Genomic DNA, 288,358 nt, shown 5'->3' on the forward strand with positions numbered 1-288,358 from the left:
GCATATAATAGATCAATGTTTCATAAGAATAAAAAAAAAGTCTTCCCAGAGCCTCTTCTTCTTCCCGGAATCGAAATGACATCCTCTGTTTTCTGTAGTCAACTTATAAACTGATCACATCTGCCAGGAAGATTTTATTACAGAGATAAGTGCAATAGCAGATAAGCTAGAGTGATGAAATCACAGCTTTATCTCCATTACAATTTCTGGCCAATTTCTGCTTACTCAACAAGTGCCAGTAAGGCCTCATGTACACTGGGGGCTAGATTCAGATAGAATCGTCTATCTTTATGCCCGGCGTAACGCAGATACGTTACGCCGCCGTAATTTAGGGCGCAAGTTCTCTATTCAGAAAGAACTTGCGCCCTTAGTTACGGCCGCGTAACGTATCTGTGTCGCCGTAAGCCCGCTTAATTCAAATGTGGATGATGTGGGCGTGTTTTATGTATATTAACTGTGACCCCGCGTCATACTTGACGTTTGTTACGAACGGCGCATGTGCCGTTCGTGAAAAAATTCCAGTGCGCATGCTCGAAAATCCGCCGCAAAACGTCATTGCTTTCGACGTGAACGTAAATGACGTACATCCCTATTCGCGAACGACTTACGCAAACTATGTAAAATTTTCAAAACTCGACGTGGGAACGACGGCTATACTTAACATAGGATATAGCAGGGGTAACTATACACCGAAAAAAGCCTAATGTAACCGACGTAAAAAAAAATGCGCCGGCCGGACGTACGTTTCTGAATCGGCGTATCTAGCTCATTTGCATATTCCTCGCTTAACTATACGGAAGCACCACCTAGCGGCCAGCGTAAATATGCAGCCTAAGATACGACCGTGTAAAACACTTACGCCGGTCGTATCTTAGGGAAATCTATGCGTAACTGATTCTATGAATCAGGCGCATAGATAGGACCGGCCAGACTCAGAGATGCGACGGCGTATCTCCTCTCTGAATCTAGCCCTGGGTGTTCAGCCCTGGTACATGAGACTCCGGGGTTTAGATGTGTGAGGGATACCCACAGTCGGAAGCTTTGAAAATGGCCTGGGAGAGGTACTTACATTTTGGGAGAGGTACTTACATTTAGGGCATTATGCAACCAGGGATGAATCCTCAGAACACGCACACTTCTTGTGTTCAAGGCGTTCCTCCCTGGGTGCATACTTCCCTAAACATAAGTACTGCTCTGTGCTCCATCCAGCTGATGCAGCTTTCAGCTTGTTGTATACAGTACTGTGCAAAAAGGTTCGGGCAGGTGTGAAAAACTGCTGTAAATTGAGAAAGCTTTCACAAATAGAAGTGAAAATTGTTTATTTTTATCAATTAACAAAATAAGCAAAAAATAAAAATAAAGTAAATGAACAGAAGAGAAATCCAAATCAAATCAATATTTAGTGTGACCACCCTTTTCCTTCAAAGCAGCATACATTCTTCTAAGTACACTTACACACAGTTTTTGAAGGAACTCAAGAGGTAGGTTGTTTTGGACATCTCGGAAAACTAACTACAGATCTTCTGTGGAGGTAGGCTGCTTCAAATTCTTATGTCTCTTAATTTAATCCCAGACAGACTTAATGATGTTGAGATTAGGGCTCAGTGGGGGCCAAACCACCACTTCCAGGACTCATTGTTGCTCTTTATGCCAAAGATAGTTCTTGATGACCTTGGTTGTATGTTTGAGGTCATTATCCTGCTGCAGAATACATTTGGGGCCAATTACACGCCTCCCTGATGGTATGGTATGATGGATAAGTATCTACCTGTATTTCCACTCCATTTGCAGAAATGCAGCCCCAAACTTAAAGGAACCTCCACCATGCTTCTCTGTTGCCTGCAGACTCTCATTCGTGTACTGCTCTCCAGCCTTTTGCCAACAAACTGCCTCCTGCTACAGCCAAATGTTTCAGATTTTGATTCTTAAGTCTAGGGCACCTGTTGCCATTTTTCTGCACCCCAGTTCCTATGTTTTCCACTTCTTCAGATTCAAAAGGGTACATAAACGCATCCAGCAACTGGTGCTCAGATATAGAGGTAAAAAAGCCACAAAAGTGTAATACCGTATAAACTTTTTAATTAAAACCACTCCCCTTTAAAATTGCACTTACAATATATAAAAAATTCAAAGGCAATACATCACATCAGGTTGGTGCAGTGGTAGCATATCAGGGCGATGTTTCCGTGCCTCCGTAGTCCAGCCAAACCACCAAACAAACACACTTCCTTGTATCGCGATCTGCGTGATGACGTCACCTAACTGACAGCTACTACAACCAACCCAGACGCGTTTCGTCGATTATCGACATCATCTGTGGGTGTGCTAAAACTAGCAGCACTATACCGTTAATGCCCGCACTGCCCCAGTGTGAAAGGGGTCTCTAAGACTTCCGCATTCTTTTATTATGAACAGTTTAACATTGGCAGGCATGTTAAAAAAAAAACATTGGCAGCCAAGATACAGAAAAAAAAAATGACAGGCAAAATACAAAAAAAAACATTGGCAGCCAAGATACAAAACAATTAAAAATAAAAACACATTGGCAGGCAAGAAACAAAAAAAAAAAAAAACATTGGTAGGCTGGCATAGTGTCACTTACCTTTTCAGCAGTCCAGCACCTTTTACGACATCAGGCAGAGGAGGTCTCTTCCAGCTCCTCCCCCTTCATGGTCACATGACCTGTCCTCTTAATTTCCTCCTTCTGAGCTGAACAGATTCAGAAGGCTGGCCAGATGGCTGCTGAGGTGGCCGTGGAGCCGGCCGTGGTGTGCAAAAGGAGCAGCCCAGCTTGCTGCCTTCAGAGTAGGCAGTAGGACCCTGGCTGGCAGAAAGAAATGCGGCTGTCGGCTGTGGAATCGGACACGGATCCGACCACGGAGCTTGCTGCAGCTGAGAGTGCACTGGGGGGAGACGTGACATGTGGCCCGCGGGGCATTTGCCCGGTATGCCCTATGGCCAGTCCGGGCCTGGTCACCTGCTATACCGGCCCTCATGCCACTCTGTGTCCTTCACTCCCTGTCATCTCTATCAGGGGCGTTGGACAGGAGGTGCAAGAGAAGCCTTCTCTATAGCTCAATCTCCACCAGGTACATGACATCTACTAACAATTGACCAGGACAATTACTACCTGGCAAACAAAATTTGTTAGCAACCCTGCCTAAACACCAGGGTGCTACATCTGCTATGTTATTATGTACATGTCAGTATTTTCTGTCCTGGTTTACATATCTCTGTACGTAATATTACGGTCAGCAGACCATTCTTTTTTTATCTACACTTTATTTGGATCTATACCAATGTACTCTGTTTTATCTGACTTGCATACTTGCTGATATGCATTTCATGGTCTGTAAAATAAACTTGTTTTTTTCTGATCAAAGAAAAGAGTTTTAGGTTTACTTGGACTCGATATATTACATCACGTGATTTACAAATAAAATAATTGGCACTAATAGCAGTCTCGTCTATAATAATATTAGGTCTCTCGTTAATGTTATTGCTGATGATGATATTGATGAGTTCTATCCCATATCTGAGCATTAGGGTTCTTCAATTATGTATTTTAATGTGTGGAGCATTAAGTTTGCACACATAACTGACTGCTATGTACAGCACTTAACACATAATTTTCCATGTCCAGAATCTGCTGAGCTCACTATATATGGAGCCCAATGTATTAAAACGAGGGATAAACATTTGTGTAGCCTCAGTGTCAAAGACAGAAACATATAGGACAGAAAAGGACTGGACAGTATAGGCAGCAATGGCAGTTCTTCTTTCAGCTATGAAGTGCGACTCAGAGAAGAGAATGGAAGGAGGGTAGGCATGACTAAAGTGAGGATCAGGTCCGGGAAGGGTTAAACCTCTGTCATTTAGTGGTGATAGGGTGTATTTCTTTAACTTATTGGATGCTGAAGGTCAGATGGGCAGGGAGGAGCGTGCGAGGATGCTGGGTGTTCATTTTCCGAAAAAGTTCAAGCGAAGAGGAAACCTTCCTACCGCCCTGTATTCTGAGTTACCATAGATTGTAAGCTCTTTGAGGGTAGGGACTGATGTGAATGTTCATTGTATATGTAAAGCGCTGCGTAAATTGACGGTGCTATATACAGTAAGTACCTAAATAATAATAATAATAATAATTAGGGGTCTGGGTTACTATTTTGGGTTACGAATTTATAGGCAAGTCCCTATCACACAAAAAAAAGGGAATCCTTGTCACAACAGTTTAGCGGATCAGGAGGTCTTTCTTGGAGGTCTTGGTATTTCTTATATTATTTATTTTTTGCGCTGCACTATTTTCTTTTACAAATATTAGTATAATTAACAAATATAGATACATATAGATACATTTGATGGAAACAGTAGTAAAGATCACATACTAGATAACAATATCAAACTGGAGTTCCAATATTCATAAAATTAAGCTTAACCTATGTGAATGAAGATCTAAATTCTAAAATAAAATGTACTTTGTCTGAAAAGTGAATAATTGCAAACCAAATTGAACAATTATATAATGCATGTTAATAAAGAATGAGGACAAAAAGGAAAACACAAGATCTTAGTTATTAATTTGCATATAACATTGGAATAGAATGTATTAGAGGTTAAAGAGTGGTTTAGTGTACAATCAATAGGTTTGTATTTGTTCATTGGAACTATATACTTATTATATAATGATACTTAAAGAAAAAGCAGGAGATGAAAAATCCACTACCAATATTGCGTAAGAGAGTAAGTAAAAGTAGAAAAGATAGAATAAAGAAAAAGATCAGAAAAGAGGAAAAAAGGAAAGAGATAAATCAAAGATAATAGGGGTCCCTGGGGTATCTCGTAATAGTTGTCTTGCACTAGGAGTAAATAGAGCATACAGTATGTATGTATTTATATTACCATGGTCTTAGCAGGGTGGATTTATATTACCAAGGTCTTAGCAGGGTGGATTTATATTACCAAGGTCTTAGCAGGGTGGTGTCAAAACTGGCAGGGAGAATACAAGTCACCCAAGGATTCCATATTTTCTCAAATTGATATATGTTATCATTTGATATGGCTTTTGTTTTTGAGTGAATCATAGCCTGATTTATTCTATTCTTGGTTTCAGATATCAGTAATTATGGGGTTTTCCAAGCCTTGGCTATTGTTTGCCTTGAGGCTGTGATAATTTGTAGGAGTTTAAATTGAGTGTGGGAAATAGAGGCCGTTTTAGGTTTAGAAGTGCAATTGTAGGGTCTGGAATGATAGATGTTTTTAATCATGTTGGGAGCATGAGAAAAACATCTTTCCAGAATTTTTTTTGTATCCGGACAGTCCCAAAATATATGGAAATGTGATCCTTGTTCACCACAGCTGCAAAAACAAAACAAAGAATATTGGGGAACATATTTCTGACAGGGACCAAATACCAGTGTGTAAGTACCTTAAAGTTTGTCTCTAAGGCAGTAATGTTTTGTGAAGATGATTTTGTTGTGGCCCAAATTTTTTCCCACATTGTTGCTTCCAATTGAAAACCAAGGTCTCTCTTCCATTTCATCACATATGATGGTGGTTCTTCTTTGGGTGAAGTACCGTAATAAGGTGTTTATAAATTACTGTTATGAGTCCCTTTGAGTGGGGATCACGTTTCCATACGTTTTCAAAGTGCGTACGTTTATCTAAATTACTTCTACCCTGTATATAGGGCGTAAAAAAGTTTTTAATCTGCAGATGCCGAAAAAGTTCTGAGTAGGGAAGTTGGTAATTATCACATAGTTCAGGAAATGTTTTAAATTAGGTAGATGTCGATAAAGGGGGACCCAAAGTGTAACCCCAAGTCGGACTTTGATGGCACAGCAAGCAATGGGGATATTGAAAATTTTTAATATTTATTAAAACATAAACATGGTATATAAAAGACATAAAGAGAAAGTTTAAAAACCATATACATAGAAATATATGATGATATGAGCCCAGGTGTATCAACGCTTTTCGCCGTTAAGCTTTGTCAGGATACATTAGGAATTCATTAGTTGCAAGAACAAGGAAAACGGGTCTCACTATCTTGCAGAAGAGTCAGTCTTGATCAACATGTAGTTAAATTAATTGTGTCCAATAGAGGAAAAAGGTTGGCTCACAAAGACAGAGCGATTCTCATAGCACAGAGTCAGAGGGAACCAGTGGCTCCAAAATTGAAAAGTACTTGTGTTGTAACCTCAATCAGGGGGTAAAGCATGAAAATGGCCACAAAAGGCAAGAAATTACTCTAAAAACGATCTTCTAATCCAAGATACCAAGTAATCAAATAAGTTCATCTATATCCGGGCATAAGGGTATACCTTATTCAAAGCCATGCTGTAATCCTTATATAGATTTGGTAGTGTTTGGATCTCAGAATAGCCCCCTGGGAGAGAGCGAAATGCAGAGCATTGAGGACCAAAGTCCCATCATTGCAAGGTGAAATGCAAGTAGGGCCACAATACTGTAAAGAATGTTTCTTTGATATCTAACGACAGAAGACATATAGGTATCTGTCATGTTTTGGTTGCTTGAATCAGTAAGGTAGTCCTGTGTACATTATCAGCTGATTTTCCTTTGGTCAATTTTCCAGTAATATGGTCTGCTTTTAAGGCTTTCTGATTACACATAGTTGTGACTATTGAGGAAATTGCTCACCTTGTTGTAGGGGCTGTTTACGGGTGTATACAGAGTTTGCTATTTCTTATTTTTGTTACACATATCTTAAAACGAAAAAATTCTTAACAATAACATTTCTATGTATTTAATAAAATGTTGTTAATTTTTATAAATCACTGTGTCATATATTATTTCATTTTGAGGTTTCAGCATCTAAAAGTCTGATTACTCAATTTTTGTTCTCTTTATGGTATATACAGGCATATGCTGTGGACAATGAACACAGGTGCATTTTATTGATGGCATTTTGAATGCACAGAGATACTGTGACGAGATCCTGAGGCCCATTGTTGTGCCATTCATCATCCATGACCATCACCTCATGTTGCAAAAAGATAATGCACAGTCCCATGTTGCAAAGGATCTGTACACAATTCCTGGAAGCTGAAAACATCCCAGTTCTTGCATGGCAAGCATACTCACCGGACATGTCACCCATTGAGCATGTTTGGGATACTCTGGATCAGCGTATATGACAGCGTGTTCCAGTTCCTGCCAATATCCAGCAACTTCGCACAGCAAATGAAGAGGAATGGACCATCATTCCACAGGCCACAATTAACAACCTGATCAACTCTATGCAAAGGAGATGTGCTGCTGTGAGGCAAATGGTGGTCATACCATATACTGACCGGTTCTCAGAACCCCCCGAACACCCCCAATACAGTAAAAACTGCACATTTTAGAGAAGCCTTTTATTATGGCCAGCCTAAGGCACACCTGTGCAATAATCATGCTGTCTAAATCAGCATCTTGATATGCCACACCTGTGAGATGGACCATCTTGGTAAAGGAGAAGTGCTCACTAACACAGATTTAGCCTAGGTTCACATTGGAGCGATTTGTCATGCGATTTGAGAGATAAAATTGCATGGCAAGTCGCAGCCTATTGGAGGCAATGGCACTGTTCCAATCGGTGTGACCCCAATTTTGCAGGGCCGCACCGATTTGCAAAAGTAGTTCCTGCACTACTTTTGCCGATTTCAGGTGCGACTTCAAAAGACATCTGTGCATGAAGCTACACAGATGTCTATCAAGTAGCACCTGTAATCACGCTGACCTTGCTACTTTGAAATCACGCAACTTCAAGTGAAGTAGGGCGATTTCAAAGTAGCATCAATGTGAACCAGGGCTTAGACAGATTTGGAAACCATATTCGAGAGAAATAGGCCTTTTATGTACATAGAAAAAGTCATAGATCTTTGAGTTCAGCTTCTGAAAATAGGGGCTGGCCGCTAGGTGACGTTTCCGTCTAATTCCGCGTCGAGTATGCAAATTAGCTAGATACGGCGATCCACGAACGTACGTCCGGCGCATTTTTTACGTTGTTTCCGTAAGGCTTTTTTCGGCGTATAGTTACCCCTGCTATATGAGGCGTATCCTATGTTAAGTATGGCCGTCGTTCCCGCGTCAAATTTTGAAAATGTTACGTCGTTTGCGTAAGTCGTTCGCGAATAGGGCTTTGCGTAGAATGACGTCACCGTCGTAAGCATTGGCTTGTTCCGGTTTAATTTCGAGCATGCGCTCTGGGATACCCCCACGGACGGCGCATGCGCAGTAGAAAAAAAACTGCATTTACGTCGGGTCAAGACGTATTTACATAAAACACGCCCCCATCACATCCATTTGAATTGCACGCCCCTACGCCGCCAAAGTTACACTACGCCGCCGTAACTTACGGCGCAAATTCTTTGAGGATACAAAAAAAAGCTGTAAGTTACGGCGGCGTAGTGTATCAGAGATACGCTATGCCCGACTGAGGAATGCGCCGCGCTACGTGGATCTGCCCCATTGTCTCTATTTTATTCTAATGCATGGACCGGAGAGACCAGCGACACCTCAAGAGCTAAGACTCTCTAGTCAACACAGAGAAGACATAGGAGGAGGATGCCCTAAGGAAGGATAATCAGACCCATGCTGAAACATGATCCTGAGGCTTTTATTATGTGGAAGTGAGGTGAGAGTTCTGTAAACACTGAGGTGACTGCTGGAAGCACAGAGGTTCATTGTCTTCTCTATACTAAAGAAGAACAGAGCACTTTATTAGAATCATAACACTTTGACACTTGTTAGCTACCGTGCAGTTATATGTCTTTAGCGATATATTACCACTACTTGCTTACACAATTTGTTTATCACATATTCTCTACGTATATTACTTTTTGAAAGATTGGGTTATTTATATATGTGTGTGTGTCTGTGTTTGTTTTATCCTTTGTTTTCACATGTAATTAACACAGGAACCGCGCAACACCACCCACATTTAATATCTGTGGGATGTGCTGGAAAAACAAGTTCTATCCGTGGAGGCCTCACCTCACAACTAATAGGACTGATGGCTTGGTGTCAGATATCGCAGCATAACTGTCTGGTAAAATCCATGCCTCAACGGGTCAGGCCTGTTTTGGTAGCAAACAATGGTCTGTTATGGTGACAAAAAAGGTGGGTGCTCAGAAAGCTACGGTTAAAAGGTGTTTAATTCTGCAAATGTAGCCCAAAACAATGAAAATATTACCGCTCGAATGCCCCTCCGAACTTGTGTCAATTGGATGAGCATGTGAAAAAGCTGGTACCAGACAGACAACATCGGCTTGTCAGGCTCCAGTAGCCTTCAATAAAATGATGGTCGTCCTCATACATACACCGACTCCCTGTTGCATAAATGTAATAAGATGGGTAAAAGATGGCTTCGGCTCCTGTTCTTCACCTGTAGAGAACTCATCAAGCGTGTTTAACCTTAAAGTGGATGTAAACCCCCCAAAAAAAATTTTGATGTCACAATGTAGAGTATAAGATTTCCTATCATCTGTGCCCAGTCTTGCCACACAGAGTTAATCCAGCTCTGAGCAATCCACTTTTATTGTTCAGTGAAAATGAACAGACTTCCAGATAAAACCCTGTCTAAATACAAAGTCCTTTCCTCTCTCCTTGCTTTGATTGACAGGTTATTTACATATCTAGCTTGGACATGTTTATCATATGTTATGTTTATCATAATATGAGGTGATCCACAGGTCATTGTATATTACCAGGATGTGTTATGTGGGGGATGGGTGGATTTCCCACTTTTTATACTGTGGATCACCTCATATTATGATAAACATAACATAACATATGATAAACGTGTCCAAGCTAGATATGTAAATAACCTGGCACTCAAAGCAAGGAGTGAGAAAAGGACTTTGTATTTAGACAGGTTTTATCTGGAAGTCTGTTAATTTTCACTGAACAATAAAAGAGGATTGCTCAGAGCTGGAATAACTCTGTGTGGCAAGACTGGGCACAGATGATAGGAAATCTTATACTCTACATTGTGACATCAAAAAAATAAAAATACATTTTTGGGTTTACATCCACGATTAAAATGATATTAAAGTCTTGTTTGTTTTGTTTAAAAATAACAAACATGTTATACTTACCTGCTATGCGTAAGGCCCCTCTCAGACGGACGGCAGTTTTGCCGCAATTAAAATCATGTACATTTTCAGTGAAATTCAAGGCTCTGGGCACTGCGATTAGCTGCATTTGTACATTGCGATTACGTGCGGTTACATGCGGCCGCGTTTAGCTGCGGTAGTCATTTTCATAGCAACCCTTTTGATTTTTTTTGATTATGATGTGCTTCCTGTTGTTCTTTATTTTTTCTTACGCTGCTATCCGCAGTTGACACAAAAGACTGCGATTACCTGCGGTTAAGTGCATATAGCTGCGCACCTGGACGCATTCAATTCTATTTTTTCTATTCGCACCAAACCGCATGCAACAAAATCGCAGCTATACGTTGTGTGTAAATGGGGCCATAGGAAAGCATTGTGTGCTTTTAGCTGCGGTAGAAAACTAGAAAATCTGCAGCTAAAACCACCATTCTATCCGTCCGCGTGAAAGGGGCCTAATGGTTTTGCACAGAGTAGCCCAAATCCTCATCTTCTCGGGTTCATCACCGGCGCTCCTGGCTTCTCCCTCCTGCCCCCACAGCAAGCAGCTTTCTATGAGGGCACCGGAGTGAGCTGCTGCTCTGTGTGTCAATTCAGACACAGAGCTGCTTTTTGGCCCGCCTCCTCTCTCTCCTCATTGGATCATTGACTTTGATTGACAGCAGCAGGAGCCAATGTTTCAAAATTTCAAGGGTTATGAATACTTTTTCAAAGCACTGTTTTACACAGGTGAGCTCCACTATTATCACTATAAAGAAAACTACACCGAGAGATGCCATGCTGCCATTACAGGAGTAGACAGTAACTGGCTGCAGAAAACCAGCAGCGCTAAGATGCAACAAAGGATGAAAAAAAGGTGATCCATGTACTGTACTTTAATTAAAAAAAGACAATTGTTAACATACCGCAGTACTTTAGTAAACTTAGGCTCTGTTTCCACTACTGCGAGTTGTTGTGCGACTTGACACATGTGAAGTCGCATGACAAGTCAAAATCCATGTATTTGAATGGTCCCCATTCTAATTGTTGCGATTTAAGTTTTAGGGTTTACATCTACTTTAAAGTCCATGTTTTAGAACATATTTCATGTTAAATCTATACTTAGGGTGTAACCATAGCTTCCAGCTGTCCCTGATTTCGAGGGACTGTCCCTGATTTCGAACAAAGTCCCTCTGTCCCTCTTTCCTCCTCATTTGTCCTTCATTTTGGTCTGATCTATATAGTTGTATACAAAATTCACTTTTTATCTTTCAAAAGGTGTTTCCCAGTAGTGTTGAGCAGAATACGCCATATTCGATTTCGCGATATATCACGAATATATAGCCGAATATTCAATGAAATATTCGCTAAATTCGAATATTCGTGATATTTTATCGAAATGAAATGTTTGCGAAATTTCGCTATTGCGAATGCGAAAATAATTGCGAAATTTCGACAACTGCGGTAGGAGCACTCTGATTGGCTCAGAATATTCGTGATATTTTATCGAAATTTCGCAAAGTGCGAATGCGATATTTACTGCGGAATTTCGACAACTGCTGTAGGAGCACTCTGATTGGCTCAGAATATTCGTGATATTTTATCGAAATTTCGCAAAATGCGAATGCGATATTTACTGCGGAATTTCGACAACTGCTGTAGGAGCACTCTGATTGGCTCAGAATATTCGTGATATTTTATCGAAATTTCGCAAAATGCGAATGCGATATTTATTGCGGAATTTCGACTACTGCTGTAGGAGCACTCTGATTGGCTCTGATGCAGAAGAAGGGCGAAGAAAATAATCGCGCAATATTCCTATTGCCGAATAATCGCATTGCGAATTTTCAGCAATATAAAATGATCGCTTCAGCTACTCGGCCCAAGGTCTCTAATCATACCAGCAATGCTTTTAGAAGTCGATGGAGATCTCTAGGATGTGATCTGTTCTAAAAATAAAATTGAAAAAATCCGAATATTCGGAATAGCGAATATTGACCGCGAAATTCGAGATATTCGCGAATACTCGAATATGCCATATTCGAGCCGAATATTCGCAATACGAATATTCGTGAGCAACACTATTTCCCAGTGCTAAACCTTTCATTAAATTTCTAAATTGCCGCATTTATAAATTTCCATAGTCAATATAAAGGAATAGTAGTGGTAAAAAAAAGCACTAGTGGGTTTAACTAATTGTTTTTTATCTATATTTCTTCTTTAAGACCCCTTTCACACTGAGGAGTTTTTCAGGCCTGAAAAACTCCTTCACTACCTACTCAATGTGAAAGTCCAAAGGGGTTTCACACTGAGGCGATGCGCTGGCGGGAGACAAAAAAATCTGGGAAACCGCGGCAATACCGCCCGCAATGCGCCTCTATAGAGGCGCATTGCGGGCGGTATTAACCCTTTATCGGCCGCTAGTGGGGGTTAATACCGCACCGCTAGCGGCCGATTCCCGCGGCAATCCAAACAGTATAACGCTGCTATTTTTAGCGGCGTTATACCGTCACCGCGGCTCCTGCCCCAGTCTGAAAGGGGCCTTAGGGGGCATGACAGGGTGTGTGTCCTAGTCCTACATATTTTTGCTAATAGGTGTCCCTCATTCCCATCTCAAAATAATGGGAGGTATGTGTAACATGAAGCATGGTTCCATACACCATCCCAAAAACTCAACTTCCCCCCTTACCGGAATCGTTGGATGCATCTTCCAGCAGTATTCTGTGGTTATTTAACGTGGCTAGGGTATTGCTCTGGCCATCCAGTCATATAATCAAGGTATGGGATTACAAAACAAGATTTTCTACATTGACCTTCCACCACTGCAAACTATGCAAAGTGCACCGACAATCCCTCCTCTCTCTCTGCACCATACTCCAGCCACATTTCTCCCAGCCCCATAACAGCGGGTACCTCTGCACAGCCCTGACCCTGGGTGAAATCCTTGCATAAGCCTGTGCATTGCACCTGAAACACAATGACCATATGTGCGATGCTCTTCAGGCTTTAGTGCAAAAAAATAATAATTTGTAAAAATTTGTAAATGCAGATTGATTATTGCTGCAATGTTGCTGCATTTACTACTTTTTGCAAAAGGTGGACTGCAACTTTAAGCAGCCGTATTGACCATGTGTGTGTGAGAAATCAGGTGACTTTCTACGGTTGGTTGTACCACTCCATTTACAGGGGAGCTACAATGTAGTGATCTTGGCTTTGTACCGTATAGTGAATCTCCCACAGATTTCTCCACTGTAGAATTACAGCAAAGTCAAGTATTTCTCATTGCTTCAGCCTTCTTCCACATTCCACAAACTGCTGATGGAGAGTTTCCGGAATCAATTACATCCTATTGAAGCCGCGGCCTCTTGGGAGCAGAGGCCTCATAAGTGGGTAGGAAAGAGCATTAGATCCCAGCCTGCTCTCAGCATCAGATGAAATCCCATAAATTACATGGAGTGAGGGAAGGATGTAGATGACACAGCAGCCATGTCTCTGCCAACACACAGCAGCCATGTCTCTGCCAACACACAGCAGCCATGTCTCTCCCAACACACAGCAGCCATGTCTCTGCCAACACACAGCAGCCATGTCTCTGCCAACACACAGCAGCCATGTCTCTTCCAACACACAGCAGCCATGTTTCTTCCAACACACAGCAGCCATGTCTCTTCCAATACAACACACAGCAGCCATGTCTCTTCCAATACAACACACAGCAGCCATGTCTCTTCCAATACAACACACAGCAGCCATGTCTCTGCCAACACAAAGCAGCCATGTCTCTTCCAACACACAGCAGCCATGTTTCTTCCAACACACAGCAGCCATGTCTCTTCCAATACAACACACAGCAGCCATGTCTCTTCCAATACAACACACAGCAGCCATGTCTCTGCCAACACACAGCAGCCATGTCTCTGCCAACTCAGCCAGGATTTTCTTCCGTCCGCAAAATCGGAGCTTTGCGGAAGCGGGTGATTACGGGTGTCAGCGGATGTTCATCCGCTGACACCCGCAATCACATAGGGACCAATGTATGTCCCGTTTTCATCCACAAACAGATGGATGAAAATGCGGACATACGGTCCGCACATGTGAAAGGGGCCTAAAGTTCCTCTTTAAATTAACCTGATGACAAAAAAAAAGTGCAAACATTTCCCTAACATCCCTAGTGCCTTGTGGCTGCCCCAGCAAACCTGCATAGGAAAATGTCCATCTTTGCCAAAGTCCATAGTTGGTGTGTTTAAGATGGACTACAAGCCTCAGTGATCCTCCTGGCCATTGGGAACTTCAAATTTGGCACCTCATCACTGGATTTCCAGACTCTGGTAGAACAGCAGCACAAAACTCCTAGGTTTATCCTAGGTCCCGTTCCACCCGGGCCTGTTAATTTTCTATCACATGGAACCAGTGGGTTGGACCCAGCAAGGGCCACCAAAATAAAACCCGGGAACACAGTTAAAGTGGGAGTAAACTCCCATGCATATTCTTTACCTATAGGTACAGTAAGTCTATAATACCTTTCCTGGTACTGTAAATATCCCCTAAACATGCACTGTTTAGGAGATATTTACTGTAGATGCAGCCAACGACATCACTGGCGCATGCGCTCTGAAGGAACCGTCACCCAGGCCATACCTTAAAAGTTCAGTGCTGTAAATGGCGGCTCCCATGCATGCGTCATCGCTGCTCCAGCCACTCACACAGCCATAGTCCACAAACTCGAAAGGAAGACCAGGTAAAGATGGAAGCGCCTTCAGTGGTGACAGAGCGTCGCTGTAGGGCTTCGTTCTAAGGTAAGTTTTACATAATGTGCTACATAATGGCGGCTGGTATTCTTTATTGGGGGGGGGGGGCTCTCTAATCATGTGCTTCCACCCCCCCCCCCATTCCATGGTCTGGTATCCCTGTATATTATCGGGACGTTGGCACATTAGTACTAGTATATCCACAGTATCACCCTGTAGGGATAAACGTTAAACCCAGTTCCTATTCATGTCTCTGTATGTAGATCGGGGGACCGGATGCATTGGGGAGGCGCCCGTGCACCCATAGTGGACGTGCCGTTACTGATACTAGCCGATTATGATATTGCCAGCTAATTACTACCGCTTTAACTCTCAACTTCCTGGCTGGGGCAGCATTAACTATTACCTGCTTATATAAATGCACAACTTCCTTCTAGTTGCTAGAAAGAAAGTGATTGGGCACGCATCTGCAGTGCACTCTCCATGCCAACCATGTGTGGCTAGAGCAAGGGGACAGAAAATGGACGCAGTGTGGTTCACCCATTCTACATCATGCATTAACAGTAGGAAAGGAGGTGCAGTTCAGCATCTTTGTACTAGATGTTGTCCTTCTGGTGTCCTTCTGCGGCGGGTCCGGTGTCCTCTTCGGCGGGTCCGGCGTCCTCGCGGCGTCCTCGCGTCCTCCCCGCTCGTTTCCCGCGCCGAGTTTTGAATACTGCGCCAGCATATACCGAGCGCAGTACACTCGGGCAGGCTCGGCAACTGTCGCGCTCACGTCCTGTACGTCCAGGACGTGACCGCGGAAGAAGCCGAGACTGGCCGACTATACCCGAGCGTACTGCGCTCGGTATATGTCGGCGCAGTATTCAAAACTCGGTGCGGGAAAGCAGGTATCGGCGTATATCGCGCACCCACGATTTTGCCCTGATTTTCAGGGCAAAAAAGTGCGCGATATACGCCCATAAATACGGTACTTTAAATTAACACAGCCTATTTATAACTGGTCTATCGCATACTGGCCAATTCTCCTAGTGAAAAATGATAAGCATTTTATATTTGTGGGTATCTAAGCTACTGATAGAGAACGGCTGGTGAGATACTGTCTGGCCGGGCACACTGGGTATTGAAGTTCTACAGAAAATAGTAGGCTGTCAGAGATGTGTCTACATGATGGGGAGCTCTAATTTACCTAATTGTTACCCAACAACATATTTTCACTACTGCTGCTACCCATAGGCCCTGCGTTCTTTAGGATACTGTAACTTGTATCCAGACCCAGGTGGTGGCGTCTATAGAGGGTGCTGATAACCGGGTGGTAATGTATTCTGCTTGTTCATGTTCCTGGTATTAAACAGTGTGCCTGATACTGAACACAGTGTAAGATACCCTGCCTCTGCTACGTATTGTGTGTGTTACAGGAATGCACTGTGATTGGCTGCCGCTACAGTGGCCTGACAGCAGATGTCATTGCGTCTGAGCCATTAACGCTTTTTCCAGCTTTTTTCCTCTCTGCTCTTATGCTAATGTGTGTTTGTTTGCTGAAGAGGGGGCATCTGTCATGGATCTGTATTCATCCCCCCTGTGCATGCTGAAGAAATCTTCTTACAATAGAACAGGGTGATGACAGCTTTGTAAGCTCATTACACTATGTATTTCATTTTATTAATCTACTGCTTTCATTAAACTGTTCCTTTAAATGGGGAACCTTTTAGGAGTGAAATACATAGACAACCATTGATCATCTCCTTCTGATTGCCTGTCATGCTGATCTTCAATCTGCAACGCTTTCTGAGGGACCTGGAACAAAAAGGCAGATCAGAAGTTTTAAGTTCACTGGCTGCATGCTTGTTCCAAGGTTGTAAATTATTCATAATATCTTAATATACAACAGTATAATCTTTCAAAACGGCGTTAACTTTTAAAAATCTAAATCAGTTGTGGACCTCCAGACAAGTTACGATGCCTAGGCTGATGTCATCAGTCTGCAGCAGGCAGGAGGAAGAATTACCATAGGCCCAGATAACACCTTTGCACCTGAGGCTGCTCCAATCTATGTAAGGTTTAATTCATACTACTGGTTTTTTTTTTGGAACGCGTTCACATCAACGCATTTTTGTGCTTCTGCATTTTTGTAAAGGCCCGGTCTAGGACTTTTTTTCCCGCAAAATGCAACGTTTTGCATGTTAGGCCCCGTACACACGACCGAACATTTCCGCTGAAACTGGTCCGCGGACCAGTTTCAGCGGACATGTTCGGTCGTGTGTACGGCCTATCGGACAAGTTTCCAGCGGACATTTGTCCAGCCGACCGTTTTCCAGCGGACAAAAATTTCTTAGCATGCTAAGAAACATGTCCGCTGGAAGCCTGTCCGTCGGACATGTTCGGTCGTCTGTACAGACTCACCGTACATGTCCACTCGGGCGAAAGCCCTCGCATGCGTCAAAGTGATTCGAAGCATGCTTGGAAGCATTGACCTTCCAGGGCTGCGCACGTCGCTGCGTAATCGTCGCGGCGACGCCGCGGCCACGTCACCGCGTATCGTGTCCGTGCGGATTTCTGTTTGATGGTGTGTACAACCATCAGACAGAAATCTGGCAGCGGACTGTCCGCTGAAAACGGTCCGGCGGACCTTTTTCAGCGGACAGTCCGTCCGTGTGTACGAGGCCTAATAGACTTCAATGGACCTGCATCCAAAAGGCAAGTACTGCGTTTTACAATTTATGCAGCGATTTGCATCTTTCTTTTTACATGCACTCTATATAGCTGGTTGCTATGGAGCAGGTTGGGAAGTGGACTGTCAAGTCCTTAACAACTGATGAGTCATCAGCTGTCATCGGGTTTCCCCGCTGACGGCTGAATGTAAAAAATTGCAGACTAAAAAAGTTAATTAAAAAACGGTATGGGGACCCTCCCAAAGACCATGGATGGTATGGATTTGGAGGGGACACTCCTACGCCAACATTTAAAAAAAAATTGCGTGGGACCCCCCCCCCAAAATCCATACCAGATCCTTATCCGAGCATGCAGCCCGGCAGGTCAGGAAATGGAGGGGACAAATGAGCCCCCCTCCTGAACCATACCAGACCGCATGCCCTCAACATGCGGGGGTGGGTACTCTGTGCTTCCAACCCCAAAGTACCTTGCCCCCATGTTGATGGGGACAAGGGCCCCCTTTTTGTTAAAGGGGGCCCTCAGATCCCACCCCCCATGTGAATGAGTATCGGGGTACATCGTACCCTTACCCTTTTAGCCCAAAAAGCAGTGAAATGTAAAACAAAGTGCCAGTTTTTGTCTAGTCCCTTATTAAAAAATAGCTCTGAGCTGTCTTCTCCTCGAGCCGTCTTCTCCTGGTTCTGTCTTCTTCCTCGCCCCCGCTGTCTTCTTCCTCACCACCGGTTACCCACTCTTGACCTGAGGCTGTTCCTCCTTTGTGATGTTCCCCGCTGTCTGACATCTCTTATATAGCCCTGGGGCAGCTCAATGCTATTTTTTTAATAAAATAACTTGTCAAAACCGGCTCTTTTATTTCACTGCTTTTTGGGGTAAAAGAGTAGTTATACAATGTCCTGGATACCCAGTCACATGGAGGGCGTGATCTGGGGGCCCCCTTATTAAAGTGGGATTTCAGATTCCGACAAGCTCCCCACCCGCAAACCCGGACAACCACCAGCCAGTGTTGTCGGGAAGAGGACCTTGTCCCCATCAACATGGGGGCAACGTGCTTTGGGGTGGGGGGCATGTTGAGGGCATGCGGCCTGGTATGTTTCAGGAGGGGGCGCTCGCTCTTCCCCTCCTTTTCCTGACCTGCAGGGCTGCATGCTTGGATATGGGTCTGGTATAGATTTTAAGGGGGACACCACGCCATTTTTTTACATTTTGGTGTCCAAATCCATACCGTACTCTGGGGGGGACCCCACGCCATTTTTTTGCGAATTCTTTTAGCCGGAATTTTTTTTTATACATTCAGAAGGGAGGCCCGCTGGCAGCTGATGACTCATCAGTTGCTAAGGACACAGTGGCCGGTTTCCCAACCTGCTCCTTAGCAACCAGCTATATACAGTAAATGTAAAAAAAATGCACAAATCGCAAATTGCGAAACGCAAAATGTAATTTGTGGAAAAATCATGGGTGCCGCTCTATTGGGAGAGAAGATGACCAAAAAGTTGAAAGAAATTCAGATTGACGCCCCACCAGAATGTGAAGTTCACATTGGGAACCCACCAGAATGTGACTCTTAAGCGCGCATTGGCACACAGACACGGGCATACCAGGATGTGCACAAGAAAGGGCATGCAATGGTGCATGCGTGAGCGCACGCAGGCGCGAGCAGGCGCACGTGCGTGCATTGGCGCCAGTGCACCTATTTAAACCAGGCAATGAAATACACACCTTGTTGAGTGGTCTTTCAGCTTGCTTCCTGTTACCAGACCTGTTCCTGTTCCTTGTGTTTGACAAAGCTTCATCTGTACCTGTCTTGGATCTCCGCCTGCCTACATGTGACCTTGGCCTGTATTGACTCTGCTTCTGCCTTATGTTCCTGTACCCCGCTGCCCGACTGTGTACCAGACCCAGACCTGTATCCTGTCTCTGCCTCACGTCTCGGTACCTGCTCTGCTCCCTCTACCCCCTCTACTTCTCGATCTCCACCAGGTACGTGACACTCACCCAGAATGTGACGTTTACGGTGAGCCTACACTGGAAATCAACGTTTACATTGTAACACTACCAGAGTGTGGCATTCACATTGTGACTTCACCAGAATGTGACGTTCAAGATGAGACTCCACCAAAATTCCAGAGGATCCTTGAAAACATCTACAGTGAAGATGGGGGCAAGGTTACAGGAAAGAATAGGAAGATACTGGTGGTAGGGGACTCAATCATTGAAAGGACAGCGAGGGAAATCTGTCACAAAGACTGTTATTACCGAACAGTATGTTGTTTACTGGTTGCGTTCAGGACATTGCACAACAGATGAACAGATTGGATGGAGCTGGAGAGAACCCAGCTGTCACGATACATATCGGGACTAACGACAACATTTCAGGAAGATAGGGCTCCCTAAAAAATAATTTCAGGGACTTAAGGGCTATATTGAAGAAAAGTACCTCCAAGGTAGTATTTTCAGAAATACTGCATGTACCTCGAGTCACAGCAGAGAGGCAGCAGGAGCTTAGGGAGCTTAACAAGTGGTGAAGGAACTGGTGCAAGGAGGAGGGGTTTGGCTTCTTGGCAAACTGGGCAGACTTTTTAGTCAGTTACCATCCTTATACCAGTGACAGATTGCACTTAAATGGGAGGGGTGCAGCTTTTTTGGGATTATAGATGGCCGAAACGTTGGACGAAATTTTAAACTAGGAGATGAGGAGGAGGGATCAGAATATGATTTGCTAGTGAACATGAGGAAGAAGATCTTCAAGTCAAGCCATCATCACCAGAGTCCACTATGTCATCACTCTCTTGAAAGATTCTCATGAGCCCCTGTCTTCAAGAGAGCAATACCACCAGCTTTCTTCACCAACAGGAGTGACACAGTATCTTTTCTGCATAGTCCAAGTTTTGTGTGTGGTGATAGAGTGTTACAAGACTCAGTGGAAAGTCTGAGGAACCCTCCCAGGGACCAGGTATGGCTGTACCAACACAGGTCTCTACACTGGTGGCGGCTGCCACTCCAGTAACCGGAGGGTATTCCCATCAGCCCTCTATTTCCCTTTTTGCAGCTTCTGAATCACCAACTATCAATGTAGTTGGACAAACAAGACGATTGGCTGTTCCTAGAAGAAGACTCAACAAAAAGTCTGAGGAACCCTTCCAGGGACCAGGTACAGCTGTACCAACACAGGTTCCTACACTGGTGGAGGCTGCTACTCCAGTAACCGGAGGGTCTTCCCATCAGCCCTGTGTTTCCCTTTCTGCAGTTTCTGAATCACAAACTGTGAACAAATCTGCAAAAATTTGACAAATGGCTGTTCCTACAAGAAGACTCAGTGGAAAGCCTGAGGAACCCTTCCAGGAACCAGGTACGGCTGTACCAACACAGGTCCCCACACTGGTGGCAGCTGCCACTTTAGTAACAAGAGGGTCTTCCCATCACCCTTCCATTTTCTTTTTTTGGAGCTTCTGGATCACCAACTGCAACCGTATCTGGGCAAGCAAGAAGATTGGATGTTCCTATAAGAAGACTCAATAGAGAGCCTGACAAGCCTTCCAATAAACCAAGTACAGATGTACCAATATAGGTCCCCACAGTGGTACTGTAGCAGATGCCACTCCAACAACTGGAGGGTCATCTCATCAGCCCTCCCAGGGACAAGGTACAGCTGTACCAACAGAGGCCCCCACACTGGTGGTAGCAGCCACTGCAGTAACCAAATGGTCTACTAATCAGTCCTCCCAGGGGCCCGATATGGCTGTAACAACACAGGTTTCTACACTGGTGGCGGCTGCCACTCCAGCAACTAAAGAGTCTTCCCATCAGGCCTCCCAGGAACCTGGTACTTCTGTACCAACACAGGACCCTTCACTGGTGGCAGCAGCAACTGCAGTAACCGGAGGGTCTTCTAATCAGTCCCCTCATGGGCCCGAAATGACTATAACAACACAGGCTCCTACACTCGTGGCGGCTGCCACTGCAGTACCTGTAGGGTCTTCTAATCACTCCTCCCAGGGGCCCGATATGGCTGTAACAACACAGGTTGCTACACTGGTGGCAGCTGCCACTCCAGCAACCAAAGAGTCTTCCCATCAGCCCTCCCAGGAACCCGGTACCTCTGTACCAACACAGGTCCCCACACCGGTGGCAGCTGCCACTTCAGTAAACAGAGGATCAGCCCTCCCATGGACCAGGTGCGGCTTGAAGAAACATCCATGACCTATTGGCGTCTGCCATCTCAGCTATCTTGAGGAAATAGTAATCGGCCTTCCCAGGGACCTGGTACGGCTGTACCAACACTTCATCTACTGAGCTCACCCAAAAGGTATTTCAAAATTTTCAGCCACATTTTGTACACCTACTTTATATTTGTTTTGTGTTCCCATTCACATAGCATAGCTTTAACATTTTTTACAAATTACTGATCACCATTAAAGGTGGAACCCTATAGAAAAAAATGGGAAAAACAAAAAACATGGCCACCCAAAATCCAGACCCCTCCTAAGCACATATCCTGGCTGGCCAGGAAAGGGGGGGGGGAGGTGAGCAACCACGGTCCTCCTCTCCTCACCCATACCAGGCCACATGCCCTTAACATGGGGAGGTGCCTTGTCAGGGGGGTTCCCCTTTGCAATGTCCACTCCCCATGTCAAGGGCATGTGGCCTGATATAGCCAGGAGTGGAGGGGGTTGCACGTTCACCCCCCCCCTCCTGGACTCTCTACCATTTATGAAGATCCAGGCTTCCACATTAAAGTGAGTTGTCCTGTCCCTGCCTGTCTACATTAAAGGTTACACCAATGGCTAGCTTGTGTCCTCTTATATAAGACAGAGCCTATCCATGAAGTAGAGACACTATACAGACCAGAGGACATGCATTTGTCCCATTCCACACAAAGGACATCACCAATATTGGCAAAGTGACCACAGAGGCCTACAACAGATGAAGGACTCTGTAGCTCCAGGTCACTCTACAAAATGGATCTGCATCTCTAGGTCACTTAGGAATATCGTAACCCAAGGGGAAATATGGACGGCTCAATGGGTAGGGTGGATGAAATGGGAACCATTCAGAGTCTCCCCCTACAGGACAGAATATGAAAGATTCATAACTCTACAATATGGACCTGTATCTCCAAGTACTTTAGGAAATTTAAAGCCGAAGTTCTGCTTTAAGATCGGGCAGCACAAAGGCTTAGTAGTTAGCATTTCTGCCTTGTTCTTCCTTGTTTGGTTCATATCCTGACCAGGACACTGGAGTCTGCATGTTCTCCTTGTGCTTGTGTGGGTTTCCTCCTACAGCCCAAAGACATGCTGGTAGGTTAAAAGGCTTCATTCTGTGCCAAGATGTCTGCTTCACCTCCTAAGTGCTTTGAGTGTACATCACTGATTGACCCCGCTCAGTGGGGGCAGGCCTTAGAGAACAGAGGCTACATATGGGCAGGACAAAGGCTTAGTGGTTGCCATCTGGGGACCTCAGGGCCCTTTAATAAAAAAAATAAAAATATATATATATATATATATATAAATAAAAAAATAAACATTTATAAAAAAAAAAGGGGGGATTTGCCACACATGGGGCCCTGGGGACCTCTGAGCCCTTTAATAATATATATATATATATATATATATATATATATATATATATATATATAAAAAAATATATATAAAGACAAAAAAAAATATATATAAAAAAAATATATATAAAAAAAATATAATTTTTTTATTAAAAAAGGGGGGTTGCCATCCGGGGCCCTATAAAAAAATATATAAAGACAAAAAATATATATATATATATATATATATATATATATATATATATATATATATATATATATATATATATATATATATATATATATATATAATTTTTTTTATAAAAAAAGGGGGGTTGCCACCCGGGGCCCTGGGGACCTCTGGGCCCTTTAATAATAATAATAATAATATTATATATATATGGGGACCTCCGGACCTCTAAAAAAAAAAAAAAATGGCCCTTTATTAAAAAATAAAATAAAAATATATAAATAAAATATTTTTTTATAAAAAATAAATAAAAAAGGGGGGTTGCCATCCGGGGCCTCCGGGCCCCTGGGGACCTCCGGACCTCTAAAAAAAAATTGGCCTCTAAAAAAAAAAAAAAAAAAAAAAATTTTTTTTTTTTTTTTTTAAAGGGGGTTGCCATCCGGGCCCCTGGGGACCTCCGGGCCCCTTACAGGTGTAATGCCTGTACCCCCCTGATGGCGGCCCTGAACGTGCACTATGAGAAACAACTGCTCTTTTTGTAATTGGTGCGACCCGATTTTGTACGGTAGGGGTGTGTCCAGTAGAGGTGTTGTTAATAGGTTAAACATTACATCACTTCCTCTATTGGCATGAAAACAGTGTTTGGAAGTACGATTTTCTTACCTAATTTATGGTACACTCGCATGCTGTATGTGAGCGCCACTTTCGTTTTTTACTCAACGGATCGTTCAAAATTCGCATTGTGTATGGCCTGCCTTAGTGTCTGATTAATCATCCACAATGTGCAGTCCCACTATAATGCCCCGTACACACCATCACTTTATGTGATGAAAAAAAACGACGTTTTTAAAAACGTCACTTTAATTGACCGTGTGTGGGGGAAAACGTTGTTTTATGTCTTGTAAAAAACGACCAAAAAAAAATTGAAGCATGCTTCAATTTTATGTGTCATTTTTCAAAACGGCATTTTTTACTTCACAGAAATTGACCGTGTGTAGCAAAAAACGTCGTTTAAAACAGCGTTTTTTCACCCGCGCATGCCCAGAAGCTACTTATGAAGCAAGCTTCAATGGAAAAAGTGGTGAGAACGTAACCTCGCTTTGCTAGAACATTGTGAGAAAAACGATGGTGTGTAGGCAACTTCGTCTTTGAAAATTGAAGTTTTTTAAAAACGTCATTTTTTACTTCACAGAAAATGTGTTTTTTTTTCATCACATAAAGTGATGGTGTGTACGGGGCATAAGTCGCTGATCATTGCCATTACTAGTAATAAAAATAAAAAAAATCCATAAATACATCCCATAGTTTTTAGATGCTATAACTTTTGCGCAAACCAATCAATATACGCTTATTGGGAATTTTGACCACAAAATATGTAGCAGATTACATATTGGCCCAATTTGATGAAGAAATTCGATTGTTTTTAAATGTTCTATTGGATATGTTTTATAGCAAAAAGAAAAACGTTTATTTTTCTAAATTGTCTGTTTTTTTTTGTTTATAGTACAAAAAATAAAAGTCGTAGAGACAATCAAATACCACCAAGAAAGCTCTATTTGTGGGGAAAAAAAACGACATCAATTTTATTTGGGTAAAGCGGTGCATGACCGTGGAATTGTCAGTTAAAGTAACGCACTGCTGTATCACAAAAAATAGCCTGGTCATGAAGAGGGGTAAATCTTCCAGAGCTGAAGTGATTAAAGAGAAAGTAAACCCTCCTCTAGAAAAAAAAAAAGAGCCTGCAAGACAAAGGCATAATGAGCTAGTATGCATAGCATACTAGCTCATTATGTAGTACTTACCTGAGATCGAAGCCCCCACAGCGGTCCTCGTTAGCCTCCTCTGACGCCGCCATCTCTCCCGGAGTGACTCCAGGGGCGTTGTGACTGGCCAGAGCAGCAATGACATCACTCCCGCGCCGGCAATGATGGCATGATCGCCTCGCTCAGTGCGCCTGCGCCATTGTCTATGGTGCGCATGCGCCGTAGACATCGGTGCCCATTTTTTGAAAAATATCTCCTTAACCGTGTAGGTTAAGGAGATATTTCTTGCACTTACAGGTAAGCCTTAACCACTTGCTTACTGGGCACATATACCCCCTTCCTGCTCAGGCGAAATATCAGCTTTCGACACTGCGTCGCTTTAACTGACCATTGCGCGGCCGTGCGACGTGGCTTTCAAACAAAATTTATGTCCTCTTTTTCCCACAAATAGAGCTTTCTTTTGGTGGTATTTGATCATCCCTGCGGTTTTTATTTTTTGCGCTATAAACACATCAGACACTTTTGACACATTTTTGGGACCATTCACATTTATGGGGGGAGGGGACAGACTGTGAGAGTTGACCGATCTGTGTCCCTATGTACAAGGGACACAGCATCGGTCTCCTCTCCCTGACAGGACGTGGATCTCTGTGTTTACACACACAGATCCACATGCTTGGCTGTGTAACGGCCAATCGTGGGTACCTGGCGGACATCGTGGCCGCCAGGCACACGCATCGGCACCTCAGTGACGCGGCGGGCACACGTGCGCACCTCCCAGTGGCTGGAGGAGCCGAGGACGTCAATGTAGAGCCATCTTGTGGCCGTCATAGTACAATGGCCCGGATACCAAGTGGTTAATCTAGGCTTACCTGTAGGTCTAAGTGGTCTGTAAGGGCTTACAACCTCTTTAAGTTGTGTTAGTGTACATCTACATGCGTAATGACTAATGTCAAATATATTTCTATAAACTGCATTTTCATGAAAAGACAATGCCAAGACATTTATACTCAAGAGGCCAATAAAATCTCCCTGTAATCATATAATGTATACTCTGTTTATACGCTCCCTGTTTGATCTGCTGCCTACAGCACAGACTCATACAAATAGCTGACTTGTTTATCAAAAGCTCATTCACAAGCGGCCCTAGGGCACTTCTACACATGTCTAGACTGCGTTGCTGCCCACTAGGCAGAGATATTGGCAGCTGATTGGTTGGTTGGAAAGAGCGATTTGCTGATTTATTAGGAAAGAGGGTCACTGGCCTACATGATTTAGTCTGTGCCCAACTAGAAGGACATCATCTCCCTGGGTCAGAGGGATTCAGATTCCTCTGCATCTCTCTGTGACAAAAGACAAAAAAAAGCCAGTGTCAGATCAGATTAGTTTGTGGTGCAGCGAATGACCCGAAGTTCGCATATTTCATCTGCTCTTTTTCTTCACAGCACTCCTCGCCCGGGCCTCTTCCAAAGGCATCCAACTCTGTCCTTTATATGTGCAGAGCACGGCCAGGGCACCTTCATTAATGTGATTATCAAACCAGGCACAATATTTAAGTGTAAAGCGGAACCCTGCCACACCAAATTCTGCTGGTGACACATTGCATGTATACTAGGGTTGTCCCGATACCACTTTTTTAGGACCGAGTACAAGTACCGATACTTTTTTTCATGTAGTCGCCGATACCGAATACCGATACTTTTTTTAAATGTCATGTGACAGTTTTCAAACCACAATACAGACTAAGGATATTTTCTTTAGAATTATGAAGAACTCTAACTCAAGACATTATAAAAGAATAAAAATGAGTAAAAATTAATAAAAATGTTTTATTTGCTTGTCACGCAGTAGTAAAAAACTCAAAGAATTTTCATAGAACATGTTGATAAATACAAAAAAAGTATTCTATTTAGGTATCGGGAGCATTTGCCCGAGTACGAGTACTCCCGCAAATACTCGGTATCGGTCCCGATACCGATACTAGTATCGGTATCTGGACAACCCTAATGTATACAGCTGTGCTCCTCTCTGCTGTGTTGTGTAGATTGTCAGGAACAAAGCAATGTCATTCGATAACCATCCAAACAGATTTATGTGCCAACATTCCTATTGAGAACAAGCTGTATGAATGAATTTTCTCTGGTCATGTTTCACAATTCATAATGCTGTAAAACAGAGATCTCCAAACTTTGGCCTGTGGGCCAAATCCAACTCTCTGCACAACTGTATCCATCCCTTTGATGTAAGATGGTGACCCTGATATACGGGGGGACTTGATGGGGACCCTGATGTGAGGAGGGACTCTGATAGAGACTCTCATCTAAGGCCTCGTACACACGACCGGATCTCCGCTGGAAACGGTCCGCTGGACCGTTTCCAGCGGAGATTCCTCCTCCGGATTTGGATCCGATGGCGTATACACACCGTAGATAAATAGAAAAAGACTGTGAAGTCTAAGACTTGGAAAAGATGGACTTTGTAGGCACCAGATTTAAAAAATATATAAATAATTTTAATTTGAACAATACAATAGCACAAAAACACTGAACAATTGCTCAATAAGATAATGAAAGAAAAAGAAAACAAAAAATACAATACGATGCACAAATAACTCAATTCCTATCCCTTTCTGAAGACATCGCTGATAGCCACAGGGCTGGATGTATAGAATACACGATAAGCGCTGGGTGGCGTTGTAACTTCGAGAGGTGATACAGACAGAATCGCATATCAATGGAAATCACATTGTTGTCAATGGTGCCTGTTCAAATCAATGCAGTGCAGTAAGATTTTGGAAAAGGGTCCTGTGCTACTTTGGTGCGATTCCAGCATGATTCTGGAGCCACAGAATATGCAAACTGCATCCAGGTTGCAAATTTTAAATTGCACTACTTCAGTGTAACTTGCACCTCAGATTTCATTGCAGATTGCGACTTTAACAGAAGTCTATGCAAGTCGCAATAAAATTGGCAAAAAGTAGTGCAGGAACCTTTTCCAAAGTTGCTGCATCATAAGTCACGGCAATTTGAATGGTTACGTTGCCGACAATGGGGTGTGACTTGTCATGCGATTTGGAGCTGTCAAATCGCAGGACAATTTGCACCGGTGTAAACGGGGGCTAAAACCATATCCAATTAAAGCAGATGTAATTGAAACTCTGTCATTTGTGTATATCACATATTACCAGCGTAAAAAAAAGGCTTTCCCTTCTAGAATACAGCTCTAAAACACAATATTTATAACAGTGTTACAAAAATAGAAAACCATGTGTAACAATGTATCCTATAAATGAAAACAAATAACAAAGTGTCTTTTCAGTGAAAAACAGTCGACATCTTTCTTCAATTGCTTACACCAGGGGTCTCCAAACTGCGGCCCGAGGGCCAGATGTGGCCCTTTGCTAGCCTTTATCCGGCCCTCAGGGCTTTATTCCTCCCACTGATATGAGGGACTATTCTTCCCACTGACTCCAACAAGGGGGTACTTTTTCTTCCATTGATACCAATAATCAGATACAATTACTCCTACTAATAGGGGCACTACTCCTTATCCTACTGGTCGCAAACTATGAGGCCATATTTATTCTCACTAATGCTGGGCCCGGGGCTTTTTCTGCCCCCGCTGGCCACAATCCGGCCCTCCTAAAGGCTGAAGAACAATAAACTAGCCCTTTGTTTGAAAAGTTTGGAGACCATCCACAAAACTCTGTGAATTTTTCTTTAAAGTGATTGTAAAGGTTTTTTTTTTTTTTTAAATAAGAAACATGTAATACTTACCTTCGCTGTGTAGGGGCTTTGCATAGAGCAGCCCCGATCCTCCTTTTCTGGGGTCCCCCGGTGGCGCTCCTCCCTTCATCGAGTGCCCCCAAGGAGAGACACTTTCCATGGGGGCACTCGTGCAGGCGCGCTCTCAAGTCCTACTGCTGCGTCCATTGACACAGACAGCAGGACTCAGCCCCACATACGGCTCTCATGTCACTGGATTTGATTGACAGTAGGGATGAGCCAAACACCCCCGGTTCGGTTCGCATCCAGAACATGGGAACAGACCAAAAGTTCACGTGAACATTCGAATACCGTTAAAGTCTATGGGACTCGAACGTGAGAAATCAAAAGTGCAAATTTTAGAGGTTAATTTGCAAGTTATTGTCCTAAAAAGTGTTTGCTGACCCAGGTCCTGCCCCAGGGGACATGTATCAATGCAAAAAAAGTTTTAAAAACTACATTTTTTTCGGGAGCAGTGATTTTAATAATGCTTAAAGTGAAACAATAAAAGTGAAATATTCCTTTAAATTTCATACCTGGGGGGTGTCTAAAGTATGCATGTAAAGTAGCCCATGTTTCCCGTGTTTAGAACTGTCAACTGCACAAAGTGTCATTTCTGAAGGTAAAAAAGTCATTTAAAACTACTCGCAGCTATTCATGAATTGTCGGTCCCGGCAATACAGAGAAGAGTAATTGAATAAAAAACCCCTGCCATTTTTTCAATTACTTTTATCTGTATGGCCAGGACCCGACAATTCATTAATAGCGCAAGTAGTTTTAAATGACTTTTTTTTCCTTAAAAAATTACATTTTGTGCAGGGAACCAAAATTTAAAAAAAATGTGTGGGGGTCCCCCCAAATTCCATATCAAGCCCTTCAGGTCTGGTATGGATATTAAGGGGAACACTGCGCCAAAATAAAAAAAAAATGGCGTGGGGTCCACCCAAAATGCATACCAGACCCTTTATCCGAGCACATAACCTGGAAGGCCGCAGGAATAGAGGGGGGGACGAGAGAGCGCCCCCCCCTCCTGAACCATACCAGGCCACATGCCTTCAACATGGGGAGGATGTCCCCATGTTTTTGGGGACAAGGACCTTATCCTCACAACCCTTGCATAGTGGTTGTGGGGGTCTGCCGGGTGGGGGGCTTATCGGAATCTGGAAGCCCCCTTTAACAAAGGGGACCCCCAGATCCCACCCCCCCATGTGAATTGTACCCCTACCATTTCACAAAAGTCACATTGTTAAAAACCACACAGACACAGCTTTATAAGTCCTTTATTAAAAATAAAAAAATTAAGAAGAAAAAACATTCCAGCGATGTAATCCACTCTCGATCTCCACTGCAGCGATGGAATACATTCTCGGTATCCAGCGATGGGTGATCTCCACTCTACAGCGATGATATCCAGCAAGGACCACGCACGCGATCCCTACTCCACCGGAGACACCCCGGGAATGACGCGGCGCTAGCCTGACAGCTCTTATGTAGCTGAGGGCAGGGCCACCCATCACGTGACCCTGCCTTATCGATGAGCCGGCCGGCTCGATTGTTCTTATATGCCAGTATTTCATTACTTAAGTGTAAGTGTGCATTTTTATGATACTTATTAAACTTTAAAGGGTTTTATGCTATGTAAGTCTATTTTGTCCTATGTGGTGTACCCTGAATCGTTACGCTGTATGAGACACCTTCCATGCAAGCTGAGTCACATATCTAATCATATAGAGACACCAGGCTGGGGTAATAATCATATGCGCTAACTGATCTCCTATTATCAAGAGATCACATCCATCTGGTAAGCGGCAGTGTGTTATTCCGGTGGAGGCACTTTTCTGTCATCACTTCTTTCTAAATGCTGCGGATCCATTTGCACACTGGGGATGTTTTAGCCTATATGGACATTTGTCTTTGTTGTTTATAACACAATCATCAGTGTCACTCTTAAAGATTGCTTTTTTACCCTCATCTTTATATATAAAAAAATTATAATTTTCACACTGACTGATATCCATTCACTTGATATCTTCTAGCTTTTATTTTTGGAGATATCAATTATTATTTTTAATTTTCTTTATATGTAATTTGTTTTCACTATGTAATTGAGGTCTTTCAGACCATCTTCATAATAATTGTTCGCATTTTTAGTGTTCAGCGCTACAATTATATTTATGTGTGATTCTATTTGGTACTTATGAAGCTGTGTCTGTGTGGTTTTTAACAATTTGACTATTTTTTGTGTGTGAAATGATAGGGGATAAATGATAATGAATGTTTATTAGGAGCATAATATGATACAATGGTTACATATGTGCTCAATAAGAATGAGGTGGCGGCCTTCAGGATCTCGAATTTCAGATGAAAGTACAAATGGGGTTGTACAGTAAGTAGCTATAAGAACACCTGTAGATTGATCAGTTAAATGGGTCTCCTGTAGGCAAAGAATGTGGATTTTAGCTGCAGCAAATGAACGGAATGCTTTAGTGCGTTTTTGTGGTATTTTAAGACCTTGGACATTGAGGCCCTATACACACGAGAGGATTTATCCGCAGATACGGTCCAGCGGACCGTATCCGCGGATAAATCCTCTCGAGGATTTCAGAAGATTTCTATGCGATGGCGTGTACACACCATCGCATTGAAATCCGCGCTGAAATCCTCTGCCGATGACGTGTCGCGCCGTCGCCGCTATTATGACGCGGCGACGGGCGCGACGCTGTCATATAAGGAATTCCACGCATGCGTCAAATCATTACGACGCGTGCGGGGAATCCCTTTGGACGGATGGATCCGGTAAGTCTGTACAGACGAGCGGATCCATCCGTTGGAATGGATTCCAGCAGATGGATTTGTTGAGCATGTCAGCAAATATCCATCTGCTGGAAATCCATCCCAGGGGAGATTTATCCGCGGATAAATATCCGACGGAGTGTACACACCATAGAATCTATCCGCTGAAACCCATTTGATGGGATTTATCTGCGGATAGATTCTATGGTGTGTATGGGGCCTTAGGGTCAAAATGTTTAAGAGGGCCATATTGGTAATATAAGGAGTTGTATAATAAAAAGTTTTGACAGTAGGATCGCATACAATGCAGTATAGGGGGTAAGAAAAAAAAAAGGCTGGAAGAAAAGGAAAGGAAATGGCTCTTGTCAAGAAGATATTACTAAGATTTGTAAAATAATAAAGAGAGCTAATAGCTCAACAGAACGGCGTACTGGAGGAGCGTAAATCGGTCCACCAAAGGCCAAAGAGCTACCATCAGAAGCCTATATAATAGTGGGTATCCGAGGGTAGCAAACTAGAGGCGCAAAAACACCACCAAAGGGAACACTGGCAACAATAAAATGTAATATATAAATAGAAATAATACTATTGTCCCAAAAAGTTCCATACCCATCAATGTGTCATGAGAAAGCATATGAAGAGGGATGGAAGGGATTGGGTAAGGTGTACTGTATACAAGTAACAAAAAACATCACAGAAAACATTCAAACAATGGATAATGTAAAGAAATATAGCAAACAACTCACTGCTGTCAGTACAAAAAAAAAAAAGACCAGCAGAAAAGTAATAGAAAAAAGTTTGCATCGAATGAGTTCTAAACTGGTAAGACAAAAAAAGTTTAGCAAACACCTAGTTAGTTGGAAGCTAAAGATGTAAGAATACCTGACATCGAGTCAAATAAAAAATAAAAAAGTCAGTCCATAGAGTCCTCAGGAGTTGGCATAGGAGAAAAGTTATTACGTTTTGATTGTCCCTGGCGACTTTTATTTCCTCCAGCACCAGCTGATTTGTTCAGGGAACGGGTAACCATTTGCTTTTGTGCGTTACTTCGGTTGAGAGGGAAATCTAGAAGCTGGATGTTTTGTAAAGAAAGTTTGAGTTCTTCAGCAGAACGGCAGACATATTTAGATCCTTGGTAAGTGAAGAAAAAAAAATGAAAATGGAAAGCCCCATTGATAGGTGATTTGATGTCGCTGTAAAACGCGAAGAAGTGGCTTCAAAGCCCGACACGTAGAGATGGTGAGCTGAGATAGATCAGCAAAAAGTTGACAGGTATGTCCCTGGAAAATACAGGACCTTAATTTCCAAATGAAATGCAAAATTTACTTTCACCCAAAGTGGATGAAATGACTTTCATCCAAAGACTTTGGACCATTTAGCAACAGTCCAGTCCTTCTCTCCCTATGCCAGGTAGGACGCTTCTGAAGTTGTCCCTGGTTCAGGAGTGGCTTAACACAAGGAATGCGACAGCAGTAGCCCATGTCCTGGATACGCCTGTGCGCACTCTCAGCACAGAAATCAGGAATCAGCACATGTAGGCATAGAAGCCTACACTCATTCAAAAGGTTATTATACATTTTCACATTAGTTCAGAGCAGTCAGGGCAAAGACGTTTTCTGATTGGTTCTTGAGTACTGCATTATATTTTTTCCCTTCTTAATTATACTTGCACATGTGAATGTCATGGATTTGTCTAAGCTCAATAAAAAGAGACTGCAAATTAAAATTAAAATGCCAGCCTCCTTCCATCTCAATTGTTTGATTAGAGAAGAATTTTTATAAAGCTATACAGCACAGTTCTGGAAAGAAAAGGAGAAAGTTGTTGTCATGGCAACAGAAATGCTTTGCTCTAATTGGTTGCTGGTAGTGGCAGATTATTGAGAAAATACAACAGGGCTACAGATCAGTGAGGTGAATTAAATCCAATAGCAGGTTTTGTCAGGGTAAAAATCTTGTATAAAACAAGGCCATCTCCATTGTTCAGACAGAAGAATGAGCCATTTCATTCAATAAGTGAAAAAAAAAAAAACAAGCTTTCACAACCAAGAAAGCCAAAACGGAAATATAGCAAACGGTATAATAAAAGAGAATAAGCCATATGACAACACAGACAAAAAAAGTACAGACAAAAAAGACAGACAGCTGTAAGACAATAAATACAGACAAAAAAGTAGAAACGCAGAATTACAGGGGACTAGAAAACAAACAAACAAACAAACAAAAAGTTAATGTGACAACAAGTAACAGAGAATAACCAGAGAGAGAAAAAAAAAGGGTCAAGGTCTCACTCACACTAAGATGTGCACCACCGGGCGGTGCGCATATGCATATTTTTTTTGTGCATGCGTGTGCTATATTTAAAGGGACACCCATTTATTTCCATGGGATGGACTGCCATACGTGCAATAAATACAGCAAATTAGCTCATGTATCTTTTTAGCTCTGAGCTCCGTACATCTGCTTGCTGTGTTTGGGGTGCCATTAACAATGAATGGCACTGCAATCAGATTACACGTTTTTTGCACATTTTGTAAATGCACTAAAAATTTGTGTACGTTCACAAAATGCTATAGTGTGGATGCAGACGAATGCAAACATGCTTTTGTGGCAAAGCAACAGGTTTGCCCAAATTACCCCCCCGCCCCTACTAACAGCAAGTATACTCACTTTGTTACCTCTCTGTTCAGAACCAAGAGCTGAAAGAACCCAGTACTTCCAAGTATGGAGGAGGATGGGACTCACTCCATATAACATCTTGGGAAATTAGCTCTGTCACCCAGGGGTTCACAGCTCTGATTCTAATTTCTGTGTAAGTTACAACAGTGACTTGCAGCATACACAGGACTCTTCTTTCTCTCCCAGCAGCTAAATGGAGCGGTAGGAGAGCATAACGAATATAAGTATAAGCTCCAGGGGATAGACACATCAAGTGTTGCATTGCCCAGGTTTATTTTAAATTTGGATAACAAAAGAAAGAAGCATTCTTGGTTGTTGTAGTTGACACACAGTTTTATTTTATTTTTTCAGATACGTTGACATATGAGACCCAAAATGGGCAATGATAACAAAATTGGTGTTATCATGAAAATACTTTTTTGGATCACTGCTGTTAAACAGGAAGAGTGGAAGGGTGGAACATTATCCCAAGTTATCCTCAGAGAGAAAAAAAAAAGCTAATTGGCTTGTCTGATACAAATTTCAACCTATCCAGATAGCCGTTTACACTGCTGTCAAGATGCGTGCGCTCAAGACACCTGCCCTTAGTCCAGCCTCTTGTCAAGCTTTCAATGTTATTTCAGCTAGATTGCATTATAAACTTAAAGAAGGGGCATGAAGAAGGCTTTATCTGATGCAGTGGCGGATGGTGCTCCATCTGTCGGCAAACAAACCTGAGACATCCACCCCCACTGCTACAGCCCACCACCCCACACCAAACCCCCTGGTCGCCAGTTTGCTCGCTCACCGATCGATCGGCACTTACCCCATCCAGGTCGGGACTGCGGCCTCCCCGCTCTGTCTTCTTCATGTCCCAGCGGTCACTGCTTCTCCTCCCGGACAATTAGGTCTTAGGACTCCCGGACAATCGATTCTCAGGACCCACTTCCTAATTGGCTGGGAGGAGAAACAGGAAGACATTAGAGAATATGAATTTGCTAATGTCACACAACTGGGTGGGCTCAGGGTGTAGTGCTCTGCGCCCCGAGCCCACCCTTTTGGAAGCCTATCAAAGCCTCTGGCTCTAATCATGTGCTTCAAAAAAAGAAAGACCCCATTGAAATCCATGCATCCAGCGCCCTGCATGTAGATTAGGGGCCGGTTGCATGGATTAGGGGGGCGGTGCCCCTGTACCCCTAGTGGACAGGCTGCCACTGATCTGATGTTCTAAAAGTGTACCTTACCCCAATATTTTACATTTCTGATATCTGTCTTTTGTACCATGTACTTGTATTAAAAAGTATCCTTTCTATTTGCATTGCTTCATTTGTGTGAAATACCTGGTGAATTTTGCCAGTCCCTCTGCTTTCCTATTTCAAACTGACCATGAAAGCATGGAAGCACATCCATCTCAGCATGGTCAGTTTTCTTCTTTGCATTCTATTTGGCAGAAAAGCCTGTCTGACAGCACCCTCCCCTGCACAGCCAATCACTGGGAATACTGCTGTTTCTCTGCCTCCTGCTGACATCTCTCTCCCTCTCATATATAATCTGTATCCATCTATGTAAATGTACTCATTTATCCTAAAAGAAAAAAAAAAACTATTGTTGTAACGCTTAAAAAATTGTTTTAGCAAGAGTTCCTCTTTAATTTGCTAGTCAGTCTTTCTAAATCTGCTAGTGCATCTAACACTGCCCTCTCCCAAGATTGACAATGCTGCTGTCCAAAGGGGGCTTCAGTGCTCCTCCATCCAGAGTGGAGACATACAAAAATTTTCGTACGATGAGAGATCATACGATATTCGTTTAATCAGTACAGTTGTCGTCCGAAAACACAATACAAATACATTACAACACATGACATCACTTCAGATTTTGTTTTCCGTCGTACGAGAATTTTTGTGACTTTAGTAACCAATCCAATTTCTACTTGCGACTAGTCATCGAAAAAAGTCGGACGATCTGTCGTCCAATTTTCAGATCGTGTGTATGGGGCATAAGTCATATTCAGTATAAGCAATAGAAAGTTGATTGGCTCATTGTAGTGAAGTACTGACTCTCATAATTCCATTTTTGCTGTGCAGAGGATTACAGGAGGCTAAGATCAAGAAACATTAGTAGCCAGATTCATAGAGAATTACGCCGGCGTATCAGTAGATACGCTGTCGTAACTCTGAATCTACACCGGCGTTAATTTAAGCGTATTCTGGAAACCAGATACGCTTAAATTAGGCTAAGATACGAGCGCCGTAAGTCTCCTACGCCATCGTATCTTAAAGTGCAATTTTTAGGCTGCCCGCTAGGTGGCGCTTCCGTTGAGTTTGGCGTAGAATATGTAAATGACTAGATACGCCGATTCACGAACGTACGTGCGCCCGTCGCAGTAAAGATAGGCCGTTTCCGTAAGAGATATGCCGCGTAAAGATAAAGCTGCCCCCTAGGCGGCGTAGTCAATCTTAACTATGGCCGTCGTTCCCGAGTCGAAATTTGAAAATTTTGCGTAAGTCGTCCGTGAATGGGGCTGGACGTAATTTACGTTCACGTCGAAACCAATATGTCTGGGATATGTACACCGATGGCGCATGCGCCGTTCGTAAAAAAAATCAATCACGTCGGGTCACGAGTAATTAACATAAAACACGCCCCCCCATCCTCATTTGAATTAGGCACGTACGCCGGCCGCATTTACGCTACACCGCCGTAAGTTAGGAGGCAAGTTCTTTGTAAATACAGCACTTGCCTCTCTGACTTAAGGCGGCGTAGCGTAAATATGATACACTACGCCGCCTTAAAGTTCCGGCGGCGTCTCTGAATCCAGCTATACAGGGAGTGCAGAATTATTAGGCAAATGAGTATTTTGACCACATCATCCTCTTTATGCATGTTGTCTTACTCCAAGCTGTATAGGCTCGAAAGCCTACTACCAATTAAGCATATTAGGTGATGTGCATCTCTGTAATGAGAAGGGGTGTGGTCTAATGACATCAACACTCTATATCAGGTGTGCATAATTATTAGTCAACTTCCTTTTCTTTGGCAAAATGGGTCAAAAGAAGGACTTGCCAGGCTCAGAAAAGTAAAAAATAGTGAGATATCTTGCAGAGGGATGCAGCACTCTTAAAATTGCAAAGCTTCTGAAGCGTGATCATCGAACAATCAAGAGTTTCATTCAAAATAGTCAACAGGGTCGCAAGAAGTGTGTGGAAAAACCAAGGCGCAAAATAACTGCCAATGAACTGAGAAAAGTCAAGCGTGCAGCTGCCAAGATGCCACTTGCCACCAGTTTGGCCATATTTCAGAGCTGCAACATCACTGGAGTGCCCAAAAGCACAAGGTGTGCAATACTCAGAGACATGGCCAAGGTAAGAAAGGCTGAAAGACGACCACCACTGAACAAGACACACAAGCTGAAACGTCGAGACTGGGCCAAGAAATATCTCAAGACTGATTTTTCTAAGGTTTTATGGACTGATGAAATGAGAGTGAGTCTTGATGGGCCAGATGGATGGGCCCGTGGCTGGATTGGTAAAGGGCAGAGAGCTCCAGTCCGACTCAGACGCCAGCAAGGTGGAGGTGGAGTACTGGTTTGGGCTGGTATCATCAAAGATGAGCTTGTGGGGCCTTTTCAGGTTGAGGATGGAGTCAAGCTCAACTCCCAGTTTCTGGAAGACACCTTCTTCAAGCAGTGGTACAGGAAGAAGTCTGCATCCTTCAAGAAAAACATGATTTTCATGCAGGACAATGCTCCATCACACGCGTCCAAGTACTCCACAGCGTGGCTGGCAAGAAAGGGTATAAAAGAAGAAAAACTAATGACATGGCCTCCTTGTTCACCTGATCTGAACCCCATTGAGAATCTGTGGTCCATCATCAAATGTGAGATTTACAAGGAGGGAAAACAGTCCACCTCTCTGAACAGTGTCTGGGAGGCTGTGGTTGCTGCTGCACGCAATGTTGATGGTGAACAGATCAAAACACTGACAGAATCCATGGATGGCAGGCTTTTGAGTGTCCTTGCAAAGAAAGGTGGCTATATTGGTCACTGATTTGTTTTTGTTTTGTTTTTGAATGTCAGAAATGTATATCGGTGAATGTTGAGATGTTATATTGGTTTCACTGGTAAAAATAAATAATTGAAATGGGTATATATTTTTTTTTTTGTTAAGTTGCCTAATAATTATGCACAGTAATAGTCACCTGCACACACAGATATCCCCCTAAAATAGCTAAAACTAAAAACAAACTAAAAACTACTTCCAAAAATATTCAGCTTTGATGTTAATGAGTTTTTTGGGTTCATTGCGGACATGGTTGTTGTTCAATAATAAAATTAATCCTCAAAAATACAACTTGCCTAATAATTCTGCACTCCCTGTAGGTAAGTTATGCTAATTCTATGTAAAATACATTTGATGATTTTTCTGATGAATACATAACTATACTAAATGCAATTTTTTAAAGATTTGCCCGCTTGAACTGTGAAACCTTGAGGCATTGACGCTCTCTAAATCCCTACCTGTGTACACGCTGTGTCATACATGAGAACAATAAAGAAACAGTCTAAACCTTGAGTAGAACTGATTTAATATCACAAACCCTCGGCTTTGTGCACATTGAACAATATAAAACTTGGCTTGCCATGGCAACAGTGACTATGTTTGTCATAGAGCGCACCGCAGACACATGCTTGTAGTGCAGCCACAGGGACCAGAGGTTTGGGCAAAACTCACCAACACAGCCAGATCAATGGTCTGAGTGCTGCTGAATATACGGTATGTTTTTCAGCAGCATGTTATACCACATTTTGTTTTTCCTTAGGGTTAAGGTCAAGACATTTCTGCGCATTTTCTTTAACCACTTCAGCTCCGGAAGGTTTTACCCACTTCCTGACTGGGCCATTTCTTGCGACACGTCACTGCATCGCTTTAACAGACAATTGCGCGGTCGTGCGACACTGTACCCAAATAAAAATTATCAATTTTTTTCCCCACAAAAAGAGCTTTCTTTTGGTTATATTTGATCGCCTCTGTGCTTTTTATTTGTTTTTTTGCACTATAAAAAATAAATAAATAAATAAAAAGTTTTGAAAAAAAAAATAACAATATTTTTACTTTCTCCTACAATACACATCCAAAAAAAAGTGTAAAAAACGAATTTCTTTATCAATTTAGGCCAATATGTATTCTTCTACATATTTTTGGTAAAAAAAATCCAAATAAGTGTGTATTGATTGGTTTGCTCAAATTGATAGCGTCTACAAACTACGGGATAGATTTAGGGACTGAGATTTTTAGCGGGACTGCGACATTGTGGCGGACTAAACTGACACTGGTGGAAACTTTTTGAGGACCAGTGACACCAATACAGTGATCACTAAATGTACATGGGGCGGTCCAGAAGCGGTAAAAGTGAGACTTCATCCATTCAATATAGACATCATAAAAGTTTATCTTAAGCAAAAACTATTATTGTTTTTTTATACTTTTTGGGGGGATTTTTGTATAAAGAGTGGTTAGTCAGTTTTTTTTTTTTTTTTTGCCATTTGTGTTTTGTTGGGGAGATTTCTCACCACTTCAAGAGTAATGCCGCGTACACACGATCAGTCCTTTCGATGAGAACGGACCGATGGACCGTTGTCCTAGGTTAACCGATGAAGCTGACTGATGGTCCGTCGCGCCTACACACCATCGGTTAAAAAAACGATCGTGTCAGAGTGCGGTGACGTAAAACACAACGATGTGCTGAAAAAAAAGAAGTTCAATGCTTCCAAGCATGCGTCGACTTGATTCTGAGCATGCATGGATTTTCAACCGATGGTTGTGCCTACTAACGATCGTTTTTTTCCCATCGGTTAGGAATCCATCGGTCAAATTTAAAACAAGTTGGCTTTTTTTTAACTGATGGTTAAATAACCGATGGCGCCCACACACGATCGGTTTGGATCGATGAAAATGGTTCATCAGACCATTCTCATCGGTTTAACCGATCGTGTGTACGCGGCATAAGAGTGTACAGCCACCAATGCAAGGGAATAGCGTTAATAAAATAAGTAAACACTGATGACTTCTCCATCAGTGTTTACCCACATATGTGTATACGGAGCTTCTTGCTATTACTTGTATGCCTTATGGGCACCAGGACAAATTGTTTAACTCCTTGGCGCCAGCCGCACGCAAATATGCAGCCATTTGGCAGCCGGCCCTTGGCGCCGGGTGGTCTATATTTGCATGCGTTAGTGCAAACAGTGCTAGTCCCAGAGCACGCGCCTTGCCTGTTCCCAGCACAGTTACTGGTGCTTGACAGAAAGCTCCCGATCACTACTCGCGTTTGGGAAATTTTTAGATCGTGTAACTGCCATGACAGCCAATCACGGCGGTCACATGACTTCAAGCCCCGTCCTGCCTCCTGGCATGTAAAATCTCTTAAGGGGTCGGCAGTCACTGACTCCAAGGGGTTAAAGTCCAAGTCCATACTTTTGACTTAGCCAACCATATGAACTTTAACCTTCAATGCCTCTCTAAAAAAAAAATGTAAAGGCACTACTTCATGGGTTTGATTTACTTAAACTGCTTCTAACCTCAGCTTGTTCAATTAAGCTTTGACAAAAAACTGGAAACTGCTTGGTGTCTATGCAGAGCTGTGCCAGATTTTGCACTCTACAGTTTTAGTAAATGAACCCCCAAGTCTTCATCTGCTGCTTGCTGCTGGTCCTCTTCCTGGTTGAGTGACACACACATTCATCCCACTTCCTATGACCCCAGGCTGTCATGGACAAAAACAAAACCTCCTGGGTGTGACTCATTATGCAGCCTTGGACCACAGCATTGACCACCATCTACCACTGATGCTGGAGGAGAACAGGAAGGATGGTGACTGTCAGGTAACCAGAGAAAAGATATAATACATTTCTTCCACACAAGAGCAAGGGTCCAACTCTGCAGCTGCTGACAGGTGACAGGCTTTTCTACGCATACCACAGCTGCCTAAAAAAATTGACTGTGCAACTTTTTTTTTTATGCACCTGGAATATATTTAAGCTGATTAAAACCAGGCTATAAATCGGGTTTTAAAATCACACCGGTTCATATCATTTTAACTTTGTAAATGATTGCTTATCATGAATTTTCTATCATTTTGATGTTACATGGGTCTAAAAGTTATGCATTGGTTCCCTCCTGAGGCTTCTTTAAAGTGGAGTTTCCATCCCAAAATGTGTTTTTCATTATTGTGCTTATTAGACCTAAAAAAAGAAAAAAATGCCTGTTGCTATGCAGTCCCACGAAATCTGCCTTTGGAATTACCTAGGATTCTGACATCATCTCCCTCTAATGCTCCTGGGAAATGTGTGTCATCATTTCCCAGGATGCAGTGCGTTACCCAATTATCACTCCCCGTCCAAGACTTCCAGGAAGTAAGTGCTTGTGGGCTTCACAATGCCCACAAGCAAAATGACAACAGTGTGGACATAGTTTTATAAACTATCTTTTTTGAATAACTATGCGGAGCGGCGGCGGATTGTAAAATAGTAAGTGACCAGATTTATATTATAAAAACGCAGGATGAAAGGACATACATTTAAAAAATGCTAATTGTGGTTGGAACCCCGCTTTAACCTGCATTTCACATGGCTAGCCATTAAACTTTTCTACACACTCAAACACATGCCTAGCTATATGAGAATTGACTGATACTATGGGCTACATATCGTTATTCCTTGCAGGTTAGTGACTGGATCTTTCTGGTTGTCCTCACCCACCTGCTTCGGGCTTTTCGGTTAATGTGTGAACTAAAAACGTGCAGCCCGAGGGCGCTCTAGGTATGTTCTGCAGCCATTCTGTTAAAGAAACCTGTGCTAAGAGAAATATGGACCCCAGGTATTGCTGACCCCATCCTGAATATGCTAGTTGCCTGGTCCACTGGCTACAATCATTTCTTGACCACTGACCCAACACAAGAAGAATGTCCGCATACTTGTTCCAGGTCTGTGCCTCAAAGTACTGAAGCTATTTAATTAGCATAATGGCTAGGTCACGAACATTGTCAGCAATGGAAGCCTAAATATGTAATTACCTATGTACTATAGGTTTCTTACCTAGAATTGTATACAATGCTTCCCTCACTGGAAGCATCATGATGTATGGGAGATTCCAATAATGTCTACTGACTCAATGATCAGTGTAACAGCTTGTATCTAGCTGTTAGGAGCAGCTGATTACAATGTAACTATTGTTATTTTTTACTTTGAAGTTCATTGTAACAAACTTGCTTAAAGAGGATCTTCAGTCCCCCTCAAAACATTAGTTAGAAGTTACAAAAACTGTAGCTGGTGACTTTTAATAAAAGGACACGCTGTCCAATATTCCGGCACTGTCCTCATCTCGGCCAGTTTCCCACTGGTCTTTGGGTCCCTAGCACCACCATGTATAATGTGGGAAGATGGCTGCACAGCTGGCTTTCCACTGCGCATGCGCCAGCTGCGCTTTTTGAATGGGTTAGAAGTGTTCAAGATTACTGTGAACAAAGAGGGGGCGGGGGGTTGAACTTCAGCTCTGATTGCCTGGGAGATCTGAGAGGGGAGGGGAGTGGTTGTGTTATTTTGTCAATGAAACAATTTTCGTTGAGGATATTAACGCTGGCAACCAGCACATATAAGGATTGGTAGGCTACAATCGAATATATAGCTGGATTCAGGTAGATGGGCGCATCTTCCAGGCGGCGTAGCGTATCGTATTTACGCTACGCCGCCTTAAGTCAGAGAGGCAAGTGCTGTATTCACAAAGCACTTGCCTCCTAAGTTACGGCGGTGTAGCGTAAATGGGGCCGGCGTAAGCGCGCCTAATTCAAATGAGAATGAGGGGGGCGTGTTTTATGTAAATGATTGGTGACCCGATGTGATTGACGTTTTTTGCGAACGCCGCATGCGCCGTCCGTGTACATATCCCAGTGTGCATTGCTCCAAAGTACGCCGCAAGGACGTATTGGTTTCGACGTGAACGTAAATTATGTCCAGCCCCATTCACGGACGACTTACGCAAACAACGTAAAGTTTTCAAATTTCGACGCGGGAACGACGGCCATACTTAACATTGGCTAGGCCACTTAGGGGGCAGCTTTATCTTTACGCCGGCGTACCTCTTACGGAAACGGCGTGAATCAGCGTATCTAGTCATTTGCATATTCTACGCCAAACTCAATGGAAGCGCCACCTAGCGGCCAGCGTAAATATGCACCCTAAGATACGACGGCGTAGGAGACTTACGCCGCTCGTATCTTAGCCTAATTTAAGCGTATCTGGTTTCCAGAATACGCTTAAAGGAACACTAAAGGTACAATTTTTTTTTTTTTTTAAATAACATACATGTTCTACTTACCTCCACTGTGCAGATCGTTTTGCACAGAGTGACCCGGATCCGTGTCTTCTGGGGTCCCTCGGCGGCTGTCTCGGCTCCTCCTCGCAAAAGCTTTCCACGTTCATGCGAGCTCCCTCGCATGGTGGAAAGCTTTTGCGAGCGCGCTCCCGTGATACAGCAGCGGCCATAGCCGCCGACTGTATCACTCGGCCCCGCCCCCCGGCGCGCCGCGTCATCCGCTGTGATTGACAGCAGCGCCAGCCAATGGCTGCGCTGCTATCAATCCGCCCAGCCTAGCCAATCAACGGCCAGGCTGGGAACCGAGCAGGATGACAAGCACGCGCCCGGGACTTTCGAACGGTGAGGTAAGTAAAACGGGGGCTCGGGGGGGGGGGGGCGGTGCTGTCAGATGTTTTTTTACCTTAATGCATAGGATGCATTAAGGTAAAAAAACTTTTACCTTTACAACTCCTTTAAATTTACGACGGCGTAGATTCAGAGTTATGACGGCGTATCTACTGATACACCGGCGTACCCCTACGTGAATCTAGCTAATAGTTTTGGTTTTAGGTTTAATACTACTTTAAAATTCTCTCTAGGGGAATTCTTCCAGGTTTTTTTTTTTTTTATATAATACAAGGAAACGGCCACATGGCTCGACATACTACAGATTAATATATATGCAACACGGACATTGGCAATCAATAATCCTGACAATTTATGAGGAGCCGCTGGTCTACCTGCAGCCAGCTCCAAGGCTCATCTGAAACATGGGCGAGGCCAACCACCCCCATCATTACCCAAGAACCGGGAAGGGAGCATGTGTCGAAGGGTGGGCTTTCACACAACAGCCCCAGGGTCTCTCAGAGCCTGATCCTCAGCTGAGAAAATGAAAATGTTCCACAATTGCCAAGTGTTAGAGAATGTTTCCCAGGTTTTATTTTTAGCATTTGTTTACATGCAAATGTTTTTACATAATTTCGATAATTCCATTTTCATTCCTTAAAAAGTTTGGGTAATAAATAAGTAAACTGATCACCCAACTGCTATCTACTGTATATTGAGCTGCAGTACCAGTGCCGTTGTTTGTAAATCTAATGGATATTGTGCAGAGATAGTAATTATATTGTATAGTGTATGCCCAACTCTGGGATAAGCAAATATTGTCTAAATACAGGAATCGTGTGTCCTTTTTGGTTTTTCCAGATCTGTGCAGTGATACAGAAGCTTCTTGTACTAAAGACCAGTCACTGCTGATCTCTCCCCCTGTGCTAGGTGACTGGTCTTGTCTCCGCCCCTCCTGTAGTTTTCTGGAGGCAACCTGTAGTAGGTGGGTCTGCTAGATCCCTCCCACCAGCTCTAATCTTCAATACAGGGCCATAGGAAGGACCAGGCAACTCAATATAGGATGATGTTGATGTAGGTGATACTTTATTAAAGAGGAGCTTCAGTCAGTTGTGCTAAAATTCAAAGTCAGCAGCTATAATAACTGCAGTAGCTGACTTTTAATAAACAGACTCTCACCTTCCCAAGGATCCAGCACTGTCCTCGCCCAGGCTGGTTCTTCACTCAGATCAGATGTCCCCCTTTATACATATACTTTTTGCCTCCCTCACCCATTTCATATCTGTCATATACTGTATGACTATGATATCCTGTTAATGCTATAGGGTAGGGATGAGCTTCGTGTTCGAGTCGAACTCATGTTCGATTTGAGCATCGTATGTTCGACAGTTCATCGAAATACGAACGTTACGGGCCGTTCGCGCCAAATTCGAGTGGCATGTCACGGCCCATAATTCACTGCGGCATTGCAGTGCATTGCTGGCTGATGATTGGCCAAGCATGCACTATGGCCCGCATGCTTGGCCAATCACAGCTTGCAAAAAACGGAGAGCCATAATTGGCCAAAGCCAGGGTGACTTTGGCCAATTATGGCTCAGGGGGTTTAGTACACGCCCCACACTATAAAAGGCCGCCTGCAGGTCGGCCTTGTGTAGTGTGTTGCGGTGATTAAGAGAGAGACAGAGAGAGAGTGTCATTTTTTGCAGGTAGATAGAGCAGGCAGGCAGACAGGCTAGACAGTTAGAATTACAGTGTGTAGAGGATATATATGCATCCCAGGTGTTGTATATATATTTATACACTGTATAGTTTAGCTAAATCCGCTCTTCCTAATTTACTGACAGGCAGGCAGGTGATTGTGCTAGCTGCAGTATTCTCATGTGGTGTACTGTCTGTGTCCTCTGCAGTGTGCACCTAAAGCTACGTGGTGTGTGTACCGTCCGTGTCCTCTGCACATTTTTTTCATATTTACTACTAGAAGCAGGGATGTGCTCATATTAATACTACAGGCAGAGGATATTGCTGCAAGTACTTTCACGTGGTGTACTGTCTGTGTCCTCTGCAGTGTGCACCTAAAGCTACGTGGTGTGTGTACTGTCTGTGTCCTCTGCAGTGTGACCCTAAAGCTACGTAGTGTGTGTACTGTCTGTTGGGAAAGAAAGTGAGGTGCAATCTTCTGAACAGATGCACACAGACAGCAAAACAAATGTTACAGGGGTGATAACCCTTCTCTGTGTTTTCAGAAAAGCTTAAAAATAGATTTTATGGCTGGAGCTACACTTTAAAGAAGTACCAGTTCAAAATTACAAACAGATTCTACTTAACAACAAACCTACAGTCCCTGTCTTGTTTGCACTGCCTGTATACTGCTGTTCAAAGTATATAGGGCCAAAGCGGCTGGTAATGACCTGGGGGGAGGGGGGCGGGGAAACCCATGCTATTTTTCTCAATGATTTTCATCCATATTGCAGGGACCAGACATTACATTAAAGCCGCAAGCAGTTTTAAATTACTTTTTTCTTATAGTAATCTCATTTTGTGCAGGGACAGTTCTAAACATGTGCCACTTCACAGGCATACTATAGACACCCAGCAGGTACGATATTTAAAGGAATTTTTCAATTATTTATTTTTTTCACTTTAAGCATCATTAAAATCACTGCTCCAGAAAAAACGACCGTTTTTAAAACCTTTTTTTACATTGATACATGTTCCCTGGGGCAAGACCCGGGTTCTCAAACCCGTTTTACGACAATAACTTGCATATTAGGCTTTAAAAAGAGCACTTTTGAATTTGCACGTTCGAGTCCCATAGACTTCAATGGGGTTCTAAATGTTCGCGCGAACGTTCGCTCCGTTCGAAGGTTCTGGTGCGAACCAAACCAAGGGGTGTTCGGCTCATCCCTACTATAGGGGTAAAGAAGGATGTGTGATTAGATGTCCCCCAGGATTCATATACTTTCTGCCACCCTCCCCTTTTTCTTATCTGTCATATATGACTATGATATCCTGCTGATGCCATAGGATAAGGAAAGATGTGTGATCAGATGTCCCCCTTTATACATATACTTTCTGCCACCCTCACCTATTTCATATATGACTATGATATCCTACTGATGCCATAGGGGTAAAGGATGTGTAATCAGATGTCCCCCTTTATACATATACGTTCTGCCACCCTCACCTATTTCTTATCTGTCATATATGACTATGATAGTAGCCTGCTGATGCCATAGGGGTAAAGCAGGATGTGTGATCAGATGGCCCTCAATATGCTTTCTGCCACCCTCCCCTTTTTCTTATCTGTCATATATGACTATGTTAGTAACCTGCTGGTGCCATAGGGGTAAAGAAGGATGTGTGATCAGATGTTCCCCTTTACATAAATACTTGCTGCCACCCTCACCCATGAATTATCTGTCATATATGACTATGATATCCTGCTGATGCCAAAGGGGTAAAGAAGGATGTGATCAGATGTCCCCTTTTATACACATACACTACTTTCTGTCATCCTTACCTATATCTTATCTGTCATAAATGACTGATATCCTGCTAATGGCATAGGGGTAAAGAAGGATGTATAATCAGATGCCCCCTTTATATAAATACTTGCTGCAGCCCTCACCCATGAATTATCTGTAATATATGACTATAATATCCAGCTGATGCCATAGGGGTAAAGAAGGATGTGTGATCAGATGCCCCCCTTTATATAAATACTTGCTGCCATCCTTACCCATGAATTATCTGTAATATATGACTATGATATCCAGCTGATGCCATAGGGGTAAAGAAGGATGTGTGATCAGATGTCCCCTTTATATATATATACTTTCTGTCACCCTCCCCTATATCTTATCTGTCACAAATGACTGATATCCCGCTGATGCCATAGGGGTAAAGAAGAATGTGTCAGATGTCCCCCTTTATATAAATACTTGCTGCCACCCTCACCCATGAATTATCTGTCATATATTATGCTGATGGCATAGGGGTACAGAAGGATGTGTGATCCGATGCCCCCCTATACACAGCAGGAATTAATAATGGGCGCTGCCTCCAGTCGGGTCCTCTGCAGCCTATGCCGGCTGCATGGTGCTGAAGGGACAGCGCCCATCCGCTGGATCCTGCCTGGCTGCGCAAAGTCCATGGTTGTCCATCTTCTATTGTTCCATACCTAGACTCCGCCACAGCCTCTGCATGCATCACATCACTCCTGCCACCCATGATCCTTTGGATGATTAAACCCGCATGGAGAGAAAGCATGCTCTCCATACTATCCAAGGTAATCTCAGCTGTCATAAAACAAGCAAGCTGCTCCCTGATCACACCCATCCTCATTGATTGACCTACAGCTGCCCATCTGATCGCCCATGCCTAGGTGGCCAAATCCAGCACCTTGCAGCTCTATTCCTTCCCCAATCTCTCTGTCACTTCCGGATCTCCTTGCCTTTCTGCTGCAGAACCCCTCCCGCCTGCACTCCTCATCCCTCCCAGCTCCTTTAATTCTGCTAAGTTGAAGAGCAGGCAGTGTGCACTTGGCTGGAGAGAGGAGATCCAAGCCCATTCTCCAGTGCCAGTCAGCGGAGGACTCAGCAATGTGGGAGCAGTAGTGAGTTCTATTGTTCGCCTCCAAACCTGCAGTGCCTTCTCCACCCACCTCATCATTGTCCTACCCTTTCAGCATTTAGCCTTCAATCCTTCAAGGGGGGGTTCAGGATGGCTGACAAGAGGCAACCTGGCCGGCAGAATGAGGGGGAGGAGGTCCCATCTTTCTTCAAGAACATGGGATCTGGGAGTCCCAAGCCCAGGCAGAAATTCTGTGGGATGTTCTGTCCAGTAGAAGGTTCTTCAGAAAATAAGACCATCAATTTTGGCTCTCTGTCAGCAGCCAAAGGCTCTGGGAAAATTATTAGCCAGCAGAAGGATGTAACCCCCTCTGATGGGAAGAAGATTGAGATCAAGTGTTCCTCTGGCAAGGAAGCCCTTCAGTACCACAATGACAAGGTGGGTGATGTGATGATGACTTCTAAGGATATGAAGTGGGGGAGGTGACTCCTTGGGGGGGGGGGCACCTAGGCAGCATGGCTAGGGTGGAAATGTATTTCATAGCCTTCTTGCCACACTCATGTGTTCCATCAATGACAATGTCCTTTGTGTCTTTCTTAAGTCCATTTGGCGATTGGCAAGCATCAGGACTGTCAGTCTCATCCTTCCATACAGCTGGGTGTTCTTATAACTGCATTGCCTTCTATATCATGCCACTTTTCACCTGTATTGGCACTGCTAGCCATATGGACCCCACCCTCTACAACCAGGATGACATGCAGTTTCTGCTGAAACAAGCTGGGCATTTTATAAACTGCATGAAAAGTATATATGTAATACAAAATATAGTACAGATGATGTATAATATTAGAAAATATTATTATTATAATATTACAAAATAATATAATATTACAAAATAAAGTGAATATTTATCATTAGTCAACAGTTGGAGTAAAAGAGAGCAATACAAGCAATGACATATGTAGGTTACGTTATCTAATGTGTGTTTTCTCTGTTGCTTTTATTACTTTTCTTAAAGTTTCATTTTAGCAGACTCCATGGAGCCCCTCTGTGGAGGCCTGGCTTAAAACTTTTAGGCTTGTGGGATGTTCCTACAATATCAACAATGGGAACGATTTTTGGGTTTTCCTTTGATTCTCAGTACTACAGTGCTCAGATCTAAGAAAGGGGATGTGCCCCCCAAAACGTGTCATCTTGGCAGTCTAGTGGAGTGTCATCCGAGCACCCGTATTCTGCACTACATGGCCTCTTCTGGTTTACATTCTCCTACTTGTTGTACTTTTGTGAGTATCTATTTTTATCGATTTTACATCTTTCCAATACATTTTTGGTAATGTTTTTTTTTTTTTTGTAGTTCTACAGTGCAGTCAATTTAGTATCTTTCCTTCTGTTCTTGAAGAAAGTCTAAGGGCCCTTTCACACGGGCGGACGAACGGTCCGTTTTTTACAAGTCCGTTTACGGACTTGTAATGCTTCCCTATGGGATTGCAGACGTTAGCGGATGATGCATCCGCTAACGTCCGTAAAGATCCGCCTCCGCAAAGATCCGCTTTTTCAGACGGAAGAAAACCCTATTTTTCTTCCGTCTGGCGGAACGGATCGGATGAATATGGACAGACGGTCCGTATTCATCTGATTCCCCATAGGGGAGAGCAGAGGAAAGACAGGGCGGTCTCTGCACAGTGTGTGGGGACCGCCCTGTCCGCCGACAGCTCAGCGGCGATTTACGGATGATCCCCGCTGAGCAGACGGACACACAGAGGGCGGATCAATACGGATCCGCTCCGTGTGAAAGAGCCCTAAAGCCTCATACACACGTACGGGATTCCCGGCGTAAAAAGTCCGCCAGGAATCCCAGGGGAAAACCAAGAACCTGCACGGTAATTTTTGCCCCCTACACACAAGAGGTTTTCCCGACAGGAAAACTGCGATGGAGCTTTGGTCGGGAATCCCGGCCGCGTGTATGCTCCATCGCAGTTTTTCACATAGGAAAACTGCCGGGAAACAGACCGCCGGGAAAAGAAGAGAACTGCGATGGAGCTTACACACGGCCGGTTTTTCCGGCCAAAAGCTCTCATGGCATTTTTCCCGACGGGAAAACGATCGTGTGTACAAGGTTTTAAAGGAGAAGTATAGCCAAAGCTTGTTTGGCTGTACTTCTCCTATGGATCACAGGAGTGCAGTTAGTTTTGCTCTCCCGAGACCTATTTTCAGCAGGGAGCAGGCTGAAGTGTTCTCTACTGACGTCACAAAAGTCGGTCCAGAATCCGCACCATCGCAAAAAAAAAAGTCTGTATCTGCCAGGTGAATGGACTGACACCCGGCTCAGGCTCTCAGCGAGCCGCTAAGAGCCTGAGATGACCACCTTCGCCCCTCCACAGCCCAGCACTCCAATGAGCGATGAGGGGGCAGAGCGGAGAGCTGTCTGACAGTCTGCAGCTCTCTGCTTGGGGAGCTCTGAAAACTGAGCGAACAGTGGTGTTCAATCGCTCGGTTCTCAGTGTAGAGGCGCGGGGAACAGATGCAGCATCGGACTGATGCTGTATCCACAGAGGTAAGTATAATTCCCCCAAAAAAATAACCTTTACTTCTCTTTTAAAGTGATTGTAAATGATCACCTTGTAAAACAACCCATTCAGGTTAAAATAGAAATGAAAGGTAAACATTTTTGGATAGAAAAAACATGATAAATACCTTATTTTTATCTTTTTTTTTAAGTTATCACATTCCCTCTGTTCTCAGCTGCATAAGAGCTGGGAGGAGGAGATGCAGCAGCACACTGAGCTTCCCAGTGAATGGCTGTTCAGTGCAGGCGTGTCAGCACAAGTCTGATCATTGGAGGAGAGCAGGCTGAGTTCCCACCATAGCTAGAGAACTGACCATGGTGTGCACTGACCTCACTGGCTTAGTGTGGTCAGTTTTTATTAGGAAAGCAGGGAGACTGCCAGGAACACCAGGGATTTCACACAAAGGAAGTAATACAAAGAGAACAGGAGACTTTCTCATACAAGTACATGGTACAGCAGGCACATATCAGGAATATTAAGTGTTGGAGTAATAAACGCTTTAAATGTTGCTTTTTAATTACCCGTAACCCTTCTTTATATTAATTCACATCATCCTATGCATGCAGCTGAAATTAGAAATCATGCTTTGTGCTTAGGTTTGCTTTTGGAACTTAAATTATTACTAAACCCACATCATACAAACTATCAATACATGGTGTATTACATGCTGTTTATACTCACTCAGTCACTATGAGATTTGTTTTCTATATTCTGCAAAAAAACCTGGTTTAACCTGCTGCTCTCTATCTCCACCTTCTGTCCATGTCCCCAATTCAGCTAGGGATGTTGAAGAGCAGTGTTGGCAGCTCTGCACATGCTCAATTTTCAGTGAATGTCTATGCTGAGCATTTCCTCCCTATCACATCTGAGCAGCCCATGTGACTAAAGATTTACATATGTGGGCACATACACAGTGGTATAAGACAGCCCACTACCTCCCTTCTCCTCCATGCCCACTAATCAACTAAACACAATGGGGTGGAATATTACATGTAGATTAATGGACGCTTCACCTCCCTCTTATTCTAAAACACGGGTTGGAGGGGTGAACAGCATAAACCATATTATTGCCAGAAAGTGATAAAAAATGTATTTCAAATATACAGTACAGTATCTCACAAAAGTTAGTAAAACCCTCACATTTTTAAAAATATTTTATTATATCTTTTCATGTGACAACACTGACGAAATTACACTTTTCTACAATGTACAAAGTAGTGAATTTTCAGCTTGTATAACAGTGTAAATTTGCTGTCCCCTCAAAATAACTCAACACACAGCCATTAACCACTTAAGACCCGGACCTTTAGGCCCCGTACACACGACCGAACATGTCTGCTGAAACTGGTCCGCGGACCAGTTTCAGCAGACATGTTCGGTCGTGTGTAGGCCTGAGCGGACAGGATTCCTGCGTATATTTGCCCGCCAGGCATTTTTCCAGCGGGCAAATATTTCTGAACATGTTTTAAAACATGCCCGCTGGAATCCTGCCCGTCGGACATGTTCGGTCGTCTGTACAGACCTACCGTACATGTCCGAGCGGCCGCCATCCCTCGCATGCGTCGAATGACTTCGACGCATGCGTGGAAGCATTGAACTGGCAGGGCCGCGCACGTCGCCGCGTCATCGCCGCAGCGACGGCGCGGCCACGCGTCGCGTATTGTTTACGCGCGGATTTCTGTATGATGGTGAGTACAGCCATCATACAGAAATCCCCGGGCAGACATGTATGGTGAAAACGGTCCGGCGGACCGGTTTCATCGTACATGTTTGCTCGTCTGTACAAGGCCTTAGGCAGCTAAAGGGCCCGGCCAGTTTTTGCGATTCGGCACTGCGTCGCTTTAACTGACAATTGCGCGGTCGTGCCACATGGCTCCCAAGCAAAATTGGCGTCCTTTTTTTCCCACAAATAGAGCTTTCTTTTGGTGGTATTTGATCACCTCTGCAGTTTTTATTTTTTGCGCTATAAACAATAATAGAGCGACAATTTTGAAAAAAAATCAATATTTTTTACTTTTTGCTATAATAAATATCCCCCAAAAATATATAAAAAAATTTTTTTCCTCAGTTTAGGCCGATACATATTCTTCTACCTATTTTTGGTAAAAAAAATCGCAATAAGCGTTTATCGGTTGGTTTGCGCAAAATGTATAGTATTTACAAAATAGGGGATAGTTTTATTGCATTTTTATTAATTACTATTTTTTTACTACTAATGGCGGCGATCAGCGTTTTTTTTCGTGACTGCGACATTATGGCGGACACTTCGGACAATTTTGACACATTTTGGGACCATTGTCATTTTCACAGCAAAAAATGCATTAAAAATGCATTGTTTACTGTGAAAATGACAATTGCAGTTTGGGAGTTAATCACAAGGGGGCGCCTAAGGGGTTATGTGTGACCTCATGTCTGTTTCTAACTGTAAGGGGTGTGGCTGTAGGTGTGACGTCATCGATTGTGTTTCCCTATAAAAGGGAACACACGATCGATCACGGCGCCACAGTGAAGAACGGGGGAAGCTGTGGTTAATGTCTAAACCACTGGCAACAAAAGTGAGTACACCCCTAAGTGAAAATGTCCAAATTGGGCCCAATTAAATATTTTCCCTCCCCAGTGTCATGTGACTTGTTAGTGTTACAAGGTCTCGGGTGTGAATGGGGAGCAGGTGTGTTAAATTTGGTGTTATCGCTCTCACTCTCTCATACTGGTCACTGGAAGTTCAACATGGCACTTATTGGCAAAGAACTCTCTGAGGATCTAAAAAAAGAATTGTTGCTCTACATAAAGATGACCTAGGCTATAAGAAGATTGCTAGAACCCTGAAACTGAGCTGCAGCGTAGTGTCCAAGACCATACAGCGGTTTAAGGCCTCGTACACACGACCAAACATGTTTGCTGAAACTGGTCCGCGGACCAGTTTCCGCGGACATGTTCGGTCGTCTGTACGGCCGACCGGACCGGATTTCCGGCCGAGCGGACAGGTTTCCAGCGGACAAATGTTTCTTAGCATGCTAAGAAACATGTCTGCTGGAAGCCTGTCCGTTGGACATGTTCGGTCGTCTGTATGACTCACCGGACATGTCCGCTCGGCCGAAAGCCCTCGCATGTGTAGAAGTGATTCGACGCATGTGTGGAAGCATTGACAGCGTATCCTGTCCGTGGGGAATTTGGTCTGTCTGTATTTGGTCTGTACAGCCATCTGTACAGCCATCTGTACAGCCATCAGACCAAATGATCCCAGCGGACATGTCTGATGAAAACGGTCCGCGAACCGTTTTCATCGGACAGGTCCCGTTGTGTGTACGAGGCCTAACAGGACAGGTTCCACTCAGAACAGGCCTCGCCATGGTTTATCAAAGAAGTTGAGTGCACATGCTCAGCGTCATATCCAGAGGTTGTCTTTAGGAAATAGATGTATGAGTGCTGTCAGCATTGCTGCAGAAGTTGAAGGGGTGGGGGGTCAGCCTGTCAGTGCTCAGACCATACGTCGCACACTGCATCAAATTGGTCTGCATGGCTGTCGTCCCAGAAGGAAGCCTCTTCTAAAGACGATGCACAAGTAAGCCTGCAAACAGTTTGCTGAAGACAAGCAGACTAAGGAAATGGATTACTGGAACCATGTCCAGTGGTCTGATGAGACCAAGATAAACTTATTTGGTTCAGATGGTGTCAAGTGTGTGTGGCGGCAACCAGGTGAGGAGTACAAAGACAAGTGTGTCTTGCCTACAGTCAAGTATGGTGGTGGGAGTGTCATGGTCTGGGGATGCATTTTTCCTGCCGTTGTTCTGCCGAGACGTGTCCCCCTGGCGGATAATGTCCTCCCTGGACTGCGCAGGGGCAGCGCTCTAGCAAACGGAGCCGCCGGAAATGGCCGAATGTAAAGCAGCTGTAGACTGCGCAATGAACAGGACGCTGTGACAGACGTTCCTGCACGCTCTCGATGCTCACTCCAGTCTGCAAGGGGCGGGTGTAAGGATGGCTACAGCAAGGGGCGGATTTGTATTACTATTATATATTGTGTAAAGGGGCGGATGGCTACAGCAAGGGGCGGGTGTATTACTATTATATCGTGTAGTTTCTTGATAAAACCACCCCAATAATACACCCGCCCCTTGCTGTAGCCATTACACGATATACAGTATTAGTAATGCAGATGATATAATAGTATTACACCCCTTTCAGAGTGGAGCGAGCATCGGGAGCGTGCAGCACAATATCGAGCTCATGTGATTGACAGCTGTGTTCATCTTCAGCGATTTTCGGAGGTCTGTTGCGCCTGCGCAGTACAGAGCGGGCATTATCCGCCGGGGGACAATTCTCGGCAGGACACCGGCAACTGGGGAGCTACAGTTCATTGAGGGAACCATGAATGCCAACATGTACTGTGACATACTGAAGCAGAGTATGATCCCCTCCCTTCGGAGACTGGGCCACAGGGCAGTATTCCAACATGATAATGACCCCAAACACACCTACAAGATGACCACTGCCTTGCTAAAGAAGCTGAGGGTAAAGGTGATGGACTGGCCAAACATGTCTCCAGGCCTAAACCCTATTGAGCAACTGTGGGGCATCCTCATACAGAAGGTGGAGGAGCGCAAGGTCTCCAACATCCACCAGCTCTGTGATGTTGTCATGGAGGAGTGGAAGTGGACTCCAGTGGCAACCTGTGAAGGTCTGGTGAACTCCATGCCCAAGAGGGGTAAGGCAGTGCTGGAAAATAATGGTGGCCATTATTGGATTGTTTGCTGCCATTGGACACCAGCCATTTGATGGTTTGACAATTTGGCTGAGAACGCAAACAAAATTGACAGCATTCCCGTTCAATTGATGGGTTAGTTCTGCTTTAATTTGTTAGTCATGTATTTAAAGGCCATCAACTCTACTAGTCTATCCAAGACTACCCTCTCCAGGCAGTGCTGCTTTTTAAGACTGTCTCTATTACTGTTCCACAGAGAGAGGAGCTAAGACAATAAGGGCCAGATTCAGGTACATCTGCGGCGGCGTAACGTATCGCATTTACGTTACGCCGCCGCAAGTTTTACGGGCAAGTGCTTGATTCACAAAGCACTTGCCTGTAAAGTTGCGGCGGCATAGTGCAAATCCCTCCGGCGCAAGCCCGCCTAATTCAAATGATCCGGGTAGGGGGCGTGGATCATTTAAATTAGGTGCGTTCCCGCTCCGAACGTACTGCGCATGCTCCGTTTTGAAATTTCCCGCCGTGCTTTGCGCGAAATGACGTCACACCGACGTAATTTTTTGAACGTCGAAGTGAGTAACGTCCTTTCCTATTCACGGACGACTTACGCGAAAAAAAAAAAAATTTAATTCGACGCGGGAACGACGGCCATACTTTAACATGGCAAGTCTAACTATAGGCCACAAAATAGCAGCTCTAACTATACGCCAGTAAAAGCCGACTAGCGAAGACGTAAGAGAATGCGACGGCCGCGCGTAGATTCGTGGATCGCTGGAAAAAGCTAATTAGCATACCCGACACGGAAAACGGCGCAAACTCCACCCAGCGGGCGCCGAAGTATTGCACCTACGATCCGAAGGCGTACGAAGCCGTACGCCTGTCGGATCGAAGCCAAAAGCCGTCGTATCTTGGTTTGAGGATTCAAACTAAAGATACGACGCGGCAAATTTGAAAGTACGCCGGTATATCAGTAGATACGCCGGCGTACTTGTACTGTGAATCTGGCCCTAAGTGTATTACTGGCCAGGTTAAAAATTAAGGGGGAAAAAGTAAAAACAAAAAACAAATGCAGCCACAACATTAAGGCTCGGTTCACACCTATGCAAATTGAATGCGCGTTTTACGCATCCAATTCGCATAGCAGGAGAATGTGACTGGCTCTCTATGGAGCCGGTTCATATCTCTGCAGCGGGTCCGGTGTGCGGGAAAAACGCGTGCCTTTTTTGGTACGTTTCAGGTTCGATTTCTGCCCAAAATCGGACCTGAACCAGTGAACCAGCATGCACTGGACCCCTGCTGTGAACCGGACCTTAAGGATTGGTAAGCTGCAAAATAAATACATTGGGCCGGATTCAGGTAGAGTGGCGCATAGTTATGCCGGCGTATCGCATATGAGACGTAAATCATTGAGGCAAGAACAGAATTCACAAAGCACTCGCTCCCAACGTTGCGCCAGCGTAACGTAAATTGGCCGGCGTAAGCCCGCCTAATTCAAAGTAGGAAGGAAGTGGGCGTGATCCATTTAAATGAACCGTGACCCCATGCAAATGAATGGCTGAACGAATGGCGCATGCGCTGTCCCGTGGGCGCTTTCCAGTGCGCATGCTCAGAATCACTTCGGACCCAACGCCTAAGATACGTCGAATCACTGAACGTAACCTACGCCCAGCCCCATTCACGTACGCCTTACGTAAACGGCGTAGATTACTGCGACAGGCGCAAGTACGTTTGTGAATCGGCGTATCTAGGTCATTTACATATTCAACGCGTAAATCAATGGAAGCGCCCCTTGCGGCCAGCGTAAATATGCGCCCAAGATACGACGGCGTAGGAAACGTACGTCGGTCGTATGAAGACAAAATTCAGGCGTATCTTACTTGCAGAATAAGGCGCATAGATACGACGGCGCATCCGTGCACTTACGCGGCGTATCAGTAGATACGTTGGCGGAAGTCTTTCTGAATCCGGGCCATTTTGTTTTTTGAGTTTGGACAATACACTTTAAGGGCCAGATTCTCATAGAATCGGCGGCGGCGTAGTGTAAGCCATTTACACCACGCCACCGCAACTTACTGGAGCAAGTGCCGTATTCTCCAAGCACTTACTCCGTAATTTGCGGCGGCGTAGTGTAAATGGCCCGGCCTATGGCCGCGTAATTCAAAGGGAGCGGCTTGTATTCAAATTAGGCGCGCCACCGCGCCGATCGAACTGCGCATGCGCCGGGCAGAAAAATAGCCCAGTGCACATGCGCCAGCTCACGACGGAAAACGTCAATGACGCCGACGTGAGCGTCATTGATGTAAAGTCGTATTCGAGAACGACTTAGTAAAACGACGTAACCGACGGAAAAAGACGACGCTGTCCCGAGGCCATACTTAACATGGCATACGACGGACCTTCGTAAACTTACCCCTCATATAGCAGGGGTAAGTTTACGCCTACGGAAACGTCGTAAATTCACTGCGTCGACCGCGCGTACGTTCGGGAATCTCGCGTAAATAGCTAATTTGCATAGACGACAGGGAAAACGACGAGGCGACACCTAGCGGCGGGAAAAAAAATTGCATTTAAGATCTGACAGCGTAAGAGCCTTACGCCTGTCAGATCTAATGGATATCTATGCGTAACTGATTCTAAGAATCAGTCGCATAGATACGAAGGCCCAGATTAGGACTTACGACGGCGCAAATGGCGTTGCACCGTCGTAAGCCCTTTGAGAATCTGGGCCTAAATTCCTAAAGCAAATGGACACAATAGAATTGAAGGCCAAGCTAGTTATACACCATTGAGAAAATGATGTTACTAGCCTGGCATTGAGAAAAAATGTTTTTCAGGTATTTACTGCTAGTAAATATACTGTGACAGCTTAAAATTTAGACCTAGCAAACAGGGGTAAATGTATGCTGTAGTAGTCCTCTGATTGGCAGGGTCGGGACAAGGAGTTACAGGAAGGGTGGCTGTGTAGGGAGTTTTCTTGCCACTACAAGCTGACAGGCATAGTGACAGCTGTATGTCAATTTAGCAAAATCATGACTAGGGTTGCCAGCTTTTCTTCAACTCAAACCCGAACACTTTAGCGGCGCACGGCATGGCATCCTAACCGCGGTGCGATTTTGCCGCAATTGTCACCCGACAAATCGCTGCAAAATCGCGTAAACAGAATCGTGGGGTACCTGTCACCCAAATCAAGTTTCGTTTTGCGATTGGGGTGGGGGGCAATTACAGAGATGGGGGCAATTACAGAGATGGGGGCAATTACAGAGATGAGGGCAATTACAAAGATGGGGCAATTAGAGGAGGGGGTAATTACAGAGGAGAGGGGTGCAAATACAGAGGAGGGGGGCAATTACAGAGGAGGGGGGCAATTACAGAGGAGGGGGGGCAAATACAGAGGAGTCAAAACATAAGGCAGAGAGAGTGAGGCGACAGGCAGTTTAATAAAATAAATGTTTAAAAACAATCCACTCACTCTTCATGTCAGAGCTGTATATGTCAGTCTGTGAACTCCGCTGTCCCATTCTCCCCTCCAATCCAGAGCCACGGGAAACTCATGTGAACTATCAGCCTCTGATGATGGAGGCGTGGTTAAGCCTCCAGAACGCTCTGATTGGTCACAGCATCCCAGGCTGATAGCTCACTGCAGTTTCCCTGCGGCTCTGTATCCTTGGCTTCCTCCAGCAATTCAGTGAAACAGCAGCGTGGATCGGAAGAATGGGACAGCGGAATACACAGACTGACATATACAACTCTAACATGGAGTGAATTGTTTTTAAACATTTATTTAATAAACACTTCAGCACCAGCAGCTGCCTGTCGCCTCTCTCTCTCTCCCTTATGTTTTGATTGCTCTCTAATTGCCCCCCCCCCCGTCGCTCCAATCCCTCTGCTGTCCGGGTCCCCCTGCGTGCCGGGGCCCCTACAGGAGGTCCCATGGTACCCCCTGTCAGCGGCACTGGTGTCTGGGTGTCAGGCAAAGGGTATGTGGAAGTGGCAAAGAAAATCAGGGGGGAGAGCTAGCAGGAGGTGCTGGGTGTGCTCTTCCCCAACTCCCCCCCACCTCCCCCCAGCATTCCTGGATACAGGAGTTAACACTGTCATATCGAAACTCTGATGGGTTTTCTTACTACCCCTATCTCCCCCCTAGACTGCTCCTGTCCTGGCAGCAGAAATGTGATTGGGGACAGGTAAGCAAACCCTACAAAGTCTTGATCTCACAGCCATCTCACGCGTGGGAAGCGTGAGCACGGGAGGAAGTCCATGGACGTCCTCCCAGAATAACTTGACCGCGCTGTAGCCGACTTTCGGCTATGGCGCGGTCGGCATGTGGTTAGTGGCTTCATTAAGATTCCAGTAAACCAGTCTAGCTAAGAGGCTGGCCTTTAGTGTAAATGTAAAGGCCTGGGAAGCCTAGGCCTCCTTTATGTTTAGGGGTGACCAGATGAGTCAGTTCTTTTCTAGGAGGTTTCTGACGCCAGATGAATTGTTTACACTCCTACCTGTGCAAGGAGAAGAATGTTTGGGGGATACAAATGGGCACTGTTTGCAAAATATACAGAATATGGGAGAGGAGTGACATTTTTATCAAGGTCACTCTGCCAAACCATGACATATTGAGTGAGTTCCAGTAGTGTATATCTCTACACATTCCTTCCAGGATAGAAATATGGTTCCTGATAGGATAACACCTCTTACATGGCAACCTGTAACCACAAAGTCCTCTTCATCTCGACAGTTTCACACTAAGGCCTCGTACAGACGAGAGGATATCCGTTGGAAACGGTCCGCCGGACCGTTTCCAGCGGACATTTCTGCTCCCGATTTTGATCTGATGGGCTGTACACACCATCAGATCAAAATCCCCGCGGAAAACATACGCGGTGACATGCCGCGTCGTTGCTGCGACGATGACGAGGCGACGTGTGCGACCCTGGAAGGTAAATACTTCCACGCATGCGTCGAATCACTTCGACGCATGCGAGGGATGGGGATCGCTTGGACTTATCCGGTGAGTCTGTACAGACGACCGGATCAGTCCAAGGGACAGGTTTCCAGCAGATAGATTTCTTAGCATGCTAAGAAATTTCTATCCGCTTGAAAACCGTCGGCTGGAGAAATCTCCGCCGAAAAATGTCCGCTAGGCCGTACACACGACCGGATTTGTCTGCTGGAACTGATCCGCGGATAAATCCCAACGGACAGATCCGGTCGTGTGTACGAGGCCTAAGGCCTCGTACACACGACCAGTTTCCTCGGCAGAATTCAGCTTCCGACCGAGTTTCTGGCTGAATTCTGCCGAGGAAACTGGTCGTGTGTACACTTTCGGCCGAGGAAGCCGACGAGGAGCTCGGCGAGGAAATAGAGAACATGTTCTCTATTTCCTCGTTGTTCAATGGGAGCTCTCGCCCCGCCGAGCTCCTCGGCGGCTTCAGGGCTGAACTGGCCGAGGAACTCGATGTGTTTGGCACGTCGAGTTCCTCGGCCGTGTGTACGAGGCTTAACAGAAAAATGTCTCTGTGTTTCCAGGAAGTCTGGTAAGTGGTAATATAATATGAAAAGCTATGTCCTATTACTTAACTGCAAACTATCGCAATTGTGATACTCTACACCAGGGGTGCCCAACCAGTGGCCGGGGACCTCACGAATGGTGGGTTGTCATAAGCATATGCTCTATGTATAGCGCCAACTCTTGTCACAGGTGAAGTCATACCAAATGCTCTCTGCCCGTGACAGCAACAGCTGGTGATACCAGAATGGAAGACTGTTATTAAAGGTAAGTTTAATACTAAAATCCAAGGGTCAGATTCTCGTATATCCGACGTATCTCTGCGGTGGCGTAACGTATGTCATTTACGTTACGCCGCCGCAAGTTTTACAGGCAAGTGCTTAATTCACAAAGCACTTGCCTGTAAATCACCCGGCGCAAGCCCGCCTAATTCAAATTAGCCGGGTAGGGGGCGTGGAGCATTTAAATTAAGCGCGTTCCCGCGCCGAACGTACTGCGCATGCGCCGTCCGGGAAATATCCCAGGGTGCATTGCTCCAAATGACGTCGCAAGGACGTCATTGGTTTCAACGTGAATGTAAATGGCATCCAGCGGGAACGACGGCCATACTTAACATTGGTTGCCCCTCAGGGGCAACTTTACGCCGCGCAAACCTAACGTAAACGTCGTAACTTCACTGCGTTGACCGCGCGTACGTTCGGGAATTCGCGTATCTATCTAATTTGCATATGTGAAGGATGCTTCAGTTTAAATTCTCCCTGCTTGGTTAATGCTGTGTTAGAAGGTGATTTCAGGTGTGACTCACTCTGCTAACAGGCTGTTGAAATGTTAATTGATCTAGTGTGTTGTGTGAAGAAGCCCTGTGGTTACTGTTTACTGTGATTAGAAGGGGCTCAGGTTAATTATTCTGATTGCTTCATTGTGGTCAGGCTGTCTAGATAATGTATTCTGTTACACCTAGTAATTAACTCCACTGATGTCATTATCTAAAGAAAATGCGTTTTCAGAGTCGGCTCCGAAATGTCTGCCCATGATTTGTATGGAAGCCCCAGTGTGAGGGGGGGCGGAGATTTGTCATTGTAACAGTTTTGGAAATTACATATAAGCTGTGTGTTATACTATTAAAGTCTGTCTGGTTCCAGCATTCAGCCTTGGCTCATGTGTGGATGATTCTGTGATGTTCTGTTATGAGAAGAAGGGACTGTTTGACGGGGATATCATACCAATACCATCACAATTGGTTGGCAGCAGCGGGATTTTCCCTTCTATTCCCCTTTACACCCGGATTCCAAGCAGACACTGGAAGAACTACTGGAAGTTCGTGGAAGGATTGCTAGCAACAAAACCAAGCGGGTCAGAGAGAAGCTAGCATGGTTCAGTCCGAACCCAACGGCGGATGTGGTGCTGAAAGTGATGAACCTGTTAGCGGAGGAGGCTAAACAAATAAGAGACGCAGAACTACAGTTAAAACTGGCAGCAGTCCAACAAGCAGCCGCACATTCTCCGAACAGTGAGTACAGCACAGCAGACACAAGGAAGATTCCGTTTAGCGCTTTTAAAGCTTTTGATGAAAAAGACTGTGAAATTGATAACTACCTGGCAGATTTTGAGCGACAATGTAACCTGCACCGAATAGCTAGAGGAGAGTGGGTTGCAATATTGTCAGGCAAACTGTCAGGCAAAGCTTCTGATGCTTTCCGGACCGTGCCAGATCAAGATATCCATAGCTACGCCCGGGTTAAAGAAGTGCTCCTGGCTCGTTATGCAGTAACCCCAGAGTCCCACCGACAGAAGTTCAGGGATTCACGCAAAACCACGAAAGACTCTTACGCGGAATGGGCATGCCAGTTATCCCTGTCGGCCTCTAACTGGGTTAACAGCAGCCAGGCCACCACCGCAGAAGACATTTTGCAACTAATGCTCCTGGAGCAATTTTACAATCACATCCAGACGGACGTCAAAGACTGGGTGAGAGATCGCAGGCCCATGACTCTACCAGAGGCCGCTAAGTTGGCGGATGAATATGCGGATACTCGCAAGACGAACCAGGTCACACCACAGGTACAACCTCCACGACCAACGGCGCCCTCTCACCCACCAGCCGCTAGATACCAACCTCCTAACAGACCGGTGACATCTAGCCCTCGCTATCCACGCCAGGAGGACAACGAACAACGCTGCTTCCGATGCAAACAGCTAGGTCACTTCAAGCAGAATTGCCCCCTGAATGACAACACCAGGTCAAATTGGTCTCAACCTGGGTACCACCCACCAGCAGCAGCCCATTGTGTAGACTCGGCTTGGGATCCCCAGGAGCTGGGTCCGGAAGAACCATTGGGCACCCCTTACGAAGCCCTCATGGTACAATCTGTTATTACGGACAACAGGGAACACCATTGTCAGCTGGTCATGGGCGACAGCCATGAGCCGGAGGGGCCCTGGAGGGAGCTGGGCAGAAAGAGGCACCGCCGGCCACCCTCCAAGAAGAAGAGGTCCTGAAAGCCGTATAACAAGCTGACCTGGGAGGAGAAGAAGCGACTGGAGGAGAGGGAGTCGCAGCGGGCGTCCCAGATGCGGGCCGAGATGTTCGCCAAGGGCCCACCGGTGGCCCCTTACACCACCACCCAGTTCCTGATGATGAAGGACCACGTGGAGAGCCTGCAGGACATGAGCAAGCAGGAGCTGATCCGTGAGTACATGGAGCTGGAGGAGTGCATAAGCCGCATGGAGGAGGAGAACAACCACCTGAGGTCACAGCAGGCTGACCCCCCCCAGGCTCCATGAACTGGAGATGGAGCTGGAGAAGCTCAAAGAGGAGAACCGGCGGCTGCGGAGGGAGCAGAGGGTGGCTGACCCTATGGGGCACTGATTCCCCCCCCCCCCGGACTCTGAGCACCAGTGCTACAGCATTTCAACAAATATAACTTTTTTTTTTTTTTTTTATGAAATCTCCTGTGATTGTCACTTCAGAGCCATAACCTGCCCCCTCCCATAGCGGGACACCTAGACGGCGGCGCACAGACCCATTCGCCGTCTTCACACTGACTTCTGGTGACTCTGCAGATCGCACAAAGACTTGGGGACTGACCGGCGTGTGATCTGACGACCCGGTGGCATACCTGAGTCTGAAGCAGTTGCCAAGGGAGGTCAGTTACGCCAAACGGAGTTAACCTCGGACTAAAAGCTCTGAACCCGTCAACCCTACTGGACCAGGGAAGGTCCAACCGGGTTGCCGGAGCAGGGAGAAAAAGGGGGGCCATTGTGAAGGATGCTTCAGTTTAAATTCTCCCTGCTTGGTTAATGCTGTGTTAGAAGGTGATTTCAGGTGTGACTCACTCTGCTAACAGGCTGTTGAAATGTTAATTGATCTAGTGTGTTGTGTGAAGAAGCCCTGTGGTTACTGTTTACTGTGATTAGAAGGGGCTCAGGTTAATTATTCTGATTGCTTCATTGTGGTCAGGCTGTCTAGATAATGTATTCTGTTACACCTAGTAATTAACTCCACTGATGTCATTATCTAAAGAATATGTGTTTTCAGAGTCTGCTCCGAAATGTCTGGCCATGATCTGTATGGAAGCCCCAGTGTGAGGGGGGCGGAGATTTGTCATTGTAACAGTTTTGGAAATTACATATAAGCTGTGTGTTATACTATTAAAGACTGTCTGGTTCCAGCATTCAGCCTTGGCTCATGTGTGGATGATTCTGTGATGTTCTGTTATGGGAAGAAGGGACTGTTTGACGGGGATATCATACCAATACCGTCACAGCATACTCGACGGGGAAAACGACGGAGGCGACACCTAGCGGCGAAAAAAAAATGCATTTAAGATCCGACAGCGTAAGAGCCTTACGCCTGTCGGATCTAATGGATATCTATGCGTAACTGATTCTAATAATCAGACGCATAGATACGACGGCCCAGATTAGGACTTACGACGGCGTACATGGCGTTGCGCCGTCGTAAGCCCTTTGAGAATCTGGGCCTCAGTGTGTATATATGGGCATATCTGTTCTGCAGTGGTTACTGGGCTGCTTTCAAACTGATCTGCAGGTGCAACACCTGCGGGTTACCTGCACTGAGCCATAGACTTCTGTTATTACCTGTGGGTTGGTGCACTTCAGAAAGTGCACCACACTTGCAGGATATAATAGACGTCTAAGTGTAGCTAACCTGCAGGAAAGCCATAGGTCCACTGCGCTGCACCCTCAGTGTGGGTATACCACAGCGCATCAGTGTGAAAGCTGCCTTAGGCCCCTTTGACACGATCAGTCCGACCCAATTTGACCCTTCATTCACCTCTATTAAGCCACAGATCTAAAAGGACTTGTGGCCGTTTATACTCACCTACCTCTAATTCGATCCGTTAATATAAAACAGAAGGGTGTATCTGTCCCCTTCCATCTGGGCAGATCGGATTGGAGGGCCGATAGAGTAGAGTGGGCTGTGGCCCTGTCTGCTCTGCATGTGCAGAGTGGACATGGACATGTCATCTGCCTGCTCTGTTCATTGTGGCCCGCGACTGGTTACCAAGTCACTTAAGTGGCCCTCGCTCTTCAAAAGGTTGGGCACCCCTGCTCTACAACCACAGTTTCACCCTCTTTTGGGCAACTTGGTATCTTTCCACTAAACTGATAGCCACCCATGATTCCACCTGCTAGCCATAAGGCAGGCCATACATTGTGAAATTTTCTTTCCTTCAAACATGAGTTGAAGGAAAGAAAATTGCTTGATTCCCACATCAATACAGTCAGTGTATATGGGGGACATCTTCCCGCAGCACTATTGTGTTCTGCCGGTGGGGAGCCTTCCCTACCAGCAGAATATAATGATCACTACTGATGGCTATGTCCGCTGGCAGTGATCAGGCAAAAAAAACTGACATGCTGGTTATACTGAAGTCGATTAATGGTTCCTCCACGGCTTAGTGGTTCCTGCTGAACCAGATTAATTTCTATCCATCTATGACTGGCTTTAGCAAAACTATATGCTCTACTCCCCAAACTGAAGAGCATTTGTAATCCAGTCTTAACAAACCCCCCAGGAATAAGCACATCTTTGTGTGAAATGCAACTACCATTTAAACTGTCTGTAACACTTGGGATATTCGTCTATTAAATAAGAATTTTGATGGATCTTGGAGTGCTGCTATTTCTTCAGTGTTAACAAACCCCCCAAATGTTGAGTGCCCACAACCTCCCTGACCAATGACTTCCTGCAGGTTCTCCAAGACTAATGATAGCTTGCAACTACCCCCCCTCTAAATCCACCCTTGTCTCTGCTCTTGTGCCCTGGTTCACACTGGGTACGATTTGGAACGATTTGAGATGCGATTTGACATGTCAAATCGCATCTCAAATCGGCGGCAATTGTCGGCAATGGCACTGTCCTAATCAGTGCGACGCTGCATCTGCGATTTCAAAAAGTAGTTCCTGTACTACTTTTTGCGATTTCGGGACGAAACATTACATTACATTAAATAGCGGCGGAAATCGGGGCAAAATCGCAGCCGCGAAATCGCAGTAAAATCGCGCATTTTACCGCGATTTTGAATTCGCAGCAGTGTGAACCTAGGCTGTAAGAAAGTTCAGGGGACATATTTAACTAGATAATAGCAGCAGAAACACAATCTACAATGAGGATTTACTCTACCCACTCCAGTGGAAGCTTAAACCACATGTACCACTCCTTCGCCCTCCTCATCTCATTTGTAAATGTGAAAGCAGATCTCAGATAAAGATACATTTATCTTCTACCTGCCATAGACTAACATGGACCTGGTGGTCTTTTTGCAACATTCTTCCAGTATTCTGTGGAAGGAAGGTTCACATGTAAAAAAACAATGTTTGTATCAGTGCATGACATGGCCAATGGCCATCATTGTCTATGAGTGTAGAAGATGAGATAATGCATTTTGTTTTGGAACTGTAGGAGCCCTTTATGTTGGGTCCTGATCCCTATCAAGCAGAAAGTCAGGAGGAAAACCTCAGATGGTTGGGGATGTTCTTCCCTAACCAGAATACTTTGTTTCTTTATTCCTTGCTTTCTTTTTTGTTTTACTCCCTTACTTCTTTGCTTGATTATTCATAGTTTACTGAATTATAATTTGTAGCTGTTACTGTATGCATAACCTAAAGATACCAATAGCAGATATGCATTTATTATTTCTAACTACCGTATTTTTCGGACTATAAAGCGCAGCGGGTTATAAGGCGCACTATCGTTGAGCGCCTAATAACAGTTTTTTTTCCATACATAAGGCGCACCGGGTTATAAGGCGCACGCGGGTAAAGAAAATGAATGAATGAATGCACACACCTCTGTCACACGCAAGCGCCAGCTCCGAAATGCCGTCGCATTCCAGTGACGTCACCGTGGCTCACACTGCGCCCCATGCCTCGCTTTCAACAGTGTCACCGTACCAGCTAGTTTCACTGCTACACGGACGGTTCGACATAGAGGGGCATAGGAGCATTTTACAGCTTACATCTGGTGCAGAAGGATGTTACAGTAGAGACTATTTCCATGATCTACATGCCGGATCTCTGCTATTTACATGTAAGTGGATGCTTTAAACCTAACATGTATGTCTGTAATGCTCAATACAACCATACATAAGGCGCACCGGATTATAAGGCGCACCGTCGATTTTTGAGAAAATAAAAGGATTTTAAGTGCGCCTTATAGTCCGAAAAATACGGTACACTAAATTGCTGACAGTCAAAGTCTAATTGGTTGCTATGAATTATTGTATCCCCACGTCCCATTAAAACCATCTACTGTGCCTAGCCTTTGGGATATAGTTGTTTAGCTGCATTTGCAGAATTTTCTACATCTGAAGAAGATCCTGAATATCAGGAGTAATGCAAGGCTTTGAATCCAGATCAAGATTATAAACATATACCACTGTGATGGTAAAGGAAATCAATACCTTCTTTTATGTTTTAACTATGTTTTTGTACAGCTCATTTTTTCCACATCTTTGTGGTCTTTTATACAGTATAACTCTGATCTTCTAAAATTGAATCATAAGCAAACATAAAAATAAAGCTGAAATACATAAATACATGTAAGCTTTTCTTTACCTGCCAAAGGAGTGTAATTCTTGTGTTTCATATACCTCTGGTGCCTCCATTATCTCTTTATAGCTTCCGACTATTCATCTACATCCTGATCACTGTACTATAAATAAGGAATCATAATCCTGATGATTCACTGTACAGTAAGAAGGCAGGTCGTAGAGGAATCTGTAAAGGTGAAACTGTAAAGAGAATATCTATGTGCGTTTTAAATATATATACTGTATGCTTTGTGTATAATTGCATACAGAACTGGACCAACTAAGATACAGTATATATATATATATATATATATATATATATATATATATATATATATATATATATATTATACACACACCACACAATTGAACCAAGTAAGCTTCATACTAATTTCTTATTTCAGGTGAACCATAGCTCTTTGGTTTTTTCCTTTTAGATTTATTGGGTCAGGGGGTTGTCTATGGAAGCATGATTATTTTACAATCTGACTGCTACTGGCTGGTGCATGCAACAGTCATATAATGTATATATAAGCTTTTACAATACCAAATCAATGCTGTAATGTTTATTCATCATAAGTAATTATATTCAATGTGAATAAAAAGGCAAAGAAGATTATTTAGTAATGAATAGGGATGGGCCTGAACGACCCCCTGTTCGGTTCGCACCAGAACTTTCGAACATCGCAAAAGTTTGGAACCGAATAACGGACCCCATTAAAGTCTATGGGACCTGAACGTGAAAAATCAAAAGTGCCCATTTTGAGGGCTTATATGCAAGTAATGGGGCATACAATGGTTATCGGGGTCTGGGTACTGCCCTGGGAGACATGTATAAATGAAAAAAAAAATGGAAAAAAAATGTCATTTTTAAATGAGCAGTGATTTTTTGATGCTTAAGGTGTAAGCATAAAAATAAAAAAATCCTTTCAATATAGTGCCTGGGGGTGTCCCCTTAGTCTACCTGTAAAGTGGCACATCTGTATTGCGATAGAAGCTGCTGCAGAAACAATGCATTATAAAGCCAAAAAAATGACATTTCCCCTGCAAGCTTTCTTTATTTTGTAAGAAACGGCTTGTGGAGCCAGTCTGTATGACGAGGCCACAATGCAGTGCAGTGGGAACAAGAATAGAGATTTTTTGGATAAATTCTATTGTCTCTTCCACAGACTTTGAATAGAAGTAACAGGGGTGAAAAAATTGGTCTTTGGCCGTCGCTGGCTCCTTCACACCATAATAACCATATTGAGGTATTCTTAATGAAAGCAAGAATTGGCCTTCCTGTCAAAAATTTAAATGATATTCACCTGTCATACAGGTGCAAACAAAAATTCTTTGGGTGTCGTTTTCGCCTTCACATCGTAACCCTATAGAGGTACTCTTGATAAAAACAAGAATTGGCCTTGCTGTCAAAAATCGCAAGGATATGCACTTGTCAAACAGATGCGTAAAAATTGGTCTTTGGGTGTCGTTGATGCTTTCACGCCGTAACGCTATAGAGGTACTCTTGATGAAAGCAAGAATTGTCCTTGCTGTCAAAAATTGCAATGATTTGCACTTGTCAAACAGGTGTTGAAAAATTGGTCTTTGGGTGTCAGTGGCGCCTTCACACCGTAACACTATTGAGGTACTTTTGATGAAGGCAAGAATTGGCCTTGCTGTCAAAAATTGCAATGATATGCACCTGTCAAACAGGTGTGGAAAATTTGGTCTTTAAAGCGGGGGTTCACCCTTAGAGGGCACTTTTTCCCCTTAGATTCCTGCTCGTTTTCTCTAGGGGAATCGGCTATTTGTTTTAAAATATGTGCAGTACTTACCCGTTTACGAGATGCATCCTCTCCGTCGCTTCCGGGTATGGGCTGCGGGAATGGGCGTTCCTTCTTGATTGACAGTCTTCCGAGAGGCTTCCGACGGTCGCATCCATCGCGTCACGATTTTCCGAAAGAAGCCGAACGTCGGTGCGCAGGCGCAGTATAGAGCCGCACCGACGTTCGGCTTCTTTCGGCTACGAGTGACGCGATGGATGCGACCGTCGGAAGCCTTTCGGAAGCCTGTCAATCAAGAAGGAACGCCCGCTCCCGAAGACCCATACCCGGAAGCGACGGAAGAAGATACATCTCGAAAACGGGTAAGTACTGCTCATATTTTAATACAAATAGCCGATTCCCCTAGACCGAACGAGCAGGAATCTAAGGGGAGAAAAAAAAAAAATTAATAAATGGGTGAACTCCCGCTTTAAGTGTATGGGAAACCATACGGACGGGTTTTCCTGTTTGCGTCCAGCCGGCGCAACAGGTTTAAGGCTGGTCTTACACTTACGAAATGTGAGTTTTTTACTGTTTGTTTTATATTTTAATAAAAGTCATTGGTTTTACACTATCGAGGCATCTGCTTTCGTTTATGCCACAGCCTATTCCATGATTTGTCAATTTGGTTTACTGTTTATGCAGACAGGCACTTTAATATAATTCACGGTTCATGTTCACTTATGCAACTTTCACATTTATGGTCACCTTAAGGTTTTCCCTTGATATTAGCGCAACTATATACCATATTTATTGGCGTATAACACGCACCCTAACTTTAAGAGGGAAGTTTTAGAAAAAAAACTTTCCACAGCCCCCTGCGTATAACACGCAGGCACAGTTTACCCTCTATTTTCAAGAGTGTTATACACCAATAAATACAGTATATTTTTCTCACTCTTATTCACTGCTATGTTTTCAGGTTAGTTGCTGCTTACTTTCGTAGAGCTTCAGGCCATTATTAATTTGTAGTTATCCTAGCGTAGTTTCTTTACCATCTTCTATTAGCACTGAAATATACAGCATTAAACTTGCAGTAACACACTGAACTATACTGCACTAAATGGAATCTAACGCACTGAAATATATGGCGTTAAACTTGCAGTAATGCACGCGACTGTTCTGCGTTAAATGGAAGTTAACACACTGAAATGTATGGTGTTAAACTTTCAGTAACGCACTGAACTATACTGTGTTAAACGGAAGATAATGCACTAAAATATACAGTGTTAAACTTGCAGTAACCTTTAAATGGAAGGTAGTGCACTGCAATTTATGGTGTTAAACTTGCAGTAATGCACTGAACTGTACTGGGTTAAACGTAAGGTAATGCACTGCTGTATACTGCGTTAAACTTGCAGTAACGCGCTGAACTATACTGCATTAAACCAGTGCTTGACAAATTTGCTAGGAATCTAGGAGCCAGCTAAAAAAGTTAAGAGCCAGGAACGCGCCCCGTCACGCCGAGCTCGCGCGCAGGAGCGAACACATACGTGAGTAGCGCCCACATATGAATGCGGTGTTCAAACCACACATCTGAGGTATCGCCAAGATTGGTAGAGTGAGAGCAATAATTCTAGCCCTAGACCTCCTCCGTAACTCAAAACATGCAACCTGTAGAATTTTTTAAACGTTGCCTATGGAGATTTTAAAGGGTAAAAGTTTTGTCGTCCATTCGGACGCAATTTTGAAGCGTGACATGTTGGGTATTAATTTACTCGGCGTAACATTATCTTTCACAATATAAAATAAATTGGGCTAACTTTTCTGTTGTCTCATTTTTTAATAAAAAAAAGTGTATTTTTTCCAAAAAAAGTGCGCTTGTAAGACATTTGCGGAAATACGGTGCGACAGAAAGTATTGCAACATCTGCCATTTTATTCTCTAGGGTGTTAGAATAAAAAATATATATAATGTTTGGGGGTTCTAACTTCTAAGTAAAGAGAAGGAGATGGAAACAGGCAGGGTAGCCCCATTAGCATTGCTGGTTGTCTTGTCATACCAACAGCCACCACAAGAGGGCACCATATTTCAGAAGGAACCATAGGACTGCATAAGGCCACAAAGCCGTGGCCTCAATTACTGGCCGGCGCGGTCCAACGCGATCGCGAGGGGGGTGCGCGTGGAGACAGGGTACACCAACTGTGCTGCCCCAGGCACCAGGTTGCTAATTCTAGTCGCAAATTGCGACCTGGCGCCCGGGGTTTGTCGAGCCCTGCATTAAACGGAAGATAACGCACTAAAATATATGGTGTTAAACTTGCAGTAACGCACTGAACTGTACTGCGTTAAACGGAAGGTAATGCACTGAAATATACATCGTTAAACTTGCAGTCAGTGCCGGCCCAAGACATTGTGCTGCCTGGGACCAAGAATGAAATGCTGCCCCCCCATTCATTATTTTATATCATGATAACTAAAGGGGACCCGTCATGGCTCTATACATGTATATAGGAGTATAAAGAGGACCTGTCACGGCTCTATACATGTATAGGAGTATAAAGAGGACCTGTCATGGCTCTATACATGTATAAAGAAGTATAAAGAGGACCTGTCATGGCACTATACATGTATAAAGGAGTATAAAGAGGACCTGTCATGACTCTATACATGTATAGGAGTATAAAGAGGACCTGTCATGGCTCTATACATGTATAAAGGAGTGTAATGAGGGCCTGTCAAGGCTCTATAGATGTATAAAGAGAACCTGTCATGGCTCTATACATGTATAAAGAGGACCTGTCATGGCTCTATACATGTATACAGAGGACCTGTCATGACTCTTTACATGTAAAGGAATATAAAGAGGACCTGTCATGGCTCTATAAATGTATATAGGAGTATAATGAGGGCCTGTCATGGCTCTATACATGTTTAACCACTTGCCGACCGCGCTATAGCAAAAATACTGCTACAGCGCGGTCGAGTTACTGTGACAGGACGTCCCTGGGACGTCCTCGTGCACTTCCGCGTTTGCGCGTCCCCTGGGGCGCGCTCGCGGAAGTGTCCGTGCTCGCCGGGTCTAGAAGACGCGGCGCATCACAGATCACGGTAAATTGCCGCTGATCGCGGCCGTTTACCACGTGATCGCTCCGTCAAATGACGGAGCGATCACTTGTAAACAAACCGGCGTCATTTGATGACGCCGGTTCCTCCCTCTCCTCTCTGTACCGTTCGGTACAGTGTGAGAGGAGAGGAGGGGAGGGGGGGGAGCAGCAGCGCTGTGGCTGGATCTGTGACTATTGCAGTCACAGATCCAGCCATCCATCCATCCATCCCAGCTCAGCTATCCCTGTGCAATACTCTGCAATGCCCCTATAATCTGCAATACCCCTATAATCTGCAATACCCTGCGCAATACTCTGCAATACCCCAATAATCTGCAATACTCTGCAATACCCCTATAATCTGCAATACCCTGCGCAATACTCTGCAATACCCCTATAATCTGCAATACCCTGCGCAATACTCTGCAATACCCCTATAATCTGCAATACCCCAATATTCTGCAATACCCTGCGCAATACTCTGCAATACCCCTATAATCTGCAATACCCTGCGCAATACTCTGCAATACCCCAATATTCTGCAATACCCTGCGCAATACTCTGCAATACCCCAATACTCTGCAATACCCTGCGCAATACTCTGCAATACCCCAATACTCTGCAATACCCTGCGCAATACCCCAATACTCTGCAATACCCTGCGCGATACTCTGCAATACCCCAATACCCTGCGCGATACTTTGCAATACCCTAATACTCTGCGCAATACTCTGCAATACCCTGCAATACCCCAATACTCTGCAATACCCCAATACTCTGCAATACCCTGCGCAATACTCTGCAGTACCCCAATACTCTGCGCGATACTCTGCAATACCCCAATACCCTGCACAATACTCTGCAATACCCCAATACTCTGCAATACCCTGCGCAATACCCTGCAATACCCTGCGCGATACTCTGCAATACCCCAATACTCTGCAATACCCTGCGCGATAATCTGCAATACCCCAATACTCTGCAATACCCTGCGCGATACTCTGCAATACCCCAATACCCTGTGCGATACTCTGCAATACCCCAATACCCTGCGCGATACTCTGCAGTCTTCCCAGCCTAGATGTAAGATGTGGGGTCTTATTGACCCCGTATCTCACTGTAAAGAGGACCTGTCATGCTATATTCCTATTACAAGGGATGTTTACATTCCTTATAATAGGAATAAAAGTGATAAAAAAATGTATTTTTGGGGAAAAAAGTGTCAAAATCAAGTAAATAAAGTAAAATGAACAATAATTTTTATTTATTTTTTTAAAGCGCCCCTGTCCCCGTGTGCTCGCATGCAGAAGCGAACGCATACGTAAGTCCCGCCCACATATGAAAACGGTGTTCAAGCTACACATGTGAGGTATCTCTGCGAACGTTAGAGCGAGAGCAATCATTTTGGCCCTAGACCTTCTCTGTAACTAAAAACATGTAACCAATAAAAGTAATTAAAGCGTCGCCTATGGGGATTTTTAAGTAGCAAAGTTTGGCGCCATTCCATGAGTGTGCGCAATTTTGAAGTGTGACATGTTGGGTATCTATTTACTCGGCGTAACTTCATCTTTCACATTATGAAAAAAAATTGGGCTAACTTTACTGTTTGTTTTTTTTTTAAGCACAAAACGTTTTTTTTTTTAAAAACACGCGTTCAAAAAATTTCTGCGAAAATACCATGCGAGATAAAAAGTTGTAACGGCCGCCATTGTATTCTCTAGGGTCTTTGCTAAAGAAGCATATATAATGTTTTGGGGTTCTATGTAATTTTCTAGCAAATAAATGATGATTTTTACATGTAGGAGAGAAATGTCAGAATTGGTCTGGGTGCTCCAGAACGCCTGATGGCGCTCCCTGCATGTTGTGCCTCTGTATGTGGCCACGCTGTGTAAAAGTCGCACACATGTGGTATCGCCATACTCGGGAGGAATAGCAGAATGTGTTTTGGGGTGTAATTTGTGGTATGCATATGCTGTGTGTGAGAAATAACTTGCTAATATGACAGAAACAATTTTTTTTTTTTTTTTTTTTTTACAGAATTTTCAGTCGTTTTTCTTTTATAGCGCAAAAAATAAAAAACCCAGAGGTGATCAAATACCACCATGAGAAAGCTCTATTTGTGTGAAAAAAAGGACAAAAATTTCAAATGGGTACAATGTTGTATGACTGAGTAATTGTCATTCAAATTGTGAGAGCACCGAAAGCTGAAAATTGGTCTGGTCAGGAAGGGGGTTTAAGTGCCCAGTGGTCAAGAGGATAAATAAGTATAAAGAGCACCTGTCATGGCTCTATACATGTATAAAGGAGTATAAGGCCTGTCATGTATCTATACATGTATAAAGGAGTATAACGAGGGCCTGTCATGGCTCTATACATGCATATAGGCGTATAAAAGGACCTGTCCTAGCTCAATATGTATCCAGGAGTATAAAGGGACCTGTGAATTGCCGGCGGCCACAATGTCTTTTGCGCAAACTAATCAATGTACGCTAATTGTGGCTTTTTTGGTACCAAAAATATGTAGAAGAATATATATCGGCCTAAATTGAAGAACATTTTTATTTTTTTTTTATAAATTTTTGGGATATTTATTATAGCAAAAAGTTAAAAATATATATATATATTTTTTTAAATTGTCGTTTTTTTGTTGTTTATAGCACAAAAAATAAAAACCGCAGAGGTGACCAAATATCACCAAAAGAAAGCTCTATTTGTGGGGAAAAAAGGACATACGTTTTATTTGGATACAATGCCGCACGACCACGCAATAGTCAGTTTAAGCGACACAGTGGCGTATCGCAAAAAATGGCCCGGACATTAAGCGGCAAATCCTTCCGGTCCTTAAGTGGTTAATCAGGGCTGGGCAAGGCAAGTCTCTCAGGCTCTCATGTCTCATACAACTTGTGATGTGTGTTTGTACTTACAGTTTTGCTTCAGATTCCACCACCAGATGCGGGTTGTCACCTGCCACACGTTGCGGATTGTCACCTGCCACACGTTGCGGATTGTCACCTGCCACATGTTGCGGATGGTCACTTACGTCACTTGCCACATGTTGGGGATGGTCACTTACGTCACCTGCCACATGTTGCGGGTTGTCATTTGCCACGTCACCTGCCACACGCTGCGGGTTGTCATTTGCCACGTCACCTGCCACACGCTGCAGATTGTCACTTGCCACACGCTGCGGATTGCCACTTGCCACAACGTCACCTGCCACACGTTGCAGATTGCCACCTGCCACATGCTGAGGATTGCCACCTGCCACACGCTGCGGATTGCCACCTGCCACACGCTGCGGATTGCCACCTGCCACACGCTGCGGATTGCCACCTGCCACATGCTGCAGATTGCCACTTGCCACACTTTGCGGATTGCCACCTGCCACACTTGCTGTGTCCCAGAATAAAGGTAGGCAGCAGAGAGATGTTGTAATATCTCTGCTGCTCACTCGCTGACTGCTCCTCAGCCCCCCCCTCGCGCCCTTTCAGCGTTCTGCCCGCCCGCTCCTGTCACCACTAACAGCAGCGGCGCCAGGATCCTCACAGGCAGCGGCACTTGCTGACTTCCCCCCCTCCTCTGCGAGTGTCCTCCCAGGCAGCCCGGCGCCGCGCTCCTCACAGGCAGCGGAGCGGGCTGAACGGGCTGGCTGGTGGGCGGGCGTATGCCGCCCCCCTAAAATTGCCGCCTGGTACCCATGGTACCACTCGGTCCCATCATAGGGCCGGCCCTGCTTGCAGTAACGCACAGAACTGTACTGCGTTAAACTTGCAGTAACACACATAAATATACTGTGTTAAGCATGCAGTAAGCACAGAAATGTACTGCGTTAAATGGCATGTAATGGACTGAAATATACTGCGTTAAGCGTGCACTAACGCACAGAAATTTACTGTGTTAAATAGCATGTAATGCACTAAAATACACAGCATTAAACATGCAGTAACACACTGATATAAACTGCGTTAAACGGTCACTACTCTCACACTGACTGAACTATCCCTACATTCACACTAATGTAAGTATGAATGGTCGCACTACATTCACACTGAACTATCCCTACATTCACACTAAACTGATATTCTACACTAATGCCGTGTACACACAACCGTTTTTCATGACGTGAAAAATGCCATTTTTAAAAATGGTCATTAAAAACGATTGTGTGTAGGCTCCTGAGCATTTTTCTCGACTTAAAAAATGGGCATTAAAAATGTAGAACATGCTCTAAATTTTCTCGTCGTTTTTCGATCGTGTGTATGCAAGGCAGGCTTGGCAAGAATCACGTTGAAAAAAACATAATTTTTTTCTAGGACATTAAAAATGGCCGTGTACACGGCTTTACAATAGAATCAGAATTGAACACTGTAGCACACTATCTGTCTAATAGCACTGAACAGAGCCCTGTTCAATCTCTCTCCGCACTGATATCACAATGAAAATGGCCACGAAGTATTGAAAGAATACTTTTTATAGTGTGGGTCGGGACTAACAGCAATGACATCATGACAGCATCCAATCATGGCTCTGACAGTGCTCTGTGCTCTGATTGGGCAAAGCTTTCATTGCTTCAGCCAATCAGGGCTTTCAATGCACTGTGCGGCGGCGCAGTGCATTGTGGTTGTTTGGCGGGCCGAACAAACGGTCGAACGTCCCGATAATTTGGTTGTTCGCCGAATGTGTTCGGCCCGATCTCATGCTTGGGCTGAACCGTTCGCCCATCCCTAGCAATGAATGCAAATCAGATCAGAGTACCCAAAATTTTTAATTCAAGATTGTGGTTTGTATGCACTGACCTATGCTTTGCAGCACATTTTGTTCTGACCTTTCCAGCTCAGACTTACACTATATTACTAATAAGTGCATAGGTCAGGCACTGATGTTGGATGAGAAGGCCTGGCTCGCAGTCTCCACTCTAAGGCCTCGTACACACGGCCGAGGAACTCGACGTGCCAAACACATCGAGTTCCTCGGCCAGTTCAGCCCTGAAGCCGCCGAGGAGCTCGGCGGGCCGAGAGCTCCCATAGAACAACGAGAAAATAGAGAACATGTTCTCTATTTTCTCGACGAGTTCCTCGGCGGCTCCATCGGGCCGAAAGTGTACACACGACAGAGTTTCTCGGCAGAATCCGGCTCTGACCGAGTTTCTCGCCGAATTCTGCCGAGAAACTCTGTCGTGTGTACGAGGCCTAATTCATCCCAAAGGTGTTCTATATGGTTGAGGTCAGGACTTTGTGCAGGCCAGTCAAGTTCCTCCAGCACAAACTTGCTCAGCCATGTCTTTATGGACCTTACTTTGTGCAAAATCATGTGGTACGGTACGGGATTATAAAGAAATAAAAGGTGTTTGACATCAATTGGGCTTGAGTCTTGACTGAATGGCCCAGTTCTCTCATATGTGTTTTAGGAGTGGTTTCAATCTTTACCAATTCATTGCATTTATCCGGAAACATACTGTACTGTGTCAGTTTTAGGTTTGTAAATTACTCCTTTTATCTAACACATGGCCTCCCCAGAGCATTCTGGGTAATGGAATGCTAATAGACCATGATGCCTGATATAATCCCATTAGTGTTTTCTTTAAAAACATTAATGGTAGACGAGTTTCTGGTGGTTCATATCGGTATTGGGTGGGGTTTCTCAAATGCAAGATTTGTATTGTAGATTTGTCTTTATTATTGTGTTATTTGTCAACTATTTTGATATTTAACCACTACTAAATTGTATTCAGGTCATACACTTTCTGAGTCTAGTATATATGAAAGGAATATTTTAGGTAATGAATTGGTAGTATAGTTATGACAGTCTAATGCCTCGTTTCCACTGAGCGGATCGGTTCGGTACGGTTCGGTACGGTACGCTATTTTGGGTGTTTCGATTATGAAAGCGTGCCATAAAACCGAACCGTACCGCACCATTCAGGGTCCTGCTTCTCATGTGGGTCCATAGAAAATGGAACGGTACGGTTAGGGCGGAGCTACTGGCGTCACACAGTACTTTCCACTGATTGGTGGTCAGAAAACATCAATGCTGACGTCAAAGCAAAGCGCCAAACAATCACCACGTCGCCTTATTAGTCCATATAAAGGAGAAGGATGCCAGCAAACAACAGCAGGGTCTGGTTATCTGAGGAACTATCTACGTTCTTAGCAATCATCGGCGATGGCGTTATTCAGAGTGAGCTTGATGGATCAGTGAGAAATGAAAAGGTCTATAAAGATATTTCTCAGCGGATGGCAGCCGAGGGATTTGAACGGACGTCGGGCCAGTGTAGGGCAAAGCTTAAAAAGCTTAAAGCACAATATAAAAAAATTAAGGACGCCAACAGCCGTAGTGGAAACTGTCCAACTGCTTGGAGGTGGTACGACGCCATGGACGCCATTTACGGTCATCGGCCAGCAAACCAAGGCAGGGAGGGAGGTCTGGACTCTGCAACTGTAATTCTCGAATCCATGGTAGACCCCTTTGGTAAGTTTTTTTTTTTAAAACTTGGCATAGGATATCGCTCTGCTTACCATTTAAAATATAATATCTAACCATATGTTTATTTTCAGAAACAGTTGATGGACTCTCCACTGATGCATCAAACTTATCAGAAGATGGACCTTCAATGTCTTTCAGCAGCAACAGCAGCAGTATTTCCTCAAGCCAACCACAGAGTAGCCAACCACAGAGTAGCCAACTACAGAGTACTCCCAATGCACCAAGGCACAATGGTAAGACATGATGATAATAAAGTAATTTTTAACTGTGCATTTTCTTAAACTAAAACAGCAGTGGGGCAGATGTGCAGGAGGTACAGTGTTGGAATAGATGAGAAGGGGGGGACCAGCTGTGGGGGAGATGTGCAGGAGGTACAGTGTTGGAATAGATAAGAAGGGGGAGATTAGCTGTGGGGGAGATGTGCAGGAGGTACAGTGTTGGAATAGATAAGAAGGGGGAGATCAGCTGTGGGGGAGATGTGCAGGAGGTACAGTTTTGGAAGAGATGAGAAGGGGGGGATTAGCAGGAGGTACAGTGGTGGAAGAGATGAGAAGGGGGGGATTAGCAGGAGGTACAGTGGTGGAAGAGATGAGAAGGGGGGGATTAGCAGCAGGTACAGTGGTGGAAGAGATGAGAAGGGGGTTCAGCAGTGGGCAGATGAGCAGTGCTGTGTATTGGTGTAGCAGATGAGCAGGGGGAACAGAGGTGTGGCAGTGAATCAGTGTGGGGCAGATGAGAAAGGAGCTTACAGTATTGGTTTGGCAGATGTTACCAAAAGCAATATTTTGGTCTTTTGTATATTACAGGTGAAAGGAGAAGGTTACAGTTGGATCTGCGCACAGTCATGGAGGATATGCGGGCAGCAGAAGAAAGGCAGCTGGAAAGAATGGATAACCTTTCTGAGAGGCGGTTTCAAGCACTACGTCAGGATGCACAGGAAGCTATGCGCCAGGAGGCAGAAATTGCCCGGCAGCAGATGGAGCAGTTGGCTACCTTCAACCAGGCCTTCCTCAGTGTCCTTGGTCAGCTTGTTCAAGTGATTGGAGCCAATCGTCAACCCAGGTCACCACCCAGACAGTAGTGCCTTTCATGCAGCACAGGACCTGTACCCATGTTTACGTTTAAAAATATATAATTAGAGTGGGTTTTAAAGGTTAGATTTTTTTTTTTTTTAATAGGCTCCTTTGAGCCATCAGCGATCACACAAGATTGGACACATTTGCTCCTTGCTGCACATGGCTTTCTTTGTGCTGCTGCTCTGATTCCCTTCTGCCTCCTTTGCGTTATCACCCCCCTTGGACGGTGGAGCCTGGATTTCAACAAAGGGCACCCCCGATCGCTTAATTTCTTCTCATTTTTGCATTGTAGATGTAATTGCGAATATACTTGGCATTTTTGGTTTACCTTTTCCTTTAATTTCCTTTTTAGATGTTTTTTTTCTTGGTCTGAATTTCTCACTTCCTGTTCCTTCTCAGTAAACCTGACAACATCATCTGAGCTGTGTTTAGTCAGTCAGCACAGCTTATTGAACAGCTTACTGAGGAGGAACATGAAGTGAGAAATTCATACAAAGAAAACAAAAAAAAAAACATTTATTGGAAGTGAAATTGAAGAAAAAAACAACAATGCAATAGCTTAGGGATATGCAATTAGTGGATATCCAACTGTTTCAGAACTACAATTCCCATGTGGCATAGCAAGACTCTGACAGTCACAAGCATGACACCCAGAGGCAAAAGAATGATGGGACTTGTAGTTCTGCAAAACAGCTGGATTTCCGCTAATTGCGTATCCCTGCACTAGCTTAATAAAAAACAAACCTTTACAAGCTCTTTATTGTAAACAATGTTTCTACATTATCAAAATTTTGCCTTTACAAAATATGTAGGAAGATGATTTTTTTTGTGGAATAAAAAACAAGAACGACTTCTCTGAGTATGTCTGATTTTATTTAGCATTTTGCAAAAAGTAATTAAAGATTTTAATTATTCACGGTAACAACGTTAACGTTAAGGTGCCTCATCAGAGCCTGACGTATTTCACTGCACTCTTCTTCCATATCCTGTGCTGCTATTACTGGTACTGGCTCTTCTGGAGATGTATTCCAATCCTGGTCAAAGTCTTCTCCATGACTTTCACAAAGATTGTGAAGAGCACAGCACGTTAGGACCATGGATTTGGTAAGTTGAATGTCACTGTCATTCCTCTTCATAAGACACCTCCATCTACCCTTAAGTCTTCCAAACGCATTTTCCACTACAACACGTGCCCTGGATGTTTTCTTGTTGTAGATTTGCTGCTCTGTTGTTAGGCGCCCATTGTCAGGAAATGGTTTCAGGAGCCAATTTTGTAAAGGATAGGCAGAGTCCCCAAGCACATAATAGCCAACATTCACCCCACAAATGTTCTTAGTGCTAACAGGGTACAGGCCTCCCTGGCCAACCCAATCCCAAAATGTTGACAATCGGAGAACCCGAGCATCATGCAAACTCCCAGGCTTTCCTACATTCACATTCCAGAATAGTCCCTTGCCATCCACTACTCCCTGGAGGATGATGGAATGCCAGCCTTTTCGGTTGAAGTAGTCAGTGTGGTATTCTTGTGGTGCTATTATTGGTATGTGTGAGCCATCAATAGCACCAACACACTGTGGAAGGCCCCACCTGTTCTCAAAGTACTCAGCCATGTCTTTGAGCTTTTCCCTGTTAGGAAAATGAACAATTTCAGGAGCTAGCAATGTGCACACAGACTTACAGAAGTCCTGCACACACCGGCACACTGATGATTTGCTGACACCAAAAAGATGACCTATACTCCTGTATTCACTGTTGGTAGCCAGCTTCCACAGTGCAATGGCAATTCTTTTCCTTACAGGCAAACAGGCTCTGAAGTTGGTGCTTTTCTTTTCCATCACTGGACGTAGCTTGGCACAAAGGAATGAGAAGGTTTCCTCTGACATCCTTAAATTCTGCACCCACTGTCTGTGGGTGAATCCTGGGACGGTCACATTCCACCACTCATTGGCACGAGGGAAAGCCCAAATCACTGGTCGGCGGCGCTGCTTTGCCAAAAGGAGAAGCATCTGTAAAAAATGCAGTGTGTCAGTGTGTATAGGTCAGTGTGTGTGTCAGTGTGTGTATAGGTCAGGGTGTGTGGGTCAGTGAGTGTGTCAGGGTGTGTGGGTCAGTGAGTGTGTCAGTGTGTGTATAGGTCAGTGTGAGTGTGTCAGTGTGTATAGGTCAGTGTGTGTGGGTCAGTGTGTGTATAGGTCAGGGTGTGTGGGTCAGTGAGTGTGTCAGTGTGTGTATAGGTCAGGGTGTGTGGGTCAGTGAGTGTGTCAGTGTGTGTATAGGTCAGTGTGTGTGGGTCAGTGTGTGTGTGTGTGTGTGTATAGGTCAGTGTGTGTTTCAGTAGGTCAGTGTGTGTGTGTGTGTGTGTGTGTGTCAGTGTGTGTATAGGTCAGTGTGTCAGTGTGTGTGTGTCAGTGTGTGTATAGGTCAGTGTGTGTGTCTGTGTGTCAGTGTGTGTATAGGTTAGTGTGTGTCAGTGTGTGTGTGTGTGTCAGTGTGTGTATAGGTCAGTGTGTGTCAGTGTGTGTGTGTCAGTGTGTGTATAGGTCAGTGTGTGTGTGTCAGTGTGTGTATAGGTCAGTGTGTGTGTGTGTGTGTTTGTGTGTCAGTGTGTGTATAGGTCAGTGTGTGTGTGTCAGTGTGTGTATAGGTCAGTGTGTGTCAGTGTGTGTGTGTCAGTGTGTGTATAGGTCAGTGTGTGTCAGTGTGTGTATAGGTCAGTGTGTGTGTGTCAGTGTGTGTATAGGTCAGTGTGTGTGTGTTTGTGTGTCAGTGTGTGTATAGGTCAGTGTGTGTGTGTCAGTGTGTGTCAGTGTGTGTCAGTGTGTGTGTGTAGGTCAGTGTGTGTGTCAGTGTGTGTCAGTGTGTGTGTGTAGGTCAGTGTGTGTGTCAGTGTGTGTGTAGGTCAGTGTGTGTTTCAGTGTGTCAGTGTATGTGTGTGTGTGTGTTTCAGGTAAGTCAGTCAGTTGTGCTTACCCTATTGCGCTGCCGTCTTTGTCTTAGCAGCACAAATGTATACTTCTCCTCCCGGCTACACATCCAAGCTAAAAGTTTTCTTCTCTTTTCGGCTGTGTTTCTCATTGCCGCTCGCAACCTTCTCTCATACAGTGCGGTATGAATTTTGCCTATAAAGAACCAAAAGGCTAGCAGAGAAAAGACGAGCTGCTGAATGACCTCCATTGTTGTTGTTGTTGTTTGGCTGACGCTGAGTGACGCTGCATCACGTTTCTCGTCGCACTAGTGTGACATCATGAGGGGCATTTTTTCTAAAACCTGTATGGCCCTGGCGGTCCGATTTGCAGTGGAAACGCTCACCAGAATAGACCGGACCATTCAAACCCGTTCCATTCTAAACGACCCGAACCGATCCGCTCAGTGGAAACGAGGCATAATATAATCTTATAGTAGTTTTCAGAGTTTCAGGGAAATCCATTGTCTTCGTAAGTCCTAGGACAAAGGATGTACATGAGTAAATTGATGCTATTCTCTGGTTGGTACACCAATCTGTAACACATTTGTTCATCCATGGAGATGTTGAAATTGGACTGTTTTTGATGCCTAACACCAATGGCCCAGATTCAAAGAGATTTGCGCATTATTTACGGAGGCGCAGAGCAACGATTTTGCCCTGCGCCCCCGCAAATTTGCTCTGCTGCCCTTGATTCACGGAGCAGAAGCTCCGTGAATTGCGCGGGCGCGCCGGCAAAATTGCCCGGCGCTAGAGCACGCAATTTAAATGATCCCGTAGGGGGCGGGAATCATTTAAATTAGGCGCGCTCCCGTGCCGAGCGTAGAGCGCATGCTCCGTCGGGAAACTTTCCCGACGTGCATTGCGGCAAATGACGTCGCAAGGACGTCATTTGCTTCCAAGTGAACGTGAATGGTGTCCAGTGCCATTCACGAATCACTTACGCAAACGACGTGAAATTCAAATTTCGCGACGCGGGAACGACGGGTATACTTTAGCATTGGCTGCCCCTACTATTAGAAGGGGCAGCCTTACGCTAAACACGCCGTACGGAAACGACGTAACTTGCGTACGCAGGCCTCGCGCAACATTGTGAATCGGTGTTAGTATGCAATTTGCATACTCTACACTGAGCACAATGGGAGCGCCCCCTAGCGGTCATCGCAAGAATGCAGCCTAAGATATGCGTGGCATAAGAGCCTTATGCCACACAGATTTTAGGCTGCAGTCGGCGTTACGATGTTCCTGAATCAGGAGCATTTGTAACGCCGGAGCAAGTAAGCAATTGCGCTGTGTAACCTATGGTTACACAGGCGCAATTGCTTCTTGAATCTGGGCCAATGTCTTTATTTTAATGATGTTATCGTCATCAAGTGCAATGTAACTGTATCTGAATACCACAAACTGAAAACGCTATTTATTAAAAAAAAAAAAAATATTCAAAGCAAATAAATGTTTCCATCTATGTCTCCATGCTTTATTTTGTTGAGAAATCACTATGAAAATAAAGTAAGGGCAAATGATTCATGTACTTCCTGGAATCCATCTGCCCTTAAAGCGGAGCTCCACCCTAAAGTGGAACTCCCGCTGATCGGAAACCCTCCCCCCCTCCGGTGTCACATTTGACACCTTTCAGGGGGGAGGGGGGGTGCAGATACCTGTCTAAAGACAGGTATTTGCACCCACTTCCGGCCACACAGTCTCGGGCAGACTGCGGGCATGACGTCACCTCCCGCCCCCCCCCCCCGTTGTGTTCTGGGAACACTCGGCTCCCAGTACACAGCGGGAGACAATAGGCAGGCGTAGCGCGACTCGCGTATGCGCCGTAGGGAACCGGGCAGTGAAGCCGGAGCGCTTCACTTCCTGGTTCCCTCACCGAGGATGGCGGGGGGGGCAGCAGAGTGACGAGCGATCGCTCGTCCTCTGCTGCGGACAGAGCTGGAGTATTTGTAGCTGCTGGCTTTTCATTTTTTTTTTTTTCAGCGGTGCTACGCTTTAACTCAGGCAAGCAGAGAAGAAGGTGCTGAGAAAATCCCTCTTCCCAAACAAAATGCCTGTCAAGACTTCTGGGATGTATAGTATGACATCATTCTGGCCTAGGCCAGAAACCAGGAAGCAACTGAAGAAATGTATTATTGTTATTTCTACAAGAAAACATCTGTGCTTGTGAAAATTTGAGAGATGCCTGCTCACAGCACTTTGATGGATACCTGTGATATTATCTACAGTATATGCTTTTGGGTTAAAGGAGAACTCTACAAGGGAATGGAATCATACTGGAATGGATGCTGACGTGATCCTTGCTCACCGTGCTTACCCAATCAATTGAGTTGGCTCTTCATCTTTATGTATGTCTACTCTATATGTTACAGCACATTGAAGCTAAAGATGTGTGTGTATGTGTGTATGTATATATATACACACACACATCTTTAGCTTGAACGTATAGAGTGAACATACATAAAGATGAAGAGCTGTACTGTACTGTATATATAGTATACTGTATCAAAAGATTTGGGCAGGTGTGAAGAAAAGCTGTAAAGTAAGAATTCTTTCAAAAATATATATTTTAATTGTTGATTTTTCTCAGTTTACAAAATGAAAAGTTAGAAAACAGAAGAAAAAATCAAATTACAGATTTTCTGTGGATGTAGGCGGCCTCAAATTCTTCTGTCTCTTCATGTAATCCCAGACACACTCAATGAGATCAGGGCCCTGTGTGGGCCAAACCATCACTTCCAAGACTCCTTGATCTTCTTTACATTGAAGATAGTTCTTAAAGGGGTTGTAAAGGTTAGTTTTTTATTTTCTAAATATGTTCCTTTAAAGCGGGGGTTCACCCTTAGAGGGCACTTTTTAGCCTTAGATTCCTGCTCGTTTTGTCTAGGGGAATCGGCTATTTGTTTTAAAATATGAGCAGTACTTACCCGTTTACGAGATGCATCCTCTCCGTCGCTTCCGGGTATGGGCTGCGGGAATGGGCGTTCCTTCTTGATTGACAGTCTTCCGAGAGGCTTCCGACGGTCGCATCCATCGCGTCACGATTTTCCGAAAGAAGCCGAACGTCGGTGCGCAGGCGCAGTATAGAGCCGCACCGACGTTCGGCTTCTTTCGGCTACGAGTGACGCGATGGATGCGACCGTTGGAATCCTCTCGGAAGACTGTCAATCAAGAAGGAACGCCCGCTCCCGAAGACCCATACCCGGAAGCGACGGAGGAAATGCATCTCGAAAACGGTAAGTACTGTTCATATTTTAAAACAAATAGCCGATTCCCCTAGACAAAACGAGCAGGAATCTAAGGGGAAAAAAAGGGAAAAAAAAGTTTTTTTAATAAATGGGTGAACTCCCGCTTTAAGCTAGTGCATTGTTGGTTCACTTACCTTTTCCTTCGATTTCCCTTCTAAATGTTTTTTTTCTTTGTCTGAATTTCTCACTTCCTGTTCCTCCTCAGTAAACTTCACACCATCATCCGAGTGGTGGTTAGTCAGCCAGAACATCTTACTGAGGAGGAACAGGAAGTGAGAAATTCAGACAAAGAAAACAAAGAAAAAAAAACATTTAGAAGGGAAACCGAAGGAAAGGGTAAGTGAACCAACAATGCACTAGCTTAAAGGAACCTATTTAGAAAATAAAAACAAACCTTTACAACCCCTTTAATGACATTGACTGTATGTTTGGGGCCATTGTCCTGTGACAGAATAAACTTGTGGCCAATCACATGTCTCCCTGATGGTATGGCATAATGGATACACATTTGCCTGTATTTCGTTTCCAATAATTTTTATTGGTAAATTCCAGGTAGTGCATATTCAACAAATACAAATGTCTAATAGAGAAAATGATTATCCAATCCATCGAGATCAACCAATGATAACATTCATAACAGGAATAGAAATAGAAGAATTATCAGGCTCCAAATGACCAGTCTGGGGATGCAGTCAAGAAAAAATAAAAAGAAAGGGAAAAGTAAAGGGTAAGGTGTTTGGTGCGATGATGATGCTCCAAGCTTGGACTCCAGAAGAGCCTTCAGACTTTACAAGTGCCCTATCAGGTAGTTAATCCAAGGTTCCCAAATCTTTTCGAAATGTGGAATTTTATCATTAGGGTAGCTGAGAGTTTCTCGTTGATCCTTATCAAGAATAGTTGGCTTTCTGCGTGGGCTCCTATGAGGCACTCTCCCGGTTAGTCTACAGGGGCCCGAGGGCCCCGTACCCCTTAACGCCTTCCATGAGGTCAGTGATCAGAGCATGGGCCGTGGCACAAGCATTGAGACCCACTGATCGTGCCACCTTCTCCCCTCGTGCGCCCCTATGGAGAAACCCCAACTTGGTCCACTTTTTGGATTACCCGGACCAGGTGGTGTGGATGGCCTATGGGATTAAGACCTTAAGCCACGTTGTAGTGAATGGTACCCTGAGGACGTTTGATGACTTGAAAACGCGATATGACCTACCTAATACTCATTTTTTTAGATACCTGCAATTGCGCCATGCGTTTCAGGCCCAGTTCGGAGGGAACCCTTTGGTTCTGGAGTCTGGGGACCTGGAATCACTGGCTCGTAGTGAATCACTCCCCAAGGAGGTATCCAGCCTCTATAAAGACCTTTTTCCCGAGACTACCGGGTTGCTGTCGCCTTGTAGGCGTGCTTGGGACTCGGTGACCGCGGGATTGGACAGGGACGACTGGGATGATGTCTGGGGGGTGGCTTTCCAGGCCTTAGTTTCTACAAGAGACAGACTTATACACTACACGTTTCTACATAGGGTGTACCTGACTCCTGCCAGACTGGCTAGAATGTTCAGGGGTCAGGGATCGGCTTGCTGGCGGTGCTCCATGCCTACTGCCGATTTTATGCATGTTTTTTGGGAATGCCCCCAGATTCAGGCATACTGGCAGGCAGTGGTGGATTGCATCCGGTCGGTCACTACCATTTCGATCCCCATGACTGTGGAGGTGTGTTTGTTACTTTTGGTTGAACCCCTAGCTACAACTAGGGCTATAAGGACTCTTCTCATTCTTGTGCTCTTCTATGCTAAGAAACAAATTATTCTTTCTTGGAAAAGTTCCTCTGCTCCGACGGTGACAGCCTGGAAGGTACTAGTCAACAAAGCCATCCCATTTTACAAAGCCACATACTTGAGTAGAGGGGCATTGACCAAGTTCGATAAGGTATGGGGGGGTTGGATGGCCTCCACAGATACGGTGTCAGACTAAGCTACTTTGATGGAGAAGTTTAGTGTCTAGCAGCTACTGAGGTCGGGGAATCCTGTAGGAGGGAATTGTGGAGAAATATGATCCACACGCATAGGGGTGACTGTTCAATTGTGTGGAGGATCTTGTGGTAATCTATTGTTATGGATGGGCTCCTTAAGAGGGAATGGGGCCATACGTCATTTGATTTAGCACTGGAGCTGGGTGTAGGCAGAAGAGTCTTATGTATATTGTGTGGAGGGGATCGGTTGTGCTCTGACCCCCATCTCATTTCTATTCATCCTAGTCCGTTCAGCGAACGTTGACGGTGTTCAATGCGAGCATTTCTGTCCCCCCATTCCTTCTCCCCCCCTCCCCCCCCTTTTTTTTTACGTTTTGTCATGTTCTGGTTTTGTACAACGGTCTCTGTGTTTTAACCGGTCAATGTTGGTCACGTATGTGGCCTGTTATTGTATACGTGTTTTGAAAATTCAATAAAAATTATTTTACAAAAAAAAAAAAAAAGAATAGTTGGCATGACAAAGGAGGTCAATTTCCGCACGCACCACAAAGCTTCCAAAATTGGGCAGCCCAGTAAGGCACCCTGTGGATTCTTTTTAAGGTTTGTGCCTGTTAACAAGTACAGAAAATTATATATCCTTATCCAGAATCTAGACTTTTGAGAACTTCCACCAAATATGGAGGAACGAACCATCTCGGGAGCAGCCTCTTAAACAGCATAGAGATGCTCCTGGGATGTAGGAGGCCAGTCTCATTGGGACCATAAACCATCAGAGTAGCACTATGTAATTTGCCTCTATGCGTGGAAAACATTTGTTTGGACTTTTATTTTGTTTCCTTTTAATAAAAATGGTTCCTGACTGGCTTGAATCACTGGAAAAAACACATCTACCACGAGAGCTAACAAACCCCATCTTACAATATATATATATATATATATATATATATATATACAGTATAATGATAAAAAAACATATTTTACGTTTTATAAGTGATTAAATATTCTCTGTTCTCAGCTGCATAAGGGACTTTGAGATGTGTGGGGGGGAGAAACAGCAGTACACTGATCTTCCCAGTGAATGGCTGTGCAGAGGGGTATGTCAGCACAAGTTTTCTCTATTGGAGGAAAGAAAAGCTATGCTCCCAGCACAGTCAGAAAACTGACCACACTAGGATGGATGTACATCTATGCCTAGCTAAGTCAGTTTAAAAAAGGAAAGCAGGGGGACTGTCAGGATTACCAGGTATTTTGCACACAGGAATATAAAGGAATACAAAGATGACAGGATGCTTTTTAATACAAGTTACAACAGACATATCAGAAAAATGAAATGTTGGGAAAACATATTCTTTAATTATATATCATTTTTTTTTGCCACATACTGGATTGACAGTCAGACAAGTACTAGGTTATATGCTTAATTTTATATTGCCAGCCCTTGAAGGTGTTCGATGCCTTACAGACACTGGTGAAAAAACTGAGGTACTTCCTGTGTAGGAGGGGTTATATAGGGGAGGACTTCCTGTTTGACTATCTGCCAGTGTTCATTCACCTATAGGTGGCATATAACCCACATAGTCATTATTATGGCTGCTCTGTGTCCCGTGATGTACAATAAAGAAATAGTTTTTCATTTGACATTTGCAGAGTGATGTAGTCATTGCCAGGACAAGGTCACCCAGCGCCCAGGGCAAAAATGGTAAACTGCGCCCCCCCATCCCAGGGGTACTAAAAAAGTCCTCACCTCTGTCTCACCATGTCATTCGCTGGGAATTAAGGCGTCATCTCTTGATGTCTTATATGGATTTTATGGAATAACACTCTATTTTGCTCTGAAGATTGTTGTGAGGTCACCTTCTATTGTATATTTTGCTTGTTACATAGTTTCTTTTGGTCAAGCTGGCCCAAGCAAACTATGTAAAGCAGGCATGTCCAAAGTCCGGCCCGAGGGCCAATTGCAGCCCGGTTTTGAATGGCCCGCCTGGTTATCTACACATATATACCGTATTTATCGGCGTATAACACACACTTTTGTGCGTGTTATACGCTGATTCCTGCTGCCTGTGGGTGAAGAGGAGGGAGCGCCGCCAAAATAGCCAGAGCTGAGTGTACTGTGTATTCGGCTAGACTCGCAGTCCCGCCATTGGACGTGTGTTATGTCTATCATAAAAGCCGGGCTAAGGGGCGGGACTGCGAGAGGAGCCGAGTACAGCCGAATACACATCCAGCTCTATCTTGGCGGCAAAATGTAAAAGCTTAATTTTTGGGCACGCTGGCTGCAGATGGACACTTGGGCATGCTGGCTGCAGATAGACACTTGGGCTTTGCTGATCATTCGTGGCAATGGTGAGTGCATTCCTGGCAATGATAGGTGCTGCATTCCTGGCAATGATAGGCGCTGCATTCCTGGCAATGGTGAGTGCTGCATTCCTGGCAATGGTGGGGGCTGAATTCCCGGCAATGATGGGGGCTGCATACCCGGCAATGGTGGGGCTGCATTCCTGGCAATGATAGGCGCTGCATTCCTGGCAATGGTGAGTGCTGCATTCCTGGCAATGGTGGGGGCTGCATTCCCGGCAATGATGGGGGCTGCATTCCCGGCAATGATGGGGGCTGCATTCCCGGCAATGATAGGGGCTGCATTCCCGGCAATGATAGGGGCTGCATTCCCGGCAATGATAGGGGCTGCATTCCCGGCAATGATGGGGGCTGCATTCCCGGCAATGATAGGGGCTGCATTCCCGGCAATGATAGGGGCTGCATTCCCGGCAATGATAGGGGCTGCATTCCCGGCAATGATTGGGGCTGCATTCCCGACAATGATGGGGGCTGCATTCCTGGAAATGGTGGGTGCTGCATTCCTGGCAATGGTGGGTGCTGCATTCCTAGCAATTGGGGGTCTACAGATGGGCACTGACCCTTATTTTGCTTCACAGTTCTTTATTTAAAATTTTAAGTTTTTTTCCTGAAACTTCCCTCCTTAAAGTGAAGGTGCGTGTTATATGCCAATAAATACGGTATATCCAAATAATACGCCTGAGCTCATTTCTTCACTCACACACAGCCACAAAGGCAAGATAATTCTTGTTGGGCAGTGTATTTAGTGCTTGAACGAACATACTTAGACCGAATTTTAATGGTTCAAAGAATGCCAGGCAAAACGGTCGGCCCTCGAGCATGTTCATTTCATCAAATCTGGCCCTCTTTGAAAAAAGTTTGGACACCCCTGATGTAAAGTGTATCAAAGCTTTTAATTTAATAAAAGATTACTTGAAAGGTTTACAGGAAATTGTTGACTGTTTATCAACTTTACAACCAGAGATAAAATAGAAGACTGGCAAACCATTTGTGCTTTTTGTCCTGTTTATTTAGTGTGCTGTTTTTTTTTTGGGGTTGGTGAGCATAATTCATCATGATTGCCATGGATCTTCATTGCTGGACGATGTGATTGGCGTATTTACATTGTACGACTTTTTCCCCAAATACAGGACTTCGTTATGGTGTGTGTGTTTATTTACTATTATTATTGAATTTATTTATTTTTGGTAATTAGTAACCAGGGGTATGGTGTATGCCTTACTCATTCACGTACTGTAGAGGGAGGAGTATCTGGGAATTACCCTATTTTGAAGGGGACTTTCAGGGCCAGATTCAGGTAGCTTGGCGTATCGTTGAGCGGGCGTAGCGCATCTCATATGCGCTACGCCGACGTAAGCCCAGCTAATTCAAATTTGGAAGGTAGTGGGCGTGTTGTATTAAAATTAACCGTGACCCCATGTAAATGAATGGCACATGCTCAGAATCACGTCGCATATACTCCCTAAGAAACGACGGCTCGATGCGTATGACGTGAATGTAACCTACGCCCAGCCCCATTCACGTACGACTTACGTAAACGACGTAAAATACGACGGCTGTTCCGACGTCCATACCCTAACATGACTTACCCCTGCTTTAGGTGGGATAATTTTACGTCGGACGTACGCCTTACGTACACAGCGTAGCTTACTGCGACGGGCGCAAGTACATTCGTGAATCGGCGTATCTAGGTAATTTACATATTCGACGCGTAAATCAATGGAAGCGCCCCTAGCGGCCAGAGTAAATATGCACCCAAGATACGACGGGATAGAATTCAGGCGTATCTGGTTTCAAGAATACGAACGACGGCGCATCCGTGGACTTACGCGGCGTATAAGAAGATACGTTGGCGTAAATCGTTCGTGAATCTGGCCCTCAGATTCTGAAAAGTTTCTTGTATACTGAGCAAAGAAGAAGCTCTTGCCTTCATTAACATGCACACAATGGGGTAGATTCAAAGAGCAATTGCGTCTGCGTAACCATAGTTACGCAGCGCAATTGCTTACTTGCGCCGGCGTTACGAATGCTCCTGATTCAGGAACCTCGTTACGCCGACTGCAGCCTAAGAAATGACTGGCATAAGGCTCCTTATGCCGTCATATCTTAGGCTGTATTCTTACGCAGGCCGCTAGGTGGCGTTCCCGTTGTGGTCAGCGTATAGTATGCAAATTGCATACTAACACCGATTCACAACCCTACGCGAGCCCTGCGTACGCAGATTACGTCGTTTGCGTATGTCGGTTTTTGCGTAAGGCTGCCCCTGCTATTAGCAGGGGCAGCCAATGCTACGTATACCCGTCGTTCCCGTGTCGCGAAATTTGAAATTTACGTTGTTTGCGTAAGTGAATCGTGAATGGCGCTGGACGCCATTCACGTTCACTTTGAAGAAAATGACGTCCTTGCGACGTCATTTACCGCAATGCACGTCGGGAAAGTTTCCCGACGGAGCATGCGCAACACGCCTAATTTAAATGATCCACGCCCCCTACGGGATCATTTAACCACTTACCCCCCGGACCATATTGCTGCCCAAAGACCAGAGTACTTTTTGCGATTCGGGACTGCGTCGCTTTAACAGACAATTGCGCGGTCGTGCGACGTGGCTCCCAAACAAAATTGGCGTCCTTTTTTTCCCACAAATAGAGCTTTCTTTTGGTGGTATTTGATCACCTCTGCGTTTTTTATTTTTTGCGCTATAAACAAAAATAGAACGACAATTTTGAAAAAAATGAATATTTTTTACTTTTTGCTGTAATAAATATCCCCCAAAAAGATATAAAAAAACATTTTTTTTTCCTCAGTTTAGGCCGATACGTATTCTTCTACATATTTTTCGTAAAAAAAAATCGCAATAAGCGTTTATTGATTGGTTTGCGCAAAAGTTATAGCGTTTACAAAATAGGGGGTATTTTTATGGCATTTTTATTAATATTTTTTTTTACTAGTAATGGCGGCGATCAGCGATTTTTTTTTCGGTATTGCGACATTATGGCGGACACTTCGGACATTTTTGACACATTTTTGGGACCATTGGCATTTTTATAGCGATCAGTGCTATAAAAATGCATTAGATTACTATAAAAATGCCACTGGCAGTGAAGGGGTTAACACTAGGGGGCGGGGAAGGGGTTAAGTATGCCTGGGTGTGTTCTTACTGTGGGGGGGGGGGTGGCCTCACTAGGGGAAACACTGATCTTCTGTTCATACATTGTATGAACAGAAAATCAGCATTTCCCTTGCTGACAGGAACGAGAGCTGTGTGTTTACACACACAGCTCCCGTTCCCCGCTCTGTACCGAGCGATCGCGTGTGCCCGGCGGCGATCGCGCCCGCCGGGCACACGCACGGGAGTCGGGGGCGAGCGGGGGGCGCGCGCGCGCGCCTCCGGCGGCGCGCGTGCGCCCCTAGTGGCGGCTAATAGGCAGGACGTCATATTACGTGGTCTCGCCTAGGAGAGCCACCTTGTGGACGTATTTCGACGGTGCGGCGACGGCAAGTGGTTAAATTGCGCGCTTACGCCGGGCATTTTGCCGGAGCGCCCACGCAATTTACGGAGCTACTGCTCCGTGAATCAAGGGTAGCGCAGGTAATTTGCGGAGGCGCAGCAGCAAAACGGTGCGCTGCGCCTCCGTAAAAACTGCGCAAATCTACCTGAATCTACCCCAGTATGTTTTGCCAAGGGGTTCACCCTGGCAAGTTTCCCACCCCATGTATGTGGCCTGGTGTGGTTGCTGTGTGAGGGGGCTGCCCCTCCCCTCCTCTTTTTCCTGGCCAGCCAAGATTTATGCTCAGATATGGGTCTGGTGTGGAATTTGAGTTTTGGAGGGGGGGGGGGGGGGGGGCATGCTTTTACTTTTCAAAACTGGAAACATGGTTGCAAGGATACAAGCAGATTTTTTTTTGTGGAGTCCTGTTTATAATATGGAAGGGTCTGGTATGGATGAAAGGCACCCCCTTTGTTAAACTGAAGGAGGCAAGCTGGGAAATGTCATTTAGGCGCAATTTGTTTTCTGTGTAAGTGTCGCTTTAGTACAAAGTACAGAGGTGCCAATTCACAGGCAAGTGTAGGCATCTCCCAGGCATGTTATTTAACCACTTCAATACTGGTTACTTTCCCCCCTTCCTGCCCAAGCCAATTTTCAAATTTCAGCGCTGTTACTTTTTAAATGACAATTGCGCGGTCAATCTACACTGTACCCAAACAGAATTTTTATCATTTTGTTCCCACAAATAGAGCTTTCTTTTAGTTGTATTTGATCACCTCTGTGTCTTTTTTTTTTTGCTAAACAAATAAAAAGAAATTGTAAATAAGTAAGTTTTTTCTCCTTCACTGATGGGCAATGATAAGGTGGCACCAATGAGGCGGCAGTGAAAATGGGCACTGATGGCCACTAATAGGTGGCACTAGTGGGCATTGATAGGTGACACTGATGGGTACTGAAAAGCTGCACTGATAGGTACTTATGGGTGGCACTGAAAGGTGGCACTGTTAGGCATCACTGATGGCACTAGCAGTCATTGCTGGTGGGCACTGATTGGCATCTGCCTGGGCACTGATTGAAATCCCTAGTGGTCCAGGGTGGTATACCTGGTGGGCGTCCTTTTTGGGCATCCCTGGTGATCCTGGCAGCATCCCTGGTGGTCCTGGGCAGGCATCCGTGGGGGCTGCACTGATAAAACAATCAGCACAGACACCCCCCCCCCCCCGTCAGAAGAACCGCCGATTGGCTCTCCTGACAGTGAAAAAAAAAAAATCATTGTTGCAAGACTATGGGGGTTATTTACGAAAGGCAAATCCACTTTGCACTACAAGTGCAAAGTGCACTTGAAAGTGCAGTCCCTGTAAATCTGATGCCGCGTACACACGACCATTTTTAATGGTCTAAAAAAAACAATGTTTTTTTCAACCCGATTATTGTTAAACCGGCCTTGCCTACACACGATCGTGAACAAAAAAATGCTCTAGCAAAGCGCGGTGACGTACAACACGTACGAGGGCACTATAAAGGGGAAGTTCCGTTCGGATGGCACCACCCTTGGGGCTGCTTTTGCTGATTTCACGTTAGTAAAAGTTTGGTGTGAGACGATTCGCGCTTTTCAGTCTTTGTGCTTTTCAGTCTACTACAGCGTGACGAATGTGCTATCTCCATTACGAACGCTAGTTTTACCAGAACGATCGCTCCCGTCTCATAACTTTCTTCTGAGCATGCGCGTTTTTTTCACGTCGTTAAAGCCCACACACGACCATTTTTTACAACGTTAAAAATGACAACGTTAAAAACGACGTGAAAAATTAGACCATGTTCTAATTTTTTAATGGCCATTTTTTACGTTGTGAAAAATGCTCTGGAGCCCACACACGATCGATCGTTTTTAATGACATTAAAAAAAAAACGTAATTTTTTACAACCCGAAAAAGGTTGTGTGTACACGGCATGAGGGGTAGATCTGAAACAAGGGGAAGCTCTGCTGATTTTATTATCCAATCATCTGCAAGCTAAAATGCTGTTTTTTATTACCCTTGCATGTCCCCCTCGGAACTACAGCAACTGCACTTCCAAGTGCACTTTCAAGCGCACTTTGCACTTGTAGTGCAAAGTGGATTCACCTTTCGTAATTAACCCCCATTATACCTATTACTTTTTTGTCTTATGAAATGAAAGTTATTGTTGAATAAATAGTAGAAATTTTAAAATTGCTCATGGGGAGTGAACAGGTGTGAGAGGCAAAGTAGGTAAAAAAAGAAGTATGGGAAAAGCGTTATAGGCAATACTTGTTTTCAGGGTCACAGAAGTGCGCTTACATCCTAAATTCCCCAAAAGTTGGGACACTATGTAAAATCTACATAAAAGCAGAATGCAATGACTTGCAAATCTCATAAACCCAAATTTTTTTTCACAAAAGGAAATAGAAAGCATATTAAATGTTTAAACTGAAAAATGTATCTTTTTATGAAAAAAAGTAAGTTAATGATGACATTGATGGCAGCAACATGTCTCAAAACGTTGGGACAGGGCAACAAAAATCTGTTCAGATCATGGCTGTGTTTAAGAGAATGTGATGCCAGCTTTGTGTGGTGTGTAGAGGAGTGTTGCAGCCTGTGGCTAGACTATGTGCAGTGCAGGGACAAGATAAGCTCCGCAAATGCCCTGCCAGCAATGACCCCTGTCTTCTGCCCTTCCAGCAATGACCCTGTCCTTGCCCTGTCAGCAGTGATCCCTGTCCTTAGCCCTGCTGACCCCTGTCCTCAGTCCATTTACCACTATCAGCTCTAAAAAAAACCCTATCCTATGCCCTGCTAACCCCTGCACACTGCTCTGCTGATCCCTGTCCGCTGCCCTACTGACCCCCTGTACATTGCCATACTGATTTCTGTACACTCCCTTGTATACCTCCCATCCTTTGCCCTGCTGACCCCTGTCCTCTGCCAGCTGACCCTATACACTGCCCGTCAAACGAAAAGCCTCTTTACACTGTCGTACAAACTACAAAGCTTATCATATGCCCTGCTGACTATCTCATCCTCTGCCCCCTCACAATCACACCCTCACTGATATTTTACATAATTTCCTCCCTCCTTCCAGTGTCATCCTCTCTTCTATCTCCTTGCAGTTCCATTACCTCCCTCCTCTCTCCTGGCAGTGCCATTCCCTCTCTCCTTTCTTCTTGCAGTGCCATTGCTCTCCCATATCTTCTTGTGTCATCCTCTTCCAAACTGCAGTGCCATGCTCTCCCTTCTGTCTCGTTGCAGGTCTATCCCCTCCTTTCTCTTTCCTTGCAGTGCCATTCCCTCCCTCCAATCTCCTTGTAGTGCCATCCTCTTCCTCGTATCTCCTTGCAAGACCATGCTCTTCCTTCTCACTCCTTGCAGTGCCATCCACTCCCTTCTATCTCCTTGCATTGCCATACTCTCCCTCCTATCCGATTGCAGTGCCATGCTCTCCATCTTCTCTCATTCCAGTGCCATCCTCTCTCTCCCCTTGCAGCAAAATGCTCTTCCTTCTCTCTCCTTGCAGTGTTACCCACTCTCTTCTATCTAATTGCAGTGCCATTATCTCCCTCCCACTTGCAGTGCCTTCCTCTCCCTCCTATCTCCTTGCAGTGACATTCCCTCCCTCCTCTCTCCTTGCAGCGCTGTTCCCTCCCTCCTATCTCTTTGCAGTTCTATTCCCTCACCTCTCCTGACAGTGCCACTCCCTCCCCTCTCCTGGCAGTGCCATTACCTCCCTCATTTTTCCTTGCAGTGCCATGCTCTCTCATATCTTCTTGCAGTGTCATCCTCTTCCTCCCTGCAGTGCCATTCCTTCCCCCCTATCTCCTTGCAGTGCCGTGCGCTCCCTTGTCTCCCATGGCAGTGCCATCCTCTCCCTCCTCTCTCCTTGTATGCAATTCGCTCCCTCATATCTCCTTACAGTTCCATTATCTCCCTTTACTCTCTCCCTGCTGTGCCATCCTTGCCCTCCTCTCTCACTGCAGTGCCATCCTCTCCCTCCTTGCAGTGCCATGCCCCCCCCTGCAGTACCTTCCTTTCCCTCATTGCAGTGCCATGCGCTCCCTCCTCTCTCCCTGCAATGGCATTCTCTCCCTGGTCTCTTCTTGCAGTGTCATTCTCTCCCTTGTTGCAGTGCCACCCTCTGCCACTTGCAGTGCCATTCTATCCATCTTTGCAGTGCAATGCTCTCCCTACTCTCTTTGCAGTGTCATTCTCACCCTCCTTGCAGTTCTATTCTCACCCTCCTTGCAGTGCCATGCTCTCCCTCCTTGCAGTTCAATGTTCTCCCTTCTTGCAGTGCCATACTCTCCCTCCTCTCTCTTTGTGCCAAGCTCTCCCTCCTCTCTTCTTGCAGTGCCAGGCTCTCCCTCCTCCATCCCAGCAATGCCGTGCTCTCCCTTTCTCTTTGCAGTGCCATTCTCTCCCTCCTTGCAGTTCCATACTATCCCCTTGCTAGCTCCTTGCAGCACCACCCTCTCCCTCCTCTCTTCTTGCAGTATCACCCTCTCTCCTTGCAGTACTATCCTCTCCCTCCTTGCAATGCCATCTTCTCCCTCCTATCTCTATGCAGTGCCATGCTTTATGTCCTCTCTCTGGGCAGTGGCATCCTCTCCCTCCTATCTGCTTGCAGTGCCATACTTTCCCTCTCCTTGCAGTGTGATCGCCCTCTCTCCTTACAGTGTCATCCTCTCCCTCCCCTTGCAGTGCCATGCCATTCCTCCTCTCTCCTTGCAGTGCCATTCCCTCCCTCCTATCAGCTTGCAGTCCCATGTTCTTCCTCTTCTTGCAGTGCTGTGCTCTCCCTCCTCCCTTCTCTCAGTGCCATCCTCTCTCTCTCTCTTTGCTGTGCCATCCACTCCCTCATATTTTCTTAAAGTGCCATCCTCTCCCTCCAATCTCCTTGCAGTGCCATCCTCTTCCTCCTTGCCATGCCATCCTTTCCCTCATATCTCCTTGCAGTGTCATTCCCTCCCTTCTATCTCCTTGCAATGCAATTTCCTCCCTTCTCTCTCCTTGCAGTGCCATTCTCTCCCTTCTATCTCCTTGCAGCAGTTCTATTCCCTCCTCCCTCTCTTCTGGCAGTGCCATTCACTCCCTCCTTTCTCCTTGCAGTACTATGCTCTCCCACATCTTCTTGCAGTGCCATCCTCTTCCTCCTTGCAGTGCCATGCTCTCCCTCCTGTCTCATTACAGTTCCATTCCCTCCCTTCTGGCAGTGCCACCATCTCACTCCTCTCTCCTTGCAGTGCCATCCTCTTTCTCCTCTCTCCTTGCAGAGCCATTTCCTCCCTCCTAGCAGTGCCACCCTATTCCTTCTATCTCCTTGCAGTTCCATTCTCTCCCTCGTCTCTCATGGGAGTGCCATTCCCCCCTCCTTGCAGTGCATTGCTCTCCCACATCTTCTTGCAGTGCCATCCTCTTCCTCCTTGCAGTGCCATGCTCTCCCTCCTGTCTCATTACAGTTCCATTCCCTCCCTTCTGGCAGTGCCACCATCTCACTCCTCTCTCCTTGCAGTGCCATCCTCTTTCTCCTCTCTCTCCTTGCAGAGCCATTCCCTCCCTCCTAGCTCCTTGCAGTGCCACCCTATTCCTTCTATCTCCTTGCAGTTCCATTCTCTCCCTCGTCTCTCATGGGAGTGCCATTCCCCCCTCCCTTCTCCTTGCAGTGCATTGCTCTCCCATATCTTCTTGCAGTGCCATGCCCTCCCTCCTGTCTCGTTGCAGTTCCATTCCCTCCCTTCTGTCTTCTAGTAGTGCCACTATCTCCCTCTTCTCTCCTTGCAGTGCCATCCTCTCCCTCCTCTCTCCTTTCAGAGCAATTCCCTCCTATCTCCTTGCAGTGCCACCCTCTCCCTTCTATCCCCTTGCAGTGTAATTCTCTCCCATATCTTTTAGCAGTGCCATCCTCTTCCTCATCACAGTGCCAAGCTCTCTCTCCTGTCTCATTGTAGTTCCATTCCCACCCTTCTTTCTTCTGGTAGTGCTACCATCACCTTCCTCTTTTCTTGCAGTGCCACCTTCTCTCAGAGCCATTGCCTTTCTCCAATCACCTTGCAGTGCCATGCTCTCTTATATCTCCTTGCAGTGACATGCTCTCCCTCCTTTCTCATTGCAGTTCCATTCCCTCCCTTCTGGCAGTGCCACCATCTCCCTCTTCGCAGTGCCATCCTATCTTCTTGCAGTGCTAGCCTCTCCCTCATATCTCCTTCCAGTACTATCCTCTCCCTCCTCTGCCCTGGCAGTGCCATCCTCCCCTCCTCTCTCCTTGTAGGCAATCCTCTACCTCAAATCTCTTTACAGCGCCATTCCCTCCCTCTTCCCTCTGCAGTACCATCCTTTCCCTTCTATCTCCCTGCAGTGCCACCCTTTCCCCCCTTCTCCCTGCAGTGCCATGCTCTCTGCTTGCAGTGCCATGCTTTCCCTCCTCTCCCCCTGCATTGCCATCCTCTCTCTCTCCTTGCAGTGCCATCCTCTCCCTCCTCTCTCCTTGCAGTGCCATGCTCTTCCTACTCTATCCTTTCAGTGCCATTCCTCTCCCTCCAATCTCCTTGCAGTGCCATGCCCCCCTATTTTCTCCTTGCAGTGCCATGCTCTCCCTCCTATCTCCTTGCAGTGCCATGCTCTACCCCTTGCAGTGTCATCCTCTTCCTCCTTGCCGTGACATCCTTTGCCTCATATCTCCTTGCAGTGCTATTCCCTCCCTCCTCTCTCCTTGCAGTGCCATTCACTCCATCACATCTCCTTGCAGTGCCACCCTCTCCCTCCTATCTCCTTTCAGTTCTATTCCCTGCCTTCTGGCGGTGCCATTCTCACCCTCCTTTCTTCTTGTAGTGCCATGCTCTTCCTCCTATCTTCTTGCAGTGCCATCCTCTCCCTCATATCCCTTTCCAGTGCCATTCCCTCTCTCCTTGCAGTATTATACTCTCCCTCCTTTCTTCTGGCAGTGCTATCCTCTCCCTCCTTGCAGTGTCATGCCCCCCCTCCCTCCTTGCAGTTCCATGCTCTCACAGCAGTGCCATTCTCCCCCACCTCTCTCCTTGCAGTGCCATACTCGCCCTCCTTTCTTTTTGCAGTACTATGCTCTCCCTCCTCTTCCTCTTGTTCCCTGCAGTGACATGCTCTCCCTCCTTGCAGTGTCATGCTCTCCCTCCTATTATATCCAAAGTCTCTAACCATCTCCTGTACCATGCCTGCAATCTCCTGTACCATGCCTGCACTCTCCTGTATCATGTCTGCATTTTCGGACCATATTTTGTATCATGTCTGCAGTCTCTGACCATCACCTGTATCATGTCTGCAGTCTCTATCTCTTGTATCTGATAATACAAACTTCTCTGAATTTTATGTGTTGCCTGATGTTGAGAGCAACACTTGGGACCATGTCAAGAAAGTTGACCACCACAGATATATATATAAAATGAACGTGTTTTCCTCTAACAGTCTTTCTTTTTATGTAGCGTAGTGTGTTAGAATGTAACATATTGCAGACATGAATATATAACATGGTATGAAAGTTTACTTTTTGCTAGAATGTAACACATTGCATACATCATCTATAACATAACAGCTCCATGTGATGTCTACAATGCCAGGCTCCTCCAGATCCTTCCATCCACGCCCTCATTAATCTGGCCCTATCTCCTTGCAGTGCCATGTTCTCCCTTCTATCTCCTTGCAGTACCATTCTCTCTCTTCTTGCAGTGCCATCCTCTTCCTCCTATCTGTTTGCAGTGCTCTCCCTCCTTGCAGTGCTATTTACTCCCTTATATCTCATTGCAGTGCTATTATCCCCCTCATGCTTGCAGTGCCATCCTCTCCCTACTATCTCCTTGCAGTGTCATTCCCTCCCTCCTTTTTCCTTGCAGTGCCATGCTCTCCCATATCTTCTTGCAGTGCCAAGCTCCCCCTCCTGTCTGGTTGCTGTTACATTCCCTCCCTTCTGGCAGTGCCATCACCTCCCTCCTTGCAGTGCAATTCCACCCCTCCTATCTTCTTGCAGTGGCACACTCTTCCTCCTCTCACCTTGCAGTGCCATTCCCTCCCTCCTTTTTCCTTGCAGTGCCATTCCCTCCCTCCTTTTTCCTTGCAGTGCCATGCTCTCCCTCCTTGTGGTTTCATCCTATCCATCCTTGCAGTGCCATGCTCTCCCTCCTTTCAGTTTGCAGTGCCATGCTCTCCCTCCTCTCTCCTTGCAGTGCCATGCTCTCCCTCCTTTCAGTTTGCAGTGCCATGCTCTGCCTCCTTTCAGTTTGCAGTGCCATGCTCTCTCCTCTGTGTCATGCACTCCCTCCTCTCTCCTTGCAGTGCCATCCTCTCACTCTAATCTCCTTGCAGTGGCACGCTCTTCCTCCTCTCACATTGCAGTGCCATTCCCTCCCTTTTCCTTGCAGTATCATGCTCTCCCTCCTTGTGGTTTCATCCTATCCATCCTTGCAGTGCCATACTCTCCCTTCTTTCAGTTTGCAGTGCCATGCTCTCCCTTTCAGTTTGCAGTGCCATGCTCTGCCTCCTTTCAGTTTGCAGTGCCATGCTCTCTCCTCGGTGTCATGCACTCCCTCCTTGCAGTGCCATGCTCTCCCTCCTTTCAGTGCCATGCTCTCCCTCCTTTCAGTTTGCAGTGCCATGCTCTCTCTCTCCTCAGTGCCATGCTCTCCCTCCTTTCAGTTTGCAGTGCTATGCTCTCTCTCTCTCCTCAGTGCCATGCTCTCCCTCCTTTCAGTTTGCAGTGCTATGCTCTCTCTCCTCAGTGCCATGCTCTCCCTCCTTTCAGTTTGCAGTGCCATGCTCTCTCCCTCCTTGCAGTGCTCGCCCCCATCCTTTCCCCCGTGCAGTGCCATGCTCTCTCTCTCCTCAGTGCCATGCTCTCCCTCCTTTCAGTTTGCAGTGCCATGCTCTCTCTCTCTCCTCAGTGCCATGCTCTCCATCCTTTCAGTTTGCAGTGCCATGCTCTCTCTCTCCTCAGTGCCATGCTCTCCCTCCTCTCTCCTTGCAGTGCCGTGCTCTCCCTCCTGTCTGGCTGCATTTCCATTCCCTCTTCTGGCAGTGCCATGATCTCCCTCCTTTTTCCTTGCAGCGCCATGATCTCCCTCCTTGCAGCTCCCCCGCCTGTCCCTGCTCTCAGCTTGCAGTGCCATGCTGTCCCTCCTTGCAGTACTCGCCCCCCATCCTCTCCCCCCCTTGCAGTGCCATGCGGCGGCCCGGTAGCGGATTGCAGCGCATCAATCTCGGCTCGCCAGTTGCCACTGCATTGCAGTCGTTGCATCCTCGGCTTGGGCCCCGCCCTCTGGCCAGGCTTGTCATTAGCATAGCGGCTGCCCCCTCGTCCAATAGGAGCTGCCGGGAGCTGTTGCCTCGGATGAGGACAGGGAGTGGCACGGCGCATGCGCACTGCCTCCTGCTGCAAGTCCTTTATTGCTCAGCCCGGGTGTCGGGAGATCGGGGGCAGCGCATCCTCATCCTCCTCCTCCTCCGCCTCCTCAGCACCCTCCGTCCACAGCACCGCTCCTCTGCCCGCCAGTCCCCCCGCCCTGTACCGAGGGGAGAGCTTCCGACATGTCTTACCAGGGCAAGAAGAACATTCCCCGCATCACGGTGAGTCTGGGTCCTGGGACTGGCATCGAGGGGTGGGGGGATCGTGCAGAGCCCTGGGGGCATGCACAGAGCAGCGTGGAGGTGCCATGATCCATCCACGGGCAGAGGATGCCCTGTAGATGGGTGTAGGTGTGTCATGGCATGGAGCTGTCAGGATGCTGCAAGATGATGCCATGTATTGAATTGTTTACAGGTACCCTACATTCAGGAGGGGGTATGGGCACCTCCACCCAAATATATGTAGGGTTCTGTGAGGATACCACCATGTTGTTCACATATGATACAGACTTACCAGGAACCTGCTGGATGGAGGACAGTGCAGCTACTGGCATATCATCCTAAGAAAATGAAAAGATCACGTGACCCAAAATATCTATTTATAGGTCTTTTACCAGAAATTCACACAAGGTTACATTTGTAAAAGTCCCAAATTCTTGGTGAACCTTGTGTGAATCTCAGGTGATTGATAATTAGACCACGTAGTTCTGGGGCCCAATGCCACTTGGCAGAGCCCGCTACAAGACACCAATGACATTTATGGCTGTCCAAAAGGGAGCATTTTTACTACTGACCACCAATGTATGGGTTGCAGTCTTCCCACTGACCACCAATGTGTGGGTTGCAGTCTTCCCACTGACCACCAATGTATGGGTTGCAGTCTTCCCACTGACCACCAATGTATGGGTTGCAGTCTTCCCACTGACCACCAATGTATGGGCTGCAGTCTTCCCACTGTCCACTGACCACCAATGTATGGGCTGCAGTCTTCCCACTGTCCACTGACCACCAATGTATGGGTTGCAGTCTTCCCACTGACCAGCAATGTATGGGTTGCAGTCTTCCCACTGACCAGCAATGTATGGGTTGCAGTCTTCCCACTGACCACCAATGTATGGGTTGCAGTCTTCCCACTGACCACCAATGTATGGGTTGCAGTCTTCCCACTGACCACCAATGTATGGGTTGCAGTCTTCCCACTGACCACCAATGTATGGGTTGCAGTCTTCCCACTGTCCACTGACCACCAATACTTACTGACGTTCTTACTGACGATCAATGTTAGGGTTGCATTCTTCTCACTGACCACCAGTATAAGGGTTGCATTCCAATGTATAGTAAGGGATGCCTCCTTCCTACTGACAACCAATGTAAGGGCTACATTATTTTCACTGACCACTATCATAAGGGGGTGCATTCAGCCTACTGACCACCAATGTAAAGGTTTCCTCCTCCCTACTGACCACCAATGTTAAGGTCCCCCCCCACTGACCACCAATGTAAGGATTTCTTTCTTCCTACTGACCACCAATGTACGGATTGCTTCCTTCCTACTGACCACCAATGTAAGGGTTGCATCCTTGCTACTGGCCATCAATGTAAGGGTTGCTTCCTTTCTACTGACCACCAATGTAAGGGTTGCATCCCGCCTACTGACCACCAATGTAAAGGTTGCATTGTGATTACCACTTTAGGGTTACATTCTTCCCACTGACCAGCAATGTAAGGGTTGTATCCCTCTTACAGACCACCACTGCAAAGGTTGCATTTTATTAACTGACCATCAGTGTAAGGGTTACCCCCTTCCTACTGCCTAACTACATAAGAGTGGCCTTCCTCCTACTGGTCACCATTAGAAGGGAAACTTTCACCATTGACCCTCAATTGGTTTTAGTAAGGGTTCCTGGAGACCTGCCCACCAATGTAAGGGTGGCCTTCCTCCTACCGACCACCACTATGAGGAGAACTTTCACCATTGACCTTTGATTAATTGCTTTTAGTAAGGGTTCCTGGAGACCTGCCCACCAATGTAAGGGTGGCCTTCCTCCTACCGACCACCACTATGAGGAGAACTTTCACCATTGACCTTTGATTAGTTGCTTTTTAGTAAGGGTTTCTGGAGACCTGCCCATCAATGTAAGGGTGGCCTTCCTCCTACCGACCACCACTATGAGGAGAACTTTCACCATTGACCTTTGATTAATTGCTTTTAGTAAGGGTTTCTGGAGACCTGCCGATCAATGTAATGGCAGCCTTCCTCCTACCGACCACCACTATGAGGAGAACTTTCACCATTGACCTTTGATTAATTGCTTTTAGTAAGGGTTTCTGGAGACCTGCCCATCAATGTAAGGGCAGCCTTCCTCCTACTGACCACTATTATAAGTAGGACTTTCACCATTGACCCGGAATGAAATGGTTTTAGTAAGGCTGGGTTCACACTGATGCAAATTGGATGCGGGTTTCGCCGCATCAAATTTACATGACAGAAAAGTTTGACCGGCTCTCAATGGACCCATTACACACACCTCCAGGGTGTCCGTGGTTCGCATTGAAGAAGGGTCCTTTGCATATTCTGGTCTGTTTCAGGTGCGAATTTAGCCCAAAATGTGGACCTGATTCGCACCTGAAACAGTGAACAGACACACCGGACCCCATGCTGTGAGCTGCGGCCGCAGCTAGTGTGAACCCAGCCTTATGCCGCGTACACACGACTGTTATTCATGTCATGGGAAAAAACAATGTTTTTCTCGACGTGATTCCTCTCAAGCCTGCCTTGCATACACACGATCGTGATAAAAAATGTTGGAGCAAAGCGCGATGACGTACAACATGTACGACGGCACTATAAAGGGGAAGTTCCATTTGAATGGCGCCATCCTTTGGGCTGGTTATGCTAATTTCCCATCTCATAACTTGCTTCTGTGCATGTACGTTTCTTCCCCCTTGTTAAAGCCTACACACAACTGGTTTTCACAACGAGAAAAACGACGACGTGAAAAACGACGAGAAAAAAAAGAGCAGGCTCTAAATTTTTAATGCCCATTTTTCGTGTCGAGAAAAATGCTCTGGAGCCTACACACGACAATTTAAAAAATTGAATTTTTCTCGTCATGGAAAACGGTCGTGTGTACGCGGCATTAGGGTTTCTGGAGACCTGCCCACCAATGTAAGGGTGTCCTTTCTCCTTCTGCCCCCACTATAAGGGGAACTTTCACCATTGACCCTCAATAAATTGGTTTTAGTAAAGGTTTCTGGAGACCTGAAAATGATTTTAGGGGTTCCTCTGGGGTTAAAAAGTTGAAAGGCTGCTGTAACTGTTGGAATTTGCACTTATTTCATGAAGAATGCAGCAGGTAAAGCAAGTCATGGAGGGGGCATAGCTGGGAACTACAGTGGTAAGGACCCTTGATCTTCCCAAAGCCGGTTGGGTGACCCTTTAAGAATAGATTGGGTTAGTTGCAAGGTCCAGTTATGCAATGAATTTAGCAGAGGGTTTAAATGCTGGGTGGTGGTAATAGAGACGTTATAGAGAAGCCTTGGTTAGTTGGGTGATGACAGATATTTATGAACTGTCTTTGTCAAGTCCACAGTCAAGTGCACAGTAATGATGATTCAGTATGGATGGGGTTACATAACATAGATGGCTCTGCACTAAGGAACGCGCCAGCTGCATGCAGCGGATTTTCCAGGGTGTAGCTGGGTGCGGAGGATGTTGCCCAGGTGATGTCAGATCTCTTTTTTTTTATTTTTATCGGGGATGCTGGGCAGGCTCATCATTATGGACGTACCATGCAGACTGAAGTGCCATGTCTGGTGGCGAACAGATGGGGTTACTGTGACACACATAGGAGGAGGGGAGCAGGATTCTGACAAAAGAGGAGTGTCACACATACACACAGCGCTGCATGCAATCACATACACACTGCACTGCCGCTAATGAATGCACACTGCTGATTGGAGATGCACCCTGCTGAGCCCGACACACATCAGAGCTGCTCGCTCTTTCATACACAATTCAATACACACATCGATCTATTATATATTGTATTGTTTATCTGCTAGCTTCTCACGCAATCACACAGCTTTAAGATAAATACAGTGACCAATCAGCTTTTATCTTTGAGCGGCGGCAGTATACTGATAAACGGGTATTACACGTTGCGTGTTTTATTTATTGCACTTACCATACAGTATATTCACACGGTGACCTTATAAACTGATTGATAAAGGATAGAACAAGGGCAGGAGAGGGTTAATGCTCAGAGCCACCAATCGCATGCTAACGTTCTTTTTAAATTCTGTCCTGGAAAATGATACCTGGAATCCGATTGGCTGTTATCGATCACATCTTCACTTTCCTTGTACCGCAGGGAATCTGTCAGCTCTGTTGTACACTCCATTGGTTAAGTGTGAACAACCTGTGCCAGAGGCTGTCACCCCCAACTCCCAAGGGTGGTGATAGTGCAGTGCAGGTTAGGAGCCTCAGCTAACGGTAGTAGGGAGGGAGCAGATGCATCCTGGTAAAAAGATGCTTCATGAAATCTAGGGCAAAGTAGATGGGAGGAGGGTACCCTCTGTAGCTTTCATTCTTAATTCTGCATTTAGGGAATGAAATATTACTGGCTGGTATTGGCCACATTCTAGCTTTCTGGCTAGCATGGGCCACTTTACACCTTCTTGGCTGGTATGGACCACGTTACATCTTATTGGCTGGTGTGGGCCACTATACATCTTATTGGCTGGTGTGGGCCACTATACATCTTATTGGCTGTTATGGGCAGCATTTTATTTATTTCAGGTAGTGCTGTCATTTTATGCAGTTCTTCTACATATACATTGTACATTCACATCAGTCCCTGCCCTCAAGGAGCTTCCAACCTAAGGTCCCTAATTCACATTCATCCATACACATACTAGGACCAATTTAGACAGGATCCAATTAACCTACCAGCATGTCTTTAGAGTGTTGGAGGAAATCAGAGTACCCAGAGGAGGCCCACACAGGCACAGGGAGAGCATGAAAACTCCAGGCAGATGGTGTCATGGTTGGCATTTGAACCAGCGACCCTTTTTGCTGCTAGGTGAAGGTGCTAACCACTACACTACTGTGTTGCAGAGCATTAAAGCTTGCTGGCAGGTATGGGCCATGTTACATCTTATTGGGTGGTATGGGCCACATTACAGCTCAATGGCTGGTGTGGGCAAAGTTACATCTTATTGGCTGGTGTGGGCCAAGTTACAGATTACTGATTGATATGGGCCATATAATATCTTATTGGCTGGTGTGAGCCACGCTAATGGCTGGGGGTCACATCTTTTTGGCTGGTATGGGCCACATTACATCTTATTGGCTGGTGTGGGCAAAGTTACATCTTATTGGCTGGTGTGGGCCAAGTTACAGCTTGCTGATTGATATGGGCCATATAATATCTTATTGGCTGGTGTGAGCCACGCTAATGGCTGGTGGTCACATCTTTTTGGCTGGGATGGGCCACATTACATCTTATTGGCTGGTGTGGGCAAAGTTACATCTTATAGGCTCAGCTGGTATGGACCACATTACAGCTTACTTGCTTGGTATGGGCCACATTACAGCTCAGTGGCTGGTATGGGCCAAGTTATTTCTTATTGGCTGGTGTGGGCCAATTTACATCTTATTGGCGGATGTGGGCCAAGTCACATCTTTTTGGCTGGTGTTGGGCAAGTTACATCTTATTGGCTGGTGTGGGGCAAAGTTCAATCTTATTGGTTGGTGTGGGGCAAAGTTACATCTTATTGGCTGGTATGGGCCACATTACATCTTATTGGCTGGTGTTGGCAAAGTTACATCTTATTGGCCTAGCTGGTATGGACCACATTACAGCTTACTTGTTTGGTATGGGCCACATTACAGCTCAGTGGCTGGTATGGGCCAAGTTATTTCTTATTGGCTGGTGTGGGCCAATTTACATCTTATTGGCTGATGTGGGCCAAGTCACATCTTTTTGGCTGGTGTTGGGAAAGTTGCATCTTATTGGCTGGTGTGGGGCAAAGTTCAATCTTATTGGTTGGTGTGGAGCAAAGTTACATCTTATTGGCTGGTATGGGCCACATTACAGCTTACTGACTGATATGGGCCACATTACATATTTTTGGCTGATATAGGCCACGTTTTTCATCTTATTGGCTTGTGTGGGCCACGTTACTGCTTACTGACTGATATGGGCCACATTACACTTTTTTGGGCTGCCATGCTCCATGTTACATCTTATTGGCTGGTATGGGCCAAGTTAATTCTTAATGGCTGGTATGGCCAACAGGTCTTTTTATTTCTTTACTCGGTTTTCATACATCAGCCTACATCCAATCAGATTCTTCTATCTCACACTGCTTTGTCTGTATGATATAAACTGGACTTGCCTGTCACATTGACCTCTAGTAATATATACACAGCCCCAGTCTCAGCTTTGTTGTTCAAAGGTATGGGGTTTATTATGAGAACAGTACATATGGGGTTTATTATAAGAACAGTACATATGGGGTTTATTATAAGAACAGTACATATGGGGTTTATTATGAGAACCAATAAATAAAGAGCTCTAGGATTATTACTCCTACCAGACCCTCTAACATCACACACTCCATAGAATACTAAGGCCCCGTTTACACTGTTGTACTCATACATTGCAACATGCAAAAACACACGTGGCCAACTTCCCCATAGTAAATATAGTGGTCGTTCGTATCTCAGCGCCGTAACGCAGTGTATTTTGAAATATACATGTCTGTTTTTTTTCTGCATTTTCGTCCGTTGGGAGGCCCATAGAGCTCAATACCTGTGCATCACAACACAAGCCCTGGTCAATGACTATTAACCCTATACACCCCAAATGTAAATTCAAAAATGCATTGAAAACGCACACCAATACAAGTCCAAACTCATGTTGATGCATGATAACGCACCTGCCTAACGCTACCTCTATGCACACAGATAGACCTAAATGGGCCCTACATTTTCTGCTCATGAACCCGCCTTCTGTATTATATCACCTGACATTCCAAACCTAAAGATCATCTAAGGTTCTTTTCATCCGGCTGTCCTCTGTTCCGCATCAGACCAGAACGTGAAGGATCTATCCGCCATCTTGTGATGGAGGGAAAAAAGACCCTTGCCATCTCTATGGATGGGCAGACGTGGGCTGATGTGCGCTCATTCTCATCAGTGTTCACCCGGAAATGGGGAATGATGAAGATCTTTTCAGTTTGTGTTTGCGGACCTGAACTTGGATGTGGGTGAATTTAAACAGATACACTCTGTTTACTCCCACCGACCCACAGAGATGCATTGCGTTCTATCTGGATCCATCTAAAAAACGGGCAGACAGTACGCTCCCCTGAGAGGGGCCTTCTATTACGTTATATTACTTATTATAGACGATCAAGCATGGACTATTATAAAGCTTGTGGATAGGTCATTTTATTTTCTAACTTCCAATAGAATATTGCCAGTTGGAATTGGACTGGTTGCCATGGCAACACTTCTACATTCCTTTGTTCTAGTTTTAAAGCAGATAATCTCATCTCTTATGCTTTGGGGGGGTTGGAAGCCAGGACAGAGAAACTAGTGCTGGTGCCCATGGCATTTGCCCCAGACGGAAGATGAAATGCACAATCTGATTGGCTGATAGGGGCATACGTCTGCCTCCTTTTGCTTCAAGTCTCCAGACCCTTGTAGCACTCCATATTAAACATAATATGTACATATTTAATATGGCAGTGGGAGGAGCAAGGCACGGGTAGCCATAGCAAGCAGTTAGATTGTTAGTTTGGTTGGTCTGAACAATGGAAGGTGGTTGCTGACTGCCTGCTATGGAGTACTTGGCTTTGCAAACTGTTCTTCGCCTTCTCTGTATATATTACCAGTCATATGTTGTCATTTTTCTGCTTGTCACATGCAGTTGTCACCTAGTCATGGACATATCATTCATAGAGGAGTCTTGCATATATATGAAGATTGCACTGGCTCAAAGAACACCGCCTTGCCTATCCGGCACACCATCCTACTCTTCCATTGTGTGCTTTTGTATGTGGATTAAGGAGAAGGGGGAGGAGAGGCGCACAGACACCCTGGCCTGTAACGTCCCAGTTTGGGGACAGACCAGTACAGGACTATTGGCATATCACATTGGTGGTGGGGTCTTGTTTCCATGGCAACCACTGCCATCAGAGGAGAAGTGCTGAGAATTAACGCGCGGTCTCGCTAGTTCCTCCAGAGCGATCCCAAGCATGTTATTATGTGAAAACACCCAGCATTAGTATGGTTAAAGGCCATTCTAATCTATCCTGCCAAATGTAACAACTCGTAAATCAAGGATTGTTTTGATCAGCAATCAGGGAATTCTGTATCGGACAGAAAAATCTGAATTACACATGTCTAAAGGATTAAAATATGCGCAAGATGCCTGAGCTGTGCTGTGCAGGCTGTCAGTGGTAATATGATCCATACATTATCTTTCTAGAGGCCGTGTACATAGAATTGGCTCATCTGGGAGGTGCAGGTGATTATTATGTGCACAGGCTCTATTTAAAGCTTGAAAGGGAATAAGACATTTTTATAAGAGGAAGTGGTTGCATTGTATGCTGTGCTAACAAAGACACCAAAAACAGCACTGAGGTAAAAGAGATTCTTCCATTCATTCATTCATTCATTCATTCATTGATATTCAGTCTACCATACATGTAAAGTATGGGTGGAGGCTGCAGAATAAACCGTCTACTACACTGTATATATGCATTCAGATCCCTTTTAGCATTAAATATTCCCCTGTGCATTTCTTGCATTGTCTATAGTATACAGTATAGAGAAAAAAAATTCAGTGTCCAAGGGTTTTGAAACCCCTTCATTATGGCCGCAGCAGGTTGGGGGGGGGGGGGGTATGGGACTCAAGTGCACTGATATTGCCAGCCTTTTCCCGGGCCGAACAATAAAAATCTTCTGACTTATGTTTTATTTATATGAAGTTCCATTGCAGTCAAATGTGAGCATCAAATTCATATTGTTTTGGCATAGATTACCTGCTGAATGACTTTAAAGTGGTTCTAAAGGCTCAAGTTTTTTTTACTTTCATGTAAAAAACCTTGGGGTAGATCCACGTACCTGGGCGCATTAATACGCTGGGCGCAGCGTATCTAAGATACACTACTCCGCCGCAACTTATTTTTTTCTTTAATCCACAAAGAATTTGCGCCGGCATAGTGTATCTTTGGCGGCATAAGGGCGCGGAATTCAAATGAATGTAATGGGGGCATGTTTTATGTTAATACGTCGTGACCCAACGTAAACAACGTTTTTTTTTAACTGCGCATGCGCCGTCCGTGGGGGTATCCCAGTGCGCATTCTCGAAATTAACCCGGAAAAAGCCAATGCTTCCAACGGTGACGTCATTCTACGCAAATCCCTATTCGCGAACGGCTTACGCAAACGACGTAAAAATTTCCAAATTGTACGCGGGAACGACGGCCATACTTAACATTGAGTACGCCTCATAACAGCTGCTTTAACTATACGCCGGAAAAAGCCGAACTGATCGAGCCCAGATGCCGTCGTATCTTGTTTTGTGGATACAAAACAAAGATACGACGCAGGAATTTTAAAATTAAAATCCTTTTGTGGATCTGCCCCCTTCTGTGTACAGCAGCCCCCCCCCCATATATTCACTTGAGCTCCGTGTCTATCCAGCAATGTGGACAAGAGAACATGACTCTCCCGGGTCTCTTCCTCCTCATTGGCTGAGACAGCTGAGGGGAGCTGAGAGAACCGAGCCATCGGCGGTGTTCAATCGCTCGGTTCTCACTGCAGAGGCGGCGGGGGACAGATGCAGCATTAGACCGATGCTGCATCCACCTAGGTAAGTATGATTCTGCCAAAAAGTGCAAACTCGTACTTCTCTTTTAAACAATTTTTGCTATGGGTTAGGCCTCATTCGTGCCTCAAGCTTGTTTCCTGAAGTGCTTTCACACTTAACATCAAGATTTACATTATTTTTCATTGGTGCCCATCTCCTCAGGGACGTGGCGATGTGCACGAGTCCCTCGGCCTTCTGAAACTCTCCCTACTGATTGGCTGAGACACAGCAGTGGCACCATTCGCTCCCGCGACTTTCAAAGTCAGGTAGCCAATCAGGAGAGAGATGGGACGAGGCCGAACAACAGCTCCGTGCCTGAATTGACACACAGAGCTGCAGCTCGGCTCGTGTGCCCCCATAGCAAACTGCTTGCTGTGCGGGCACTCGAAAGGAGGGAGAGGCCAGGAGAGCTGAAGAGGAAGATCCAGGCTGCTCTGTGCAAATCCACTGCACAGAGCAGGTAAGTGTAATGCGTTTGTTAATTTAAAAAAACAAGACATTACAATCACTTGAAGGCTGTATCCTGCCCCAGGTCTGCTGTATATTACCTTGGGACCCTGGAGTGCTCTATACTGAAAATAACCAACCTTCCTCTTTAGTGGCAGTGGCTCTGTACCTTCGGATGTGCTCTGCTATTGCTTAAAAATGGCCACCCATCATTCATAGTGGTAGGCCAGTTGTAAAGGACATCCTAATAAAAAGAGAAGGGTCAGTGCAATTGAGCAGAAAGTTGATGGGTTCAGTACTCGGGAGTCCTGGGGTCTGGTTGAAAGTTGGCGCTGGATGCCAGGGTAGTCTGGATGTTTTGATGTGTACAATACAACAGCTTGCTGAAAGGACAACAGGGTGCTTCTTCTTGACCAGTTTTTTTCACCCTTTAAAATTTGGCACAATTTCGAGGAACTCCATTCTAAAATGAAAAACGAAAGAAATAGTTTAACATAATTTAGCATCATCCTCATATGTAGGACACCTAACACTAGAGGCGATTTATTCTTACGAAGCAGTATACTTTTACACATGGGTACTGACTAATATTCAATCATGGCAGGGAAGGGGTCAATAAGGAGGCACATGCCTGGCATCCTCCGTATCAACCAGTGACATTATCAGTTGTTATGATGCCAGTGGCTGGCTTGTTAACAATTTTTGGCCAAAATGTGGCAATTTTTAAGCACTTTGCCAAAGCACCCATGAAGAACCCAGAAGGCACCCTGGTTGAAAAATGATGTTCTAGACCACGGTTATCCTCTACCTCCGTTTTCTTAACCAGGGTTCCTCCAGAGGTTGCTAGGGGTTCACTGAGCAATGAGCAACTTCTGCCTCTCAGATAAGATCCAACTGACACCATTAGCTATCTTTAATGCCCCGTACACACAATTGGAATTTCCGTTGCGATAAACTCAGAAGGATTTTTCTGACGGAATTCCGTTCAAGCTGTCTCACATACACACAGACACACCAAATTTCAACCATCCAAAACGCGGTGACGTACAACACTACGACGAGTTGAGAAAAATTAAGTTCAATGCTTCCGAGCATGCGTCGACTTGATTCTGAGCATGCGTGATTTTTTTCTGCATTGGAGTTCCAGACAAACGGACGGAATTTCCGATAGAAATTTTTTTCATCGGGGAAAAAAAGAGAACCTGTTCTCTTTCTAAGTCCGTTGGAATAACGATGGAAAAACTCCGATGGGGCACACACACGGTCAGAATATCTGATGAAAAAATTCAGTCAGACTTTTTCCATCAGAAATTTCGATCGTGTGTACAAGGCATGAGGGTGTAATTCTTCCCAATGACCATCACACTAATGTATCATGACTTGTAGATATAGGCATTTTTAGCAGGGGTTCTCTAAGCTCGGAAAGTTATTTCAAGGGTTTCTCTGTGTTGAAAAGGCTGTAAAAAACTGCCTGTTCAGGGACCTTGGCCTAAAATTTAGCAAGAAGTTAAAGTGTTACTAAACCCATAACAGTAAAGTCAGTCTGTATATGCAGAAAGGCATGCTTGGTATACTCACTGTGGAACCTAAGGGGTTAATCCTTTTCATTGTGTATAAAGGCTGTGTGATCCTGTCTCCTCTGATCCTCCCCCTCTTTCCACTGTCTCCAATATATTTCATGATAATACAGAGCCAGGGGACAGGCTGCACATGCTCAGTTTGGTGTGTATTGCTGGAAAGTTTTTCTTTTTTCTTGGGAGAGTGCATGTGATCAGCACACAGGCCAATCGGCACTGTCCAGACAGGGGCTCAGGGGAGAGTTAGGATTAATGGATTCTTATTGCTTAGTTACATTGGTTCAGTTTGGATTAGTGTAAGTAGGCATATCTACCTGACCGATACTTGTGGAAGATGCTTCAGTGATAGCTGCTTTCTTCCAGGTCTAGCTGCCATTCTGCATACTAGAGGTGGACCGATATATCGATTATTATCCAAATCAGACTGATATTTAACACTGTGTCCACAAGTGTTCCTCTCTTCTCCGCACTCCATTGGCAGAGCGGCGATTGACGCTTGCCAGAGCTGCTGAGTGTGTGAAACTGACACCTAACAATGCAGAGAGAGAAGAGCTGTCAAAATTGAGCGTTGATGTTGGGGGTGGGCGGGACCCAGCAGCTATCAAGCACCAGCCAATGGGATGGGATCTAGGTGGGCCGCTATGTGTATGTGGCCCCGCCCCCTTTCTTAAGCAGCCCAGTCATTGGCTGGTGTTTGATAGCTGCTGGGTCCCGTCCACCCCCGACATCACCGCTGAATTTTGACAGCTCCTCTCTCTACATTCAGTTATTTGTCAGTTTCACACTCGGTTACACTATGGGCTCAGTGTGAAACCTGCCAGTGCCAATGAGTGTCACCTGCCAGTGCCAAACAGTGGCATCTGCAAGTGCCACCTGCCAGTGCCATTGTCAGTGCCAACTGCCAGTTCCAATCTGCCAACCAGTGCCACCTGCCAGTGCCAACCACTGCCAGTGCTATCAGCCAGTGCCAACCATTGCTATCTGTACTGACGACATTAGGTGTGTGGCAGAGTGACCTCTACTGCATACTAATCACAAGGGGTTGCTCACTTGCCATTCAGAGAAAGCCTTGCATTTTTTTCAATGAATACAAGACATTCTCTGATTGGATGGTGTAGAGACGTGGGGTGGTGACATCACATTCTCCAGCTTGGTAAATCAGAGAACTATGCTATGCTAGATTAGAGTGTTGCACTGATTCTACCATTTTTTTTATTTGTGATATTGAGTGTTGGCTACTTTTTATGAGGGTCTAGGGGAGGCACAGCAGGATCTCTAATTTTAGAGTTCTTATTTGTAGGAATATTGATATTAATATTGATTTCTTGTTCAGTGAGCAAGCTGGAGATGGAGAGCCAACAAAGAGAGGCACATTGTTGGTTTAGAATATAAGTGTCACCTGCCTTATCTGTAGGGATTTACAAATCCTTTGGCAGGTAAAACAGTAAACATATAATATTTCATATCTGTATTCCGCTATTTGTCTGCAGTTTCACTTGAAGGCCTGGTTCACACCTATGCAGATTGCAGTTTGCATATTCCAGGTGCATTTCACCTTTTTCAATACAAGTTTTTAATCTATTGAAGTCTGTGGATCCAAAAAACAGACAAAAAGTCCCTGGTCCTTTCCATAAAATGCACAGATGTGAACTACACCCATAGGAAACCATGTTAGATGGACTGTAGTGTGCTTCTGTAAAACTGAAAATGCACTAAAAATGCAAATGTGTGAGCCAGGAATAAAGCTGAACTTTAGGATCTTTGGGAAGAGCAAACATTGTCTAAATGCAAAAAGAGTGTATTCCTCCCTGAGGTACGCTTTGTGGATTTCTTCCAGAGCTGTACAGTCATCCAGTGTGACACTTTAGCTCTGTGCAGGAGCTTCCTGTAATAAAGACTGGTCACTGCTTGCTCACTCTCCCTGTGCTGGGTGACTGGTCTTGACTCCGCCCCCTCCTGTCTCTTTTTGCAGGCAGACTGTAGTGGGTGGGGCTTGCCGGGTCGCTCTCACATCTGTTCTCTCTGATCAACACAGCACTTTGTACAGCACAGTGAGGATGTCATGCTATATTTACAGGGTAATATCTGGGTTTGCAAAGGCGTTTGATGCACACAAATTGGATTTTTTTCATGTGTGTCTGTGGAACAGATGTTATTTATTTGTTTGCCCAGAGTTCAGCTCAAAAGTGATATTAAAGTATTTTTTTTTTGTTTTTAAAGAGGAACTGCAGTCTGCTCACATAATTTGTAATAAACATCTTTGCCATTCTGAAGCTTCCCTCCATCCACTTTGCATATTATTTTATATATACTGTGATTCTGTACTTGCCAAGTTTGCTGCAGAAATCTCACTCCACTAAGCCTGGCTACAGCCATTTTAATTGTGGGCAGCTAAAGCTGCTGCCTGTTCACTTCCTGGATTTACACAGACACACCCCCAGCTCTGCAGCTCTCATTGGCCCTTTTATGACTCACCCCCCCTCCCTTCCTGGCAAACTCTCACGAGAGAGAGAGAGAGAGAGCTGCACATGATGTCAAAAGCCTAGGCTAATGACAGACAAGAAACAGGAAGTGGGCTGTATAAGGTATTTACTGGCAGGAAAAAAATGTTTTACTATTCAAAGTTAAAACAACAAGGGCAGAAGATGTAATAGATGGAAAGATGAAAAACTGACTGAAGGTCCACTTTAAATAACAAAAGATGTTATACTTACCTGCTCTGTGTAGTTGTTTTGCACAGAGCAGCCCAGATCCTCCTCTTCTCAGGGCCCTCCTGGCCCCTTCCTCCTGCCACCAACTCCGTCTCCTGATTGGCTCACTGGCTGTGATTGATAGCGGGAGGAGCCAATGGCTCCTGCTACTGCCAAAAGCCAATCATGAGTGTGACTCCCCAAAAGGGGGCACAGGTACATATTTGGGGGGGGGGGGTGGTGTGGCTGCTGCACACAAAAGTTTTTTTACCTTCATGCATAGAACGGGAAAAAACGATATGCCTTTACAACCACTTTAATGAAATATTTTTGCACTGCAGTTTTTTTTAAACAAATAGCACAAATACAGTAATGCCGCGTACACACGATCGGAAATTCCGACAAGTAAAGTCCGATGTGAGGCTTTTGGTTGGAAATTCCGACCGTGTGTATGCTCCATCGGACTTTTGCTGTCTGAATTTCCGCCAACAAAAGATTGAGAGCAGGTTCTCTATTTTTCCGGACGGAAAAAGTTCCTATCGGAAATTCCGATCGTCTGTATGCAATTCCGCAAAAAAAACATGCATGCTCAGAATCAAGTAGAAGAGCCAAACTGCCTATTAAACTTCATTGATCTCGGCTCGTACGTGTTGAACGTCACTGCGTTCATGACGGTCGGAATTTCCGACAAGATTTGTGCGACAAGTTTGAGCCAACATTCCGTCAAAAACAAATCCACGGTTTTCTTGTCGGAATTTCCGATCGTGTGTACGGGGCATAACTGATGGATACTAGAAAGATAATTTTAGGGCTGCAACTAACGATTATTTTCATAATCGATTAGTTGGCCGATTATTGTTTCGATTAATCGATTAATCGGATAATGGCCTTAAAAAAAAAAAAAAAATCAGCATTTTAACATTTTTTGGGGCCAATTTGTTGTTGGGCAGATTACAAAACACAAATTGCCGTAAAAACACATTACATGTTTATCTGCAGCTTCTCCATTGAAGTAAATTTAACCAATAAAAAAAAAAAAATAGCACCATTTTGCGTTAAAAAGTCCTTGCTCTTTCCAAATATGCAGCAGCTGAAAAAAAATCATGGATGTGAACGTGTCCCATAGGAAAACATGTAAATGAACTGTAGCGTGTTTCTGCAAAAAGCACCAAAAAAAAAACAGGCCTGAGATGTTTAGTAACATAATGGGGTTAAAAAAACGAAAATAAGTACAAAAAGAGCAAATAATCGCTACTGTAAGGGGTTCATTTTTTTACTGTGGGACAGTGAAAGTAATATTTACAGTAGCGATTTGCTTTTTTGTACTAAAAAGGGCTAATTTTTGTTTTTTTAACCCCAATTATGTTACTGGACGATTATTCGATTATGAAAATTGTAATCAATAATTTCATAATCGATTAGTTGTCGATTAATCGATTAGTTGTTTCGGCCCTAGATAATTTGTTCGATTTCATGGCAACATGTTATTGATCAGATCTAATTGGCCATTAACCTCCCTGGCGGTATGATTCTGTCTGGAATTTTTTACCAAAAGCGGTACAATTATTTTGCAAGGAAATTTGGAGTTTTATACTGTAGGCCTGTAATTTTTAGAAATAACTGACTTAAATCTGACCAAACAAGAGTCTAGTAGGCATCCCGGGTATGACATTTTTTTTAAAAACAAAATGATAAATTATAATATAATAAATAATTATAAATAATTCTAACAAATAATAATATAATTATAATAAAAATTATTCAATATTGTAATCAACTCAAAATCACTGAAATGTGCTCAGTTGCAGAATTGTCGCTGTCATTATTTTTTTTTTTTATGACGAATTTCCCCACAAATCGATATCGCACAATTCTGCAAGTGATTATAATTTATTATCGCTGTTTTCTAGCTGCTCTAAAACCATGTTTGACATAAAGGGACACTTTTGGACAATCTACAGTTTTTAGGCAGAAATGAAATTTTTTATTTTTATAAAAGAACATGTAGGGCACTGGGCAGACCACTAGGGACAAAGGGGGTGTGTATTTTTTACATACAGTACTGTAATCTATAAGATTACAGTATACTGTATGTAAAGTGTTTGTTTACTTTTTTGAATTTGGCGCCGTTCTCCGTCCCCGTGCGTCGTAACATCGCAGGGAACGGAGATCGGCGGCACACGGGGAGACTGTGAATCGAGCGAGGAGGTCCCGCTCGCTCACACAGCGGGTGGCATCGCTGGATCCAGGGACAAGGTAAGTAACTTGCCTGTGGATCCAGCGAAAGGTAAGCCGCGCCGCTGCACACTCTGCACGTCCAGCCCGAGCGTGACTCGGGGTTACCGATCCTAACATGAAAAACCAACCCCGAGTCACGCTCGGGTTTACCGCCAGGGAGGTTAAGTGTTAAATGTAATTTCATGTTTGCCGCTCATTAGCAAGGAACTCCTGTAGTGAGATCAGAGGGCAGCTTGAAGATAGAAGCCGTGGGTAATGACCAGCAAGCATGTTTTTTTTTTGTTATGTAAAGTGCTTTGGCACAAAGTGTGCTGAAGAGTTGTGATTTGTCCACGGCCACCACCAATCAGATTCAGACTTTGTCAGCTCCTGAAAGGTTGAATCATCAGTGATTTAGAGAAACACTGAAGCCCTGTACACACGATCGGATATCTGATGGAATCTAATCCGATGGATTTTTCCGTCGGATATCCGATGAAGCTGACTTTCATCAGTCTTACCTACACACCATCAGTCAAAAATCTGACCGCGTCCAAGCGCAGTGACGTATAACGCTACGACGTGCTGAGAAAAATTAAGTTCAATGCTTCCGAGCATGCGTCGACTTGATTCTGAGCATGCGTGGATTTTTAACCGATGGACTTCCACACAGACGATCATTTTTTTTATCGTTTTTTTTTATCCATAGGAAAATTTCAAAACAAACAAACCGATGGGGCCCACACACGATTGGTTTGTCTGATGAAAACAGTCCATCGGTCCGTTTTAATCAGACAAACCGATCGTGTGTCTTGACAGTTTAGTCTGCAATGTTCATCAGACTTCTAAAGCCCTGTACACACGGTAGGACTTTTGGCCAACCAACTTCAAAATCTGCAACTTTTCAAATTTGTCCGACCGTGTGTACGCTCCATCAGACCAACTTTTTCTGGTTTCATCCAACAAAAAGTTGGGTCTGCGAACGGACCAACTTTTCGGCAACAAAAGTCCGATGGTGCCTTGTCTGACTGTGTGTACAGCAATCCAACCAACTTTTGGACAAAGTGCAAATACGAATGCTCAAAACCAATGTTAAAAGCAAAAAACAATAGCAGAATAACCAAAGGGTGGCGGTAAAGAGCAGAAAAGAGCAAAAAAAAACATGTGATGTTAGGAAACTTTTAGAAAAGTTTGCAGAAAAGTCTGACTGTGTGTATGCTATGGGTGTGGCCGGACAAATCAATTAGGACAAAAATCCAAGGGAAATTTTGTTGGATGTCCTACCGTGTGTATGAGCCTTAATAGATAATGGTCTGAAGCTTTCCATACACTGATCAAAATCCAGCCAGTTCAAGCGGAGTTCCACCTAAAAATGGAACTTCCCCTTAATCCACTCCTTGCCCATGTAATTTTTTTGGGGGGAGTGGGGGCTTCAGGAGGAGTGTCTCACCTGTCCCACTTCCTCCTTCCGCCGAGGGGCTGGTAAGGCGAATAGCTTAATCGCCTTATTGCAGCCCCTCCCTGTAGGCAAACGCCTGTCCAATCGGACGGCGCTGCGCCGCTCGCACATGCGCAGTGCCGCTCGCGCATGCGCAGTGGGTGCCTGGCCGTGAAGCCGAAAGCTGTCACTGCCGGGTGCCCACACTAGGAATGAAGACGCCGGCCGGCGAGGGGGGGGCGAGGAGCGGAGCCCCGGCCAGCGCGTCGATGGAACCGTGGAGCATGTAAGTGTCTGTTTATTAAAAGCCAGCAGCTACACTTTTTCTGGAACACCCCTTTCAGCAGGGATCAGATGAATTTTGTTCAGTATATGGCAATCCCCTCTCGACCGAAGTCGATGGTTTGATTGACTTGTATTAAAGGAAAATGTTGGAAAATGTTCTTGTCTGCCGCTGCTGATCAGTGTATTTTGACAGTAGTTGGTGCTTCCGTCAGAATATATCTTGGGGGTGGTATTCCTCCATACACCTCATTTACACAGATGGAGGAATCTGTTGTTTTGTTTGTACGATCCGCTGGCTGAATGTAAAAAAAAAAAATGTATGTCAGCTTAACCACTTCCATACCAGGTACTTACGCAGCTTCCCGCCCAAGCCAATTTTCAGCTTTCAGCACTGTCGCACTTTGAATGGCAATTGCGCGGTCATGCTACACTGTACCCAAACAAAATTGGCGTCCTTTTTTCCCCACAAATAGAGATTTCTTTTGGTGGTATTCGATCACCTCTGCGATTTTTTTTTTTGCGCAACAACTAAAAAAAGGCTGAAAATTTGGAAAAAAAAATACGTTTTTATTTTTTTCTGTTAATTTCTTTGTAAATAAGTTTTCTCTTTCAATTACGGGCACTGATATGGCGGCACTTATGGGCACCGATGAGATGGCACTGATGGACATCGATGAGGTGGTACTGACGGGCACAGATGAGGTGGCACTGATTGGCGGCGCTGGTATGCGACACTGATGGGCACACATAGGCGGCACTGATGGGCACACATAGGCGGCACTGATGGGCACACATAGGCGGCACTGATGGGCACTCATGGGCGGCACTGGGCACTCATAGGCGGCACAGATGGGCACTCATGGGCGGCACTGATGGATACTTATGGGTGGCACAGATGGGCACTGCTAGGTGGGCACTGGGCATGGATGGGCACTGTGGGGTGGCACTGATGGACACTGGGGTGGCGCTGATGGACACTGGGGTGGCGCTGATGGACACTGGGGTGGCAGCACTGATTGTTGCCAGTCAGTGCCCATTTGTGGGCACTGACTGGCATCTTTTTTCTTTATGTTTTTTTTTTTATTTCTTTTTTTAGACTTTTTTTTTTTTTTTTTTTTTTTTTCCACCCTGGTGCTCCAGGGTGGGCATCCCTGGTGGTCCAGTGTGGCGATCCGAGGGGGGGCTGCGCTGATAAACAATCAGCGCGAACCCCCCCTGACAGGAGAGCCGCCGATCGGCTATCCTCTACTCGCGTCTGTCAGACGCGAGTGAGGAAGAGCCATCGGCGGCTCTTCCTGTTTACATCGTGATCAGCCGTGGTTGGACACGGCTGATCACGTGGTAAAGAGTCTCCGCCGGAGGCTCTTTACCGAGATCGGAGATGCAGGGTGTCAGACTGACACCCCGCATCACCGATCGCCGCGATGCGCGCCCCCACGGGCGCGCGCGGCATGAAATCCTGCAGGACGTTCTAGAACATCCTGTCAGGATTTCATAACCACTTCCCGGACGTAAATCGGCCATAGGCCGGGCGGGAAGTGGTTATAGAGGAGTTCCACCAATTTTTTTTTTCCAGCAGGTTCAAATACTGCAGCTGCTGACTTTTAATATTAGGACACTTACCTGTCCTGGGTGCCCGCGATGTTCTCACCCAAAGCCGATCTGTCCCTCGGCTCTCGGGTGCTGCTGCCGCCATCTGCGGTAAGGGAATCAGGAAGTGAAGCCTTGCTGGTTAATTAACTTCCTGGTTCCCTACTGCACATGCGTGAGTCCCGCTACGTGATCCCAAGGTCCCTGCTGTCTTCTGGGACCTGTGTGTCTCCCAGAAGACAGCGGGGGGAGTCGAAGTAGGCGTTGGATGGGGCATGGGTCACCGCAGTGATCTATGCCCAGAAGTGGGAGCAAACACAGGTATCTGCTCCCTCCCCCCCCCCTGAAAAGTGCCAAATGTGACACCGGAGGGGGGGAGGATTCCGAAAAGCGGAAGTTCAATTTTTTGGGTGGAATGCCGCTTTAAGGCCCCATTAACCTGCGTCTGCCATCACGCTGTAATGCACAACGATGGAAATCGTCCTATTCTCTATGCTGCCTTTTCACATCAATGCAATATGGCACAGAGCGATTTTTGACAAGGCAGAAGCTTCTTTGGTGCGTTTTTAGACCTATAGCCTTGAAATGTGCATTAACAATGCATGCCCATCCATTTTTTGGTGCATTTTTAGCAGAGGTTTTTGTTTAACAACCGGTCTCCTCCTCCTATATAAAAAACAAATGAAGCATTAAAAAAAAAAAAAAACGTATACAAAATGTGCAAAAATGCGCTTTAAGAACGCACTGAAAAAACACATGATTATGCAGAAGCATTAACCTAGGCTGAGACTGTGATTGCTTCTGAATTTCTTGAGTGGCACAACAGTGTATCAAACTGAAACAACTTAAAATCTATACAAATAGTTACACATTACATAACTGGAGAAAGTGTACCACTGATTTTGTATCAAAATGTAAGCTGTAAGGTTGGATGTACAAAGGCAGTTTTTCTAGTTCGAAAGGCAAAGGCTTGAACATACACATACCTTCCTATCTATTTACTAAGGATTACAAATTGTTAATTTGATTGAGAAAGTTTAGTTCCATTCCAGCCCTGCTGTCAAGTGACAGGCAACATATATATATATATATTTTTTTTTAATGTATTGTTACTTGGAACCCCCAAACATTATATATATATATATATTTTTTAATGTATTGTTACTTGGAACCCCCAAACATTATATATATATATATTTACATATATATATAGGCAGAGGCCCTGCAGATCAAAATGGTGGGTATTGCAATTTTATTTTCACCAAGTATTTGCACTGCAATTTTTGGGAAAAAATTATTTATTGAATTTTAATGCACAAAAACACACCCACATGTCGGGTGAAACATAAAAGATCATCTTATGCCGAGTACATAGCTAACAAACACGATATGCTTTAAAATTACGCACACCCGTGCAGCGGCGACAAACAGTAAATTGAGCTTATATAGTGAAATAGAGGGGTAGATTCACAGACAAGATATGACGGCGTATCTCTGAGTCTGACCGATCGTATCTATGCGCCTGATTCATAGAATCAGTTACGCATAGATTTATATTAGATACGACCGGCGTCTCTTACGCCGTCGGATCGTAACTGCATTTTTCCGCTGACCGCTAGGGGCGTGTATGCTGATCTACGCGTCAAAATATGTAAATCAGCAAGATACGCGAATTCACGAACGTATGCCCGGCCGACTCAGTACATTTACGCCGTTTACGTTAGGCTTTTCCCGGCGTATACTTACCCCTGCTATATGGTGGCGTAAGTGCGGCGTACCAATGTTAAGTATGGCCGTCGTTCCCGCTTCAAATTTTTAATTTTTTACGTCATTTGCGTAATTTGTCTGTGAATGGGGCTGGACGTCATTTACGTTCACGTCGAAACCAATGACGTCCTTGCGGCGTACATTGGGGCAATGCACACTGGGAAATTCCACGGACGGCGCATGCGCCGTTTGTGAAAAACGTCAATCACGTCGGGTCAAGCCTAATTTACATAACACACGCCCACCTCTTCACTATTTGAATTAGGTGGGCTTACGCCGGCCTATTTACGGCCTATTTACGCTACGCCGCCGCAACTTTCTTTTAACCAGTTGGTAACCGCCCTATAGCCAAAATACGGCTACAGAGCGGTTCCTGTACTCTAGGAGGGCGTCAATGTACGTCCTCCCAGAGACTGCGTTGTGCGCGCCCGAGCGGGCGCGCACACGCGATCGCCGGTGCTCGCCGGGTCTACGGGACCCGCAGCAACAGCACTCGCGGTAAGGAGCCAATGGAAGCGGCTCCTTACCACGTGATCGCGCCGTCCAATGACGGCGCGATCACTTGTAAACAAACCGGCGTCATGTAATGACGCCGGTTCCTCCCTCTCCTCTCTGTACCGTTCGGTACAGTGTGAGAGGAGAGGGAGGGGGGGGGGGATCGGGCGGCAGCAGCAGCCGCCGCACTGTGGGCTGGATCTGTGACAATTGCAGTCACAGATCCAGCCATCCCTGCGCAATACTCTGCAGTAAAAAAAAAAGAATGATGAGTGCAATACTCTGCAATACCCCACCCCATACTCTGCAATACCCCACCCCATACTCTGCAATACCCACCCTGGGGGGGTGGGTATTGCAGAGTATGGGGTGGGGTATTGCAGAGTATGGGGTGGGGTATTGCAGAGTATTGCACTCATCATTTTTTTTATTTTACTCTGCAATACCCACCCCCCCATACTCTGCAATACCCACCCACCCATACTCTGCAATACCCACCCCCCCATACTCTGCAATACCCACCCATACTCTGCAATACCCCCCCCCATACTCTTCAATACCCCCCCCCCATACTCTGCAATACCCCCCCCATACTCTGCAATACCCCCCCCATACTCTGCAATACCCCCCCCATACTCTGCAATACCCCCCCCATACTCTGCAATACCCCCCCCCATACTCTGCAATACCCCCCCCATACTCTGCAATACCCCCCCCATACTCTGCAATACCCCCCTAATACTCCGCAATACCCTCAATACTCCAATACCTTGCAATACGTCGCCTATGGGGATTTTTAAGTAGCAACGTTTGGCGCAATTTCACGAGCGTGTGCAATTTTGAAGGGTGACATGTTGGGTATCTATTTACTCGGCGTAACTTCATCTTTCATATTATGCAAAAACATTGGGCTAACTTTACTGTTTTTTTTTTTTTAAGCACAAAACTGTTTTTTTTTTAAAAACACGCGTTCAAAAAATTGCTGCGAAAATACCGTGCAAGATAAAAAGTTGCAACAACCGCCATTGTATTCTCTAGGGTCTTTGAAAAAAAAGCATATATAATGTTTTGGGTTTCTATGTAATTTTTTTAGCAAATAAATGATGATTTTTACATGTAGGAGAGAAATGTCAGAATTGGCCTGGGTGCTCCAGAACGCCTGATGGTGCTCCCTGCATGTTGGGCCTCTCTATGTGGCCACGCTGTGTAAAAGTCGCAAACATGTGGTATCGCTATACTCGGGAGGAATAGCAGAATGTGTTTTGGGGTGTAATTTGTAGTATGCATATGCTGTGTGTGAGAAATAACCTGCTAATATGACAGAAACTAGATTTTTTTTTTTTTTTTTACAGAATTTTCAGTCTTTTTTCTTTTATAGCGCAAAAAATAAAAACCGCAGAGGTGATCAAATACCACCAAAAGAAAGCTCTATTTGTGGGAAAAAAAGGACAAAAATTTCAGATGGGTACAATGTTGTATGACTGAGTAATTGTCATTCAAATTGTGAGAGCACCGAAAGCTGAAAATTGGTCTGGTGATTAAGGGGGTTTTCGTGCCCAGTGGTCAAGTGGTTAAGAATACGGCACTTGCCTGTAAAAGTTGCGGAGGCGTAACGTAAATAGGATACGTTACGCCCGCACAAAGAAACGCCGATCTACGTGAATCTACCCCAGAGTATTTAAAAATCTGTTGTTTTGATGTTGAATTTTCAACATCAAAACAGTTTGATGGATTTTAAAATACTCTATTTCACTATATAAGCTCAATTTACTATTAAAAATAAGTGTGAAATGCAAGACTCCGGTTGGTGTAACAAGATGTCCGCTTGCCACCTTCTCACTTTATCCTTGTGGAGGAGGAGTGCGGGGTGTACCAAGATGGTGGCGACGGAACATCACTTTCGTTACAAAATCTCACGGGTCGCCTAATCTGACGAAACACTAGCATGCGCAGTCACCACGTCTAAACATCACTTCTGGTGGGTGATCCGCAACATTTCCAGCCAGTGGAACTTAACAGTAATGTATTGTCTCACTGCCTTGATAAGCTCTCACACAGTCCCAGCTTATTCTATTGCTGCTTCAGGTATCCGGTCTCCCATTACAGAGGCCGATTCCTGGCTCTCCCTCTGTGCTCCATCCATCCTCGATAAGTATATTTGCTTGCACTGGGCCGTGATGTTGTGTGTCTCCCCGCTGCCTCACACACCAGCAGGTGACTAAGCCATCCACTAGTTCATTATTGGTTCACGATCTGCATCCTGCCGCTACTTCCGCTGGCTCCCCACATAGCCGCTAGTTACCCTTTCCTGACGTTTTGGGCTCCCACGGTGGCAGAATGCCAGGGTCCGGCTGGAAGTGCAACCTTTGTGACCCTAGTAGTTCCACCTCTGCCTGTGAGAATCTATATCCTATTGGGGTGGTGGCCTTCACTTCCTGTTCCATAGCTACAACAGGAAGTGAGAAATCCCTCCAAAGTGAGGGAAATCTGTGAGGGAAATCTCTGGAATTAAACCTAGTGTCCGCATTGGAAGATTTCCCCACTATTCTTTAGGTGACCACTCAAAATAAAGGATTTTCTTTTACTTTCTGTAATAAAGTCCACATACACTCAGTAAATTCCTGGACCCTACAACCTCTGTAGCAGGGGTTACCGTCCTTGATGGACAAGCACAGTCCTCTGACACCATCATTGTTTTTGCAAAGCTTTTGCTGAAATTCCTGAAAGGAGTACTCCTCCGTGTCAGCAACATCCACCGAGTCCACATCAAAGGGGAAAGAATTTTATATTTGCTGAAGAGTTTAATTGATAATACTAATTATACAACATTCTTACATTTTATTTCTGAAAAAGTGATAAAGCTCTCCTGGGTAGAGACACCCAGAAGGTTGAAAACCCGCCTATTCATTTATTCAGGCATCAAATAGAATTAATTAGATCTTTAGGCAATCCTTCCTATCATTTCTAATTGGTAGATGCTGATGTGTGCTTTCTTCTTCATAAATGAAAACGCCGATGCGAATGGCGTGCAAATGTCGTCTCTTCTGGGTCCTGCGCCTGATATGCTGCCACTGCAGAGATTGCTGTTGTTTTAGTTACACGTGAACTGTTTTCCCTCTGGTAGTAACATTGTGAAGGAGACGTGCGGAGGTTTACCAAACAAACATTATTCTTAATTAGTGGAAGCAATTAAAAATAAATAACGGCGATAAAAAATAAATAAAAAATGGCTCAACTGCCTATTTTTTGCTGACCCACCCAAAAAGTGAAGTTTTATCTTTAGGTGGAACCTTCTAGACCGAGTTAGCATTAAAGGGGTTGTAAAGGAATTTTTTTCCCCCCTAAATAGCTTCCTTTACCTCAGTGCAGTCCTCCTTCACTTACCTCATCCTTCAATTTTGCCTTTAAATGTCCTTATTTCTTCTGAGAAATCCTCACTTCCTGTTCTTCTGTCTGTAACTCACCACTGTAATGCGAGGCTTTCTTCCTGGTGTGGAGAAAGCCTATTGAAGGGGGAGGGGGCGAGCAGGAGTGTCAGGACGCCCACTAACACACAGCTCCTTTCTCTATCTGCAAAGTAGAGAGTGTCTTGACTTGCCTGCTCGCCCCCTCAAGAGGCTTTCTCCACACCAGGGAGAAAGCATTGCATTACGGTGGTGAGTTACAGAGAGAAGAACAGGAAGTGAGCATTTCTCAGAAGAAATAAGGACATTTAAAAGCAAAATTGAAGGATCAGGTAAGTGAAGGAGGACTGCACTAAGGTAAAGGAAGCTATTTAGGGAAAAAAAAAAATTCCTTTACAACCCCTTTAAGCCTGGTACACACGTTTTTTGTTGTAAGCTAGTCTCATATCGAAAGTGAAGAGGTTACTCAACTAACAAAAATTCTCATACAACAGAATACAACTTCAGAAGTGATGTAATATGTTGAACTGTTTTATAATGTATTCTTTAATTTTTGAGCATGCGTAGTCTTGCACTTCCGATTTTTTTCGTGCGAAAACTATACTAATTAAACGAAAAGTGGACGTTGCGTACAATACAATTTTTATAGCATGCACCTTCAGGTTTTGTCGTCCGAAAAGTCAGAATCGGCTGTTAAAAGCACTATACTAACGACCAGATAATCTGACGATCATTCGTTGTACAAAATCGTACTTTCTTTTAGGCCAATTATACGTTTGCATTAAAATTTGAGCTGTGCCCATCTTTTTGGGACCATAGGGTGTTTCTGTCCACCTTTTGTGTGTACCACTCCATAGCAAGAGGTAAGGACCGAATCATACTTTTGTGCTATTGTAACACATGGTAACGCCTGTTACATGTATTGCTGCTCTGCAGTGCCAAAGGTACCCCCAACATATCATTAAAATGCACTGTAGTACATTGCCAGGTGTCCTCTGGGGGAAAAGTTAGTTTGCATTTTTGTATATGTTGTGGTGCATTTCAGCCCATTTATTTTGAATGCAACGCGTGTCAATCGTGTATTGCAATGCATATTATTGTGGCATGAATGGGCCCCAAGTGGTCTGTTAGTGATCTTATGCTACAAGCTGATGACTTGTTAACAAAGACAGAATTGTTTGTGTGACATCAGCCTAAGGCCTCATTTAGATGACATTCTGGATTCACAGCCTATGCAAAGCAATGACAAGCTGACAGCAGCCACAGCTGTCCAATGGGTGATCAGATGCAAACGCACATCTGTCACTTACCTGCAGTTAGGGACAGATGATGCTCTTGGATTATGCCCACAGCTGGCACATACATGCCATTTGAATGAGGCTATCAATGCTGCCTGGTGGCTCCAAGTTTGCCAATACTCAGAGAACTGCTTTCATGAAATACTGTCCAGCCTTTCTACTTTTTCTAGCTGTTTCTACCTCATAATTTATTACCATGTTATCAAAATCCATACCAGACCCTTATGGGATGCAGCCCAGACGAGCGAGTGCCCCCACCTGAACCATACCAGACCGCATGCCCTCAACATGGAGGAGTGGGTGCTTTGGAGCAGGGGAAGCTATGCGCCCCCACCCCAAAGCACCTTGCCCCCCATGTTAATGGGTACAAGGGCACTTCCCGATAACCCTGGCCGTTGGTTGTTGGGGTCTGCTGGCGGGGGATTTATCGGAAACTGGAAGCCCCCATCCAGATCCCTATCGAGTACCCCTACCCATTCACCAAAAAAGCAGTGAAATGTAAAAAAAATTGCTTCTCCCGCCGCTGTCTCTCCCCCGGTGCCGTCTTCTCCCCGAGCCATCTCTCCTGCCACCGTCTTCTCTCATACCTATTCACATAGTGGGGGAGTGGTGGGATCTGGAGCCCCCTTGTTAAAGGGGGCATCTAGATTTCAATAAACCCCCTGGCCGCAGACCCTGACAACCACCGGCCGGGATTGTCGGGAAGAAGCCCCTGTCTCCATCAACATGGGAACAAGGTGCTTTGGGGTGGGGGGCGCAGAGCCCCCCTGCTCCAAAGCACCCGCCCTCCCCCCCATGTTGAGGGCATGCGGTCTGGTATGGTTCAGGAGGGAGGGGGGGCGCTTGCTCGTCCCCTCTCTTTCCTGTCCTGCCAGACTGCATGCTCAGATAAGGGTCTGGTATGGATTGGGGGGGGACCCCACGCCATTTGTATTTAATTTTGGCGTTTAATTTAGCTGAATCGCCTGGTATGGACTTGGGAAGGGGGGGCCCACACCATTTTTTTCATGAATTTTTTTGGGGCTTCCCGACCTGCTCCTTAGCAACCAGCTATATACAGTGAATGTAAAAAAATATAAAAATCAAAAGACACAAATCCCAAATTGCGGTAAAAACACAGTACTTGCGTTTTGGATGTGGGTCCGGTCCATTGAAGTCTATTTTAACATGCAAAACACTGCATTTTGTGGGGAAAAAAGTCCCCAACCCTTTCTAAAAACGCAGAGGCACAAAAATTCATTGATGTGAACGTGTTGCATAGGAACCCATGATAAAGAAATTCCCTGCATTTCTGCGAAATGAAAAAAGCGTAAAAAAAAAAAAACTTTGCCTTTGTTCTACTTTAGGCTGGCCATATACTATGCAAATTCCCTCTATGGGTGGCCCTGTTGGCACCCTCCTGCTTGACATCCTTTCATTGAAAACAATCAAGAGAGCTGGATGTTGAACAGCACTTGCATCCAATCACAGCCGCTATTAAGGTATTCTGACAGCTGGAGACTATAATACAATAGCCCAGCAGGGGGATTCTTCAATTAAAATTGTACTGTGTGAATTGAGGAATCTGTACGAAAAAAGTTTGTTTATGGCCGATCACACCAGCAATTGCACCAGAACACAATGTGCATTCCAGTGGGACTCACATGCAGTTATATGCGGTGCAAAATGAATGGTCTGAAATCTTACGGCACCAAAAGTAGTGCATGAATGTGACCTGCATTTGGGGTGCCATTAAGTAAATATTGACACCCGCTGTAGATCACAACTGCAGCACATTTTGAATGTGGTTTGGGAAACGCGGGTTTCCCGAACCGTGTTTTGGTGAAAACTGGCAAGTGAAAATACTCCAAGAACATTTGATTTTATTTGTCACAACAGCTGTATTCACGGACCGAATGTACATGCAATTTTGCTGGACACCTAGCTATGTGATGTCGAGCGGCATCTGTCGGTTCAACAGAAGCTGCCTGATATTTAGCCTGTGTGTATAGTAGGGGTTGATCAATATCGTTTTTTCAGGGCTGATATCAAGTGCCGATATTCTGTAGATTTAAACTTTTTATTTTACACTGTCCTTTTAAAAAAAAATGTATATCACTTTTATTGCTGTCCCAAGGAATATAAACATCCCTTGTGATAGTAATAGGCAGTGACAGGTACTCTTTATGGAGGGATCTGGGGTCTATACGACCCCAAACCCCCTCCTCTGCACTTTAAAGTATTCAAAACGTCAAGATTGGCGTTTTTGGATACGTTCTATTTTTTTATACTGGCGCCTTTAGGATGCCAGTAATCCAGAATTCATGTCATGACACTGCTTCCGGGTTCCTAGATCTTAGATCTGAACAAAGCGGTCGTGTGTAGGCTTTAACGACGGGAAAAAACGCGCATGCTCAGAAGCAAGTTAGCACTCGTTCTGGTTAAACTAGCGTTTGTAATGGAGATAGCACATTCGTTGCGATGTAACAGACTGAAAAGCACGAATCGTCTCTCACCAAACTTTTACTTACACAAAATCAGCATAAGCAGCCCAAAGGGTGGCGCCATCCAAATGGAAGTTCCCCTTTATAGTGCCGTCGTACGTGTTGTACGTCACCGCACTTTGCTCGAGCATTTTTTTTTCACGATTGTGTGTAGGCAAGGCAGGCTTGACAAGAATCACGTTGAGAACAACTTTGTTTTTTCTAGGACATTAAAAATGGTCGTGTGTACGCGGCTTAACCACTTAAGGACCCGCTCACGACTATATACGTCCTGTTTTTAAAGATGGATATCTCGGTAACGGCAGCAGCTGCTGCCACAACCGAGATATCCATATAAACTGTGAGCGGTCCTGTAAACAATAACGGTGGTCTCTGCGGCGGATTCGCCGCAAGATCACCGTTATCGGCGGCGGGAGAGGGCCCCCCGCCGCTCTCCCATGCCCTGCTCGGCTGGGATACGAGTAAGGGCAAGATGGCCCCCACCCGTCCCCATAGCATAGCAGGGCAGAAGTGACGTCAAAACGTCACTTCCGCCCATGCTTCTTAAAGCAATATTTTCTTGTTGACAATTTTTTTTTTTTTTTTGCATTTAAGACTAAATATGAGATCTGAAGTCTTTTTGACCCCAGATCTCATATTTAAGAGGACCTGTCATGCTTTTTTCTATTACAAGGGATGTTTACATTCCTTGTAATAGGAATAAAAGTGATCCATTGTTTTTTTCAGTGTAAAAATTTATAAAATAAATAAGAAAACAAAATTATTATTTTTTTAAACCGCCCCGTCCCGACGAGCTCGCGCGCAGAAGCGAACGCATACGTGAGTAGCGCCCGCATATGAAAACGGTGTTCAAACCACACAAGTGAGGTATCACCGCGATCGTTAGAGCGAGAGCAATAATTCTAGCCCTAGACCTCCTCTGTAGCTCAAAAGATGCAACCTATAGAATTTTTTAAACGTCGCCTATGGAGATTTTTAAGGGTAAAAGTTTGACGCCATTCCACGAGCGGGCACAATTTTGAAGCGTGACATGTTGGGCATCATTTTACTCGGCGTAACATTATCTTTCACAATATATAAAAAAATTGGGCTAACTTTACTGTTGTCTAATTTTTTAATTTAAAAAAGTGAATTTTTTCCCAAAAAAAGTGCGCTTGTAACTGGGTTCACACTACGATTTTCCCGTCCGTCAGCCGCATACGTTTTCAGTATTGAAAACGTATGTGCCTGTACGGGAAAACGCATACATAGACAATGCATTGCAAATCGTATGCACTCGGATGCATCCGGGTGCGTACGATTTGCTGGCAAAACGTTTTTTAAACGTACGCAAAACCGTGTTCAACCACGGTTTTGTGGCCGTTTTTGAAACAGTATGGCAAACGCATACTTTTTTTTAACATTATTTTCAATGGAAAACGCACATATGTGCGGTTCCATACGTTTACGTCCGTTTCAGCCGCATACGTTTTTTCATATAAATCGTATGCGGCTGACGGACGGGAAAATCGTAGTGTGAACCCAGCCTTAGACCGCTGCGCAAATACGGTGTGACAAAAAGTATTGCAACGACCGCCATTTTATTCTCTAGGGTCTATAAAATATATAATGTTTGGGGGTTTTTAAGTCTTGTAAACGCCAAATCTGAAAAACAGCCAAGGTCCTTAAGTGGTTAACTCCGATTCCTGTTGGACTGCACAGAGAAGTGTGTGTAAGACTATGAAAATGAAGGTGGTACCATTTCATACTAAATATCTTATTAGACTTCAGCCTGGCTAAACTGGACAGTGACGTTATGGTCCTCATTTCAGTGATCACGTCCCTCAGTGTAATACAGAGACTGCGGCTTCTCACCTAAAAATGTTGCCTGTCTGTGTCTGGCTTCAATACTTTCTCAGTCACCGGCCCACAACAAGCCTACAGGAAGTAAACTCCTAATCGGCACACGTGTTGGGGGTTTGTGATTCAGAAACTTGTCAGTTTTCCTCTTGTAAGACATTTTACAGCAGATCAAATAGAAATCCCATTCGGTAGTTTATATTTAAATGCTGTGGTTTATTATACAGGAAATGCAGCACTTCTGTGCGATTATTCAGAGTAAGCAGGCCCCTTGAAATGGTGAATGTATAACACTCGTGTAGTCTGCAGTTTAGTGCATTTTTAGGCCTCATTCACCTTTTTGGACGCTCCTACTGCATGATTGAGGTATTTGTTGTGTGCCTGCAACCAGCAACCTATGAAAATGAATGCAGACACAGTGGCTGCGTGGACACAGCTGCATATATAAATTTGAGGGGCGTGCAGGAGAGGGTCTGCGGCCTCAAATGCACACGGTGTGTATTTGGGGTGGTGGACCTGCTCCTTCACGCCTGTCCTTACAGCCGCTACATCTGCATTCACTTCCCTAGGCTGCCTGTGTTGAGCTAGAATAGAGCTGCACGATTCTGGGCAAAATGAGAATCATTTTTTTTTTTGCTTAAAGATCACGATTCTTGCGGCGTAACATCATCTTTCACATTATAAAATTAAATTGTGCTAACTTTACTGTTAAGTTTCCCCCCCCCCCCCCAAAAAATTGGATTTAAAAGACTGCTGGGAAAATAGTGTGACATAAAATATTGCAACAACCGCCATTTTATTCTCTAGGGCCGTGGTCATCAACCCTGTCCTCAGGGCCCACTAACAGGCCAGGTTTGCAAGATAACTGAAATACATGACAGGTGATATCATTTGCTGCTCAGTGATTGCAGTATTCTAGTCTGTATCTCCCCAAGGTAATTCATAAAACCTGGCCTGTTAGTGGACCCTGAGGACAGGGTTGATGACCACTACTCTATGGCTAAAAAAAAAAATATATATAATGTTTGGGGGTTCTAAGTAATTTTCTAGCAAAAAATAATGATTTTAACAAGTGTCAAAATATGGTTTAGTCTTTAAGTGGTTAAACTTCCCTCATTTACAAACCAAAGTTCATTCCTTTGATCTAAAGAACAACACTTTAAAATGTTTAGAGTTAGCTTAGTGCTGAGGAATGATGTGATATTTGGCAGACTGTCTGTTTTTTTTTTTGTTTTTTTTATGACAGCTGTCGGCTTGAACAGAATTCTCTGCGTAGAAAGAATAGGGGAAATGCTTTGTTAAGATTGCAAGGGAGAAAAATTGCGATCTCAATTCTTAACAATTAATCGTGTAGCTCTAGGCTAGAGTCAAATACATGTATAATATTTTTATCGTACACATTCCAGGAAAAGGCATGGAGGTATATGGGTGCTGTGTCAACTGCCAGCTGGAACCGGTACCATAAACCAAAGTTTAAATGGCTAATGTACCACTGAGCATTGAAATGTCCAAGCATTTATCCATCCTGGGGCTATGCAGGACTCCTTCATCAAGCAAGCGAACGATACGGTGCAAAGAAGATTTAAAGTGCTTGACCTCTGAGGCCAGAATCACACTAGTGCGTTGCGTTTTGGAGCTCTGTTGTCTTTGCGAATTTCTCTATAAGGTGTTCTGCAGATCAACTGCATTTTAGTTGCAGATCAGGTGCGAATTTGGAGACCTGGGAGAGGGGAGGGGGAGGGGGGAAGTGTATTGAACTGAATGAGACAAATACTGAAGAGAAATGAACAGATCTGCGAATTCAGCGGCGTACCCATAGAAGATAATGGGACTGAATTCGCACCTGAACCGCACCGCAAGACATAAAAACCGCACGCGGTTTGGAGGCAATACGCAGTGCGGATGCATCGCACATATGTGAACCAGCCTCATTGAAAACAATGTATTTTGAAATGTCCTGCGAATTAGATGCGGTTGAAACCGCACTCAATTCGCTTAGGTGTGAACCTGGCCTGAGGCCTGATTCACACCTTGGCATTTTTACTGCTTTTTGCATTTTGCTGATTTGTACCACAGAACGTGTTCCATAGGAAACCATGTTAAATGGACTGTAGTGCATTGCGATTGCCAGAATCGCATTGCATGGGTGTTCACCTGCGATTCAGGTGCAAGGGTAAGAAAGGGTCCTGCATCATTTTGGTACAGATGCAATAAGATTTCAGCCATACAAAATGTATGGCTGAAATGGCACCGTACAGACATTGCATGTAATGTGAACAGGAATGCGGTGAGATTCCTGTGCGAATCACATTCAGTGTTCTGCACGCACCAGTGGGAACACAGGATTAAAGTGTAACTAATGGCAAAACTTTTTCTTTAGTTTTGTATAGAGTGCAGAGGGATTAAACCACCTGCCAGTTTTTATTGCTGTCTGTGCTCCTGTTTGGGATATTCCTACTTTCTGTTTGTCATGTTTACTATTGGCATTGACCAGATGTGGTAACCTGGGGGTCCCCAGGAAATCCCCTTAAAGGGGTTGTAAAGGTACAATTTTTTTCCCCCTAAATAGCTTCCTTTACCTTAGTGCAGTCCTCCTTCACTTACCTCATCCTTCCATTTTGTTTTTAAATGTCCTTATTTCTTCTGAGAAATCCTCACTTCCTGTTCTTCTGTCTGTAACTCCACACAGTAATGCAAGGCTTTCTCCCTGGTGTTGAATGTCGTGCTCGCCCCCTCCCATGGACTACAGGTGAGTCAGGACGCCCACTAACACACATCTTCTTTCTCTATCTGCAACTTAGAGAGCGTCCTGACTTTCCTGTAGTCCAAGGGAGGGGGCGAGCACGACACTCCACACCAGGGAGAAAGCCTTGCATTACTGTGTGGAGTTACAGACAGAAGAACAGGAAGTGAGGACTTTTTAGAAGTAATAAGGACATTTAAAAGCAAAATCGAAGGATGAGGTAAGTGAAAGAGGACTGCACTAAGATAAAGGAAGCTACCGTATTTATCGCGGTATTAGGCGCTCCCGCGTATACCGCGCACCCCTATAGTTGCCCCCAATCCTGTGGAAAAAACTTTTTTTTTGTACTTACAGTTTTGGTGTCTTGCGCGGCGGCCTCGTCGGGTCCGGCGTTCGTCTGCGGCTTCGGGTGTCCTCTTCGTCGGGTCCGGCGTCCTTCTACGGTTTCGGGTGTCCTCTTCGTCGCGTCCGGCGTCCTTCTGCGGCTTCGGGTGTCCTCTTCGTCGGGTCTTCCCCGCTCGTTTCCCGGCCCGAGTTTTGAATACTGCGCCAACATATACTGAGCGCAGTACACTCGTGTATTGTCGGCAATGCTCGGCTACCCGCGCTGACGTCCTGTACATCCAGGACATGAGTGCGGAAGGAGCCGAGACTGCCCGACTATACCCGAGTGTACTGCGCTCGGTATATGTCGTCGCAGTATTCAAAACTCGGCGCGGGAAAGCGGGTATACCGCACCCACAAAAAAGTGCGCGGTATACGCCGATAAATCCGGTATTTAGGAAAAAAATTATTGTACCTTTACAACCCCTTTAATTTGCAGGGATTTCCTCTCACTTCCTGTTTTGGCTATGGGGCAGGAAGTGAAGGTAAATCTCCCAAATGGGATACAGATGGCAACAAATGAACCAACAGGGGTTAAAATCCTCCCTCAGTCCTTTAAGCGGTTGTAAACCCACGATTATTATTTATTTATTTTTTTTCACCTGAAAGGCAAAAGCCATAATGAGCTAGTATGCACCGCATATTCGCTCATTATGAAATACTTACCTCGGAACGAGGTCAGAGGAACTTACCTGGTCCACGCCGAGCGAGATGTCATCTTGACTCGGCGTGTCTTCCGGGTATCGCCGCTCCAGCGCTGTGATTGGCTGGAGCGGCGATGACGTCACTCCCGCGCATGGGCGCGGGAGACTTCAATTCGGCAAGGTCTGGCGGCTGCCGGTCCTTTAGCCGAGGATCCCCGATGCGCATGCGCCGCTGCAATCAGCGGCGCATTGCGGGGGGAATATCTCCTTAACCGTACCGTCGGTAGAAAATCCACGGTTTTGTTGTCGGAATTTCTGATCATGTGTACACGCGGCAATAATGTTTCTGCCTCAGTTTGCATAGTGAATGAAACCAATTATCCATGTATGTTGTACATCGGTATAAATGCATTTACCTGCATCAGAAATTCCCATTACTGTATAGTGGAATAGGGCCCTAAAGACACTAGATTGCTATGCCAGCCAGGAGCCCACCTCATAACCACACATAAATGCTTCTGTAATGCAGAGAGCGAGGTTTGAGCTGCTTGTAAGTCAGACATGCTGGTGTGCACGGCTCCAGAAGTGGCCGTCTCTGGGGAGAAGGAGCTGGCTGATTTGCATGACAGACACAAGCCATTGAAAGCAGCAGATCCATCTTGTGGAGCCTGGGCCCGGAATTCTTGGGTTTGTTTGTCGGTTTCCACTGGTTACCAGACACTTGGTTTGTGCCACATGTGACTCACACAAAATAGCGTTTCCTGTGAGGAGCTGGCACCGGGTCCCCTCTTCTGCATGTCTGGCTCAGCTGTTCCAGCAGGAAGCACACACCCTGGTAACTGCGGTCCTGCTGTGGGTTGTTGATGGATACAGTGCACCGCTTAGCACCGCTGATGAGTAATTGTCAGCTCTGATGCCGAGGCCTCTATTCATGTTCTGCACAGATCTCGTTTTGTTAGGACATACACATACGGCCAGGCTGGACACGTACAGACCTTTAACTGCGTCCTGTCTTTTCTAGACTGGCCTCATCTATACCATCAGGAGGCACCGAGGGCTTGTAAGCTTCTAAGCCCGGGGTCACAAACTGGCGGCCCTCCAGCTGTTGCAAAACTACAAGTCCCATGAGGCATTGCAAGGTTGAAGCCTCGTACACACGACCGAGGAACTCGACGGGCGAAACACATAGTTTTCCTCGTCGAGTTCCTTGTCAGGCTGTCGAGAAACTCGACAAGGCAAGTTTCTCCATTCCCGTCAAGGTAATAGAGAACATGCTTTCTTTTTGGCTCGTCGAGTTTCTCGACAGTTTTCTCTACGAAAATGTACACACGACCGGTTTCCTCGGCAAAAAAATATCACCCAGCAAGTTTCTTGCTGGTTTTTGCCGAGAAACTCGGTCGTGTGTACGAGGCCTGACAGTTGCAAGCATGACTCCCACAGGCAGAGGCATGATGGGACTTGGAGTTTCGCAACAGCTGGAGGGCTGCCAGTTTGAGACCCCTGTTCTAAGCCCACATCTCCTAGTTCAGATATTGGACAGTGATCTCTGTACATCATCTGATTGCTGTCCTGGTGACTCTTATTGATGAAAGGGGCATCTGGTACTCATTGTTACCATTACTCATTGCTTTAGACTACAGGAAGGCAACCTAGGAAAGTGGAGATCTACCTGAATGACACAAAAAAGATCACTAGAGTGCAGCGTGCATTTTTTTAAGGCGATAACCAAGCAAGGCAACATTAAAGCGGTAGTAAACCGCAATTGATGGGGGAAAAAAAACACACCTTAGAACGAAGGCCTCCAGCACCGCACTGTCACAGCTGAGAGGGCTGACATCTTCCCCCAGGGTCTTCCTTCGGGGTTTGCATCCTCCATCTACATGAATGGCCAGGTGCCCGATAATGTCACTCACGCGAATGCCGCAGGAGCCCCCACTTACAGCACAGGCTCTGAAAGTCCAGCACTGTATACCGGACCTTCAGAGAGCATGCATTTGTGACGTCACAATATGCACTCTGAATATCTCCTAAACTGGATATTTTGGAGATATTCACAGTACCTACAGGTAATACCACGTACACACGAATGGATATTCCGCTGGAAAAAAATCGGATGGTTTTGCATGGTGGGCTTGGCTTACATACACACGGTCACACCAAATTCCGACTGTCAAGAACACGGTGACATGCAACACTACGACGAGCCAAGAAAAATTAAGTTCAGTGCTTCCGAGCATGCGTGTTTTTTGCTTCTGAGCATGACATGTCTTGTGATTGGCAGTGTTAGCTGGGTGCGAACTTGCCTCGTGCTTCTCGCTTGTTAGCGCCGACTTTCTCAGTCCCTGGCTATGAATATCACTCTGATCTGAGAAGCGGCAGGGGGAGCCAGGAAATGGTGGCATGGTGGGGGTCTTAATCTAGCCATCACATGACTGTGGTCAGTAGGTATATTGTGATTGGCTGGCTGTTGACCCTGCTTTATACTAATTCTTCCTGGTGTGTAAAAAGGGCACCTTGTCTCTACCCCACCATTGATATCTATAGAGCACGTTTCTTTTGTTTTCTTTTTTGCACCATACTGTATATAAATCAAAGAAGGCAGTTGCCTTATAAATGCTATACAGGCTCATATATAGTACACTAGTATAGATATTATATTATACTAGGACACTCTATTTGGGTATGAGAATTCCTGCACTTCTCACTTCTGATCAGCATACACTTCTGATCATTCAGTGGTGGGATTTGAAAAATGCTGGACATGAGCACATGACTGGTACCTATCAGAGCTATTGATTCAGGTGGCAGGTAATGGAAGTATTTGGTTATAGAGGTTAATTGTATCAGCAGCTGAGTTAAGGATTAGGTTAGTTTATTACAAGGGTCATAAATTAAGGGATTGAGATTAAATGATACAATTTGGGTTTAGTAGGCTAAGCAATAAATTAAGTGTTCTCTGGGTTTTGGTTAAAGGGGTTGTAAAGTTAAAAAATGTTTTCCCTAAATAGCTTCCTTTACCTTGAGGAGTTGAGGGGTTCTGTTGAAACAAAACCACGGTCAGGTAGACCAATACAAATTTCAGCCACAACTGCAAAGAAAAACCCACAATTAACTTCAGGTAAAATACAGGACTCTCTGAAAACATGTGGTGTGGCTGTTTCAAGATGCACAATAAGGGGAGGCTTTTGAAGAAAGATGGGCTGCATGGTCGAGTCGCCAGAAGAAATCCATTACTATGCAAATGCCACAAAGTATCCCACTTACAAAACGCCAAACAGCACAGAGACAAGCCTCAAACCTTCTGGCACAAAGTCATTTGGAGGCATAAGACCAACATTTAGCTTTTTGGCCACAACCATAAAGACTACATTTGGACAGGAGTCAACAGGGCCTATGATGAAAGGTACACCATTCCTACTGTTAAACACGGAGGTGGATCAATGATGTTTTGGGGAGGTGTGAGCTACAAAGGCACAGGAAATTTAGTCAAAAATGATGGCAAGATGAATGCAGTATGTTATCAAAAAATACTGGAGGGACATTTGCATTCATCAGCCAGGAAGCTGAGCATTTGACGTACTTGGACATTCCAACATGACAATGATCCAAAACACAAGGCCAAGTTGACCTGCCATTGGCTACAGCAGAATAAAGTGAAGGATCTGGAGTGGCCATCTCTGTCTCCTGACCTCAATATCATTGAGCCACTCTGGGAGATCTCAAATGTGCAGTTCATGCAAGACAGCCCAAGAATTTACAGGAACTGGAGGCTTTTTGCCAAGAGGAATGGGCAGCTTTACCATCTGAGAAGATAAAGAGCCTCATCCACAAATACCACAAAAGACTTCAAGCTGCCATTGATGTTAAAGTGGGCAATACATGGTATTAAAAACTGGGGTATGTAAACTTTGGATCAGGGTCATTTGGGTAGTTTCTGTTGTGATTATGATTTAAAAAGAGTAAACACAGTTGATTGGTGTAGAGGTCAGTTTAGGTATAAGGCTGCATTAACACCTGAGCGTTTTCAGCTCATTAAACGCCTGAAAAAAAAAGCCTGAAAAACGCCCAACAAGCAAAATCCCATTAATTTCAATGGCACCTTTTCACATCTGAGCGATTTGGCACCTGAAGAAAAAACGCCCTAAGCTCAAAAAAGTACATGAGCTTCTTTGGGGCAGATTACAGGCGTTTTTCTGCATTTTACATTGGTGACCTGAACAAAATCGTGGTGAAAACCGCAGCAAAATCACAGTAAAAACGTGCTACTTAGGAACGCTCAGGTGTGAGTGCAGCCTGAAGCCTCGTACACACGACCGAGGAACTCGACGGGCGAAACACATTGTTTTGCTCGTCAAGTTCCTTGTTAGGCTGTCGAGAAACTCAACAAGCCAATTTTCTCCATTCCCGTCAAGGTAATAGAGAACATGCTCTCGTTTTGGCTCGTCGAGTTTCTCGACAGTTTCCTCAACGAAAATGTACACACGACCGGTTTCCTCGGCAAAAAAATATCTCCCAGCAAGTTTCTTGCTGGTTTTGCAGAGAAACTGTGTGTACGAGGCCTTAGGCCCCATTCACACTTGTATGACATGTCCCACGATTTGGGACTGTAAAGTAGCACGACAAGTCGTTTCTCATGATTTACAATGACAACCATTCATATTAGTACTACTGCACTACTTTGGTCCAACTTTGCGAGTTGAGGTCCATAGACCTCAAGTCTCCCTGAAATCGTGGCAAAATCGCACGACTTTGAGGTCACTTTGAGACACAATGAGACATGGATTCCTTCAATTCACACAAGGGAGATCGATGTAGAAATGCTTCCTGCTTTGCTATTTTAAATAATAAAAACAGCATTTTTGTCTGTGCAACTCGTGTGCAGTTCTGTGTAGTGCAATTTCAGCTCATTCATTTTAAATGGCCTGAAATCGCACTGCACCACACAAAGTAGTGCATGTACTACTTTTGGAATTGCACTGCATCCGGATCGCATGGTACTTTTGTAAATGCACTGCGTTTATAATCCTTGTGTGGGGTGTGGTAACTTTGCACTGACACTAGCTGCAGATTTGAATCTGGTGCAGGAAACTGGCGCGAAACATAGGCTTCCCGCACTGCGTTCTAGTGTGAATGGACCCTAAAAGTGTTAATCAAAAGCAAACTCTGTAAAACATTGGGATGAAAATGTATTAAGTTGCGCATTGTTATACTTGGCTGTGTTTGCACTTAGTGGTTTCATTCTTTTACATTCCTTTTAGGCCCGGTTCACACTGATGCGAGTTCATAACGAATGTGATGTGTCAAAAACTTTCTAAATTTGCATGTCATACATACATGCATTGCGATTCCTCTCCGAATGCGATAAAAAAGGGTCTTGTGCGTGTTTACACCGTTGCATTGCGAATTTAGTCTCCATAGATATCAATGGAAATCGTTCTGGAATTGCATTGGTGGTTCACTTTTGTGCGAATTCCACCTCACTACTCTCCACAAAAACCAGGAAGTACACAGGGAGTCAACACCGTTTTTTTACATTATGATTCCATTGGCAAGAACATCAATCGTAGTCCAACTCCTAAAATTCAATGTAAATTCACGCTAAAATCGTGGTAAATTCACACCTCACACAGGACAAAAAACTGAACAAATTCACAGCGCAGCAGTGAACCGAGCCTTAGTGATTCCTGCGTAGTTCAGAATTAAATAAATGCTCATTAGGCACCAACAACATTCTTGAACTGCAGTTTTCTTTAACCAGGATCGGAAGAATTTGCTCCCTTAATGACCAGGTTATTTTTTGCAATATGGCTCTGCGTCGCTTTAACTGACAATTGCGCGGCCATGCAACGTTTTACCCAAGCTAAATTTATGTCCCTTTTTCCCACAAATTTTATTTTGGTGATATTTGATCACCTCTGCGGTTTTTATTTTTTGCGCTATAAATGGAATTTTTTATATATATATATATATATAATAAATATCCCCCAAAAAAGTAAAAAAAAAAAATGTCTTCATCAGTTTAGGCCAATATGTATTCTTCTACATATTTTTGGTAAAAAAAAATGCAATAAGCGTATTTTGATTGGTTTGCACAAAAGTTATAGCATCTACAAAATAGGGGATAGATTTATACAATTTTTATTATTTATTTATTTTTTACTAGTAATGGAGGCGATCTGCGATTTTTAGCGGGACTGCGACATTGCGGCGGACAGATCAGACACTTTTTTTGGGACCAGTGACAGTTATACAGCGATCAGAACTAAAAATAGCCACCGGTTACTGTATAAATGTCACTGACAGGGAAGGGGTTAACACTAGGGAGAGATCAAGTGGTTAAGTGTTCCCTAGGGAGGTGTTTCTAGCTGTGGGGGGAGTGTACTGACTGGAAGTAGAGAGAGATTGCTGTTTCTGATCACTGGGAACAGCAGATCTCTCTTCTCCCCTGTCAGAACGGGGATATGTTTGTTTACATACACAGATCCCCGTTCTGGTTCTCTGTAGAGCAATCGCAGGCGGCCAGCGGGTATTGGGGCCACCGGCCACACGCATCAGCTTCGGCATTGTCTCGCGCGCATGTGCCCCCTATCGCTCTTAAAGCGCAACCGTGCCAATCTGCCTCAGTATAGCCCCAATTTACACCAAATAACCCAAAATAAACACCAAATAAACCCAAATTGACAACACCACATTTTACTTGAAGGGTAGCCAAACCTTACTTGTGCCGATCAGTTGATTGATTTCTATTCCAGAAACAGGTGTGTTGCTCCATCATCCAGAGGATGGCGTACATTCCACGGGATGAGAAGCCGGAAACTGGAAGTAATGACGAATATTGATTCGCTAAAATCAAAAGTGGGAGGGTTCAGGGCACAGAGTTCTGCGCCCCGAGGACAACCTAAAACAAGCCAATTGGAGCATTAGCTTCTAATCACATGCCTGTCAAAAATTTACGGACCTAATAGACACCCATTAGTCTGGCGCCCCGCATAGTGCACACAGAAAACAATTTGTTTTTTTAAGCAATAATATGACTAACATTTTTTTACATCTTAAAGTAACTTTCTTATTTAGCAACCTAATCCTGGGAACTTTGGAGGGGCAGTGCAGTTGCTCCGGAGCTCAGTAAATGAGGTGAAGCTTCACTTTGCAAAGGATATCCAATCACATGCACAGGAAAATTTTTTTTTTTTTGCTTGCACGTGATTGGATGATGTCAGCAGAGATTCTTCTCATTTACTAAGCTCTGGAGCAACTGCATTTGCAATGTGCAACTGTACATTGCAAAGTGCACAGTCTATTTGCCTTTAGTAAATCAACCCCATGGTGCTCTTAACTGAGACAAGTACACACTATAGAGGGATATGCTTTGCTCATATTTCATGTCTCAGGTTGTAAACCACTTAACCCTCCTTGCAGTAATTTAAAATAGGGGATCAGTTTACTGGTTTGCTTTCTTCTGTATGTAGGTTGCCAAGTCACATGACCAGTGTCATGGCATTGGTCATGTGGTCAGTACTCCAGGATCTATAAAAGACATTGATATACAGGCACACAGAGCTGGCCATTGTTAGGACAGTTCCCTGATGTCATTCCACTAGGATCTTGGCACAAGCACAAGCCAAAAACATGGCCAGACGGTCAACTAAAGGGATACAGAATTTTTCTTGTTTACAGAAAAACATGATTAGCTTCTCATCTCTGATGAATGTTTTATCACTGTATGGAGGTAAAATATTTATGTGCATGTGCTGTCACTTTTAACTGTAGATCTGCTTCAAATCCCTGTGTTAATGTAATCATGCCATTGCTCAATTTGGCGCTGCTCGGTTTTGGCACCAGGCTTTGCACTTTCCTCTGGGCTTTTATGTACAGTGTTGTTATTGATGGATGGAACTGGGATTACTAGGATGTAATCGCGGAGCGCACATTTGTCATACGTCTGCAACATGCATTCTAAATGTGTTAAAACTACAGCTGATTATTAACAATTGTTATGTCATGTTTTTCAGAGTGATCGACTCCTTATCAAAGGAGGTAAGATCGTCAATGATGACCAGTCATTCCATGCTGACATTTACATGGAGGATGGGGTAATTAAGTAAGTAAACATCCAATTCTTCAAGTATATGTGAACCCTTACCCTGTAAAACAACCCATTCAGTTTAAAATAGAAATGAAAGGCAAAACATTTGTGTGTGTATATATATATATATAAAAATCTCCTTTTTTATAAGTGATCACATGCCCTCTGTTCACACCTGCATAAGGAGCTCATAGAGCTGGAGGAGGAGAAACAGCAGAACACTACACTGGTCTTCCCAGTGAAGGGGGGCAGGCGTGTCAGCACAAGTCTCATCATTGGATTAGAGCAGGCAGAGTTCTCAACACAGCCAGAGAACTGACCACACTGTGCAGACTGGCAGGGCCACCAGGGATTTCACACAGAGGAAGCAATGCAAAGAGAACAGGATACTATTTCATATAACTACATGGTACAGCAGGCACATATCAGGAATATAACATTTTGAGGTAACATACGTAGTTTTAAATTAAATACTGTATACATTATAAGGCCTCATGCCCACGGACGTTTTTACAGCTGTTTTTATGAGCGTTTTTTGCCGCTTAAAAACACCCCTCCATGTTAGCCTATGGCCTCATGCCCACCATGGCATTTTTGAGCTGTAAAAGGCATAGCCGTTTTTAAGCGCTAGAGCTGTAAAAACATCAGACGCCAGCAAAAGGTGTTAAACGCGATTTAACGAGGCTTAACGTGTTAAGCCTCGTCCGGTGTTTCTGTCTCAATTCCAAATCAATGGTTCCCTATGGGAGCCCATTGATTTGAATAGAGGTCGTGCCAGAAGTCGGATTAAGAGGATCTGACTTGCGATGCAACTTGTGTGCTGAGAATCTTGAGGGGGAACCCGCGAAAAAATAATGATAATTTGCATGAGGTTCCTCCCAAGGCGATACCAGACCCTTCGGTCTGGTATGGATCTTAAGGGGAACCCACACCAAAAAAATGGTGTGGGGCTCCCCCCAAGATCCATACCAGACCGTTATTCGAGCGCGCAGCCCAGCAGGTCAGTAAAGGGGGTGAGCGAGTGCCCCCCTCTTGGACCATACTAAGCCACATGCCCTCAACATGGGGGGGTTGGGGCAGGGGGGCCCTGCGCCCCCCCAACCACAAAGCACCTTGTCCCCATGTTGATGAGGACAAGGGCCTCTTCCCGACAACTCTGGTCGTTGGTTGTGGGGGTCTGCGGGTGGGGGCTTATTAGAATCTGGGAGCCCCCTTTAATCTGGGAGCTTGCCTATCTGTACCTCCATGCAGACAGACAGTTACAAAGCTGGTGGAAGTATCAATGAACTATGGCTTTTCAGCACCCTCCCAGTTCATTGAGAACTATAAACCGTCTGCTGAGGTGGGAGATGGTACGATCCAATTAAGAACATCTGACTAATGATGAAACGCGTCTGGGAGGACGTGCAGTGACGTCACCACGCCAAGGTGGAAGGGCTCCACTAGTTGCCGGCCGGCACTTTGTTTTATACGCTGCTTGTTTTTATCTACTTTTGTAAGTACGCTTTTACGTTTTAAATAAATATATATTCTTTACGGAATTACACAATGGTGCACCCTCTTTCCATCTATATGTTCGGATGAGCCTGAGATTGTACCTGAAGTTTTCCTTGGGAACCTGTCTCCCCCTGCATCTCTGTGAGTCCATTAAAGGCCGCGGCTGGGCTATAGCCGACTGCATATCAAGCTTGCCCTCTGGTAAGCGGCCTTACATTTCGGTGAAGGGTGTCACTTCAGTGTGGAAATCACTGTCACTTTATGGTGTGCGCTTTCAGGATTTTGCACCTATATGAACATTACTGCAATTTGGAATTATTTACTCACATTTGCATCCTATGGACTTGCTTAATATCAGAATTTGAGAAATTAATTTCCTGAGTTTATTTTTATTGTTTAAGAGTTTTTTATTTTTCTCTGGCGCGGCTTTATTTTCTATGTATATGGCCCCCTCACCACCTGTCAGACACCAACAAAGATAGCCACATGTCTAAACGAGCCCTTAGAGACCTTTCAGCACCCCTTCTTCCCTCAGAGCCCCCCTAAAGCCCTTTAGATCCATGCACCCCTTAGAGTCCCCCTAGATCCCTTTAGGTCCATGCACCCCTCAGAGCCCCCGTAGAGCCCTTTAGGTTCATGAGCCCCTCTAGAGCCCTTTAGGTCCATGCACCCCTCAGAGCCCTCCCAGATTAAAAGGCCCGGATTCACAAAGCACTTACGCCGACGTATCTCGAGATACGCCGCGTAAGTCTATCTATGCGCCGTCGTATCTGTGCGCTGTGCCCACAATCTGAGATACGCCTAAAAATAGGCTTCCTACGACCGACGTAACTTGCCTACCGTTGTATCGTGGGCGCATATTTACACTGGGCGCATTTTCCGCTCCCATTGATTTTCTATGCACATATGCAAATGAGGGAGATACGCCGATTCACGAACGTAGTTGCGCCCGGCGCATAATATATGCGGTTTGCGTAAGTCGTACGTCCGGCGTAAAGTTATTCCCCATATAGGAGGCACAAGTCATGCAAAGGTATGGACCAGGGAACACAGCCGTCGTATTTTACGTCGTTTACGTAGTACGTGAATATGGCTAGGCGTAGGTTACGTTCACGTCGTAGGCAGTAATTCAACGTATCTTAGGCTGTTGTTTCGACGTGATTCTGAGCGTGCGCACTGGGATGCGTCCACGGGACGGCGCATGCGCCGTACGTTATTCGTAACTTTATGACGCTCAGTCCTTTATTTACATGGGGTCACGCCTCATTAGCATGGCTCACGTCCACTTCCACCTACGCTGGCTTACGCTGAGGAAACCCAGCGTAGATTTGAGTGCGACTGGGGGCGAGTGCTTTGTGAATACTGTGCTTGCATCTGTGCGCTGCGCCGGTGTAGCGTAAAAGAGATACGCTACGGCAGCATAAATATGCGCCGATGTATGTGAATCCGGGCCAATGTGTTTATTTTAAATGTGAGAAGGTGACAGTGTCAGTCTTCTGCTTCTTCTTTCATTGTCCAGCCACAGGAGGGGGTGGGAAAAGTCCTGTCAGTGTTACTGAAAAATCAGGCCCATATATATATTTTTTGCATAGTTTTTATTTCTGCAACCTTCATGCCGCGTAGACACGACCGTTTTTTCCTGTCCTGCAAAAAACATATTTTTTCTCGACGTGATTCGTCGTGATTCCTCTCAAGCCTGCCTTGCATACACACATTCATGAAAAAAAAACGGTCGGGCAAATCGCAGTGACGTACAACACGTACAACAGGACTATAAAGGGGAAGTTCCTTTCAAATGGCGCCACCCTTTGGGCTGCATACTTGTATCTGAGCATGCAAGTTTTTTTTCCCCCTCGGAAAATCGTACACACGAGCGTTTTTTGCGACGAAAAAAAGAACGATGTGAAAAACGACAAAAAAAATAGAGCAGGTTCTAATTTTTTTGCTGGCAGTTTTCTCATCAAAAAAAATGCTATGGAGCATACACACGACCGGTTTTCATGACCAATCTAAAAAATGGCAGTTTTCTCGCCATGAAAAGCGGTCGTGTGTACGCGCCATTAGGGTGGTCATGTAACATTGCTAAGTCCTCATCATCTTTGCTTCTTCTCCAGGCTGAGTGGTCCATATTCATGCAGAGAGCTTTTCAGTATGAATAAAGGGTGCAGAGATGATGCCCCCCTCAGTCTTTCGGGTTGAGTAATGCTGGGTGTCATTCAACCCGCAAAACTGAGGACATCTTTTGGCCAAGAAGAGGTACTGCAGCGATAGCTCTAGACTAAAAGTGAATTTAACAGCCAAAGCTTCTCTTTTTATCACCTAAGGCCATGGGTCTTCAAACTACGGCCCTCCAGTTGTTCAGAAACTACAATTCCCATCATGCCTAGTCATGTCTGTGAATGTCAGTGTGTTATAATGCCTCATGGGATGTGTAGTTCTACAACAGCTGGAGGGCCGTAGTTTGAGGATCCCTGCCTAAGGCTGTGGTCATCACCCCTGTCATCAGGGCCCACTAACAGGCCAGGTTTGCAAGATAACTGAAATACATGACAGGTAATATAGTTTGCTGCTCAGTGATTGCAGTGTTCTAGTCTGCATCTCCCCAAGGTAATACATAAAATCTGGCCAGTTAGTGGGCCCTGAGAACAGGGTTGATGACCACTGACTTAAGGGACCTATAGCCTGGAATTGGGCTTTAAAGCAGAACTTTACCCAGCTTGATAAAAAATAATGTTCCTTAGCAAGGACAAATTAGTTTGTGCAGTAAATTGCCTCCAGCATTGCTACTGTTTCTTCTTGCTGGAGGCTGCCATTTTGCTGAAGTCCAGATCCCCTGAACAGAAGTAAATCCTAAAGTGGAACAAAACCCATTGATTTCATGGTTTCAAAAAACAATTACGTTGCTGGAATGCCGTGATTGCTAACTGTCAATTTGTTTGTGTCCTCAACCAAACTGTCAAACCATCAAATGGCTGGTGTCATAACTGATCACATGTGCAGCACCATGCCAGTTGCAGATCAAACAGAAGCAGCTTCCTTGGCTGTAAAGAATAGGAGCTTTTAATACCGCTTTAAAGTGGTTGTAAACCCGCTTACGAAAAAAGAAAAAAACCTGTAAGACAAAGGCATAATGAGCTAGTATGCATAGTATACTAGCTCATTATGAATTACTTGCCTTAGAACGAAGCCCCCGCAGCGGTCCTCGTACACCGCTCCACTCTCGGAGTTACTACCGGGTATCGCGGGCCTCCGGTGCTGTGATTGGCCGAAGCCGCAATGACCTCACTCCAGCGCATGTGCGCAGGAGCCGCAGGTAACGGCACACTAACTACAGCAATGGCACATACGCGCCGTATCACTTATATTTAATATTTTGCTATACCTGCAAAAGGGGCCAGCCTGAAGTGAGTCAACTCAAAATGATTGTAAATTCTTATTCTTAAAAAATCCAATATAAAAAATGAGATGCCTGATCAATATTACAGAGGGGTCTACATATTTTTTTAAAACTTAAATGAACTGAAATCCAATATAAAATTGATACTTTTTATACAATCTACAGTACACGGAAATTTTTATGAAACGCTCATTAGACCCTCAAGCAGCTGATAACAGAACAGGAAATGGAATGAATCTACACAGTGGGGTAGATTCAGGTACCGCTACGCACTTCTTACGGAGGCGCAGCGTATCGTTTTTACCCTGCGCCTACGCAAATTATCTGCGCTACGCTTCATTCATCAAGCAGTAGCTACGTAATTTGCGCGGGCGCTCCTTAAAACTGCCCGGCATAAGGGCGCGTAATTTAAATGATCCCGTAGGGGGCGTGGATCATTTAAATTAGGCGCGTTCCCGCGCCGAACGTAGTGCGCATGCTCCGTCAGGAAACTTTCCCGACGTGCATTGCGGCAAATGACGTCGCAAGGACGTCATTTGCTTCAAAGTGAACGTATATGGCGTCCAGCGCCATTCACGATTCACTTACGCAAACGACGTTAAATTTTAAATTCGCGACGCGGGAACGACGGGTATACGTAGCATTGGCTGCCCCTGCTAATAGCAGGAGCAGCCTTACGCGGAACCCGACGAATGGAAACGACGTAAACTGCGTACGCAGGGCTCGCGTAGGGTTGTGAATCGGCGTTAGTATGCAATTTGCATACTATACGCTGACCACTAGCGGCCATCGTAAGAATGCAGCCTACGATACGACGGCATAAGGAGCCTTATGCTAGTCATATCTTAGGCTGCAGTCGGCGTAACGAGGTTCCTGAATCAGGAGCATTCGAAACGCCGGCGCAAGTAAGCAATTGCGCTGCGTAACTATGGTTACGCAGACGCAATTGCTACCTGAATCCACCCCACTGTATTTATTAGAGTATAACACTCACTTTTTTACCCTGAAAATAGCGGGTAAACTGTACCTGTGTGTTATACGCAGGGGGCTATGGAACGTTTTTTTCCTGAAACTTCCCTCTTAGGCCCCATACACACGATAGAATCCATCCGCTGAAAAATCCCAGCAAATGGGTTTCAGCGGATAGATCCTATGGTGTGTACACGCCAGCGGATCTGTTTCCGCGGATATTTATCCCCTGGGATGGATTCCAGCAGATCAAATATTTGCTGACATGCTAAACAAATCTATCTGCTGGAATCCATCCCAACGGATGGATCCGCTGGTCTGTATAGACTCACCGGATCCATCCCTCCGAAGGGATCCCCCGCATGCGTCGTAATGATTCGACGCATGCGTGGAATTCCTTATATGACAGCGTCGCGCACGTCGCCGCATCATAATCGCGGCGACGGCGCGTCACGTCATCGCCAGAGGATTTCGGCGCGGATTTCAATGCGATGGTGAGTACACTCCATCGCATGGAAATCCGCTGAAATCCTCGAGAGGATTTATCCGCGGAAACGGTCCGCTGGACCGTATTCGCAGATAAATCCTCTCGTGTGTATGGGGCCTTAAAGTTAGGATGCGTGTGATATACCCCTGTGCATGTTATACGCCGATAAATACGGTAGCTCCATCCCTCCTGGGCACCATTTTTTTTTTTTTTTTTGCATTCCCTTCATCCTAAGTAGTTATGTTTTAACCCACCACGTTACTTTTTTACAGGCAAATTGGCGAGAACCTGATTGTGCCGGGAGGAGTGAAGACCATCGAAGCTCATGGACGGATGGTGATGCCGGGTGGGATTGATGTCCACACTTGCTTCCAGAGACCTTGCAATGGAATGGTATCAGCTGATGATTTCTTCCAGGGAACCAAAGCAGCTTTGGCTGGAGGCACCACCATGATCAGTAAGAGGCTTATTATATTTTATATCATTTATAAAAGTTTGGTTTTTCATGTTTCTCAAGCCGCGTACACACGACCATTTTTCATGTCATGGAAAAAAATGGAAAATAAAGAACTTGCGCCCAAAGTTAGAGCGGCGTAACGTATCGGAGATACGTTACGCGGGCCGGACAGATACGCCATTGTTCCTGAATCCGGCCCAGTGTGTTTTAGGTAGGATTAAAAAAAAGAAAAATGCGTACCATTGTTTCTGGGTAGTACTACGGGTACAAACAACAACTAACATACAGATATGTGGTATAGCTGCGACCGTCAGGAGCAGGAGGATTTATTTTGGGTTGTTCTTTGGTGGTAGGTTGTAATAGTAACAGGAAATATACAGCTAAATGTAAAAAAAAAATGATTTTTTTACTATTTAGGGCCAGTTTTCCTTTGATAATAAAAAATCAGGAGATATCCATTACCATTTACCACCAAATAAAAGCCAAATGTGTCCTGAAAAAAACAAGGTATTATCCACCTGGATGCACAAAGTTGTGATGATATGTACAATTTTACTAACACATTCAAAATTATGCTTAGGCATTAACATTTGTTTTACCCTTAAAGGGGTTGTAAACAGGGCTGGACTGGGACAAAAATTCGGCCCTGGACTTCATCCAGACCGGCCCTCTTTAATTCAATAAAAAATCACGCCCACCAAAAGGCCCCTACATCCATTATTGTATATCATGAGAGGGTGAGAGAGAGGGGAATGAGAGAGAGAGGGAGGGTTAAGGGAAAGGGGGTGAGTGTAAGAAAAAGAGAGTGAGTGTAAAAGAGAGGGGGTGAGTGTAGGACCCCTTTTTACACTGAGGCGTTTTTTAGGCGCTTTTGGGCACCTGTAAAGCGACTGAAAAACGCTTCCGCTGCAGTCCCAGTGTGAAAGCCTGAGTGCTTTCACACTGGGGCGCTGCCAGGGCGTTAAAAAAAAATCTCCAAGCAGCATCTCTGTTTTAAAAAACGGCCCACTGAGCCATCGGCCCACCTGTTCTTCTGTCTGTAACTCCACACAGTAATGCAAGGCTTTCTCCCTGGTGTGGAGAAAGTCTCTCGAGGGGGGAGGGGGCGAGCAGGAGTGTCCCCCCTCAAGAGGCTTTCTCCACACCAGGGAGAAAGCCTTGCATTACTGTGTGGAGTTACAGACAGAAGAACAGGAAGTGAGGATTTCTCAGAAGAAATAAGGACATTTAAAAGCAAAATCGAAGGATGAGGTAAGTGAAGGAGGACTGCACTAAGGTAAAGGAAGCTATTTTGGGGGGGTAAAAAATCCTTTACAACCCCTTTAAGTGAGGAGGGGCAGCCTGCTTAGATCTTCCCCCAGTCTTCCTTCAGGGTCCGCACTACTGCCTTTTGAATGGGACTTTACTCCCGCACATGTGCATTATGAGTCACAATTGTGGCATGGCGCCCTGAATTGTTGGCATACTTAGTGTGCCCTCAATGCAGAGTGCACTGCACATGCAATGGGGACATCACTGGCAACTGTGAATATGTCCTAAAAACCTAAGAGACATTCACTGTACATACAGTTAAGCCTCATTATAACTTTACCTGTACATACAAGTGAAAAAGCAGAGTATGTTACCGCTTTAAAAACACTAATGAATGCAATTATGTATTTGTATAAAAATGACGTGCCTTTTAAATGCATCCTGTGTAAGTACCTACATTTGATTCAGTTTCAGCCTCTTGTAATAGCCTATACAACAGACTGGCAGTACTTGGGGCCAATAAAGTATTCTGTTCTGACATGTACTGACAAATGACATGCTGACCAGAGAAATGAACTAAGCAATCTGTTGCTGCTTCTTCACTGTAGAATCACGGGCTAGGGGGATGGGGAGATGACTTAACTACAGCATAGTAAAGTGAGGTCACCAGCCTTTCTGTATGGACTGGTATGGTTGTGCGAATCTCAGGACTCAATGCACACAAATACAAATGCTTTTGCAGTCAAAATTTCTTCCTTTATATAATATATATTTTAACTATCTGTTTTGCTGTTTGCAGTTCAATCTACATTTTGGGGTGACCCTTTTGTTTAAATAAATGAGTGAAAGGTTGGTTTCTTGGGAGTTATATCTTATATTATGCGTTTGTATTTCCTGATACCAGTTGACCATGTTGTGCCAGAGCCAGGGACCAGCCTGCTTACTGCTTTTGACCAATGGAGGGAGTGGGCAGACAGCAAGTCGTGTTGTGACTATTCCTTGCACGTGGACATCACGGAGTGGCACAAGGGCGTACAAGAGGAAATGGAGGCACTGGTGAAAGACCACGGTAAGAACACTTAGAGGCCTGTAGTGTGCTTGATGTATAATAGTACTGGATGTAGACATTGGGGGTTATTTACAAAAAGCAAATCCACTTTGCACTACAAGTGCACTTGAAAGTGTACTGAAAATGCATGACAATTTTCTGGCTATTTCAACAAATTCTACCAGCTTTAGCAAAGATTATCGGATGGCGAACTATTGGCAACAAATCCAGTTGTTTCACATTCCCAAAACTGTTACTTGTAGACTGCAGGGAGTGAACTGCTATACAGAGTTCATACAGTGTTGCAGACAGAAATGTGTTGATAACTAGGCTCCAATCACACTTCACAATTTAGAATCGTGGGCAGAATCGCTACAGTTTCCAAAGTGAGCAAAGTCCTTCTTGTATAAGAGAGGTATGGACTCCAGAGACAGAGATATAATTTTGCCCCTGTACAAATCATTAGTAAGACCTCATCTGGAATATGCAGTTCAGTTTTGGGCCCCAGTTCTCAAAAAGGATATCGGGAACTGGAAAAAGTACAGAGAAAGGCAACCAAACTGATAAGAGGAATGGAGGAGCTCAGCTATGAGGAAAGATTAGAGGAACTGAATTTATTCTCTCTTGAGAAGAGGAGAATAGGGGGGATATGATCAACATGTACAAATATATAAGGGGTCCATATAGTGAACTTGGTGTTGAGTTATTCACTTTACGGTCAACACAGAGGACAAGGGGGCACTCTTTACATCTAGAGGAAAAAAGATTTCATCTCCAAATACGGAAAGGTTTCTTCACAGTAAGAGCTGTGAAAATGTGGAACAGACTTCCTGCAGAGGTGGTTCTGGCCATCTAGAGAGATTGCTTTAAGAAAGGCCTGGATACTTTTCTAAAATTACATTATATAACTGGGTACTGACATTTATAGGTAAAGTTGATCTGGGGAAAATCCGACTGCCTCATGGGGGATCAGGAAGGAATTTTTTCCCCTGCTATAGCAAATTGGAGCATGCTCTGCTGGGGTTTTTCGCCTTCCTCTGGATCAACTGTGGGTATAGAATTGGGTATATGGGATTGTTTGATGATACTTTTATTTTTTTTATGGTTGAACTGGATGGACATTTTTTTTTAACCCGACTAACTATGTAACTGTGATTCCAAATCCTATGTTAATGTGTCAAGCCTCGTACACACGACCGAGTTTCTCGGCAAAAACCAGCAAGAAACTTGCTGGCAGATATTTTTTTGCCGAGGAAACCGGTCGTGTGTACATTTTCGTTGAGGAAACGGTCGAGGAACTCGATGAGCCAAAAAGAGAGCATGTTCTCTATTTCCTCGACGGGAATGGAGAAAATTGGCTTGTCGAGTTTCGCGAAAGCCTAACAAGGAACTCGACGAGGAAAACTATGTGTTTCGCCCGTCGAGTTCCTCGGTCGTGTGTACGAGGCTTCATGTAATGTTCATAATGTGCATCACGCCTTTGGGTGTTATTACCCTTTTATGGCACCCCAAACACATTGCAATTCTCCCCCAAAAAAAGGAGCAGGAGTTTCTATTTGGGCAAAAAACATACATAGGACAGGCAATGGGTTAGCACTATGTGACACACAAAATCACATGAGCATGGTGCTATGAAAATTACATAGCGGGAACGCTCAGAACGCTGTGCGGGAAACCCATGTTCCGTGCGCGTTTCCTAAGCCGCGTTCACAATGCACTAAAGTTGTGATCTGCAACGGGTGTCAATGTTAACTGAATGGCCCCCCCCCCCCCCCCCAAACGCAGTTGGAAATGCAGCCCATTTGCCTGCACCTGATCACATGGTACATTAGTAGCATGAGGTCTTTTTTTTGCATGCACTACATTTCGTGTGGTCCAGCGACACTTTTGCTCATCTGTAAAATGTTCAGTCTGGTAAATGTGTCAAACAAAAAGTTCCGTCTCTGCAACACTGTGTCAATTCTATATAGCACTTCTCTCTCTGCAGTAGCTGATTCATTAGATTCATTACACTGTCCGTGGGAATGTCTGTAAAGGAGTTTTAAAGGCAGAAGGTTTTTTTATCTTAATGCATTCTATGCATTAAGATAAAAAACCTTCTGTGTGTAGCAGCCTTTCCAGCACCCCCCAATTACTTATCTAAGCCCCATCTCTCTCCAGCAATGTCCAAGAGTGTCTTAGCCGTCCGGGACTCGCCTCCTGATTGGCTGAAACACAGCAGCGGTGCCATTGGCTCCCGCAGCTATCAATCAAAGTCAGTTAGCCAATCAGGGGAGAGAGGGGGCGGGGCCGGGTCTGGGCTCTGTGTCTGATTGGAGCTCGGGTAGCCGGGTCTGGGCTCTGTGTCTGATTGGATAGCTCGGGTGCCAATAATTCACCTTTATTCAGCACATGATATAGCCTATTTACATTAGTTTTTTGCCCCATTTGCACAGAATGAATGTACATGCACTTTCACTGAGGGGATTTTTACATCCACCCATTGGCATACAGTGCAGCGGTTTCCCTCATAGTATTTCCTCTTTTGGTCAAATGTTCTTAGCCTAGTGTTATCTTGCATACACACGACTGTTTTTTCGGGTTCTAAAAAATTACGTTTTAATGGTCTAGAAAAAACAATGTTTTTTTCAACCCGATAATTATAACAGCCTTGCCTACACACGATCGTGAAAAAAAAAAAAATGCTCTAGCAAATCGCAGTGATGTACAACACATACAACGGCACTATAAAGGGGAAGTTCCATGCGGATGGCACCACCCTTGGGGCTGCTTTTGCTGATTTCGTGTTAGTAAAAGACGATTCACGCTTTTCTGTCTGTTACAGCGTGTTGAATGTGCATCTCCATTACGAACGCTAGTTTTACCAGAATGAGCGCTCCCGTCTCATAACTTGCTTCTGAGCAGGCGCGTTTTTTTAATGTCGTTAAAGCCTACACACGATCATTTTTTACGACGTTAAAAACGACAACGTAAAAAACTGGAGCCCACACACGATCGTTTTTAATGACATAAAAAAAAAAAATCATTTTTTAGAACCCGAAAAACGGTCGTGTGTACGTGGCATTAGGCTATTTTCTCTATTGGTTACATATTTTTCTGGTCAAATCTTCTTCAGGCTATTTTTCCCATAGGATAGAATGTTGGGGGATGTTACAAAGGTAACCAATTGAAACGTACATTTCACACATATTACAAACCCTACGGGTCGTATTCATGGCTTTTGAAAAAATGCAAATGTTTTACAAATAAGCTATAACTGGGTACTGACATTTATAGGTAAAGTTGATCTGGGGAAAATCCGACTGCCTCATGGGGGATCAGGAAGGAATTTTTTCCCCTGCTATAGCAAATTGGAGCATGCTCTGCTGGGGTTTTTCGCCTTCCTCTGGATCAACTGTGGGTATAGAATTGGGTATATGGGATTGTTTGATGATACTTTTATTTTTTTTATGGTTGAACTGGATGGACATTTTTTTTTAACCCGACTAACTATGTAACTGTGATTCCAAATCCTATGTTAATGTGTCAAGCCTCGTACACACGACCGAGTTTCTCGGCAAAAACCAGCAAGAAACTTGCTGGCAGATATTTTTTTGCCGAGGAAACCGGTCGTGTGTACATTTTCGTTGAGGAAACGGTCGAGGAACTCGATGAGCCAAAAAGAGAGCATGTTCTCTATTTCCTCGACGGGAATGGAGAAAATTGGCTTGTCGAGTTTCGCGAAAGCCTAACAAGGAACTCGACGAGGAAAACTATGTGTTTCGCCCGTCGAGTTCCTCGGTCGTGTGTACGAGGCTTCATGTAATGTTCATAATGTGCATCACGCCTTTGGGTGTTATTACCCTTTTATGGCACCCCAAACACATTGCAATTCTCCCCCAAAAAAAGGAGCAGGAGTTTCTATTTGGGCAAAAAACATACATAGGACAGGCAATGGGTTAGCACTATGTGACACACAAAATCACATGAGCATGGTGCTATGAAAATTACATAGCGGGAACGCTCAGAACGCTGTGCGGGAAACCCATGTTCCGTGCGCGTTTCCTAAGCCGCGTTCACAATGCACTAAAGTTGTGATCTGCAACGGGTGTCAATGTTAACTGAATGACCCCCCCCCCCCCCCCCCAAACGCAGTTGGAAATGCAGCCCATTTGCCTGCACCTGATCACATGGTACATTAGTAGCATGAGGTCTTTTTTTTGCATGCACTACATTTCGTGTGGTCCAGCGACACTTTTGCTCATCTGTAAAATGTTCAGTCTGGTAAATGTGTCAAACAAAAAGTTCCGTCTCTGCAACACTGTGTCAATTCTATATAGCACTTCTCTCTCTGCAGTAGCTGATTCATTAGATTCATTACACTGTCCGTGGGAATGTCTGTAAAGGAGTTTTAAAGGCAGAAGGTTTTTTTATCTTAATGCATTCTATGCATTAAGATAAAAAACCTTCTGTGTGTAGCAGCCTTTCCAGCACCCCCCAATTACTTATCTAAGCCCCATCTCTCTCCAGCAATGTCCAAGAGTGTCTTAGCCGTCCGGGACTCGCCTCCTGATTGGCTGAAACACAGCAGCGGTGCCATTGGCTCCCGCAGCTATCAATCAAAGTCAGTTAGCCAATCAGGGGAGAGAGGGGGCGGGGCCGGGTCTGGGCTCTGTGTCTGATTGGAGCTCGGGTAGCCGGGTCTGGGCTCTGTGTCTGATTGGATAGCTCGGGTGCCAATAATTCACCTTTATTCAGCACATGATATAGCCTATTTACATTAGTTTTTTGCCCCATTTGCACAGAATGAATGTACATGCACTTTCACTGAGGGGATTTTTACATCCACCCATTGGCATACAGTGCAGCGGTTTCCCTCATAGTATTTCCTCTTTTGGTCAAATGTTCTTAGCCTAGTGTTATCTTGCATACACACGACTGTTTTTCGGGTTCTAAAAAATTACGTTTTAATGGTCTAGAAAAAACAATGTTTTTTTCAACCCGATAATTATAACAGCCTTGCCTACACACGATCGTGAAAAAAAAAAAATGCTCTAGCAAATCGCAGTGATGTACAACACATACAACGGCACTATAAAGGGGAAGTTCCATGCGGATGGCACCACCCTTGGGGCTGCTTTTGCTGATTTCGTGTTAGTAAAAGACGATTCACGCTTTTCTGTCTGTTACAGCGTGTTGAATGTGCATCTCCATTACGAACGCTAGTTTTACCAGAATGAGCGCTCCCGTCTCATAACTTGCTTCTGAGCAGGCGCGTTTTTTTAATGTCGTTAAAGCCTACACACGATCATTTTTTACGACGTTAAAAACGACAACGTAAAAAACTGGAGCCCACACACGATCGTTTTTAATGACATAAAAAAAAAAAATCATTTTTTAGAACCCGAAAAACGGTCGTGTGTACGTGGCATTAGGCTATTTTCTCTATTGGTTACATATTTTTCTGGTCAAATCTTCTTCAGGCTATTTTTCCCATAGGATAGAATGTTGGGGGATGTTACAAAGGTAACCAATTGAAACGTACATTTCACACATATTACAAACCCTACGGGTCGTATTCATGGCTTTTGAAAAAATGCAAATGTTTTACAAATAAGCCTCTTTCACATGGGGTGGATACCAGTACCGAATCCACCCACTCAGCAGATGATCTCTCCACTGAGCAGGCAGATGACAGTCGGATGGACAGGTGGTCTGTTTCCATCTGACTGCCCCATAGAGAACAGTGGGCTGTGCCCGTGTCTGTGTCCGCTCTTAATCAGCAGAGTGGGCACAGACCCAGCCCGCTGTTCTCTATGGGGCGGTCGAATGGAAACTGACTGCCTGTCTGTTTCCATCCAACTGTCACCTGCCTGCTCAGTGGGTATCAGTGAAGAGATCAGAATCGGATCAGTCAGGATCGGATGGCGGCTGATGTCAACGGACATCCGCCGCTCCATGAAGAGCAATGGATGGTCCGATCAGGTCGCCTGAAAAACTGACAGGTCTGTCAGTGTGAAAGGAGCCATAGACCTCTGTGCAATTCTAAATGTAAATAATTGGCAGGCAAAAATGTATTTTATGCAGGCCTTTGGGTATAAGTTGCATCATCCATTTCACACCAGCTGAAATTTAAAAGTGGCAGCATAGTCCTTGCAGTATGATTAAGTTGGAAGAGTTGTTTAGGCAGCTAGGAAGTCATGTGAGACACAACCAAAAGTTCTGGCTCTTTTTTTTTTAAATGCGAGTCTGAAGCTTGAGTGATCATATTGCATAGGCAAACAAAGATCCATCTGTACAGAAAAATAAAACATGGTAAAGGTAGGCTGAGGGCACTATACCTGCTGTAAATGTTTTGTTTGATTGTCAGTTGGAGTTCTATGTAATGTATAGGTAGTGATTAATCATCTGCCCTTGTTCTGCAGGTATTAACTCCTTCCTGGTGTATATGGCATACAAGGAACAATTCCAGCTGACAGACTCCCAGGTAACAATGATCTCGCTGCTCTATTAGAAATGTGTTGTTCTCGCCAGGTGTCGGCTCTGTGGGAGTCACGTGTTCGATTACTGGTCTCCGGCAGCCTTGTTTTCTCTGGTGATGGAAAACATCGCTGTGCAGTGTATACAGTCAGTTGTCAGTGCTCTGGGTGTGCGAGGAGAACACCATGTCTTCTGCCAAGTGCACTGGCCACCTCTTAGGCTAGGCGCATTGTTAGCATTCCTGGGACACACTCTGCATACTGATCAGTGCTGCCCTTCCTATGGGAGGACGACCATTGTTAGCAATGCTCTCCTTCCTGTGAGCTAATCAGGACCTCAACATACTATAAATAACACTCTTTGTATTTCTTCTACTTATAAACTTTAGTTGTATTTAATACAAGCACATTACAACTGCACAAGGACCTTGGGTGACAAGAAATGCATGGGCTGTTTGGGATCTCTCCTTCTGAATATGCTAGTTCCCTGGCTGTCATGCTGATTCAATGGCATCTTTAGTTCCACCGCCACTGACATGAAATCAAAATTTAGATCAGGAGTTTTAACTTCATTCACGTAATTCTTCTTCCATCTCGCTGACTCAGAAAGCATTGAAATTAATGGGAATAGCAAAAAGTGAAAAACGAATGCGCTACTGAGAGTAGGTGAATGACAAAATGAATGCAGTGAATATAACATAAGATGTGGAAGCAGCTATATCTAATAGTGGTCACTGAACACAAATAGAAAATATAAAAAGGTGAGATAAGCGCTACTGAAACTGATAACACCACAACTAACTAGCAATCAAAAATCGCTAGCAGATAAGCAATATCTCATAAAAATCACATAACTGTGTTTCAATATTTTTATTGAGAATTTTAGAAAACATAGCACTAACAATTAATGTTGTAATAATACAGATATACAGATATTAATAATTATTGCTTATTAATCATGAAAAGAAAACTAAAGTGAACTGACACAGGTGATCCAATGGGGCAAAAGAATGTGCAAAGTCCTAAATGGGAGAAAAGTCCTTCAATTGGGGAAACCAATAGTGGGCATTAATGGGTGCTGACAAGCAATGGCTGTAAAGGGTCACAGTACAGATGCAGAGATATCCAACACTAGTCTCCCAAAACTCTCACCTTAATGACATGGAATATAGGCATGTAGCATAGGTGTGGGCGTGTCCGGGGATGGATGCCAGGATGCTTCCCAATGGTGTCCTCTATGCTGAGCTATTGCCACTATGGCTAATTCTGATCCCAGAGTATATGGCAGATCTAGAAGCTCAATGCTCAATAAGCATGGGGGAGAAAGAGAAAGGATACTCCGATAGTGAAGTACTACTAAAATAATGGGGCGTTTATTAAAGATAAAAGTGGACTCGTACATGAAAGAGATGTGACAATCTTAAAATATGCAGTGGGACGCGGCGTATAAGCGCCGTCTTACTGTAGTGTAGGTGGCTTCCGGATAGCGGTGGTGTCACGTGATCCCGAATCCCTACGGCGTTACGTCACGTGTCTTGTGACTTCATCAGTCCCGTGACGTAACGCCGTAGGGATTCGGGATCACGTGACACCACCGCTAGCCGGAAGCCACCTACACTACAGTAAGATGGTGCTTACAGTTCACTGTTTTGCACTTTATTGTTGCACTTGTGATTGATTCTTTGATTGTTTGCATCAGTAATTTAATTTCAGTTATGTGATTTTTATGAGATATTGCTTATCTGCTAGCGATTTTTGATTGCTAGTTAGTTGTGGTGTTATCAGTTTCACCACAGTGTGTAGCGCTTATCTCACCTTTTTATATTGAAATGAATGGGCAACTTTTTTAGAAGGACATTGCGGTTGATTTAATAAAGGCAAAGAGTCTGTGCACTGCAAGTGCAGTCGCTGTAGATCTTAAGGGACAATGCAAGAAAAATACACTGCATTTTTGCTTGCACATGATTGGACGATAAAAATCAGCAAAGCTTCCCCTCATTTTAGAGCTTCACCTCAGATCTAGAGCAACTGCACTTGCATTGCACAATATATTTGCCTTTAGTAAATCATATATGCCTTTCTCAGTACGTATTTCCTATACATAACCAAGGTGACACCCGCGCCTATGTGGATACAGTGTGATTGAATAAATTAAAAAAATGTTTTAAAAATTTGCAGCTGTCGTCCAATATTCCCAATGTGGGCTTTTGTCTAATACAACATAACTTAGGCAGCACTTGCTATAACAAACTCTGTTCTATATGTGATCACAATATTATTAGACTGTGTATAACAATATTGCCAACTTAAATACACCTGTAGTGCTAAAAATTGTTAAAAAAAAAAAAATACAATGTTTGGCCGCGATTCAGATACATCGGCGTATCTTTGAGCGGGCGTAGCGCATCTCATATGCGCTACGCCAACGTAACATTGAGAGGCAAGTACTGTATTCAGAAAGCACTTGCTCCCAAAGTTTAGTCGGCGTATCGTCATTTGCATATTCAACGCGTAAATCTACGGAAGCGCCCCTTGCGGCCAGCGTAAATATGCACCCAAGTTACGACGGCGTAAGGAGACTTACGTCGGTCGTATCTTGCAAAATCTCAGTTCCTGCATAAGCGCATAGATACGACGGCGCGCATTTGGACTAACAGCGGCGTATATGGAGTTACGCCGTCGTAAGTCCTTTCTGAATCCGGGCCCTTGTATGCAAAATTAGATAAAAAAAATAAAATACAATTGTGCAGAAACACAGTCAACAAGTAGTGAAGTACTAAGATTTTTGGGGTGCTGGGGTGGCACTGTTATCTCTTGGCGATAACCAAGACTGATCTGCCAAAGAGGTATGCAACTTTCTTTTACTAGCTGCATCGGGCAAAAAAATAAATAATTGGTTGACAATGGTGGTGTGGATACCAAGGTCTCCCTCTATATGTGGCGGGTGCTGCTTATGTTGTAGTCCACAGAGGCTCCTTTCCAAGTACTAGCAATGCCACTGCATGTAGAATCCATCACAGGTGTCTTTTCTATCAGCAACACTTTTCTCTGCATCGTCACATGATCAGTTAATGTAGGAAGGCTGTGATAAGACCGATGTCAGTTTTCTTTATTTCTCCCCACACCATACCCTACAGACCCCTGGAATCTGTGAACCTGTCCTCCATGGAAGGAGGTGTTGGGAGATGACTGCTCACCATGAAAAGCCTATTCCTGTCTTCCAACTCTGCCCTGTAGTAGCAGCAGCATCAAAGCAGGCTGTACACAGATGCCAGGAGCCTGCAGGTCCAGTGTAGGAGAAACACTGTTCCCTTAAAGATGGGTAAATCAACCTGATTACTTCTTTACAGGCAGCAGGGACAGATAAGGGACCTCCGCCACAAGGTGCATGTCTTCTATAAAGTGAAAAGGCTGGAAATCTTTCCTTTTAGGCTGGACATTTCCAAATTTCAAATTCACATGGGCATCTAAAAAAAAAAAAAAATCCTTTTGAATGGAATCCACAATCAGCTTGTGTACATGCCTTCAAAATCTCCTTTTTTTGTGTATAGTTTACTACTTCCATGAAAATGCTGGGCTTCCTGTTCAGCACTGATGGTGTTATCTCAGCCTTGCTGGTTATAGATGGGCAGATATCTTCTTCAACATAACAGGCTAAATTGTATTTGTCCATCTAGCGGTGCAGTGCCAGGAGCCAGCAATAAGAACAGTCTGAGCACCATGCTCTTTCCTGGCTCCATATTAGTGGAAAGGATTGGCACTCACCCATAGGGAGATTGTCCAACATACTCAGATTCTTCTCTAGTTCTTACCCCTAGGACAGTAGAAATGTGCCATCTACAGGTACATTGCCAGGAGTGGTGAGAACAATCTGTCCTTCATGCTTTTCCCTGGCTACTTAACGAGGGAAAGGTCTGGGACCCACTCATAGCTAGACGAACTTGCTCAAAATCAAACGTGTGATTCTGAGGGTCCTAAACCCCCCGCTTCTTTTTATTACTCCTAGGACATTAGAAATGGTCCACCTGCTGGTGCAGTGCCAGGAGGCAATAGTGAGAACAGACTGTGCATTATGCTTTTCCCTGCCTCTAGAACAGTGGTCTCCAAACTGCGGCCCTGGGGCCGGATGCAGCCCTTTGCTTGCCTTTACCAGGCCCTTGAGGCATTGTTCTTCCTGCTGATACAAGACACTATTCTGCCTACTGACACAAATAATGGGGCACTATTCCTCCCAATGATACCAAAGATGGGGCACTGCTCCTTCCCCTAATACCAAAAGTGGCAATGTTTACTCCCACTGATGCCAAGAAAAAAGTCCAGTATCACTGGTCACAGTCTGGCTCCTAAAGACTGAAGCACAATAAACTGGCCCTTCGTTTAGAAAGTTTGGCGACCCCTGCTCTAGAACAAAGAAAAGGCTTGGGACTCACTTGTAGGGAAATTGTCTAACATGTTAAAAATCTTACTTGTGATTTTTTTTTTTTTTTTGTGTCTCCAACCTCTGGTTCTCTTTATTACCCAAAGGACATTAGAAATGGTCCAGTTATGACAATTGCTTTCTGAAATCAGGAACATCATTTGGGGGCAGCTTGACATCTGTGAATATGTCAATAAGGAAACCAACAGAAAAAAAAATGTTAATTTACCATCAAAAGTTAATGAAAGTGATCCATGGTTTATCTTTAAAGAGATATAATCACAAATATATAAAAAAAATGATGAAATGTTAATATTGTGTATAAAGGCTTTCCAAGGCCTTTTGTAAGGCCAAGCTCTGTACAGGGTCATTTTCATGATTGATATTTTCTATCCTCGGGTGACAATGCTTGCTGCCTCACAGTGTTGTTGTTCTAAGCTTCTCTCCTGATTGCAACCACAAATCCCCCCCCCCCCCAATCCTTATCTCCATAATGGAAGTTGGAGGTGTTAAGTGGTTCATAGAAGATAGTTGAAAAAGCTGTCAAAATTGTTTGAGGTTTCAGTTCAGTGTACAGGAAGTTTGAAGGACACCTGAATTCTTGGAGGATCATCAACTGGTATTTTCTGCACGTGCATAAAATGTTCTCTGCCTGAAATAAGAAAATGAATGCAGGAACCACATTTAAGGGCTGATAAGCTGCGATATTTAACATTTATGTTCTGGGGTTTAGATATCCTTGTATTACCCTTTCTCATGCACATGGGAATAATGAAGAGCCTCTAATAACCATTTCTTTTCTCTTCCCAGATCTATGAGGTTTTCAGTGTGATCAGGGACATTGGTGCCATTGCACAGGTGCATGCCGAAAATGGTGATATCATCGCTGAGGTAAGAGCATCACGGGAATAGATACGCTTCAGTAACCAATCCATGATTTACACTGTTTATAAGCTTTTTCTTATCATTGACTTAGGTAATATAAGTAAATAATTGTTTTACGTTTATACAATGATCAGTAGGGCGAGCTGTGTTAGCTTTGTTGTCAGGATAGACAAATAAGCAATAAAAGGGCTGACAAGTGTTGCTTACACCTACAGCTGGTGTTCTGCCGAAAACTCGAAATCTCCAACCACATCACTCTCCAGCAGCAATAATTGGAGATTTCGATGAGTTGGCTGTTTTCACAGAACAGCAGCAGTGTATACACTACGTTACACGGCGAGTTGGCTGTTTTGACAGAACACTTGGTAAGGGGGGGAAAAGTTGTCGCCACCTTGAGGGCAGCCATGTTGTTGGTTAGTATCGGGTGGACTAACAATTTCCATTCGTTATATGGTGTACCGTAGTGTATACGCTGTAATGCTCCATATTCCCATCGCACACGTTCCTGGTAAAAGCTCTCAAAGTTGGGGTGCTGTAGAAACAACCAGCTGGATACTGGTTCAAGTCACAAAGTAGATATTTGCCAGCACACCAAGGATCGGCACAAAGTGGCGTCAAAACATCTAGGCCCAGATTCACGTAGAATCGCCTATCTTTAGGCGGGAGTAGCGCATCTGAGATACACTACGCCGCCGTGACTTAGAGCGGCAGGTCCCGTATTCAGAAACATTTTCCGCTCTAAGTTACGGCGGCGTAGTGTATCTGATATGGCGTAAGCCAGCGTAATTCAAACTAGGCTAGTGTGGGCGTGTTTTATGTTAATGTGTCGTGACCCGACGTGATTGACGTTTTTAACGAACGGCGCATGCGCGCGCATGCTCAGTATCACGTTGATTTTTCAAATTAAATTGCGCCCGCTCAATGCCTAGACTACGTGAACGTAACTTACGTCCGGCCCCATTCACGGACGACTTACGCAAACGACTTAAAAAGTGAAAAATACGACGCTGTTCCGACGTCCATACCTAACATTGGTACGCCTCATAGAGCAGGGGTAACTATACGCCAAAAAAAGCCTTACGCAAACGACGTAAAAAAAATGCGCCGGCCGCACGTACGTTTGAGAATCGGCGTATCTAGCTCATTACCATATTTGACGCGTAAATCGACGGAAGCGCCACCTAGCGGCCAGCGTAAATATGCAACTTAGATACGACGGCGTAAGAGACTTACGCCGGTCGGATCTAATACAAATCTATGCCAGTCTCCACTGTAGTTATCTCCTGGGTTGCTGAGCTATCAGCAGTGTGCAAACAGTCCAACGGTCAGCAGATTTGAAATCCCCTCACGTCTCCAGCCATGGTGACCAATCAGAATCCATCTGGTCCTTCTAGGAAGCAATGCGCAGAGAAAATTGGGGATTTCAAATCCCTGGGACAGCTGTAACCCCTACAGCTGAGCTACCCCAGAGAGGGGGGGGGGTGTGCATTGTTAATTTTTTTTATTAAGATGAACTGAATTAAATGTACTGTTTTATACAGTAAAGAGAAACAGGTCTTTTTCTTTACTTGGTAGGATAAAATGAGTTCTATTATCTTATATAAAAAATGTCCATCGCTCCTGGCTGTCTGCCTATTCTATATTTATCTGGACTTGACAAACATCCTGTTTCTGAATGACTTAATCTCATTATATTAGTCTTCATAACACAAGGGTGTCACTGTTTCCATTACTGCATATCTGTATTATGACGCTGACATCTAGTGGCGAAACAGAGGTAATACTGAAACTGTGCTGAATTACCGTATATAAGGCAGACACTACCCAATCTATATCTTTATCCTGTAATATAATATTGATACTCCTCTTACTGTGTGAGTATTCTGAGCCTGTATTACTAATCGGTAACCAGTAGATAAAAAAAAAATACAATTTCTATTGCAGGAGCAACTGAGGATCTTAGAACAAGGAATCACTGGACCCGAGGGACATGTACTGAGCCGGCCGGAGGAGGTGAGACTATTATTGTGTTTGTTGTTTTATGAGGCCTTACCTTTTTTCCAAAAATATGGCACTTTAGTCTTCATCTTCTTAAAGAGGTTTTAAATCTAAAAACAAAAATAAAAAAATAAAATAAAAACAAACTCTACAAGACTAAGGCATAATGAACTAGTTTGAATCGCATACTAGCCGATTATGAAATACTTACCTTAGAATGATGCCATGGATTGGCGTCGGCCCTCCGAGTGCAGCGCGGACATTTTCCACCAAAGTTACTTCCGTGTTCGCGGCTCTGGCCAATCACATGCACGTGGGAGCCACCGGTCACGGCAAAGCTATTGAAGAATGGCACCAGCGGCCTGTTTCTTTAGTGCGCATGCGCCAATGACGTCGGCAGCAGCGCATATACTGAATATCTCCTAAACTATGCAAGTTTAGGAGATATTCAAGGTACCTACAGGTAAGCCTTGTTATAGGCTTACCTGTAGGTAAAAGTGGTGTAACAGGGTTTACAACCACCTTTATATTGGTTCATTTGTTGTTGGTGCTGAAGTTCCAGCATTAGCATTTTGCAAAAGTCCTCAGTGTAATAAGTTCTTTGTGATGGTGCTGCAAACTCTTGTGATTCTGCTCACCTTTGGGTCTGTGACCGCACAATTAAGTTTGGTCTAAAGTCGCAGTTGAACCACCTATGGGCACTAAGGTATATGGATTCTTTAGGATCCTAGGCTTTTCAGTGGTGTTATCCTCCGTACATATATAAAACATAAGTCTAGTGCTTTATTGTGTAAAACAATAATTTATTTAAAAGTATATATCCAGGGTACTTACCACTCTATGCCAGGCAGAATCATAAAAACATCCAGTGAGGTCGCACGTCCGTTTGCATCTCTGCAGCTACCTGGTTTTTGGTAAACTTTGGCTGTACGTCTCCTTTAAATGCTATAATGAGATGATGATAAAATACTGTTGTGATGGTATCAGTGATCATATTATCATCTTTCGTAATACATTGTGATTCCTGTGTATATTATATATACAGTATATGTGTATATATATATATATATATATATAAAGCTCAATGCCAGTCAAAATATTTCTTAGTTTTGGATTGAGTGGGGAAGGGTTATAACCCCTGGCCGTTTATTACGGATGTTTTTATCCCAACTGGGGAGAATTCCTCTTATTTCTTGTCCCAGTGGTTGCAGTTGGACTTGGAACAATTATTTTGTAGAACAAGCACCATGATAGAGTAAAAACATATGTTGCAGCCAGCTCAGTTATGTGTGCTCTATACCTGAACTGATCTAATTATCCTCTATTCTGATCATTATAAAATGTATATCTAATAAAGGTTTTGTATCTGCTCATATTGTGCAGTGCTTCCACATGTTATAGCTGACTGTTCTACTTTCTGTACAGGTGGAGGCAGAAGCTGTCAATCGCTCCATCACCATCGCCAACCAGACCAACTGTCCTCTCTATATCACCAAGGTGATGAGCAAAAGCTCAGCTGAAGTTATTGCACAGTCCAGGAAGAAAGGTATTTGCTCTATTTAGCATTCACAGTTGTCTTTTAAAATGCAAATGTGTACTAACCAATAGCAGCCAATCAGATAATATTGGTTGCTCTTGTAGGAGAAGTGTATATTTGTATAACTTAATCCCCCCTTCACTCTTTCACTCTTCAAATTGTATCTATATCATTATTTTAATAAAATGTAACCATGGCATATCTATTCAGTTCAGCTGATCGCCTGGCAGAACTTTACACCGCAACCCCCCGCCCCACACCATTAGCTAATTATCCCTTTTTTGTTTTTAGATTTTTATAAAAAAAAAGTAGGGCTGCGAAAATTAATGATTAATTGGTCGATTAATCGTTAATTTCTTTGATCGATTAAAATAATTTTGATCGATCACGATCCGCGGAGTGAGCCCATAGGAAAGGCCGCGGCTTCGGCCTAGCTCCGGAGCCGCGGCCATCTTGGTCCACCTGGCGGCAGCCGAGTAGTGGCGCGCTGACGTCATCATCACCCGCCCCTGCCTGCTTGTATCATCTTCCCTTGCGCACGTGTCCATCAGCTACTCTGCGGATGGGTCTGCCTGCCTGATGTATAGTCAGGTAAGAGAGGACAACCATCCTGTGTGTGGTAACATTATGGGGGCAGATGTATATATTCCTGGAGTATGGGGGCAGATGTATATATTCCTGGAGTATGGGGGCAGATGCTTCATTTATACTTATGAGCCGGTGTATGTGTATTCTTTCAGTATGGGGGCAGATGTGGATATTACAGCATGTGGGGCAGATGTGTATATTAAAGCATGTGGGCAGATGCTGTAATATACACATCTTCCCCCATGCTTTAATATACACATCTTCCCCCATGCTTTAATATACACATCTGCCCCCATACTGCAAGAATATACACATCTGCCCCCATGCTGTAATATACACATCTGCCCCCATGCTGTAATATACACATCTGCCCCCATGCTTTAATATACACATCTGCCCCCCATACTGCAAGAATATACACATCTGCCCCCATACTGCAAGAATATACACATCTGCCCCCATGCTGTAATGTACACATGGGGGCAGATGTGTATATTTTAGCAGTATGGGAGGCAGATGTGTATATTAAAGCATGGGGGCAGATGTGTATATTAAAGCATGGGGGCAGATGTGTATATTACAGCATGGGGACAGATGTGTATATTACAGCATGGGGGGAAGATGTGTATATTCTTGCAGTATGGGGGCAGATGTGTATATTACAGCATGGGGACAGATGTGTATATTACAGCATGGGGGGAAGATGTGTATATTCTTGCAGTATGGGGGCAGATGTGTATATTAAAGCATGGGGGCAGATGTGTATATTACAGCATGGGGACAGATGTGTATATTACAGCATGGGGGGAAGATGTGTATATTCTTGCAGTATGGGGGCAGATGTGTATATTAAAGCATGGGGGCAGATGTGTATATTACAGCATGGGGGGAAGATGTGTATATTCTTGCAGTATGGGGGCAGATGTGTATATTACAGCATGGGGACAGATGTGTATATTACAGCATGGGGGGAAGATGTGTATATTCTTGCAGTATGGGGGGCAGATGTGTATATTAAAGCATGGGGGCAGATGTGTATATTACAGCATGGGGGGAAGATGTGTATATTCTTGCAGTATGGGGGCAGATGTGTATATTACAGCATGGGGACAGATGTGTATATTACAGCATGGGGGGAAGATGTGTATATTCTTGCAGTATGGGGGCAGATGTGTATATTAAAGCATGGGGGCAGATGTGTATATTACAGCATGGGGACAGATGTGTATATTACAGCATGGGGGGAAGATGTGTATATTCTTGCAGTATGGGGGCAGATGTGTATATTAAAGCATGGGGGCAGATGTGTATATTACAGCATGGGGGCAGATGTGTATATTACAGCATGGGGGGCAGATGTGTATATTGAAGCATGGGGGCAGATGCTGTAATATACACATCTGCCCCCATACTGCAAGAATATACACGTCTGCCCCCATGCTGAAATATACACATCTGCAAGGAGATCAGCTAAAAGAAGAAGTTGTATCTGTATGTGCGTTAATTAATCGAAATTAGTTGATTAATCGATAAAAAAAAACAAAAACGATTAATCGAACACAACAATTTTAATCAGTAACAGCCCTAAAAAAAAGAGACCCATTTACTTACCTAAAATGATAGCCATGTGACAGTCAAGGTCCCGAGTTATCTGTAATATGGGAGGGTCCTTCTTGCAGTGGCCATGTCGTTTTCTGCTGACATACTGTAGATGCTGCCCATCGGCTGCGAAATACTGTTGATGTTTGGAGGGATAGCAGTTAATTATTGCAGATATATACACTGACAGTTTATGTAGTGCTTTACATTTAGAGTAAAACCTTGAATTGCGAGCATAATTCGTTTTAGAAACATGCTTGTAATCCAAAGCACTTGTATATCAAAGCGAATTTCCCCATAAGAAATAATGGAAAATCAGATGATTCGTTCCACAACCATTTATTCATAGGTCTTTCAGTTTATAGTCCATATAAAAAGATTATAGCAATGTGACCAGGTTGTGTAACCATAAACTGTCCATCCACAAATGGAAGCCTCCACAAGGGGATTAGAACCAAAATCCATCAGGAGCTACAGAGTATAAAAGAGAAGAGTGGCGCCTCCAAGTGAAGCAATATGTTGCTAAATGTTGTACCTTCATTAAATGTAACCATATTGCAAAGCTTAGAGGCGCCTCTCTTCTCTTTTATACTCCGTTGTGACATGACGCTACTTGTATATCAAGACATTGTTTGTATATCAAGTCAAAATGTATTTTGCTTGTCTTGCAAAACACTCTCAAACCAAGTTACCAAGGTTTTACTGTATTTTACATTCTCATCAGTCCCTACCTTTAACCACTTTGACCTCTGAGAGAGTTATCCTTCTTATGACCAGGCCTTCTTTTGTGATACAGCACTGTTTTATTTTAACTGACAAATGCGCTGTAATGCGACGCTGTGCCCAAATAACACTTTTTTATTTTTTTTCCCCCACAAATAGAGCTTGCTTTTGGTGGTATTTGATCACCTCTACAGTTTTTATTTTTTGTGCTATAAACTAAAAGAGAACAGCAGCGTTAAAAAATAAACAATATTTTTTACTTTCTGCTATAAAACATATCCAATATAAAAATAAAAAAAATCTAATTTATTTATCGATTTAGGTCAATTCTGCTACACATTTTTGGTAAAAAAATCCAAATAAGCGTATAAATTAGCTTGTGCAAAAGTTATAGTGTCTACAAACTATGGGATATTTAAATAATATTACGTTTTTATTAGTAATGGCGGCGATCGGCGACTTACAGCAGGAATGCGGACAAATCAGACACTAACTGAAACTTTTTGGGGACCAGTGACACTAATACAGTGTTCAGTGCTAAAAAATATGCACTGTCATTGTACTAATGACACTGGCTGGGAAGGGGTTAACATCAGGGGCAATGAAAAGATTAACTGTGTGCCTAGGCTGTGCTTTCTCACTTTGTGGGAGGTGCTCTGACTAGAGGAAGTCATTAATCCATGTTCCTGCTTTGCAGGAACACAGGATTAATACCTTCCCTACTGACAGAACATCAGTCTGCCTTGTTTACATAGGCAGATCTCCGTTCTGCCTATGCACTGTGTAATCGACAGGTGCAGGCGGACAATGAGTCCGCGGTACCCGCCACTGGGCTTTCGCTGTGGGGGTGGGTCGCCGGCGGCGTGTGCCCCAGACCCAGAAGTGTCAGGTCACGTACTACATGCATGATCTGCCACAGAACGGCCGCCCTGCCACAGTATATGTATGGTGGGTGGTTCGCATGTGGTTAAGGAGCATACTATATGCATACTGTACACAGGCCAATTTAGACAGTCAACCTAGCGGCATGTCTTTTCCCATGAAAACACAGGGAGAACATGCAGACTCAATGCAGCTAGTGTCATGAGTAGGGTGCAAACTGATGAACCCCAGTGCTGCAAGGAAGGAGTGCTAACTACTAAACCACTGGGCTGCCCCAGAGCAGATTAGAATATCGGACAGATGCAGGGGCCCAAAGGGATCCTAAAAAGTATTCTCTGAGTTCTGGACAACAAGAGGATGACGTCACACCACATTCCAAATCCTGCAGAAATATTTCACAAGTGCCAACCAGAAGCAAAACACAAATGTCTGTGTACACTGATGCCTTATGCATGATCCCATTAAACTGGCAAGGGGCCTATGAACTGAATGGAGCCCTGGGCCCACGGTGCTATGAATCCACTGTTGGGAAGCTGGTTACGTTTTATCTGTGCATCAACATTTGTGCTGCGCTCTTTGTAATGTGATTTTGATTTATATATAAGGACACTAAAGAGGGAGATGAAGTGAACTTCGGCTCAAACATCCAATCCTGTGTGGGAGAGGTCCCTGTGTATTTAGTTTCCCCTGCATGATTGGAAGCTTGTGGCAAATGTGCTACCACCAGAAAAATGTGTGCCACCAGAGCGCTTTAGGTTTCTATCCAAATTCCGACTCTCTGAAGGTCAGTATTTACATAGGCATGCGATTAGGCTGTGTTTATGCCTGGCATTCTCACCCACTCATACTCGTCAGGGTCTTATAGGTGGCAGCCCTGTGTTATAAGAATTTGGGTTTTGGCATCCCTGCATTATTTGAATTCTGCTGCTAAATTGGAAAATTAAAAAAACAAAAAAAACAAGCTCTGGCTCTCGCATGTTTTTCACCAAGTGTGAAATCTAGAAGCATTCAAAAATATGTTACCCCAGCATTACATATTCCTGATATGTGTCTGTTGTACCTTGTTAAAAACTATCCTGTTGCCTATGTATTGCTTCCTTTGTGTGAAATATCCAGTGATCCTGCCAGTTCCCCTGCTTTCCTAATCTAAACTGACCATGCTACACTCATCCTTCCCAGCGTAATCAGTTTTCCCTGTCTTCCAATAATCTGACTTGATATATAGATAGTTGTGCTCATAAGTTTACATACCCTGGCAGAATTTATGATTTCTTTCATTTTTCAGAGAATATGAATGAAAACACAAAAACAATTATTTCCATCATAGTTAGTGTTTGGCTGAAGCCATTTATTATCAATCAACTGTGTTTAATCTTTTTAAATCATAATCACAACAGAAACTACCCAAATGACCCTGATCAAAAGTTTACATACCGGATGATTTTGGCCTTATAACATGCACACAATTTGACACAAAGGGGTTTGAATGGCTATTAAAGGTAACCATCCTCACCTGTAATTTGTTTGCCTGTAATTAGTGTGTGTGTGTAAAAGGTCAATGAGTTTCTGGACTCCTGACAGACCTTTTCATCTTTCATCCAATGCTGCACTGGCGTTTCTGGATTCTGAGTAATGTGGAAAAAAAAAGAATTGTCAAAGGATCTTCGTAAAAAGGTAGTTAAACTGTATAAAACAGGAAAGGGATATAAAAAGATATCCAAGGAATTCAGAATGCCAATCAGCAGTGTTCAAACTCTAATCAAGAAGTGGAAAATTAGAGGTTCTGTTGAAACCAAACCACGGTCAGGTAGACAAACTAAAATTTTAGCCACAACTGCCAGGAAAATTGTTCGGGATGCATAGAAAAACCCCACAAATAACTTCATGTGAAATACAGGACAGTGAAAAAGTGGTGTGGCTGTTTCAAGATTCACAATAAGGAGGCACTTGAAGAAAGATGGACTGTATGGTCGAGTCACCAGAAGAAAGCCATTACTACGCAAATGCCACAAAGTATCCTGCTTACAAAACGCCAAACAGCACAGAGACAAGCCTCAAACCTTCTGACACAAAGTCATTTGGAGTGATGAGACCAACATGTAGCTTTTGGCCACAACCATAAAGACTACATTTGGAGAGGAGACAAAAAGGCCTATGATGAAAGGTACACCATTCCTACTGTGAAACACGGAGGTGGATCGCTGATGTTTTGGGAATGTGTGAGCTACAAAGGCACAGGAAATTTGGTCAAAATTCATGGTAAGATGAATGCAGTATGTTATCAAAAAATACTGGAGGAATATTTGCATTCATCAACCAGGAAACTGTGCATGGGATGTACTTGGACATTCCAACATGACAATGATCAAAAACACAAGGCTAAGTCGACCTGCCATTGGCTACAGCAAAATAAAGTGAAGGTTCTGGAGTGGCCATCTCAGTCTCCTGACCTCAATATCATTGAGCCACTCTGGGGAGATCTCAAATGTGCAGTTCATGCAAGACAGCCCAAAAATTTACAGGAACCGGAGGGCTTTTTCCAAGAGGAATGGGCAGCTTTACCATCTGAAACAATAAAGAGCCTCATCCACAAATACCACAAAAGACTTCAAGCTGTCATTGATGTTAAAGGGGACAATACACGGTATTAAGAACTGGGGTATGTAAACTTTTGATCAGGGTCATTTGGATAGTTTCTGTTGCCATTAAGATTTAAAAAGAGTAAACATAGTTGATTGATAATAAGTGGCTTCAGCCAAACACTAACCATGAGTGAAAGAAAAGTTTTTGTGTTATCATTCATATTCTCTGAAAAATGGCCAAGAAATCATAAATTCTGCCAGGGTATGTAAACTTATAAGCACAACTGTATGTGTGTATGTGTGTGTGTGTGTGTGTGTGTGTGTGTGTGTGTGTGTGTGTATATATATATATACACACACAAATGCTTTCCCTTTTATTTCTGTTTTAAACGGAATAGGTTGACATACATTTAAAGGCAATATCCCCTTTTTGCTTGCCCCATGTGTACTTGGTGCTCGTCATGTACACTAAATGCTTCAACGTTTGTCTTTACAGGAGCTGTAGTGTATGGAGAGCCAGTGACGGCAAGTTTGGGCACTGATGGCTCCCATTACTGGAGCAAAAACTGGGCAAAGGCAGCAGCTTTTGTTACATCTCCGCCTCTGAGCCCCGACCCCAGTACCCCCGATTTCCTCAACTCCCTGCTCGCCTGGTGAGTACTCTGTACTATGAGAAGTCTTCTCTGCTTGGTTTATTGAACTATCTGTTTTGTATGTATATAATACATAGGGGCATATTTATACAACATTCATCTGCACATTCGCTGTACACTGTTTTATAGCGCATTCAGTGGCCAGGCCAAAATATGCTGAACATTCTCCAGTAACATTCACCTATTTGGAATAGGATGAATGTAATAAGTAATGTGACAACAGGTGAATGTCACATTTACAGTGTGCTGTACAGACAGCTTTGAACTCCGCTGGCAAATTTTTTGGCATGAGCTCACTTTCTTTTTTACTTCATAGGCAGCCATTACATTTGTATTCTAAAATGCAAATATTCACTATGTAAGCCATTTGAATTTGAAGTTAAAATGTGTCCAGGTAATGTAGGGCATATGTGCAGGGAATGTAACATTCACCCTACTATGGAGTGAATAGTACAGGAGGCACCATTTCCCTTGGAAGAACAAGTATTGTCAAATGTCAGGGAATGCATTTTTTACCATGGTAAATTTTGGGGGAATATACAGTTAATGGGCTTTATAAATAGGGTGAATGTTGGCCAGTGATACAGTGCCTTGAAAAAGTATTCATACCCCTTGAAATTGTCCAAATTTTGTCATGTTACAACCAAAAATGTAAATGTATTTTATTTTATAAACCAACACAAAGTGACACATAATTGTGAAGTGAAAGGAAATAATAAATTGTTTTCAAATTTTTTACAAATATGTGAAAAGTGTGGCATGCATTTGTATTCACCCCCTTTACTCTGATACCCCTAACTAAAATCTAGTGGAACCAATTGCCTTCAGAAGTCACCTAATTGGTAAATATAGAGTCCACCTGTGTGTAATTTAATCTCAGTATAAATACAGCTTTTCTGTGAAGCCCTCAGAGGTTTGTTAGAGAACCTTAGTGAACAAACAGCACCATGAAGGCCAAGGAACACATCAGACAGGTCAAGGATAAAGTTGTGTAGTTTAAAGCAGTTTCGTTTTTAAAAACATATCCCAAGGTTTGAACATCTCACAGAGCACTTTTAAATTCATTATCCAAACATGCAAAGAGTATGACACAACTGGAAAACTACCAAGACATGGCCGTCCACCTAAACTGACAGGTCGGGCAAGGAGAGCATTAATCAGAGAAGCAGCCAAGCGGCCCATGGTAACTCTGGAGGAGCTGCAGAGATCCACAACTCAGGAGGGAGAATCTGTCCGCAGGACAACTATTAGTTGTGCACTCCGCAAATCTGGCATTTATGGAAGAGTGGCAAGAAGGAAGCCATTGTTGAAAGAAAGCCATAAGAAGTCCTGTTTGCAGTTTGTGAGAAGCCATGTGGGAGACAGCAAACATGTGGAAGAAGGTGCTCTGGTCAGATGAGAGAACAATTAAACTTTTTGGCATAAATGAAAAACGGTATGTGTGGTAGAAAATGGAAACTGCACATCACCTGAACACATCACCCCCACCCTAAAACATGGTGGTGGCAGCGTCATGTTGTGGGAATTCTTTTCTTTAGCAGGGACAGGGAAGTTGATGGGAAGATGGATGGAGCAAAATACAGGGCAATCTCAGGCTCCATGCACACTGGAATAAAAAACGTTGCTTCTACAGGAGTTTTGTGTTCTGCCTGTAGAAGCAACTCAATGTTATCCTATGTGTCCATACACAGTAGGACGTTTACAGGCATATTTTTGAGAACAACGTTTAGAGGCAGGAAAAAAAAACCTTCTCATTCGCATTTCTAAATGGAGCTCACTGGCAGAAAACACGTAAAACTCTCCTAAACTCGTCTAAACTTTGTACAAAAAATGCTCTATATGGACGTTTTTTACGCCAAAAAGAACAGACGTTTTTTTTAAGCCCAGTGTGCTTGGAGCCTTAGAAGAAAACCTGTTAGGCCTTGTACACACGACCGGTCCATCCGATGAGAATGGTCCGACGGACCGTTTTCATCGGTTCACCGCTGAAGTGGTCTGATGGTTGTACACACCATCAGTTCAAAATCTGATCGTGTCAGAACGCGGTGACATAAAAAACACGACGTGCTGAAAAAAACGAAGTTCAATGCTTCCAAGCATGCGTCGACTTGATTCTGAGTATGCGCGGGTTTTGAACCAATGCTTTTGTGTACTAACCATCGGTTTGGCCCGATCGGTCAGCGGTCCATCGGTTCGATTTTAAAGCATGTTTTTAAAATTTGGACCGAAGGACAACAGACCGATGGGCTATACACACAGTCGGTTTGGACCGATGAAACTGAACCTCGGTCCATTCTCATCGGTTTTGTCCGACCGTGTGTACGCGGCCTTAGAGTCTGCAAAAGACTAGAGACTTGGGCGGAGGTTCACCTTCCAGCAGGACAACGACACTAAACATACAGCCAGAGCTACAATGGAATGGTTTAGCTCAAAGCATATTCGTGTGTTAGAATGGCCCAGTCAAAGTCCAGACCTAAATCCAATTGAGAATCTGTGGCAAGATTTTAAAATTGCTGTTCACAGACGCTCTCCATCCAATCTGACAGAGCTTGAGCTATTTTGCAAAGAAGAATGGGCACAAATGACACTCTCTAGATGTGCAAAGCTGGTCGAGACATCCCCAAAAAGACTTGCAGCTGTAATTGCATGTTCTACAAAGTATTGACTCAGGGGGGATGAATACAAATGCACGTCCCACTTTTGAGATATTTATTTGTAAAAAAATGTTAAAAACCATTTATAATTTTCCTTCCACTTCACAATTATGTGCCACTTTGTGTTGGTCTATCCCATAAAATACAATTATGTGCCACTTTGTGTTGGTCTATCCCATAAAATACATTTACGTTTTTGGTTGTAGAATGACAAAATGTGTAAAATTTCAAGAGCTATGAATACCTTTTCAAGGCACTGTATATTGGTAAATGTATAGTGAATATAGAGTCAAGTCCTTTATAAATATGCCTCTTTAGATACAATTTCTCTTTGTATATGAAAAGGGATGATAAATGGGAATTGCATGTTTCTGAAATGTGTGCATTTTGCATTTCATTGAAAGGCTCCTACATCCTGCATCTGTCAATTTCATGTAAAATGTTCTTCCTCCCCTAATACACATTACCCATACCTTAATCACATTACCCATACCTTAATCATGACAGTTACTCCCAAACCTCACTCCCTTTTTAATGAAACCACGCAATTGGTTCCTAATAGTCAGGTCTCAAATTTTAGAATGTAAACCTATGTAGGACTATTGGCAGGTATGCTATTGTACAGTACTAAGCTCTTTGCCTGGGGAACGCCATGCCATATGTTTGATCTAAGTATGCTATGTATCTGGGCCTGGGGATCCTGTCTTGTAAGTCAAGGTGCTATTTTTTTGGGATTAATGTTTGTTCCCCCCATTTCTCAGTGGTGACTTGCAGGTTTGTGGGAGTGCACACTGCACTTTTAACACAGCTCAGAAAGCTGTTGGAAAAGACAATTTCACTCTAATTCCAGAAGGGACCAATGGAGCGGAGGAGAGAATGAGCATCGTGTGGGACCGAGCTGTGGTGGGTACAGACAGTGGGAAGAGTAGTGGTTTGGGTGAGGGTGGTTCAGCGGTTTATTGGAGAAATTATTGTATGAGCGGGTCTTGTTTTGAATAAGAACACAAGTCTACATAGATGTGCACACATGTAGAAAGGGGAGGCATCTGGGGAATGGGGTGGGTGTAGTATATTCACTGGTAGAGTTCCAGACATTCTTGTTAGAAACCATGGCAGGATTTAATTGCATTTTGATGGCCTTTAGGAAGGGTATTTTTTGCCCCAGAGACTCTTTGAGAAAGGCGATCACTCCGGTAGGGACACATGCAGCAATAAACACAGTTGTTTCATTTAATGGGGTAAGGTTGGAACCTCTGTTATGTTCCTATTGATATCTTTTGATTTCTTTAAGATTCCTCTTCTTGTTCCAACAACAGTGTTCCCCCTTACTGGAGGCCTGGACAGCAATACAAATCTGGAGGACAGGACCTGAAAATCCCGATTATTCCATAGTTTAAATTGAGAGGTCATCTACATTTTTAACCACTTGACCTCCGGAAGATTTACACCCCCCTCCCCTTCCTGAATAGGCAATTTTTTGCTATTTGGCACTGCGTTACTTTAGTCGTTTCAGCGAGGAGCAGCGATAATTAAAAAAAACCTATTAGATAAGCACCTGGACGACCACAACATACCAGGATATACAATGTAATACTGACAAAAAAAACACACACATAGGTTCAACCTTGCCTACTATGTGACTATGTAACTGATTGCGCGGTCATGCAACCCTGCACCCAAATAAAACATTTTTTTTTACAATCTGCTATAAAACATATCCAATAAAAAAAAATCTAATTTCTTCATAAATTTAGGCCAATATGTATTCTGCTACATATTTTTGGTAAAACAATATCCCAATAAGCGTACATTGATTGGTTTGCGTAAAAGTTATAGTGTCTGCAAACTATGGTATACTGTATATCCTGGAATATTTTTATTTTTATATATACTAGTAGTGGCCTTGATCATCAAATTATAGTGGGACTTTAATATTGCGGCGTACAATCGAACACTAACTGGCACCTTTGACACTTTGTGGGGACCAGTGGCACTGTTACAGTGATCAGTGCTAAAAATATACACTATCACTGTACTAATGACACTGGCTGGGAAGGAGTTAAACATCTAGGGCAATCAACGGGTTAACTGTATGCCGAGCGAGTGTTTTTGTGTAAACTGCGTGCTGTTTTTTTTACTAAGGGAGGTGATGGATTTTTTTCCAGGCTTTGCAGGGACACAAAATCCATCACTTCCCTCTAGCCAGAACGGAGATCTGCCTTGTTTGCATAGGCAGAGCTCAGTTCTGTGTCTGCCCAACGATCGTCAGGTGCTGGCGGACATCCACCGACAATCACAGCAGAGGCGGCCGGCCAATGTCGCTCGCTCATGTCCCCTAGGTAAAAGTGAAGAGTCACGTGTGTGTATATATACATGATTCTGCACGGGTATGCCACCCTATAGCAGTATATCTCCTAAAAGGCAGTTCTTAAGTGGTTGCCTTAAAGTGTGATAGGATGAAGCTTTTAGCAGCAGATATACTTTCACCCCTAGGCCTCCTTATTTGTAGTACCTTACCAGAAATAAAGGAGTGACAGTGGATTTAGCGTTTTATCAGTCATACCATGCAGCTCCTAGACTTGTGTTCTAGTAGAGCATGTTTTTGACATTCTAGCTTGTACATATTGGTAGGGCTTTGGCCCTGGCCTTTGAGGCTTGTCCACACATCCAGGCCTCACTTAGAGTGTGGCATTTACATTTTTGATACAGTGTCTTGGATCTTTTTTACTGTATATCAAATCAACAGGACAACTTCCTTGATCTAAAATGTTGCTTGTAAATTTGCGATTAGGTCAAGGGGTAACGTGAAATGTAGACTAGTTTTCAGATTGTAGGAAGGTGGGAGAATTGTTTAATGTTCCTAGAGATAATACTTCACCTGAGATTGGATTGATTTTTTCTTCTTGGCTTAATGTCTCCCTAGGTGTCAGGAAAGATGGATGAAAACCAATTTGTAGCTGTCACCAGCACCAATGCTGCCAAAATCTTAAACCTGTATCCCCGGAAAGGACGCATTGCTGTGGGATCTGATGCTGATCTGGTGATCTGGGATCCAGATAGTATAAGGACAATCTCGGGCAAGACGCACAACAGCGTATGTCAATTTTAGCAGCTTGAGCATTGGAAGGAAGTGCAAGTAACGCTTGAATAGCATTAATTAACAAGTGAACTTGTCTTGTATTTTTTAAATTGCAGGCAGTGGAGTACAACATTTTCGAAGGGATGGAGTGCCGTGGGAGCCCCCTAGTAGTGATTAGCCAAGGAAAGATTGTTCTTGAGGATGGTAACCTTCACGTTACTGAGGGATCTGGGCGGTACATTCCTAGGAAACCCTTCCCAGACTTTGTGTACAAAAGGATCAAAGCCCGAAGCAGGGTGAGTTTGTTGTTTTAAGAGCATCAAGAGAGCAGGAAATACATATAATGGCAATAAAGCAGAAATAAAACATCAATACAACAGTTTCTAAAAACATTTACATTCACGGCATGCCAGGAATCATAATTGTCATGTTTGTTGGGGCTCTCAACCAAACTGTCAAACCATTAAATGGCTGGAGTCATAACATGTCACATGTGCAGCATCATGGCAGTTTAAGATCAAACAGAGGCTGAAGCCTCGTACACACGACCAAGGAACTCGACGGGCGAAATACATTGTTTTCCTCGTCGAGTTCCTTGTTAGGCTGTCGAGGAACTCGACAAGGCAAGTTTCTCCATTCCCGTCGAGGAAAAAAAAGACATGCTCTCTTTTTGGCTCGATGGGATCCTCGACAGTTTCCTCGTCGAAAAATGTACACACGACCGGTTTCCTTGGCAAAAAAAAAATCCCAGCAAACTCAGTCGTGTGTATGAGGCCTAAGATGGCAGCTTCCATGGCTGAAAAGAATAGAGGGTTTAGTTCTGCTTTAACCGGCGCCTCCCAGCCCTTTAAAGGAGAAGTCCAGCCTGAGCTTGTTTGACTTTGTTTGGACTTCTCCTATTCGTTTTGCACTCCTGTGATCCGTTTTCAGCAGAGAGCAGTCTGAAGTCCACTCTCTGCTGATGTCACACAGATCAGTCCAAGCACCGCATCACCCAACTTCGGGAGTCTGGATCTGCCAGGTGCCTGGACTGATAGCCATCTCAGCGACCTGCTGAGCCGGCTGCTCCCCGCCCCTCCACAGCTCAGCGCTCCAATGAGCATAGAGGAGCAGAGAAGGAGAGTTGCTGACTGACAGGCAGCAGCTCTTCGCTCGGGGAGGTGAGAGAACCGAGTCATCAGCAGCGTTCGATCACTCAGTTCTTAGTGAAGAGGTGCTGGGAGACAGATGCAGCATTGGACCGATGCTGTATCCACCTAGATAAGTATCTGAAAAAAAACAAAAAAAAAAACATACTTCACTTTTAAGAGGTTTCGATGCCGGGAGGCAGGGTGGGGTTTATGATCATGTGACTGCGGTGACTAGCTGTCACATTGATCATATGATTGGAAAGCTCCTGATCGGTTTTCGGTTAGCTTCCAGTAGCTGTGTCTGCTAATTGGTATGTAAATATGCAGCTGCTTGGCGCCAAGGCTCATCCGCCGAGAGGCCGCATATTTGCATACTGTCAATGCCTAGGGATATCTGGGATCAAGGGCATATTCCCACTTTTGAATGGCAGTAATAATGGGGTATATGTAAACTGCTGTTTGCAGTCATTTTCATTGGCACACCAATGCACATATACAGCAACAAACACCACTCTGTGCATTGTGTTGCATTTTCAAAACCAGTGTAGGGACATTTTTTTTACTGTGTTGAGGCACATTGAGAGTCCATTCACTATTAATGAGCTGCCTTAACGCAACATGCCCCAACATATCAAAACGCTTGCGCTAATACATGTGTTCCCTCAAGCAAAATTTTGAGTGTGCTCCATGACCTTGTGATGAAAAAATTGTTTAATTCTAATTTTGTGTGATTGTGCATGGATGATAAGCCGGATCACAAAGAGTCAGATATATAGCAACTAAAAAAAAAACTGTTACCAGTTATAGCCAATCAGCTTCCAGCTTGGCTTCTTTGGGCACCTGCTCCGTTTTTTGTTTTTTTATAATTATAAAAAGCAAAGAATGGTTATTGCTTTTACTCGGCTGTTTGTAGACATCCAATGATAGGAGGGGCATGTTTTTATCTGTTACTGAAATATATAATTTTATATACCGGTAATTTGAGGCAATTAATAGTAATAATAATTGTTACCTAAATTTCCTTTCAGCTTGCTGAGCTGCGAGGGGTTCCTCGAGGGCTGTATGACGGTCCTGTCTGTGAAGTCTCTGTGACTCCAAAAGCGGTAACACCCGCATCCTCTGCCAAGACATCTCCTGCCAAACAACCAGCACAGCCAGTAAGGAACCTGCACCAGTCTGGATTCAGTCTGTCAGGTAAGTTCCCCTTAATTTGCTGTAGACAGGGGCAGCAATATGGTTCGGTATACAAAGAGTCACTAATAACCTATTAGTTCTAAACGGATGAAGCCATGTTATATTTATCTGTAAATCCTTGATACTTTATGCCATAGGGACCAGTTTACACATCTGCTATACTGAGACTTAGACCCCTTTCACACTGAGGAGTTTTTCAGGCGGTACAGCACTAAAAATAGCGCTGCTATACCGCCTGAAAAACTCCTGCACCGCATACTCAATGTGAAAGCCCGAGGACTGGCGGGAGAGAATTTTTTTTACTGCCAGCAGCATCTTTGGAGCGGTGAGAGGAGCGGCCTGTATACCGCTCCTTCCCATTTAAAACAATGGGAAACCGCGGCAATACCGCCCGCAATGCACCTCTTATCGGCCGCTAGCGGGGGTTAATATCGCACCGCTAGCGGCCGAATCCCGCGGCAATTCCGGACGTTTATGGCCGCTATACCGCCACCGCGGCTCCCACCCCAGTGTGAAAGGGGCCTTCTTTGGAGCTTGGTTGTCCACACTAAGCTTTATGGAGTTATGTGAAAGCAGTATTCCAGATCCATTTAGATATACATCCTTCTGAGTCTAGCTCATGATTGGCTATTGGCAATAAACTGGGGGAATACATAGCTAAAGTGATACCGAGGTTGCCCTATTTTTATGCCTTTTCATAATGTGTTACCTAGTGTATTTTATAAGAATGTGTAGAAAGAATTGGAAAATAGGGGATTTTTATGGTGCCACAAATAGAACAACAAATTAAATAAAATTAACAATTTTTTATTAATAGAAAAATATAAAAGAGAGTAAAAAAATGTTGACTCTCATGTGCAAAAAAAAATATATATCACAATACGATGACAAACAATAATACATATAGAGCTGTTTCTCTGCCCCTTTTCTTTGAATAAACAGGATTTTAATCAATCTATATATTATATATATGACAGGTGAGTCTCACCACTATTGCACATTACTACATGTGAGCTCCATTACCGCCATGGCCCATTAATTAGGATGCTATATGTTTTGTATATTGTGTTAGTGCTTTTCTCTACTTATCTAAATTTATTGGAACATTCTAAAATGTATGAATCGTTGTTGTTTGTTATCTTACATCTTGTTTTTGTACTTTTTTTGTAGCCAATATATGGCCTCACAGCTCCTGAAGAAGCAATTAGCGAAACATGTTGAGCCAACAGGCATTTGTATAGCTTTATCAGCTCTATATGTATTATTGTTTGTCATCGTATTGTGATATATTTTTCTTTTGCACATGAGAGTCAACATTTGTTTACTTTCTTTTATATTTTTCTATTAATAAAGCATTGTTAATTTTATTTAATTTGTTGTTCTATTTGTGACTTCATAAAAATCACCTATTTCCCAATTCTTTCTACACATTTCAATTAGGGATGAGGGTGCCTTTGATCTCTTGAATTAGTGTGACCATTGCAGTGTATTTTATTGGACGTTTCCAGTTTTAATAACCAACTTACATTTTAACACAACTATGTGGACTTTGAAATTTTAATAAAAAAAATTTGCAAACTTTTGTGAAATGTCACAAAGAATACCAATCGCTTGAAAGGAAAATGGAGAAAAAAGAAAGTCAGCAGAGCTTCACCTCATTCACTAAGCTCACATTTTCTTGCAGATTGAACAGTTTATTTGCATTTATTATGCAACCCCCACGTGTCTTGTGAGTTCTTCAACAAGTTTCCAAGCTGCTGTACATAGCAACAGGACCTGGATCCTCTATGACCTACTGGCTTCTGGTCTGCTGACTGCTCAGCCCACAGATCATAAGCTTTCCAAACCTCCCTCTCTTGAGTTTGGGGTGGAGGAACTTGACTGGCCTGCACACAGTCCTGCCCTTAGCCCGCTAGAACACCCTAGGGATGAATTAGAGTGGAGACTGCGAGCCAGGCCTTCTTGTCCACATCAGTGCCTGACCTCACAAATGCACTTCTGAAAGAATGGTTAAACATTCCCATAGACACTCCTAAACCTTGTAGACAGCCTTCCCAGAAGAGTTGAAGCTGTTATAGCTGCAAAGGGTGGGCCAACTCAATATTGAACAATATGGACTAAGACTGGGATGCCATTAAAGTTCATATGCGTGTAAAGGCAGGTGTCCCAATACTTTTGGTAACAAATGCACACATATGCACACTTCCTCTCTGGCACTGTCCCATGTAGTATGTCTTCCCTGCCACTAGATGTGGCCAGTCTTCTGGTTTGAATGATGCCCAGCAACATGCAACCTATTTCCTGTGACGCGATAGATACAAAGACACACCCTGAGGGGGGACTCATTACAATGGCCTGGGTTCCCAGTATCTCTGGACAGTGCATGTATTACTACATGTGTGTTGCCCAGGAGTATGGACCACCCACTGCCACCACTGGAAAAAAAAAACAGAAAACGGCAGTGCCAGAAGACTGTATGGAAAAAGGTTTTAAAGTTAACTTTATTGTGCTGAAAATGCCCCCCTCGGCTTATAATCGAGTCTCTGTCCATCTGCATCCTTGTGCGCCTGATCTCCTGGTGCTGTGACGTCAGTCTAGTTGGCGGCTGTGTAGTTTAGCAAAGCCTTGCCTCCTCCTCGTCCTCGTCTGTGATAGGCAGAACACTGACTCACTGCTGGGAAACCGAGTCAATGTTCTGTCACGGATGTGGAGAAGGCGGGGCTTTGTTACACTACACGGCCACCAACTTTCAGGATATCACAGTGCCAGAGATCGTAAGGCTGCAGATGGACACAGCACCAGTAGATCAGGTAGGGAAATTGGCAAGAAATATGGGCACAGTGAGGCAGGTGTACACAGTGAGGCCTAGTGAGGCATGCAGGTGTACACAGTGAGGCATGCAGATGGACACAGTGAGGCATGCAGATGGACACAGTGAGGCATGCAGATGGACACAGTGAGGCATGCAGATGGACACAGTGAGGCATGCAGATGGACACAGTGAGGCATTTAGATATGCACAGTGAGGCATGAAGATGGACACAGTGAGGCATGCAGATATGCACAGTGAGGCATGCAGATGGACACAGAGGCATGCAGATATGCACAGTGAGGCATGCAGATATGCACAGTGAGGCATGCAGATATGCACAGTGAGGCATGCAGATATGCACAGTGAGGCATGCAGATGGACACAGTGAGGCATGCAGATGGACACAGAGACATGCAGATATGCACAGTGAGGCATGCAGATATGCACAGTGAGGCATGCAGATATGCACAGTGAGGCATGCAGATGGACACAGTGAGGCATGCAGATGGACACAGAGACATGCAGATATGCACAGTGAGGCATGCAGATGGACACAGTAAGGCATGCAGATGGACACAGTGAGGCATGCAGATGGACACAGTGAGGCATGCAGATGGACACAGTGAGGCATGCAGATGGACACAGTGAGGCATGCAGATGGACACAGTGAGGCATGCAGATGGACACAGTGAGGCATGCAGATGGACACAGTGAGGCATTCAGATATGCACAGTGAGGCATGCAGATGGACACAGTGAGGCATGCAGATGGACACAGTGAGGCATGCAGATGGACACAGTGAGGCATGCAGAATGACACAGTGAGGCATGCAGATGGACACAGTGAAGCATGCAAATGGGCACAGCGAGGCTGAGGCATGCAAATGGGCACAGCGAGGCTGAGGCATACAGATGGACACAGTGAAGATGCAAATGGGCACAGTGAGGCTGCATATAGGCATTGTTGACCCTCTTTTCCACTTACAGTAGCTGCTGCATTTCTCACCCTAGGCTTATACTCGAGTCAATACGTTTTTTGTGGTAAAATTAGGTGCCTCGGGTTATATTCGGGTCGGCTTATACTCGAGTATATACGGTAAGTATATATCTTATGTAAATAAGTAAGGATTGGGTATTAGACTGTGCTGTTGGGGTTTGTTTTGGCTTTGGTAAAATCTAATAATGAAATCGCACAACCTCACCTTTTGTCTTTCAGGTGCACAGGTTGACGACAATGTTCCTCGCCGCACTACTCAACGCATTGTGGCGCCTCCCGGTGGCCGTGCCAATATCACCAGCCTAGGTTAAACCTAGAGTAATTCTCCTGCCCCGGGATTCCATTCCTTTACCGAGACAAATTACTCCAACAGATTTACCGATCCTTGGCATTTTTAGTATCAGGGGCAGTGACTTTCATAGGAGCAGAAACCAACCGTCCAGGAGACTCCTAGTGCGACATCGCACACGCATAGTGCGACATTCGTACATATCTACTTATACATGTGACTTGCAAGTGTGTTCGCTGCAAGTGCCAGTTTGTATGTTTGAATGTGTGTACATAAATATATGGAGTAATATATTGATATACACACAGAGATTTTTCTCCTGGACTTTATTGGGATGACTTAGACAGCCCCGCAAAATCTGGTTTTCCTAGTGCCCATTCATCCCCCCTTTATCTCACCCCCCCACTGGTATTCTTTCATGTTATTGTGAAAGGTCACATGAGCAGAAACATCTCAACTCTGTAGAGGTTCTTCAGGCATATGCTGAGGTTAGGGAATACAGCTCTATAACTGCATTTATTATTAAAGGGGAACTCCAGTCAGGATAATCATGGTTAGCAAACTTGTATATCAGATTATGTGCATTTTCTCCTTTTTTTTTAATTGCAAGCTGCAGAGATACATGTACAGTTAATTACAAAGTCCGTTCCAAGATGAAGATTACAGATTTGCAATGAGAAGCATGTGTGGATGTGTCCCTTGTAAGACCAGATGGCATAGTATGCAGTGGCTAAATGTGTTCAGAAGCATGGCGATGTTACAGGCAGGCTTTTGCTACTGTTAGAAGCTTATCAATTTTTTTTAGCAGTTCCTTTGTTTTTCAAATGGTGCATCTAAAAACCCAGACATAAATACATAGCTGTTTACCTAGGTACCTGGAATACAGATTTGTAATGCACGGTCTGGAGTCCTCCTTTAGGTATCTAAAGAAGATGTTTTTATGTCATGGTTTTTACTACTCTTTGATCTGAAAACAGTTTACAAGCCAGTAATGGCATTTTATTTGCTGCAATATATCTCATACCTAGCTGTTGTGGTCACAGTAAATAACAGACACAGGTGCAGTCCGGTTCCTTTTTCAGCACTCCAGCTATTTACCGTCTAATGACATTCTGCAGGTTTTAGTTTTTTTGGGGGGATTCTCTATACTGGACGTTTGTCTCCCTATTCTGATTACTGATCGGCAGTTCTAAGCTAGTCAATAGCAGAAAACACCTTAATGCGTAGTGACGCTAAGGACCTCCTGGGTGGCAACGCCAGATGTGGGTGTTGGGTTGTTCGAGGGTATCCCGGTGCTGACATCGCAGGGTAGATGTTCCATTCAACCAGTTTTTAACCCATTGTGGGATTTGTGGTTGTGTTCCTGAGTGCAGGAGATGTTGTGCTAATGCTAATAAATGTGTCTAGAATGAAAATGTGCTCTCTCTCCGATGTCTTAAATAGCAAAGAGATAAGTCTTGTGTCTTTTTTTCCCTGTAAAACACTGTGTTCTTATTTCTTATCACAGGATCCACTAATAAAATGTTGTGCTTTCATGCCGTGTCAAGCCTTTTAATTCACAGCGCAAAGGGTTCATAACAACCAATCAGAGGTCATCTCTTAAATAACGAAAGAAGAATTCTGGCTGGTGGTTGCAAAGTTTAGATGGGGGGGGGGGGGAGACACACATTGGGGGTTATTTACGAAAGGCAAATCCACTTTGCACTACAAGTGCAAAGTGCAGTCACTGTAAATCTGAGGGGTAGATCTGAAATGAGGGGAAGCTCTGCTGATTTTATCATCCAATCATGTGTAAGCCAGTGTTAATTTTGGCAGCAAATTTCGATTTAGTTTTAGTCTTATGCCGCGTACTAGGGTTGTCCAGATACCGATACCAGTATCAGTATACTTGTACTCCCGCAAATGCCCCCGATGCCTCATCCGATACTCGCCACCCCCCCGACCGCCGCAACGAATGCCGTCGTCGCATAACGCAACAACGCCACCGCATGGTTAAACAGCGTGCGGGGAATATCACAGCTTTCATTTGAATAGCCGTAGTGTTTGCCGCCGCGTATAGACACTCCCCCTTGCTCGGGATTGGATGGATCTGTCCAATCCCGAGCAAGGGGGAGTGTCTATACGCGGCGCAACGGGGAACACTACAGCTATTCAAATGAAAGCTGTGATGTTCCCCGCACGCTGTTTAACCATGCAGCGGCATCTAGGTATGGGGGGACATGGCTGGATATATGGGGGACATGGCTGGATTTATGGGGGACATGGCTGGATTTATGGGGGACATGGCTGGATATAGTTGTTTTCAGCATTTCCAAAAAACAAAGTTTTTACAACTTCATCATTAAAAACGACATTGCCCACACACCATCGTTTTTAAAAAATGATGAACAAAGCGCGGTGACGTCCAACACGTACAACAGCACTCTAAAGGGGAAGTTCTATTCGCCTTTGGGCTGCTTTTAGCTGATTCCTTGTTAGTAAAAGACGATTCGCGCTTTTCTGTCTGTTACAGCGTGATGAATGTGCTTACTCCATTATGAACGGTAGTTTTACCAGAACGAGCGCTCCCGTCTCATAACTTGCTTCTGAGCATGCGCGGGTTTAAAACGTCATTTTAGCCCACACACGATCATTTTTTACTACCTGAAAAACAAAATTTTTTAAAACGACATTAAAAAATGCAGCATGTTCAAATTTTTTTCTTGTCGTTTTTCAGAAGCCGAAAAATTATGTGTAGCCCACACACGATCATTTTAAATGACGTTTTTAAAAACGTTGTTTTTTTCATGCCGAAAAATTATCGTGTGTACGCGCAATAAGTCTTAGGACTGAAATGGCATTTTAGTCCCCTTTTAGTCTTCTGTAATTGTTTTGGTTTTAGTCGTATTTAGTCGACTAAATCTCCAGTATGTTTTAGTCGACTAAAATGTCCAGTATGTTTTAGTCGTCTAAAATCTAATAGGTGTATTTAAATTGTAAAAGTAAAAAATTGCTGTTTTTTATTTTCCTTGCATGTTCCCTTCGGATCTACAGCGACTGCACTCCCAAGTGCAAGTTCAGTGCAATTTCAAGTGCACTTTGCACTTGTAGTTTGCACTTGTAGTGCAAAGTGGATTTGCCTTCAGTAAATAACCCCCAGTATATCCGGTATTGCAGAAAGCGCATACTTGTAGTGATGTTGCTTTATGCAAAAAAAAATATATATATATCTCCTGAGACCCAGACTGTATGAAGAATATGTTTTTTAAAAAATCCACAGGCAGCAAGTAGTCACAGAAGTAGTTTAATTCAGCTTAATACATATATACACACTGATCAGCAATATGGTTATGACCACTGACAGGTAAAGTGAATAACATTGATGATCTCCTTACAAAGGCATCTGAAAGTGGGTGGGATATATTCAGCAGCAATTAAAAATGTTACCACTAAAGTTGATGTGTTGAAGGCAGAAAAAAATTGAAAGGGTTTGAGTAAAGAAAAAAGCCGTCACTTTGCAGAAATAAAATAGCCGCTGGCACTAACAGGTGAATAGGCCAAACCTTTATGAAAAAACTAAACTAATCTCTTGGCGCAAGAAAATATGATGGTGAACAGCCACATATTTGCATGCAATAGAGCTGTTCCAAGAGCTCCCGACATTGTTACCATTGTTACGGAAAGCTCCTGATCTCTGCCTGTGATCGGAAGCTTTCCGATCATGGCGGTCACATAACCATAAGCCCCATTTGGCTTCCCAGCATCCTTAGCCCATAAAGGATCAGGAGGCGCCGGCTCCAAGGGGTTAAAAAGTGCAGCACTTGGGGAAAAAAAGTATGATACAGTGCCCAAATGTACACATGAAATAAACCAATGTCTATAAAAATAGTCCATAAATAATTATATTACTTTGTCACTTATGTATCACTTTTGTAGCTAACTCACAGATGCTCTCCCTCCTCACACGTGGTGTCTGTGTGAGGAGGGAGAGCCGGCAATGAGAGATGATCTCATATGTTTACATTTGAGATCATCTCTCATTGGCCATGACGATCGCGCTGTAAATAGCCGCTGTGATTGGCTATTTACCATGATCTGTGATTGGCTGTGTCCAAGGGACACGACCAGCACAGAAGTTCCCCGATGCGCGTTCAGGAGCACGTGCGGGGAACGAGGAAAGGGGCGGCTGTAAAAAGACGGCGTCCCAGAGATTTAGAACCACCCTGCGGCCGTATATAGTCGTGCGGCCGTCGGGAAGTGGTTAATATACCCAAGACACCTGACAGTTGTGGAGACGCAAAATAGGAGTGGTTATCCTGGGAATGAACCAAAGGCATCTATTGAATGTGATCTGGTGAGTGGCCATTCTTAACGTTGATGGGAATATCACGGAAGTGGTGAAATCATGTTGTGTTTTAACACTCCACAGGAGGAGCATCGATCGCTTATGAGCACTTGGTTGCCACATTGGGACTTTAAAGGGAAGAGGATTCATTTAGAAATCCTCTATTTTAATTTTTATATATACATTTTTTTTATATATATACATTTTTTTTATATATATATTTTTTTTGTCACTAAAAAAATTGTTTGTTTTTGTGGTAAGGAAATTTTTGAACCTGGAATGCACGTTTTTCCTTAAGTTCACTATCTAATACGTGTATGGTACGCGTATGTATGTGTTTTTACACTGTTCTGAGAAGAATATTTGCATACGAGCACTTGGTACACATTTATACACATACACATATATGTTTGGTGGATTGCCAATTAGGGGTGATATATATATATAGGGGTTAATAATTGTAATTATTGCACAGGATTAGGTGGATGCAGGTCAACCACCAGGGTAGCGCAATCATTTTGGGCGAGACACCATAGAGTGTCTTGCACTTTTTTTTTTTTTATTGCAGCAAACCAACTAATATAGAACAATTTTGTCTTCCCATTTGCGCCAGCAACACCCGTCCCAAATAAGCGTATATTGATTGGTTTGCGAAAAAGTTATTGGGTCTACAAAATAGGGGATAGTTTTATGGCATTTTTATTATTATTATTTTTTTGTACCTGTACGCCCATTTGCCCACTGCTGCCATTCTGCCGACGTATATCGGCGTGCAGCGGTCGGCAAGTGGTTAAAGCAGCAGGTAATGCTGGTCAGAAAGGGGTCAACTGAATATTAAATCATATTTCATATTCCCATCACACACATTCCTGGATCCGCTCCTGGGTTTGGGTGCTTGTAGCAACAACCAGCTGGATACTGGTACACGTAACAGTAGAAATATTTGCCAGCACACCATGGAACGACTTAAATAGCATCCAAACAGATGTTTTATTGCATGATCACAACACAAAGAAAGTGCAATGTTTCGAAGCCACGTAGGGCCCCTTCATCAGGAATGTCGACAATAAAACATCCGTTTGGACGCTATTTAAGTTGTTCCATGGTGTGCTGGCAAATATTTCAACTGAATATTAACTGCTTGCCGACCAGCTGCCGCAGTTATACGGCGGCAGGTCGGCTCCCCTGCGCGAGAGCCCGTAGCTATATGTCGGCTCTCGCGTAGGCCACTAGGGGCCGCTCGCTCCCGACTCCCGTGCACGTGCCCGACACACGCGAACGCTCGTTACAGAGCGAGGACCAGGAGCTGTGTGTGTAAACACACAGCTCTCGGTCCTGTCAGGGAGAGAAATGCTGGTCTTCTGTTCATACAATGTATGAACAGAAGATCAGTAATTTCCCCATGTCAGTCCACCCCCCCTACAGTTAGAACACACCCAGGGAACATACTTAACCCCTCCCCCCCCTAGTGTTAACCCCTTCACTGCCAGTGGCATTTTTATAGTAATCCAATGCATTTATATAGCACTGATCGCTATAAAAATCCCAATGGTTCCAAAAATGTTTCAGAAGTGTCCGCCATAATGTTGCAGTACCGAAAAAAAATCGCTGATCGCCGCCATTACTAGTAAAAAAAAAAACATTAATAAAAATGCCATAAAAATACCCCCTATATTGTAAACGCTATAACTTTTGCGCAAACCAGTCAATAAACGCTTATTGCGATTTTTTTTAATGAAAAATATGTAGAAGAATACGTACCGGCCTAAACTGAGAAAAAAAAAAATTTTTATATATATTTCTGGGGGATATTTGTTTTAGCAAAAAGTAAAAAATATTATTTTTTTTCAAAATTGTCGCTCTATTTTTATTTATAGCGCAAAAACTAAAAACCACAGAGGTGATCAAATACGACCAAAAGAAAGCTCTATTTGTAGGGAAAAAAGGATGCCAATTTTGTTTGGGAGCCACGTCGCACGACCGCGCAATTGTCAGTTAAAGCGACGCAGTGCCGAATCGCAAAAAGTGCTCCGGTCTTTGACCAGCAATATGGTCCGGGGGTTAAGTGGTTAAACACAACTGTCAATCAATTCATGATGATCTCAGAAATGTCTCCAATTGATGTCAAACTGATGACATCAACACAAGCCCATGGACCACCAACACAGACTCTAAGGCCCCGTACACACGACCGAGTTTCTCGGCAGAATTCAGCCAGAAACTCGATCGGAGCTGGATTCTGCCGAGAAACCCGGTCGTGTGTACACTTTCGGCCGAGGAAGCCGACGAGGAACTCGTCGAGCCAAATAGAGAACATGTTCTCTATTTCCTCGTTAGTCAATGGGGAAACTTGGCTCGCCGAGATCTTTGGCGGCTTCACAAGGAACTCGACGAGCAAAACGATGTGTTTTGCTCGTCGAGTTTCTCGGACGTGTGTACGGGGCCTCAAAATGTACTGTGTAAAGCTCCAAACCTGACCAGTGCTGTGTCTTATGGGAAGAAGAGAAGGAAGTCCTAAGCATCTGGCAGGTTTTAGTACAACGAAAGGATTGTAAGTATTAGCAGTGTGTGTGTGTTTGGGTTTGCTCCATGAATTTTACTTATTTAAGAGCTGGTTCACACCAGTCACAGCCCAGTGCATTTTTAATCTATATCAAAAACACATGCTCTGTGTTTACCATGTATTCCAATGGCTCTAAGTCATACCAATGCAGTGCATTTCTGTGCAATGAACAAAATAAAGTAGAATCTGATGCATTTTTTCTGTATGGAATGCATCTGAAACATGGCAAAACCAGAATGCATGTACATACACTAGAAATGCACTGGAATGCACCTTTCCTATATTGAAATTAAGAAAAAATGCACTGGAACACATCAAAAGTACATGTAAATGGACATGCAGAAACCCATCTGGAACGCAGAAATTGTGGTGTGAACTAAATGTATTTGGAATCCAAATAGCAAAACTTTACTGGCATCAAAATAAATCATTCAATAAATTAATCAATAAAATTTGAATAAGAATCTTGCTTTTGAGGCAGGAAAACAAACAAAACTACATTACCACACTGCCATCTAGTGATAAATCATGGACAATGCTGTTGAACTGCAAAGGTAAAAGGATGAGAGGTATGTCTCAGTAGAAGGCCTATTTTCCTTATTTTTTTTTATATAAAGTGAATTGGCCATTGCTCCTTTTAACTGCAGTGAAGTGTGACAGTTTACATATATTGAAGCTAAATAATATTAATAATGATAATAATAATAATATGTATAGATTTTTAAGCATATTTTTAGATTTCAGTTGTTATATTTTAGGTGTTTATTAGAAAAGGTGGTTGAATGTAATTGGTTGGCAAAGGTAACACAGACGTTACTGTACAATTTATACACAAAGTGCTTTTTACTGATGCCAACATTCAGGGCTGTTTTCTGCAGAATGGTTCTCATGGGCCTGTACGCAGGACAGCAGAGTTATTTTAAATCAAATTTCTGTCTCCATTAAAAATATACAAAACTTTCAAATGCTCATATTTTATTGTCAAACAATTACACAATACTTTGCTCCAGAATCATATTTCTTGCTCATACATCACGGGACACAGAGCCTTAATTACTTAATGGAATCTGTCCGTTTAGTTGTTTCCACCCTTCAGGGTCCATTAACCCCCCTGGCGGTATTCCCGAGTCTGGCTCCGGGTGGAATTTCAGAACCAAAAGCGGTAACCCAGAGCCAGACTCGGGATCGCCTCGCAGCATCCACAGGCAGAGTTTACTTACCTTGTCCCTGGATCCTGCGATGCCTCTCCGCTGTGTGAGCGAGCCGTGTCCTCACTCGATTCACACAGTGCCTGTGTGCCGCCGAGCTCCGTTCCCTGCGATGTTACGACGCACGGGGGCGGAGATCAGCGCCAAATTCAAAAAAGTAAATAAACACAATACATACAGTATACTGTAATCGTATAGATTACAGTACTGTATGAAAAAAATACACACCCCCCCTTGTCCCTAGTGGTCTTTCCAGTGCCCTACATGTACTTTTATATAATAAAAACTGTTCTTTCTGCCTGAAAACTGTAGATTGTCCATAGCAACCAAAAGTGTCCCTTTATGTCAAAAGTGGTTTTAGAGCAGCTAGAAAACAGCGATAATAAATTATAATCACTTGCAGAATTGAGCGATAGCGATTTGTGGGGAAATTCGTCATCAAACAATAAAAGTAATGACAGCGACAATTCTGCAACTGAGCAAATTTCAGTGTTTTTGATTTGATTACATTATTAAATAATTTTTATTATAATTATATTATTATTTATTCTATTATAATTTATGATTTTGTTTTTCAAACTTTATCATACCCGAGATGTCTACTAGACTCTGGTTTGGACAGATTTAATTGAGTTATTCCTAGGAATTGCAGGCCTACAATGTAAAACGCCAAATTTCCATGCAAAATAATGGTACCGCTTTCAGCACCTAAAATCTGAAATAATCATACCGCCAGGGAGGTTAAGTAATTAAGGCTCTGTGTCCCGTGATGTATTCCCAAGAAAAGGATTTTACAGGTAAGCTGTATTAAAAAATCCTGTTTTTTATTTGTTAAATGAAAGAAAAGTTTTTTTTTGGGACTTTAAATGAAGCAGGAACCAAAAGGGTAACTGCCTCCATCCCTATCATTGATTAAAAAAGAAGAGCGAGTAGTGGGACTTTATATGAAGCACACAGCAGCAAAAAGAATGTCAAGTGACTGGGAAATAATGTTTATTTTTTACTGTATTATCTCATATAGAACATTTTGGGCATATAACATTTGATAATTTTCAACATAAATTACATAGTAATCTGCAATCCATTCTATTTATAATACATGAATGTCTACTGGATTGCGGATTACTATGTAATTTATGTTGAAAATTATCAAATGTTTTTTAGAGGTTATATGCCCAAAATGTTCTGAGATTATACAGTATAAATAAACATTATTTCCCAGTCACTTGACTTTCTTTTTGCTGCTGTGTGCTTCATATAAAGTCCCACCACTCGCTCTTCTTTTTTTAATCAGAATCATATTTTTAGAACCTTTAAAAAACAAACAAAAAACATCAGATTAAAAATGCCCACTATTATGTACAAATCAAAGGACAGTATTTTCATTTTACTCACAAGCACTGCACTAAATTATGAAAGGCGCACATTTGCGGATGTGGGAGCAATTTAAGAGTGTGTGACAGCAGTTCTGCGATAGAGACCTTTGCTGACAGTTTCCAGAAGCTTTATGAACGTTGCCAAAAGTGTGTTGTGAAGGATGGCGATTATTTTGAAGGCCAATAAAGTTCATTTGCTTGTATCTTTTGTTTTGTTTGTTTTCTGATACCATTCACCAAACTTTTTAGACACACCTCGTATGTTTGTACATTACTTTTAATCAGATCGCTTTTCGGAGGCATTTTACAGGCACTGAGGAGGCGATCTATCTCCTTACCACCTGTTTTAACCCCTAAATGCAGCACCAGCATGCCGCAACAGCGTGCAATGCTGCTGCATGACCCCATTCATCTGAATGGGTCTTGTTTGGTGGGGGTGGGTAGTGCTTGCTGAACATGACCGGTAATATAATTCTTGATGCAACCACAAAGCAAAGCATTGTAGCTGCAGCATGTGTGCAATCCTGGCAGCTACCTCTGCAGCTAAACGGGAAGCAATTTGGGGTTGGAAAAACACAACTCAACCCAGTGGTTTTACCATCCCCCACACTCACGTGTCAATGAGCCCTTAGACTGGGGGTGCCTTGAAACTAAAAATATTTTTTAAAAGGTACCGTGACTTAAAAAAGGTTGAGAAGATTTGATTTGGCCCAGGTTCACACTGGGCTGCGGGAGTGAAGCCGAGCTGAACTCGCTCGATTTCAGTCCCGATTTCAGCTGCGATTACAGAGACATCTGTGCAGGTTTCTGCACAGATGTCAATGTAAATCGCGAGCCGAAATTGCAAAAAGTAGTACAGAAACGACTTTTTGAAATCGGTGCAGCGCCGCACATGCGGCGTTGCACCGATAAGGACGGTGCCATTGCCAGCATATTCTGCTGATTTGACACGCGATTTGACATGTCAAAGCGCATCAGTGTGAACCAGGGCTAAGATAATTTTGCCACTTACTTTTTTGATAGCTTTTAGTACCTCTTTGTTCCTTAAGCTGTACACAAGAGGGTTAAGCATAGGAACAAAAGCAATATACAGCAGAGATATGACCTTATCTTGTTCCATTGAGTCCTCAGACTGAGGTTTCATATATAAAATAAGAACCGTGAAGCAAAATATTATAACAACAGTGATATGTGAGGAGCAGCTGGAGAAGGTCTTCAGTCTACCAAGTGTTGTGTGGATCTTCATGATGGTAGATATAATATACCCATAGGATGTTAAAATCAGAGTAAAGGACAGCATACCCCAGAGGACCCCTTCAGATGATATTATGGTCTCGAGGCTTGTAGTATCACTACAGGAGAGCTGCAGCATGGCTTTAAGATCACAGAAGAAGTGATTAACTACGTGGGAACTACAGAAATCCAGCTTAGACACTAGAATAGACCACATTAGTGCGTTCAGGGCCCCCAAGAGCCAGGAGGTAACAATCAGTAGAATGCAGGTCCTCCTGTTCATGATGATAAAATAATGCAAGGCTTTGCAGATAGCCACATAGCGATCATATGCCATGGCAGTCAGGAGGAGAAAATTGGTATCAATACAAAGGGCAAATACTGACATCTGGATAAAACATCCAAGGAAGGATATAATGGTGTCTCCAGATAATGTAATGCTCAGCAGCTTAGGCAGGATGGAAGAGACATACATAATATCTAGCACAGACAAGTTACACAGGAAAAAGTACATAGGCTTCTGTAGTTGGGGCACCAGACCCACCAGTGTAATGATAATGAGGTTGCCAAGGACTGATACAAGATAGATTATTAACACAACAAGGAATACAACAGCCTTTAGCGAAGCATATTCCGTAAATGCCAAGATATAGAAATCTTCCTTAAATGTGTTGTTTTTTAAATTCTCCCCCATTTTACTTCCTGAAATAAAATATATTTTCAATGCAAAATAAACTTGCTCAGTCACTTTTTCCATCTATGCAAAGCAACCTTCTCAGTATACTAAACACATTCTAATAATACGTTTCTTTACTTGTAATACAGTCAAATGGAACAATTATCGGTAGTAGAATTCTCATTATTATTCATTAAAAATCTGAGTGCATATGACTATACAAGTGAAGACTGTACAAAAAGAAGACATTTGGCCTTGGTTTAGCATATCATATTTTGTGAAAAAAAAAAAAAAACCTGCAGACCTTTTGCACCAGTTTGACCAAAGCACACCTTCAACTGACATAAATGTTAATCAAGCCCTAGTGGCCTAATGGATAAGGAACTGTCCTCCTAAGCCAGGGATTGTGGGTTTGAGTCCCATCTGGGGTACTTGATAAATTGCTTGTCTCTTTAAAGTGTTATGCTGCGAACACACGATCGGAATTTCCGATGAAAAAAGTCCATCAGACTTTTTTCATCGGAAATTCCGATCGTGTGTGGGCCCCTTTGGACTTTTTTCCGTCAGTGTTTAGAAATAGAACATGTTTATTTTTTTCCGATGGGGGAAAAAAAAAGATAGGAAATTGTGTGCAACTCCAATGGAGAAAAAACCCATGCATGCTCAGAATCAAGGAATCAAGTCAACGCATGCTCAGAAGCATTGAACTTAATTTTTCTCGGCTCGTCGTAGTGTTTTACGTCACTGCGTTTTGGACGGTCAGAATTTGGTCTGACAGTGTGTATGCAAGACAGCTTGAACGGAATTCCGACAAAAAATGCCATCGGAAATTCCGATCGTGTGTACAGGACATAAGTCCACCTTTTCAGAAAAAATAAAAAGATGAACTAGCACTGAACACCATCCTCACCCCCTGGTCCTCACTGTACTTACCAATCAGCTGTCAGTACCTATCAGGGCCGCCATCAGGGGGGTAGAGGCAGTACACCCTTTTTTTTCCCGTCAGCACCCAAAGCCCCCCCGACCTTAATTGGTGGCGGCAGCCCCCCCCCAATTTGCGGTGCCCCCCATTTCTCAACTTGCGACACCACCCCCTGCTTCTCAATTTGTGGCGGCAGTACCCCCCCTCCGGTTCTCTGCTCCAGGGGGCCCATGCCTGAAGCTGTGTAAGGGGCCCCATAATTCCTGATGGCGGCTCTGGTACCAATGCAGCCAGTCCAGCACTCCGGGGATGTGAAATCCTTGCTTTGGTCCGTTTTTATTCAGGGGATGGATAGCAGAACACTTCAAGCACAAGTTCTAATTAATACTTTTCTAATTTGTAGCAAATATGTGTGGCAAGGCTCTAGCAAGAGTAAAGTTGCAGTGGTGAGTCTACATCAGCCTTTCTCAACCTTTTCAACACAGAGGAACCCTTGAAATAGGGAACCCCTGCTTAAAATATAAAATCTACAACTCATGATACATTAGTGTGATGATCAGTGGGAAGAATGGTCCTTAGACGTGTGGTCATTGGGAACAATTACCTCCTTAGGGATAGGTAAAAATATCAATGGTGTCAGTGGGAACTTATCTGAAGCCCCATACACACTATCAGTTTTCCTGCAGGTTTTTCTCTTCAGGTTTACCAAAACCATCTAATATGAGGTCAAACCTTAAGAGTTTCAATTTGTATGCAATCAGGCAGGCCCTTGCACTACATGGTTTTGGTAAACCTGAAGAGAAAAACCGGCAGGGAAACTGATAGTGTGTATGGGGCTTGAGAGGCAGAAATTGCCCAATGCTGAAGGAACCCCTAGCAACCTCTGGAGGAACCCTGGGGTTCCACAGAAACCTGGTTGAGAATCACTGGTCGACAGCAAGAGCTCTGCAAGTCTACAGAATGAAAATTCAGCCACAGTGACCCCTGTGGTGGGATGACTATTGCACAACATAACTGAACCAGAACTTGCAGCAGACTTGCAGAATGTTTGCAGAGAAAGTTGAGCTAAAGTCACACAATGTGGACTTGCTGCAATTGTGCAACAAACTTGTGAAGTCTGACAAGTCTAGCAGTAGCTTAGCAAGTCATTTTCAAACTTGCAGCTCAATTGCTTGCTATCTGGGTAGGAGTTGGGTAGGGGGTGAAATCAAGGGACGTTGCTTGGAGGTGGGTAAGGGGCAGGGACAAGGGGTGAATCAGAAGGGCTGAATACCTGCAACTATTATCTGAGAAAAAAATCCCTGGACAGTGCTTTAGTGCAGCATTCCACCACACTAATTTATTTTAATAATCTGCTGATACAAGAACATACCAGCTAAAGATTCCGGAAGCTCACTTCTATTTCCCCCCTATACTAGCTCTGTGAGGTGACTTATGTCTGCTGCAGATGCAATGGATTACAGATAAATTAGGGTTTTGCTGAAATGCATATTTAGCTTACTGCTTGCTATTACTTGTTGCTGGAACTTCTCTTTAATGTTGTAATACTAAATTCATTGATGGAGACCATTTGAATAATTAATTTGCAAGTGCAGAGCAGTGTTCATAATTCATTATTCTGCAGATTGAGCCTTAAACTTCAATGCAAGGTGACAGAACTGTGTGGCATGAGGCAATAGCAACAATACTATAATTTTTTTTTAAAGAACTACTACATTTTCCAACTTTCTCAACAATACGAAGATATTGGTTTACATTTGCTAAAACTTTATCTGAGAAATCAAAAGAAACATGATCAATGATACATTATTACAGTTAAAATGTGGTGATTCTTTGAAGCTCCAGCTTCTGTTTGAAAATGATGAAGAAGAATTTATATTTTCCAGATTGCATTGGGAACTGCATTGGGAACTGTTCTTACAAGATAATTTTATATTTTTATGGCTAAGGGATGTGTTATTGGGTCATTGGGGAATTTAAGTTGTGCAAGGTATTGCAGTAATTACAATAACTCCCTATAATTTTTTTTATATGCAAGAATGTATTTTTAAATAGTGTAAATATAAAAAGTGCAAACTGTTGTAATAAGGATAACTACAGTTGGGCTCATAAGTTTGCATACCATGGCAGAATTTATGATTTCTTGGCCATTTTTCAGAGAATATGAATGATAGCACAAAAACTTTTCTTTTACTCATGGTTAGTGTTTGGCTGAAGCCATTTATTATCAATCAACTGTGTTTACTCTTTTTAAATCATAATGGCAATAGAAACTACCCAAATGACCCTGATCAAAAGTTTACATACCCCAGTTCTTAATACTTCGTACTTCTACTTTCTTCTACTCCCCATCCCAGTGTTCACCTCCTCTCCTGAAACACACCCAGCCACATGTCTTCAGCATGCCATTTGGATGGAGAAGATAAAAGGGACAGTAGTGGGCAAATCTTGGTAAACTTTGGGCGATCCTTTTACAAGACCCTACAAGACAATTACCAGTGCTGAAAACCCCTCTGTAAAACCTGTAGCTTTGTGCAACATGGGCAAAAATAATTTTTAGTAAAAGGAAAAACTTACAAGATTTGAACAATTAATTAATTATCTGATCACGTGGTTTACTGTTTTACTTGACCATGTGGATTGTCCTATGTAGGTTATGTACTATTAGACCTCTTAGTAGAAGATTTAGCGAGCATCCACCCCCACTTTGTAGAATTTCATAACAAGTATACTATGGGTTTGGATTAGTGGTGCACCGAAAAGGAAATTTCAGAACCGAAACGAAACCGAAATGAAAAAAAAATGGCAGACCGAAACCGAATTTTTTTTTTTTTTTTTTTATAATTGTATGTTAAAACATACACTCACTGTGCCCCCAATTGCCACCTCACTGTGCCCCCAATTGACGCCTCACTGTGCCCCCAATTGACGCCTCACTGTGCCCCCAATTGACGCCTCTTGTTTGTTTTTTGTTTTATTACTTTATCACTTTTTGTATAATTTTCATATTTTTATGATTTTTCTCATTCTTTACTTTTTAATAACTTAATTTAATTTAGCAATTGTGATAGCAATTGGAGGTGACAGGTTCTCTTTTTTAACCCTGTCACCTCCAAAAACATGTTGTATGAGTGTGGTGAGGAGACAATGAGCACAGCCTGCTGCCCATTCACTCATTGCAGAGAGCATATATCTCCTGTAACAGCAGTAAGAGGATCATCCAGCAGGTCTGTCCTGGTGCCACCACCATCCTTCTAGCAGTGCACAGGGATGGCACTATGACTGGGCACAGTGCTGCTGTGTATGGGCTGTCTCTCTCTCTCAGCCTTGCCTGGTACATGTGTGTGCAGAGAGCGGAGTGCAGAGAGCTGGAGCGGCCCGCAGCCAACATTACTTCACACAGCGCGGCCCTGGCACGGAGGGGGTGGGGGGGATGGGGACGGAGGGGTGTGATCAGAGGAGCCCGGTTCCGAGAAGGGGATGAGCTCCCGATAGGCGGATGGACTGCTCCTGGATGCCGGGCTGTGCTCTGCTCCTCTCCTCCTCTACACGCTGGCCTGCATTCCAGGAATTCCACTGTCCCAGCAACAGAGACCCGCCGGTTAGAAAATAAAGCAACTCACCGCCCCCCGTATGCTGAAACATGTCTGCACTCTGCTACATAGCCCCGCCTCCTCCTAACCCCACGCTGTGATAGACAGAAAACATCTCAGCATTAGAACGGCATTCTGTTTATCACAGCGTGGGGTTAGAAGCAGGCGGGGCTGTGTGCTAGCAGCGTGTGGAGACAGTTTCAGTGTGTTTTACCGCTCTGCAGCCACTAGTCCTATCGGCAAATTTTAAAGCTGTTTCGGCATTTGCCCAAAACAGCTGTTTTTGGCCGATATGTTTCGGCACCGATATATTTCGGTGCATCCCTAGTTTGGATAATAGAGGCCATGCCCAAAAGTCTCCCAGGAGCAGAGAGTTTCAATAAGCTCTGCCAATGTGAGACCTATTGGATTTTCAAACTGGACACCCTCCCCCCGTGGGGGTTAAATGAAGAGTTAGGCCACGTACACACGATCGAGATCGAGTGTGTGGGCCCCATCGGATATTTTTCCGCCGCTGTTTAGAAATAGAACATGTTTTATTTTTTTCTGATGGAAAAAAAACGATAGGAAATTCCTATGGTCTGTGTGCAACTCCGACGGAGAAAAAACCCACGCATGCTCAGAATCAAGTCGACGCATGCTCGGAAGCATTGAACTTAATTTTTCTCGGCTTGTCGTAGTGTTTTACGTCACCGCGTTTCGGACGGTCGGAATTTAGTCTGACAGTGTGTATGCAAGACAGCTTGAACGGAATTCCAATGAAAAATTCCATCGGATTTTAAGCCATCAGAAATTCCAATCGTGTGTACGGGCATTAGATGTAATAATTCTGATCTGTTATTCAATTGGTAGATCCTTGCCCTGTAGACAAACTACATGTTATAATTATACTTCTCATCCTTTTTTCCATATGCAGATAAAGCTACATATTGCTTTATATATTTTAGAGCTATAAAAACATATATACTGTAGATGTTGGTTGCAGAACTTGCGGTAGAGGTTGTGGGCTCATTAATTCAAGCAGAAAATCAGGTCAGGAACTGTGATGATGCTGGGTAGATCAACCGACATTAAAGGGGAACTTCACCAGGTTTGCGGGTTCAGGATATGTGGCTTGCCGAGACTTCCAGCAGACTTGGAGACAGGAGTGTACTGTGTGCAATGGAACTTGGATGAGAGGAAGCCAGAGGTACTCAGAGATGGCGTGGAGCTAGACAGGAAACATAAGGGAAGTCAGAGGATCAGCGCAGCGAGTGGGCAGCAAGGTACTAGGGCATCAGACAGAAGCAACGTCAGGAATACAGTGGGGATCGAAAGTTTGTATTAATGTGCATAACGAAGCCAAGGAAAGATGCAAAAGTCTCCAAAAGGCATCAAATTACAGATTAGACATTCTTATAATATTTAAAAAAAAGTTAGATTTTATTTCCATCATTTACACTTTCAAAATTACAGAAAACAAAAAAATGGTGTCTGCAAAAGTTTGGGCACCCTACAGAGTTAATATCTTGTACTGCCCCCTTTGGCAAGTATCACAGCTTGTAAACGCTTTTTGTAGCCAGCCAAGAGTCTTTCAATTCTTGTTTGAGGTATCTTTGCCCATTCTTCCTTACAAAAGTCTTCCAGTTCTTTGAGATTTCTGGGCTGTCTGTCACTCACTGCTCTTTTAAGGTCTATCCATAGATTTTCAATTATGTTGAGGTCAGGAGATTGTGAAGGACATGGCAAAACCTTCAGTTTACGCCTCTTAATGTAATCCCCTGTGGATTTTGAGGTGTGTTTAGGATCATTATCCATTTGTAGAAGCCATCCTCTCCTTAACTTCAGCTTTTTCACAGATGGCATCAAGTTACCATCCAAAATTTGCTGAAATTTTATTGAATCAATTTTTCCTTCTACTCGTGAAATGTTCCCTGTGCCACTGGCTGCAATACAACCCCAAAGCAGGGCCATCTTAATAGCATCATGGGCCCCTGGGCAAAGTGATGCTATGGGGCCCCTACAAGGTTGCCATAATTTACGCACCTACTCTCAAGAATAAAAAGTACAATATTTCTACTTTACAGTGTGTCACTTGCCATGTGTCATGCTGGTAGTTGTAGTCCCCCTGTCATGCTGGTAGTTGTAGTTCCCCTGTCATGCTAGTAGTTGTAGTCCCCCTGTAATGCTGGTAGTTGTAGTCCCCCTGTCATGCTGGTAGTAGTAGTCCCCCTGTCATGTTGGTAGTTGTAGTCCCCCTGTCATGCTGGTAGTTGTAGTCCCCCTGTCATGTTGTTAGTCCCCCCTGTCAGGCTGGTAGTTGTATTCAACCCCTGTCAGGCTGGTAGTTGTAGTCCCCCCCTGTCAGGCTGGTAGCTGTAGTCCCCCCCCTGTCAGGCTGGTAGTTGTAGCCCCCCCTGTCAGGCTGGTAGCTGTAGTCCCCCCTGTCAGGCTGGTAGCTGTAGTCCCCCCTGTCTGGCTGGTAGTTGTAGTCCCCCCCTGTCAGGCTGGTAGCTGTAGTCCCCCCTCTCAGGCTGGTAGCTGTAGTCCCCCCTGTCAGGCTGGTAGCTGTAGTCCCCCCTGTCAGGCTGGTAGCTGTAGTCCCCCCTGTCAGGCTGGTAGTTGTAGTCCCCTCTGTCAGGCTGGTAGCTGTAGTTCCCCCTGTCAGGCTGGTAGCTGTAGTCCCCCCCTGTCAGGCTGGTAGCTGTAGTCCCCCCTGTCAGGCTGGTAGCTGTAGTCCTCCCTTGTCAGGCTGGTAGTTGTAGTCCCCCCTGTCAGGCTGGTAGTTGTAGCCCCCCCTGTCAGGCTGGTAGTTGTAGTCCCCCCTGTCAGGCTGGTAGCTGTAGTCCCCCCTGTCAGCAGGGCTGTGGAGTCGGAGTCGAGGAGTCGGAGTCGGGGGAAATTTTGGGTACCTGGAGTCGGAGTCGGCAAACAATGCTCCGACTCCGACTCCGACTCCTACTAAATTTAGATTGGAATAAAAAAAAAAAAGCAAGTTTAAATGTCCCAATTCACAAAAAGTTATAATTAATGACTTCTCTACTGTAAGAATAAAGACCAATGCATGAAGTGCCTCACGTAACCACAAAACGAACAGGTTAAGTGACCGTGAAGAAGCATGCTTTTCATGTGCTTCACTATATGGCACGCAACGCACAATTAAGAGCTGCAATACTTATACTTTCCATAGTGTTGTGTTCTGCTTTTACAGGGAACGCAGCGTCCATGGGTAACCTAGCCTCTCACTGATAAGGGATTAAATAAATATGTTTTTTGCAGGACTAGAGAGTGAGACACTTGTATAAGTGAAGGGAATGGAGGGCCAATAGTTCAAGACTGAAGCTGTAAACCATTGTAAAAACTGCTGTCATTTAGCTAAGGCTATAAAAACTTGTAAACTCCGATTGTTAGCTTAAACTTTAAACATGACTATGGGATTCTCCTAGGAAAATCATGTTTTAGAATAAATGCCCCTTCCTGGATCCTCCCACTGCCCTATGTTTTGTTTTTGTTCTAAAACAACCAAATAATGTGGTTTGTATTTTTGAACTGGTAAAGATCCTGTTCCTGATGTTTATGCCTGCTGCTACTATCCAGCCACTTGATTGATTAAAGCGGGAGTTCACCCATAAAACAATTTTTCCCCTTAGATGGATGCTCGTTTTGTCTAGGGGAATCGGCTAGTTGTTTTAAAATATGAGCCGTACTTACCGTTTTCGAGATGCATCTTCTCCGTCGGCTTCCGGGTATGGGTCTTCGGGAGCGGGTGTTCCTTCTTGATTGACAGTCTTCCGAGAGGCTTCCGACGGTCGCATCCATCGCGTCACTAGTAGCCGAAAGAAGCCGAACGACGGTGCGGCTCTATACTGCGCCTGCGCACCGACGTTCGGCTTCTTTCGGAAAATCGTGACGCGATGGATGCGACCGTCGGAAGCCTCTCGGAAGACTGTCAATCAAAATAGGAACGCCCAGTCCCGCAGCCCATACCCGGAAGCGGCGGAGAAGATGCATCTCGTAAACGGTAAGCACAGCTCATATTTTAAAACAACTAGCCGATTCCCCTAGACAAAACGAGCATCCATCTAAGGAGAAAATGTGTTATGTACGGGTGAACCTCCGCTTTAATAAAAAAAAATTAATAAAACGTTGTTTTCATTGTGTTTGTCTTTTGCTTAAACTGTGCAATACAGTAGACTGTTGGCTTCACAGCCAGTAGTACTGTGGTAGGTTGCGTTTCTTTCCCTCAAGGAATGTATAAAATACATTCGCATATTAAAACAGAGGAGTCGGAGTCGGAGTGGGAGTCGGAAGTACATAAAACTGAGGAGTCGGAGTCGGAACATTTATCTACCGACTCCACAGCCCTGCCTGTCAGGCTGGTAGTTGTAGTCCCCCCTGTCAGGCTGGTAGCTGTAGTCCCCCCCCTGTCAGGCTGGTAGCTGTAGTCCCCCCTGTCAGGCTGGTAGCTGTAGTCCCCCCCTGTCAGGCTGGTAGCTGAAGTCCCCCCTGTCAGGCTGGTAGTTGTAGTCCCCCCCTGTCAGGCTGGTAGCTGTAGTCCCCCCTGTCAGGCTGGTAGCTGTAGTCCCCCCCCCATCAGGCTGGTTGTTGTAGTCCCCCCCTGTCAGGCTGGTAGCTGTAGTCCCCCCTGTCAGGCTGGTAGTTGTAGTCCCCCCTGTCAGGCTGGTAGCTGTAGTCCCCCCCTGTCAGGCTGGTTGTTGTCCCCCCCTGTCAGGCTGGTAGATGTAGTCCCCCCCTGTCAGGCTGGTAGCTGTAGTCCCCCCTGTCAGGCTCATAGCTGTAGTCCCCCCTGTCAGGCTGGTAGTTGTAGTCCCCCCTGTCAGGCTGGTAGCTGTAGTCCCCCCTGTCAGGCTGGTAGCTGTAGTCCCCCTGTCTGGCTGGTAGTTGTAGTCCCCCCGTCAGGCTGGTAGTTGTGTTGTAGCCACTCACCCTCTGCAGCTCTCTCTCGATCTCCCGACTTTGGTGATGATATTCTCCCTCACAGCATACTCCATCACTGCTAGCACCTGGGGTTCAGAGACTGCAGGGGGAGATCACTGGACCCCACGTGTCACCAGGTGACCACTGCTCTGTGGTGGGTGGAGTCAGGACGGGCAGGGTGCCTCAATGTGATATTCGGTGAAGGGAGAAGGAGGAGCAGGATTCCCCTCTGTGGTGGGTGGGGTCAGGGAGGGGCAGGGTGGTGCTCTGTGGTGGGCGGAGTCAAGAGGACGGCAGGGTGCTGCTGAGCTGCTCGGTGATGGTCGGAGAAGGGAGGAGGAGCAGGGTTCCTCTCTGTGGTGGGCTGGGTCAGGGTGGCACTCTGTGTGTGGGGAGACAGTTTGCCTGACGAAGGGGGCGGGACACCTGATTGGCCCGCCCATTCCCGAAATCAGAGGCAGGATTTGACAGCTACACTTTGTCTCATTTATGTCCGCGGTACCCCAGTCGGCTTTCCCAGTACCAATTTATGTGTCCCTCGAGCGCACCAACTGACAGGACACTCACCCGGCTAGTACTATTTGTCTGGCTCTGATGGGGCCCCAGGTGAAAGTGGGGCCCCCGGGCTGTGCCCAGGGATGCCCGCTCAGTAAGACGGCCCTGCCCCAAAGCATTATTGATACACCCCCATGCTTAACAGTTGGACAGAGGTTATTTTCATTAAATTCTGTGCCCTTTCTTCTCCAAACGTACCTTTGCTCATTCCGGCCAAAAAGTTCTATTTTAACCTCATCGGTCCACAGAACTTGTTTCCAAAATTTATCAGGCTTGTCTATATGTTCATTTGCAAAGTTCAAACGCTGATTTTTGTGGTGAGGACGTAGAAGAGGTTTTCTTCTGATGACTCTTCCATGAAGACCATATTTGTACAAGTATCTCTTTATAGTGGAATAGTGTACCACAACTCCAGTGTCTGCCAGATCTTTCTGGAGGGATCATACAGTCAAATGTGGGTTTTGAATTGCTTTTCTCACAATCCTGCGAGCTGTTCTGTCTGATATTTTTCTTGGTCTTCCAAATCTTGCTTTAACTTCCACTGTTCCTGATGACTGCCATTTCTTAATTACATTCCGAACAGAGGATATTGACATCTGAAAACGCTTTGCTATCTTCTTATAGCCTTCTCGAGCTTTGTGAGTGTCAACTATTTTCAGTTTCAGTTTTCTAGACAACTGCTTAGAAGAACCCATGGTGCTGATTGTTGGGGCAAGGTCAGATGAGTCTGGGCATTTAAAACCTTTGAGATTGACATCACCTGGTCTTTCCAGACGATGATTGAGAACAATCCATGACACTGGCAGGTCTCAGCTTTGCAAAGGGGGCAGTGCATGCTATAAATTCTGCAGGGTGCCCAAACTTTTGCAGATGCCATTTTTTTGTTTTCTGTAATTTTGAAAGTGTAAATGATGGAAATAAAATCTAACTGTTTTTGACATATTATAAGAATGTCTAATCTGTAATTTGATGCCTTTTGGAGATTTTTCCATCTTTCCTTGGCTTCGTTATGCACATTAATACAAATTTTTACCTGGGGTGCCCAAACTTTCGATCCTCACTGTAAGCCAGGATCAGTAACCAGTAATCAGCAGTGTAATCGGAATCCAAAGGGTAGGTCAGTGGTAAACCAGGTCAGCAACAGATAATAAACAGGATAAAGACAGGTCACAGGGAAACAGCTGAAGACCAGTCAGCATTGCACAGGAGTCAGGGCACCCTTTAGATAGGCCATCTGGCACCAATTGAAAGATCAAAGAGCAGTGGAGAAGGGGTTTCTGGATCTCGGTTTGGAAAGGGATTTGGCACAGTTAGTTTTAGTAAAGAAACATGGAATACAGGGTGAATCTTCAGATTCTTTGGTAACACTAGCTCAAAGGCCACAGCATTCATTTTTCTCCTTACCAGAAAATGTCCCAGGTATCTCTGGCCAAGTTTCTTTGAGGGACATCTTAACTTCAAGTTTGCTGTAGATAACCAGACTTTGTCACCTGGTTCTAGATTCAAGTTACCCCTTTTCTTCTTGTCAAAGAATCTTTTATCATTTGCCTGGGCCTTAACAATTGTTTCCTGGAGCAATTGATTGTTGGAACTGAAAAAGCTCAATCTGTCTTGTACAGCAGGTATGGAAGATTCCACAGACAGCCCAGGCAAAAAGGAAGGATGTGGGTAATTAGTGCAGCGCTAATGGTCAACGAAATGAAGAAGTGCACACTGAAATGTGAATAGTGAATAAATATGTGAACAATAAATAATGAAAATAGTTCAGAGAAGTACATGGGCTTCAAATGACAATGTGAAAAAGGTCCATGTAAAGACAACACAATAAAGAAGAATTCTTCCCATAGGACAGCTCAGAGTGAGAAAAACAGGTTGTCTGCAGTCACTCTCAAACTCTTCAAAAGATGAATGGGTTAGGTACTCTTACCGAATGGGGTGGACACATCTGTTATACAACAGTGGGTGATATAGGCTTGTGATCCCAGATGATCTGGATCAAGGTTAGATGGATCCCTAAGGTCCTGGAAGGCCCAAATCAATCCTGGATGGAAGTGATGATCCAGCAAGCTGAGGTGTAAAGTTCGTACACTTCCATCAGCAGATGCATAGCAGGGTAATTCCATACGGGCTCCAAAGTAAAAAAAAGGGGAATAGGAAGAGATACTCCCAATGGTGCAGATCAAACCAGTTTAGAATATTAGAAAAACGCAGTACAGTATTAGCAGTATTAGAAAAACGCATACAAAAAGATGATAAAATGGTGATCACAATAAAAACATGTAAAAGGCAATGTGGGGTGCAGTAATGCACGCCCGACGCATATCGACTCTAGCGGTCTTCAACTGGGGCATGCCCTGTCCTATGGGAAGAATTCTTCTTTATTGTGCTGTCTTTACATGGACCTTTTTCGCAAGTGCTGCTTTGAACTATTTTTATTATTAGTTTTATTGTTCACATATTTATTCAATATTCACATTGTGTTATTTCAGTGTGCATTTCATCATTTCGTTGACCATTAGCGCTGCACTAATTACCCACACCTTTGCCAGACTTTGTTTGTTTGAGTGCTAGCAGCTCCCTACTCTGTTCATTTGGGTTCTAGCGCAGTTTTTTCCCCACATTTCCACAAAAAGGAAGGATGATACCCATAGTTAGCAAAAAAGGAGACTGGTGGCTGAATGAATGGAATTATTATATGCAAACTCCGCCAGCGGGAGAAGAGACAGCCAATCATCCTGTGTAAAAGAAGAAAAGCACCGTAAGTACTGCTCAAGGGTTTGGTTAGTCTTTTCCGTCTGTCCGTTTGTTTGAGGATTATGCAGTGAACTTAAATGTTTAAAGCTTCACATAAGGCTCTCCAAAATCTGGAGGTGAATTGCACCCCTCTGACGGGGGAAGTTCTACAATTAAATCCATCGATATCATACTCCATGTTTTTTTAGGCACAGGAAGAGACCCCAGTAGACCCAAAGTTTTTGGCTTGATCAGATTTACTTAGGCATGTTAAACAGGATTTCACATAATTCTTGCAGTCCTGCATCAAGTCTGGCCACCAGAAGGAACGAGAGATCAAGTCTGTAGTTTTGTGGATTATAAAGTGATCTGCCAAGGGGTGGTCATGACACTGTTTAAGGACAGCAACCCTAAATTGTTCAGGGACAAAGATTTGTTTGTTATAAGGTGGCTGATTAACCAGATCTTATTATTTACTGTTTGAACAGTTCCGTGTCTTGCCTCAATTTAGAGATGTCTGGCAGGGTTTACCATGTTATGTAGGGCTGCCAGTATCCAATATGGCATCAGTGTTTTCATATCCGGAATTCAGACTGAGGTGTGGTAGTATTTAAGGTGGTGAGTCAACGCTCCCCGTTTTCCCATTGATAATGTTAGCTATAGGGAAACGCATCTGAGGAGGTAACGTGCTGACGTCGCCACGCCGTCTAGTTGAGGAGCTTGTATTGCAGCCGGCTGGCTTCATAATTTTATGTGAGATTTTATACTTTGAAATTGTAAGTGCAACTTTTTCTATTGTTTATTAAACCTAGAGTTAGACAGGGTAGATTTGACCGAATAGGATCTCGGCCCCTGGTAAGAGTTTGATGGGACAATCATAAGTCCTATGGGGAGGAAGAGTATCTGCATTTTCCTTGTTGATATGCAATGGGAACCAACTTCACAGTTTCAGGATCAGGATAAATACTAAGGAGAGAGGCAGGGTTATTAGTCTTTTTTCAAAATAAAAATTGTCTGACCGTAATTGGATGAAAAGGAGAAAAGGAAATATCTCCAGTAAGCCAGTCAATGTGAAGGTTATGTGCCTTCAGCCATGGTAGGCCAAGGATGATGGGAAACATGTCTAAAATTACGAGGTCGGCTTCCCTTGTACCTCCAGCTTAGGCTCCACCGAGAGTGAGACAGAGGGTACCAAGGGACAGGAGGAACACGGGTGCCTGTAGTTGTTGGTTGCAGAGCTTGCAGTAGAGGTTTAGGGCTCTGTGATTCAAGCAGAAGATCAGGTCAGGAACTGTGATGATGCTGGGTAGATCAACTGAGGTTAAAGGGGAACTCCACCAGGCTTGCGGGTTCAGGAAATGTGGCTTGCCGAGACTTCCAGCACACTGGAGACAGGAGTATACTGTATCCAATGCGCATCTGCAGTCACCCATGTGCACACCGGACGTATTACAATAGTTCTTTTACATATTTTCAGAAAAGAATACAGCATTTTGCATGCTCTGAAACTCACCACACATCTACTGGTGACATCATCCCACATACGTTGTACTCCACCGATCCCTGGGAAGGTACGGGTACCAGTCGGCTTCCTTCCTCCTGCAAGCGGCAAGAGTGGATCCTTGGCATTCATGCTGGCGCACTACAGATGAGCTTGTCTTTGTGTCTGTAAATGTGAGTGACCTTGTTTTTGGCTTTTGTTAATAAACCTTTTTGCTGCCAGAGCCCTTTTTGCATTTTTTGCACACATGTTTACAAAGTCATTTTAGGCCTGAATATTACACAAAACCCCCAAACATTATATATTTTCAATATATATATAATATATATTTGGGGGGCCTCAAATTTTTTTGGGGTGGATTTTATATGCAGGGGTTTTTGGTGACATGTTCACTGTTAATGAGACATGCAGGATCTTTTAGACCCTGCATGTCTCTTCAGGGCTCCACTGAATGTATTGCAATGCAGATCGCATTGCAATACATACTTTCCTGGCTATGCTAGATGGGGAAAGGCACAGAGTGACCCGGAAGTGGCATCATACACGTCGCTTTACCGGTCACCAACAAGAGAGGAAGGAGAGTGGACGTGTGTCCTCTCTCTTCCGTTCACCTTCTGGCACCCGCCATGTCGGTCCTGGGCCTGCATATAGGTAAGCGGACCCCGAAATACAATGTCGTTACCGGGGCTGTGTGGAAGCAATCAAGCAGCAGTGCAGTCACCCAAATGCTTCCACCTGACAGACAGAGGTCTGCTTGTCAGTTTCACACACAGTTCCAGTGGCTACAGCCATCGTATTGTATGTGAAACCCCCTGCTGTCAGGTCTGTAAGACTTATGGACCTGGCAGCAAAAGGGTTAAACTTTGTGGTCCTACTACACTTATGCCGCGTACACACAACCGTTTTTAATGTCATGGAAAAAACAACGTTTTTCTCGACATGATTCTTGTCAAGCCTGCCTTGCATACACACGATCGTGAAAAAAAAAATGCTAGAGGAAAGCGCGGTGACGTACAACATGTACGACGGCACTATAAAGGTGAAGTTTCATTCGATTGGTGACACCCTTTGGGCTGATTATTCAAATTTCCCCTCTCATAACCTGCTTCTGAGCATGCACGTTTTTTTCCCCATCGTTAAAGTCTACACACGACAGTTTTTCACGACGTGAAAAACGACGAGAAAAAATAGGGCATGTTCTAAATTGTTAATGCCTATTTTTCATGTCGAGAAAAATGCTCTGGAGCATACATACACGGCCGTTTTTAATGACCAATTTAAAAAATTGAATTTTTCTCGTCATGAAAAATGGTCGTGTGTACGCGGCATTAGAGGTGCTTTTCCATTTTTTCTTATTTTATTTGGATGGAGACAATGGCCTCTTCTTCACATCACTAGTATGGATAATGTAGGGATATGTGGGAATGGAGACTTATCCAAATCTATAGGCCCTTTAAAGTAAGGGGCCCCCAGATATCTGCCCCCTACATAGTACCCCTGATTACTCACAAAAAAAAAATCAAATACTAAAATAACATGCAACACTATACAAAATTGTTTATTTAATAAACTCCCTCACCCAAAAAAGTCCCAAAATATAAATCTATCGTAAATCACCTCATTGTTGGGCATTATAATGGATCTTATACCTTCTGTCATCATTTTGATTACCATTAGTCTGCTTATTGTTTGTACAGAACCAAACTATACTAATGATTGAATATGTATTTCCCTGATGTAAAGCGCTGCGTAAACTGTTGGCGCTATATAAATCCTGTATAATAATAATAATAATAATAATAATGTATTTGAATATAAGAAGGTGTATGGGGTAATTGATGTTATAAACATCTCATATTCATCTATTGCTTATAGGCACTTATTGTCCTTTTCTTTAAAGCGGAGGTTCACCCTTAGAGATCACTTTTCCCCCTTAGATTAATGCTCGTTTTGTCTAGGGGAATCGGCTAGTTGTTTTAAAATATGATCAGTACTTACCCGTTTACGAGATGCATCCTCTCCGTCGCTTCCGGGTATGGGCTGCGGGAATGGGCGTTCCTTCTTGATTGACAGTCTTCCGAGAGGCTTCCGACGGTCGCATCCATCGCGTCACGATTTTCCGAAAGAAGCCGAACGTCGGTGCGCAGGCGCAGTATAGAGCCGCACCGACGTTCGGCTTCTTTCGGCTACGAGTGACGCGATGGATGCGACCGTCGGAAGCCTCTCGGAAGACTGTCAATCAAGAAGGAACGCCCGCTCCCGAAGACCCATACCCGGAAGCGACGGAGAGGATGCATCTCGAAAACGGGTAAGTACTGCTCATATTTTAAAACAAATAGCCGATTCCCCTAGACCAAACGAGCAGGAATCTAAGGGGAAAAGAGGAAAAATTAAATAAATGGGTGAACTCCTGCTTTAATATATATTTTTATAATAAAACAAATGTGTTTTTAATAAACTTGGAAAGGTATGTGTGTTTTCTGAGGTTGAGCACCTGTAAAATTCTATTTTTTGAGATCGCAGTCAGTTAGTTAGTGAAGTTGCATTTCTCCTACTCCTGTTTCAAAATATTTGGTTGCATTACTTTAGGTTAGCCTAAAGTACAAAAAAGCAAAGGATTTTATTTTACATAAAATGTGTACCCCATCAAAGTCTTATAAGTCCTTAAAATATATATTCACATAGGTATGAAAATTTGTCCCAAAGTTGTTAAGTTAACTGACAGTGCTAAATTTAGTTTGACCATCTAGGCATTGTCAACCACTGGTCATTTAAGGGTTAATACTGTTTAACCATTTAGTTAGTATTTTATGTGAAACTGCTATACAAATTGATATGAACAAACACAGTTTACTCTAATTAGAAGGTTGTGTTAGGTAATTTTTATAGTCATATGAGATCCACGAGAAGATCATTAAAACAAACCCAAAGGATCACAAAGAAATTCCTGGTAGCATTGAGCTGGTAATAAATACAGCCAGCAAGACAAAACATAACATAATTGTTTTATATTTCAGCGAGTATTTTCTCTAATATGTAAAACACCTGTACACCATGGATAAAAGTAAGGGAAATTGTGTTGCATAGAAGAATTTTTACAGAAGTTTGGTATTTTATATCTAACTTTTTTTATTCTATAAAAATTTATAAGAAATAAGATTTTGCATTTTGCCATTTTTTTGTTAACATCTTGGAAGTTGATTTGAAATGAAAATACTGTATATCTTCTTTTCTTCTTATCATTATTTTACAGTATGACACCATTATAATAAAAAAAGTATTTGCAGTAAATTACATAAATCTCCACATATATTAAAAAAAAGGAATCAATGTAAATTTAAATGAATCTAAAATAGCTTAATTTTTAAGGGAATGGTAAGTTATATGTGGTGTTAAAGTATGTTATATAATACATCTAACTTCAGCCCAAACATTTTTTTTTCCTATGGTGGGACTATGGAGAGACCCAACAATGTGGTACCGTATTTATTGGCGTATAACGCTCACCCCAATTTCAGAGGGAAGTTTCAGGAAAAAGTTTTTTTTTTTACATTTTGTGGTCAGTGTCCATCTGCAGCCTCAATGCAGCCTAGCCTGTGCCCAAATGCAGCCTGTGCCCAAATGCAGCCTGTGTCCAAATGCAGCCTGTGCCCAAATGCAGCCTGTGTCCAAATGCAGCCTGTGTCCAAATGCAGCCTGTGTCCAAATGCAGCCTGTGTCCAAATGCAGCCTGTGCCCAAATGCAGCCTGTGCCCAAATGCAGCCTCACCTTCTCTCGTGGGAATCACCGAAGGCGTCATCCGAGCCGAGCCGTCATTTCCTGTTCATTCGGCGGCAGTCACACACACAGTTCCGCCTCCGCCATCGGCATTGGACCAGCTTCTGTGATTGATAGAACACTGGTCCAATGCCTGTGGCGGAAGCAGGAATGTGTGTGTGACGTGTGCCGAGTAAACAGGAGAGACGGCGCGTGAATTCTGGCGGCGCTCGGCGGCACTCGTCCCACTCCTTCCTCTCCTCTCCGAGGTACAGCCGAGGTACAGTATCGGCGTATAACGCGCACCCGTGATTTTCCCCATATTTTCAGGGGAAAAAAGTGCGCGTTATACGCCGATAAATATGGTATATAGCAGGGATATGCAATTAGCGGACCTCCAGATGTTGCAAAACTACAATTCCCATCATGCCTCTGCCTTTGGGTGCCATGCTTGTGGCTGTCAGAGTCTTGCTATGCCTCATGGGACTTGTAGTTCTGCAACAGCTGGAGGTCCGCTAATTGCATATCCCTGGTATATAGCATCTTTACAAAATTGCACAAATCATAAAAACCATGAATTTCTTATTACCTGTGAATCTTATTGTATAGTGAGCTGGCTGGATTCCCTGTGAATTCTGACTTTGACCAATCAGTTTACTCATTCCTAAACATTTATCCTAATTTGATCCATTGGAATAAGGGTAATGTCACACTTGGGTCATATTAGAGATCCTGATGCTTTTGAGAACTCGTCAGTGGCAAGACCACTTTGGAGGACACATGGGGACGGTGAAACACTCACCTGCCTGCATATGTTACTCCCTCGTTGACTGAATGAGTGAAGTGTTGATCCCTCACTGGCCAGTGGCCACTTACTTTTTAAGGACCAGTTCACACCAGATGCAGTTCCGTTCAGTTCTGTGTGCTTTTATTCTGCACAAAATGCATGCACAGTGTTTTCCATGTATTCCAATGGCTCTAGTTGGCTGTAGTTCACACCATGTAGTCAGTTTCTGCACCAGAAACTCACTGGTAACTAACTGCATGGTGTGAACTAGAGCCAACTAGAGCCATTGGCATAAATGGAAAACACTGTGCATGCATTTTTAGTGCAGAAAAAATGCACACAAAACTGTACGGAACTGCGTCTGGTGTGAACTGGCCCTTAGGCATTTAGCTAGACTTCTTCAGTGAGGAACCAACACATAAAAAGCTGGCAGGGGCGGACTGACCATTGAGTCACTAGGGCAGTGCCCGAGGGCCCCATGCCACGAGGGGGCCCCATCAGGGTTGCCAGGCTCAGTAAAACCAGGGACAGTATGTCAAAGATCTATGTTTTTTTTAGATCTGTCCCTGATATGTCCGAAACCGACATGCTTTTGATGTGAAAATCCCAAGATTTTAGCTGCCCCGCCTCTGCACTGCCTCCTGGCGTGGTGGCCATCTGTAAGCCCAGGGGCCCCATAATCTTCTATTGCCCGGGGCCCCATGAGTTGTCAGTCCGCCCCTGAAAGCAGGTGAGTGTTCTTGCTGCATTTTCTAGCAAATCTGATGCTGATGAATTCTTGTTTCTGCAGGTGCTATATTAGCCTAACATAGACAACCTTCTTATTTTCCAAGATATTTACCATCATGGGTCATGCCATTGCCCTTTATCCTCATTTGTTTATTGTTGTCTGTGGAGCCTGTCCAGCTATTGTGTTTTCTTTAATTTTATTACTTATTTGAAGCCAAAAATACATTTTTTTTAATGTTGGATAGAATGGGACCTTTGTCAAGTTTTTATTGCTGTCTGCTTCCAAGCTGGGGGAATTTTCTGCTGTTTTTGGAAATCCCACATTTTATGCCCTGTACACACGATCAGAATTTCCGATGGGATAAAATCCGATGGAATTTTCCTTCAGAATTACGTTCAAGCTGTCTTGCATACACACTGTCAGACCAAATTCCGACTGTCCAAAACGCGGTGACATAAAACACTACAACGACCCGAGAAAAATGAAGTTCAATGCTTCCGAGCAGGCGTCGACTTGATTCTGAGCATGCAGACTTTTTCGTGTGTACAAGGCATTAGGCCTCGTACACACGACCGAGTTTCTCGGCAAAAAACAGCAAGAAACTTGCTGGGTTTTTTTTTCGCCGTGGAAACCGGTCGTGTGTACACTTTTCGACGAGGAAACTGTTGAGGATCTCGTCGAGCCAAAAAGAGAGCATGTCTTCTTTTTCCTCGACGGGAATGGGGAAATTTGGCTCGCCGAGATCCTCTACAGCCTAACAAGGAACTCGGAAAACGATGTGTTTCGCCCGTCGAGTTTCTCGGTCGTGTGTACGAGGCTTGTGAGTTGTCACAGGAACAGGTGAGGGTACATTTTCCAATAGGAGAATTCCCTTTCTTTGGAGAGATTTCCATTTTTTTCCTGTGTCTATAGGACAGCAAATAAAAGGAAGTCCTTGAGATTGGACACAGATAGCAAAAAAAAAAAGCTACTCTATCCTAAAGTAAAACAAATGTTTTGGCCAAGAGCTTTTAGGGAACAGGCCTACAGTACACTAGTATGAGAAGAACTGCTTTCTTATAACTTTGTACCAGCCAATGTTTTATTACTGCCCTCACCCTAAAATGGTTGTAAACCTCAGCTTGTCTATTGAGAATACAGCTCTACATCTTTCCTTTGTTCCTGTGCTGTGTGTGAATGGGGTCCCTTTCCTCTAATCAGCTCTCACACATTATACAAGAGCTACAACTACAGCTCTCCACCCTCTCTTCTGTGCTCCTGACAGATGAAGAAGGATTTTTTTCTAAATTCAGCACTTTTGAATGGATGAAGAGAAGAGAGGGTGGCAGATAAACAAGTAAAACTTATGTAGGAGGATTTGTTTTATATCTGTGTATCATCTATGGCCAGTCACTTCACTTGGTATATGTGAGGGTTTACAACCACTTTAGCCGGTTCCCGACTTTCTCACGCAGATTTACTGCGGCAGAATGGCTCTCCTGGCGAAATCCCGTACATATACGGTTTTGCCCAGGAGAGCCCCCAAAGAGCACACAAGCGCAGCCGGAGACACGTGTGCGCGCACACTGCACAGCGGGGAACCCAATGCGCATGGCCGGCAGGCGCAAACGCGTGCACGAGCGGCAGCACGTGAGTTTGTGTATGTAAACACACAAATCCTCGTGCTGTCAGAGGAGAGAAGACAGATCGCTGTTTCTACAGAGAAACAGCAATCTGTCATCTCTCATAGTTAGTCCCATTCCCCCCACAGTTATAACACACAATAGGGAACACAGTTAACCCCTTGATCGCCCCCTAGTGTTAATCCCTTCCCTGCCAGTGACATTTACATAGTAATCAGTGCATATTTATAGCACTGATCGCTCTGTAAATGTCAATGGTCCCAAAAAGGTTGTCAAAAGTGTCCGACCTGTCCACCACAATGTCGCAATACCGCTAAAAATCAGATCACCGCCATTACTAGTAAAAAAATAAATAATTATAAAAATATAAAATATAAATGCTATAAATCTTTCCCATAGTTTGTAGACGGTAACTTGCGCAAACCGATAAATATACGCTTATTGCGTTTTTTTTTTACCTAATCCGGTTTTCACTACAAGTGCAAACTACAAGTGTAAATTGCACTTGGAAGTGCAGTCGCTGTAGATCCGAGGGGGACATGCAAAGAAAATAAAAAACAGCATTTTAGCTTGCACCATGATTGGATGATAAAATCAGCAGAGCTTCCTCTCATTTCAAATCTTCCCCTCAGATTTACAGCGACTGCACTTCCAAGTGCACTTTCAGTGCAATTTCAAGCGCACTTTGCACTTGTAGTTTGCACTTGTAGTGCAAAGTGGATTTTCCTTTAACCACTTAAGCCCCGGACCAAAATGCAGGTAAAGGACCAGGCCCCTTTTTGCGATTCGGGACTGCGTCGCTTTAACTGACAATTACGCGGTCGTGCGACGTGGCTCCCAAACAAAATTAGTATTCTTTTTTTCCCACAAATAGAGCTTTCTTTTGGTGGTATTTGATCACCTCTGCGGTTTTTATTTTTTGCGCTGTAAACAAAAATAGAGCGACAATTTTGAAAAAAATGCAATATTTTTTACTTTTTGCTATAATAAATACCCCCAAAAATATATAAAAAAATGTTTTCCTCAGTTTAGGCCGATACGTATTCTTCTACTTATTTTTGGTAAAAAAAATCGCAATAAGCGTTTATCGGTTGGTTTGCGCAAAATTTATAGCCTTTACAAAATAGGGGATAGTTTTATTGCATTTTTATTATTTTTTTTTTTTTACTACTAATGGCGGCGATCATCGATTTTTTTCGTGAATGCAACATTATGGCGGACACTTCGCACAATTTTGACACATTTTTGGGACCATTGTCATTTTCACAGCAAAAAATGCATTTAAAGTTTTTTTCTAAATTTTCGCTCTTCTTTTTTTTCTAGCACAAAAAATAAAAACTTCAGAGGGGATCAAATACCACCAAAATAAAGCTCTATTTGTGGGAAAAAAAGACGTCAATTTTATTTGGGTACAGCGTCGCATGACCGCACAATTATCAGTTAAAGCGACGCAGTGCTCTATCGCAAAAAATGGACTGGTCATTGAGCAGCCAAATCTTCTGGGGCTGAAGTGGTTAAGGATGCTGAACTATTGGACTATGAAAGCCCCCCTGCTTTCATGGATTACATTTTGTCTAATCTATGTCAGGACCATAAGCTTCCACTAACATAGCTCTGTGGGTCAGAATGGAGCACACACACCTCCATACCACAATAAGGTGGCAGTCCTTGAGCAGGAAGAAGGAATAGATTCAGTGGGTAAAAAAAACTTTAATGCCGAATCATGCTGTAGATACTGAATTTAAAGCGGGGGTTCACCCTAAAAAAATTTTTTTCTTTATCTACCATCTATTCCAGCATACTAGCGTCAGCTACAGTATGCCTTTTTTTTTTGCGATGTACTTACCGATTAATCGTCCAGTTTTGTTTCAGACTCCGGCAGGGAAGTAGGCGTTCCTATGAAGAGGGGAACATGATTGACGTCCGGCTATGGCGCGTTACGCGCTCCGAAAATAGCCGAAATAGGACTCGGATATATACGTCGCCTGCGCAGTCAGCTCCTAGTCTGTGCGCAGGCGCCGTATAGCGCCGTGAAGCGCCGAGTCCTACTCCGGCTATTTTCGGAACGCGTGACGCGCCATAGCCGGACGTCAATCATGTTCCCCTCTTCATAGGAACGCCTACTCCCCGCGGGAGTCTGAAACGAAACTAAAGGATTAAACTGTAAGTACAGCGCAAAAAAAAAAGGCATACTGTAGCTGACGCTAGTATGCTGTATGGGATGGTTCAAATATGTTTTTTAGGGTGAACCTCCGCTTTAAGCATCCAGACACATTTTATTTTTATTTTTTTATAACAAACAGTCCTCATCATGAAAATAAAATGATAAATATGAGGCAATAGGTGTTTAACATTTAAGTCAAACAAAACATGGGTTGATGCATTCTAATGTTTTCATTCACCTTCTGTCCTAGGCTCTAGCCACACCTAACCTCAATAGTTGGCACTTTAGCTTTTCCCTGTAGAAAATATTTTTTTCCTGTCATAAAAAGTGCTTCAGTAGTGAAAAACAAGGATTTTATCACATTCTTTTTGCAAACTACATAAACATTTGCAACAGGCTTTGCGCTACAGGTATATTCAAAATCATTTGCTACAATATTTCACTTTTAGCTGCTGTATTATATGTTCTGTATGTGCTGATATGCAATCAGTTGTATAATTGCAATCATGGTCTTAAAATATGGAAACTACACAGTGCAATTTATCATTGTTGGGTTTTCAGACTCTACAGAATTACAAATTCCTCTTTTCCTATTTTTTCTTTGTGTTTACATCTTGACAGTACTGGGAAACTTGGTACTTCTCCTGCTCATATGTTTCAGCAATACATTATATACACCAATGTATTTCTTCTTGTGTAACCTCTCTTCTCTGGACATAGTCTACACAACTGTGACTTCTCCAAAGCTGATCAGCATCTTTACCACCAACAATGGAATCATATCCTTACCAGAGTGTATCACCCAACTTTTCTTTTTTGTTTCCTTTTGGAACACAGAATATTTTCTCCTGACCGTGATGTCTTTTGACCGTTACTTGGCAATTTGTAGACCTTTACATTATACTTTGATTATGAATAGGAAGGCGTGTATGGTTGCAGTTGCAGGAACCTGGCTGGGTGGAATGCTGGGCTCAATTGCTCCAACCACTACCACCTTTATGGCAACATATCCTCAACCATTTCTTTTGTGACATTAAAGTTCTAGAAAAGGTTGCAATTAGTGACACTACAAGTATAAGGAATGCAATCTTGCTGCATGGCCTTTTGTGTGTGACAACATCCTTCATATTTACACTGATTTCATACATCTACATAATATCCACTATCCTGAAAATTCAATCTAGAGCTGGAAAATACAAAGCTTTCTCTACTTGTGCCTCCCACCTTAGTGTGGTCACTACTTTCTATATATTACTGTTTGATCTGTATTTTAGACCAAAGGCAACAGTGTCACTAAAAGAAGGAAAGGTGCTTACTGTCCTTTATGTATACATTATTCCTCTACTAAATCCTGTAGTATATAGTTTCAGAAACAAAGATGTTAAAGAAGCAATGAAAAAAGTCTTCAAAAAAGTTGTACATAAATAAAAAGACAAAGGCCCGGATTCACAAAGCACTTACGCCGACGTATCTCAAGATACGCCGACGTAAGTACAAATGTGCGCCATCGTATCTATGCACTGACCCACATACTAAGATACGCCTAAAAATAGGCTTCCTACGACCGACGTAACTTGTCTACGCCGTCATATCGTGGGCGCATATTTACGCTGGGCGCATTTGCCGCTCCCATTGATTTTCTATGCACATATGCAAATGAGGGAGATACGCCGATTCACGAACGTACTTGCGCCCGGCGCATAATATACGCGGTTTGCGTAAGTCGTACGTCCGGCGTAAAGTTATTCCCCATATATGAGGCGCAACTAATGCTAAGGTATGGACCAGGGAACACAGCCGTCGTATTTTACGTTGTTTACGTAGTACGTGAATAGGGCTGGGCGTAGGTTACGTTCACGTCGTAGGCAGTGATTCATCGTATCTTAGGGAGTAGTTCCGACTTGATTCTGAGCATGCGCCTTGGGATACGTTCACGGGACGACGCATGCGCTGTTCGTTTTAAGTACTTGTATGGCACTGGGCCCATCATTTGCATGGGGTCACGCCTCATTAGCATGGCTCAAGCCCACTTCCACCTACGACGGCTTACGCCGAGGGAACCCAGTTTGGGAGGCAAGTGCTTTGTGAATTCGGTGCTTGCCTCTCTGCGCTACGTCGACGTAGCGTATATTAGATACGCTACGCCGGCATAAATATGCGCCAATGTATGTGAATCCGGGTCAATCTCTTAAACTGGCAGATCCTGAATAGCTTGATTTTGGTCCACCAAGTTATCATTTATGACCACTACTGGAGCATACATCGTACGATAGTGTATGTATTGCACGACAACAAAAATAAAATCTTAATATACACAAAACACATAACTGCTGACTAATATCTTATAAATGACAACACTGCTTATTTGGCAATCTAATTAATTACTGCTATATATCTACTTCAGTATCGTTTCTCTTCCGTTATACCATTCAGGCTGAGAATCTGAGGAATCAGGTTTATGACCTACAACAGGTCACAGAGTATTGGTAATGAGAAATAAAATCAGTGCAATGGTAAAAAACCCTAAATAAAGCAGCTGAACATCAGGGTCAATAATCAAAAAATCCCTTAGGGTAAAAGTAAAGCATATGATGCAGCAGCGCTAATAAAGTCCATATATGAAAACACCATCCGCGAGGAAAAGGCAGTGCTGATTAATATGAGGACACACAGGTGATTCCGCAGGTGCGATGAACCTCCACCAATAGTAAACAATGGCCGCTCACCTCACGTATAGGACCCTTTAATTATGGAGGGTCCCATGCGCATATGCCAGCGGACACTGTTATTGAAATCCAAATGAAGCGGACTTGGTGCCGTGTTTGTTCATTTAATGGAGCCCTGTCCACTCTCCCGGTTCAAACCATGGGCACCGTTGTGATCAGTGAGGTTCTGAAGAGAGCTGACATTAACCACTTGTCCACCAGGCCTATTCTGGCACTTGAAAAAAAAGTCTGATAAGCGCTCCAAACAACAAAGTGAAATATGCAATATGTGTCCACAACAAACGCTCAAAGCATAATAATCAATAGCATCAGAGAACCTGATGCAAAGTGTAACTCTATATTAACCACTTAACCCCCAGACCATATTGCTGCCCAAAGACCAGAGCACTTTTTGCGATTCGGCACTGCGTCGCTTTAACTGACATTGCACGGTTTTCCGATGTGGCTCCCAAACAAAATTGGCGTCCTTTTTTCCCCACAAATAGAGCTTTCTTTTGGTGGTATTTGATCACCTCTTCGGTTTTTAGTTTTTGTGCTATAAAAAAAAATAGAGCGACAATTTGGAAAAATTCTCAGAAAATAGGTGCAGGAACTCAACCACGACCCGTTCAGATTTCACAAACAGTAGAAGGGTCTTAAATGAGCATTAAATACCAGAATTGCATTACATACAGAGTGTAGAGTTCAGGGGGTTACAAAGCTGTCACTTGTAAACACAGAAACCAGACTTCTGTGTTTACAAGTGATTGTGGTGAGCAGGCACCACAGGGTCTGAGCCAGAGGTGGTGGAATTGAGTTCCCCCAAGTTCCCCCTGAAAAAAGCCCTGATAATAAATATCCCCAAAAATATATAAAAAAAATTTCCTCAGTTTAGGCCGATACATATTCTGCCACATATTTTTCGTAAAAAAAAATCGCAATAAGCGTTTATTGATTGGTTTGTGCAAAAGTTATAGCGTTTACAAAATAGGGGGTATTTTTATGGCATTTTTATTAATATTTTTTTTTTACTAGTAATGGCAGCGATCAGCGTTTTTTTTTCGGTACTGCGAAATTTTTTTTACACATTTTTGGGACCATTGGCATTTTTATAGCGATCAGTGCTATAAAAATGCATTGGATTACTATAAAAATGCCACTGGCAGTGAAGGGGTTAACACTAGGGGGCAGGGAAGGGGTTAAGTAAGTTCCCTGGGTGTGTTCTAACTGTAGGGGGGTGGCTTCACCAGGGGAAATGACTGATCTTCTGTTCATACATTGTATGAACAGAAGATCAGCATTTCTCCCCCTGGCAGGACAGGGAGCTGTATGTTATAGCTCGTGGCCTGCGCGAGAGCCGACGTTATATTACGTGCTCTCGTGCAGGAGAGCCAACCTGCCGACGTAAAACTGCGGTGGGCGGTCGGCAACTGGTTAATAGAGCAATCACCCTAAATCACAAAGTGACAGTGAATCCAACAAAGGGATAAAAATACAAAATGAAAAATGTCTAAAGACAAATAAAATAAAAATGTATAGTTTCCTAAAATTGAGGAGTGTGATGGTCTCAGTTGAGGAGTGTAATGGTCTCAGTATGCTGGTGGGGTAGTCTTCTCAGAGATGGCTGATAACCCTTCTTTATGTTTTCAGAAAAGCTTAAAAAAAGATTTTACTTAACAACAAACCTACAGTCCCTACTGCTGTTCAAAGTATATAGGGCCAAAGGGGCTTGTAATGACCTGGGGGGTGGGGGGCGGGGAAACCCATGCTATTTTTCTCAGTGATTTTCATCCATATTGCAGGGACCAGACATTACATTAAAGCCGCAAGCAGTCTTAAATTACTTTTTCCTTATAGTAATCTCATTTTGTGCAGGGACAGTTCTAAACACGTGCCACTTCACAGGCATACTATAGACACCCAGCAGGTACGATATTTAAAGGAATTTTTTTTTCACTTTAAGCATCATTAAAATCGCTGCTCCAGAAAAAACGACCGTTTTTAAAACTTTTTTTTCCATTGATACATGTTCCCTGGGGCAAGACCGGGTCCCCAAACCCGTTTTCCGACAATAACTTGCATATTAGGCTTTAAAATGAGCACGTTTGAATTCGAACATTCGAGTCCCATTGACGTCAATAGGGTTCTAAATGTTCGCGCGAACGATCGGTCCGTTCGAAGGTTCTGGTGCGAACCGAACGGGGGGCTGTTCGGCTCATCCCTAACATTAAGAAATTATAATATAATATGCTAACATATTTTATTCCTGTATCACTTTTGAACTTGTTTCCTGATTTATTAAATTTCAATAAACAAATTTGACAAGAAAAAGTGGTTTTACTTGTTTTAAACTTTTTCTTACATTTCTTCAGTTACTTCCTGTTTTTCAGGCCTAGGCAAATGAGTCTCCAAGAGGGGAGGATGGGTTTTCTCAGCCAGAGGAGTTGCTAGGGGGTGCGGGGGGTGCGGTCCGCACCCGGGTGACACCCGCTAGAGGGTTCACACCATCCCGACGATGAGGAATTATTTTATTTTTTCAGCTGACCCATCATCCGTTCGTTGGTTCACTGTGACCGAATCACCCCGCAGCCGCTGGGCTGGAACAACATTACACCTCCAGCGCCGCCGCCGTGTGTGTGTCTGTGTCCGACTCCTCCTTCATCCGCTCCCCTACTGAGCCAGCGAGCGGCGAGCCTCAGCTCAGCCTGTGCCTGTCACACTGCACTGTGTGATGATGTGATGTCAGTCACATCACTACACAGTACTTTCAGTTTCTCCACCCGGGCGGTGCGACTCAGCGGCTGCACCTGTGATGATTGCTGCCCTCCTCTGTCTCCTCTCCAGACTTCAGCTGGTGCCGCAGCAGGCATCTTCAGAACAGGTGCGGGGGGGCCGGGGGTGTCGACGGAGTCCACCGCCGGCCGGAGCCCACAAAGTGAGGTGTGAGGGGGGCAGGGGGGGGGGGGTGTATTAATTCATTGTACTGCTAGTATGAGTGGGACTGTGGGAGGACTCAGTCTCAGACAGTGTCTGGTGCCCCCCTGTGCAAGTAGGTATGATAAGGAAGGGGGGGGGGAGTGTGCAAGGTGACACAGCTATTTATAGATAATATATCTCAGTGGCGTCACTATGGGGGGGGGGGGGGTGGCACTTTGAAAGACGAGCAACTTTAAAAAAAAAATCTGACTCGGTTTGCGAGTGTTGTCTTGCAAAACTAGCAGAATTCAAGCCAATAGGGTGTGCGGTACCGCATTTGGCCAAGGGTGCGGGGGCGCCGCTGACACTCGGAACAGTTCGGAGCCGTTTGGAAATACTCAAAATCACTCAGAAATACTCGGAAATACTTCCCGAGGGTTTCCAAGGTCAGCCAATGAGCATTTCCGAGGCTCTCCGGTGCCCCCACCTCTGGCCACATGCGGTATTGCATGCCATTGAAGTCAATGCGTAACAAATTATTTTCGTTTCCATTGACTTCTATGAGGAAACTCGCTTTGAAATGCAAGTGCTTTGGATTACAAGCATTCTCCTGAACAGATTATGCTCTTAATCCAAGGTTCCACTGTATATGCATATATTTTCTTTAAAAAAAGGGGAAAGATGTTGAATATGTATGTGCTACTGATTCACATGGATGTGTGAGGACCTGTCGATGGGAACAGGAAGTAGGAGGTTATGAAGTGAAACGAAATAAAAGTTTTACTTGCGGCTCTGTGCTGGCTGGAGTAAACAAGTTCTTTACAAGTTTCGTCTGACGACTCATCATTGCTTCCACAAAATCTACAATTTATGAACCTAAATTGGGTGATAGGGGGTGCTAAGTGATTATTTTATATTCCCTGTATATCATATATCATAAAATAAAGTGAATGTGTGCATTAAAGTTGTATCATACAAAGTGAAAATATACATAAAGTGCAATGAGAAAAAAAACATATATAAATTGGTAGTGACCAAAAACATTAATAAATTATATTTTAAAAGTCCATGGGGCAGATCCACGTACCTTTGTGCCGGGCGCAGCGTATCTAAGATACACTACGCCGCCGTAACTTTATTCTTTTTTTTCGAATCCTGAAAGAATTTGCGCCGTAAGTTACGGTGGCGTAGTGTATCTTTGGCGGCGTAATGGCGCGGAATTCAAATGGATGTAATGGGGGCGTGTTTTATGTTAACACATCATGACCCGACGTAAACTACGTTTTTTTTTAACTGCGCATGCGCCGTCCGTGGGGGTATCCCAGTGCGCATGCTTGAAATTAACCCGGAGCAAGCCAATGCTCACAAAGGTGACGTCATTCTAAGCAAATCCCTATTCGCGAACGACTTACGCAAACGACATAAAAAATTCAAAATTGTATGCAGGAACGACGGCCATACTTAACATTGAGTACACCTCATAACAGCAGCTTTAACTATACGCCGAAAGCAAACGACGTAAAAAATAGCTAATCTGCATACTCGACGCGGAATTCAACGGAAACGCCACCTAGCAGCCGCCGAAAAATTGCAGCTTAGATCCGACGGCGTACTAAGACGTACGCCTGTCCGATCTAGCCGAGATGCCGTAGTATCTTGTTTTGAGGATACAAAACAAAGATACGACGCGCAAAATTTGAAATTACGCCGGCGTAATTTCTTTGTGGATCTGCCCCCATATTTCCAGTGATGTGTCTGGAATGGTAGACCCACACCGAAAGCAAGAGGGAATTCCTTCACCATATATATTGAATTGAACAAGTTCTCTACAAGCTTCATCTGACGACTCATCATTGCTTCCACAAAATCTACAATTTATGAACCAAATCTGCTTGACTTTATTTTAGTTATTCTCACAATAACTTCTATGACCTCTGTGTTTCTTAAAGTGTATACAAATGGATTTAAGGTTGGAACAACAGCCACATAAAGCAAAGAAACCAGAGAATCTTCTTCCTTAAAATCTTTGGGTCTGGGCTTTATGTACAAGAAAATGATTGGCGCATAGAATAATATAACATTGACAAGATGGGAGGTGCAGCAAGAAAATGTCTTGAGCCGGCCTGCAGAAGAACGAATCTTCAAAACATTGTAAATAATGCAAACATAGGAGACCATAATAATGACAAATGTGACAAATATTAAACAGATGTCTTCCACAACGAGAACCATTTCTGTGCTGGTAGTCTCACTAGAAGAAAGTATTATCAGTGACCGTATGTCACAAAAAAAATGGCGGATATTGTGAGAGGAGCAGAAAGATAGTGTGGACGTAAGTAAAGTTAAGAGTAATGAATTCAAGGCACTGGCAACGAATGAGCAACCAGACATCATAGCACATACACTTTTCCTCATTGTCATTGAATAGTGCAATGGAGAACAAATACCAACATATCGATCGTAAGCCATACAAATCAGAATACAAATCTCTGCATCAGCACAAAATAAAAAGAAATACAGCTGGGTGATACAGCCCTCGAAGGAGATCTCCCTATAGTCTGTTAAAGTGAGGGATAAAAGCTTTGGAAGAATGGCAGATACATATGTGGCATCTATAATGGAGAGATTAAACAAGAAGAAATACATAGGGGTGTGCAGTTGAGGCGTCTTGCAGACCAACAATGCAATAAGCATGTTTCCGGTCAATGCTATAACATACATCAACAAAAATCCAGTAAATTTAAGATAAGTTTCAGTTCCAGAAGCAGTGAACCCCATAATGTAAAATCCTTGTATTGTGATGTTTTGGCATTGATCCATTGTATGTACTAAGAGAAACATTCAAAGACAATATTATTCACCTCACCTACAACCCCAGTATAAGAAATGGGCCAGATTCACGTAGATCTGCGGCGGCGGCGTAACGTATCGCATTTACGTTAGGCCGCCGCAAGTTTTACAGGCAAGTGCTTGATTCACAAAGCACTTGCCTGTAAAGTTGCGGCGGCGTATCGTAAATCCCCCGGCGCAAGCCCGCCTAATTCAAATGATCTGGGTAGGGGGTGTGGATCATTTAAATTAGGCGCGTTCCCGCGCCGAACGTACTGCGCATGCGCCGTCCCTAAAATTTCCCGACGTGTATCGCAAGGACGTCATTGGTTTCGACGTGAACGTAAATGGCGTCCAGCCCCATTCACGGACGACTTACGTAAACAACGTAAAATTTTCAAATTGCGACGCGGGAACGACGGCCATACTTAACATTGGATACGCCACCTAGGGGGCATGTTTATCTTTACGCTGCGTATCTCTTACGGAAACGGCGTAAATGTACTGCGACGGGCAAGCGTACGTTCATTAATCGGCGTAACGACTCATTTGCATGTTCTACGCCGACCGCAATGGAAGCGCCACCTAGCGGCCAGCGTAAATATTGCACCCTAAGATACGACGGCGCAGGCCGTCGTATCTTAGGCATGATTAAGTGTATCTCAGTTTGAGCATACACTTAAACATACGACAGGCTTAGATTTGGAGTTACGTTGGCGTATCTACTGATACGCCGGCGTAACTCTTTGTGAATCTGGCCCACTGTATATTGTTTCCTTTCGCTGGCATGTCACCCCTATTATTTTAGGGGCATACTTATAAATTAATGAATTTGACTTGCACCAAACATTCACTGCAGGCCAGTCTTTCTGGTGTATGTACTTTAAATGACAGGGAATGAATAATGACCTGTAGATGTTTGGTGAATGTTACAACTACTACTTTATAAATATGTTAATAGTATACATTTAATATCCTCTTCCCTGAGGAAAATCCAGAGTAAAATCCCTAGTATACTGCAGAAAAAATTGCAAAATTCAGTAGCAAAAACATGTAACAGTGTCTGCTTAACCACTTGCCAACCAGCCGCTGTCATTATATGGCGGCAGGTCGGCACGTTCCGGCGAGCCATCGTAGCTGAGTCAGCCCATTAAGCTGGAATAGCAGGCCACTGCACTGCAGGGGAATCGATGTGCGTGGCCGGCGGTCGCGATGACAGCCAGCCACGCTTGATCATGGGCTTGAGAACCAGAACAGGGACGTGTGTGTGTGTAAACACACACATTCCAGTTCTGTGAGGAGAGGAGAGACTGATCATGTGTTCCTACTAGCTAGGGATAATGATCTGTCTCCTCCTCTAGTCAGTTCCATCCCCCTACAGTTAGAACACAAACTGAAGGAACACATTTAACTTCTTGATCGCCCTCTAGTGTTAACCCCTTTGCTGTCAGTGACATTTACACAGTAATCCATGCATTTTTATAGCACTGATCGCTATATAATTGTCAGTGGTCCCAAAAATGTATCAAAAGTGTCCGATCTGTCCGCCACAATATCGCAGTCCTAATAAAAATTGCAGATCACCGCCATTACTACTTAAAAAAAATGCCATAAAAATGGCATAAATCTTTTTCATAGTTTGTAGACGCTATAACTTTTGCGCAAACCAATCATTATACGCTTATTGCAAATTTTTATTAACAAAAATATGTCAAAAAATATATATTGGCCAAAACTGATGAAGAAATCTGATTTTTTAAAAAAAATTTGGGAATATTTATTATAGCAAAAAGTAAAACTTATTGTTTTTGTTTTTTCAAAATTGTCGCTCTTTTTTTGTTTGTAGCGCAAAAAATAAAAACCACAGAGGTGATAAAATACCACCAAAAGAAAGCTCTATTTGTGGGAAAAAAAGGACAAACATTTTGTTTGGGTACGGCGTCGCACGACCGCGCAATTGTCAGTTAAAAGGACGCAGTACGCAATAGCAAGCCCAGCCCCTGTGAATGGACATTGTCTATTCAGACACAGAATGTGGCTCGGCCCCCCGCTGTCTCTTCATTGGCTCAATGGCTGTGATTGACAGCAGCAGGAACCAATGACACCTGCTGCTTTGTGAGCCAATGAGGAGAGAAAGACCAGGGAGAACCACTGCTCTCATGCACATCGCTGGATCGAGATGGGGCTCACGTAAGAATAAGAAGGGGGGAGCAGCACCCAGAAGATTTGTTACCTTAATGCATGCAATGCATTAAGGTAACAAACCTTCTGCCTTTAGAACCATTTTACGTTTCAAACTCTGAAAATATAATTTTTAGTCCTATATCCAATTTTTGAATAACAACAGCCAGGTAAGACAAATTATATACTAGGTTAATAGCATTAACCCTAAACTAAACAACAAAACATAGAAACCCAACATATTTTGCCGATAAAATGGCTTTATTTAGGGATTTGTGGAGAAACTTTTTTATTTGTCTTTCCTTTAAAAATTATTATTAAAATAGATTTTTTTTTCAGAAACAAGCATAATTGTATTATCTTTTTGTTGTTATAGTACCAGGTTGAAAGATGTGTTCATTAAGATTCTTCCACAGTCTGGGTCCTCACCAGCGCTGGCTTCTTCTCCCTGACAGCTGGTCTTTTGGCATCTCATTTGACCAGCTTGGGATGGTGTAACTTCTGCGCATGCGGAGGAGTCAGTCATTCTGGCACACAGGGACATGGATGGTGCTGTAAGCTGAGCTGTGCATGCACAGCTCAGTTTACATGCTGTACAAGGCTGTGAGTGGTCAGGTAGTTTTTTTTTATCTCAGAACAGGAATTGCAATTGTCTCTTTTATTTATCAATTTACAAAATGCAAAATGGGAGAACAGAAGAAAAATCTAAATCAATATATGGTGTGACTACTCTTTGGCTTCAAACCAACATCAATTCTATTACTTGCACATTTTGTACACTTGTACAAAGTCAGGGATTTTGTAGGATTAGAGTCAGGTGTATGATTAACCATTTATACCAAGCAGATGCTAATGATCATCAATGTAGGTTAAGGCTGCGTTCACACTATACTACACGACAGTAGATCGACTTTCATCCTACTTTGCTCTGCAACATTGGTCCTACATTGGTCCTACATCCTGTACATTCATGAACAGGATACTACTTTGATCCGACTTTGTGATAGTCTGACTTGTTCTTTGACCAATCAAAACAATCCCAGACTGAGATGAATTCCTTTTACTGCTGCTGTAATCACATGTCGCATGTCAAAAGTCGGATGGTAAGGACAAGGCTCCTACTTTGGTCTGACTTCAGTGATATTCAATGGGCTGAAGTAGGATCAAAGTCGGACCAAAGTAGTACAGGGAGCATTTTCAAAGTCGGACCGACTTGTGTCAGACCAGTTAAGACAGCTCTCATAGGGAGACATTGATTTTCACACGTCATGCGACATGAGCTCCCAATGTCAGAGCGTTTGTCGGGCCAGTGTGAACCCAGCCTGAAACACAGTCATTAACTGAAACAAAAGCAGCTGTGTAGGAGGCTTAAAACTGGATGAGGAACAATCAAATTCTGCTACTAAGGGGAAGTCGTGGTAGACAGTATGTCATGGGTCATTCATCATGGCAAGACTGAGCACAGCAATAAGACCGAAGGTAGTTAAATTGCATAAGCAAGGCCTCTTCTAGGCAAAGGTTCCAAAGCAGATTTCAAAGCAGATTGTGGTTTCAAGATATGCTGTTCACGGGCAACATAGACCATGGATGCAATAAGCCATAACTCCGATGTGGAAACAAAGCAAAGCGACTCAACTATGCCCAAAAACAGGAACTGGGGTGCAGAAAAATATCAGTAGGTGCTCTGGATTGATGAGTCAAAATTTGAGATGTTGGCTATAGCAGATTGTTTACCAAAGGGAAAATTACTGTTTTCAGGCAGCAGTCAAGCATGGCGGCGGTTCCTTGCAAGTTTGGGGCTACATTTCTGCAACTGGAGTTGGAGATTTGGTCAGGATCAATGGTGTCCTCATTGCTGGGAAATACAGGTAGATACTTATCCATCATGCTATACCATCAGGAAACGTGTGATTGCGACCCCAAACATACAGCCCATGAGCCCTGATCTCAACATCATAGAGTCTACCTGGGATTACATTAACAGACACAAGGATTTGAGGCAGCCTACATCCACAGAAGATCTGTGGTTAGTTCTCCAAAATGTTTGGAACAACCGACCTGCCAAGTTCCTTTAAAAAACTGTGTGCAATGTACCAAGAAGAACTGATGCTGTTTTGAAGGCAAAGGGTGGTCACACCAAATATTGATTTGATTTGAATTTCTCTTACGTTCATTTCCTTTTTTTTTATTGATAAAAATAAACTATTAACTCTTCTACTTCTGAAAGTGATTTGAATTTACAAAATGTTTTCATAACTGCCTAAAACTTTTGTACTGTACTGTATATTAGGGACATTTTCGCTAAAAAGACCTTTAGATTTTTTTTTCGTTTATAATATTTCTTGAAGATTGATTATTTTTATTTTTTTTAGAAAAACAAGAAACTTTATAATCTTACCACAATCTAACTTGTATTGCATGCAGATGTTGAAAAAAGCTTTTGATTGTTGAAGTGAAATATGATGAAATATGATTGAAATAATGGATATGTAATGCATCAACCAAGTGTAATGGAACAATGTGTAAATCAAGTCTTACCTATATCTTCCTATAAAGGATCTTCCTATATATATCTTCCTATAAAGGATCTAGATTGAGGATCTATATATCCTTTATATAAAGGATCTAGACTTTTGCTTAGCAGTAATAAGCACTCACATAAACCAACTAACAATATATACTATAATCTGTATAGCTCAGGAACATGAAACTGCTAAAAAGTATGTTAGCTTTATGGGTAAATGTAGATATTGTATATGTTCTTCATGTTGATATTTTCACAGACATATAAAAGTGTCTGGCTTCCTCAAGGGATAGGCAAATCTCTCCTCTGTGAGATCTAGTCCTTATTAGATAATATATTTTTATATCCTAAAATATTCTTCTGCAACAAGGGATCTTGAAATCCCTTGTTGACCTTTAATTAGTGTATATGTTAACACTGAAGGTTTCTGTAAAAATTAGAGATGAAAAATTTACTCTGTGCAGACCAATGTCTGGCTCAGATTTGGGCAGTTCATTAACCACTTCAGCCCCGAAAATGTTTACCCCCTTCATGACCAGACCATTTTTTGCAATACGGCACTGCTTTACTTTAACTAACAATTGTGCGGTCGATGTCTTTTTTTTCCCACAAATAGAACTTTCTTTTGGTGGTATTTGATCACCTCTGCGGATTTTATTTTTGCGCTATAAGCAAAAAAAGGCTGATAATATTGAAAAAAATCGAATTTTGTCATGAATTTAGGCCAATATATATTCTGCTACATATTTTTGGTAAAAAAATCCTATTGAGCGTATATTGATTGGTTTGCACAAAAGTTATAGCATTTAATATTTATTTTTGGAATTTTTATTTATCATTTTTTTTACTAGTATGCCAGCAATCAGCGACATTGCGACGGACAAATCGGACACCTAACTGACACTTTTGACACTTTTTGGGGACCAGTGACACCAATATAGTGATCAGTGTCACTGTACTAATGACACTGACAGGTAAGGGGTTAACAGCAGGGGCGATCAAATGGTTAAGTGTGTCCCTAGGTGGTGCTTTCTAACTGTGTTGGGGGGGGGTGCTTTGACTGGGGGAAGACAGAGACACAGGATTTCCATCTTTTCTCTGGCAGAACGACAGTCTGCCTTGTTTACTGTAACAGCACTGGTGAACGGAGTGAACCACAACTGCGGACGCAAGGACTTTAATGCGATTCTCTATGCGACAACTCAGTATTAGGCCCCAGGCGTCACTCCTCGCAACAGGAGTTTAGGGGATCTATACATCATCTTTCTGTCACATAAAGAAAGGCGTTGAGCTACTAAGCATGGACGCAATACAGCATGCGACCAGAGCTTAGCGTTTAAAATTAGTTCAAGGACAATATCCCAATACACCACTACATGCAGGTGATTATTAGTAAGGACCCCAGGCGTCTCTCCTCGTAACAGGAGTTTGGGGGTTCTCTACATAATATCACCTTGGCATGTAGAGATGTATTAAGGCCACTAGGGGAGATGCTATGGAATAACATCAACCCCTAGCATAGAAAAGTTAGAGAGAACAAGTTCAACAATTAGGACAAGGCCTAGGAGGATTTGTACTCATGTCGGCACGTAGTAATAGAAGTTGTAGTAACAACTGTAGCTTGCATACTGTATAACAAGTACTTTAGCTGAGTAGTAGTACTTGTATATGAGAGGCAATATAGCTCAGGTAGTTATAGTAACATACTTGAGGGAAATTGGTAGATGTAATACTATTGCTTATGAGAGGCAGTATTGCTCAGGTAATTATAGTAGCATACTTGAAGTATTTATTTGTAGAAGAATATGAGAGGCAGTATAGCTCAGGTAAGACATGAGCTATAATTATAGATGTAGCAATGCACACATATGAGAGGCAGTATAGCTCAGGTAATTATAGTAGTATACTTGAGGTAACTTGCTATAATGATTTAGAGGTAGCTGTCCCTTTTAGGTACTTCTTTACAATAAGCTTTAGCACATTATTATCTCCCAGAAGATTTAGTAATATCCACACGGTATTTGTAATAGTACAATAGTAATAGATGAATCATTAGCATTAGATCTTCCTATAGAACTACAAGTGTAGGAATGTCTACTTATCCATTTGTAGATCTGTATGCAGGAGATGGAATGTCCATAGTGCAAGATGTTCATGGCATGAAGGTAGTTCCCAGCAATGTAGTTGTTGTAGCAAGTCTTAGCAGCAAAGTAGTAGTTGTTTCCTGGAGCGGTGTTCCGGCAAAGGGAGTAAGGACAGCAGCATGGCTGAGCTGACAGGCTAAGCCTACCTCTACGGCTGACACTACGGCTGGCAATAATAGAACCACGCCTGTATCTCCTATGCATGCCTTTATAGGCAGGAGATCAGGTGTAGTGCATTGCAGTGAGATTTGAATAGAGCTCCGTATAAGACGCACTTCCGCGTTCCAAGCTGGAACACATCATGGCGCCGGGTGATGACGTCATGTGTTTCAACATGGAATGCAATACGGCACTGAAGCGCCCATAGAGAGAGAGAGGAGTAGTGGCGCAACGGCACCTGTTACATTTACACAGGCAGACCACTGAATGATCAGCGGATCCAGGCAGACATCGAGTCTTTCTTCCAGGTGAGTGAGTGAGTGAGGAGCCATTTTCTCTCTAAAGTTGAAATTAAGTTTATAGATAATGAATAGGGATGAGCTTCGTGTTCGAGTCAAATTCATGTTCGACTCGAACATCGTATGTTCGAGTGTTCGTCGAATTGCGAGCAATATGGGCCATTTGTGCCAAATTTGAGTGGCGCATCACGGCCCATAGTTCACTGCGGCATTGCAGTGCATTGCTGGCTTATGACTGGCCAAGCATGCACTATGACCCGCATGCTTGGCCAATCACAGTACCGTCTGTACAGAGAGCCGTAATTGGCCAAAGCCAGGGTGGATTTGGCCAATTATGCCTCAGGGGATTTAGTACACGCCCCACACTATTTAAGGCCGCCTGGAAGTCGGCCTTGTGTAGTGTGTTGCGGCGTTGGTGAAAGACAGACAGAGAGAGAGAGAGAGAGACAGTGTCATTTCAATTGAGTTAGATAGAGCAGGCAGGCAGGCGAGTCAGTTACTGTAGTTACAGTGTGTAGAGGATATATATGCATCCCAGGTGTTGTATATATATTTATACACTGTATTCAGTTTAGCTTGATCTGTTCCTGTATTCTCTTCCAAATATACTGACAGTCAGGCAGGCAGGTGATTGTGCTAGCTGCAGTATTTTCACTTAGTGTACTGTGTCCTTTGCACAGTGTACACCTAAAGCTTACCTGAATACAATTGCTGGTGCTCTCATACAATTACAGGCAGGGACCTACAGTATTTAGTTTTATTGTCCTTTGCACAGTGTGCACCTTAAGCTTACCTGAATACAATTGCTGGTGTTCTCATACAAATACAGGCAGGGAGCTGCAGTATTTTGTTTTAGTGTCCTTTGCACAGTGTACGCCTAAAGCTTACCTGAATACAATTGCTGGTGTTCTCATACAATTACAGTCAGGGACCTACAGTATTCAGTTTTATTATCCTTTGCAAAGTGTGCACCTAAAGCTTACCTGAATACAATTGTCGGTGTTCTCATACAAATACAGGCACGGACCTCCAGTATCCAGTTCTAGTGTCCTTTGCACAGTGTGCACCTAAAGCTTACCTGAATACAATTGCTGGTGTTCTCATACAATTACAGGCAGGGACCTACAGTGTTCAGTTTTATTGTCCTTTGCACAGTGTGCACCTAAAGCTTACCTGAATACAATTGCTGGTGTTCTCATACAAATACAGGCAGGGAGCTGCAGTATTTTGTTTTAGTGTCCTTTGCACAGTGTGCACCTAAAGCTACCTGACTACAATTGCTGGTGTTCTCATACTAATACCACAGACAGAGATCTGCAAGTATTGTCAGTTAGTGTACTGTGTCTTTGCACAGTGTGCAACTAAAGCTACGTGACTACAATTGATGGTGTTCTCATACTAATATCACAGGCAGGGACCTGCAAATAGTTTCACTTGGTGTACTGTGTCCTCTGCACAGTGTGCACCTAATTCTACCTGACTACAATTGCTGGTGTTCTCATACTAATACCACAAGGCAGGGATCTGCAAGTATTGTCAGTTAGTGTACTGTGTCCTCTGCACAGTGTGCACCTAAAGCTACCTGACTACAATTGCTGGTGTTCTTTTAATAATAATACTACATGCAGGGAGCTGCAAGTATTTTCAGTTAGTGTACTGTGCCCTTTGCACAGTGTGCAAATAAAGATAACTGAAGACAATTGCTGGTGTTCTCTTAATAATATTACTACAGGCAGGCAGTTGATTCTGCTAGCTGCAGTATAATCAGTATATATATATATATATATATATATATATATATATACAGGCATACCCCACTTTTAAGTACACAACGGGACCAGAGCATGTATGTAAAACGAAAATGTACTTAAAGTGAAACAATACCCTTTTTCACTTCTAGAGTGTAGTGGGGGGTCAGGGACTGTAGTGGGGGTGTCAAGAGCTGTAGTTGAGGTCTCAGGGGCTGTAGTGGGGGTGTCAGGAGCACACTGGAACAGGGTGGGGTATGCTCTCGAAGCTTCAGCTCCTTCTACAGCGGCTGCAAAATGTCTGTACAGTGCTTGTAAGGCACTTTACATACACTCGCAGGTATGTCCTTACTCGCGAGTGTATGTAAAGTGAGTGTACTTAAAGCGGGGTATGCCTGTATATATATATATACATCCCAGCTTTGTGCAGCTACATCTCTCTGCAGGCCATTGTTCAACAGGGGCATGTAATTAAAATTCTTGATCTAATATTTTACAGCAGGGCCCATTCCTGCGCCCACCAAGAGTAACTGTGAGGGCTTACAGTGTTGTGGCACCAGCACCACCACCACCACCACCACCACCAACAAAGGCCCAATTTTTTTGCCCCTGTTCAACAAAGGCATGCAATTACAATTCTTGATCTAATATTTAACAGCAGGGCCCATTCCTGCGCCCACTAAAAGTAACTGTGAGGACTTACAGTGTTGTGGCACCAGCACCACCACCACCACTAAAGGCCCAATTTTTCTACCACTGTTCAACAATGACATGTAATTACAATTTTTGATATAATAGTTCACAGCAGGGTGTTCCAGCGCCCACCAAGACTAACTGTGAGAGCTTACAGTGTTGTGGCAACACCAACACCTAAGGCCCAAATTTCTGCAGAGTATATACGGCAGGCCCCTACTTTCAAACATCCAACTTACAAACGACTCCTACTTGCAAACAAAAGGAGACAACAGGAAGTGAGAGGAAATCTACTCCTTAGGAGGGGAAATTCTCTCCTGTAAGAGGTCTCTCCTCTCCACTGATGCTTTATCACCAATACTTGTTTCACTAAAAACCCAAAATTTTCAAAAAAACATTTGTCATTGGGACAGAAAGTGAGGTAAAATCTTCTGAACAGATGCACAGACAGCAAAACAAATGTTACAGGGATGATAACCCTTCCCTATGTTTTCCAAAAAGCTTGAAACTTTTTTTTTTGGCTGGAGTACCAGTTCAAAATTACAAACTGATTCTACTTAACAACTTAACAACAAACCTACAGTCCCTGTCTTGTTTGCAGAGTATATAGGGCCTGGGGGCCCCACACCTTTCCTTTTTTTAAGTTAGGTGCGGTGCTCCCCTTAATATCCATACAAGACCCAAAGGGGCTGGTAATGGGCTGGGGGGGGGGGGGGGTACCAATGCCATTTTCTCAATGATTTTCGTCCATATTGCCGGAACCAGACATTACATTAAAGCCGCAAGCAGTTTTTCCTAAAGAAATGTCATTTTGTGCAGGGACAATTCTTAACACGGGAAACACGTGCCACTTCACAGGCATACTATAGACACCCAGCAGGTACGATATTTAAAGGAATATTTCACTTTCTTTTTCACGTTAAGCATCATTAAAATCACTGCTCCCAAAAAAAAATCATTTTTTAAAACTTTTTTTTGCATTGATACATGTTCCCTGGGGCAGGGTCCGGGTCCCAAGACCCCTTTTAGGACAATAACTTTCATATTAGTCTTTAAAATTAGCACTTTTGATTTTGAACGTTCAAGTCCCATAGACTTCAATGGGGTTCTAAAGTTTGCGCGAACGTTCGGTCCGTTCGAAGGTTCTGATGAGATGTTCGGGGGTGTTCGGCTCATTCCTACTAATGAATAGACAGTGTTACAAGAAGTTTCACAAGGAGTCTGTCTGTACCATCACCCCAGGTTATAATTCAAAGAATTGAACACTTAGTTAAATTAACAAGATAAGGGGAGATTCTAAAGACGATGTATGAGCTCACAGGAATTATCTTTGCATGAACGAAGCAAGAGGGCTTATTTATAAATAAGCTATTTTATTATATATTTTAAATAATATATTTTAAATAATAATGTTTCATTCATATATCTTAATAATGTATCTGTTTTATTATTCGAAAACCCATTTATGCATATATATAGATTATTATTATTATTATGATAAAAGTTTCTAACATGGTATTCTATTATTCTATTGGTTTCTCGTTAGAGTCATGAATTTTATTTTTTAGGAACTTAACTAATATTATTTACACTTGCTTAGTGAATTGGTAGAGGTACAATGTACCCCATTACCAATTCACATAGGGGGGGGGCGGGATCTGGGAGTCCCCTAGACCCCCACAACCACCGGGCAAGGGTTGTGGGGATGAGGCCCTTGCCCTCATCAACATGGGGACATCCTCCCCATGTTGAGGGCATGTGGCCTGGTACGGTTCAGGAGGGGGGGCGCTCTCTCGTCCACCCCTCTTTTCCTGTTGCCGGCCAGGTTGCGTGCTCGGATAAGGGTGTGTATTTTTAGGGGAACTCCACGCCATTTTTTTTTAAATTTGGGGTGGAGTTCCCCTTAAAATCCACACCAGACCTGAAGGGTCAGGAATGGATATTTGGGGGGAACCCCACGTCTTTTTTTTTTTTAAATTGACGACAGGGTTCCCCTTAATATCCATACCAGACCTGAAGGGCTTGGTAATTGAATTTGGGGGGACCCCCACTCTTTTTTTTTTATGAATGAATTTTATCTGAATTGCCGGGAGCTGACAATTCATTAAAGCTGCGAGTGATTTTTAAATGACTTTTTTTCCTTCAGAAATGACACTTTGTGCAGAGACAGTTCTAAGCATGGGAAACATGCGCTATTTCACAGGCATACTCTTTACACCCCCCCAGGTATGAAATTTAAAGGAATATTTCACTTTTATTGTTTCACTTTAAGCATGATTAAATTCACTGCTCCCGAAAAAACGGACGGTTTTAAAACTTTTTTTGCATTGATACATGTCCCCTGGGGCAGGACCCAGGTCCCCAAACACTTTTTAGGACAATGACTTGCATATTAGCCTTTAAAATTAGCACTTTAGATTTCTCCCATAGAGAAAGGGTGTTCCCAGGGTGTTCTGCGGCTTTTCGAATTTGCCGCGAACACCCCAAATTGTTCACTGTTCGCCGAACAGGCAATGTTCGAGTCGAACATGAGTTTGACTCGAACTCGAAGCTCATCCCTAATCTTGGGTATATAAGACCCCAAATCCCTCCTCTGCCCTTTAAAAGCATTCATAACACCAAGATCAGTGTGTTTTAATGCCTTAGATTATCCAAAACTGGATCCGATGGTTCCAGAGTAAACTGGAGGTGATGTCATCTCTTCCGGTTTACGATTACGAACAGCCAAGCAAAGCAGATCCCTGCTTTGCTTGGCTGTCTGGCCAGCCGGTGGGTGAGCCGGCTGGTAGCTCGGGTCTCCTGGTGGGACAGGGGAGCAGCAGAATTGCTTGTATATGCAATCGAGCGGCTAGTAAACCACTGTGCTGGCTATTACAAGAAGCCCGACTGCTGGCTCTAAAAAATGATACCAGGGTTATGCCTGCAGAAACATCATTCCGGTACAGACACCACCCACCTAAGAAATGCTGCCCCAGGCAAACACCTTGTAGTAATGGTTTAGAAAGTGAATGGAAATTCATGAGCTGTTACCAGAGATAACGTCCTGCTGCATCTCTGGGACAGAAAGTGAAGGAAATCACAAATGGCAAAAAATAACCTGACAAGTTTTTACCCATTCTGTACCCTAGGAAAAACTGAAAAAAATTGGTTATACATATGCTTTGAAGATGAAATAATAACACATTTGCATCTAAAGAACCTCTTATGGTTTTCAGACAAGTATTATACCTCTTAACAATTTACTATTTAATGTGTTATGCTACACTAAACCTTTCATCCAGCTTTTAAATTTTTGTACTTGTTATTTTTAAAAGCCAGTAAAAAGGAAAGGTGATTAAAAAAAACTTTGTTTTAACCAATCATTTACGTTGAACTAAATGGTATACCCCTTTCCATCTCACTAGAACATACACTACATTGTCAAAAGTATTGGGACATGCACATGAACTTTAATTTCATTCCAGTCTTAGTCCGCAGGGTTCAATATTGAGTTGGCCCACTCTTTGCAGCCTCAACTCTTCTAGGAAGGCTGTCCACAAGGCTTAGGAGTGTGTCTATTGGAATGTTTGACCATTCTTCCAGAAGCGCATTTGTGAGGTCGGCATTGATGTTGGACTAGAAGGTCTGGCTGGCAGTCTCCGCTAATTTATCCCAAAGGTATTGTATCGGGTTGAGGTCAAGGCTCTGTGCAGGCCAGTCAAGTTCCTCCACCCCAAACTCGCTCATCCATTCCTTATGGACCTTGCATTTATGGACCTCATAGAGTTTGCATGTTCTCCATGTGTGGGTTTCCTCTCACGCTCCAAAGACATGCTGGTAGGTTAATGGGTCCTAGTATGAATATGACATAGGAATCTTAGTTTGTAAACTCCTTGAGGGCAGGGACTGATGTGAATGTACAATATATATGTATAGTGATGCATAAATTGACAGTGCAATATAAGTACCTGTAATACCTAAATTTAGTTAGTAAGTTAGTAATAACTAAAAACTAAAAACAACAATATGAACGTAATGTTATACAAAAATATTATACATTAGTTTGTTTGTGGCTGGCTGAAGCTTTTTAATTGCTCCCAAAACCTCTTTGTTTCTTAAGGTATAGACTACAGGGTTCAGCATTGGGACCAGAGCCATATAGATCAGTGACATCACCTTATCACCCTCTTTAGAGAGTCCAGCTTCTGAATCAGCATAGTGTATGATAGCAGGGCCATAGAACAATATGACGGTAGTGATGTGAGAGGTACAGCTCGAGAACGCTTTGACACGACCAGCTGATGAACTTATCTTCATGATGGAGGAAATAATATACACATAGGAAATCAGAACCAAAGAAAAGGGTATAAATGCAAGAAAAATATCATCCACAATTATAAGTATTTCCCTGCTGGAAGTGTCACTAGTGGTGACTGTGTACAGTGTTTTTAGGTCACAATAAAAATGATCAAGGTTCTGTGGGCTACAAAAAGATAATACAGAAGTAATAATGCCATATTTTACTGAATTGATAATGGCTATAAGCCAAATGGAAATGGCCACTATAGTGCAAACTCTTGTATTCATTATCAGATGATACTGTAAAGGCTTACAGACGGCAACATACCGATCATAAGACATGGCGGTCAGCACCAACATATCACAAACAACAGATAAGACAAGAAAGGAAGTCTGAGCTATGCATCCTGAAAAAGACATTGCTTTGGCCTTTGTTAGTGTTACTGACAAGAGCTTTGGAAGAATACTAGAAACATAAATGACATCTACAATGGAGAGATTACATAGGAAGAAATACATAGGGGTGTGCAACCTGGGCACCAGGCAGATCAATGTTGTAATAAGCAAGTTCCCAGTCACTGTCATCAGATACATTAGCAGAACTCCAGTAAAAAGCACAAGTCCTCCTGCATTGGAGGTGGAGAAAGCTAGAATATAGAATGTGTTTGATGTGTTGTTGAAACACTCCTTCATGTTTTGTTCTACCTGGAAACCTGAAAAAAGAGAAGTGAATCATGTATTTTTTTTAAAGTAAAGGTTTTTAATACACATGTATTAAATCAAAACTGTGCTGTGTCAATGCTCTGTTCAGCTTTCAGCAGAAAACTAAGGGGCAGATCCACAAAAGGATTACGACGGCGTATCTATTGATACGCCGTCGTAATTTTAAAATCACTGCGTCGTATTTTTGTTTTGTATCTACAAAACAAGATACGACGGCATCTCGGAGGGATCCGACAGGCGTACGTCTTAGGCCCCGTACACACGATAGAATCCATCCGCTGAAAAATCTCAGCGGATCGGTTTCAGCGGATAGATTCTATGGTGTGTACATTCCTGCGGATATTTATCCGCGGAAATTTCCCGATTCCAGCAGATAAAAATTTGTAGACATGTCTACAAATCTATCCGCTTGAATCGATCCCAACGGATTGATCCGCTGGTCTGTACAGACTCACCGGATCAATCCGTCCGAAGGGATCCCCCGCATGCGTCGTAATGATTCGACGCATGCGTGGAATTCCTTATATGACAGCGTCGCGCTCGTCGCCGCGTCATCATCGCGGCGGCGGCGCGACACGTCATCGCGAGGGGATTTCGGCGCGGATTTAGATCCTATGGTGAGTACACTCCATCGGATCAAAATCCGCTGAAATCCTGGAGAGGATTTATCCACGGAAACGGTCCGCTGGACCGTATCCGCGGATAAATCCTCTCGTGTGTACTAGGCCTTAGTACGCCTTCGGATCTTAAGGTGCAATATTTCGGCTGCCGCTAGGTGGCGTTCCCGTAGAATTCCGCGTCGAGTATGCAAATTAGCTATTTACGGCGATCCACGTACGTACGTCCGGCCGGTGCATTTTTTACGTTGTCTTCGTTCGGCTTTTTCCGGCATATAGTTAAAGCTGCTATATGGTGGCGTACTAAATGTTAACTATGGCCGTCGTTCCCGCGTCCAAATTTGAATTTTTTACGTCGTTTGCGTAAGTCGTTCGCGAATAGGGATTTGCGTAGAATGATGTCACCGTCGTGAGCATTGGCTTGTTCCAAGTTAATTTCGAGCATGCGCACTTGGATACCCCCACGGACGGCGCATGAGCAGTGTAAAAAAAACATTGTTTACGTCGGGTCACGATGTATTTACATAAAACACACCCCCATCACATCGATTTGAATTCCGCGCCCTTACGCCGCCAAAGATACATTACGCCGCCGTAACTTACGGCGCAAATTCTTTGTGGATTCGAAAAAAAAAAGAAGTTGCGGCGGCGTAGTGTATCTTAGATACGCTGCGCCCCGCAGGTTTTACGCGCAGGTACGTGGATCTGCCCCAAAATGTCTAGTGTTACAGGGTTTATGGCTGATTCCATGAAACAGTGCTGATATTTGGTGGTTGACTAAGTGCTGTTAAAAAGGGTAGGAAGAAAACTCAGCCTTTTGTGATATGCAAATAAAGCAACTCAGAGATTACACACTCAATGGAAAGCTGAGTAGGTGCAACTGGGGAGAAGTACATTAAAGAGAACCTGTTGCTTTTCCCTGTTTGTTGACCCCACCATTTTATAGAGTAGAGGGTTGGTGCCTCAGTTCCGTCATGTTGGGGAGAATGTAGGCCATCTTTAATTTTTTTCTAAGGGTTGTAGGGGCAGATTTGAGGGACCAGTACTTTATTTTTCTAGCTGCATTCAATTAGGATATGTTAATTTTAGGCTGGGCAAATTAACTTTTAATTAATCGATTAATCTTTAATTTTTTTGATCGATCAAAATCTTTTTGATCGATTAAAATTCTTTTGATTGGTACTCACCTCTCCGCCGGCTTCTGGGCCTTCGGGGAGTTCCGTCGAGATCCAGTAACGTCACGGACACCGGCGGGGCTTCCCGTGTCCATCTGAAGGGCTCCTTTTCTGTGCCTTCATATCTGCATGCCGGCGGGACCTTACTATCTGCCACACGCAAGGGCTGTTACACTTCCCTCTATCACTTCCCTCTATCAACCTGGGATTCTACAGCCATCCACTGGGAGTTGTGATAGTTCCCTTCACGGGACCTCTACATGCTGACGGACTGATGTTAAACCCTCCTCATCTGGATTCAGCAGTGGTATTGTTGTACACATTTTTATACCAGTATCATACTTAGCTACATGTTTTTATGACTGCTTTTGGTACTGTTTGGTATTACTCGCACCATGTTTATGTAGCTACATCGATTTTATCTCCAGTGCAATATTTATTTGGTTACCTACTTGAAGACTATACAAGTTTTAATGCTATTCCCATCAAGTGCTGCCTTTGTGTGTTTTTTGTATCCTGCTATCTATTTTTCCAGTGGTTGGTAGCTGCACTGGGAATCAGCCTGCAAGGAGATCAGCTAAAAGTAGTTGGATCTGTATGTGCGCTATAATTAGTCAAAATTAGTCGATTAATCGATTAAAAAAACAAAAACGATTAATCGAACAGAAAAATTTTGATCAGTAACAACCCTAGTTAATTTATGTTTGGTATAAGTTTACGGTCTAGTATAGGTAGACATTGCTGACCTCTCCTTTTAAAAATCTGACTGACTGGCTGCCTTTTTCATTCTATGGCTCTAATATTTTCTCAGTCATTGACCCATAAAAAAAAAACACTTGTCACAAATTCTGACTACATTTGCAGCATGTTTGTCAAAAGACACAAACTCAGAAAGTATTAAAAAATAAAAAAAAACAAAAAAAAAAACAGCCATGAAATAGAACGTAATGGGATTTCCCAGTAATTGTAGCTCCAGGCCTGTAATTGTCTTCCAAATGTGAAAATATGTGAATATAAGCTTATCTGTGGAGAAAAAGCTCATGCAAAGGCACAATGTCATCAAATTGTCAAGCTGTTTGAAGGCTTAAAGGGGTTGTAAAGGTTTGTTTTTTTATTTTCTAAATAGGTTCCTTTAAGCTGGTGCATTGTTGATTCACTTACCTTTTCCTTCGATTTCCACTGAGGAGGAACAGGAAGTGAGAAATTACGACAAAGAAAACAAAGAATAAAAACATTTAGAAGGGAAATCAAAGGAGAAGGTAAGTGAACCAACAATGCGCTAGCTTAAAGGAACCTATTTAGAAAACAAAAAACAAACCTTTACAACCCCTTTAATTTACTAAAGACAAAAAGGCAGTTCACTTTACAAGGGAATTTCACTAAGCAAGTGAATCTTTCATTATCTCTGTGAATGAGTTGAACCTCTGCTGACCACCATTATCCGAACCCGTACAAGTTAAAATACAGTTTTAAAATACAGTTTTTTTCTTTTACTTGCACGTTATTCCGTATACTTTCCACAGTCAATTTTCTCTACATTTACTTAGCTAATAAAATATTCCATGGCAAATTGTATGGTCTCCATCACTGTAAAGAATGTTAAGAAGTGTTTTTTTTTAACCTAAATAATGCTGGAGGTCATATGTGTGCGTGTGTATGATTAACTATTAAATTATAGGTATTGGAATTTCCTTTTAAATTTGTCTGTTAGTGAACGTAACAAATATGAATTTATCCAAAGTTACGAATTATCTGAAATAATGAATGCCCCATCTAAACAAAGGAACGGAACTAATGAATAATAAATAATAATAAAACATGTTTTTATTATTATTATTATTATTATTATTATATATTATTATTAATTTGTTACATTCCATTTACATTTAGATCCGGCATTCATTATTTTGGATAATTCGTAACTTCGCATACATTTGTATTCGTTACGTTCACTAACAGCCAAATTTGAAAGGAAATTCTAATACCTATAATTTAATAGTTAATAATAGTTAAGTTATTATTAGTTAGTTATTATTTCAGATTTTTTAATTTTTGGGTTATTAGATTTTCAAATTTTCAAATCTTAAGTCAGATCTTTCCCCGAATTAACACATTTTTCGAAATTAGTTATAAAATGAATTCGGAACAAAACGAATTGCACAACTCTAAACTCAATTCAGCCCCTCTTTCATATGAAGGAGTCATTGCTGTCTGCATTACAAAATGAGATAAAGCAGGACCAAAAAATCTTGCACCATAATTCCTGTGCAGCTGTAAAAATTGTAAAAAGCATTTTGTTCTGGTTTACACTTCATTTCTGGCTATAGGAGAAAGAGAAGGCACAGACAATAGTGTATGGGCTCTATCAGTGTGGAAGCAAACTGGTATGGACCTAATTTTTTTTATTCAACTTCTCACCCTTCCCATAGTAAGTTCTAGAAAACAACACAGTTTCATAAGTCAAAATTCAAGATCAAAATATGAAATGATTAACAGTTATAATGCACAACATTATATATACTGAATGTCAATAGGGTGACACTGTGTTAATATTGAATACGCAATCAAGTGCAAGGGAAATTAAAAAAACGTATACATTTTGCTAGCAGATTGAATATTCAAAGTGCGCATAGCCTCACGTTATTTACTAATATTCACTTTGAAAGTGAACATACATTTTCCAAAGTAAATACTGGTGTTCACTTCGCCGGGTGAATAGTCTCTATTCTATTAGTAAATAAACCCCTCTATGTCTGACACACTTTACACTGCTGTAACTCTACAGTGTTAATGAAAAAGATGGCTAAACGTCTTACCCGTTATATGTGTCTTAGAACAACTCTGCTGTTCTTATATCACAAACATGGTTCTGCTTGGCAGAATATATAATAGTTTCGAGACCTTGGGAAAAGCACTTAGATTGGGTCTCATGAGGATTTACGCAATTAAAAAAAAATCATTAGTAGAATAGATGGAAGATTAAACCTGAATTTTTTGTAAAGCATAAACCAATTTTTTTTATAAAAATATATTATATATTAATATATTTTGGTTAAAATATATATATCCACTTCCATACCAGGCACTTATGCACCTTCCCGCCAGACCAATTTTCAACTTTCAGCGCTCTCACACTTCGAATGACAATTATTCAGTCATGCTACACTGTATCCAAACCAAATTTTTATCATTTTATTCTCACAAATAGAGCTTTCTTTTGGTGGTATTTAATCGCCACTGGGTTATTTATTTTTTGTGCTATAAGCAAAAAAACAGCGAAAATTTAAAAAAATAAAAACTTTTTTTTAGTTTATATTGTGAAATTTTAAGTAATTTTTCTTCATAAACCAAATTAGTGTATATTATTTGGTCTTTGTGAAAGTTATAGAGTCTACAAACTATGGTGCCAATCACTGAAAATGAATCACATCTGATCACACCTAATGTACTGAAGGCCGATCTAATTTCTTGAGACAATAACAAGCCAGGAAAGTACAAATACCCCCAAATTACCCCTTTTTGGAAAGTAGACAGTCCAAGGTATTAAAGTATTAGTGGCAGGAATGTGTGGTGGTACCGATGGCGGTATGGGTGGTGTTACCAATGGCGATATGGGTGGTGGTGTTACCGATGGCGGTATAAGTGGTGGTGGTACCGATGGCGGTATGGGTGGTGGTGGTACGGGTGGTGGTGGTACCGATGGCAGTACGGGTGGTGGTGGTACCGATGGCGGTACCGATGGCGGTGGTACCGATGGTGGTGGTACGGGTGGTGGTGGTACGGGTGGTGGCGGTACGGTTGGTGGCGGTACAGGTGGTGGTGGTACCGATGGCGGTATGGGTGGCGGTGGTACGGGTGGTGGTGGTACCGATCCTGTTACTTGCCCCAGGTGAGTTTAAAGAGCATCACATGCTTGAAACATTCTTACTTATCCACAAATTTGAAAGGGTGCCAAGAATTTTGACCAGCCCATTTTTGCAGTTTTGCAGTTTTGTGCAAACCCTGAAATTCAATTGTTGGTACTGTAGCTCACTGATTGCCATCAGCTCAAGTGGCTCTTGGTGGGCTGTCCAGCTTTAACAACCACCACCCTGTCTTTATAGATGGCTCTTCCCAGCTGCCATTCTTGCCAAATGTCCTGGAACTGGGTCCAAACCTCCTAACTGTGAGATCCCTCGCAATGGTTTGGGGATGTGCATGTATTCCCATACCATGTCATCCTCCCACTGCACATGGGAGTCCTCAACGGTGTCCATGATATTGGGGGACATGAGGGTAGTCCAGACCCCACTCCGGAGCTGTTCTCTTCTGCACCTCCCGATGGAATCTTGAAAACCGTGACAGCTCTTGACGGGAACAGGACTGGCTTCTAGATTGGCAGGGAGGAGGATCAGTGTGACAATAGCGAATATTCATGCTCTGAGCCCCAAGCCAACCATTTTTTGAAGCCTATTAAAGCCACGCATGGATGGGGGGGCAGCGCCCGTGTGCCCCTAGTGGGGGGGCTGCCACTGGTGACTACCTTATGGTCAGTGATAGGGAATTTGTCTATCTCTAGAGTTAGGGTTGCTAGATCAGGTTTTTGGTTAGTTAGGACCCCAGTGACTATTCTCAGATTCTTGTAGGGAGTTGCCACATTTTTTGATTTAGGACACAAAGATAATACAAAGATAACAGTAGCGCTGCCATAACTATATTCTTGATTTATTTATGTATTTTCTATATTTAATGATAGCAGCTGCACTGTTGTAGGGTTTATTGTTATTTCCTGTGGCACATACCTGTTTATTTTGTCATTAAATATAAAATGCCAGACTCTAATAAAACAGCTAATTTTAACCACCTCAATACCAGACACTTTTACCCCCTTTCTGCCCAGGCCAATTTTCATATTTGAGTGCTGTCACACTTTAGCCTCATACACACGATCAGACTTGTGGTTTTTCAGCTCTTTACCACCACCCTTTGAGCAACTTCGGCTATTGTTTAGCATTGGTTCGGAGCATGCGTGTTTGTACTTTGGATATTAGTCCTACAGATTTATGTACACGCAATCGGATGAAACGACAGAACACATGTTTTATTGGACAATTTGAGAGCATGCACAGCCAACATTTGTTGTCGGAAATTCCGACAACAATTGTCCGATGGAGCATACAGACGGCCGGATTGCCTGACAAAACGCGTCCGTCGGACAATTGTTGTCAGAATAATCGATCGTGTGTACGGGCCTTTTGTATGACAATTGCTTAGTCATGCAACACTGTACCAAAATAAACTTTTAGAGCTTTCTTTTAGTGGTATTTAATCACCACTAGGTTTTTTATTTTTTGCTAAATTAAAACAAATACATTATTCTTTCTCAGATTCTCCTCCTCCATGCCCACCAACCAGCTAAACACAATGGAGGCTAATGGAGGCTTCACCCCCCATGCCCCCTGGAGGGGCATGACACAGCCTGTGACTGCCAGAAATCTGCCCACAACATGTTATGTGTATATATATTTTGAATCTATATATGTATGCTAGTTTAAAACAGTTTATTGCTATTATTTGTTTATTTTCACTCTGTATTCCAAAGTCTGTGTTTTTGATATTTTGAACATGTGACCAGCAGCAGAGGATTAGAAGCACCTCCTGCTTATGTTTCCCTGCAGACAGGCTGGGAAAGATTTGGGTCATGTGACAGCTGTATAACGATTGGGAAAAAGGTACTTTTCATTGTTGTTCATTAAAATAGTTACAGTGCCATGGTCCACATACAGAAAAAGAAAGAAATAGAAGGGACAATGTAAATGAAATAGTGTGTGTTTAGTAGTATACTGTGGCAGGCTGGCATGGCTGCGTAATTTGCTGTAAGTGTACGTTGGACAATTTAAGAGTGATAGGGGGCGCAGAGAGTAGAGAGAGATCTGCTGTTCCTAGTGATCCCCCCACAGTTAGAAACACCTCCCTAGGGGACACCTAACCCCTTGATCACCCCCTAGTGTTAACCCCTTCCCTGCCAGTGACATTTATACAGTAATCAGTGGCTATTTTTATCTCTAAACGCTGTATAAATGTCACTGGTCCCAAAAAAGTGTCAAAAGTGTCCGATCTGTCCTCTGCAATATCGCAGTCTCTCAAAAAATCGCCACCATCACTAGTAAAAAATAAATAAATAATAAAAATGCCATAAATCTATCCCCTATTTTGTAGACGCTATAACTTTTGTGCAAACCAATCAATATACGCTTATTGCAAATTTTTTACCAAAAATATGTAAAAGAATACATACTGGCTTAATGTTTTTGGGGGGATATTTATTATAGCAAAAAGTAAAAAAAAAATATATATATTTTTTTTAAATGTTCACTCTTTTTTTGTTTACAGCGCAAAAAATGAAAACTGCAGAGGTGATCAAATATCACTATTTTTGTAAATAATGGACATACATTTCAGCCCTCAAAATTTGCACTCGCATGCTCGCATTTTGCGAGTACATTTTGAGGGCTGGCGAGTGTGGGACAGGCTGCCTGGGAGCAGGGTGGGCGAGCAAGGAGAGGAGCCGACACCACCGACTGGGCACTTTGATAGACAGAGCACCCATCCCAGGATTGGACGGGTGATCTGTCTATCAAAGTTTCCCGGACAAGGGGGAGGGGCTGTATATGGCGGCTCGCATGTTCCCCGTGCTTTAATCAACCAGTCGGCAGCAGTGGCTCCTCTCCTTGCTGCTCCTTGCGGCTCCTCCCTGAACAACCAGGCTGCAGCGGCGGCGGCTCCGGCTCTGGCTCCTCTCACTCAGCACAGGTAGGCTGCTATGGGGACACTGGCTGCTATGGGGACACTGGCTGCTATGGAGACACTGGCTGCAATAGGGACACTGCCTGCAATGGGGACACTGGCTGCAATGGGGACACTGGCTGCTATGGGGACACTGGCTGCTATGGGGACTCTGGCTGCATTGGGGACAGGTGGCTGCACTGGGGACACGTGCTGCATTGGTAGACATGGGCAGGCTGCATTTTTGGGCATGGATAACTTGTTGTTAATATTTATTTTTATAACTTAATTCTGCATAAAACATTTAAGTGTCATTTCATGAGATAATTTATGAGGGCGTGTCTGGGGGCGGGACATGGTAGGGGTTGGGCGGGGCAACTGGTGGCGAGTACGCCTTGAGGCCTGGCTAGTAGCTCAGGACTTGAAATTTTGAGCCCTGTACATTTTGATTGGGTACAACGTCACATGACGCTCAATTGTCAGTTAAAGCGACGCAGTGCCGTATCGCAAAAAGGGGTCTGTTCCTTAAGGGGGCAAATCCTTCTGGTCCTTAAGGTTAAAGTAGAGAGCTCCTATAGGAGGTCAATTTTCTAATGGCACCTAATACATCTTTGTTCCTCAGACTGTAAACAAATAGATTGAGCATTGGGACAACAGCCACATACAGCATTGAGATTAAGTTGTCTTGTTCTTTAGAGTGATCAGATTCAGGTTTTATATAAACAAACAGGATTGGTCCATAAAATAATATAACAGTGTTGAGATGAGAAGTACAACTAGAAAAAGCTTTAAGACGTCCTTCAGAAGTACGAATCTTCAGTATAGTCCTGATGATTTTCACATATGAGATTATAGTGAGTGAGAATGGAACACATGCTATCAGAATATCCTGGAATAACATAAATATTTCCCTGCTTTTTGTATCACTAGATGAGAGAGCAGTGAGGGTTTTCAGATCACAGAAAAAATGGTTAATTTTGTGGGAATTGCAAAATGAAAGAACAGATGTCAGCAAAGTCAACAGCAAGGAGTTCAGAGCAGATATAAGCCAGCAGAAGAGTGATATTGTGATACAAACATTCTTGTTCATCATCATAGTGTATTGCAAGGGCCTACAAACTGCTACATAGCGATCGTAAGCCATGGAGGTCAGCACAAAAATATCACAGATAGCACAAAATGTAAAGAAATACAACTGAGTGATACAATCGTGAAAAGAGATTCGGTTGTCCTGGGTTATTGTAATGGATAAGAGTTTGGGGAGAGTGGTTGAGACATATGTGACATCCACCAATGACAGGTTACATAGGAAGAAATACATTGGGGTGTGAAGCACAGACGTCAAAGAGATAAGTGTAATAATGATCAGGTTCCCCAAAATGGTCAGAAAGTACATAGTCAAGACTCCAATAAAAAGTGTAAGTTGTCCTGTCTCAGATGTAGGGAAACCCAAGATGTGGAATTCTTTTAAAGTGGTGTTTGGACATTCATCCATTTTATCTGTCGGGAAAAAACATATATCACATATAATTTTGTATATTATTGTATAGACTACTTTAACAACTTAAGCCATGAGCCTCTTTCTGAGGCCTCGTACACACGGGCAAGAATCTCGTCAGAAAAAAAACATAGTTTTTCCCGACGCTGCTTCAACCTATGAATTCCATATATGAACTTCTTAGGTTGCTTTTTTTCAGTAATAGTTTATTAGTTAGAAACACATATGAGGTCACACTTAACCCCTACAGTGCCCCCTAGTGGTTAACTCCTAAACTGCAATTGTCATTTTCACAGTAAACAATGCATTTTTATAACACTTTTTGCTGTGAAAATGACAATGGTCCCCAAAATGTGTCAAAATTGTCCAATGTGTCCGCCATAATGTCGCAGTCACGAAAAAAAAAAACCCTGATCGCCGCCATTAGTAGTAAAAAAAAAAATATTATTAAAAATGCAATACAACTATCCCCTATTTTGTAAACACTATAAATTTTTGCGCAAACCAATCGATAAACGCTTATTGCGATTTTTTTTTACCAAAAATAGGTAGAAGAATACGTATCGGCCTAAACTGAGGAAAAAAAACGTTTTTTTTAATATATATTTTTGGGGGATATCTATTATAGCAAAAAGTAATAAATATTGATTTTTTTTTCAAAATTGTCTCTATATTTTTGTTTATAGCGCAAAAAATAAAAACCACAGAGGTGATGAAATACCACCAAAAAAAACCTCTATTTGTGGGAAAAAAAGGACGCCAATTTTGTTTGGGAGCCATGTCGCACGGCCGTGCAATTGTCATTTAAAGCGACGCAGTGCTGAATCGCAAAAAGAGGCCTGGTCCTTTACCTGCATATTGGTCCAGGTCTTAAGTGGTTAAGGTGTCAGTAGTCCAGAGCTGCTGACTGTGAGTGCTGCTGCCTTGACTTCCAAACGTCTACTTACACACGTTGTGTAAGAACAGGACTTTTGAGAGATGTAGTTCTGGAGTATGTCTACATTATAAGGAACCAAGCTCCCACCAACTGACACTACAACACTTTTACAAGCCCAGTGATGATGTCACAAGGATGTAATAAAAACTAAAACTGTAAAAATGTTCTCTTCAGAGGGGAAAAGGGAGGTTAGGGGAATTATTGGAAATTTTTGGACATACACTTTAATGTCATGCCTTTTTATTGGGTCAGTCCTCCCAAATCAGATATTTCTGTTTTGAATAGATATCTGCGGACAGCATATAACCAGTTGGTTTCTTATATTTTTGGGCAATACAGTGGTAAAAGTTCTAAACTTTGTTTACTAATATTACTAAGAGTTGCTGCATATGTTATGTGTATATGTGCATTCACCTCAATTAGGTTGGGGGGGACGGGGACGGAGCAGATAGTCTGTCTCCTTTATCATCCTGTCCTTTCCTCACACAGACACAGTGTGGGAGCAAAGGGCTGCTGATAACCATCAAGTCTGTTTACATGTGATCAGCGGATCACATGATAAAGGGCCGCTGTGATTGCGCTGGGTGCACATCCCAGGGGGCATGCGGGAAGCAGGCTGTCCATGGACGCCCTTCCATTATTGGAATCCTGGGGCTCTGATGGAAGGGGTCAGGGGGCCCATCATTGTTTCTTTCATCGGGACCCTGAAGGTTCTAGTTATGCCTTGGTGGATATAAATTCTGAGCTATGTGTAGATACTGATAAAATAATCAGTTATGTTTTCTCTTTACACCGCCTCTATACTTTGATGAGCTTAAAGTGTATATAAACTGTAACAATGAACTTTTCTTACTTCTCCCTTTTGGTCTGGTAAATATACCTGTTAAGTGTTTTGTAACACCTTTTAATAAAAAAGTTTTCAAAAAGTGAAAACCTTATGTGCTTTCTTCTTGTGCTGCACTGTGCGTTATGTTCCCAGCAAAGGTTGTGGACTTGAGAACATATTTCCCGTGTTATGGAGTTGGGGGGGTTCTGTAATCATAACACTCTTCATGTTCTGGGTTACACCACTGCTCCTCCATAGATTCAGTACAAGTGCTTAACTTTTTCACCCTTAAATAGGAAGTGTGTTGCTGGCAGGATCAACAGGTGAGAGGAAAAATGACTCAAAAACAAGAAGAATGCAGTTACATCTAAGGACTGGTAAGCTGCGGTATTTTGAACATTTGTTCCTGGGTTAAGATACATTTTAAGAAGGAATAACAAATAAAAACATATAACAAATGCATACAATTGAAGTTAAAAGTTAAAATAAATTGGATACAACAATTCTAATTTAGATTGTTTAGCCACCATGTTCTTAAATGCTACTATACTGTAAAAATAAATTGAAATGCTTTGAAACATATCTTACTATGATTTTTAAAAAGTATATTTTGTTTTTGTTTTTTAAACTCTGTACATTTATCAATTGTATTACTTTGTAATACAATTCTTTACTTATGGGAAACTTGTCCAACACCTTAAAAAAATAATAACAGAATTTTTATAACTCAAAAACGTTATGGATGTATGCGTGTATGTTGATCTTTAATAAAAAACTTTATTGTGATTTTTTTTTAAATTGAATCATAGATACAATTCTATTTTATAGAAAGCAATGACTTTAGGCCATATTTTTTTTTAAATCACAAATAGTATAGTATATATTAAAAATCAAACACTGTAAATGTATAATTATAAAGCATGAACAAGATGATCAGCAATATATAATTGAAATATTCATATTAAACTTTAATAGAATAAATAGCAATAAAAAAAATGTTATTACATAGACACATAAATATATTTAAAAAGGTAGTTCAATGTTTCAGCTGTTTAGAAATCTGTAACAACTGATTAGAATTTTTTTTTTTTTTTTAATATTCAGGTAGAACCATGTTCATCATTTATAAGGGTATACTTACTAGCACACTGTTTAGCTTGTTTACAACTTGTTTAAGATGTTTTCAAGGAAGACTTGCTAGAATTATATACTAGATTTTATCCTTATGGGAATTAATCAACAGATTTTTTTCATTCTCAGATCAATTAGTATAAATAAATGACTAACCTCATAACTGTTTTCAGCTGAGATTTTTTAAATAGAGGAGACAATGCTTCTTTTTATTTTAAAATAAGTTTACTGATTAATAAACTATCTAGTATAATAATCATGAAAATGATTATGATGGTAATGCTAACTAATTTTCTTTCCCTAACAATTTTCAAATTTTTAGGACATGTAAGGATTTTGTTTGGTAAGCTGTTTTAATAAATTCTATTCTTGTATTTTATTTTAAGCTAACAAATGGATCAAAATAGTTTTTAAAATTCAGCTAAAGTTTCATAACAATATATTTACAATTTACATAATTTTTTTTATTGTCTTAAATAAATAAAAGCACAATGATAACTAATCTGGCAAGTTTGAAAACAATCACACATGATCATTATAATAACATATCTCAGTGGCTACATAATAGGGGACTAATCACAGTGGTCCCTGATAGTATGAGCCACCACTGTCTCTGAGTTTTTCACAATATAACAACTCACCTGTGCCAATCTTCACATCTTTATGAGTGTACTATCCTAACAAAAAGTGTCCTCCTGCACTTCCACAAACTATCACATTAACTATTAGTACTTCTGCATATTTAAAATATTTTTTATTATAATTTTAAAATAAATACATATATAATACATAAACATCTAAAACCACACTCTGTACAGCATAAAGAACTGTGTGTTACATTTGCCCTTTAGGCTTGCTCCAGCTCTTTCTGTTTCAAATTTTTTATTTATTTTTTATTGAATAAACATTAAAACACAAAGTTATATACCTGTGTCATTTTTTAGGTACACAGAGGTACAGTATGCATCTGAATATTCCTCAGGGTTAGGGGTGTAACTTGTAACATACTCTAAAAGGTGAACTTATCCAACTGTTCCTTACATCATGAACTTAAGTGCCGGTTCACACTACCGCAACTTGGGATCCGACTTGTATCGCCCCAAGTCGCGCGACATGAGAAATTCAATTGAAGTGAATGAGAGCCGTCTTAGTCGCTCCGACTTCAGAAAAGGTTCCTCTACTACTTCAAGGTGACTTCTAGGCAACTTGTACACATTTTTTTCAATGGAAGTTGCCTCCAAAGTCGGATCACCATCTTAACTGAAGCAACTTTACAGGAAGAGAAAATAGTTTACTCAGGTAAACCCCCCCTCCCACAGAGATGATTATTCTGTGATTGACCACAGCCAAAGTCGCCTGTCATGGAGGAATCTTTAAGTCGCATTGTAAGTTGCTCCAAGTTGCAAATTCGCGCAGTAAGGCGTGTTGCCCCTGTGTGAACCGTATCTTAATGTTTAAAAATTAGACACATTTTGGGAGAGAGGAGCATGCCACCATCTATGCAAGCATTTAACTTGCCACAGACATGAAATATATAAGCATACGAGTAATCACTATATTATAAGAGAGCAGGACATTTATTCATTAATTAAGGCATTTGAGAATTATGGGCCTGATCCACAAAAACCCGGCGGAACGTAATTTTTCCTATTTAAGTTACACCGCCGCAAAATCTCTACCTAAGTGCCCGATCCACAAAGCACTTACCTAGAAATTTTGAGCGGTGTAACTTAAATCCGTCCGGCGCAAGGCGTTCCTAATTTAATGGGGCGAGTCCCATTTAAATTAGGCGCGCTACCGCGCCAGACGTACTGCGCATGCTCCCGACGTCATTTTCCTGACGTGCTTTGCGTGGTTTTACGTTGCGCCGGGTTTTGAGAATCGCGGCGGGCGTAAAAAAAAAACAAGTTGCGGCGGGAAATTTTTTTTTTTTTAAAAAAAATTACAGCGACGCGGGGTAGAAGGGTCTACTTTTACAAGGTGTAAACAGTTTAGGCCTTGTAAAAGCAGCCCTAATTTTGCGACAGCAAACTAATACTTTCGGAGAAAAAACGAAGCGTAAAAGCTTTGTGGATCTCCGTAAGTGCTAATTTGCATACCCGAAGCGGCATTTCGACGAGAAATGCCCCCAGCGGCGGCTGCGGTACTGCATCCTAAGATTCGACAGTGTAAGTCCCTTACACATGTCGGATCTTCTGCCTATCTATGTGAAACTGATTCTGTGGATCAGTTACATAGATAGAAACAGGGATACGACGGCGTATCAGTAGATACGCCGGCGTATCCCTTTTGAGGATCAGGCCCTATGTCTCTGGACACTTGTTCCCTGAAAGGTCTTAATTTTGGATGAGAATTAAATGTATTAATGTCTTAAAAATGTGCATGTTGTGTATTGCTTGAGAAAGGACTATTTTAATCTGAAACACAAAGCATTATGGTTTTACTTTTAAAAGTGCTCCAAAAATTATGAGTTTAAAGTATCTTCACACAAGTGCCTATTTTATTTGGCAGGTACTTTATTGAAGTAATGTGTTTTGTTGTGCATTACTTCATTCACATTTTACAACAACAGTATTGCACATTATGTACAGATATATATGTATATATATATATATATATATATATATATGTAGCACCCTGCTCCCAATGAGTGGGCGCTATGTGTTCAAACTAGTTATCTGAGCAGTAGTTGGCTCAGAAGGATTGTGTCTAAATTGAGGCTCTGTCTCAGTTCAGCTGGTTGCATGATTTTCTTCCTGACTATGGGTGTCGCTGTCACCGCTGGTCAGGGTTGGAAAGGTAGCAGGCTGGATGTTTGGGTGCCTCTTTCCCTGAAGCAGCCCAGGGGGCGTGGTGAACCCGCTGTGCATTCTGGGAGAGGGTACTTAAGGGGCAGACACCATTTTGTGGGGGTTCATCTTCCCATCCTCATCTGAGGGCCCTTCTGGCCTCAGGAATGTGTTGGCAGTTTCTGCCTCTGGGCCACGTTGGCCTGAGGCCTCGCAACTGAGATGTAGGCCCAGGAGTTGCTGGGGTCTACTGATCCAGGGATGATCCTGTGTCGCCATACCTAAAGGAAGGGACCGAGCAATTGAGGATTCAGTTGGAGGATGTATCAGGATCGAAGTTTGCCTCAGAGTGCTGCCGGAACGGCTGAGAGATCCTGGCACTGAGAGCTGTGTTCTTTTACTTCAAAAACTAACCCAGTGAGGGGTTGGCCTAGTCTGTGGCAGAGACTATTGAGCGATTCCTAAGTTCACCTAGTGTGTGGCAGAGACTAATGAGCAAATTCTACTACCAGGTCTGTGACAGAGACTTTTCTTTTGATCGAGCTTCACTCCGGCTGCTAGGACAGTGAGAGTGGGCCTATCCGGTGGTTGCTGAGTCCAGCGTGGAGACGGCTGTTCCTCTGGACCTGGGAGGATATTCGTGATCTGCAAGTAAGATACCTCAGTCCTCCCCATCCCTCTACCCCTCTGTTGGAAAGTTTGTTCAATAAAACCCTTGAAAGAGACTTTCTTCTGGATAACTGTTCAAGGAGAACCCCTGAGATGAATGCAAGGAACAGTAAGGTAACGGTAAGCTCAAATATAAACCAGCAGCTCCTTCGGGGGTAGTGCTACACGTGGGGGCTCATCTGGGATTTGTTGTTACCTTTCTCAACTAAAACAGACTGTTCATTTGGGATTTATACAACAGAGGGAAAAAGGACTGTGCTAGAACGGGGAAGAAATTTGCGATAATTTTTTACTTTTGACCGCGTGGAGCTGTGGGGGGAGTCAAGGAAAAGAAAATTCTGCGAGCTGTGTTTCAAAGAGAGCAAGTGGGAGGACTTCCCGCCTGTTCGCTGTGTGAGACGCCACATGTGTGTCCAACACCCAGAGAGATGGAGCACCGCCATGTCTTCAATGTTACCATTGCAGTCTGCTATTGGGCCCAGGATGCCTCCTGTTGGTACCACTATGAGTACTATGCTGCCGGGAACCGTGCTAACGGACTCCGGCATTTGATTGAAGCCACATGGGCGGTTCATGCTCTACACAATCGGTAATGTGGAGGCGCTGGGTATGCTGTGTAACAGGTGTAATGGACTGGCTATGCAGCTCCATCCTTTTGTTCGATGTTTACGATGCAGGGAGTACCTGTTTTCTGTGGAGCAACCCATTATGCCACCCTGCGCTTACAAAGTGGACTGGATCACAGGCAATGTGACAGAAGCTGCTGCCTTTGACCAGATTGTCCGGCCCATGCCTACCACATCTGCTACAACCGTCATTCCGGAGGGAGCTGGCACTGTTACCACTGTGAGTGGGTCACCAGCGGACACCACTGGAAGTCCACATCAGGAACCGGTAAGACATCTGGGGAAATAGTACCTGGGACTGGACGTACATGTTTGCCGGCAGAAGAGTAGGAGGACTCTGAATTTGACGGATGGGGGGAAAGATGACCGTGTGTATTTCGTCACCATTGTGAACAAGCAGGGAAAATCATTAACTTTGCCTGACATTGCTTTTACTGGTGAATATCTAAAATGACTGTTCCAGTTGGTCACTTTGCAAGAAGAAGAAGATTCTCTGTTTTATCTATTTTTTCTTCTTCTCCGAAGGACTTGGGGTAACTAGTTAGTTAGTACTAGGGCACTGAAGGCTCCGAGTCAAGATTTTTCTACCAAGCTCAACATAAAAAAACAAAAAAACAAGAGACTATGGTATATTGTTCTTTGACCACTAGATGGTGGAAATGTATTCAGCAGAAATTGGACTCTTCTGCTTTTGGGATATTAATTTTTATTTGTTGTATTGCACTTATTTTTTCACAAAGAGAAATTTATCTGGAAAGAAGGTTTTATTTCTCAGGAAGTAAGGCTTTGCTTCCATTGTACAGAAATGTTTTATATTGCCTGCCTGTGTTTAGTGTTTGTTTTCCAGGTACCCTGGATCTCCTCTTAAGCCAGGGCTGAGTGGGTTAGATATGATTATTGTGTGTCTATGTGAAATGTTCTATTCTCTTGTTACCTTACCCTTCCCTCACCATCCAAGTTTTTTTTGGAATTCAGGTATCGACCCTCAGTATTGAGGGTCAAACTTTCCTCGATGATGGGGACATTGTCTGTTGTGGCGGGGGAAGTATGTATCGCCCTGCTCCCAATGAGTGGGCGCTATGTGTTCAAACTATAGTTATCTGAGCAGTAGTTGGCTCAGAAGGATTGTGTCTAAATTGAGGCTCTGTCTCAGTTCAGCTGTTTGCATGATTTACTTCCTGACGATGGGTGTTGCCGTCACTGCTGGTCAGGGTTGGAAACCATGAATCCGTGCTCAAGTAGGGCCAGAAACCTCATTGTCATTCCCTCCCTCGTCAACGTTGCATATGTTGTGGCTGCGGGAAAATCACTGATTATTGGTTCTTCCTGCCTGATTTTGTCAGAAACCATTAATGAGACTGAGACAGAAGTACAGTTAAATCACACTTATTTAATAATAGAAGTAAATAGAACAAATGTAGTCAAAACATAGCCAAAGTTTGGTAACCGGAATAGATAGACAGACAAGCAAGAAAGTCAGGAAGCCAGGGATCAGCATAGTGGAACAACACGCAGGATCTGGAGCCAGAAGCAATGTCAGCCAAGCAAGTCTTTAACAGGAATGCAGGAGATAGTCTCTGTGATGTTGACCAAGGCGAAGGCAGAGATCATCTGGGCTGGACGACTTAAGTAGGCAGGTCTGACGAGCAGAAAATCATCAACAGGTGAGTCAATGTGGAGAGATAGGAGCTGGCAATTAGCCGACAGTGGCCAGCTCAGAGAAGGAAGGGCTGAGCCCAGGCATGACAGATGTACCTTCCTTCTAGGCTCCCATTACTCCCCTTCCCAACCTCAGAGTCCACTAATGGTTGTGGATCCTCTTGCCAGAAGTGGCTCAGGATATGCTCAAATAATAACTTCTCTATGACAGCTGGCAGGGGATAAAGCAGGAGCTGTGGATGATGTGTCAGAATATCAGTAGTAAATATACACACAGCACTGAATATAGGACTGTATATAGCTCTAAGTACTGAATCAAGCACAAAGCAGTATAAAGCAATATCCGCTGTGCCTCACTAAACTCCCAACACACTGTTAGGAAAGCAGACTTTGATAGTGTGTGGGCATGACTCTGGCCAATGATGGCTTTGGCATTGCATTATGGGATGTTTCCGAGGAGCAATTCCTGATGAACATCCCAAAAGTTCAGGGTTCAGCCAAATGTCCCCAAAAGTTCAGGATTTAGCTGAGCGTTCCAAAAGTTTAGAATTTGGACGAATGTCTGAACACTGACATATAGCACATAGGTTTTCTTTCTCTGGTAAGGAGTTTTGCACACTTGGTGGTGTGGAGTACTTGTAGAGGCATTATTCCATTGGTTAGATTTTTTCACAGCACCAGTTTGGGACAGTTAATTTATTTCTTGTTGGACTATCAATTATGTATTGTTTTATGCACTATTAGGACTGTATACAGCTCTAAGTACTGAATCAAGCACAAAGCAGTATAAAGCAATATCAGCTGTGCCTCACTAAACTCCCAACACACTGTTGGGAAAGCAGACTTTGATAGTTTGTGGGCATGACTCTGGCCAATGATGGCTTTGGCATTGCATTATGGGATGTTTCCGAGGAGCAATTCCTGATGAACATCCCAAAAGTTCAGGGTTCAGCCAAATGTCCCCAAAAGTTCAGTATTTAGCTGAGCGTCCCAAAAGTTTAGAATTTGGACGAATGTCTGAACACTGACATATAGCACATAGGTATTCTTTCTCTGGTAAGGAGTTTTGCACACTTGGTGGTGTGGAGTACCTGTAGAGGCATTATTCCATTGGTTAGATTTTTTCACAGCACCAGTTTGGGACAGTTAATTTATTTCTTGTTGAACTGTCAATTATGTATTGTTTTATGCACTATTGCACCATTATTCACCTTTCCCTGGTGTAGTTATATTTTTATGAATTTTTATAGTTGTTTTTTTTCCCCACAAGATACACACAGATTTATTTATTATTTAATTTTCTTTGTACAATTACCGGTTAATTGGATTCAGCATTTTTAGAATTTATTATTGATTGCATTTATGACCACATAGCGATAGCGCATTTATTTTTATTATAATTCTTGCATATTCTGTATTCAGGTATTGGGCTGCTGCAGTCTCTGTAGATAAGTGCTTGGTAGTTGGGCCATATAAGTTACATTATAGTACAGCTTTAGGGATTTTTACGCTCTGAGGCCCCATACACACGGGAGTATTTATCCGCGGATACGGTCCAGCGGACCGTTTCCGCGGATAAATCCTCTCGAGGATTTCAGCAGATTTTAATGCGATGGAGTGTACTCACCATCGCATTGAAATCCGCGCCGAAATCCTCTGGCGATGACGTGTCACGCCGTCGCCGCGATTATGACGCGGCGACGTGCGCGACGCTGTCATATAAGGAATTCCACGCATGCGTTGAATCATTGCGACGCATGCGGGGGATCCCTTCGGACGGATGGATTCGGTGAGTCTGTACAGACCAGCGGATCCATCCGTTGGGATGGATTCCAGCAGATGGATTTGTTCTGCATGTCAGCGAATATCCGATCTGCTGGAATCCATCCCAGGGGAGATATATCCGCGGATAAAGATCCGCTGGCGTGTACACACCATAGGATCTATCCGCTGAAACCCATTTGCTGGGATTTATCTGCGGATGGATTCTATGGTGTGTATGGGGCCTTATACACATGGGAATGCACACTTTATGGACCATAGTTGAATTTTTTTGCATATAAACTCTTTGCCAAGAAGATCTGCCATTCATACATCAATACTATGTGCAAGGACCCTAATGAAAGATATGATAAAGGATATTAAACAGCAATATCTTAGGAAGTCAGAGGAAGTTGGAAAAAGAGAAAGAGATGCAGTTTTTTTTTCTGCTAAAATGGTGCAATCCATGATCACTGTGATGCAGTTTCAAGTAATGGAGGAACATGGAAGTCTTGGAGATCTCAACAAAAGCGGTGACCATTGACAAAGACAGACGTTTGTTTGCACAGCAAAGATCCATTGGAAATATAGAACTCCTGCAGTAGTTTTATTCCATGGGAGCATTCTTTGTTTGCACCTACACTTTCTTAAAATATTGTTTTACTTTGGAAATTGCAACCAAGACATCTTTGTTCCTCAAACTATAGACCAAAGGATTTACCATTGGCACCACTGCTACATACAGTACGGAGAGCAATTTGTCACTTGCTCTAGAACTAGCACTCTCTGGTTTCATGTACAGGAATATAATTGGCCCATAGAATAATACTACAGTTATAAGGTGCGAGGTACAGCTGGAAAAAGCTTTCAGACGTCCGTTTGAAGATTTTATTTTTAGTACTGTAGAAATGATGAACACATAGGAGACTACAATAAGGAGGAAAGGCAAACATCCAATAAATATACTCTGCACAGTTGTCAGAATGTCCCGGTTTTTAGAGTTACTGCCAGACAATATACTCAGGGTTTTAAGGTCACAGAAGAAGTGGTCAATTTCATTGGAGTGACAGAATGGTAATGATGATGCAATTAAGGCATGCAACAATGAATTTAAGATACCTATAAGCCAGGAAAAGGCAGCCATTACATTACACACTGCTTTGTTCATTATTAAGGAATACTGCAAAGGCTTACATATTGCCACATAGCGGTCATAGGCCATACAAGTCAGTATGAATATATCAGCCTGTCCAAATAATAAAAAAAAATATAGCTGTGTAATACATTCATGGAACGTGATGCGATGTTCTTGGGTCAAATAAATTGACATCAGCTTTGGGAAAGTAACTGTGACATAGGCAATATCTGAAGAAGAGAGATTGCACAAAAAGAAGTACATCGGTGTGTGAAGCTGTGACACCACACTGACAAGGGTGACAATAGTCAGATTTCCCACGACTGTAAGCAAGTACAATAAAAACAGCACAATAAATAACAATATTTGTCCATTTGGAAAGATTTCAAATCCTGCAATAAAAAATTCTTTCAAAGTACTACAATTATTCATCTCGTCAACCTACAGAAAAATAATTTTTTCACAATTTTGGCTTTTAAACGGTAAAATATATTGTAACATCCAAACACATAACAAGATTGTCCAAATTATTTATTGCATAATATTACCTGCATTTTTAAAAAGACCAAATTAAGAAATTCGGAAATGTGGCCCATTATAGCAGCGCTATTGTTATTTTAAAAAGCTGAATAAAAATCCTCCTTGCAAAGCAAACAGTTGATTCTTATCTGTTACAAAGACCTTACCACCAATGATTGCGGAGTTGAAGGTCCAAGCTTGCTGCAAAATCTGAAAATCACTTCCCCTACTGCGCTCCCCGCATTTGCTGGCCTCTTTATTCCCACAGGACACAGTAGTGATGTAGTGGCCAGCAAAAGAAACCACAGAACCAAGCAGGGGACCACACATCCAACACTTCTAGAAGTGAGTAGGATGCTGAAACCTCTGCAGCAAGCTTCTCTCAACTCTGATGCCTTGTACACACGACCGGTTTTCACGACGAGAAAACTGCCATTTTTTATATTGGTCGTGAAAACCGGCTGTGTGTATGCTCCTTAGCAGTTTTCTTGATGAAAAAACTGCCGCAAAAAAATTGAAACCAGCTCTCTTTTCTCTCATCGTGTTTCCCATCAGTCTTTTTCTCGTCGCGAAAAACATTCATGTGTACGGTGCATGGAGAGTGCAGCAGTGGGTGCAGCAGGACAGGCAAGTGTTATTTGTTTAGTTCACTGGACTTTGTTCCCAGCTCTTTAACCGCTTAACGACCGCCGCATGTACATATACGTCGGCAAAATGGCACGGACAGGCAGAATGACGTGCCCGCACGTCGCTGCCTAGACGTGGGTCGGGGGTCCCCGGTACATGCGGCGGTCGTAAATCGTCGGGGAGCGATCCGGGATGAGGGGGCGGCTATTCGTTTCTAGCCGCCCCCTCGCAATCGCTCCCCGGAGCTGAAGAACGGGGAGAGCCGAATGTAAGCACGGCTTCCCCGTGCTTCACTGTGGCAGCTGCATCGATCGTGTCATCCCTTTTATAGGGAGACACGATCAATGACGTCAGACCTACAGCCACACCCCCCTACAGTTGTAAACACACACTAGGTGAACCCTAACTCCTACAGCACCCCCTGTGGTTAACTCCCAAACTGCAACTGACATTTTCACAATAAACAATGCAATTTAAATGCATTTTTTGCTGTGAAAATTACAATGGTCCCAAAAATGTGTCAAAAAGTGTCCGCCATAATGTCGCACTCACGAAAAAAAACGATGATCGCCGCCATTAGTAGTAAAAAAAAAAAAAAATTATAAAAATGCAATAAAACTATCCCCTATTTTGTAAACGCTATAAATTTTGCACAAACCAACCGATAAACGCTTATTGTGATTTTTTTACCAAAAAATATGTAGAAGAATACGTATCGGCCTAAACTGAGGAAATTTTTTTTTTTTATATATATTTTTGGGGGATATTTATTATAGAAAAAAGTAAAAAATATTGAATTTTTTTCAAAATTGTCGCTCTATTTTTGTTTATAGAACAAAAAAAAACGCAGAGGTGATCAAATACCACCAAAAGAAAGCTCTATTTGTGGGAAGAAAAGGACGCAAATTTCGTTTCGGTACAACATTGCATGACCGTGCAATTACCAGTTAAAGCAGCGCAGTGCCAAATTGTAAAAACACCTCTTGGCATTTAGCTGCATATTGGTCCGGGGCTTAAGGGGTTAAAAAAGTGACAGTCACTTTAAGAAGTGAAAGGTGTCTTTTTGGGCATCTGTAAAGTAATGCAGCTCTGTATTTCCTAATGTTTCCTTGTTTATATATAAAATATTTGAACACAATTAGTAAAATTATGTCTTTCTATATTCAGCCAAGCACATGGCAGCAACTCAATACATTTAGGCATCTAGACGTGATGAAGATGACTTAGACCCCTTTCACACTGGGGCGTTTTTCGGGCGTTTTTTAGGCGCTTTGGCGTTTAAAAAAAGCCTGTAAAGCGCCTGAAAGAAGCCTCATCTGCAATCCCAATGTGAAAGCCCAAGTGCTTTCAGAGGCCTTTCACACTGCCAGCGCCCAAAAAACGCTGGTAAAGCGCTGCTAAGACCCCTTTCACACTGAGGCGCTTTTCAGGCGCTTTGGCGTTAAAAAAAGCTTCCTCAATGGGAAGGGGGCTTTAGGAGCGGTGTATTAACCGCTCCTAAAGCGCTGCAAAGAAGCTGCATGCAGGACTTTTTTTGACGCCCTGCCAGCTCAGCGCCTCAGTGTGAAAGCACTCAGGCTTTCACATTGGGATTGCAGATGCAGCTTCTTTCAGGCGCTTTTTTTTAACGCTAAGACCATTTTCACACTGGGGTGTTTTTCAGGCGCTTTAGTGTGAAAGCACTCGAGCTTTCACATTGGGATTGCAGATGCAGCTTCTTTCAGGCGTTTTACAGGCGCTTTTTTTAACGCTAAAGCGCTTGAAAAATGCCCCAGTGTGAAAGGGCCCTTACTGAAGTTCAAACCGAGCATCAGAATAGGGAAGAAAGGGAATTTAAGTGACTTTGAACGCAGTATGGTTGTTGGTGTCAGACAGGCTGGTCTCAGTATTGAAAAAAATGCTGATTTACTGGGATTTTCACGTACAACCATCTCTAGGGTTTACAGAGAATGGTCAGAATAAGAGAAAATATCCAGTAAGTGGCATTTGTGTGTACAAAAATGACTTGTTGATGTCAGAGGTCAGAGGAGAATGGGCAACCTGGTCTGAGATGATAGAAAGGCAACAATAACTCAAATAGCCACTCGTTACAACTAAGGTATGCAGAAATCCATCTCAATGCACAACACATCAAACCTTGAAGTAGATGGGCTACAGCAGCAGAATACCTCATTGGTTGTCTCTCCTGTGAGCTAAAAACATGAAACATGAAACTGAGGCTACAATTCGCACAGGCTCACCAATAGAAGATTGGAAAAACATTGCCTGGTCTCATGAGTCTCAGATGGTGGGGTCAGAATTTGGCATAAACAACATGAAAGCATGGATCCATTCTGCTTTGTATCAACGGCTCAGGCTGGTGGTGGTGTAATGGTGCGGGGGATAAATTCATGGCACACTTTGGGCCCCTTAGTACCAATTGAGCATTGTTTAAAAGCCACAGCCTACCTGAGTATTGTTGCTGACCATGTACATCCCTTTGTGACTACAGTGTACCCATCTTCTGATGGCTCCTTCCAGCAGGATAATGCCCCATGTCACAAAGTTCAGGTCATCTCACCACTGATTTCCTGAACATGACAATGAGGTCACTGTACTCCAATGACCTCCACAGTCACCAGATCTCATCCAATAGAGCACCTTTCGGGATGTGGTGGAACGTGAGATTTGCATTATGGATATGCAGCCGACAAATCTGCAGCAACTGTGTGATGCCATCTTGTCACTATGGACCAAAATCTCTGAGGAATGTTTCCAACACCTTGTTGAATCTATGCTACAAATAATTAAGGTAGGTATGAAAGCAAAAGGGGGTCCAACCCGTTACTAGCAAGGTGTACCTAATAAAGTGGCTGGTGAGTCTATATTATTACATAAATAGATAATGTATTGTACTGCAGAGAAAAGATCACTACAGGTAAATATTAAAAGGAAAAAATGAAGATTATACATGGACACTCTTTATATGGGAATAGTTTGATCAATGGAAATAATCAGAGCATTTTTTTTTTTTAACTACAAAGCAACATTCTTTTCAGGCCCCAATCAAAACTATTATGCCGCGTACACACGACCGGTCCATCTGATGAGAACGGTCTGATGGACCGTTTTCATTGGTTAACCGATGAAGCTGACTGATGGTCAGTCGTGCCTACACACCATCGGTTAAAAAAACGATCGTGTCAGAACGCGGTGACGTAAAACACAACGACGTGCTGAAAAAAAACGACGTTCAATGCTTCCAAGCATGCGTCGACTTGATTTTGAGCATGCGTGGATTTTTAACCGATGGTAGTGCCTACAAACGATCGTTTTTTTTTTCTATCGGTCAGGAATCCATTGGTTAAATTTAAAACAAGTTGGCTTTTTTTTAACCTATGGATAAATAACCGATGGGGCCCACACACGATCGGTTTGGTCCGATGAAAACGGTCCATCAGACCATTCTCATCGGTTTGACCGATCGTGTATACGCGGCCTTAGAGTTTAATAGAGCTGTTTCTTAGTTGAACTTCGCTAGTTTTGTTTTAATAAAAATGTGTACATTCGAGAGCAACATGGTTAGGAAAATTAACAGTCAAGAAGGTAACAATGTTTACCTATCAAAGCACAAATAAAGCACATTTAAAAGGTACCCATAGACATGAGGGGATCAGCTCCCATTCTCTACCTTGATAGAATCAGCTGTGTTAGAAATTTCTGATACAAAGCTTATTGTATTTCGGATATAGGAATGGCACCAGGACATGAGCGGTACTTGTATTTCAATGTTTTGGATTATGAAAATAAAATTAAGTTAGAAATTGGCAACTCAAGAGCATAATACATTAGATAGGACATCAGACATCAAATTACAACTAAAAAGGGCAGAGCCACCTTTAACATGGGGCAAAAGGGACATCTGTCCTACACACAGTCATTTTTGTGGGGCCCAAAGCAACTGCCCCTTGGGCCCACACTGCCGGAAAAAGAATACATGCCCGGCATATCTTTGTTGTGAGATCGCAGCATTGGGCTCACTAGGGTTTATGGTTGAAAACTCCCTCTGCACCTTCAGCCCTCAGTTCTGTGGCTTTTCTGGTGGCGGTGGGAGTACTCTCTACAATAGGGTCACTAGTGTTGATGATATTGATTGGCAGCTTCACTGCCCCGAACCTATCGTTACCTCTGACAGATTATGCCATACAATGGAGTAGAGAGGTGCATCTGTGCCAGGTAGCCACTGGTTTCAGTACACAAGCAAGCCTGGTAAGTATACTGAAGACAGTGCCTTCTGGGCACAGATGCCCCTCTCAAGTCCCTACTCTACTATATAGCATAAGCTGCCGGAGACAAAGAGAGAGGTTGGGGACAGCGCAGTTGCCCATCAATATAATCACACTATTGACTGAGGTTCTACACAAGGTTCTGTGTGGGCTCTGCCCTCTGTGTACTCCCACCATCACCATAGAAGGCACAGTAGCCTGAGAAATGGAATGAAATGGTATGTGGTCGTGGAGTATTAAACAGGTTGCAAAGATGGGTGTTACATAAGATGCTGGAAGGTACAGAGGTGTGTGTGTTGGGTACAGAAATGTGCTGGGGGTATAGAGGCAAAGGGTACAGAGATGTGTGGGGGAGTAAATAAATGTACTGGGGGATGCAGAGGCATACTGGGGGTACGGAGACGAGTCTAGATAAAAAAAAAAGTGCATAATAAACAATACAATGGTTGTAGGGATTATGACAACAGGTAAAACATGCTAACCCTTATACAACAGAAACATTCCCTCCTATTTATCATTTGGTTGTTGCTTAGAGCTACCAATCAAATTTAAAGCTGCACTAAAAATGCTGGAGATTAAAGCGCGGGTTCACCCAAAAAAAATTTTTTAACATTACATTCAGCCGAGTTGTCAGCATGACATTAGGCTGTTTTTTTTTTTATTTCATTGCCGTACATACCGTATTTTCACCGCCGCTTCCGGGTATGTAATTTGCGGGACTGGGCGTTCCTAATTGATTAAAATCCTTCCAACCTGTGCATACAGCACGTCACGAGTTGCCGAAAGAAGCCGGACTGCGAGTCGGCTCTATACGGCTTCTTTCGGCAACTTGTGACGCGCTGTATGCACCGGTCGGAAGGATGTCAATCAATTAGGAACGCCCAGTCCCGCAGATTACATACCCGGAAGCGGCGGTGAAAATACGGTATGTACGGCAATGAAATTTAAAAAAAAAAACAGCCTAATGTCATTCTGACAACTCGGCTGAATGTAATGTTAAAAAATAATTTTTGGGTGAACCCCCGCTTTAAGGTGGTCAAACTGATGTGGCTGTGTGATAAAATAGTGCAGTGCTTACAAAATAAAAATAAGAATAGGGCCAACTAAGATCATAAATACGTAAGGCATAAGAGAACAATGGGGTAGGGTGTTTGTTGTCATACAATGTCATAACAGTATAAAAACCATATGAATTCATAGAAAATGGCAACAGAATAAAATAACACAAGCAGACCTTATACCTTACAGTTTGGATTGCCATTCATTACTCTAGTAGTTAAAAAAGTAAGGAAAAACGAATACTATAAAAAAATAAAGAGCACCCTGTGCAAAAATTCTATTCTGGATAAAATAGGCAAACTAGTCACGTTGGATTCTGAGAAACGTTATAAATATCAAGGCTGTGCAGCGAGCTGTGATTACCTTGGAGCACAGTTCTCCCACTGCTGTTTCAGAGAACAACCCGAACATTTAAAGCATTCTACAGTAAATCTTTGGGGAACTACTTCCAATGCAAAATACTACAAAGGCTTTCACACCTGTTAGACCCCTATGGACCAGACCATATTTTCCCATTTCTGCTATTTGTCTATTCATGAGGGTATAACTGTATAATTACTTATTAGACAGAATTGATACATATATTTTTTTTTTGTGGGGACAGACAGGACTTTATTGTGATATTAAGGTCTTTTGTTCAAAATGATTTGCATTTTAAAGGGAAAAAGGGGTAAAACATCTGAAACATTTATTTTTTTCCCAAGTTTTCCAAGCAATATTTTAAACACAAGTAGCTTTACCATGGAGAAAACCTATACATTTTAGTTTGCTACTTGTCTTATTTACTGCAACACTAAAATTAAGTTTTTGGTGCAAAAAAGTTAAAGTTATTAAGAAAAGAAAAAACTTTAACGTTTTGTATATAATACATTTTCTCATAGTGTATCAGTAATTTAAAGTTCCTACTGGTCTAAAATAAAACATATATATATATATCCTAAAACCATGAATATTTTAACAGTAAACCATTAAATGTAACAATAATGTCTTTTATATTCTTTATTCTACTTTTTTCTAACAAATCGTTTAAAAATGGAAACATGGTACATGAAAAATATATATATATATTTTCTTATTTATTTAATTTTTAAATGTGAATTTGTTACTAAAGATTTTTCAGAGGGCCGGTGTCTTTGCTATAAAACACCACAAAACATATTTTGCCACTTCTTGTGGTTAAAACAGAACTACATACACTATGGGCCAGATTCACAAAGAGATACAACGGTGTATTTCCTGATACGCCGTTGTATCTCTGACTTACACTGGTCTTATCTATGCGCCTGATTCATAGAATCAGTTACGCATAGATATGGCTAAGATCCGACAGGTGTAACTGTGTTACACCGTCGGATCTTATTTGTAATTTAAAAATGGCGCGGGGGGCGTTCCCGCTGATTTACGTTGAATAATATGTAAATCAGCGAGATACGCGAATTCACGAACGTACGCGGACCCGACGCAGTGTTGTTACAACGTTTTCGTATCGGCTTTCCCGGCGTATACTTACCCCTGCTTCTATGAGGCGCAGCCAATGTTAAGTATAGCCGTCGTTCCCGCGTCGCTTTTGAATTTTTTACGTCGTTTGCGTAAATCGTTCTGTAATATGGATGGACGTCGTTTACGTAAGCGTCGAAACCATTGACGTCCTAGTGACGTCAGTGGGAGCAATGCACGCCGGGTAAATTCACGGCCTGCGCATGCTCATTTAAATCAGCGCGGGGACGCGCCTGATTTAAATAGTACACTCCCCCTAGCCGTGGAATTTGAATTCCGCCGGGGGATTTGCGATACGCCGCCGCAAGTTTGGAGGTAAGTGGTTTGTGAATTACCCACTTGCCTCTCAAACTTGCGGCAGGGTATCTTAAATCAGATAGATCACGCGGATCTAAAGATCCGCTGATTTACGTGAATCTGGCCCTATATTTCCAAAAGTATTGGGACACCTGCCTTTACACGCACATGAACTTTATTGGGATCCTAGTCTTAGTCCGTATTGTTCAATATTGAGTTGGCCCACCCTTTGCAGCTATAAAAGCTTCAACTCTTCTGGGAAGGCTGTCTACAAGGTTAAGGTGTGTTTATGGCAATATTTGAATATTCTTCCAGAAGTGCATTTGTGAGGTCAGGCTCTGATGTTGGTCGAGAAGGCCTGGCTCACAGTCTCTTCTCTAATTCATTCCAAAGGTATTCTATTAGGTTGAGGGCAGGCCAGTCAAGGTCCTCCACCCCAAACTCGTTCCTCCTCACTATATTGCCAAAAGTTTTGGGTCACCCCTCCAAATCATTTGGTGGAGGGGTGATTATGATGTGGGGTTATTTTTTAGGGGTTGGGCTTGGCTGCTTTGTTCCAGTGAAGGGAACTCATAAGGCATCACCATACCAAAATATTTTGGACACTTTCATGCTCCCAAATTTGTGGGAACAGTTTGGGGACAGACCCTTCCTGTTCCAACATGACTTCTCTCCAGTGCACAAAGTAAGGTCCACAAAGACATGGATGAGTGAGTTTGGGGTGGAGGAACTTGTCTGGCCTGCACCTCAACCCGATAGAACACCTTTTGGGTTAATTAGCCTGGAGACTGTGAGCCAGGCCACCTTGTGATGATGAGTTCTGGGTCCAGGAGATACGCAAATATGCATCCCCACGGAAAAAATCCCAGTTTAGCGGGGCTGCATATTTGTATATGATCGGTGTGAAGGGGTCAATGTCAAAATTACATGATTTCTGCCAGGGTATGAAAACTTTTAAGCACAACTATATCATCGTTGGAGAGGTTCAAATATGAAGAAACAGATCTCTATAAATGACATTTTGTAAACCTCCCTTGCCATCCATCCCCAAAGGTTCTCAATTGTATTTAGATCAGGGGAACACGCAGGATGGGCCAAAAGAGTGATGTTATTCTCCTGGAAGAAGTCCCTTGTCCTGCGTGCATTGTGTACTGTAGCGTTGTCCTGTTGAAAAACCCAGTCGTTACCACACAGACGAGGGCCCTCAGTCATGAGGAATGCTCTCTGCAACATCTGGACATAGCCAGCGGCCGTTTGACGCCCCTGCACTTCCTGAAGCTCCTTTGTTCCACTGAAGAAAAAAGCACCCCAGACCATTATGGCGCCCCTCCACTGTGACGCGTAGAAAACATCTCAGGTGGGTTCTGCTCAGGGGAGGGCTGGCAGCCTTAGGCCTGGGGGGCAAGTCCAGTCAAGTGGCCCAGGAAAACAGTCTAAGATTTTTCATGATCACAAGAGTCCGCACAGAACCCCCCCTTACATCAGAGTCCGCACAGAGCCCCCCCTAACATCAGAGTCCGCACAGAGGCCCCCCTTACATCAGAGTCCGCACAGAGGCCCCCCTTACATCAGAGTCCGCACAGAGGCCCCCCTTACATCAGAGTCCGCACAGAGGGCCCCCTTTACATCAGAGTCCACACAGAGGCACCCCTTACATCAGAGTCTGCACAGAGGCCCCCCTTACATCAGAGTCCGCACAGAGCCTCCCCTTACATCAGAGTCCGCACAGACCCCATATACATCAGAGTCCGCACAGACCCCATATACATCAGATCTGATGTAAGGGGTGTTCTGGGAAACTTGATTTAAAGGTGCATGCTGTGGACTATTGTGTAAAGAGGTTCTCTGCTCACCAAAGCCTGCCCCCCTCCCCTTTAACAAAGTTCACAGAGCATCCCTTTTTATACACTGGGAGGCAGGAGAGACTAGAGAGGGTGAGCTTACCAGGATGGAGGCTGAGGCGCAGGCAGGCTGTCTGATGCTTTTTTGGGTTCAAACTTCCTGTCCAGTGCCCACACATGCCTGGGGAGTGTGGGCAGGGCAGACTCAGAAGGAGGAGGAGCAGATGAGCTCTATCTCTCCTAGTGTCTGTGCAGAGAGAGAAGGGGATGTCAGCGCTGGTGTGCGCTGAGGCTGAGCTATGTGTGAGACGAGACATAGCTCAGCTCTGCAGCCATCGGAGCTGACACAGGCACGGCTGCACAGTGGGAGGTGAGCAGCGGCCGTGACCTGTGTTAACAGAGCTCCAGCAGGCATATTCCTGCTCTGCAAGAACAGCATTTGGTAGTGGCGGCCGGTGGCTGTGCATAGTGTCACCAGCCGGGGGGAGATTTTCACCCTGCCCCCCCTGCCAACCCTCCCCTGGATTTCAGTAAACAAAGTGTTGCCTGTAAAAAAAGTATGGTGGCACATTTTTTTTCCGACAAGAAAATCTTCAATCTTATCTCCTCTAACTCCCCTCTCAGTGCTGCCGTGATCTTTCCTTTCATGGATCAGATATCCTTCTTTGTCAAGACTGCCTGTATCAGCCTTCAACTGTCTGCTTCCTCTGATGGGAAGAAGTGTTGTGGACTGAGAGAGGACATTGAGGAAAGAGGGAAGTCTGGCACCAATAGGACCAATGTCAGTATTAGAAAAGGTGTTTAGTTAGCACAGTGCTCATTGACAATTTCTTCAATGATCTCCGCAGCATGGCAGATCACTCTCCCTCCACCAGGGGTTCGGAGGCTTTAGATTGCGAGATCGCCATGTTGGAACTGTTGGCCAGTTGATAGTTGGGTCAAGTGGCGAGCTACCAGTTGACATTTGAGTATATGGAGGTGTGGATGGATCCTGCTGTCTTCCTCCATTCATGCATGGATTGGAAGATAACCGGCCTACAAGTTCTGCTCAACATACCACCCAATAACTCAGCGCTCAGTCCTAAAGTGTTTCCACACTGTCATGGGTGTGCCATGCCCTTATTAATCAGTTATATAATGTAATTCAAATGTAGTTATTGTGTTCAAGACATGAACCACAACCCCAGGGAGGATGGAGATGACAGGGGTGGTTGGTAGGGAGATGACATGGAGGATGGAGATGACAGGGGTGGGTGGTAGGGAGATGACAGGGAGGATTGCGATGACAGGGGTGGGTGGTAGGGAGAAGACAGGGAGGATGGAGATGACAGGGGTGGGTGGTAGGGAGATGGCAGGGAGGATGGAGATGACAGGGGTGGTAGGGAGATGGCAGGGAGGATGGAGATGACAGGGGTGGGTGGTAGGGAGATGACAGGGAGGATGGAGAGGACAGGGGTGGGTGGTAGGGAGATGTCATGGAGGATGGAGATGACAGGGAGGATGGAGAGGACAGGGGTGGGTGGTAGGGAGATGTCATGGAGGATGGAGATGACAGGGGTGGGTGGCAGGGAGATGGCAGGGAGGATGGAGATGACAGGGTGGGTGGTAGGGAGATGACAGGGAGGATGGAGATGACAGGGGGGTGAAAAAATGTATGACAGGCCTTGGAGGTAGGGTGGTGGGATGCCAGGAACAGGGGGATGACGAGGAGCATGATGATGACAGGGGACAGTAGGTGGCATCATAGCATTAGGTCTGTGTGTGAAGTCAGCAGGGATGTTGGGGGCACCCTCGATCAGGCAGTGACGTCACAGGATGCTGTCAGTGTCGGGCAGCGAACTGTCATTCACAGTACCTCTCCAATGATCGCTTACCACCCACCCCTGTCATCTCCATCCTCCCTGTCATCTCCCTACCACCCACCCCTGTCATCTCCATTCTCCCTATCATCTCCCTACCACCCACCCCTGTCATCTCCATCATCCATGACATCTCCCTACCACCCACCCCTGTCATCTCCATCATCCCTGTCATCTCCATCCTCCATGTCATCTCCCTACCACCCACCCCTGTCATCTCCATTCTCCCTGTCATCTCCCTACCACCCACTCCTGTCATCTCCATCATCCATGACATCTCCCTACCACCCACCCCTGTCATCTCCATCCTCCCTGTCATCTCCATCCTCCATGTCATCTCCCTACCACCCACCCATGTCATCTCCATTCTCCCTGTCATCTCCCTACCACCCACCCCTGTCATCTCCATCCTCCATGACATCTCCCTACCACCCACCCCTGTCATCTCCATCCTCCATGTCACCTCCCTACCACCCACCCCTGTCATCTCCATCCTCCCTGTCATCTCCCTACCACCCACCCCTGTCATCTCCATCATCCATGACATCTCCCTACCACCCACCCCTGTCATCTCCATCCTCCCTGTCATCTCCCTACCACCCACCCCTGTCATCTCCATCCTCCATGACATCTTCCTACCACCCACCCCTGTCATCTCCATCCTCCATGTCATCTCCCTACCACCCACCCCTGTCATCTCCATCCTCCCTGTCATCTCCATCCTCCCTGTCATCTCCCTACCACCCACCCCTGTCATCTCCATCCTCCCTGTCATCTCCATCCTCCATGTCATCTCCCTACCACCCACCCCTGTCATCTCCATCCTCCATGTCATCTCCCTACCACCCACCCCTGTCATCTCCATCCTCCATGACATCTCCCTGCCACCCACCCCTGTCATCTCCATCCTCCCTGTCATCTCCCTACCACCCACCCCTGTCATCTCCATCCTCCATGACATCTCCTTACCACCCACCCCTGTCATCTCCATCCTCCATGTCATCTCCCCACCACCCACCCCTGTCATCTCCATCCTCCATGACATCTCCCTACCACCCACCCCTATCATCGCCATTCTCCCTGTCATCTCCTTACCACCCACCCCTGTCATCTCCATCCTCCCTGTCATCTCCCTAACACCCACCCCTGTCATCTCCATCCTCCCTATCATCTCCCTACCACCCACCCCTGTCATCTCCATTATCCATGACATCTCCCTACCACCCACCCCTGTCATCTCCATCCTCCCTATCATCTCCCTACCACCCACCCCTGTCATCTCCATCCTCCATGTCATCTCCCTACCACCCACCACTGTCATCTCCATCCTCCCTGTCATCTCCCTACCACCCACCCCAGTCATCTCCATCCTCTATGACATCTACCTACCACACACCCCTGTCATCTCCATCCTCCCTGTCATCTCCCTACCACCCACCCCTGTCATCTGCATCCTCCATCATCTCCCTACCACCCACCCCTGTCATCTCCATCCTCCATGTCATCTCCCTACCACCCACCCCTGTCATCTCCACCCTCCATGTCATCTCCCTACCACCCACCCCTGTCATCTACATCCTCCATGTCATCTCCCTACCACCCACCCCTGTCATCTCCATCCTCCATGACATCTCCCTACCACCCACCCCTGTCATCTCCATCCTCCATGTCATCTCCCTACCGCCCACCCCTGTCATCTCCATCCTCCATGACATCTCCCTAACACCCACCCCTGTCATCTCCATTCTCCCTGTCATCTCCCTACCACCCACCCCTGTCATCTCCATCCTCCATGTCATCTCCCTACCACCCACCCCTGTCATCTCCATCCTCCATGTCATCTCCCTACCACCCACCCCTGTCATCTCTATCCTCCATGTCATCTCCCTACCACCCACCCCTGTCATCTCCATCCTCCCTGTCATCTCCCTACCACCCACCCCTGTCATCTCCATCCTCCCTGTCATCTCCCTACCACCCACCCCTGTCATCTCGATCCTCAATGTCATCTCCCTACCCCCCACCCCTGTCATCTCCACCCTCCCTGTCATCTCCCTACCACCCATCCCTGTCATCTCTATCTTTCATGTCATCTCCCTACCACCCACCCCTACCACCCACCCCTGTCATCTCCCTACCACACACCCCTGTCATCTCCATCCTCCCTGTCACCTCCCTTCCACCACCCCTGTCATCTCCCTACCACCCACCCCTGTCATCTCCATCCTCCCTGTCATCTCCCTACCACCCACCCCTGTCATCTCCCTACCACCCACCCCTGTCATCTCCATCCTCCCTGTCATCTCCCTACCACCCACCCCTGTCATCTCCCTACCACCCACCCCTGTCATCTCCCTACCACCCACCCCTGTCATCTCGATCCTCAATGTCATCTCCCTACCCCCCACCCCTGTCATCTCCACCCTCCCTGTCATCTCCCTACCACCCATCCCTGTCATCTCTATCTTTCATGTCATCTCCCTACCACCCACCCCTGTCATCTCCATCCTCCCTGTCACCTCCCTTCCACCACCCCTGTCAGCTTCCTACCACCCACCCCTGTCATCTCCATCCTCACTGTCACCTCCCTATCACCCACCCCTGTCACCTCCCTACCACCCACCCCTGTCATCTCCATCCTCCCTGTCACCTCCCTACCACCCACCCCTGTCATCTCCATCCTCCCTGTCACCTCCCTACCACCCACCCCTGTCATCTCCATCCTCCCTGTCCCCTCCCTACCACCCACCTCTGTCATCTGCCTACCACTCACCCCTGTCAGCTTCCTACCACCCACCCCTGCCAGCTTCCTACCACTCACCCTGTCAGCTTCCTACCACTCACCCCTGTCATCTCCATCCTCCCTGTCATCTCCCTACCATATACCCCTGTCATCTCCATCCTCCCTGTCACCTCCCTACCACCCACCCCTGTCAGCTTCCTACCACCCACCCCTGTCATCTCCATCCTCCCTGTCACCTCCCTACCACTCACCCCTGTCAGCTTCCTACCACCCACCCCTGTCAGCTTCCTACCACTCACCCCTGTCATCTACATCCTCCCTGTCATCTCCCTACCACCCACCCCTGTCATCTCCATCCTCCCTGTCCCCTCCCTACCACCCACCTCTGTCATCTGCCTACCACTCACCCCTGTCAGCTTCCTACCACCCACCCCTGCCAGCTTCCTACCACTCACCCTGTCAGCTTCCTACCACTCACCCCTGTCATCTCCATCCTCCCTGTCATCTCCCTACCATATACCCCTGTCATCTCCATCCTCCCTGTCACCTCCCTACCACCCACCTCTGTCAGCTTCCTACCACCCCTGTCATCTCCATCCTCCCTGCCACCTCCCTACCACTCACCCCTGTCAGCTTCCTATCACCCACCCCTGTCAGCTTCCTACCACTCACCCCTGTCATCTCCATCCTCCCTGTCATCTCCCTACCACCCACCCCTGTCATCTCCATCCTCCCTGTCCCCTCCCTACCACCCACCTCTGTCATCTGCCTACCACTCACCCCTGTCAGCTTCCTACCACCCACCCCAGCCAGCTTCCTACCACTCACCCTGTCAGCTTCCTACCACTCACCCCTGTCATCTCCATCCTCCCTGTCATCTCCCTACCATATACCCCTGTCATCTCCATCCTCCCTGTCACCTCCCTACCACCCACCCCTGTCAGCTTCCTACCACCCACCCCTGTCATCTCCATCCTCCCTGTCACCTCCCTACCACCCACCCCTGTCAGCATCCTACCACCCACCCCTGTCAGCTTCCTACCACTCACCCCTGTCATCTCCATCCTCCCTGTCATCTCCCTACCACCCACCCCTGTCATCTCCATCCTCCCTGTCACCTCACTTCCACCACCCCTGTCAGCTTCCTACCACCCACCCCTGTCATCTCCATCCTCACTGTCACCTCCCTATCACCCACCCCTGTCACCTCCCTACCACCCACCCCTGTCATCTCCATCCTCCCTGTCACCTCCCTACCACCCACCCCTGTCACCTTCCTACCACCCACCCCTGTCATCTCCATCCTTCCTGTCATCTTTCTACCACCCACTCCTGTAATCTTCATCCTCCCTGTCAGCTTCCTACCAACATATCCCCTGTCATCTTCATCCCCCCTGCCAGCTTCCTACCACCCCACCCCATTAAATTTACTGGTGCATAAAAAATCTCATGGACACAGAGACAATTTTTCTCTTGACAACACAGACAGAAGGACGTTCATCCTTCCAGTCAAACCACATATGAAGGGACTTTTTTATTTTTGTGACACCAAGGAGGGACATTCTTTTTTTTGGGGGGTGGGTGGCGCACATAGCTGGTCTTGCCTAGGGCGCCAAATTGCCTAGCACCGGCCCTGGTGGAAAGAGTGTAGATTGTTCCCACTGACCACCAGTGTAAGGGACACGAACAAAAAACAGAGGTCATGGGACTTTGAGTGAGGCAGGTCACTTGAGAACACATTGAGCAAAGTAAAATGTAATAATTTATTAAACGTTTCATAGTACATAAAAATGGATAAAATCAATGTCCAAATATATTACAGATATAAATACAGAAATCTGACATTATTATTATTATTATTATTATACAGGATTTATATAGCGCCAAAAGTTTGCGCATCGATTTACATCAGGGAAGACAGTACAGTCAGGAGGGATCAGAGGGCCCTGCTCGTTAGAGCTTACAATCTAGAAGGGAGGGTCAAGTGGAACAAAGGGCTGTTATCTGTTGGGGATGATCAGATGGATTCAAATGAAAATACAGTTGTTAGGTGTGGGTAGGGTAGGCGTCTCTGACATGTGACATTCATGTAATAATACAGTTCATGTTGTAATAGTTACAAAATATTCCCTATAAAAATGCGTAATCAAGCTTAAAATGATATATCCAAGCATCTGTGGGGCTCAACTTATTTCGTAGATCACTCACTATCCACTCGTCAGGAGATGGATACAAGGAGATCTATGGATATAGATTGTATTATAATGCAAAAATCTCATATAAATGTAAAAAAAAAAAAAAAAAAAAAAAAAGAATAAAAAAGGAGAGATGACCTTATCACTTATATGTCAGCTTAAAGAAATAATAAACCCAGGATCTCAGAGGAAAGTAAGAGTGCCAAGACGAACATCTGGCCCTTGGCCGTGGCGGAGATGAACCGCCCAGTCCAGAGGGGGGGGGGGGGAGTGACGTTAGCATGGAGCTTGAAAGGGGGACACGCCCTTTGCCACAGGGGTCTATACCTGAGGTCAGCCAGGATCTAATTTTTTTCAAATTACCCACCCAACAGGGTCACCGGGACCACTTCCCATTCACACTTTACCTCTACAGGTAAGATTTTTTTGAAGGGCCTACATTACTTTTAGTGCAATACCACACCATTCCAGATCTTGGTTTCATTATTCACTTATTCATTTACTTTTTATTTGGCACTGCTTTATTTGCAGTTTCCTTTTCCTTCTTTTTTTTTACAATTTTTTTGTTGTGGTTCCTTCACTAGTCCTCTCACTTATTTGGTCTCTTTCTCCATCCACTTTCCTTGTCACCCAGCACTGGCTGGTGTTGATTCTAATCACCTTTTTTTCCAGATTTGTCGGTACACATTAACCTGCCTGGCGGTGTTCCCGAGTCTGACTCAGGGTTAGATTTTCCTGCTGCGAGCGGTAACCCAGAGTCAGACTCGGGCTTGCCTCGCTAGATCCACAGGGAGTGTTTACTTACCTTGTCCCTGGATCCAGCGATGCCACCGTGCTGTGTGAGCGACCGGGACCTCGCTCGATTCACACAGTGCCTCTGTGTAACGCCGATCTCCGTTCCCTGCGACGTTACGACGCACGGGGACGGAGAACGGCGCTAAATTCAAAAAAGTAAACAAACACATTACATACAGTATACTGTAATCTTATAGATTACAGTACTGTATGTAAAAAAAACACCCCCCCCTTGTCCCTAGT

General features: G+C 43.9%; 5 protein-coding genes across 6 annotated transcripts; 1 reads left to right on the forward strand and 4 right to left on the reverse strand.

The window, feature by feature from the left end:
• The first annotated feature begins 48,409 nt into the window (after positions 1-48,409).
• Positions 48,410-192,505, forward strand: DPYSL2 (dihydropyrimidinase like 2). Of its 2 annotated transcripts, none has more exons than XM_040346116.1 (14): positions 48,410-48,912; positions 147,315-147,403; positions 154,011-154,195; positions 156,351-156,515; positions 162,899-162,960; positions 168,180-168,260; positions 170,199-170,267; positions 171,678-171,798; positions 178,660-178,816; positions 182,232-182,373; positions 184,394-184,564; positions 184,666-184,845; positions 186,708-186,873; positions 190,901-192,505. In XM_040346116.1, exons 1-14 carry the CDS (start codon positions 48,625-48,627, stop codon positions 190,990-190,992), a joined length of 1,968 nt encoding a protein of 655 aa, XP_040202050.1. In that variant the 5' UTR covers positions 48,410-48,624; the 3' UTR covers positions 190,993-192,505. The 2 variants fall into 2 exon arrangements, with proteins under 2 accessions (XP_040202050.1, XP_040202051.1); XM_040346117.1 differs by lacking the exon at positions 48,410-48,912 and adding an exon at positions 104,137-104,336.
• Positions 192,506-193,540: 1,035 nt separating this feature from the next.
• Positions 193,541-202,368, reverse strand: LOC120930529 (olfactory receptor 5I1-like; the record flags this gene model as incomplete). The annotated part of the gene is made up of 2 exons (XM_040341707.1): positions 201,454-202,368; positions 193,541-193,552 (listed from the first exon to the last, which is right to left on the reverse strand). Coding segments are annotated over exons 1-2 (927 nt in total), but the record flags the coding sequence as incomplete, so codon positions are not given.
• A 45,478-nt stretch (positions 202,369-247,846) lies between these two features.
• Positions 247,847-248,809, reverse strand: LOC120930897 (olfactory receptor-like protein OLF3). Its single transcript, XM_040342036.1, has one exon. The coding sequence runs from the start codon at positions 248,798-248,800 to the stop codon at positions 247,847-247,849; it is 954 nt and encodes a 317-aa protein (XP_040197970.1). The 5' UTR covers positions 248,801-248,809.
• A 9,107-nt stretch (positions 248,810-257,916) lies between these two features.
• Positions 257,917-258,882, reverse strand: LOC120930530 (olfactory receptor 1F1-like). Its single transcript, XM_040341708.1, has one exon. The coding sequence runs from the start codon at positions 258,880-258,882 to the stop codon at positions 257,944-257,946; it is 939 nt and encodes a 312-aa protein (XP_040197642.1). The 3' UTR covers positions 257,917-257,943.
• A 10,638-nt stretch (positions 258,883-269,520) lies between these two features.
• On the reverse strand, positions 269,521-270,853 carry LOC120930898 (olfactory receptor 5V1-like). Its single transcript, XM_040342037.1, has one exon. It carries the CDS (start codon positions 270,848-270,850, stop codon positions 269,921-269,923), a length of 930 nt encoding a protein of 309 aa, XP_040197971.1. The 5' UTR covers positions 270,851-270,853; the 3' UTR covers positions 269,521-269,920.
• Between the last annotated feature and the right edge of the window lie 17,505 nt (positions 270,854-288,358).

Source organism: Rana temporaria, chromosome 3, assembly GCF_905171775.1.
Source record: "Rana temporaria chromosome 3, aRanTem1.1, whole genome shotgun sequence".
Classification (NCBI taxonomy): domain Eukaryota; kingdom Metazoa; phylum Chordata; class Amphibia; order Anura; family Ranidae; genus Rana; species Rana temporaria.

What these genes read in the sequence shown, in the direction of transcription:
- LOC120930898 (XM_040342037.1), bottom strand. Translation starts at nt 270,850, where the DNA reads ATGAATAATTGTAGTACTTTGAAAGAATTTTTTATTGCAGGATTTGAA.
- DPYSL2 (XM_040346116.1), top strand. Translation starts at nt 48,625, where the DNA reads ATGGCTGACAAGAGGCAACCTGGCCGGCAGAATGAGGGGGAGGAGGTC. An exon ending in TCCAGCTGACAGACTCCCAG is followed by an intron (nt 162,961 to 168,179) that starts GTAACAATGATC and finishes TTCTCTTCCCAG; the next exon opens with ATCTATGAGGTTTTCAGTGT. An exon ending in TACTGAGCCGGCCGGAGGAG is followed by an intron (nt 170,268 to 171,677) that starts GTGAGACTATTA and finishes CTTTCTGTACAG; the next exon opens with GTGGAGGCAGAAGCTGTCAA.
- LOC120930897 (XM_040342036.1), bottom strand. Translation starts at nt 248,800, where the DNA reads ATGAAGGAGTGTTTCAACAACACATCAAACACATTCTATATTCTAGCT.
- LOC120930530 (XM_040341708.1), bottom strand. Translation starts at nt 258,882, where the DNA reads ATGGATGAATGTCCAAACACCACTTTAAAAGAATTCCACATCTTGGGT.